The sequence below is a fragment of the Trachurus trachurus genome, assembly GCF_905171665.1.
Source record: "Trachurus trachurus genome assembly, chromosome: 12".
NCBI lineage: Eukaryota > Metazoa > Chordata > Actinopteri > Carangiformes > Carangidae > Trachurus > Trachurus trachurus.
The window spans coordinates 21,541,551-21,829,908 of NC_139908.1; the positions used below are offsets into that span (position 1 = coordinate 21,541,551).

At 42.5% G+C, this 288,358-nt stretch overlaps 8 protein-coding genes and 1 pseudogene across 12 annotated transcripts; 2 read left to right on the top strand and 7 right to left on the bottom strand.

The window, feature by feature from the left end:
- Window positions 1–20,112: 20,112 nt before the first annotated feature.
- Window positions 20,113–131,172, top strand: rxraa (retinoid X receptor, alpha a). Of its 4 annotated transcripts, none has more exons than XM_083984152.1 (11): window positions 20,113–20,669; window positions 48,341–48,454; window positions 83,311–83,549; window positions 100,070–100,220; window positions 103,256–103,435; window positions 110,265–110,449; window positions 119,303–119,432; window positions 120,716–120,848; window positions 122,709–122,800; window positions 125,597–125,702; window positions 126,738–131,172. In XM_083984152.1, exons 1-11 carry the CDS (start codon window positions 20,642–20,644, stop codon window positions 126,883–126,885), a joined length of 1,506 nt encoding a protein of 501 aa, XP_083840278.1. In that variant the 5' UTR covers window positions 20,113–20,641; the 3' UTR covers window positions 126,886–131,172. The 4 variants fall into 4 exon arrangements, with proteins under 4 accessions (XP_083840278.1, XP_083840280.1, XP_083840277.1 ...); XM_083984154.1 differs by having other exon boundaries at window positions 20,115–20,669; window positions 110,280–110,449; XM_083984151.1 differs by having other exon boundaries at window positions 20,117–20,669; window positions 83,311–83,558.
- Window positions 131,173–131,736: 564 nt separating this feature from the next.
- On the bottom strand, window positions 131,737–140,052 carry wdr5 (WD repeat domain 5). The gene is made up of 14 exons (XM_083983338.1): window positions 139,876–140,052; window positions 138,802–138,911; window positions 138,480–138,588; window positions 138,320–138,393; window positions 137,217–137,306; window positions 136,801–136,890; window positions 136,581–136,664; window positions 136,418–136,473; window positions 134,067–134,113; window positions 133,794–133,869; window positions 133,558–133,591; window positions 133,219–133,293; window positions 133,046–133,133; window positions 131,737–132,828 (listed from the first exon to the last, which is right to left on the bottom strand). The coding sequence occupies exons 2-14, from the start codon at window positions 138,877–138,879 to the stop codon at window positions 132,728–132,730; spliced, it is 1,002 nt and encodes a 333-aa protein (XP_083839464.1). The 5' UTR covers window positions 138,880–138,911; window positions 139,876–140,052; the 3' UTR covers window positions 131,737–132,727.
- Window positions 140,053–141,979: 1,927 nt separating this feature from the next.
- LOC310995125 (bile salt-activated lipase-like) lies at window positions 141,980–145,569 on the bottom strand (the record flags this gene model as incomplete). The annotated part of the gene is made up of 11 exons (XM_083984053.1): window positions 141,980–142,172; window positions 142,259–142,468; window positions 142,614–142,817; window positions 142,957–143,140; window positions 143,311–143,425; window positions 143,902–144,009; window positions 144,251–144,381; window positions 144,530–144,727; window positions 144,829–144,948; window positions 145,087–145,234; window positions 145,507–145,569. The coding sequence occupies 11 exons, from the start codon at window positions 145,567–145,569 to the stop codon at window positions 141,980–141,982; spliced, it is 1,674 nt and encodes a 557-aa protein (XP_083840179.1).
- A 2,784-nt stretch (window positions 145,570–148,353) lies between these two features.
- On the bottom strand, window positions 148,354–152,297 carry LOC310994242 (bile salt-activated lipase-like; annotated as a pseudogene). The gene is made up of 11 exons: window positions 152,161–152,297; window positions 151,600–151,747; window positions 151,219–151,338; window positions 150,937–151,134; window positions 150,701–150,831; window positions 150,461–150,568; window positions 150,262–150,376; window positions 149,984–150,170; window positions 149,003–149,206; window positions 148,659–148,868; window positions 148,354–148,537 (listed from the first exon to the last, which is right to left on the bottom strand). The product of its transcript is annotated as a bile salt-activated lipase-like (transcript).
- Window positions 152,298–154,174: 1,877 nt separating this feature from the next.
- On the bottom strand, window positions 154,175–157,746 carry LOC310994241 (bile salt-activated lipase-like; the record flags this gene model as incomplete). The annotated part of the gene is made up of 11 exons (XM_083982850.1): window positions 154,175–154,358; window positions 154,482–154,691; window positions 154,835–155,038; window positions 155,189–155,375; window positions 155,649–155,763; window positions 155,857–155,964; window positions 156,464–156,594; window positions 156,700–156,897; window positions 156,982–157,101; window positions 157,374–157,521; window positions 157,681–157,746. The coding sequence occupies 11 exons, from the start codon at window positions 157,744–157,746 to the stop codon at window positions 154,175–154,177; spliced, it is 1,671 nt and encodes a 556-aa protein (XP_083838976.1).
- Window positions 157,747–161,172: 3,426 nt separating this feature from the next.
- Window positions 161,173–170,212, bottom strand: gtf3c5 (general transcription factor IIIC, polypeptide 5). Its single transcript, XM_083983046.1, has 11 exons — window positions 169,917–170,212; window positions 166,884–167,082; window positions 166,548–166,740; window positions 165,882–166,062; window positions 165,485–165,589; window positions 164,246–164,360; window positions 164,033–164,113; window positions 162,835–162,923; window positions 162,631–162,713; window positions 161,717–161,859; window positions 161,173–161,403 (listed from the first exon to the last, which is right to left on the bottom strand). Exons 1-11 carry the CDS (start codon window positions 170,118–170,120, stop codon window positions 161,219–161,221), a joined length of 1,578 nt encoding a protein of 525 aa, XP_083839172.1. The 5' UTR covers window positions 170,121–170,212; the 3' UTR covers window positions 161,173–161,218.
- A 7,560-nt stretch (window positions 170,213–177,772) lies between these two features.
- Window positions 177,773–180,909, bottom strand: gfi1b (growth factor independent 1B transcription repressor; the record flags this gene model as incomplete). The annotated part of the gene is made up of 7 exons (XM_083983174.1): window positions 180,827–180,909; window positions 180,287–180,387; window positions 179,751–179,927; window positions 179,417–179,646; window positions 179,167–179,304; window positions 178,434–178,599; window positions 177,773–177,951 (listed from the first exon to the last, which is right to left on the bottom strand). The coding sequence occupies exons 2-7, from the start codon at window positions 180,378–180,380 to the stop codon at window positions 177,773–177,775; spliced, it is 984 nt and encodes a 327-aa protein (XP_083839300.1). The 5' UTR covers window positions 180,381–180,387; window positions 180,827–180,909.
- Window positions 180,910–183,631: 2,722 nt separating this feature from the next.
- On the top strand, window positions 183,632–215,504 carry tsc1b (TSC complex subunit 1b). The gene is made up of 22 exons (XM_083983370.1): window positions 183,632–183,877; window positions 191,605–191,820; window positions 192,034–192,137; window positions 193,120–193,272; window positions 194,450–194,594; window positions 194,715–194,869; window positions 195,832–195,905; window positions 196,013–196,191; window positions 196,900–197,018; window positions 200,237–200,402; window positions 200,521–200,645; window positions 201,136–201,229; window positions 202,068–202,175; window positions 202,984–203,626; window positions 205,195–205,238; window positions 207,458–207,624; window positions 208,291–208,473; window positions 208,571–208,681; window positions 210,491–210,613; window positions 211,914–212,101; window positions 212,369–212,542; window positions 213,135–215,504. The coding sequence occupies exons 2-22, from the start codon at window positions 191,712–191,714 to the stop codon at window positions 213,868–213,870; spliced, it is 3,900 nt and encodes a 1,299-aa protein (XP_083839496.1). The 5' UTR covers window positions 183,632–183,877; window positions 191,605–191,711; the 3' UTR covers window positions 213,871–215,504.
- A 45,223-nt stretch (window positions 215,505–260,727) lies between these two features.
- On the bottom strand, window positions 260,728–269,943 carry gtf3c4 (general transcription factor IIIC, polypeptide 4; the record flags this gene model as incomplete). The annotated part of the gene is made up of 5 exons (XM_083984054.1): window positions 260,728–260,888; window positions 262,419–262,507; window positions 263,036–263,166; window positions 265,245–266,966; window positions 269,629–269,943. The coding sequence occupies 5 exons, from the start codon at window positions 269,941–269,943 to the stop codon at window positions 260,824–260,826; spliced, it is 2,322 nt and encodes a 773-aa protein (XP_083840180.1). The 3' UTR covers window positions 260,728–260,823.
- Window positions 269,944–288,358: the final 18,415 nt, after the last annotated feature.

Genomic DNA, 288,358 nt, shown 5'->3' on the forward strand with positions numbered 1-288,358 from the left:
ATTTATATCACCTTGCTGTGGAGTGAGTCTACAGATAACTATTCAACATTTGTGTTGAAATCATTCTAAGGTCATGACGCAGTTGTGTGTAATGGATACCCCCCTGCTTTCTTTTTTTCCCTGCTGTCCTAAAATGACTGCTGAAGATTTGAGATATTTATGTGCCTTGTGCACATAAAATTGAGTGGAGTAGTAACAAGCTCAACAAAAACATAACGGCCCCATCTTCCTGCAAGGGCGCAAACAGTTACCCGCGGAATAGGGTTACATTTTGACAGTTTGGGTGCTTCTATACTAATTTGATTGCTTTATTTTTTTAGACAAATTCATTAGCATCATTTGGCGTGCCAGCTGCGAGTACAGACCGAAGCCTGTCTTCCTCATTTCTGTTACATAAGAACATAAATCTGTAACTGAGCCGTGTTTGCATTTTATTTCACTCCACACCATTTTATAGCTCAAGAACAACTTGATAAAAACTAACAGAGACAGGCTGTGCTAGATGTAACTGAATGAAATCTGAAATCTGTCCCTAAGTCTCTCTTGAACTCTTGCATATATTACAGCATTTCAATAGGGGGAAAAAAAGTTATATATCAAGTTGCTATTAAAGTCTATCGTCCAACTCTCAAATGATTCAGTATTTTTGACGGTTTAGCAGACAGGGATTAATGTCACTCAGTATCCTTTGAAAAATAAAAGTATTTAAACTTCTTATATTGTAATTTAATGAACACATTTCGGAATAAAACTTTTAATTTAATACAACGTCAGACCAAATCTGAGCTTGCTCTGCTCTTAGTAATCTAAAAACATAAAACAAAAGAAGTCCAATTGTGATGACATATTCATTAGTTGTTATGTAAAGGACACCAGGAATAAGAAGCAAAGAAGAATATGAAAGAGAATGACAACACTTTTTTTTTTTCCTTTTGATGAAAAATACAACTTTCTATCTGATTTCATATGCATGCTATCTGGTGAAAAATGAAAGAAAAAAAAGTTGTTGTGGAAAGAAATGACAGAAGCGTGAAGCTCACTCCACACATAGTAAATTTATTTGGTGGAGTTGCTCCACTCTGGACTACTTTGTCCTCTGGCAGTCCTTATTTGCTTTCTATTAAAACTCCTGCATCTCAAGCGTTGAGAACGACCTATCACATTACATAATTCATGCACAGAGCTCGTGAATAATGAATGTTTCTGCCCCAGTTGATGTGATGCCAGAGGTGGAAGAGCAGCGCTCTATGTCCAGCTTTGCATCCCTGCAAACTCAACACTGATGCCACAGGTTGTCTTTTTTTCTATATTTCTTTTTCTTTTTCTGCATGCATGAGTTACACAGCACAAACACACTAAATAATGAGACACCAACACAACAGCCTGCTGTTTTTCATTAATGTCGTGTTGTTTTTCAAAGCTCTGTTTTTCACTCTGAAGACTTTTTTTTTTTTTTTTTTGCTCCGCACTGAGAATTCATGAGGATGAAATTTGCCTCGCAAAAAAAACTGAGTCATCTTTTAATCTGCGCTCGCACCTCCCATCGGACCAACTGTCCACGTTAATGTTTTATCAGGCCTTTTGGGCCCATTCATCACCCTCCTTTGTGCACATGCCAATGAGGCATCAGACCATGGGAACCCGATGTTTTTAAAGAGCCAGCAGCTAGTTGCTGCTGGTGACTGCATGAAACTGAGCTTTATTAATAAACAAAAGCTGACGTGTTTGTGGCCTGAGAACCTACGAGTGATGAGACCCACATTAGAGACTTGTCAAGGCAGGAGTCGGAGAGTCAGAGCCACAGTTGGTGTCATTAGCGGTGAAGCAATGGACCCCAAACCGGCCCGGGGCTGCTCATCAGTACTTGTCACCGCGCCGGCTTCATTAGTCACTGTGCAGATGACAGCGGCTCTTGTAAAGGATATCTCACCCCCTGTGGAGAGCCAAGTGTCTTCGCAAATAGGCTGCTGACCTCCGGAGTGTCTCTGGTCCTGAGAGGGCAGAGTGGGTGAGGGGAGGGGAGGGGAGGGAAGGGGAGAGGAGGGCCCAAGATGAGGACAGGCCAGGAGTTGGGGTGAGGGCGTGCAGACTGCAGGGCAACGCCAGGCCGGGACCTCTCCTTTCTAGAGAATCCTGGGAGCTGACCTGCCCCTGACCCCCCCCATCTGTACGATGAAGTTAGCCGACTGGTGTCTGCTGCACACTGATGAAATGGCAGATTCCCCCAGAAGAGGAGGGGAATAGAAAGAGAGAGAGAGAGAGAGAGAGAAATCTGGGGCCCCTCTGAATGAGAATGGGATACCCAGCAGTGACATGCTAATCCGCTTGGTTGATGATTAGGAGTTGGAGGGAGTGGGGGGGAGTGGAAGGGGGGTGATGGAGAGGTTGGAGAGGCAGAAATGAAATGATGAGAAAGAAAAAAAGACCTTGGCATCTTTTTGATGTCTCTGCCTTTTGATTGTGTGTGTGTGTCTCTCTCTCTGCTGTGCTATGTAAATGACAGCAGCTCCGTCAGAGTGGAGGTATCTGTCCGACATGTGGACATGTGACGGGTGATTATGCTTTGATGTGGAGGCCCTGTCTGCATCTCCGGTGAGACACGAAACACGAAACACAGCCGCTCTTTTGATTTTCATTTAATGCACCTCTTTCTCGCTGATTCTGTATTAGAGACACTTTTGATGATCAGATAGAGTAAACAGCCTTTGAAAAAAGATTTGGTGGCTTCTCAACGGTAAATTATAAAATCCAATACCGGTGCTCATTCATAAGGTGGTCCGTGTTTTTCATACTTTGTGTTTTTGACTTGTATCAGACGCTTTTAATATCCTGGATCCTACCTTGTGTTTAAGCTCTGGTTTCAATAACAGTTCACAGACAGTCATACTAGAAACAGCACAGATCAAAATGTTTTTTTTTCTCAGAGTCCAATATTGAAAACTGTCTCGTAACAAAAGCTGCCTTTTGAATGTTTGGTCAGATTCTGATCAGCGAGGAACATTATTGTCTTTTGAGATGGTTACAGTCAGATTCGACGATACCGACGCTGCTGTGATGTGGTCGAGATACAACAGGAGACGACAGACTGGGCCCTGTCCAATCAGTCGGTCACGATCTGCATAACGTTGCAGAGGTGATGGGGGCAGGAGGAGCTAGAGGCAAACATCTGAACTGTACACAGTCACGGCATCTAAAGGATCTTGGCTAGAAGAGACATTTGCCAACATGGTTACCATAAAAAAAACATGGTGAATCTTATGTGAGGGTTTGGTTAGGTTGATTAACAGAACAGACATTTAAAGGTTGTGGAACGGTCATGATCACGGATAAAACAAACACTGACTATTCAATTGAAGCAGGGAATAAACAAAGTCCCCCTTTGTCCATCCAGTCCTCCTTCCTCCTAATACAGACTTTAACAACACCTGGCTTTTTGCTTAAATAATAAAAAATAATTGATTTTAATGTAATGAATTGACATATGGGGTCATATTCACAAGGCAGACTTGATTTGGATCCAATCATTTTAATTAAATGATGAATAGAAACACAAATACGATCAGGAATCTGTTATTTGTCACCATACAGTATGATGATGTGATGTCATCCAATCAGCTACAACCAATAAAGCCTTTAGGAACAAGTGACTTTTTGCTTTTCCGTCCTCAATCAGGATGGGACTGGTTTCCATGTCACCCACTGAGATGTGGAATACTGTATTGAGAACTGGCCATAGAACTGGATAAAAAAAATAAATGCTAGACATAGATTCAGTTGTGTTTTTTTTTTTTTTTTTTTCCATGATACACTATACGTGATAAATCTATTAACTGTCTCATCGAACACATTTGTTGGATTAAGACCATCGCAGGGAAGATTTAATTGATTAAATGAGCTTGTAATGTGATATATATATACACACCTCTGTGATGGAAAAGATACAAGATCTCTCCTGGTGACATCTGGTCTGCCGGCCTTTTTTGATGCAGTGCTACTTGGCCTTTGAACTCCAGTTATCTATCTATGCTCTGAACTCTCCAATGTAGCTTATGTGTTCCCTGCTGCTTCCAAGTGAGTATGGCCGTCATCAACGTGCAGGTGTTTGCTGTGGCACCGAGGACGGTATTTGATTCCACGACATCAGGCTGGCAGGGCGGTAACTGGGCCGCTAAACCTGTGACGGGGGTGTTGAGGGATGGCTAACGGTTCAACAATCATCACAGGAAGTGGAACCTCTCTGCGTGATGCCTTTTACCACAGCGTATCTTAGCTGGTGGCTGTTGCCTCGCAGCAGGAGGACGGGTTCTCTCCCCTGATTCTCCAGTGTCCTCCCACAGTCTTGCACATTGGGTTAATCGGCAACTCTGAGGTTCCTTTAGGTGTGAATCATAGACTGTAAAAAATATGGACGTAGCATCCGTGACGTCACCCATTGGTTTTGGGGAGTCGTTTTTGTGCCTCAAATATGGCGGCCTGATCAGCGCCATGTTGGATTTACCGGCCGAGAACCCGCCCACTGGCCTCGAAGCAGCTGTCACTCAACGTTTCCGCGCCCTAATTGGCCAGAATTTTAACCTAATAACAGTAAAACGGTAAAGTAAAAGGTAAAAGTAAAAAAAAAAATTCACCCCCCTCAGAGTGTGTGCGGGGGTAGAAATTATCGATTGAGACAAAAAAACGTGATGACACCAGGCTTTTAACATGTTTATTGAGGATGTAAAGTCGGCGATTTTAACATGGGGGTCTATGGAGAATGCTGCTTTCTGACACCAGCCCCCAGAGGAAGCCGAGGGGATTGCAGTTTTTTGAACGCGGAAGTGAGCTTCACTTCTCAGACCGACAACTGCCCCCTTGGTGTGAATGTCAGTTTGTGAGGTTGCATGTCAGGCTGCACTCTGGGTGGTGATTGGTTCTCTGTTGTCATGGTTTCTGTGTCATTCCCTGTGTAGTTCCTGCTTTATTTTGAAGTCCTCTCTTGTCTTCCTGTGATTACCTCATGTGTCGCACCTGTGTTTGATTGCACCACCTGTGTCTCGTTACCTCTGTGTTTTCTCCGTGTCCTCTGTCAGGTCGCCTGCCTGTTGTCCGTGCTCTGTGTTTGTTCCCTGCGTCGTTGCCCTGACTTTCTCCTGTGTGTTCAACAGGCTTTCCGCCCATCTGATCGGCTATATCCGATCGGCCGATATTTTGCATTTTATTCAATTTGTGAGATCGTCGTAATGTCTTAATTTCACCGATCCCATCAATGACCTCATTGTCGTGTTGAAACTTTTTGCAGATGCTCCAGTTGCATAGATAGCAGATGGCTTGTGTTATTTACTCCGAAGAAGTTCCACGGCACTGACATGTTTATTTGCTTGTGATTATGTTGCTAGCCAATGATTCAAGATTTTAAAAAAACTTAATTGTCCGTCACATAGTTACAGGGTTCAAAACATAAACGCCACAAAGACATAAAACACACATTGAAACCAATGAGACGAGTTTGTTTTGCTTTAAAGGGATAGTTCAAGATTTTTGGCAAATTGGCCCATTGCCGTAATCCTTAGCTGTAGGTTTGTTACCTTTAATTGTTGGTGCAAGCTATTTTTAGAACGGCGGAGCAGAGCCGCGAGCTGCTCAGAGCTACACTACGGAGGCTAATAGGATTTCTTCCCTCATCAAACTCATCAAATACACAATCCAGCAACTCCAAAACGCTCTCATGGACAAGTTGTGACCTGCACATTCACCACGCTATGAGATAATAACGGAACTTTCCTTTTTCGAGGTAAATGCAGAAACTGCTTGCCGAAAAACTGCCCCCGACGGGAACACGCAACAGCAGTTTTACATGAATTTACCTCGAAAACAACTTCATCTTGTAACATTCCGTTATTATCTCAGCTCGCGGTACTGCTCCGCCACTTTAAAAACAGCTTGCATTGACAATTTAAGGTAACAAACCTGCAGGGATTATGGCAATGGGCCAATTTCCCAAAATGTTGAACTATCCCTTTAAACAAACAAACAAAGCAAAATAGACACATCTCATTGTTGATACTCAGTAAACAGTGCATACAGTAAATGAACAAGTTATTTAAATAGACATATTCCTCTCTCACATGATCAGATCGTGATTGGTTATCGGTTTATTTAAACTGACTAATCGGTGATCGGCCCCAGTGTTCAAGCTGTAAATAAATACTTTTTGTTCACCCCACCATCCCTGTCTCTGCCTGATATGCATTTGGGTCCAGTTTCCCTCAATCCCGACACCTGTGACCCTGCAAAGATAATTAGTACAACCGATGGATGGATTGATGGATGGATGTCTGATCAAAGATGAACTCTGCTGCTGCTCCAGAATGAACCAGAGAGCTAGATCCTCTCCCTGAGCCGACTATTGATAACCATTTGAGACGGAGAAGAGAGATTCCAGTCCTCAGTTTCCTGAGCACCTGTCTGCTCTTCTTCTGTCACCACAGAACCAGTCAAGCAACCACTCGCCCTGCCCTCAAGCGCTCCCACAAAACCCTCCCTGGAGGGACACCGTCAACGTCGCGTGGAAAAAAAAAATCACTGCACGCACTGCAACCAACATGGACACTTTGTCGCTTCCTGCCGGTTCTGATCCTGATCTCGTTTTGAACCTCGCCCGTGGTTTTTTGTATTTTTTGCCTCGGCATCGCCCCTTTGTAGATTCTCTTTTACTTTCACATCTGCCTCCTGAGTTGTGCCCTTGGGTCTCCTTTTTTTTTAAAGAACCGTGACAGTGTCGGTGTTGTATTTACAGCTTGTTTCCGCCGTTCCCAGGTGGCCCAAAAAATCAAGAAGAAAATCAATGTGAAGAAAACAATGGAGAGCGAGAGCCAGAGTGACACAAAAAATACCACATGTTGACAGCAATCCATTAGAAAGACTCATACATCACTGCAATACAATAGCAGACTTCACCCACTGAAGACTTCCATATGGTGTAATCCACTCTCTCACACACAGCCAGACTCTGCCTGAGAAGTAAAACATGCTTTAATGTATCTGCTCCACCAGGCCGGAGAGAGGAAGGGTGGCCTGGAGAGTCCCCCCGATCGTTTGTACTTTAACTTCAAACCTTCTCTTATTCATGTGCCCCCTTTGTGCTCGCCACAAACGGTGTGCTCAATTGCATTATCATTACAGAGGAAATCACTCATATTAAGCCTCTGCACTGTCATTTGCCCCACAATCTCAGCTGTGCGCTGCCAAGCAAGCGTGGCAGGACATAAGATGCATGTGAAATGAGATTTGCATAAACAGTGTTGCTCTGCCATTTATTTATTTTCTCCCCTCAGCTGAAAAAATAAAATAAAATAAAATAATAGATGCCGGCTGCTCGCTGAGGATGTCCCCGAGGCTGCATCAAACAGGTGCTGTTCTTGGCACTGCATGGGACTTCATTGATGGTATTATTGTAATAACAACATAATGACCTCATCATGCTTTCAGATGTGGGTGCAGAGGGAGGGGAAGTGGGGGCAAAAACCAGGAGGAGCAGGTGGTGGCTCCTTCACAGGTCCTCTCTAGTGTAAATTATTATATTGCTAATGGGCTCATGATATCAGTGCTTCTCTATTAGCAGTGGAAAGGTGGCAAAGACTATATAATAATAATTTCTAATCAAAGGTTGAACCGGCAGAGGAGCAAGTCTCTGCCTCCCAAACCCTGTTTACAAAGAAAACAGTATAGAAGAATTGGTCGGAGACACATTGAGTCACTGCTGGCTTTCATCTTCTGCCGTTGCTGACTTTCTGTTTTACGCTGTTGTTATCTTCTTCATGCTAAAAACCTCAAAATGTGTCTTTTTTTTTCTTTTTTTGAAGTAACAGTGGTGTTGAAATACCCGACAGCCAATAACACACACTTTTTGTCTGTTTTATTCATTCATTCGTTCATTTAATCGCCTGGCATCAGGATTTTAGTCAGCACTAGTAGAAGTAGCAATGTATGTAGGGTTGTTGTTAGTTGTTTGTAGTTTTGTAGTTGAATCATCTTACATTAACCAGTATCAATATACCTCAAGAAAGTGAAGACAAAGCAGAAATATTTTCCTCACTCGGCCAAAAACATGCAAAAAATAATGTATCACAATTCACAAGACCTTGGGATTTTCATATTGCATTAGACTCAAGCTATTCTTTATTGTTATTTTGTCGTATAACAGTCAGTGTTGTTATTACACTATTATTTCACACACCAGAGCAGCAGAACATTAGACTAACTTTACCTGACATTTACGAGCGCTGTGTCGATTGTGTACATACTACGTACAGCCCCGCACTGTCTGACAGTATATACAGGATTTCCCATGTTGATGTAGGCTGCAGATGCATCATCATTTAGCTCGCACAAATAACTTAGACTGCGCCTCCGCCACGGCTTCTTTACATTTAGAATGCGATTGTGTGCTTGCGAATGACAACGTATACAGGAAACACCGCCAACAATGCCTTATTTAGGCTCTTTTGTGAAATGAGACATACAGGTATTTCTGGTCGTTAATGCGGCCTAAATACAGACTCAGCGGTGGGTTGACCTGCCATCGTCTCCGTCTTACTTTACCCCCTCTTATTCTATTCTGAAAAAAAACGCCTCTCAGTTTAAGCACGCTCTGTGTCTCTTTGAGCAGTAGCAGCAGCAGCAAAGTTCAACTCAGCCACAGGTGAACTTTGTCTCGAGTGGAACGCACTTTCAGAAGCTGCCTCGCATTTTCTTAAGTTAAGATGAAGATACAGTTCGAAGCCGGTGATGTGATGTAGGCAAATTATTCAGAATGCCAAGACTCTGTGTCAGGTTATATGTTACTACAACACCTGTTATTACATAGGAGATGTGTTACTAACCTTCGCTTGGGCTTAACCACACACTGTCTCACTCTCTCTCTTAGACACACACATACAACCCCCCTCCACCTGGGTGTAAAATGTCCACGTAATGCACTGCATATTCAATCATGAATAAAAGACGGTTTCATTCACTAATCCAAGCAAATAATTAAAATTGTACATCCTCATCATAAAGTAACAGTAGTCTATCTATTTTAAACACGTGATTAGTGTGCTGGCTTACACACACATACTTCCTCATTGTAAGGGACAGTCCAGACAGCACATATAGTTCCATCAAATTAATTATGCGTCACGTAGGTGTCTCCACCTCCCCACCCCTGTAGGAGACCAGCAGCGAGTCTGAGTCAATTCACTCCCAGTGGGAGAAGCGAACATGATCACAGATGATGTGCGAGTCTTTTGGAGGCCCCACAGTCACCAGAGTAAATATTGGATCCATTTTTCACAAGCTCCTTTCGAAAAGTCTGACATCAAAATGACATTTTATTCAAACCCACAGATCTGGGGGAAATTAACTTTATTTGTGGCCTGTTTCTGTCTCAGCGACAAACTCTCATGTGATCTCACACCGTCTTTCTCTGTTGGTTTTGGTCTGGTTTCACTGCTGCAGAAGGTGCTTTCTTCTGCTTTGCTGCAGAAGTTTTGAAAAGACCTTTATGTGAAACTAAGAATGAAGTGAACTGAAATTAAACTTGTATTTCTTGACTTTATCATTGTGTTTCTTTTGTTACAGTTTTTTTTCAATTGCAAAAGAAGAATTCATCAAAGCTGAAGTCACATTTTCAACTCTTAACACAGTCTGTAACACAAAAGTCCATGTGGAGCAAACTGTGAATCACCTTCCATTGCTTTTACACAAAATGCATTCAGTGACCACAGTCACTAAAATTCATGAACTCTTTTCTTAGTTACTCCACCGTCTACAAAACAAACTTTTGCAGTTTTTTTCCCCAATGCTAACACACTTCTATCAAAACAGTTAAAAATGCAGTCAAAACAGAATGATGGGGGAGAAAAACATTGGCATGTCTGCTGCAGCTACATTGAAATTTATTGAAAATCATAACAAAATATTGATATTATAAAACAAATACGAAAAATATTGAAAATAAAAATGATTTGCAAAATGTGCAAAATATGAAAAATATGAAAACGGCTGAGGGCAGCAGGCAAGTGTGGATTGTCCCTGGTCAGAGAGGAGCAAACATGACAATGTGTGCTGCTGTCTACTCTGCAATAATAGTTTGTCATCATTAGTCTCATTGGTCCGAAGGTCGAGAAATGCAACATTTGTTGTTGTGGGGTTCCACCACCACTCTGCTGCAGCCACTGACTGTATTGCTGATGTTGATGAAAACATGTGACCAGATGTAAAAGACAGGTAGTGAAAATGTTTTTTTTTGTGCATTTACAATACAGTAAAACATATTTTTCATAAGAACTCTAAATCACTATGGACAATTTATGTAACTGAAGCAATACACTGCATTACTGATTAATTCTTGTTCCATTATACAATAATTCAGTGCACTCGATGAAGTGTTAAAATCGTTTTCTATGATAAAATACTGATTTATCTGAAAACCTAAAAGATATAACATATATTTGATGTAATACTCTCGTTGTTGTTAGTATTTTGTAGTTCAGTGAACTCAGAGTGACGTGTTTGCTTCCTGAGTGAGACTTGTTGCCAGTGTTGTGGATAAATGAGCCTATTTTGAGACATGTGTGAAGTGTTTTGTTGGTGAGAAACAGTCTTGGGGGGGTGAGATGAGATGCACGTTGGTAATGCAGACTGGGTGAAAACCTACTGACCAATGCTTGTTAGCAAATGAAATAAACTGTATTATTTAACTGCTTTTGGATGGAAAACAGACTGATGATCATGTGGGCCACTACTGATCAAATATTAAGCAGACAAGAAGTGTCAATCACTAATACAAATGATTGTGTGTAATTACCCACTCCAGGGGACAAAATTGGTCTTTAAAAAAAAAAAAAAAAGCAACAAACTATTAAGCACAGCATTCAAGTCTTTGTTTTGCCACATCAGTGCTCAAAGACTTCCGAGTGTCACAGCTTGATAGGCCATGTACCGTTTTTCAAAAAATGTTACATCAGTGTCCTCAGCTGGAACCCAAAACTAAGAGCCTGACTGACAGCCAGGAGATCAAGCATCTGTGTGTCTTTCTCCATGAATAATGACTGTGTGTGTGTGTGTGTGTGTGTGCATGCATGTGAGTGTGGGTGTGTTTGCGCAGGCTTTTTTGAATGTGCATTCTTCTGTTTGTGCTTGTGTGTCTTATATGTGTGCGTTTAAGTAGGCGGGCGGATGGATAGATAGATAGCTTGTTTGCTTGCGTTGTTTTGTGTGCAAGTGGGTGATAATGAGTGTGTGTTTATGCTCGTTTCAAGTGTGTGTGTGTGTGTGTGTGTGTGTGTCGTCTGGGCTGGAGCAGACTACACATGGCCGAGGCTTCAGCTGAAGGCTCACACAGTCTGCTTGCCACAGTTCAGTGAAGGACCCGCTCTCCGCTGACAGCACACCTCCTCCCCCCTCCAACTCTTTTTCATCTGAAATTTCATAGATGCATTCGGGCAGCTCAATGACAACACGTCTCTATTCCTGCTCTAAAAACCTCCCAGCACCGAGCAAACTTCCTTACTAAGCTGCAAATTGGCATGCTGGGACTATCGCTTCACTCATCTTGAACAAGTCTTTTGTAGTTTGAAAGCCTTTTGAAAAACTTTTTTTTTTTTTCCCTACGTTGTCATTGAGAGGCACTTTTATAAAAACTTAGAGAAAAAAAAGTGTTTGCTTTTGTACTTAGCATATTGTGAGGGAGGGATACTGTAACACCTTGAGATGCTTTCTTTATTTATGTACATAATACATTATTACATAATACATTATTTAAAAAAAACAGTCTACGGTTCTTTACATGCGCTTCTGTTCTATAACTCTGCAATCAATTTCACACCAGGAGGACAAGTTATACATTTTTGTTTCCTTTTCTGTCTTTTTCCCAACTGACAGCCAGAGTCTGTAGCATATACTTTATTAGTTATTTCCTGTGTAGGGAAGGAGCAGCAAATCTGGAAGGTTCCTTGCCTCTGAGGTGTGAAGGAGGCCCTGTTTTTTTCCCTGCAGCAGGGCCTCTTGTCAGGGGAAGGAGGAGGGGAGGCTGCGGGGTGTGTGTGTATGTGTGTACGTGTGTGTGTGTGCGCGCAGGGGGGCTGTGGACAGAGAGGAAGGGGGTTAATCACGTTTGCAACAGGACGGGCTTCCCCTTGAAGTGGGAGACAGTGGTAGGAAGTGTCCAGATTTATGGCGCTTCATAGCCAGCCTTCACCATGGCAGTTGACCAGCAGACAGAAGGGGAGAGTGTGAGAGGAGCTGTAAATCACAGTGAGAGTGTGGCTCAGACACACACACACACACACAAACACACACCCACAGCTCACAGGCAGCTAAAGTGTGAAGGAAGGCTTGCTCTCCAGTCGTCTGCTGACAAGATAGAGCTGTTCCTGCTCCTCTTTCATGAAAAGTTTGGAAATATGTTTCTGCTGTTTTTTTTTCTTGCTTGACCTTTCGGAACTTTTATATTCAAAAGATCCTCACTGTGCTGAGTGAGTTACATGACCCCCAAAGTCCACAAAAACAAAACACACTGAAAAATCCATCACCAACCATCAGAATAATAAAAAAAGGACACACAGTTGTCTAATTTTTAATATTAATTCTAAAAAAAAAAAATGTTTGGGTTTCCAGCAGCATTTGAAGCTGGAGTGGCTCAAAATACACAACCGATTTTTAAGAGGAAATAGAACATTTTGTTTTTGTACCAAGGACGAAGTGGCAACATTTCAGTGGAGTCAGTCTGGTGGCACCAGAAGCTGACCAGGCTGTGCCAACAGGTGCTAAAACTCAAGGTGAGGACTGTGTCTACTGAGAGCATCAATTCGACAAACTTATACGACCTGACAGCAGCAGCTGACACTGATGTTTTGTGGGTTTTAAATTGATTTGTTAAGTATCCAAAACCCTGCATCTTCCAAATGTCTTCATACCAACGTCAAAGAGCCCAGTGTCTTTCTGATGGTACATTAACGTCCATTGACATATGTGCATTTGTCATGAAAATTAATTTGCAACCACATGATGATTTGGATTTTATGGATATTTTTTTGTAAAATAGAGCATAACTGGAGGATTATGGCAGAATATAATCAGAACAGAAGTATTTTCTGTACCTGACATTCAATGCCAGTGTCAGTTTTGACAGAAATGGGCTCAGCCTCAAATGAGAGACTTGCCTTGAACTCAGGAGTGTAAAATCTGCTGCACTCTATGTACGAAGAGTCGTGACCAGAAATAAAACATCATCTCACAAGGTTATAAATAATCTAATCTGTGTGATCTGATCACACCCCGCTGTTGTTTGCCATCTTTTGATATCTTGCTGATTAAGATGAAAACAAACAAAGGTCTAAAACCTGGAAAAGATGAAGATACAGTAAGCGTGCGGTGTCTTAACTGGCAGCGGCAACACGAGCTGGCTGTGATGAGGGGTTAATCCAGACAGATAGCATCACTGTTACTCCTGGCTTCCCCTGGGCTAACGGCGGGCTTCGTGGACTCGCTAATGTCTATACCCTGATATCTCCACAGGCCTGCTTTCAAAGACAGAACAAATGACTTTGATTTCAGCAAAGAAAAATGTGTTATCTCTATCACATCTGCCATGTCTGAGTCACTGAGGTTTATTATTAGCACCACCACTCCTGTGTGTGTGTGTGTGTGTGTGTGTGTGTGTGTGTGTGTGTGTGTGTGTGTGTGTGTGTGTGTGTGTGTGTGTGTGTGTGAGTGGGTGGGTGACTGCCACGCTGTAGGTGAACATTCAAGGAGCCACAGCAGAGGTGTCCTCTTACTTCACTCCACTCTGAAGCTCTTCTCGGTGAAATGACTCTCTTGCCTCTTTTCAAGCACCATTGAGTCTATTTCCTTCGCAGGCGGCCTCAGGATCACTTAACATGAGGCGTGCACGTGCGCGTGTCTTCGCAAAAACACGCGGCGAAGGCGAGAGGGAGGGAAGGGAAGGGAGGGAGGGAGGGAAGGAGAGCGGGAAGTGCCACATCCACGGCCTTCTAACCCGTGCTGGTATCTGCTCATCCAAGCTTAATGGCTTCAGCAGATGTGTGGGGGGGTGGTGGTCTCTCTCTTCTTGTCATATTTTAGACTGCTGTGTGCCCACATGGACTCTGGCCTGGTTAGACCATCCATCCTCGCGGCTGTGAGGCCCCCCCCCCCTTCCCACTCCTTTTCTGAACGCGCGCTGTACCCTGTGTGTACACAAGATCTCTGGCCTCAGCGGGGAATGTTTATCCAGCTGAAGTCCAACAGTGTCGCACTCTCTCCCAGCTGCACTGTGGCGACCGGAGAGGAAGTCACTTAGGACAAATCTATTGACTAATATCAGACATGCAGAGGCTTCTTTGAAGTGAATGTCACTGCAAAATGTGAATCCCAGCTCCAAACCTATGCATTTTATGCTGTTTTTCCCCTAATTACCTCTAATGGTGTGGGTTTTTTTTTTGTTTGTTCTCAGATGAATAACATTTCCAAATCTCTCATTTGCCCCATTAACATTTGCAGATGAAGTGTAAAGCGCAAAAAAATGGTAAAGCAACCACATAAATAGGCACTTTGTCCAGCCAATGGTGTATCCAGCCTCCAAAATATTTCACCCCTATAGGACTGAAATGTTTTGTCGCAGGATGTGCTCCCGATTGCGAGTCTCAATACTGCAGAGCAATGCAGGATTAGGAAGCAGGATCAGCAACAATGCAATGCAAAGTAGCTGAGCTTTGCAAGACAAAACTGCAACCATCCCCAAAAAAAATTGCTTTCTGTGAAATGTAAATTAGTGGCTCAAGTGCATCCAGTCAGGTGACGGTCCACAATTTGAGTTTGGCTGAAATAATACATTTGTAGTATTCTGCACATACAGTAGAGTGTGAATTCTGACTTGGCTGCCAGAACTGACTGGGGACTTGGAGGATGACAGATGTTACATAATGTGAATATGCTATTGAGGGGTGGGAAATGCACTGAAAAATGCAAAATAGAGTTATGCAATGAATTATAACCTATCAGTGTGCACTTATATCACCTGTCCTCTTCAACTCCACACCAAAATGAAAAAAAAAAAAGAAATGTTTGACTACACCTTCAACCCTTTGCACAGCCATAATTCAGCCTCTCAATCTGTCGGCTCCAGCAGCACAGTAGCTTCATCATCAAGCAATAATGCTGGACTCAATCGTAGGTAAGAAGATGATGCTGTGCAGGGACGGTGATTCCTCCCCCCCTAGTGATAAAACCAGCTTCTGCCAAGTGCTGACGAGATTTATCACCGTGTCTGTTTAAACGTAGCCAATTTCACTTTAATATGATATTAAAGAATGATGCATGCCTGAGCTTCAGACGTTCCCGTTGAGGGAGTCTCGTCTGCCGGTGGCGGCGTTCAAAAACCCGGCGTGGTGAGCCAGTGATACAGCTGATGTAATGTTCAATATTGATAACAGCCCTGAGCAGAATGGGCTTGGATCATTTGGGAAAATATTGTGTGATCTTTTTTTTTTTTTTCCAAACTACCATTTCTTGGCCCCGCGCCTGGATTCATGTCATCCATCAGTTCAATTTGATGGGCAGATATCCACAAAGCTCTTATCACCTCCAATGAAATGAACTCTGTCTGTGAAAACAGAGCAGGCAGAGCCGGCGTCGTGCATATGAGGTGAAATTGGTTCTGCGCGCACGTCGTTTCAAACCTGAATTATTTCTGAAATCTATCTTTAATAGTTTTATGCACTTATTTCTACTGTGTGATATGAAATATAATGATAATATGGGGAGAAGTTCTAGAAAGATCTAGTCTAAAACATGGTTCCAGTCCTTGAAGAGACTATATGAGTGTTTTTTTGCTTCATTTAGCTCTCCATTGTTTCCCATTCATTCAGAGCACAAACACCAATTTACAGACTACCTGAATTTAACTTGTAGTTGTGATCATAATAACTATGACGTTTGTATTAGGTTTGTCAAAGTTACACTATTTTTCCAAAGCAAGTCACTACTGACTTGGTCAAATAAATAAAAAAAATATTCCATTTGATTAAAATCTGCTCTTTTTTTATTTTTTTTATTTGGCCAAGAGTTGGTCAATTTGAATATTGTATACAAAGTCAATATGCTGAGATCTTGGAATTCGGCACCCTACGTATGTGCTCAGAGCTTTCCTACATAATAAGCAGGGATTATTCATAATGACATGTCAGGTATGCTCATATTTGGTTTTATCTCCATCGATCTATCTAAGTTGTCACCTCATTCACCACACTATGAGATAATAATGGAACGTTATGAGACATAGTTGTTTTCGAGGCAAATTCATGCAAAACAACTGATGCACATTCCTGTCAGGGGCAATTTTTCAGCAAGCAGTCTCTGCATTTACCTAGAAAACAACTCTGTCTCGTAACGTTCCGCTATTATCTCATAGCGTGGTGAATATGCAGGTCACAACTTGTCCACGACAGTGTTTTTGAGTTTTTGGATTGTGTATTTGATGAGTTTGATGAGGGAAACCAAGAAATCCCATTAGCCTCCACAGCGTAGCTCTGAGCAGCTTGCGGCTCTGCTCTACCGTTTTAAAAATAGCTTGCACCGACAAATAAAGGTAACATATCTACTTCGGCTTTAGGGATTATGGCAATGGGCCAATTTGCCAAAATGTTGAACTATCCCTTTAACCAATTAGACCACAGATCCAAATCTATTGTTGTAGAAATTTTGCTTTGACATTGTTCAGTACAGAAAACAGTCATATATTCTGTCATTGTTTCATTGAAAGGTGGAATTAGTGAGAATAGTGCAAATAAATAATTTACTTTTTGCAGGGACCCCTCAGTGACCTCTGGGGGACCCCACTCTGGAACCCAGTGGTGTAGATAATCAGGCTGGATTGTGAGCTTGTTTTCAAACCACGGTAGACATATACAGTTTGTCAGTGTGCTCCCAGATCTTAGCAGTCAGTTTGTTGTCCAAAATGTCAACATTACTAATGGTAATGATGGTGGAAACCAATGGTTGCAATTAACTGGACCTGTCCAATGATGTATGTTTATAGTGATGGGGATTACACAGCACAAAGACTCAGCTAATTGACCTTCACACAAATCAGTGGCTGCAGAAAGAAAAATATACTAAAGAATCTCAGCTGCGCAGTGCACATTTGAAAGTGATCAACAAAACTAAATCACGTACATGCGATGTGTATTTCACACACCCACTGCTACGGTCTTTCTACATCTGTCTTTACGGTTTCCCTGATTTTTTAAGACAAAATAGCTGCATTTATGACCACACTTGTGCTTCTGTGTGTGCGATGGTCCCTCTTCCTGCCTCTGTGTGCGTCTCCAGCGCTCAGTCTGTCAGCTCTTGTTGATTTCCGCAGGGGAAGTTGCCTCAGTGTTATCCTCAGACAAAGCCCTGACCCCGGGGTTAAGGAATGTGAACTCGGGGCTGTGACGATCAAGACCTTCCCTCAGGGTGGACAATGCTGAACACCTCAGCAAACGCCCTAATGATCTCACATGCTTTTGTGTTCCTTGTAGCGCACCTTTTTCCTCAGCGCTCAATCAACTGATTACATGAAAAGTGGAATCGGGATTGAGAAAGATAAATGTCGGACATATGCTCCTAATAAAGACCAAATCAAATCTGTGTCTGACCATTTATAGCTTCTACTTTTATATGAGGTTGGCTTAATCAGATTTTTAATGGTATTCCTGAACACCAATAAGTGTGCTATGCTACAACAGTTTTGATGATTGATTAATTTATTAAGTTCACTATCAAGCAAAAATATCAAATTTCCACTAGTTCCAGATTGTTAAATTAGCATTTTTTTCTCAGTTCGATCTCTGTAAAATGAACACGTTTTCAGTTTTGGACCATCACTTGGTGCATTTTCCACAATTTTCTGACTATTGCTGAAACAAATAATCGAGAAAAAAAAAATTGCCGTGTATGTTTACCCGTACATTCCTCAGGATTGGAAACCATTGTCAATGCCACTGAAAGAGGCCATAATCACTTTTACGGATGAGCTTGTCGTGAATGGTCAAAGTACAAAGGAGACCAAAAGGCTCTTGTCTCATTTATCACCCACTTTAGGAGAGGCAGAAAGAAGAGGAGGAGGAGGGGGCGCTGTCAAAGCAACCATAGCAGAGCGTATCGTAACAGTGGTGGTCTGTCATCCCCTGAGGCCCAGACACATTGCTTAAAGTGGAGAAAAAAAGACGGCAGAAGAAAGAGAGAGAAGGGGAAAAGAACTGAGCCAAGTGATATCGCAATTAAGAGTGTAGCGTATAGGCTTGAGGCCTCCGCGAGCACAGAGGTGCGAGGCTCTGAGGAGAACCCAAACTGCCTCCAGAGAATTTATATGAATGGAGGTGAAGGGTCAGACTGCTATTAATCATGGCCCATGCAGGCCGAGGATTAAATAGCTCGGCGTCGCGGGGCCGATGAGAGGACCTGGCCTGATCGAGGTGTTTAAAAAAAGGGCCGTGTTGTGTCTGTCTTCGATTACAGAGCCAAGACCTGAGGCACAACTGCTTTCTGAAGAGAGCACAAATAGGATGTCCAGTTCCCTCCCTCCCTGCCTCCCTCGCCCAATGAGCATTTACCCAGCCAATTAAGTCACTTAACATCACGGTGCAAACATGACACGTTTGACTATCAATCATCAGACGCCGTTTGTGATGATTGATAATTGTTTACTCGGAAGATAGATGAAGGAGATTATCGCACAAAAGCAAGTCCTTGTCTTTCCCGGGACTCACATTCTCTCTCTTCAAACATCTGCGCACCCACACACACAGAAAATGCACAAACGTACGCTCTCTCTTCCACACACAGTAACACACCTTGAATCAGTGCCCAGTCAGACTTAACTTTTCCCTTTTTTTGCACAACTGCCTTTGATCTTTGATATGCCATGCATTGCATTAATTATGTATCTCGCCTCAGTACAAACGTGGTGAACACCTTCAGGTGTTTAATGGGAGCAGGCTCATCACAGGGGCCTAGAGGATAACTGCAGGAGGCTTATGTATACACTATAGGCTGCATTTGCTCCTATATGCAGTGCATGCATAAGGGATTTTATATGGGGGGGGTTGGTGGATGTAAAGCCTGCATCTGCAGTGCTCTCCTTCAAAGCAGGGACATTTTCCACTCTCCTGAAATGTGCAGGAGTGGAGCATTTGGGGAGAGAAGATGCACGCACGACGGATGTGGCTTGAATTAGACATAAACAGATATAGCAGCTAGAACAATGGCAGTGAAATCATCTAGATCTAACATATGCAGTGAGAGTTATGCAAATTGAGCGTGGTGCCGCTTGCTGTAAAGCTAGCCTAGGGGGACTTGTGTGAATCTGCCCCAAACTTTTTATGCATCTGCAATAAATTCATAGATTTTTTTTTTTTTTTTTGCCATGTTGGCAGATCACACAATAGATTTCATAAACATTAGCAGATGCAGAGAGGGAGTGTTGAGAAAAATGATGGTGTTGACTTGCGCAATCTTATGATCTGGATTTACTTTTTGTTGTTGTTGTTGCTTTACACAATATAAACACAATGACATTGTTCCGATTGGGTTGTGCTTTCCATAACTTGTATCTGGATTTGTTCAGCTTGTTCCTTTCCTCACAGTGTCAGTAAACACTTTGTAATGAGTGCTGTTTGTCTTGTCTTGATCTAGGTAAATGTTAATGTTCTTCTTGATCCCTCTAAATCTCCAAAAGCTCAGCCCAATTCAGGATTTAGACACAGCAGCAGATTTGATATCAGACATATCAGATAAAATGCTATCAAATCATCACCCTCCTGCAGGGCACATTAGTGTTTATTATATTTTCACTTTTTTTTTTTTTTTTTTTTATAAAATCTTGTAGCAGCTTCTAGAAAGAGATAGGCTAATTGCTTCAGCAGTGAGGAACTGTAGTTGAAACATCTATCTCCTGAGCCAACAGCCCTGGTTCAACAGATGTGACCAGGTTAAAATAACAGGAGATAAGCAGTGAAAAGAATAAGACGTTGCTGCTCAGCTGAAAGGGCTCCACGTGATGTGGAATAACAACCTCTACCTCGAGGAAAACTGCAGACTTTTAATAACTCGGAAGAAATGCGCTGCGTATTTTTTTTTTTTTCTTTCTTCCTTTCTTGTGTGTAAATTCCAAAGTTCACGACGAGGCTCGCGTTTCTGTCTGTGTGGCGTCGCTGCAGCTCGGTCGACGTCGGTGGGAGTACCCCCTGCGCAGGTCCCCTTTGCAGTGCAGATCCAGTAGTTGGAGTTGTTGTACACCGAGCACGAGAGGGAGAGAGATAGAGAGAGGGAGGGAGGGAGAGAGAAAGAGAGAGAGAGGAGTGTGAGCGCAGCAGCTGAGTGAGCAAACAGAGGTAGAAACATTAGGTTATCTTCTGAGACTATCAGACATCGACCTGTCACTTTTACCGCTTCGAGCCGAGTCCCGTCTTCTTGAAGAGGACCACAACAACAGCAGCAGCAGCAGCCGCAGCAGCAGCAGCAGAGCCCGGGTCTGGTCCGGGTCTGGTCCGGTCTGCTCGAGCAGCAGCCGCCTGTGAAAAAACTCCCAAACGCGGTCGTCTCAGCTGGCATGAGCTAACCTACCAGACAAGACATGGAAACCAAACCGTTCCTGTCATTGGGTAAGTTTGTTTGTCTAATGACAAAGCCTCGTTTGTGTTATGAATGTGAAGGATTTGATGGGACTTTCATCGGCAGATTAGTGTGAAACGTCCTCGCGCTGCGTTTTTTTCTCCCTTTTTTTTGTGCCTCCTTTTATCTTTTGACAGCGCGTGGAGCACCAACATGTTACGAGCTGTTGAACTGCAGCGGACGTTGCCTACTTTTATTTACCTTAAAATAAAATAGACTTGTACTTTCTTCTCAAACAACACAACACATACACACACGCACACATGTTACGTTTCCTAATGGTGCTGCTGATGAGCCGATGACATGTCGCTTTGATACGAGGTGACATCTCACTCTGGATAAGCCGCGCGCATTCCTCGCGTGCGCTGCAATTAAATGCAGCCTACTTGTTTTTAACTTTGCACGTGCGCTTTAACCGTCGGCGTTTTTTTTCTTTCGTTTTTTCTTTAGAAATTGAATTAGTTGCACGACGGTGAAGTGTAAACGCAGATGAAGCTTCCACCGCAGCGTTTGCTGTGTGCGTGAACAAGAAGCGCTAAAGAAAATTTTAACTCTTTTGCAACTTTTCTTTAATCCAACGAACTGTTTATTTATTTATTTCGCATTGTAGCATCGCGTCTCGTGCCCATGTTGTGTGTGGTTTCCTCCATTAACCCTTTAGTGAAAGTTAGACGTGCATGTCTCTGTCTCTCTTTCTTTCTCCTTTCTTTCTTTTCTTTCTCTTTATGTTGTTTTTCACGTGGCTTGGTTTAACTTGCGGCTAAATTTGCTTCCGTTGTATGTGTAACTAGTGGTTAAAGAAGTAATAACACAAGAAGAGTGTGATTTGAACTTGTAGCGGTGCTTAACTGAAGTTGTTTGACTCATTAAGGGCAGTTTTAGTTTTTTACCTCTGTGCTCAGTTTAAGACCATGCAAAGTGAACACACCAGTTACAAACAGGTGACACAGGTGGGGATAGTGCAGACTTACACTCTGTCATTGTGAGTTTGACCAGAAGCCTGTTCTGTGTGTGATGGAAATGCTCAGTTTAATCCTGCACACTGGCAACAGGCTGCAGAGGAGACACAGTAACAGCTACTTCTGTTGAGTTGTAGAGGCAGACTGACAACTTTCACATTCATTTTTCATTTTCATTTTTTACAGAAAGTAAGGACTCTCAAGAAAAAAATTGCATTTACACAGCTGTCATGCATTTAACAGGACATGTTTGTATTTCCAGAAAAAGTGAAGTAATTTTGTTGATGTCTAACTGTTTTGAAATCATTAATCTCAGATGGAGTCTTAATTTTTTATTAATGGATGCTTTTAATTTCCACACTGTCGCACGCACAACAACAAGCACACTGGGAATCATTAATGCTGCAGCACTGCCATAAGTTTGTACAAGTAGTGAACAGAGCAGACCCTTGTCCCCTGCAGCAGAGACACAGCACAGAGCTGAAGGCGAAGCCCTGTTATTGTTTCTGCTGCTCTTTCATGACGGCGTCATGTTACACCTCGACACGTATCATCAGCTGCCTGTACGCACCAAGGAGATTCACGGGGACTTCTGAGACGCTGGGCCGCGCTTTCTTCTTCTGTTACAGAACCCCTGCTCACTGACACTGTCGCCACAACGCCCTTTATGTGGCTTCCCAGAAATACGCTAAACCGCCAACACACATACACACACACACACACACACACTGACGGGCTGTTATTACAGGTGCACTGTATTGTGTGTCCAATGCTGAAAGTGAATCAAGTTTCAAGTCTGCCTATAAAACGCAGCACCAGAGTGTAGACAATACAGACACTTGACTATAGCAAATACACACAGCCACATGGAGGCTTATCTGGTTGATGTAAGGCTCGCCACTTAATTGTTTAAGTGAGGAGGAGCCACTTGTCCAGCAGCGCTCGGATCTAATCTTTTCCTCAGAGCCACACCACATGCTGTATCAGCAGCAGGCTTCTCATCGCCTATGGTCCTAATCTGTCAGTCCTTAAATCACCATTTATATTTAAACTTGCTCCATCAAAGGTCCACTTGAGAGCTGATTGTTAATTGGCCACTTCAAGGACGCCGCTATCTGCAGAGTCCTTGAACGTATCGATTAGCCGCTTACTCAATGTAATTATGTGTCGCGCCGCATTAGGAATTCTGACATGCAACTGTTTGAAATGACAGCAAGTACGTTTTTACAATTATAGATTGATTGTTGGCAGTGATGACGACACCCCCCACACCCCCCTTTGGCACCGTATACACCACTCTCCGTATCTGACATTAAGCTATGGAGGCTGGGGAGACGACATTGAGAGGAGAATGTGTCCTTTTGTCAGAGCAGAGGCTGATCATGATGTCAGTGAAACAAACAAGCGCGACTGTGGAAGGAAGGGAAAGTGTTTGAACAATGCTACATTGAAAAAAAAAACCTTTTACCTTCTTACTCCCCCCTTCCCCGTTCATGTGCAGCTATTGATTTTCTGTTTGGTTGATTATTTTGTGGCTGATATGTCAGCACCTTGGTAGTTGAACGTAATGAAGTCTGACCAGCTGGATGTTGCTCATGTCTGCTTCTTATTGAGTTCTTCCTTATCCAGGATCTCAGGATATACGGTGTCATACAGCATGGTGTCCAGATTGGAAAACCCACAGAGACTAATTTAGCCTTTTATAAACAACAGGTACAGGACCACAGTACACAGTGTGAAATGTGCTGCTGTTTTTATTTTTTTTTGCACTGAAGATTTGAGATAATGAAAACAAACATCAGAATAACAACCTAATGAACTGTTACATGTTTAGTTAAAAAAAAGAGGGAAAACAGCAGATTGAGTGTAATCAAGTCTAAAACCATTAGCCCACACTTTAAAACACTGAATAGTGTGTTTATAAAGAGAAATGTAATTTGCTGAGTGTTAGTCTAGCGAAGTTTTAAGTGAAAGTGACTCATGTCTTTATGATTTATGGAGCTCTATAAAACAAAACATCCTCTTTTGATAGATTATAATTAATTTAATACCGTTGAAAAGCGCCCAATTGTTCACTACAAAGGCCTGTTTTACCACCTGCCAAAAAGGTGTGTGTCTGTCTGTGTGCGCGCGTGTGTGTGTGGTTTTTCCTGAATTTGGTGCACCTAAAGTCTTTGGTGCTTTCTGTTTCGGTGAACATCAGGTGCCCCCCACCCCCACCCCCACCCCAACCCCCAACCCCCCACACACAGTCACTCCCAAAATCAATGAAGTTCATGGTCTTTGATGAGAAAGTGACATTCATGGTGAGTGTGTGTGTGTGTGTGTGTGTGTGTGTGTGTGTGTGTGTGTGTGTGTGTGTGTGTGTGTGTGTGTGTGTGTTTGTGAGAGCCTGAGCTCCAGCTACATTCCTTTTCTGGCAGTAACTCAGGAACAAAGGTAATACTGGGAGGGTGCCGAGAGGGGTGTGTATGTGTGTGTGTGTCTGTGTGTGTGTGGTGGGAGTGGGCTTGTGGAATTACACTGCCAAAAGCATTTGGCCAAGTTTGTCTTTTTACGGCCGTCCAGTTTTGTGTTCCTGATGTGATGCTTTTGCTCCCCTTCTGAGAAAAGGGGCTGCAGCTGTCATTTTTATTGGAGGAGTTTTATAGCAAGACTTAATGGCTTAAAGTGACAGCTCTCTCTCCCTCTCCTTTCTCTTTTTTCTTTCTCAATCTCACCCACGAGGCCTTTAACTCAAGCAAATCAAAGAAAATGTGCCTGCCTTCTATGTGCCCACCCTCCACTTTCCCACCCCTCACCCCTGCCAACATCCAAACCAAACTGTGCAAGAGGAAGAAAAAAAAAAAAAAAGGATTTATGTTGCAAGTATGAACACAGCTAGTGTATTTTTTAATTACGGTAAACTGCCATGAAGTATAGGCCAGTGCTTTTTTTTTTTTCCCCTGTGCTGATCAGTATGAAGCATTAATTATACCTCATGACTAAGAAGAAGCCGCATTGGCTTAAGATAAAACGGCACATATTTTAGCCTGTCATGCTCTCCTCTCTGCTCTGCAGCCCACACTTGTTTACGTTCTAAACATAGTACAAATCAGAAATAGTGCTCCGAGGCTTTTCTGACGCACAAATCGTGGAATGACTCAAACGCTCGTTAATTATTTGTGTAAGGAGGTCCTTTGCTCGCAGGAGGTCTTTATTGATAACGGCCACACTGAACTTTGCACCTCAAACCTTGACCTTTGCTCCCCATATGTTCCATCATTTCAGGAATTTGCCTTTGGCATTCAGTCTGTTGTTTAAAGTGTTTTAAAGACAGTAGCTTGTTCTATTTTATTTCTTTGTCTTCCTTTCTCCTCATATTTCTTTCCACTTTTTTTTCTCTCCTATCATTTGTCATGCCAGATTCCACAATCTTTGATTTGTTGCGATTCACCGCAGAGCTGGAACTATAAGGATTAGCCTATAAAGTTGTGAAAAATGACCTTCACAAGTTCCAAAAGTCCAAGGTGACATCTTTACACTGCTTTGTTAAATCCCATCCCATTGTCCAAGACCTCCGAAATAGTCATTTTTACAATGATTGAAGGCAGAGAAAAGCAGTAATTCTTCGTTTCTTTTTACAGAACTGGGAAATGATCTGTGTTTTTCCTGGTAGATGACTTAAATCAACCACACTCTCTCTTTCGAGCAGTAATTTACATTCACAGTTTGGATTCGCTGAAACCTTCGCAGCGAACGCTCGCTGCTCAGTTGTTGGAATCATCTGAGCACCATTAGTTTCAGGGTTTTATTGCAGGTCCTCGGAGTGTCTGAATGGCTTTTCTGCGGGCTGGCAGTATTCAGGGTGCGTACAGCCACTCTTTTGAAGTGGAAACGTAGTCTCTGTGGGGATTTGACCAGATCACACTCATAATTCGCATTGAGAGGAAGGTCAGTTTGCCCTGCTCCAGCCAGAACTCTTTTCTCTCTGTTCTATGCGCATCACACAACCACAGAGAGAAAGAGAGAGAGAGAGAGAGAGGACTGAGAAAGAAACAATATGAGTATATAATAAAAGAAAAATAAGGCTATATCGATGCGCGTGCTGAGAAATTAAAACGCTGCCAAGAAACCAGAAAAAAAGCAATAGCTGACAGCAGCTAATTACCTTCTCCTCTTCTCCGCAATCCTCAAGTTGCCATGTTTTCAATAATAAAAACAACTGTCGACTCCTCTTCTATGATCGCGGTAATGCATGAAAATATCTCGGCTGTTTGGCGGTTATGATGTGTTTTGTAATTAAGTTATGAGCGCATAGGCTTTGATGAGTATTCGCTAGAGAGGGATGACGAATCAAGTGAATCCTAGATACATATTATGCTCCTTGATGTCATTATATTTCCTTATGCCCACTTTTTTTTCCCCCATACCGCTTATAATTGGCCCCAATGAGAAGCACAGATAAAGAAATGTTGATTTATTTGACTTAATCCAGTCATGTAGATTAGAACAATGTGGCAGCAGTGAGTGAGATTTCATCCTCTGCTTCTAGATGATACAGTAGGTCACAGGAGTAAGATTAGACTCCACTGGATCATTGCTTCACATGTAGTGTAATAATATGTATCTGTTACACTGGTTGCGATATCATCAGTGTGTAACATGATCAAAAGCTGGAAGGATGTGTTTGATGTTCCTGCGCTCCTCGGAGAAAGAAAAAGAATTAAGTTATGGACTCCAGCTGAGACGTTGTTTTCATAAAACTGTATATTCAGGTGTACACTGTACCCTCCCTGTCTTTTTTTTTTTTTTTTTTTTTTCTCACACGCTCGTACTCAAAACACCCCGTCCATGTGTATGTACATGTAAACACTGGCCGCTGCAGCAGAAACAGAGGAGGGTAATTAAGACGGCGAGTGAGATGAGGTGTCCCAGTGTGCTCTGGGCTCGCCCCAGCTCCCCAGCCGCCACCACCGCCACCACCACTACCGCCGCCGCTGCCTTTACGTTTGTCTGTCACCCTGCCAGATGCCAAGCGGTGGGGGCGGAGGGCGGGGCTGCCACACACTGCCGGGCATGGGGCCACAGAAATCCCTTTAAAGAAAAAAACAAAACAAAACAAAAAAAACATTCAATTATGTTCTGTGTGTGTACGCACGTGCGTGTGTGGGTGTGTTTGCAAAGGCTGCTGTTTGGGGATAAGCAGGAGAGAGCAAAGGGTGAAGGTTGTGCGGATTTACACCAATAAATACGTATCATGACAGTAGCTCCAGTATATTTTCACACATGAGATTAATTGCTACGTTTTTTTTTTCAAGATTAAATGCCGCAACAGCTTTTCAAAAAATTGAGAGAAAGCAGTTTGAAGGATGAAGATGAAGCCAGATGAAGTAAATCATTGCAAACGTTGAGTCAATCTTCAATGTTTTTGTATTTATAGAGGAAAGACGATTTTAAATACCACATGGTTTTCCAAGTTACACACATGAAATTGGCTACAGATACCCCCCATTTTTCTTCCTCCCAGTCAGGCAGAGGTTTGCCCCGGCATGAAAGCCAGATCTGACCCCAATGAGCCGGCCTCATACCGCCAATTTGAGGACAATCGCAGCTCCAAAATTGAAATTTAGTTATTTCGTCTTCGTCCGCTCTGAACACACAGAAAAGCTTTCATACCTAGAAAATTAATTTATATTGGGAGCAGCCATAATTTAAATTAGACCTAGACAGAATAAGGCACTGTGGCCTATGGGCACAAAACACAAGTAGCTTATAATAGCCAGTGACTCAGTTCTCTATGGTGATGTTTTTACACTTCACACGTTCTCAGGCAGCTTGTGGGTATGACAGTAAAACGAGTTATTTAAGAACGTACCTGTTAGACACAAAACTTCACTTTGCTGTTTCCCCAATGTCAGTCAGAAGTCATTGGCTTTATCATGACTGGTAATGTTTTTTCAGAATTTAGGAGCATTTTCTGAAACATTTGAAATAAGCCTTTTCTTCACTTCTATCCTCATGTCTCGTTAATGCAAAGCAAGGTGTGTATATGTGGAGAGGAGGCTACAATATAGCATCAGCGACATGATTAAGATTAAGATATACTTTATTAGTCCTTGACAGGAAACTTGTGTTGATAAATCACAAACACATACAAATGTCACAGCATCTGTAGCTCCTTTCATTCATTATTTGATAAGTTTCCCTCTTCATTCACTTCCTGCAGTTGTTTACCCCTGCTTAAAAAAAACAAACTACACTGTAGTACATCCTCTATGTATTCTATATGTAGATTATTTGTAAACACTCTTAATTAGGGCTTAATCCTCTATATAAGGTGCAATTGTGTCTTCCTGGTTTGCCATTAGGGCCAATTGAGGCACTAGAAAGATTTGTGAATAGTGCTTCTCAGCTCTGTAGTGTGATACTATAAAGCACACGCCACTGCAAGGAAATGAGTAACATGTCACCTGTGTCAAAGCAAGTGGTTATATAAATAGGTTGTATTGCATCTCAAAGTATCTTGTGTTATCTAGTGTAGCTCAGCTAACTAACCACTATAAATGACCACCATACCTCTTTTTAGCTTCTCATACAGTATCTGCAGAATCTCACTCATGTTGTTGTTTCAAGTTTCCTGTTGACACAAACACGCCTGATTTCTATACTTGTACCAGCCTCCGCTCTGATGTTCAGCTATAAATATCAGTGATGTAATGTGGTTAAAGCAGTTACATGTATTTATCATGCACTGTATGTCACCGTGAGCCGCTGTTATCTGTTATCTGTTGCAAGTTGGGCCCACACTTCTTGGTTGCCTCACGTTGGAGGTTCAGTTTTCCCTTCAGGCCTGGATTAAGGATCGCTGAAGCTCTAGTTCAATCAGGTATCAGCCTGAGTTTTTCCAGATCCTACATGGGCAAGCTCTCAGGACACCCCACATCAGAAAGTTTTCCTCAACTTTCCTGTCCTTCTCTCACACTAAAGAAAAAGGATTCAGGTTCAACTTTGGCAAAAGTGGTCCCTCAAATCAGTTTGTAAGGCTGTGACTGCAATTATGATAAACAGAAGATCCATTACAGGAGGCACCAAACAGCTTGGATTACTGATGAGAAGGAAGAACGCTGGGGGATATTAGCAGACGCAAAAAGGACCGACACAGGTCATCTCGGAATGGAATATGAAGCGTAAATACATATATCCTCAGTGAATTATAACATTCACATTATTTCAACAAATTACCATGTGAGACAGACGAGAGAAAAAAAAAGATCTCATATAAGATAACAGGGTTCCTGTATGGGTTGTTCCTCTGCCTGCAGAAGAGAATAACTGATTAACTGTTTGTTGACGCCTGCAGGTCTAGCATGTTCATACATGCCCAGACTGTGGCCCCTTTGGCCTCAACACACACACACACACACACACACACACACATACACACAGGCACACACCTGTACGCATGTGCACACAACACCGAACAGTAGTCTGGAGGGCTTTGTCACCCACGGTTACACACCTTGCTGTGGCCGTCTGGTTGTAGGAATGTTCTCAATGGCAGGAAGGTGGAAGGGTGTCAAGAAAAGAGGGGGATGGGGCCGTCTGTCTGGAAAAACAACACAGGCAACATGGTCATCTTGATACTGACAGATGAACATGTGCTACCACCATCATCATCATCATCATCTCTCCATCTCTGAAGAGCACAATTTAAATGAAAAGTTTAGCTTCTCCTCGCTTTATTGCCCCTAAAGGGGAATTTAGCTTCGCAGACTGTTTGCTTTGCTGACATCACTCAATAGAGCCATGTAATGCGAAAACAATGACGGCATTTATTATTAGAAATTATGAAACGGCACAAAAATTGCTCTAATTTCAACTCATCTTCTTGACCATGGTGCGATTTCTATTTAAATAAGCACCACTGCTACAGTAAGTCAATGAAAGCAAGAAGAATGGGCGAGTGCAGGAAGCGCATTAAGTGGTGCCTGAGTTGAATGCTCTTTGATACCGGCTATAGAATTTGTTAACCTGCGTGTTAGGCCGAGAAAACTGTTGCTTTGTGCCACCAAGGAAAATGTTCTCAGTGTCATGTAAATGGATTATGTACAGAACCGGGGGCCTTTGTATCACTGCTCCATGACAGTGTGTAATTTCTCCTCGACTCTCTTAACACAATAGATTCAACGCACATGCCGCCTTCCCCCTCTCCCCCCTTTTTTTTCTTTTAATACATAAATCAGTTTGTTTGCAGCTGAGCAGGAGAGGAAAGTTGAGCAACCAGGTTTTTTTTTTACTAGACGGAGAGACGTGCAGGCGCTGGCCACGTCTTTGTCATCAGCGTTCTGCATACCAAAGCGCTGACAGTTGCCTGCACAAACGGCTTTGACAAGTTCAAGTGTCACGTTTAGGATGCTTTCTTCTGTTTCAAGCCCCCAACGAGAAACAGGAGAAGGGCTGCAGATTAAATGGGACAGATCTGAGCCTTGAGTTGTTGGCGGAACAGAACCGTTATTGAGCTGGATAGCACAGCTGCATAGTTTTATGTACTGTATGTATATATGTGTCAGAGAGAGTGTGTGTTTCTTTTGGCAAGAACTATAGGCCCGCAGGTAAAGTTCACCTGTTATTTATTTATATACTTATTGGCTAATCATTTAAATGCCCATAACACTTTGTGAGGCCCAGGTTGCCATCTTTAAATTAGTTGATTTGTGTGACGTTTAATTGATAAGAACATCTGTAAATCCTGATTGATATATGACTTTTAAACAATCAATAGATAATGAAAACTTGATGGGGATCATTGTTATTGATGGATTATTGATTAAATGATAAATAAGCTAAATGTCGCAGCAGGATCAGAATGTGTACATCCGTGGGTATGCGTATGTGTCATTGTGCACAGGTCTGCACACGACTGCCTGTGCGTGCCATGTGCGCTGTTGGGTGATGCTACAACATGTATGATCTGAAGGGGGGGCGGTGTTGGCTGCGAGTCCCCCCCACCACCACACACACACACACCCCCACTCCCCACACTGATTCATGAACTGGTGCCTGTGGAGCAGCGTAGAGCGGAGCAGCTGAGAGTCAGTGTGCTGTCTGGGAGAGGGAAGGTCAGGGGTTGTGGCTGGGTCACACTCTGTGGGAGAGGAGCAGCCTCAGCAGACATGACAGTGTTTGTACGGAGGTGAGGCGAGGGGAGAAGGGACGGAAAGGCGGGGGGAAGCAAAACCGGATTAGTGTGGATTCGGGGAAAAGGAAGTAGGAAGCGTGTTTTTATTTAGGTCTTGTTTCACTTTTCTTTTTTTTCTTTTTTTCCCCCACTGCACCAGCGTGGCTATTGTTAGTAACAGAGTTAATTGTTAATTGATCCAAAGAGCGATAAAACAAGGCACCTAATCTCCCTCTCTCTGACACACACACACTCTCACACACACACACATGTGCAGGAGAGAATGAGAGTGGATGTTTATTACAGGATCCTAGTGGATGCTAAGGTGCCCTGGGGGCTATTAAAGCCCTCACTTAAAAGGCACTATCAGGGAACACTGATGTGGGCTGCTTTAAGGAGGGAGGGGTTGTAGAAAGAGAAAGAGAGGAAAGGGGGAAGAAAGAGAAAAGTCTTTGGAACGGCGAGCAGAAGGAGGGAATAAACAGAGTGAGCACATCTGGATTGCCTCAGCAGAATATTTGTGCAACATCTGGAAAAATTCCCTGGAATTTAAGGGTCCCCTCCTTTCATTTCAGATATTTTTTTCTCCCTCCTTTTTTTTTCTTCTTCTTTCCTTTTCACTTCTTCTTCTCCGTCCTGTTTTTTCCGCATCTTCAAAGTCTCTTACCCCGGTGAGGCAGGCACGTAAATACTTCTGTAGTAATGCACGTCGAGCCCTTGCAGACTTTATAGCGGGGGCCAAATTGGGCCCATGTGACCAACTCCCCTTTGTGCAAAGACCGGCTAATTAAGTGGCACACAAGTGAGAGGGCACCCGCCTGTGGATCCAGACCTGGGCCAGACCTGGGCCAAACACAACCTCTCATAAAAGTAGAAGGAGAAAAAAAAAGCAAAAATAACTCCTCCATTTTTTTTTCTGTTTGTGTTTGTGTTCTGTTTTCACCAGTACTAATGGTGACATTCCTGTACAGCCTGAAAGAGCCACTGTACATCATGATTAAAACACAAACAGGCCGCCTTTGTGTTCTTTCAACAACTAAATGAGATATTTCATGTTTTAGTTTGTTGTTCATTGAAAAGGACATACAAAGAGTGTGAACATGAGGCTGCCTTTGAGGTGTGAAGTCTCAAGAGAGACAAAAATAAAAGCTTCAGCACTGAATCAACAGCTTCAGTCGATTCATTGCACTTGGCTTTGACTGAGCCGCTCTTTGGGCTACGGGGGCCCTTCCAGTACATTAGAGATGCGCGGCCAGGCTTTTGTCCATCTCCTCAGTAAGATCAGTGGAGCGGTTCTCTCTCCTCTCATCATCAGGGTTCTGCAAGCCGGCGTTCATTAGCGATTAACATTCAGACGAGCTCAGAGCGCCTTCTGTCTTCACCTGGGCGAGGCTCCTCGTGGGGCGGCGGGGGCTGACAGGCAGGCAGGCAGGTAGCTTACTCAGAGCGGAGGGGAGAACAGGAGAGCGCAGAGGTACATGCTAATGTGGCGACCGCGCTGATCAAAAGAGGTGCATCACGGTCTCCCCCTTCTGATGGGCTTACTGATGCCGGGCCCCCTGAGAGCTCACAGCGCACACAGGCAGGAGCAGGCCAGTGATCAGAGGAAGGAGGCAAAGGGAGGGAGAGAAAAAAAAGGGAGGATGGGTTGGGAGTGCTTAGAAAGAAAAGGATAGATGACAGTAAAGAAGAAAATATGGAAGATGGAGTGAGAAATCCAAGAAACATGATGCTGTTAGGATTGACCTGATAAGGAAATGTTTAATTAAAATCTATAATCATCAGCTGGAGGGTTCATCTTCTACAGTGATTGTATTGTATCTGTAGCATGTTTGATTCATTATCTGGTTATTATGTCAGTCGTTCCATCGTCTCTTTGAATGATGATGCTGCTGCTGCTGCTGTTTTTTTGTTTTTTTTAACCCACGAGTTGCTCTGCAGTTGTCCTACATCTTTCTGCCTGGCTAAGCGCACATGTTACATGCACTGGCGTGTAACAGATGGTCACTCCTTTCTTCACATTGAAAACAAAAAATCTGTGGAATTTAGTTCAAGTAAATGATAGAGAAGAAAATCCTGCTTTCATATTGAGAGAACATTTGCAGGAGAAAGACTGTTAACCTTGCATTTCTCTCTCCGCTGACATTTGTTACAATGTACTACAGCAGGAAATGGCAGGAAATACATCATGGATGCAATTTAAACTGAATCTGCTTCTTTATACAGTTTCTTTTTTTTTTCCTTGAATCAAATAATTGTAGGAAAATGTTAGAAAACCATAAGAGGGTATACAATATCTTGTTTTGTGAGACCAACCCTCTTAAAAAAATAAAAAAAAACACAGAATAAGTGGTAGATTGTCAGAGAAGATGGAACCAGAAAATATCGATTTTTTTTTTCTTGATAAATGACTCAGTCATGGGATTGATCAATTGTTTCAGCCCTAATAGATCCACAGACTGTACTAACACTGGCACAAGCATACACATGCCAGCTGTTATTGATCTGAGCGTTCTTAGAAAGATGTATCTCACTGGTGGCCTGGCCGTCCTAAAATCACATTATGACAGTGTCACTCTTTAAAATGTGGATGTGACCTCTACGCTGACTTTGGAGGTTATTATGCATGCAGACATCTGGGGCCAGCAGAGTGACCTTGCTCTTCTACTCCGTCCACTTGCCATGTCCCTTGATCCAAATTAACTTTGCTCTTTTGGAAGCTACTTTTTTGAAAGGCTGCACCACGGCTCATCTCTAAGTCGATCTGACGGTCTGCCTCTCTTGGTCAGTAATTGTTATTTGAGATAAGAGTTTTTACCCTGGAAGGCAGATTTAGTATTTTTGGAGCAGCCTTATGCTTCACTGGCTCATCGTATCCCCGAGGCATCTGCAGGTAGACGTGCGGTGATGTCATCGATGACATTTCGGTAGGAGGAGTGCGCTTCCAGCTCTCAAACGGTGCCTCACCTCTCGACCTAGGACCTCACAGACCTATCAAAATAAACCTGATTCTTATTGCCCTTTTTAGTAGATTTTTAGATCCCGTGTTCACGCTCTCGTCTGCACAGTAAAAATTCAAATAAAACTCCAAACAATTTCACATTTTACCCCATGAACTCCTCCAAGTCAAGTGACTGTTTATATTTGAGCTAAGAAAACAGTCATAAATCTTTGAATGTAGAGAGTGTACACAATGAGGTGCTGACTTAAGGAAACATAAGCAGTGCCAAAAAAAACAAACATGTTTACTCATTTTATAGTAGAGATGTGCATTTGAGTTAAAAAAAAAAAGTGAAAGCAAACATATTGTAAAGTCATTACTACTGTATCTTTAATAAATTATCACTTTTTGTACTCAAGAGGAAAAACATCAATCACCTCGACATATCAATATTAATAAATACATGCTGTTTTCATTTCAAAACTGCATCATTGAGCCCTCAGTTCATTCATGTAAGTCCATGCGGTGCTAAAAGGGATATTACTGTCATATCAGGTCACCTCTACATCATTTTCCTTGTTGTACAACTGTAGATGCGATCTTCACTGCAGCAGCTGCTCCGTTCATCTGCACTTGAAAACTCAGTGGTCTGAATGCATTGTGCTGAGGCCCCGTGATCTGAAAGGCCCCCGGGGGTCAAAGTGATTGGAGAGAGGAGCCATGTGTTAGTCTGGGTCGTCAGCAGCATATTACATCACACTGATTGGCACAGAACTGGTGGGGAATCTCCAGTCGGGGGTTCACTCACTGAAATTGGGGGTAGCCATAGCGACAGATTTGAGTTCTCTCTCACCCCCTCTCTCTTTCTCTGTCTCTTCCTCACACACATATGTATGTGTGTGTTTGAGTGTGTGTCCGAGTCTCAGCTGACCACAGATGTGAATGAATGAATGGTATTCTACAGGCTGGACTCCAGGAGATTGACTGAGTTTATGACCAGCTTAGCCTGTTACTCCTCCGCTTGATTGGCAGCTATAGTTTCCTCTTTGGATGGAGCAGGGTGGGTGGTGGTGGTGGTGGTGGGTAGATGGAGAACTCGCGGCATTCTGCATCATGCTTTCCCGTCACGATAAGAACACATCGGTCGCCACTGATCTGATGCATTGTGGGCAGGTTTTTACAACTGAAACTTTCTTCACTGTTGGCTTACAGTCATTTAGGGCTGCCCCCGATCAAAGATTTTCTTGGTCGACCAATAGGTTGTCATTTATGGTGATTAGTTGACTAACAATAATTTTGATTGACCAATGAAATTTTGGTCGGCTAATGACTTTTTGGTCGACCAGTGCTTGGACGACTATTTGGGGGCAGCCTAAAAATATTAACACACATTTTTGACCACTTCTCACCTGTCCAGATTGTATGTTTGACACAAAATTGACACATAAAAAGGGGCATATGCATTTAAATATAGTCTAAGCTTCTGTCCTGGGTGTCACTTATGTCCCAAATTATTATCCTGAGCACTATATTTAAAAGAAAACAAAAAGTATTTGATGTCTTCAAGAATAGATAATGTCATTTTAGTTCTCTCTGAAGGACAAGTGATTGGTATCATTTATTGTTTGTGCGTGGATTTGTTTTCTGAAGACAAGGACATAACATTCTGTTGTCCAAAGTAATAATTGTGAAGGATTGAATCTAATTGAAGGCAGGAAATAATAATATATACTTTATTGTTTAAAATTTGAAATAAGAAAATGTCCATTCCAATTTCCTAAAGCCCAGGGCGACTTCTTCAGTAAACAGTCAAAAACTAAAACATGCTGAGTTTATCATAGAACATAGTCACAGCTGAGGTTGAACCCAGAGGATCTCGACACATTTTCTTAAAAAAATAACTCATTAATCTGATTATCATAATAGTTGCTGATTATTCTCCTGATGAATGATGAATGACTGATCGTTGCAGCATGGAGTCTAATGAAATTCATGGTGGTGAAACACAGTTCATTACATGAAACATTTATTAACTTGTGTTATTTTGTCTTTCGCATCCACTTTACAATATCTTCACACAGAGCTGTCACTTCTGACGTCTTCTTTTTTTGTCACTGTCCTTTGCATTTGTCCAGGATAATTGGACAGGGTATGTTATGGCCATTAGCCTGTCACAATGGAGCTGTCTCATGCTGGAACCATGCTCCCTCCTGTTATGATCATTTCCATGCTATCTCAGGCTCTCGCTTTGTTTCCTGTCTCAGAGGGAACGGCTCGCTCAAGTCTTTAATGCTCTGTTTTTGTGCTCACTGAAAAGCCTCGCTTCCAGCCCCGAATACAGTGTAGAATCACACTCTCTCTGCCAAGCCTCATCCCCCGTGGAAGAGAAATAATTTATAAAATGAAATCTACATTTGTTGTGTAAATGACCACATGCTGTAGGATATTTAATCCTGCCTGCAGTCGATCCCAGTCATGTGACTTGACCTAGTTTTGTCTGCCTCCCTCTCTGCCTGTCTCTCCTCTTTTCCTCTCTTTCTCACTCTCTCTTTCTCCCACACTCCACTCTCCTGGTATCCCTCTATCCCCTCTTCTCATCCATGTTTCTCCCTCTTCTCCCCCCCCCTCCATCCCCTCTCCCTGTTGTTCGCCCCCATGCTGGCTGCTGTCTGTATCTCTGTTCCTTTTCACGACTGATCCAAGCGTTTCTATTTCTCCTCTTGATGTGTTAATATCTCTAAACTGTGTGGCCCATAACTCGGTCCTCCATTACCAACTCAATACAAACTTTATAAACAACAAGGCATCTGTCAGAAGAAGGAAGTGACGCTAACTTGCAAGAGCGGTTGCTGTTGTGACAGTAGAATTATTGGATGTTATTGGAGTCATGAGTCATGTCGTCATCCTTGAAATCCTCAGGATTTTTTTTTACCCACAGTTAGGCAGACTCATGTCCGTTTCAGAAATGTCATTATCATATGAAGGTCAGATTTCACAGTTTATTATGTGTTTCAGAGAGCCGCATTGTGAGGAATCTTGGAAGGATTTTGTCCTTGGGTTTGTTTTCTTGTTGTTCGTGGTGGAACAACACTTTTTTCAGCCTTGTTTCTTGAGATGTGAATCTCACTTTGTCAGAATCAATATCTCAAAACACTGCCATGGAATTACAGTGGAATACTGTTTGTTAATTATTGTACATAAAACATACGTATGATTCATTGCAGTTTGTTTCCCTGTGCGGTTTGTGTTGTGTACTAACTATTAAAGGGGACATATTATGGAAATATCACTTTTTGAAGGCTCTTTATCTTGCCATCCGGCCTCCAAAATGTGAGAATTGACAAAAAAATCTGTAATGTGCAGGCAGCCTAGTTTGAAAATCACGTGGTTATACGAGCTGTTCCCTCAGATGTCTTCCAGTGATGTAACTAGGTTTCAGATTTGCATAATCCCACCCATACCTGGGACCGGTAGAAGGGGTGGGGCAAGCAGTGGTTCATTTGCATTTAAAGGGACAGGCTCTGAAACCAGCCGTTCTGAACAGGACTGTTTTGAGAGTATGAAAAGAGCTGTGATGTTTGGTCCTTGGGGTATTTTGACCAAAGCATGTCACAGATATGTCTTTAAGACACCTGGGAACTATTTTAATTTGTGGAAAGGGGACAGAATATGTCTCCTTTAATGTCCCTCACAGCAGTAAATAGAAAACCACCATGCGTGAGTTTTTCAGCCACTTTGTGTCCCATTTCACTGCGGCATGTCTGACTTGAGTCATTAAATTCATTAAATGGATTTCAGTAATGTTTTGCAAGTCTCACTCTGAAGCTGTGACATCATCTTTCAAAAAGTGCTTTAATCTGAAAAGCTGTCACTTCTTCTGAATGACTTTGACATCATTTTTTTTTTTTTTTTGAAATACATGGTCATATTTTTTGGCAATTTGAAGCAATTTTCTCTACTTCAGTCCGAGGAGAGTTAGAAATCCCGCAGGTTCAATATGTAATCGGTGCACACTTGTGGAGTCAGAGTGACGAGAAAGATCAGAAGAGCCGTGCAAGTTATCTCAGGCTAAATTTTACTTTCTCCATATGAGTATTTGGAGAACACAAAGGGGGTAAGTGTGTAAAATCTATCATTTGTGCTTTGAGAACAGCACAGATGGACGGATAGCTGGAGAAATCAATGCGTACAGCTACCGCAGGTGGACACCCCCTTCAACAGCAGCTGCAGCCCTCTTGTCGCAGCCTCAAGTGGAATGACTTGGTTGCCTCTTGGAATGTGCGGCATGTATCCATTCCTGAAGAGCACAAGAGATCACTCAGGCTTTGGAATAATACTGTAACCCATAACAAGCCTCGGCCTCAGCTGTCTCACTCCTCCAGCCGGCACTGCACACTCTTCATGTCAGTGACTTTACACATTTCGCTTCTGTTATCCACACCGGCTATTTTCTCAGTGGTATAACAAGCTGTTGTCTTTGGGCATATATGAATTCATGTAGTCTGAGTGTTAAAGCGTTCATTGTCAAGGCCTTGTGGAAAAAAAAAGAATGCTTTGTTCTTTGTGTCCTTGTCTTTATTTAGGGTAGTTTCACCGAGAAGCAGCTTCTCTTTTGTAGGAACACCCTGATCACATCATCAGGGTTACACGCTTTTACATCTGCAGGCTGCAGTACAGGCACAGTCTGATCCATTGGAGCAGGTGGGGTTAAGGGGTCTTGCTCTATGGCACCATGGCAGCATTGTCTCTCACTTTACCCCCAGATTGAATCTCACCACTCTGGAGAATCAAATCGGCTGCTTTCCAGTCACAAGCTCGCTCCTTCCAGTAAATTACTGTTAACTATTACAGTAAATGTCTGGACAGCCACCTTATCATCATGGCTACAGAAGTATTCTTCCTCTCTGAATGGTATTTCAAGAGTGAAAAAAAAAAGGTCATGACTAACTCATGAAATTCAATGGAAGTCTATTATTATGAATGCTTTTTGCAGAATTGGCCCATTTAAGAGTAATTTACTGCTTTGCTTTAAAGCCTGAGTAAGGAGTGGACCAGCGCCGTACAGTGTTTCATAATTTTTTTACATAACATGCATAAAGTGCCAAAGAGCAAGTTGAGATACTTAGCCAGAGTTTTGCTTGCTGAGGATTAATTAGGCCTTTGCTTTTCCATAATTACCTCAGATGTTGAGAAAAATCAATGTCATCTTCTAGGTTAATTTTTTTTCAAAACAACTTGTTTGTGGGCAGAGATTTATGTAATAGTCTAACTGGATTAGCTCAGTCCTCACATTATTTGTGTTTTGAACGCTTTGATTCAGGGGGCTCCCATGGGTCCTTGATATCCTTGAAAGTTTGTGAATGTGAGAAGGAAAATTGCCTTTAAAAGTTTTTGGAAAAAAGACAGGCATGGGTCATTGGAAGTGCATAATTTATATATTTTCCCTCTTGCTCAAGCCTACACACTATTTTCTTTAGCTGTGCTGTGTTGGAAAAAGCGAGAGACCACACACTGCCGCTGTAATGGCGCACTCGAGGAGTGCTCTTTTCATTCTTTCTCATTTTAATTGTCACCTGGCTCTGGCCTTGAATTTGATGGTTCACAAGGTGCTATTAGAAACCCTGCTGACCGTTCTGCCTTCAGCATCACACAAAAAGAAATGACTTGCCTCGATCGCCAAGCTTCCTTCGTAAATAGCTTGAAGCCGAGATGCAAGGTCCAAGTGGATTTACTTATTCAAGAGCAGAGCGACTGAAAAACATTTCCCTCTCATGGCAGCAGTCCTAAGCCGTGTCGTTAATATGATATGATATGTTAATACGTGGAGGTTTACTCAGTGAGAGAGACCTGTTGTCTCCACTCATTACTTTGGCCTGAGAAGCCGACCCTGCTCTGTAAGCCCTGTTTTCCTGTGGAAGCCTTTCCCTCTTCAGCCTGGATTGATGACATCCACTGATACTGAATCAGAGGTGTGGACTTTACAACCAACTTGATATATATTTGAAATTCTGGATAGCATTGTTCCATTCTTTTTTTTTTGGAAAACAGGGTGGAAACCATCAACAGGCTGGAATCAGCAACTGGTTTTTAAAATCCCCCGGTCCTCATATTTAATAGCTCCATCTTAAAGAGATATTTTAGCCAAATAGTGCACTTTAATCCCTGTTTTTATAACTGCCCAGCAAACGGTCGGTCTTGTGTAATTCTTATTTTACTGTATTCTGAATTTCTGTGTTTTTTTTTATTGTTGTGCTGCTTTTCAGTGCACACCCAGAGCAGCTGTGGCTCCAGATGTTTTTGTTTCAGGTTTTGAATTGTATACCAATTCATATGTTTCACATAGCATGGACAAACATACAGTTTTCCCATGGCTTTCTTTTGGTTTGGCTGTGTTTCCATTTTTTGAAATGCACGTCATTGCCTTAATTATGTAAAAAAAAACATATTAGAATCACTTTATCCTAACAACAATGTTCATACAGTTAATCGTTTCTAAAAAAAGCTTTGTATCATGCATTTCACATTTATCAGTCACTTCAGTGGAGTCGTGTGAGTCAGACTTCAGGTTTTGCCACAGAGGGGTGCAGAAGGTCTTACACCAGTGGAGGCAGAATGAACACATGCTAATATAAGACTTGACTTTAGCACGCATCAGCCTTGATTAGTGCATCTGGGTCAGAGTTATAGAACATATTGTTTGGAGGAGAAGAACAGGACGTGGGTGGCAGTACAAGTCCTTCCTTCTGTTTTGTCCTTGGGTGTTTGTACCTGTTTACATCCTCAGTATGTCGGATTCAAGATGTACTAGGCCGCGGCGGCGGGAGGAGGTTAATGGGAGACGCAACGCTCCTGTAGAGATCGGAGCGTGGGCGTGTGGAGTCAATTTAGCAGGCTAACAGGAAGCGTGCCTCGGGAGCTTCCACCAGGGCTCGGGCAAGGCAGCGAGTGGGGCACAGGTCGCTGTTACCGTACCGCGCCTCACTTAAAGCCTTGGAACATCTTTACACTAATGTTTTTCTTCTCTCTTTCCAAAAGAATATTCATCTCCATACATTGAAGGCCATGCTTTTTGTCGCTGGAGGTAGCTCTCTTTGATCAGTGCAAAATGTCAGGCTATGAACTAAGGCCATAAATGTATCCAATCAAACATTAATCAAGGCTTAAAATAACAAGTTTTGATGCTAGGTTTGAAGCAAAGCAGACCGAAGCTGAATGCTAAAAAGTATTGGATGAATTTTCCAACCAGTGATTCATTAGAGGAAGTACATAAAACAAAGTTTTATCTCTCCCCCTTTCTGGTGGTGATATTTCACAGCTGAGAAAAGAGCCAGTGTGCACCGTGCCAAGGGCTGTTGGCGTTTGCAGATATTTGGTCATGTGAACTGCTACTGTAAAGATCAGCAGAGGGATAGTAGATTTTTAAATGCTTCCTTGTGTCCGTTCCCGGTTGAAAGGAGCCTCTTTTTTTTTTTTTTTTTACCCTCGCAGCTTTTTCTGAGTCCAATCACACAAATTTGATTAGAGCCGTTTGCCCAAGGAGCTGCTCTGGCTGCCGGGGCTGCAGTGAGGCCCTTGTTCCCCCTATTTGCCCCCGAGAAAGGTTCTGATGTGCACAAGCAGTCTTTGAACCGGCCCTTTCTTTTCCTCCCCTCTAACCTCATTTACCACACTCTTCTAGTCCCGACCCCCCCTCCCCTCCTCCCTCCCTTCCTCCCTGTCTGTCTGTGGCTGCCCACCAATGGCGTGCCTTTGGCTTCATCACGTCACAGCAAGTGAGACAAATGACTGCTATAAATTATTACAAACTGCTGCTTTGGTGTCATCTCAGCTTAACCCCGGCACTGTAGCGTTTTCTACACTCCTGAGAGAATGCAGTGCAGTATACGTCTGTGTGAGAAAGGTGAGCCTGGGAGACTGGGGAAAGAAACGGGAGCCACTGCCAAAAAAACATCCATTCGTCATTCAGCATTAAACACTCAGAATAGTTTTTGTCATAAGTCAGCTCTGCAGCCCGTGTAGATGTGCAGGTGTACTGTGTGTCTGGAGGCACTCAACTTTGGTTTTGGAATATATGTAAGTGTGTGTTGGGTGAAAAATCAAACCGAGAGTAAAAAAAAAAAAAAAAATTCTACACCAACCAATCTCGAGACGTGCAGAGGTGGTGGAGTTGGTTATTCACACCAGAAATTACAACGGAATTGGAAGGAGGCCTGTGTGGGCGGAGCTTTGTCAGCGGCAGAGTTTTGCCACAACCACAACCACACTTTCAGCTAGTTGTCTCCAGACATGTGTTCATTTTTACTAAGTGTCAAAAGTATGTCTGGCTCTGCAAGAGTCGTCACAGCCGTGGTGGTGTCAACAAGGGCAGTGGAGCAGAAGCAGCGCTGATTAAAAACTGCACAGGCAAATTTTTGTATTATCATTTATTATATCTATTTTAACTGAGCCAAAGTTGTGTATCTTCATCCAAAGCTGTAATGTATAGGGACATAATAGTGTTGAGGTAATGATGTGTCAAACAATCTATCAATGCAGTTTTGCCTCTGTTTCCTTTAGATGAAAAATACAAATCGAGTTTTCCTAAACTTCATGTTAAAATGTAACATGCAATTTTGTGAGTGAGAAAGAAATACAGACTCAATCACTTGCTTTTATTATTTTATTTTAATATGTATTTGAATAAAGCTTAAATTAGTTGAATCAAATTGTATGTGTAAGATTGAAAGCTATTGATTAAGTCAAGGATTATTTCATCAATGACTTTAAGAAGTCTGAGCAAAGGGCTTTGATAACAATAGAAGCCTGTGGTTTGCAGGTAGACATGTGCTGCTCAGTAATAATAACCATAGTCCCTAAAAACGTACACTTTTACAAAGGTAATCTTTGTCACGTGTATGTTTTCTGCAGACGCCTTGCAGCTTCAAAAGCCACACCACTACCTTTTTTCATTATTCTTAGACTATGAGAGTGCAGACTCAATTTCAGACAAAGTAGGAAGGCATGTTTCTTTTCTTTTTTTTCGAAACAGTACTTACAGAAAGGTGCTCTTGTTCATTTCAAAAGCGCCTCAGTTTGGGTCTCGCAAAAACACAGTCGCTTAATAAGTCATTCAATAAAACTGTCCAGTTAACTTTTTATTGCCAGCGCAGACCTCAACAGCGGTTGGTTTTGTGACTCAGAATGTGATAAACAAATGCGAGTTGCACATTTTGCAGTCGCTCTTGTTTTTTCTTGAACGGCTCACGGCACCAACGTCCTCGTCGTTTTTTTTTTAAAAGGAAGTTTTGCCGCGAGCGACTTCGTTTGTTGTGGCTGAGCCTGAGAATTATGTCTTCCAGCCAAGGTCTTCATGGGTATCTGTTTCTGCAGATTTTGTCTAACCTTCCATTTAGGACTAAAGGATGCCCCCAGGTGCTTGGTGTTGCACTAATTCATCCAAGGCAGATCAAATTAAAGGTCTGAGGTATCTGCAGCCGCAGTGAAATGTAGGTTAGAATTCAGATTCTCTCTGCGGAAGCTACATGTACCTTGATAACAGGGTCAGGCTAGTGTAATACAGCAATAAAACATCCAACATACAGCAAAGGCGTGTAATTCTATTCAATGTTAAAGCTCTTGCTTTTCTGAGGGGTCACCTAAATGTCCTTAAACTCAACAGACCTACTCTCCTGTGTTCGATTTGGCTCCTCATGGTCCCTCAGGATATCTGTAAGGTGGTCTATACCCCTTGGTGGAATTTCAGCCTGGCGTTTGTGGTCCTGAAACTGCGAGATGGCGTGTAATCAATCCAGATAAGCAGAGAAACACACAGAGTGAGCCAACAAAGGGATTTACACGTGTGTGTGTGTGTGTGTAAAATCTGTCAAAGCTGGTTTTCTAACAAGTGTGTTTGTATGATCAGCATCTAGGTACAGCGTCGCCTCCAGTAGTCTTTATGAGGTTTGCTTTGTTGTTGTGATGATGGATCTGCTCAGGCGTTGCTCTGGCTGAGATAAATAAGAGCTGGGAGGCATGTTGAATTGTGGCCCTTTTTCTCCTTCGAAATGGATATCATCAAATGGGGAGGGAAGACAGTTTGCTGATGGAGCAGATTTGCTCAGGGGCAGGGCTAGATGCTTTCCATACTGATGATCAGGATCAGAGAGGGATGGCAACTCTCAGATGAGGAGCGTTTGATTGTTAGCTGATGGGTCCTGAACCGCACTGAAGGAGAAAGGTAGAGCTGTTTGAACGGAGGCTTCATCAGAGTGGCAGCTGTTGGTGTAATGTGGGGGTGCTGCGAGGGATTAGCTCTCTGTAGAGAGAAGCAGACATCAAGACAATTAAGTGTTGTACTCGATGCCTTTCAAAGACCACGGAACACAAACAAAGCCTGAGTTAAGTTAAGTAATGTTGCTACAGTGCTGATTATAGTTGTAGTTGAATGTTACTTTCAATGTAGAGAAATATCTCAATGATTTTTTCTTTTTTTCCCAATGAATCCATTGTATTATCCAGAAAACATAACAGAATAGAGAGAAATGTGAGTCAAAAGCTCAAGGTTGAGGTCTTTGAATTGCTTGTTTTGTTGGACTGACGGTTCAAACTCCCAATACACTGAGTCTAAGTCATATAAAATGATAAAAGAAAAAACAGTCAGAAGGAATTCTTGATGTATCATCAATAGATCGATTATCATTTCCGGTGGTTAATCTTTGAGCAGATATTCTCCACAGTCTATCTATGTATTTTTATAGTTATTGTATCGCTATTCAGTCATTTCTGAATTCATCGGCCATTCACAGTCAAGTCCTTTGTCCTTACGCAATAGCACAGCGCTGAAGGTGAATGGCATTCACGACGGTAACCGTGGCGATTGATGGCTCCTCTCCTTGTCCGTCCTTCCGTGCACTCTACCAGGACCTTATCCCCATGAGTCCCATGTGGGAAAGGCTTTTTTTTATTGCACCTGGGAGATGCATTAAGGCCCAATGAACTTTGACCTTGGGCTTGATCACCCTGGCAACACGGGACGTGAACAATCGTTACGCTTTAAGAGAGCTCGGCTGCAATTCCTTAAACTCTCATAAATGCTTGAATGTATTTCAAAGACTTTGGTTTGTGGGATCTTGTAAAGTCTGGAAGCGCTTTCACTGATGCATCTGTGATAAATGAGAATTGTCCCTTTAATGAAAAATACTTCAGCCGGGCTCGTACCAGTGAGTTTTGTTATAATGGCAAATTTACACACCTTTGTTTCATTAGAACCTTGTCATTAAGCCTTTCTTTTATTAGCCTTATATCAATAAAAAAAGCCCTTCTTTCATTAGCGGAACATCTCAAAGGCTTGCCTTCATTAGCACAAGGTTGTAAATGCTGGATGCAATTTCATTAGCAGGCTATCTTTAATGAGGAAACCCCCAGCGTGTTTACATTGCTCTGATCCCCCATGATCGGCGGTATAAGGATAATGCTGATTGGCTGTTAGAGGGAGGGAAAGGGGGGGTTTGAGCCCTGCAAGATTGGATCATGGAATTATTAAAGCCAATGAGATCCTCGCAGCTCAGAAGTGAAGACTGAGATCAAACATTTCTGTAATCAAGGTCCTGCCACAGAATACCAGTCAAGACATAATGATGCAGTGTGACAGAGACAATTTAATGGTGAGACATGTACCAACCTCACTACTCATGACAGCACAACCTGAACCTGCACATACACGTCCACGCAACTGCCGCACTTTCATCATTTACTTCAAGGCCCGAAAAGTAAAGCCCTTCACTGAAACTGATTTATGATGCCAACAGGAAAAAGACACGTACTCAAATGCTCCTTTTTTCTAATATTTTTACAGCTGTCAAGAAACAGAATGTCTGATTACATTTTTCTTTTTCTTTTTTTTGAAATGTGACTTCTTGGAAATGGTGCTGGTGTTGTCACAAACTTAGCACAAAAAAATTAATGTTTTATACTTTATAGATGTGTATTTATATTTTGAATAACAAAGGATAAAGTTTCTTTTTCTGAGATGCTGAGGTCGGGTTTGGGTTCAAACTAATTTGTTCCATTTTCTAGCTCTGTCTTCGAGCTTTGGTCAAAATTCCAAGTGTTTGAAGCCAGTACTTTAACATTACTGTGTCTTGTGTGTCTCGTGGGAACATTACCCCAGTGGATGGCTCGCAGGGTTGGGCTTTTTTTGGGGAGGAGCTGCTGTCTGCTCCGTTTACTCTTGATTTTAGAGAAATCAAACTTGACTGGGAGCTCGGGCTCATATGTTAATGTCTTAATGTTGGGTGACATTGTTCAGAGCTCTATACCATGTGTTCCATTATTTGCCCTTTGACCCCTTTGCAGGAATGTGCCGTGTTCGTAGTGGATTGATTCATCTGACAACTATGGGGGGGGGGGGGGGGGGGGGGGAAATGTGGCAGAAAATAGAAGGTGGAAGAACTTTCTTGAAGCAAAATTGAACCAATGAGTATTGGTGTTATTCTGTCTGCACTGAGATACATTTACGAAGGAGAAATAGAATAAAGATGACAGAAGAGGAATGCTGTGGTTCTTCTTTTGCACAGATGATAAAATAAATGTAATGGTTAACAGATTCTGATGTCTTTTTGATGCTGATGTTGTCTCTTGAAATGAAAATTACAAATGTCAAATGACATCAGTAATTTAACAACCTTTCATGTAGACATGAAGGTTAAAGTGTGTGAGTTATTTCCTTAGTTTTGGATGATCTACAGCATCATTTGAAACGTGTGAGCTATTTTAATTACTATTATGCGTCACTTAAACAACTTCGGTTTGTGTGTTTCGGATGAGGACATGTTGACACATATCTCCAGAATTTTGGCAAATCACCCTGAATTGACTTCAATTGATAGATGACACCAAAGCAAAGACGGAAAAAAAAAAAAAAACATATTCACATTAAACATGTTAATCCCCCGAGATTGATGACAAATTTACGGCTTATTCAGAACTTAATCACACACACACAGCCGCAGCGGCTCAAATCCAGTCAGTTTTTAAACTGTCATTATGTAGAATCACCAACATAAATCATCATTGCTTTTTCTATCATTCATGCCCTTCCAGCATGCCTTTGCTCTTAATGACGTCCATAAAACTGCGTGTCGGAGTCTTCGCTGTTGTTTTGAGTTGACATTTTCCAACATTTGATGGCAACAATAGCATCATTCTACTCAGAAACAATGAGATAAAGTATACGAGGAGATGCATGGTTACTTGTAATGAGAGTGTTTCGTGTAATTCATGGCTTGTTCTGCCTTGTCAGTGCTTCATCCTAATCAATGCTTTGAAAAATGCATTCAGCTTGACACCAGCACCACCACCCCCCTCCCTCCCCCCTGCGCATGCACATGGCACACACTCGCACGCCCTCGCAAGGAAAGAAAGTATCAGCATCCTCGACAGCTTATCATGGGGAACTAATTCAGGATCCCTTTTGCCTGTTTTAAATGTCATTCTCTGAGCTCGACGGGAGTGACATGTTTTTCATGGTGGAAATAAAGGCGCTTTATTGAGCTCAGAACATAGGGGGGAGGGTTGGGGAGTGGGGTTGGGGGGGGGGGGGGGGGGGGCTCCTCTGCCTGCTGCTCTTGATATTTGCTGGAAATCTAAAAGGTCCTCATGAGGAATGAATAAAGTTTGGATTTGCGGAGACCTGCCGATGCCAATGAGATCCGCATGAGCCACCCCGGTCGATAAAGACAGGAGCGAATCCTTGGCTGACTCAGAAAATGCACACACACACACACACATTGTTGTACGCGCACAGAAGTTTCCACTTTGGCTGGAGGCGGCGGTGTCAATCATGAAATCAAATGCCACTCAGCCGCTTTAAGTACGGTTAGGATTAGTGGTTTATGAGTTTGGCACATTTACACAATTCAGCTTTAATAAATGGTCTGTTTGATTCCAACTTCCTCTTTTCTTTATTCCCCACAAACTTTAAACATCATGGTGCTGTAATTCATGTCGTAGTTCACAAAATTGCAGCTATTTTTTTTTTTGCCAATTTAGGTTTATTTGTTGCTCTTCTTCTTCACCGGCGGGATGATGTCAGCGGCTGGTGAGCGCCGGTCCGGAGGGGGTACAGCCTCCTCAGTTGCTTCATTGTGTCAGATAATGACTTCCCTATTGAGAATGACCTCTCTGACCCCAGAGGCAGACAGTAAGACGGCCTCGTCCTCGTCCAGCCCCTCAAGGCACTCGTGCTTAATCTGGCATTTTGCACACACAAGAGACGCTAACCTCGCTCCTGCTCCCCGGCCGCTTTTTCTTTTTTTTTCTTTTTTTTCTGTTTGTCCTCCTCCAGGGCCGACCTCACCGGTGTTCTGCAGGTTCTGTAGACACGACCAGTGGGGATGGTGTTGGCCCACCGGTGTGTAGGTTGGTGGAGAGGTCACAGAGCTTTTAAATGTGAGAGGTTGGCTGGGTCTGATGGTGGAATATAAAATGATTTTGAACACCAAATAAAGACTTTGAATCCTGAATGTCTGCGTTTTGGTGTTGACCTCTTTCACATCCTGTTTATTTGATTTCCTCTTTGCATTTTTCGTCTCTTATTTCTCTCTTCGTCTTCTTTCGTTGCAGGGTTCCTGAAGCCCCAGTGCTCGCTGACTCCTCCCATGCAGCGAGGACGCTCGGGCGAAGTATGTTCCTGTTTCAGTGGCGTGTGTCAACTCCATCAGCGTCGCCTATCCACAGGTAAGACTCGCTGCGCCGCGCGCCGAACTGTTGGTCCTTTGGTACTAAGCAGTCGAGGTTGGGCCACTAGTTGCATGTTAGAAACAACATTTTTATTAGAAAAATTAGTCATGAGGAGCCTGTTATTTAGAAAAAAAAAAGTGCGCCCCATGACCTGATGCACCTAATGAGACTCTGCTCATCCAAAATAACATCTCAGCTCATTTAATTTAATCTACTTTCGAGACATCAAAGGCAGATCAAATGATTTGTTTTTCAGTATGTCGTTATATAGTTTTATTGGGTGTAATTGAGATAATGATGATGTCCTTTTTAACCAAATTAATGATATTATCCTGACAGAACTCCCCTTTATGAACATATACAATCGCCTTTTTTAGAGATGCCATGAGTTTATTTGATAATGTATCTGAACTGGTTCTATTATACAGCATAGCTTAAGTAAAGTGTGTGTTGTTGCTGCTGTACAGTGCACACACACCATCGCCTGCAGCCGGAGGTGTGGCTGGGGGGCAGCGCTCTGTCTGGATTTCGTGATTAATGGTGTCTTTGCATGTGGAGCCCCCAGTGATCGACAAGTTAACAGAGGTGCTCTCAGATCAGCCCCCTTCCTCCAAATTCCTCCCCCCCCCCCCCCCCCCCCCACACACACACACACCTCCCACATCCCAACCCCACTGTCTAATGAGAAGGGGACCGACCTGTGCAGAACATGTGGTTAATTCTGACACATTTATCACTCTATCCCCAAGGCTCGCTCCTTCTGCAGTGTCAGAGCCGCGAGCAGCTGAGCGGCCCGTCATGTGAGGAGAGCATGACTTGTACGGCAAGACAAAGTCACATAAACATATAAACAGCTCCGCCGCAGCAGCTGTGTGAGTTTGAAGTTGGGTACTTTTGCTTTTTTTATCCTCGAGTTAAAACTGTTCAGAACAAGGGAGCGGTAAAATTGGACAGGTTTATTTGTCTGACATTTAAATATAGAATATCTATCAAAGTCTCTTTTTTTTCAGCCATTCAATGTAGGACAACATGAGCATTTCCTTATAGAAACTTTGTGCTTCATCTCTTTGTCTTGTTTTAATGTAGCACAGAGTACCAATCATTCAGACTCCTTTCTGGTTTGCTTGATTTAATTCATTTCTATCCTTCTTGAAGAGCTCTTAGCTGCATTAGTGGAATTTTCTCTGTGAAGTGGTTCAGTGGATTTAAAAACGTATAAGTAAATGTTATTAAATGTTCTGTAAAATCAGTCCTAACCATACAACCTGTTTCCTGAACAAGGACAAATGAGGAAAACAACTTCACATTTTATTGTTAAAATAAGACACGAGTGCTTTACAGTAACAAGTACAGTACATACTATTTGATCAAACCACACTGTCTTTTGCTGTGTTTTTAAATCATCCCATTATATCTGACAATGCTACAGTCCATCTTGTCAATATGATTAAACTGATCAGATTTCTATATGCTTTATTATAGTAATAGTTCTGACTTGAAGGACCGTAAACAGTCGTCCTTATTAATTTGAAAGAGACCATTCTTGAAAAAAGGAATGAAAACGTGAATAGATAGTTGTGGCATGTCACATCAGTGTCGTGAACATGGACTGGTGGTTTCGTACTAGGCCATCTTGTAAGAACAAAGTGACATGAAGTTCACAGCAGGACACTGAACCGAAACCAGCAGCAGGGACATAATTCCCATCTGCCTCAGCAGATGTATATTTATCTAACACTTGTTGGGGGAAATAAAGTTTCTCCTTACTGTATTTTTAGGCCTCTTAAAAGCAAATAGAAAATGTAAATCCAAATATCTTCCTCTTTGGAAGATCAAGGACTATTTTTTTTGTCTCAGTGGAGACAAGATGAGAACCCACCACTCTCTCCTGCACAGGCAAATACTTTTTCATGGACAAGTTTGAGCATGATCGCTGAGGTGCACAGTTTTTCCACCAACCTCACCCCCATCTTTGTGTATTTTACACAACTATCTTGATTGATTGCAACATTTTTTTTTTTACTGTTACAGCCTGCAGTAAGGGTGGGCGTGTTTCCTGCACAATTAGGAGCATCTGTATTAAGAGGTATAGTCTTTCTGAAGGAAAAAGAAAGAAAAACAAAGAGGGAAGACAAAGGTTTCCCTTCTTTATGTTGTGGCTATATGAGTCACACTGGGTTATTTTGTCTACCTCAGACTCAGGGGCAAAGCGAGTGGAAAGGAGGAGTGAAAGTGTTGAAAAGTGGGATTTTTTACTATCTTTCCTTGTTGCTTTTTTTCACGACACAGGAGCTGTTAAACAAATTCAGCGGTGCTTCCCGAGCAGCAGAGTGTACTGAAAAGTGAAGCAACTGTTAGCAGCAGAGGGTGGACAGCCTGGAGTCTAAAGTTTATAGACCCTGTAATAATCATGGGTCTAATTATGGAACGTGTTACTATAAATCCACCAGTGTCCCCAGATTGTGTGATTGTCCTCCAATCTCGACGTTCCAGCCGCCCGACTACGGCCACAATGACAAGCTGCTGTGGGAGGCGTGAGGCGTGTAGCGGTGACCAAGCAGGAGGTTTTCTGGGAAAGCTTGTGAGCCTCGCCCGGGGAGCCGTATTCAGCAGCGATCTGCTGAACTCCAGGCTGCACACTGATGTGGCCAGGCTCCGGTTTCAGCGGTTTTACATTGTTTGGGCTTTTCAAAAACAAACTCTTACTGGAAAGGGACCGTGAGAAACGTAGTGTTCGGGACCTTGTTTTTCCGCAGGATTATTTCAAAAAAGCAATCATTTAGTGTTTTTTATTAGAGAAAGGAGTCATGATGGGAAAAACTTCTTTTTTTTCTCTTCTTTTTTTGGAATTGTGGTGTATGAGGTGAGAGAGAGGGAAAGCGTAAAAGAGAGACGGCATTGAAAACAGGGCTTTTTGAAAAGGGCCCTCACAATGCAGGCCTTGTGCTGTGATTTGGTCTGTCCTCACCGAGCTGAGCAGAGGAATGGAAAAGATTATCCGCAGGAATGTCTGGGGTGCCCTCAAACGGAGCGGGCCGCGTGACTGGCCAATGGGAGCGAGGCCTGCAGAGCGGCGGGCTAATTTTTTCCTGATGAACTCAGCCGCCTGCTCCACAATGCAGTCTGATTGCCAGGGCTGAACTCACATATGGTCCGTGTTTGGAGGGTCCAAATGACAGGACCAATTCTGCCTGGAGAGAAAAGGGGGTGGGGGTGTTGGACGTAGATGATTATTACTGCCCCCCCCCATCCTCCCCCCTCCTCTTTTTTATTTCATCAGCTCTGGATGGGGCCTGCCGGAAACACACCGACGCGATTCAACCGTCCCGTCTTCAGCTCTTCTCTACCTGCTGAAGGTTCCCACACTAGGTGTATCATTTGCTTTGGTTTGGTCGCTCTTGTCTTTATTAATGGTCCTTTTGTTTAAATGAGCAGCAATTACGCCGAAAGCCAAGCCACATTAGTGTTTCACGGCAGTCCCACTCCGTTCGAGTGCCTCGGAATTATCTCACTGCCTCACAAATCCTGCCAATTAATTTGGAGCCCGTTTACTATTCAGAGGACTTGGAAAGATGCTCCGTTGCCCCTCCACCTACAACCAGGCCAGAGTAAACTACAGGGAGATGCAAGCGACAGAGTTCCAGCTCTGAGCGAGGAATGCGCGCGTTATGTGCTCATTGTTTTTCTATGTAGTGTTTTTTTGCATCAGCATGGCAGTAAAAAAGCCATGTGGTGGGGCTCTGGAGAGAAGCAGCATGTGTTTGTAGACCTTGTGGTCACACAGCAGGGTCTGAGACTAGAGGAGGGGGCAGCCTAAAGAGAGGTTTTGGTGAGTTAAAGTGGCTCCCGGCTCCTCATATTTCCCATCGCGGGGTCCTGCAGAGGTGAGGAGGGTCACAGAGAGGGAGCTCGTTAGCCCCGGCGTGCTCCATGCTCCCCATGCTCCCTGCGCTCTAATTGGCTGGCCGGAGTCAGCGCTGTCCCTGGCTGCTTCCTGCTAGGTCAGAAACCAGAGGGGCCATTGCATGCCAAGTTGCAGATTATGGGCCTTGGCCCCCATTCATCAGCACACACATGCACACACACACACACATACACCACGCTTTGTTTTTTATACACAAATTCCAACTATCACAACTGGTCTCAAGCAGCAACCAGTTAATATCTGTGTTTTGTTATCCAATGGAAGGTGGTTTATTTAAGACCGGCTTTGAATTTTGAATTTATATTAAACTTATCAGATACTGTGATGTGTCGGCTGTAGTTCCCAAGAACTACTACTGTATGCTTCCTTGTTCCGTTCTTTAAAATGATCCTACAGTTTATCCTCACATTAAGAGGAGATGTTTGTTTAAAATAAAAATGGGACGGGAAGCAGAAACACTCTCATGAAATTATATTACATCGGGAAGATTTTGATCTCAGTTTTGGTCCCATATACACAAACAGCGGAACAGTGATGGTATTAATCCAACTTGATTTATATCTCATCTTATTCTCATAAAATTGTGTGATTGTTGGAAAATTTGACATTCGCTTGGAAGCGACTTGGCTGCACTGCTTTTTATTTTATTTTTTTTTTTTTTACAAAATATCACGTAACACATAACACATCTACTGTCTAATTCTAAATGTTTTTGACTTATTCTCACATAAATTAAACAAATTCATATGAACTTTTGAAATAACATTGTTTTAATTTAATTGCAAGTTAAGGTCAAAATTAACCCTGCATGAATAGATTTATAGTCACTTGTTGGCAGTGCCAAAAGCTCTAAACACACTTAATTGTTGAGTATGAGTTGTGTTTCGGGCTGCATCATGAGCTCTGAATTGTTTTTGTTTTGTTTTTTTGTTTTTATCTCAGTGTCTGAGGGAAACATCTAGCTCTTTAGTTGCTAGTTGATGTTGTGCCTTGTACAGTAGCTACAGTATCTCCAAACGCCGACTGTCTGCTACTGTCTGTTTGGCGCTGGGAAGGTAGTGTGTCATTGGTTTATTTATTTTTCTGAAAACAGCTGCCTGCTGTGGCTGGTCACAAGGTTACCCAGAGTGGAGAGAGTGAACCAAAACAATAATGTCGCAGCCAGTGAGCTGAAAGATGCTAAAATGCAACACAGAGCCACAGAGAACTCCCCAGTCTCTGTGGGTTGGTCAATACAAATAACACCTTATTGATTTTAAAGCGAGGGAATATACATTTATAACTTGATTTGTGGAGTAAAGCCGTCCTATCTCTTTTTGTGTGGCTCTCTGCTGCTAACCACTTTGCACTCTGCCTTTTATCTAAAGGAGACTGAATGAAAACTCATAATGCCAGTCCATCTTGTCTGTCAGCGGGATTCCCCCAAGTGACATGGCCCCTGGTGGCCAGCTGCCACCGCCGCCGCCGCCAGGATGCATCTGCAGAGGTGGAGGTCTGTGTGCTGCACAGAGCCACGGCAGCCGTCCACAGGCGGGTCACTAGAAATCAGAGCTACTAAGCCTTTGATAACTCTCTGAGCCTATAATCTCCCAACAGCACCATCAGAGTGAAATACTATCTCATTGTTACAGCTCAAACCCAGCGGAGAGCGAGGTGAGCAGGCGGCCCAGGACACAGGGGACAAGCAGGAAGTGGTCGTATCCCCACTCCCATGTAGCCATTGTCATCTCCACAGTGTAATTAAGGGCGGTAGAGTCGTGGGCTGAGAGTTGAACTTGAATTTTTAACTAGGATGAAATTCTCAAAGGCTGTCGTAATGAATTTAAATTTGGATCATGGTACCACAAAAGAAACAACATTCAAATTTGAATTATCAGGAGTACAGCATAATTTAATGGCTACATTTTTTTTTTTTTTTTTTACGGAATACAAATTTATCCATTGTTCATTGTCCCTTATAAATAAGAGAGGAAACTTGTATTGGTTCAGAAAACATTTTTATTATCAATGCATTTTCTTTGCAATCTTCAATTATTTTTAGCCGGTAGATAACATATTCTCTTCCAGGCAATTTTACACAGATAAGATAAAATTTCATTCCGCCACAGATTCCAGCTCTCCTCGGAGTTGAACCTGACCCCATGAGTAAGGTTTACACTACAGGCTTTGGATCTGAAAAGAAGAAGAAGAAGAAGAAAAAAAAACAAAAAAGGAGAGGAAACCCTGCATTTTTTATTAACATTAATTAATCATGAATAAGCAAGTTCTCATTCTTCAGGCCCCACACTGCCTAACATAGAACAGTATGTTAATCACGGCGAAGCACGTCGGGTTCCGCTGAAATATATGGGCAAATTAGCGAATGGCATGAATATGAATGAATATGTACATCTCAGCCCAGATATCTCAGAGCTGATTATGCTTCATGCTGCGGCCAGCTGATAGAAACACCAGAATCAGATGCTGCAGTGTCACCTCGGCTCTCCCGGCTGCTCCAGGCCCCCCCTGACCCTGAACACAGAGAGGCTGACTCAACTGTTGAGAGACACTTGCCTCCTCTTACCCGCAGATAAACAAGGAAAGGACCGGGAAGTTAAAGAACTGCATGTGTGCCCCATTTGCAAAAGAACAGTTAGGCTGGATCATGACACACTGGACTCTGCTGGGTAAACAAACATTGGGAAATGTGTTCTTTGTGCGCTGAAAAACACACCGCAGGCAGGGATAGATTATAAAAATACAATGGAGGACAGAAAAAAAAGAACCAAACTGCCATATGTGTTGTGATAGATGAACATGATTAAGAACAAGAGTGCAAATGTGAGAAATGCCATCATGTGAGCTGCCTCTATTTGATTTTCCTCTTTTTTTATTTTTTACGGAGATCAGGGAGCATCCAAAAAGTTTGAACATCTGAACATGGAACATCTGGATCAGCTAACAGCAGCAGGGCCAGATATTTGGACAAGGCCGGACCAAAGGAAGAGGCCAATTTCTGTGATTTATTTATTAAGTCTTATTTTCTCTCGGAACCATGCGTTTCCTGGTTGTTATGCTTTGCTTGCAACAGCCGAAGCTGCTTTGGTAACCATGAAGAACAACAACACAAGAATGCAGGAACATTTTCCTTGGCCTTCGAAACTCCGCAGTGTCACTTTGCAGCTCGAACGTCGGGTCAAGATGATTAATAACGCGGCCTCTCGTCGGTTTCCCGACGCGTTGATCTTTAAACGAGATCTACAGCAAAAGTTTCGTTAGATTTCTACACGTCCGACTCCTGCCTGTGTCGTGTTTGTTCACTGGCCTGTGTGTTAAGTAGGTGACGGGGGAGCTCAGGTGCTTTAAGAATGGATTGGGAGCTTGTTGTAGTCGGGCGGGGATTCTGGCTGTTCCTCCTCTTCTCACGACAGTCAGTTGCCTCCGTCCTCGTCGATGGGAATTTGAAGGGCATCTGCAGCTACAGATCATCACACTCCAGGCGCCCCCCCCCTCCCTTTGCACCCACAGGAGGACAAGCAGGAGAGAGAGAGAGACAGAGTCAGACAAACAGGGATGTTGGGGAAGAGAGAGAGAGAGAGGAAGGGGTGAGAAGTTGGAAGAGAGGGGGGGGGGGGGGGGGTGCTGTCGGTATTTTGATGCTAAAGTGATTCGACACGCTTGGCATTATAGCCAGCCTGGCGATGGGGGGAGTTGGAGTTGGGGGGTGGGGGGGAGGCAGGGAGAGCGAGCCCTTGATCCGAATGTCACCGAAGCCGATCTCATGAAGTGGAAGGTCAGAAACGTAGCACCTGCCGCCCCGGCTCTGGCAGGCTCCGCCCCCTCCCGGCTCCACCGTAAAAGGGCAAACCAGGAACCGAAAGGAGTGGAGTAGAGGGTGGAGGTCAGCGAGGGGGGGGTGGGGGGGGAGAGGCAGGGCAGCAGAGGCCTGACCTCCCAATGTCACATGTCTGTGCTGCACAGCAACAAGCCCACCCGAGTGCACTAATGCAGGCCAGAACATGCTGGGATGTGAGAGGTGGAAGTGGGCGGGGGGAGGAGGGGAGAGGAGGGGGGGGAGCTTTTGCAAGTCCCACGTGCTTTTTCCTTTAGAGAGCCGCTTCTTGAGGTGCATGGAGAAAGAGAGTGTGTGTGTGTTGTGTGTGTGGGGGGGGTGTGGTGGCGTGGGGTGATGGTAATGCAGCAGCTAATGGAAATATCTTGTTGGGACTCGGTGTTGGTCTGAGCTGCTGCCGGCCCCCGCCAGGAGCCCGTGTGGCTGCCGCGGTGACACTAAAGCTTTAGCCCCTGTTTTACCAAACAAATGACAACAACTGAGAAGCAGGTCTCAAAGTCTAAAAGAAGTGCTTGTCCTGGATTGGAGTAAAACAATAATGTTGGTAGTTTAAAGCCAGTTTATTGCATTATATCTAACAGGTATGATAAAATCACACTCACCAGTATCGTATTAAGCAACTGCAGTGAAAGTGCTACAACACCACTTCTCAACGTCTCAAAGCGATTGGCTAAAGTCCTACAAAATCTGATCGTTCAACAAGTGATTGTGGTGAGTGCGGTGTTATGATTACTCATTGAAACGATGCCAAAATCTATGCAAATGGGAGGAATTGTCATTTTAATCCATCAGTGCCGTTGCCCACCCTCCCATGTGCTCTGGGCACACGGGGGTGGGGGGTGGGGGGACACCCCGGGGCGTTGGTGGGGGAACTGTTGCAGAAAGTTGACCTTTAGTGCATGCCCGTGCAGTCGGCTTCAGTCAATGGGTTTTGTGCAATGCAGTACAGCCTGGGTGAAAAAAAAAATGAAAAAAAGAAAAGCGCACCAACCGCCACAGGGGCATCATGTCCACAAGTCCATTACAGTCACTGACATTGAGCTAATTGACTAACGTGGTTGTGCAGCGCATGGTGGCATGACTTTGAAATGAGGATGGGGGGGAAAGAGGGAGAATAATATTCAGAGAGTGGTGGAGATTGCAGAGGAGGGAGAGAGAGAGAGAGGGGCAAAGTTAAAACTCAGCGGCTCAGCATTGACATATCTCTGGTTGTTATTTATCACATGGTTTTTGCCTGTGTGGTTCAGTTAGCCAGACCTTTATGAATCATACTGATAAGATTTCCTGGTTCACAAACTTTTAAGGTGACTAGAAGGGCAGCGCCATGTGGAATCAACTACTGGATACATAACAGTACTGTAGAGGAGTGGAGGAGCAAGAACCCTGAGCTATTTTGAAGACATCACCTTCAGCTCTGCGAAAACCTGCGACAAAAAATATTCTGCTATTTTCCCTGACATTTCATTCTGAATGTGTCATGAGTGTGTGTTATCCTCGCTGACACGCTCACCTGCCTTGCCTTGCCTTGCCTTGCTTCCCCCCCCCTCCCCTAAGGCGGTGGGAGGCTCGTCCAGGAAGGAGTTAATCATTTACGTGACAGTTTTGCACTAAATATTATGAAACCATCAAGCTGTACCCGGAACATTTAGTCCCTATCTGTTAATGCTCGTCAAGGAGAGATCTCCTCTTCCAGGGGAGGAGACGACGGCACCAGGACAAAAGCTCAGCACCGGAAAGAAAAATCTGCCACAGGCCTAATGATACCTTTGCATTTGCTTTTTTTTCCGGAGCAATCTGTGTATAGCGATGTTCAAGTGAGGTGGTTGTGTCTTTGTGCTCAGACATATGTTTGTTTACATATATTTACTGTATTTGCAAGCCTCCGCGCTCTTCATCCCACTGACAGCTGTGCTTTATAGCGTTGTTGCACACTCATGCATGCACACACACAGACACACACACACCAGTCCACCCCTGAAAATTGGTCCCTCTGCTGTGATTCCTTTGCAAGCCCCTCCTATGTAAAGACTTGTATCTGGGTGTGATTTTATAGAACGTTTATGTCAAAGGCAACAACGAGCGGCAGCAGCTGCCTGTAACCCAAGCTGATAATGAGCATGTATTTGTGTTTATTTAACAGCCTCCCTCTGCCATCTGTTCCATGTATTGTGATACACAGTGCCGGGCACGTGTGTTATGAGCCTGTTGATTACACAATAGCCAGGCTAGTTTTGTGGCGGCGGCGTCTCATCCGACACTAGCGATTCCAGCCAGCTCCATTATTCAGACTTTGCTCCGTGTGGCATGGCGCTCCAGACCCAACGAGACAAGCGTACAGACAGTGTCAAGTGTCAAATCCACACGTAGGGACGGAGAGACGTATTTGTTGTTGATGTTCATAGACGCACATCAGCGCAGCACTTACGGAGACATGATTAACGCAGGAGCCGAGGCTCACGTATATGAGAGTGACATCATTATGCCTAACACAACAAGAGATGGCTGTGTTTTTTTTCCCGCCCTCCATCTGTCAACCAAAGGTCACAGGGCTTAAAAGGAGCATTTAGAGCTTATGGAAAAACAAACAAGTCTATTATCACTGACGGCACCTTGGCGTTATGTGATAATTAAGCATTTGTTGATTTTTTTTTTTTTTTAACCTCTCGTTATTTGTCTGCATAGTCATTATTTCTGAACCCATTAAGCATGCAGGAGTGCAACAATTAATGCCCGAGCACGGCAGCACTGCAGGTTACATAATGATCATAACCTGAACAGTATACTGTACTCCCTTCTTTGAGCTGCACGCCACAAACAGCGTTTACAGCTCTTAGTTATATGACTGCCTGGGTTATCATTTAAGATACTGATACTATCTGAAGAAAATAGATGAGCGGTTGACTTTGGCCCCCGCTTTAATGGCTGGGAAAATGTCTGATTGATCTTTCATCTCTCAGACTGTTACCTAATGTGGAGCCGCATCGGGCCGAGTGGTGTTTGTTTTTGTATGTCAGCAGAATCCAAAACAGAGATCTAGATTTTCATAAAACTTTACATAACCTGTGGATATGCACTTCCCTTTTTTTATGATGTGTTCTAAATAAGATATCTTATGTCTCTGGTATCTCTGTAAATGCTCATTTCAATGTTATAAAGCAGCTGCAACAAGATCCGCCGTGGCTTATCTGTTGTTGCCTGTGAAATGAATATTTATCCCTAGGTTGTGAAGAGAAAATGAAAAGTTGTTGTATTGGAAAATGACAATATGGTTGTGTGGGTTTCACACATCCAGCTATTTAATATTGATGAGATAAAAAATAAAATAAAAAAATCTAAATTAAACAGCAGAAGCTGATATATTCTGGCTTTTAGCCTCCTCTCCCCTCCCCTCTTTCTGATTGGATGGGACACTTTCATATTGGTTTTGATTGGCACTGGAGGGAGACTCGGGGCTCATTTAGCATCTAAAGTGACCAGTGGGGGCTCCACAAGAGTGATGGGATCATCCTTAACGGTTCCCATAGCGACTCTAGTGGTGGTTTAAATCCACATTAACGTGACTGGAGCACACTGTTCTGAGGGGTTACGTTAGTATCAACTTGAAATCCAAAATCCCTTTTGGACATTAACCCCTGGTAGATTGATTTACGCTGCTGATTTACAGGGTGATGCCCAAAATGTTTGACAGGTTGACGAGACGGACGCTGGGCCCCAGTGGCCCCCTCCCAGTTTATCATATCATCTCTCCCATGTCAATCAGCCTCTGACATGCTGTTTAGATGACATAAAAACAAATGTACTTCTACCCGGGGATGGGCTGTCCACTCAGTTGAGGTCCCCCAGTCCCCTCAAGAAAGAAAGTCAATTACGTCAAAACAGCATTAGACATTACTCAGAACAATAACATGGCTGTCAGATCTGAAATATACTCCCATCAGTCTCCAGACAGCTGTGACAGACCCGTCAGTAACACACCAGGACAAGCAGAACCACATGACATTGACACGACGGTCCTCAACGCCATCAGTACCGACCCGAGAGCGGGGGCCGCCCGCCGTAAAACATATCGACGGAGCAAGAAATGTACAGATTGTCCAACAGATTTCAGGTCTGGATGACATTAATAACAGCGGGAGAGTGTTCACAGACCGTGCCATATCAAATATTGAAAGATTCCAGGGAAAATTCACATTCGCAAGAGCATGCGGAGAGGCAGAGCAACGTCCAACTTACTGGCAGACCAGGTCGCTGAACAAACAGAGAAAAACCGAGTTCCAACATGAAGCAAAAAGAAGAGCCGTTTTAAGTCGGTACACAAGAATCAGTTTGCGGTGCACCGGGAGAGGGAGGCTTTTCCTTTATTTAGGATCTTTGTCAGAGAATTCTTCAAAGCTGCAATAAATGTGGAGCAGTGGCTTCAGGAGGAAGAAAAGGGTCTACATGAAAGTGACTGTAAACAACATCTATCATATTTTCTCTTCACCAGAGGCATACAACTGACACTAATAAATCCTTCAGGATGTTTTATCTGCTACTTTATACTGCACATCAAACTGCACTTTGCTTCTGAATGATGCAAACAGCTCCCTTCCTTTCAGTTCTGTCAGAGAAGGAGAAACGTGTGGGTGACTTCTGTGGAGTCTCACTGATTAATATGAATGCCAATTTGTTATCCAAAGGCTGTTGTGTGTGTCTTACTAAAAGTGTTTCAGCATTTTATTTTAGGATTTACATGTACCGTAGGTACAGTGGGTGATGTTGAGGATGGCTGGTTTTCAGTCGGACCTGGACCGATCTGCATCACTCACAGATGATGGATAGAGGTTTTGTTATGTAATCCAGAATTAAATCTGTACCTGTGTACAGGATAAGACAGTGCAAGTTTGTAGTTCCTGTGCGTGTTTACTTCCATGTCCTATATTATAGGTCCCTCAGCGCAACAAACCAGGAAGACAAAAGGGCCCTGCCTTCCTGTTTGTGTGCTGCTGGGAAGCTGAAGGGACGCCGCGCTTCAGAAATGAGGGGAAATTATAGAATCACACTCGGTCAGCATGAATTTACAAACCTCCAGTCATATACATGAACAGAAACAAAATCTCCACAAAAATGCTCAAAGACAAGTGTTTTATTGATGTCCTTTCATGGAGCGTTTCATAATGTTTTCATATCTCAGAGTGTCATTTCTATGGAGTGTGCGTAATGTGACAGAGTGTTTGATATTCCTTTTCCCGGTTTCCCTCATTAAGCCGCGAATTGCAGAGCAATTTCTCAATGTAACTAATAAGAGGCCGGACTGCAGCTAATGATGCATCAGAGGCTTTAACCAGACCACTCGCCTCGCTCTCTGTCTCCACTCATATTTCCGTGAAAACGTTGCCTCAGCTGGAAGTACATCTCTGAGATAAAAACGTGAACAAGTGTGTTTCCATCAACCACGCATCTGAATATTCAAGAGGACGTGGCGAGAATATAGCACCCGTCGCTGCCTACCTAACATTTTATTTTTATAATATATCCACTTTTTATAAATAGTTGGATAGAAAGGGATTCGCCTCCCCCATCTTCCCTCTCCCCGTCTTTGTTTTTCATCCCCTTCCTCTCTCTCTCTCTCTCTCTCTTCCTCCTTTTCTCCAATGCGATTAATTCTGAATCATGGTAAAGCAGATTTACTTCTCGGCCAACTAAGTCAATAAATACGCTCGGTGTGATTGATCCTCCAGCCTGTCTTGTTTACACAGTGTATGCTCGCCTGAGCCCAAAAAGGACCGCTGACCTTTCACACGCGGGGCAGCTCACCCTCTTTATCTCGCATCATTGTGCAGCTGACGAGTCAATCGCAGCCGATCATGTGGAGGGGGGGGGGTTCACTGTCGCTAGCAGAGGAAAAACACTCAGTTGTGTGTGTGTGTGTGTGTGTGTGTGTGTGTGTGTATGTGTGTGCGTATGCAACGAGGGAAAAGGGGATGTTTTCCTCCAATGTTCTTGTCCATATAGTTTCATCGCCCCTGAAAGGAGGGGAGGGTTATTTATTGAGGGGGGGACATGTGTGGGAGGGGGAGTCGGCAGTGTGCAGCCACTGTTTCATCCATTAACTGCCTTGGTGATCTTGTGACCCGCTGCTTTCCCCCGGTCAACTCAGTTCAAAGTTTGTGTCTCTTCTCTGAAGCTCGTCTGCACTCCAGCATCAGGGAGTGGAGGTGTCAACTGGCCCTCTGTTGGTGGCAGACTGGACCTGCATCTCCTGGACCGACCCTGCTGCGTGCTGCGTGCAGTGCTGCTTGATGCACAAACACAGCATGCTGATTGTTGCTTTTCTCTGTTTTTGATATAGAGTTCTTCTTAGTGTCGGCTCAAACACTTTATTCTGGTTAAAACAAGAACCTGAAGTCTGTTTGTTATAATTGATAACTGGAAGTGTATCTTTTCTTCAAGTCTGTTTTCACCATTTGAGTGCATCTGAGTACATCTGTAAATGAGTGCTCAGCGTTGCCATGGCAGAGCTGATGGATAAACTGTAGCTGTTGCTAACGTGCTGCTCTCACTATAGAAAATTTGAGCTAATCTCTTTCATCTAAACTGTCCTGTCAAACCTCTGCAGATAAATATGGGAATTATTGATGCCAATGAGAATGATTGATTTGGCTTATTTGTCTGATTCTTTAACCGTTCTCCTCCTGATCCCTGATCAGATCTGAGGATGGAGGGAGAAAAGGCAGAGAAGCTTCTAGTCATCATGAAGTTGTTGCAGCATCTCAGACAGCAGATGTGTTTCTAAAGAGTAAAAATGATGTAAAATTCGCCAGAGTGACTGATTTTATCTTCCTGGAGTAGCTGCTCAAGTAGAGCCTACACTATGGTATGGCTTTCTTAGTCAAAAAGAACTTTGCCTTTGTGCTGTTGATATTACAACATAGGATATTTGTCCTTGATAGTGAATGCCCACCTTTATTGAAATAACATTCTTTACAGCCACAACTGTTGTGATCTAGCTTGTTGAAATGAAGCGTTACTTTGGACAGTGGATTCCTCCACGACTTCCGTCTTGTTGCACATTTCCCTCAGCGTGGATGTGAGTTTGACACTATCAGACAGTACGGACCTGTTTTTTTAATTCTCATCCTTCCATTTGACCCGGTGACCGCTGGCAACACGTTTCATTCACCTGTCACAGCTAATCTTCCCCTTCATCATGCACTTTTTGTACTTGACTTGTTATAACCGGAGAGATGACTTTGAAATCTTGTTCTCTGATTCACTTTCAAGTAGCAGGGGTTGTGAGAGGAGCTGCCCTCCTGTCCATGGACCGTCCATTAGCATACTTGTTTGAGTATTTTTCCTTTTCTACCATCCTCCATCGTCCTCTTCTTTTTTCTTTTTTTTTCCCTCCCAGCACTCTCCCTGAGGTATGAGGGAAATGGAGAGAGGAGAGAAAAAAAGAGAAAGCTGAGATATTCTACTGGGGATTGTGGGAACCCACTGATAAAGGCTCGCATCTTAATCCATCCTAAGGCCTGTCTTACGGTGTACTATGAGCTTTTATGTGATCATTAGGAGTGTGTGCTTGTATGCGCGTCCAAGTGTGTGGATGTGGTGTTGCGTATTTGATATGTTAATGTTTTTTTGTGCAATCACTGATGCAGCAGTTCGGTCCTTTGAATCCTCTTATTTCAAGTCTCTTAGAGATCTTCAAATATCTTCAGTCAGAGCAGAACACACACCTCTCCTCTTTGACAACAAGGCAGCGCCGCTACACAGCCAGCGCATAACAACTTGTTTTATGGCTCATAAGTGTATTAAAAGCACTAATTAATGTGCTGCAGTTTTCCCCCTGTAATGCAATGCACTAGGTATAAGAATCTCTCTCCCTCCATCTCTCTGAGCGTATGCCTTCAGCTCCCTCGCTCCTCCTCGAGTGTTAGTAGAATTTGGCTGATGTGCGCCAGGGGGAGGAGAGGAGGGAGGCGCTCATCTTGTTTCAGTGCTTTATGAGTCTGACGTGTATGTCTGTAATTGCGGTTATGGGTGATTAAACTCCCGATGCCCCTCAGGATCCACAGCCAGCTATCAGTCAGCGTCAGGCCGAGCCACGCGGCGCTGCTTTCATCCCAGGCTCTGTCCCTCCGATGACGCCGCTGCATGTCACTCACTACCATATTCCACAATCACAGTCGATTGCATTAAGAATAGTAACTAAATCGCTATTGATAAATATATTAAATGCATTTTTATGTATCTGAAAAGCAGTGAAACTTGACTACTTCTTGATTATTTTGTTTTATTTTTATTTTAATGTTTATTTAACAGGGACGATGCATACAACATTGCCACAAAAAATGGAAAATACGATGCATACAAGACATCTAGCTTCAGGTAATTTGCAGTCTTTGTCCCTGGTCAGGCTTTAGAATAGGATAAAATATACTGAATACAATAAATGCAATGATACAAATACAGTGGATAATACAGTGAATAGGTAACATGGATAAATAAACACAGCTGCAAATGTCAGATTAAAACACAAGTTAAATTTAGCACTAAGCATTAGTAAAGTGCTGTATTGTGTATTGACAATGACTTGAGAGAAGTTAATGTTCACATTTCTGCTGCTGCTTGAGCCGATGTTTAACTTTAACTTTCATATAACAGATTAACTGTGTTCATCCGAAAAAAATAAGATGCCGCTGTTTTCTCTTGTAAATGTAGTTGGATTCAGACAGAAGTGATTTGAAGTGGCTTTCGGAGCTTGAAATGTTCAACATGATAATTATTAAGTAACGATTTATGAAAAGAACTGATCATTACAATTATATTTCTGTCGGTCGACTAATTGTTTCAGCTCTAGCGCGCTTCAGTACTGTATATATGTTCCAGATACTTGGTTATAGGAGGCAAATGAGAGGCAAATGAAATCAGTCTATTTAAGTCTAAATCTGTATATAATGTGTGGGTGGGTGAAAGTGGGTATTGGAATGAAGAATCAGTTGATCATTTCATGGTATCTATATGTTTATGCATTCATGCCTGTGCGCAATGTGCTTTCATGCATGGTGTCGTATCTCCACGGTGTGTTTGCATGTGTGTTTCGTTTCTATTTATGGCTTAAAAAAAACAAAAACGAAAAAAAAAAACAAGGCCTTGAGGCCCGCTGCTTCCTGGTCTAATTGGCATGTTAATCATGTCTCTGTGGGTGGGATATCAGTGTGTGTGTGTGTGTTTGTGAAAGATTCATGACTTATCTCAAGAGGCACCGCATGACCGCGGGAGTCCTGTCCTCCTCACCGTCCTGTTCTGACACTCCCATGGTGAGAGGACAGAGTTTCGCTCAGCTGAAGAGAGATAGGCAGCCAGGCATCTGAGCCTCAGCCCATCGCACCGAGTCGCGTCCAAATAAAACACTGCAGCATGTGTGTGGTAATGAGGAGCTGTGTCTGTGTATGTGAGTTATCTGTCAGTGGCCTCTCCCATTAGTTTGCTAACTTGGCTGAGCCTCTCTCCTCTGTTGATGTTTGGATGTTTTCTCTTGCCCCCCCCCTCTACTCCCCACACAGTACCCTTGGAGGCAGCAAGGAAAAGAAAAGGAATCCCACACCCTCTTTACCCTAAGGACCGCGGTTAGTCATGGCTGAATGACCTCATAGATGAGGATGCAGGGTCACAAGGGCAGGAAAAATAACTTGTCAAAGCATAGAAAGATGGGAATATCAAGAAAAAAGGGTGAAGATTAGAAGAGAAAGTGTGTGTGGGGGGGGAAATGAGCCTTGATTGAAGAAATACCTCCTGTTGCACCACGTCTGAAGCTCTTGCTTAGACTTGACAGAGGCCGAATGTCTGGGTCAGCCCAGGTCAGCCTCGCTCCGTAGTGTAACGGCAGTGGGAGGCTGAGGCGGATGACAGAAGCTAGGAATTAAATGTGTGACAGCCCACGTGGATGTTCAACAGCAGGAGTACACTGAACTCTTTCACGTCGCCATGCTTCTTTATGCACTCCAAACACAAACTCCTACTAGTTGTTTTTTGTCATCAGCACATAAGGATCCTCACAATGTCATCCGCCTTAAATCATAAACTAATTTCTCAAAGTAAATGTTGATTTTTTGTTGTTGTTTGTTTTCTTTAAACAGGCTGAAATTCTTTCCACTTTAAGATTTTAATTGGTTATTTCGGACTAGATTATAAACCAAAGTGATTCAGAGATATCTCTCCACTCTTGAGCATTATAATTCCAACCAAACACAATAAGATAAAAAAGTGTAACAAAGATTATTGGTCTTTTCAATCCTCTTAATCTACTTCCTCTTTACACTGGCTAAAGCAAAAACAAAAAAAAACTCCCTCTTAATTTGGAGCAGATGCAACTGGAAGCTTCTTCTGAAACCCATTCAGACTTTTTGAATGACACTCATCATCATCCATCTTTTATCCATTATCCAATCAGGACCAAACTTGGATTTAAAAACGCATAAAAAAGGTCAAACTGCTGTATTTTCCCTCGGTTCGATCCCTGAGGGAGACTAACAAAGGAAGTGAGCGCTGCACAAAAGAGGTTCATGCCTTTCTTTCATAATAATTTAAAGATTGCAACCCTATTCTCTTCAAGAGTGATGTATTATTCTCAAGTGCATCATCACATCACTGTCCTTTTAGCCTTGTTCTCAATAGTAATGAGTCTTGACTATTCTTGGTGTTTTTGAAACCTTTTAATCTACGTTCTCTTTTCACTGGGTAGAGCCAAACACACACACACAGAAAAAAAAATCCCCCTTAGGTTGGTGGAAAAACCCGAGCTGAAGCTCCTTTTGAAAGTCTTGCTGGACAGCATGTGTTTGTTGGAAAGCTGCCAGTGAAAATGCGAGAGAGGGGAAGTCAGCAGACTGGCTGTCTTCTGTTCACTGTTGTTCAGATTGACTCTGTCAGGCCGGCCTTTGAGGCCCGTGATCCAGGTGGTCTGTTCTCCGCGGCAACCCCCATCAACTCCCCCCCCAGACCCCCCTGCCCTCCCTCCCCCCAGGCCAACCCCGTGCCCACAAACATGCCTGCCATCAAGCGAGCTTCCTCCCAGAGCGGTGGTGTCTTCCCTCCACCAATGGCAGCGGCTCCGCGGCTATGGGCACATCGGTGCAAGCCAATGAACAACACCTGTTTCTCTCAAGCGTGGCTGTCCATGCCAATCATAACACCCACTTTATTTGGCCTCTGTCGCGAAGCCAACCCCAACACGTAATTCATGGGCATCCAGACCGGGAGAGGCACAAGCAAGAAGAAATATGGATTTTATCGCTGGGGAACGGACCTTCCAGAAAATGACTTTCCCAGCACAAATGTCACAGCAAATGTGCGTTGTGTCATTGCATCATCGGAAAAAAAGTTCCCTGCAGCAAGGCAAAGCATTTGATAGGACTGAGGGATCATTGTTTAGCGGTCAGACTCCGAAAGAATGACTAATTTTGTTGCCTTTTAAAAGTGTGAAAGCTTTGCCTGTGTTTGTATTTACAGCTGAGCGTTGCTGACATGATCAAATACATTCAACTTTTTCATCCATATGAAAAAGTTCAATGAGTTCATGTGAAGAGTTCAATGAGTTCATGTCATGTCTGCTTCCATATGATAGATTAGTTTTGACTAAATGTAGGAGCAATGGTATGCATGCATGATACAGTATGTGTTCTGATGGTGTGTTTGTTTGTGTGATTTCACCATCTGGTAATAAGTATTTACAATTAGAGGCAGGCGATTTGACTTTGATACTTTTGATACTCCGTCTCGTAACGTTCCATTATTATCTCATAGCGTGGTGAATGTGCAGGTCACAACTTGTCCACCAGAGCGCTTTGGAGTTGTTGGATTGTGTATTTGATGAGTTTGATGAGGGAAACCAAGAAATTCCATTAGCCTCCATAGCGTAGCTCTGAGCAGCTCGCGGCTCTGCTCCGCCGTTCTAAAAATAGCTTGCACCGACAATTAAAGGTAACAAATTTACTCTTAAAACTATAGAGATTATGGCAATGGGCCAATTTGCCAAAATGTTGAACTATCCCTTTAAGACGAATCACACAAAAGTTACTATAGATATTTAATTTTAAACCTTCACTGCGAACCAGCCCATTGGAACAGCTTATCTGCTGATTGCAGCCAATGACAGTCTTCCATGTTTTGCTTTGCAGCCTCAACGAGTTTGGTGTGGTGGAATATTTGCCAGTTCTCCATGAGACAGAACAAACTAAAGCCATCGTCATTACCTGCAGTGCTAGCCAAGACTAGGTGGTCAACAACAGTGAACTTTAAAATCAGTTACTCGCACCTTTCTAGCACCTCTTAATCGTGCTTCGCAAACAAATTCACCATATAGAAAAAGTCACTCCATTTCAATATCCAAAGGAAGTGAAAATCACGAGTTGCAGTCAGATGAGCCATAGCTGAGCAGTTCATTTTAAAGTGTATACTGTTGTGGTCTTAAATAAGGAGGTCCCTGTTTATTGTACGACGTGTAACTGAGTAAGGTAAATGTAAGCATGTTATTTAAGGGTAAAGTCAGGCTGTGGGTCAGGTCCACAATTGATTTAAAGGTAATTGGAGGTAAGAGGTTAGGCGTATGGACAAGCTGTTAAGGTTTCATTGAGTTAACTTGTTTTAAAAACTGAAAATGTCTTTCACAAGGGCTTGAGTCCAAATGTTTCTCCAGCCGGAATGTTTTGCATTGGGAATCTGCTGCACACTCCGCTGAAGCAACCATCCTTGTGGGGCTCTTCACAATTACCCAGAGCATACGACGAGAGCGAAGCAGCAGTTAGCGCTGCTGTTGAACTCCCAACACCTGGAGATGGATCGACTCCCCGGTGTTTGTGTTGAGTCTAAACACAAGCTAGTAGCGTTCGTCACGTCCTCGGCAGAACCAATGGGTCTTCGTAATGAAAGAGGAACATAAGAATGGGTGAAAACGCAAGAAGAGTATCGGGAGAGAGTAGGGAGGGCCGCCAAGCTGATGCAGGTATCTGCGCAGAGGAAAGGGAGCTGGCAACTCTCTCGCTAGTGTGTCTTCCCAGGACATGAAAGACTCGCTGCTCCAAACTGGGATTATCCGCCACCTCTGGGGAGTCCCTCTGATGAGCAGTAGGAAAGATGTGGAAAGAAACCGAAAGAAACAGGGACAGAGGAGAGGAACAGGAGGGGGTGGGGGGAAATTAAACGTGAGCGCAAGAAAACCAGAGAGATAAAGACACATACATCCACAGGCTCTCATCCACATAGATACTAGCTCCACTTAAGAGGCTGCTCATACTCATGACACTTCACTTGACTGCTTTTGCAACCCCCCCCCCCCCCCCCCCCCCCCCTCAAAAAAAAAAAAAGAAAAAGCCTCCAACCCCCTAAAGAATGACCCACAGTGGTTATTCACCAGAGAGCCATGCATGTCCTTGTTTGATCTGACACCTTCCTGGAAATCATCTCTGCAGGCTCAGACACTTTAAATCAGTGGTGATGATTCTTCTCTGGCAGCAAAGACTCCTGCAGCAGATGCAGGTAACGAAAATATGCACTGAAAAAAAAAAACTTGTCATTTTTTTTATTTTTTTTAATCCAGTGCGGCTTTCTGGCCTGTTCTGTCTTGTACAGATGTTCACTTCAATTAGATAATTCTTGACAACAAGCTGATGGATGTAATGATGATGATCTGTTGATCATTTAAGATAGAGAGAATAAAATAGAGATTTTATTTTTAAAAAGGTCGGTTGGTTTTATTGTCCTATTGACTGGACAAAACAGGCTTGTTGAATGAGTCTGACTTGTACTGCAGGACTCCATAAAACACCAAAGTGAGGTGGGATGAACTTTCCAGAGTGTTAGTTAGGAGCTCACTGAAACTGTCCATGAAATATACATTTGAGGCCGAGTATTCAGTGGAGTACGGTTACGCTGTTGACTTAAGCTGTTTGAGTTGTCCATGTGACTTATTTTGCTGATAGTGGGCCAAAAGTTAATTGATTTTGTGTGTACTGGACAGACTGTCTGTGTGCAATCTGGCTAGAGGGGTGGTTGTGGGGGGGTTGGAGGGTTGCGGGGCCGGGTGGCCGTTAAGGTCGGATCTCATCAGTCAATGCAGCGATATTTTCATTTTGTTTATTTATCTTGGATACGGCGTCGCTCCACCCCGCAGGATTTTTGTGTTATTTGTTTGCTGCGAGTTGACTCACCGATCCAAAGTACACTCCTCCAGTGACAATCACAAACAGAACACACACACACACACACACTTCAGGACACAGACCCCCCCCACCCCTCTACCCCTCCACCCCTTGTATCGAGGCGCGTGTGTTCCCCCCAGCTCGCGAGGCCTCTTCCTGCAGCACGTACACACATAGTTTCCCATCACTGCCGAAATACCCCCCCCCCCCCCCCCCCTCCCTCCTTATTCCCTCTGACTGGCCCCCACGATCTGCAGCTTTCTCTCACAGACTTTCTCGCGCGTCGTTTTCCTCCTTCTCCTTCTCCTTCTCCCCCCCCCCCCCCCCCCGTTTGAATCTCTCTTATCGGTCTATAAATCTCCCTATCTCTCTTTCTGCATGTTCATCTATCGATCAATCTGTCTCTGCCCATCCTCCTGTTTCCCTTTATCTCAGGCTCGTTCCCAAGAGGGAGAAGGAGAAAGAAGTGGTGGTGGTGGTGGTGGTTTGGGGGAGGGGGGAGGAGGTGCAACTCCAGCTCAAGGCCGGGAGCCAGACCCTATACTCCATTTGGATTTCATTACAAACAGACCAGCACCTCACAGCCTAGAACAAAAGAATAATAATCAGAGAGGGGGGAGAAAAAAATGAAAGACAGAGAGAGAGAGGGGAGGGGGGGGTCTCAAAGGCTTGTAATGTAGTCAATAAATTCCAGCTTCCCACTGAAAAAAGGCGCTGATATTACTTCTGTGACCCAAAATGTGAACCTGCTCCTTTTTTGCCTCATCTGAGTCAAATTGAAAATGATTTGTTATCACATTTAAACATGTCCATCTTTGTGTAAGAGAACAGTTAGCGTTTTTTATGGGCTGCAGTCCTGCATGGGGGAGCTGTATTCACCAACATCTGCCTTGGGCCCAATGCAAGTGTTGTCCAGGATCACACACACACACACACACACACACAGTGTTCGACTTCTGATGTGTTTCAGTGTTTCCTCTGTACAAATGGAAGCTGTCAATCATCCGCCGCCTCGGAGCGAGTCCTCAAGTGGCAAATTCCTCTTCCTGGTGTCGGCAGAGGGAAGGAACAGTTTGTTCTTCCTCCTTAGTAATTGGCATAATTAATCTGGGCAGACTGATGGCTTTATTACTGGTGAGTCAGAACGACGTACTAAGAAAGCGAGAGGACACACCTTGTAGACTCATTTCTTACCCGCTCCTCCCCATGGGTGGCTGTTTTTCCTCCGCTTCATTTACATGTCTATTACCGGCGCTCTCAGCCTGGTCAATATATCCAACAGTGGAGACCATACTGCAAAAAATGTGTCACCTAGCATTAATTTTATGAGATACACGCTGTATTTCCTCACCTATTACAGGCTAGTGGTTGCTGGGTTCAGACAGCTAATTGAAATTTGCAATGCAAGTCCACGTAGGTCGGTAAAAATCTCCATAATTCCGGTCTTATGATAAATTTGACTTATTGCTAGAACTATAGTCTGTTTGGTTTCATAATTTGCCTAAGTTTGAGTAATTGCATGTGGCAGAGAAAGGCTTTGGAAAGACTGACCGGTCTTTGTCTGTGGAACTGTTCTCGTTCACATCTGCAAAAATATCTTATAAGCCACTTAATGCTGACGTTTTCCATTTTGAATGTGTTTTTTTCCCCCTACCTTTCTGCAAAGCATTATTTCGTCCTTTTTCATTTCAGTATATATGTGATATTGACTTGACACTGTAGCACCGGATCAGTAATGCATCACCATGCCCGGTTTCATTTTGTCATAGTTATGAAAACGGATCTGACAAAAAAAACATTAAAGTAATCAAAAGCAGGTATCAGATTCTTTGCAGCTGTTGTTGTTGAAATTATGCTGAATCTCGTGTTTTGCAGTTATTTTATTATCGCAGCGTGTATGTCTGTGTTTGTGTGTGTGTGTGTGTGTACATGTACTGTATATGCTCAGCCATGTGCCTTCAAGTGTGCTTTTGGCAGTGAGTGAGCCAGATAAGGGCCTGTGTTGTGATTTTTATCTCAGGGCGCAACAAAAGAGGAAGCTTGATGAATCATAGCTTCCTGGCTGCCTTTCATTTCCCCAGTTCTTGGATTCACACACCAGTTTCAGACATAACTGCACAGAGGGCCTCGAGAATATAAATATCGTACTTTAAATTTTAATTTCATATTCAAATCTATAATTCAGAAAGCAAACCAACTCATTTACTATAATGGCAGGGGTTACCAAGCCGAAGCTCTCACACGACCATCAGTCTGCAGGCTTCAGAAATCACTCCACCAAAGTCTGTATTTCACCTGGTTGAGGCTATACTCAAAAAAAAAAAAAAAAAAAAAGCTTGTTGTTCTTTAACATCCTGGAGTTTATTACCTTATTGTTCCCCTGCTCCTTGCTAAGCTGTCATGTTACTGAAAAGGTAATGGACCCTCAAACAGAGCCTTGGAGCATCAGTTGCAAATGTAATCTTCCCCTACCGACGGCTCTGCAGGCTGCGCTGGTAATTATCACTCCATGCTATGCCTTTGATCAACTGCTATTGTCAGTCGTTGCTCATGGCATAAGCTCCCAACCAGAGGACAAGTCAGTGTGATGCATTCACCATGCTGGCTATTATTCATCTGTATATTACATCAGCTCTGTAGTATGTTGTTTTGTTTTGTTTTCTTGTATCTTGTGTGTTACTCTGCACTTAATGCCCTCTTGAAAATATCAGATGTGGCAAAATATGTATTTGTTCTTTTGAGTAGAGACGGGTGAAGAGTTGGAGTCCAAATAAACCATAATAGGTGATACCTCTGGTGGAGACCCCCCCTCTCTGCTCTGAGGCCATCTAGGGAACCTCAATCTGATTATGCAATCAAAGAAAGAACCGTCTGTAAAGCACTTCAGCTCTATGAAAACTCATATTTCACCAGATGACACTATGAATGGAGCCAGATATTGGAACTTTATTATCTTCAACTATTTACAACACAGTAATAGTGTTGGTGCTGATACCTAGAACAAAGTTTTGCAGCCACTCCGTATTATGCTTTTTAGTCCTATTCTTTATTCTTCCTGTATTTCTCTTAAGAACATTGAATGACCTCTGTGTATGATATAATAATAGAAATTAATATGTCTGGCCCAAAAATGCAAACCAAAGTAATCCTCTCTCAAGACTTTGTCTCTGTGCCTGCATCTACATACTATTATATGGGCTTAAAATGTGTCTGTAAAAAGTTTCACCTTTTTGTTGGACACCACTATTTTCAAATAGTGCAAAGGGAGCAAAAAAGAGTGTCAGTCAGAACATCAGCAGAAAGTTCTGAACTACTCCCACAATATCGATACGTTCTCTGTATCTATATGTTCAGTATGTTGCACACCAACATAGCTTCTGGCATCTCTCCAAATTCTTTCAGATCAGTCTTGTCAAAGGGGTTAAGCTCAAACATGACAAGTAGTATGTCGGATACTTCACTCTGAAGTACTTCCAGGCTGCTATTACTCTTATAGCAACATGGTTTCAGCCTCGTCTTTGCACAGCTCTGCTCCAAAAAAGCCAGCTGGTGGCCCCGGCTCTGAGCTCCCAGGGAGAGATGGTATATCACCGCTCAGCTAAAGAGAACAATTAGGCCATATCAGCAGATCAGAGTGTTGGCTGTCGGGGCACAGTTAGCAATAGCGCCAGTAATCTGTGGCTTAGCTGGCACCTAGCCACAGCCAGCCGCAGCTCCACGGCCTCTTCAGACACTTAGGAGTCACCGAGGGCACCGGCGTGCCTCAGGAGCCGGCTCTCATCCACGCGCTATCAGGGAAATTATTTGAAATGGGGAAGAAAATAAAGGGAGCATGTACTGTAAGAGACAAAAAAGAGTAAAATGTGGGAGGTGGGAGGGAAAGAATTAAGTCTTTAATGAGGGCAGTTGTTTCAGCAGGCATAAAAAAGGATCGGGTTATATCAACACAGTGTATCAAATGATGGTTGTTAGCGGCCCACCTACTGTGAAATTACGGGTGGCCTGTTTTGGTTCTTTTCTGCCACTAATCGCACATTTAGACCATTTTTTAAGTCGTCAAGTGGGATCATGAGTGCCAACAGATAGGGGCAGAAACAGACAGTAAAAGAGAAGAAGGCACGGATACTTTTGATTAGAGCTGTCACAAAGATCCAGCTACTGTGTCGTTGCAGCTGCTCTCTCTGATCGTATCTTATCATGAAAGGAGTTCCTGTTAAAGCAGACACCCTCATCACTATGTGGCTTTTTGCACCTTCCGTCTCGTTCGCCTCGTTCTGTGTAATGAGAATGTGGGATTACAAGTTATGAGAGTTTGGGGCAAATGACTAAGAACTAGGCTAACCCCATGTTTTTGTCAAGCCTCCCTTGTGCATTTAATAAAGCTGCAATGACCTTTGCATAGTTACATGTTTCAAAGGTTCGTATCAGATGTGGCTGCAGCTGCTCATTTCTTCTTAGATCTGTTCTGCATCACCTCGTAAATTAGCTCTGATCACTCGCAGGGTGACATATTCAAGTTAGGAGCAACCTTATGGTTGTTGTTCATTCTGACAAAATAAGATATAAACCCTTGTGAGGGCACCACCCACTCAAATGTGTCCATTGGGATCGATTGGTAGAAATATGCTGATGGACAGTCACAGTACCTGTGTTTTCAGATGGACAAGTAGCTGACCTCTGAAAAGCTTTAAATGTGCCACACTCAAATATGACAGCAATATGGATATAGTATATGTAAATTAACTGATGTCCTATTTATTTAGTCATTCCTGAGCAGCAGATTTAATTTAAGAATGCAGGGAATGAATTGAATGAATTTTTCACTGGTTGCAGCCTTAAGAAGTCCCATTATCTTGTTTTTCTCTATGTCATTACAAATCAAATTGCTTCAGGTTTTTAGATCGTTGTTATGGAAAGTGGTATAAAAACATCATTCTGTTCATTGCAAAATTGCAAAGATGCTTTTTGTTTAGTTTTCTGACAGTTTAGTGGGAGAACAAGTATAAAAATAACTGTAAATTATCAAAAATGTTTTCATTTCATGAAAAAGCACACTGCTAATGGAACTCTGGTCAGCAGTCATCATGCTGACAGGACAGCACCAACTCCCATCCATCTTAAACACACACACACACACACTCCCACTACCTCTCCCCTATCCACAGAGTAAACACATCAGACAGGAATATGTACTGTTTGGACCTGTTTGTTTTGTGGACGACAGTAGGGACACACTCTCTGATTAATGAGCTCACACACACACACACACACACACACACCCACGTGCCACACTCAAAACATGTTGACTTTAGTACTTAATTTTAATCAGCGATTGAAAGTGCGATGATGACAATAAGCTCATTAATAATCATGGCTTTGTCGAAACACACATAGAGACGCACACAGCTTCAAGGGAGACTGAGTAAAACATCAGCCTGCTGTCGTCATGGTGATATAGACATCAGCGGTAAAAACTCTAAAAATGAAGCTGTTAGACCAACTCCTGTGTTATTTTTGGGGCTCTGGGTTTTTACGCAACCGACTAAATCTCTTGGGTTTTTAGTTGAATCTTTTCCTCAGAACACATCCGGAGAAATGCTAATGACTAGCGTTTCATCCACACTGTGCTGTGGTGCTCTGTGCACTTCAAAAACTGACTCACCTGCCTCTCCTAAAACATCTCGGTGAATAATAATAATGAAAAAAAAAGTCAGCTTTTCGTCTCAAATCAACAGAGAAGAGGGGCAGGACGGGTGGTGCTGGGGAGGAGGAGGAAGAGGAGGAGGAGGAGGAGGCGGTTGCGTTATTGTTGTCAGGCCACAGCCTCATCCAGTTTTTCTCAGCGAGAGGAACCGCAGTTTGCTAATGCGCCGCCGAGTAGGTGCAAGTGACTCATGACTGCTTCAATTACGCCAAAGTCAATCCATGAAATGATCATTTTTTTCCTGGCTCGCTGTCTCACCAATGCCATCATCCCTCCGACGACCCGCTGCCAGCAGGGTGGTATAGAAAAACCCATTGTTTGTGCAAGGATCTGCACGGAGACAGCATGTGTGCTCATGTGTGTGTGTGTTTGTGCTGTAGTGAACAATCCAGCCGAGTCTCAGGAGAGTATGGGATTGGACAGAAGCTATAGCAGTATTAACCTAAAGCTGGCACTGCTGTATGCATCATTATGTGAGCACAAACTACCTAAAGCTTTATGATTTTTTTTTTTTTTTTTTTGCCTTTCAACTGTCACGAGCATCCAGATTTATAGGCAAAACAGCAACTGGACGTAAAGTATGAGATTTAGTGAGATTTATGAGTGTTCCTTCGCTGTTTTTGCTGCATCCCACGCCCTTGTGATCCACTAAATCTCCACTGTGGCACTAGAAGATGAATAATAGAGGAGGAGAGTTAGCCACAGAGTGAAAAACGAGCATCTGTCTGCTTATGCATAGGCACATGCTTCTGAACGCGAATGCCACCCCAGCCAGCGATGATTGTTAAACTTATTGTATTGAGCCCACGGTAACAATGAAGGTGAGGGAGCCCTTAGGAAACTGATGAATGAGCCAACCAGCAGCTGCTGGTAAAGACGGCAGATGAAAAGAATGAGAGAGTTATGGGGTGTTGTGTAGGTTTGTGTTACAGTGGCCGTCTCAGTCCTCAATCTGTCACTTTCACCAGCAGCTCTACAGCTGACAGCGCACCCTCTGCTGTGTTCCTTCAGGATATACTCTCCCCTACTAACAAATAAGATATCAGTGACTCAGTGTCACTATAAAGACCACACATCAGGCTCCTCTTCCTCTCTACCGGGTCCTCAAATGACAAAACAAATTGTCACTTCCTCTCAAAACAACTCCTTTGACTCATTTGACTTTTCCAAAAATGAGTCACATGAGCGTTTCCTGATATCTTACACCTTCCTGTGTAACACAGGTGAAGACTGCACAGTAACTGTAGCTTCTGGCATTTAAGTCAGATACTTTATATGTCCTATGATTCACACAAACCTTCCTCGCAAAGTCTTTGACGCCTCCATCTCAGCGTCAGCCAACACAGGCAGTATGTTTTCGGGGTTTCTGCTTAGGTAACGAGGGTAGCAATTCAGGGGAATTTTCTTCAAATTTCACTTTCAATTGATACAAGGATGAACTGACAAGTTCAAAGGTCAAGGTCAAGATCACTGTGAAACTCTTCAAGGGAAACCCTAATAATTAGGCAACCCTTTATACACTGGTAGGCAGAAGTGAAAAGTCAAGGTCACAATGATGTCGCTTCACCTTAAATAAATGCAGGAAGGATTTGAAGGAATTTCATTACATCTGGCACAATCATTCACTTGGACTTATGGGTAAACTGATTTGAATTTGGAGGATAAAGGTCAGAGCATGTTTGGATGTGACTCACAAATTCCTGTGCTAATTATGAAACAGTTTAGTGAAAACAACTTCACTGTGACACGATAATGTGCTACAAAAACACATCTGGCCATTATTTAATGCTATAACCTAGATAGAGGAGATAGTGACCATATTTCCTGTTAACTGCTGAATGGCAGAGGCACACAACCATGAGGTGGTAATTAGAGTTTTTAGTGGCTTAAAAGTTCCTTCAAGTGGATTATATCCTCTCTTTAAACATGTTAGACTTACCTGTAAATCATATAATACCAAGACCACACCTGCCGCCGATAATTTGTGCTATTTCATCCTTGGCTGCTGAAGGAATGAAGGAAGATGTCGTTTTTTCCAGAGAGGACTGTCATTAATCACAACACGACAGATCAGCCAGTAGAATATCACACAAACATGGGATGTTTCAAGAAACGTCACACAACTGTTTTCCTGTTGTGGTCCGTCTCATCTCATCACCCATTGTTATATCAATCATCCATTTATCAAATTTTACCTCGTTATAATACGCACCATCAGCCAGAACACAAACTGGAATATTTCCTCGATGTGATCACACCCAGCAGCAGAACAAAAGAGGGAAGGAAAAAAAAGAAGGCAAAAGAGCACGGGATGGAAGCGTTGTTTAGAAATCGGAGATGCTTGTGTGCAGCACGGAAGTGATAAGTGCAGAACTCTGTCTACTCCTTCCAGTCAGATAGGCCCTAATTTGCTTATTTGTAGCTGTCAGTTGTGCTTTTCGCTGCCCAGCGATAAAAGCCAATGGACAGGCAGAGGCACTCAGATGCACCTCTCAACTCCTGCAGCCGCCGTCCAAACATTTATGTACATTGGCGTTCCTTTATGTGTATTGGCGTAAAGGAAAACCTGGACAACGGCCACTCACTTGTTGGATGCTCCAGTATTTTTTTTTTATCCCCCGCCCCCTCCTCCCTTACGCTGCCCTTGCTCATCCAATTTGCTCTGTATACACTCTTATCTAATCTAGTAAGCATGTTTATTTTATGCTTTTTGCAGGTAGCCCTAGTACAAACGGTTGCCAGAGCTTGCAATGTTTTCTCAAGGCCGCTCGTAAAACATGTGTCATGTTCCAGTTCAACAGGTTGATATGAAATCAGGTATATGAAGACAGGCAGTGAAACAGAACTCCTCATTGCGCTCTGTTTTCTTTCATTTTCTCAGATTGTCTGTCAGCTTGTCTGTTCCTTTACTTTCTTGTTCTGACTTTCCTTTTTTCTGTTCTTCTCTGTTTCCTCTTTCCTTTCTTCTCCTTGTTTCCTCTCCACTCTCCTTTTTTCTTGCCTCTATTTGTTTTTTCTCATCCTCTCCCTCTTCCCTAATATATCTTTTCATTCCCTGCTTGTTTCTTCTCTCCTCTTCTCCTTCTCTCCTCTCCTCTCCTCTCCTCTCCTCTCCTCTCCTCTCCTCTCCTCTCCTCTCCTCTCCTCTCCTCTCCTCTCCTCTCCTCTCCTCTCCTCTCCGGGGAGGATTAGGACAGAGTCCTTTTCATCCCGCTGTAATCCTACACTGGCAACCCAACTCCAACAAGAATAAACACACACACACACACACACACACTGACATGCAAACACACACACACACATCTCGCTGTGAGATATGTATATGTTCGGGGAGCTTTGCCCAAATAAGACCATTCACGTACGATATGAGCACATGGCTACATCTGGAAAAAGAACATCAGAGAGGATTTTGGAGATTTTTCAGTTAATGTTCTGCTCTGCTTATTCCTCCCTTCCAAAAATAAGGTGCAGGGAGGAGAGACATTAGGAATGAATGGGAGAGAAAGAGACATAAACAGGCCGATCTACCTCCCAGCCTGTCTCTGTCATCTCCCTCGAGGTGGGGCCTTGCTGGGACTCTTGTCAGCTGAGCTCCCCCCTGCTGAGACCTACAATGGCAGATTGGCAGCCCTAATACCACAGCTCGCTTTATCTGCCTGAATTAAAACCCAATTGGAGAAGGGTTATGGGAATTGCTGGCTCAGGGAGAGCTTTTATTTATTTATATTATTTTTTTCAGGAATTATGTGTGTGGGCGCATTTTAGGAAAAAAAGGAAAAAAAACGTAATCAGAGGAATATAAGCTCAAGGGGTATCAGTCGGAGGATTAAACACAGAACTAATGCAGCTAGATGCAGAGCTGTTGTTAGCCCTTTATTAAGGAGGATGTGTGTTTGTTTTTGAAAGGATGGAGGGAGGGGGCATGTGTGTGTGTGTGTGTGTGTGTGTGTGGGTGTGTGTGTGTGTGTGTGTGTGTGTGTGTGTGTGTGTGTGTGTGTGTGTGTGTGTGTGTGTGTGTGTGTGTGTGTGTGTGTGTGCGCTCACAGGAAGTGCTCGTGAGGCAGGCAGGATGTGCAGGAAGTGTTTGGCTTGGCTCAGCTGGCAGCGAGGTTGTTGCTCCGAGGATTGCTGATGCAGGGAGAAGGACGCAATGAATCCCCCCCCATTATTATTATTTTTTAAAATTTTACTTATGCATTCATGATGACACACTACAGAGAACACACTCAACATGCATACGCACAAAAATTACAGTGAAGTCAGCGAGGACAGAGACGGAGCGATCCAGGAAAAAACTGCCGTGAACTGGCCGCCTCGCTCTGGTCCATGGGCTAATTGAGCCGTCCATCAGTTTTATTCCACTGTGCGGAAACAAGAGGAACCTGGTCACTTATGAAACGTGGACAGAGTGTGATGGACAAGCTGCACTCTCTCACTTATTACGTAACGAGTCCGTGTCCCCGCTGCAGAGAGAGCAAAGTTGTAGTGTCAAAATAGGACAGGGTATAAAAGGAGGGTATGTGAGGACAACAGACTAGTGAACCTAAGCTGTCTTATGTCAGCTGCAGAGTGAGAGAGTGTTTTGAATAAATTGTTCCAGCCGGCTGTACGGTATTTTAAATGTCACCGAAAACTGGAGGGGAGAAACAGTTGAGATATAAAATAATAATGTGGGAGTGTCTTTTTACTGCTTGAAAAATGTAATGAGCCCTTTATTCTGCTCTATACACTGTCATTTCATTCAGCATCAGAGTGCTGCAAAGATAGACATAAAACAGTTATGCTGCATTTTCATTGCTGATTCACATGCCAGTTATTGTATTGATTAAACCCAAAGCCAAACAGCATGAAATCAAAATGTGTTCACTTTTTTATATCGCAAGAAAAGCTGTCTCATTATTGTAGACCAGGGGTGTCAAACATATGGCCTGCTGGCCAGAATCGGCCCACCAGAGGGTCCAATGTGGCCCGCGGGATGAATTTGCCAAGTGGGAAAGGCATAATATTGTTGAAAATGCACATATTCTAATTGAGAAATTTCAGGTTGTTCATAAACATTTGTAAACATCTTAAAGGGACAACGAGGAGTTTGTATTTGGTTATAAAAAAAAGTCTCTATTAATGTGGATGAATCTACGTTACCCACACTTGTTAATGGGTCAATTTTTGATAAATATATCATTTTGTCTTTATAGTTATTCTGATATTATTATTTAGTGGTTGGCTCGCCCAGCATTTCCTGGTTTCGGTTTCCCCGACGCTGCCCGGCGGGTCATGGGAATAATGCCGCCGGATCGCTAGTTGGTATCGTTTATGGTCGGAACTATGACGGTATCTGATCGTCTTCGAACCTCCGACTTTAGTTCTTGATTAATGAAAACATTATTGGCAAATGCTTTCGCTTTTGTCCATCTTGCGCCGGTCCAAGAATTTCACCGTGCGCGGAGTGCGCACGGAGGCTCATGGGAAATGTAGTGTGAAAACACTTAGCTTTCCGAAAAACCTCATAGTCCCTTTAATATTGTACTTTTTTTATTGTATTTCTTTGCACTAAAACAAAGAGAAAACTTTTGAGTTCTTATTATTTATAGGTTATAATGCTGTCATTTAACTGGTCCGGCCAACTTGAGATCAAATTGTGCTGTATGTACTGTAGCCCCTGAACTAAAATGAGTTTGACACCCCTGTTGTAGACAGCTTATCAACAATCTGGTCAGTTTGCAACATCTCTTTGGAAGTAAAGTTTGAAACGCAGGTGTGAGGCGAGTGGATCAGTCCTTCCTATGATATACAGATTAGATGGAAGTAGCAGAGGGACAGCGGCAGCAAAGACAGACATGATCATAAATGAAGGCTATGAAAGGGCCGCGTTGAAAGGCGGGACAGGAGCGAGGGAGTTGTTATGAGCGCAGACACAACCCCGGTGCCAGATTCTCAGCGACACACTGCAGTATCCTCCGTCTCCGCTCTCACTCCCGTCCGTCTCATATCCTCTGCGTTGACAGCTGATGGGAAGATGGCCCGCTCATACGAGGTAAAGAGTAGAGAGACTGGGAGTCACAGGGAGAAAGAACGCGAGCGCCTCTACACACGACTTTATCCTTTATCACGTTCTCTGACTTAATTCTCACTTTTTAAAATTTGTCGGCAACTCTCCTAGAAAATTAATTCATAGACAATTAAAATTCAGCAGCAAAAGCGTGACAGTTGCATATTAAACATTAATATTCCTTATGTAATGACCACAGCATCAGTGAACAGTGAGTTTTTACAGTATTGCTCTGTTTAGACTCCTCACAGCTCCTGGTTAAAGTCGAGGGAAAATGTGTGATGTGAGGGTTTTCTTACAGAAATAGTTCAGTGACGTCAGACACAACGTGTTTATTTACATTTACCAAAAAACAGTCTTTTCCTACGATTGACCGAAATGCTTCTGTTGTCTAAACCGCAGCTGAGACTCTGGGAGCGAACCCTGGTCTCTGGTGTGACAGTTGTGCACGTTGTACCCTGCCATCCACCTCAATCCACCTCCAAGCAATTCCGGAGCTCTATTCATTAAAAAAAAAAGTTGCCTCTTTACATAATCCAGCCAGCAATAATGTTTCCTATAGAGCGGATTTGCAGTTTAGCTGTATAGTAACGTCACTTCTAGGAAAGTACAGTTGCTTCCTGGGCCAATAACCCCACTCATCAGCCACATGCATTATAGATATACATCCTGTGCTCGTAGATCCCTTAGGGAAGCACTTGTGAAGAGGTTAACTCTTCAGTTTGAGCGACAGACCCATGAGATAGAAAGCCTCTATTCACTCTTGTGTCTCTTTTTTTTTCCTCGAGCTATCACCAGATTTAATTGTGTCATGTGTTTTTGCTGAAATGTCAATTTTCCTGGACGGAGCTCAGATTCAACAACGGCTTTCACACTTAGCCAGATGTGTTGAAATCTCGGTGCCAACGGATTTGGACGAGAAAAACTGGACGAGTGTGAATTTGTTTTTAAAAATTAAAATGTGCGCGTGAAGAATAATGGTTTCACACATTATTGAAATGAAGTCTTGTGGTGCATGAGGTAGAGACATTTGCTCTGTCATTTTATTGTCATGAGTCATAACAGATACCAGTGACAAAATGTGCCACTCTTTCCTCACTGAGATTATATCCTTTCATTCTAACATCCTTCCCTTTATATTTTTTCTCTCTCTCTCTAAACAGACTCTTCAGGCCAGATGACCTCCTCACCCCTGGGCTCGCCCACATCCCACCGGGGAATGCACCCGTCTCTTCTCAGCCCGACGTCCATGGGGCCCTCTGGCTCCCTTCACTCTCCCATCAGCACGCTCAGTTCACCCATGAATGGCATGGCCTCACCCTTCTCCGTCATCAGCTCACCCATGGGCCCTCACTCCATGAACTCGCCGGGCATGGGCTACGGCCCCAGTGTCAGCCCCCAGGTAAGGCCTGTGACAGATTTCAAAAATATGCGGCCGCCCGCCCGCACACACACATGAACACACATGCATGCACCATTGTATGAAATGACAGCATGTGAAAATATGTATTCAAGGTTATTTGCTCTGTATAGAGCATGACATTGGATTTAATGAGGCAATTGTGAGAAACACACAAAAGTTTGTTTTAGAGATGTTATCACGTGTCATGCATTCACGTGGTAAAGCATCTAGATTACAGTTTTGCACCAGGTGGCAGGAGTTTCTGTGAGCGTGAGCATCAACAATATTTATTTTTCCATTTCTCCTGACATTTGTAGATTATTGATGTCTGATTTGTTTGAATTTAAGCCAGCCAGCCAAAGTCTAACAGGGTCGGGGGCTGCAAAGTAGCTTCAGCTAGACGTCTGTGATGTATTTCTCATGTAACGGTGGGTTAATAGGGCTGAACGATATGCAAAAAAATGAAAATCATATTGCAATTATTTTTGGCAGATATTGCAACTGCAATGAGTCGAAGTTTTAGTTGGGATCGTCATTTTTGCATTTCATTTAAACTGTAAAAAAACAAAAAAAAGTCATGTTTTTGTTGGGTCTTGTACCAAACAAGCATGTCCCCCTCCATCTGGAGAATATGATCTGTTGGCTCAGGCATCTCTACTCTGCAGCACCTCAATGCCTCATCTGTGGTGTGTTGTGACACACTTTAGCTGCACCCAAATATATACAGTCGCAGCTCTGCGATGTTGCATTGCGATATTTTGAGAAGAAGGAATAGTTCGACTTTTTGGGGAAACAACCTAATTTACTGAGAGCTGGATGAGAAGAACAATACTGTTTCTATGTCTGGTCATGAAAAATGAGGCTGTAGCCACAAGATAATTAGCTTAGCTTTGCAAACATACTGTCAGGGGAGAAAAAGCCAGCAAAGAGAAAACTAAAACACCTATCAGTACCTTTAATGCTCATTAATTATGTCTGTTGGTTACTTGATCTTGTTGCAGTCCTGCATGTGCCTGCCTGAGAGTAGCTGTGCACTTCTCTGTTTAAACACTCATTTAAATAACTGACAAATGTAAAAAGCTGCCTGTCACATTCAGAGACATGTTCAGCAGCCTCCACCCTGGTAACAGGAGGTTTTTGTATGATTTACTCTCAACCTAGTAAAAACCCAACCACACAGACTGCTGTGTATCATGTCTCCATGTTCATATGTCTAAGAAGTGCAAATTAGAGTTTCTTACAATTACACACACACACACACATTTTTGCCTTTGCCAGGCCCCAGCACACTGAGGCCCTGCTTTGACCTCATGCCACAGTTAATCAAGGCCTATTCAACTGGGATTCCACAGCACTTCAGCTCTGTCACTCTTTCTTCTATAACTGAGGCATTTTATCCCTCCCTCTCTCTCTTTCTCTCTCTCTCTCCCTCTCCCATCATATCTTGCTTTCTTCTCTGTCCCTTCATTCAACTACTCTCTGTTACTGTCCCATTTCCCTCTTTATTTTCCCTTTTGTTGTTGTTTAATTCCTTGTCTCTTTCACATCGTCTCCATTTCCTCTACCTCTCTCTGTGTTGGTTTTGTTCCATCAATAAGCCTTGGTTTCTTTGGTATTAAATACACACAACACACACACACACATACACTCACACAATTAAGACATCAAAGCCTGCAGTGTCCCAGTTTCCGTCTGGAGCCATATCTAAAATTGAAATTGTTTCCCCCCAAAATGCAGTGGTTGCCCTTTTTTTTGTGTTTGTTAATAATTGTGTTAAAGTACATTGGCAATGTGATGCTATTTGGAATGGGCTCTCCTCACTATTGTTGGGCTTATCAGCGCCTTCTGAACGAAAGTGTCCCACATGTAATGGAGTTAAGAGTGGATTAGGGGCACTTTCAGAAAGCGGCCAGAATCTTTCATTGCTAGAAAGCCCACTTCCCCCTCTCTTTCAGATTCTTCTGCACTTTTTAATTCCCACACTTTTCATCTCCTCTCCACTGTTTCTGTCCCGGAGCGGCACACTTTGTATGCAGGTTGGATGTTTAGGTAACAAACGTTGCAGTTGAATCAACTTAGTCTGTCTTGAATCTGCAGCAGCAGTTTCACTAGTGACCTTGAAACTGTTTGTGTGGATAAATATACTTGTTTTTTGTCCTCGCCGATATCGGCAATTGTAAGAGCTGCACAGTGAGCAGGTACGGCCTGAAGGGCTCCGGAGTACAACTAAATCTGTCATGTACAACTAACTCTCTTTCACTGGTGGCGCTGGCATTCAGCAGCTTAGTCTGATGTTGGTGGTGGATGCCGGTGCAGAAAAACAATTCAGCCTGTGACCATGTACTCCTCCTTTAGCAACATTACAAGTAAGCAGCATTATGATCATTCAGAATAAGGATGAGCATTGATTGCATTAAAACAAAATTGAAATGAACATTTGTTTTATTGATAACATGTAACTCCAAGTCTGCCTATAAAGTAAGCTGGTTAAAACAAGTAGTAAATAGTTAATAGCACACTACATTGTAGTTAAGATCAAGTGTTAATTAATGCATGATCTTCGCACCCAATTGCTCATACACCATGTGTAAATGTTTATATACAGTATATGAAATGAAGTGTTGCCATTTTATTCAAGAAAAAATATCTCTTAAAATGTCAATCTTAAATGACTCAAAGTCAGACACAGAAACAGTGTCCGGCCCTAAATGTGACAGATCATCACGTTTGAGCTTTTAACCATTAACATTTGCGTAACAGAGCCGACTGTTGCTCAGTGAGGGTGGAGAACGGCAGTTTGATGTGAGAGTGGTGTGGCTAAGAGGTTAAAGATGGTGGCAGGGCCCTGTGGTCGTGAGGCGCGGCACTTTTGATGAGACGTGATTTGAGTCAGACGGCGTATGCCACTTGCTCTTAACACTCGGCTGACTTGCTGTTTTCATGAGCAGTTGACTGGAACGAGGTCACAGCTCAGCCGCTTCCCCTACTTAACCGCCCAGAGCCCATTACAAGACCCCCACCTTTGCTAACCCCCCGCACACACACATCTGAACTCACACACACGCTCACTGTAAACTCACATACCCGTGACCACACAGATTTTGCATATAATAAATGGTTTTCTTCCTAATGATCGTGAAATAACACAATAGTTGCTCCTTGTGTTCTCCTCGTTTTTTTATTTCTTCTCTTACTGTTCTCATCGCTAGAACAACTTGTTTACCATTATCAGCAATAATCAGTATCATCATGGAGCTGAAACCATAACTTTTAGAGCTCAACATTATAAAAATCGAGGTGAAAATGTTTTCTCACATGGAAAAAAGACAATAAAAACTGTAATTTCCAATAAAAATGGTTCAAACCAAAAAGAATGGGCCTTTAACATCCTCTACATCAAAGATGCAAATGACAAGTTGATGAAAGCCGGGGACGGGATGAACAAAAGTCCTATTCTTACTGGAATCTTGCGTCCTCTAAAAGCCAAACCACATGTAAAGAGGGAGACGGTCCTTTATCATCAGCCAATTCTTACATCTCCAACAACAGTGCTTCCCCTTCAGTTCAGTCCCAAACATCCAGACACACTGACATACTGTGGCTGTGCTTTTTCTTTTATTCTTTTTTTTTTACCCGCTGGGAAATTTTTGAGTTAGCTGCATCTATTCTGTGCATCCCAGTTATCTCATGTGTATATTGTTGAATAGCAGAAAAGCATCTGCATTGTTCCACGGAGGGACACGCATACACTCTGAGCAAATACATTTTGACAGGAACAATTTACCCATAATGCAAAATGCATACTTTCATTCAGTGGTTTTGCAATTATAAGGCTTGTTGTGTGAGTTATTCGAAGGGAGGAATAGCGAGACATCTCCCCGGGTATCTGATCCGGGGGCGCCGCCAGGCCACAGCTGTGATCAGACCCACCGACGGTCACGTCTGCGGGCTTGAACTCACTGACAATGAAGACCATCCCTCCATCACAGACGCCGCAACTCTTCAAGCAGCTTGAAGAGATTAAACAGAGAGGTTGGAACACATTTTACACTTTGAATGACAATGGCCAAAGTTGTCTGGCTGTTGTTGTTGTTTTTTTTGTCTCGCAGAAAATGGGGATCTTTATCGCCGCGCCACTGCCGATTCCCATTTTCCATTTTGTGGTTCCGTCTGCACCCCTCTGGCTCCCACCGAGAAAAAAAGAAAAACCCTCCCTGAGAATCCTAAACCTACAACAGGCCTCCAGTGTCTCTCGACATGGCTTAAAAATACATATAAAGCTGGAGTGTTTTTGGAGTGAGACTCAGAAGAAACACTAATATGAAAAAGGTGTAAATGTTTTACAAGAAATGGAACACGTTCTTAATTAGTTATAAATGAGCGGCGGTGCTGATGTCATCCGCCGCTTTTGGGTATGTTGTGTTTAGGTTAGGGTCTCTAGGAGACTGAAACACAACACACACACATAGGAGGAACAAATGGAGAAAGAGAGAGAGAGACCTCAGCCCCTTTTCCTGTGTGGGAGTAATAAAGGTCCATTCCGCTGCTCTGGTCTTTGATGGACCTTGCTGTAGTCACTTTGCATGACATCATGGTTGCATGGCTCTAATGGCTGCACAAAGGGGCTGTGTGTAGGGTCCCAGGGGAACAGTTAAGGCTCTCTAACGTCAATCAACCCTCAAATGGATTGGGGGGGAGGAGGGTTTTTTTTTTTGCCAAAGCTGTCTCCAGGTAGCAATTACAAGCAGTTTTAGAGCCCACTTTTTTTCCCCTGCACTGGTCGTTCAGGGAAGTGTAACTAATGTGTAGAATTAATTAAGTTGTGCTTCACTGAAAGTTTAGTACACAGTTCCTTAGTTCTTAGACAACCTCCCTGTTCTCAGAGACAGGCCTTCACCTCATACTCTACTCTGTGGCATCAATACGGTCAAGTTTAGAAAATGTTAGTAAGAAGCTTCCAGTTCACCACGTTGACTTGCTGTTGCTGCTGTTTGCTGTTAACACACATTTCCCTCACATCTGTTTCATATTAAAACTGCTCCTTCAGTGGAGTGGACAAATTCCATTCCTCGGAAGGCTTTTATTTTGAAAATGGCGTCAGAAGTGCTGTTTAGATAAAACAATCACGGCCGCACACTAAATACAGTGCGATTAGCGAATGAGAGAAAGCATTTGTTATATTGATTGAAATAATGATAATTAGAGAAGAATGGAAAGTTTTTTTTCTTTTTTCTTTTTTACTTGGCTTTTATTTTGAGCCATCCTTATTTGTCACACATACCATAATAGTCCTCCAGTGTGTTCTGACTTGTGTGGGGCCACACAGGAGACAAGCCATTTAGGAGGTGGCAGCTATAAGGGATAGAAACGGTAACATTAGGTTAGAGTTTCAGAGATCAGCCTCCTAATGCAGGCCCGAGACGTTGCGGTTTGAATGCCTCAGGGCCACATATTTATTTTAAAGCTTCAAATAATCCCTTTAGGGCTTTAATTGCATCTGGTGGTGTGATCTTACAGCAACACGACACTGTCTGTGGACAGACATCCACACTGTGGCATGTCTGTGAAGTGTAATAACACTTTCTGTGTGACTAATTCTACCTTTTTTCACTGCGCACACACCTGTAAAATTTGTACAGAAAGTCATTATAGACTCGGTTTTCTCTCAACACAGTGAAAGCAAAAACCACCGAAAAAGTATATGCTCTGTAAAGACGGGATGAAGGAGTCAAACAGTGGTCAAACAGCATTTTTGAAGTATCATTGTGGTACCAGAGGGGTTCAGGGTTTACCACATTATTTTTTGTTTAATGTGCAGTGATTGAAAGCTGTCGTGTTAATGCTGAAAGATAAAAAAAGAGGGAGGTCTGTCTCTGTCGGTAGGTGGAAGAAGTTCTCACAGAAAATGCACAAGATGTTCACAACAACAAATAATGATGGGAAGGTTTTTTCTTTTTCCTTTTATCACCGATTCATTTGTGTCATTACTAAACGTTTACAACAAAAGCTGCAGACTAATAACACCAGACTGACCTTTTCCCCATACAAAGGCCATAAAACTTAGCTCCAGATTAGTTTGATCTGTTAAACAGTAGGTGTTCGACAATGGGACCGCATTCTGCCAGATTTGCTGTAAATCAGCCCCTCGCATCTTGTTTGAAAAGCAAATCAATTATCCAGCGGATAACGCCGATGGAAACATTAGCAGCCAGGGAAAATAGCAGTTAACCAGTGGCTGTGTGACATGCTAATACCTAAGTAAAACATTAGCCTGTTTAACACTCAATGACGTGCCAGTGGATTTATCAGTCCATTATCTGCTGGATGGTAGACAATGGAAATACTGAATCACTTGCAGGATGCAATCAATCTGACTACTGCTAAATATCACTGGTGGCTTGACACTGAAATACTATTTGAATTACTGTTGGATTATGTGCTGTTTGATAGAAAAAAAAAGTACCATTTAATTTTCATGTAGCATAACACAGAACACTGGGAAAACCATGATGAATGACTTGCTGATAATGGACATACTAGAGAATTAATCTCTGGATTGGCTCTCTTCTTGACACTGAAAATACTTCTTGATCCATCTGCGAGTGATGTTAAACAATGAACAGTCTTTTCAATGACTTGCTGGAGGACACACCAGTGGACAGTAGAAACACTGGCGGAATACTGACAGTTGATTTAGCGTTGGAAAATGGAAATACTAATCGCTTATTTGACAATGGAAGTGGATGGTCAGTTAATTGCTTGGAAGACTAATGGACAGATGAATCACTTGCCAATTTGTCAGTGAATAACAGAGCCATAGTCCCATATACTGTATGTATACAGGCTTACAACTCAATATTACAGACGCTTCACTGCAGTTGGAACTTTTGGATGTTTTTAAAAAAAAATGTTTTAACATAACCATGCAGACTGTGCTCCGTACACCAAGCAACACAAACTGCAGACAAATTCAGGCAAAGCACATTTAGGAAAACAGGCTTGGGTTGACTTTTAATTTATTTATGCACAACTGACTAGAAAGCTGTCTGAAAACAGTTAATTAATTGTAGGGTGTGCATTATTTAAAATAACCACACAGTTAAAATGTCAAGGCTGTGTAACTGTTATATTATGATAAATATCTATAATTTTGTATCAACCAGCCATTATCACAGCTTTCATAACTTACTGCAGTGGTTTATTGTGAAGTTGGCAAAAGAAGTGGAAACGCATATGTTTCTAGTAAAGTTCTTAATAATGTAACAGTGTATTGTCATATGGTTGTCATATTATGCATGATATCACACTCTGAGTCACAATGATTGTAATGCAGAATATAATGCACTCACCTTAATAAAAGATATCCATGCATATGGTATCAGTGCACAGTGAGTCATGCACCACATGAGTAATTGTACATTTTTCCCTGATAAGGATGGAAACTGGGTGTTCATTCCTTAAAGTGCAGTGGTCAGTGCTGCCTAAATTATAAGGTGCATGAGCCAAATAGTTTGGTGATCATCACACAGTGCCGTGCTGCATGTTGTACATGTTTCTTATGATGATAACCTTATGGGAGAGGTAAGAGGAGATAGATATTGTGCGGTCATGACATTTCATTTCATTTTTGAATGAGGAACAGCCAAATATACAGAGGAGGACATGAACACAACACACCCTTTCACTTTAAAGTGGATCAGGGAAAGTCCCTGATTATGATGTGCATACACGCTACAGTACCATGGTGACTATGTTTTGCCTGAATACAAAAGTCAGTCATACGGATTGAGAGGTCTTTTTCTTGTCAGAACACTGATTTGATAATAGTTGAAATATTGAATTTGCGCTACAATCACTTTATTTGCTATTATAAAATACAGTTTTCCTCTGTTTTCTACCCCACAAATGAGCCACATTGCTTCAAAGGAGATCATACATACATATGTCATATTCATGCTTTCTTGTTCTTGTTGTTGAATCAGGTTTGAAGACCAAACAAGAACATGTTTCCCTGTTTGTTTAAATCAAACTAAAAAAAAAATGCACCATAAAATGTATCATTAGTGTGTGCTCAGAGAAAAAGAAAGTTGTTACAATTCAGCAAGAATTCTTATAGTGAGGGGAAGATTGAAAAAAGGCAGAGAAGTTGGAGAGAGCTGGTGTCAGTGGAGATGTCAGTGCCCACAGCAGCAGCACTGTTTCTTATAAAAACAGTCGGTCTGGCACTCATACACACACAAAACACACATAGACGCGCACACACACAAAGCTAAAAGGGCACAGTTCTACACATGCACCCAGACAAAACAGCAACACATGCTCATGCATTCAGTAATCTAGAAAACACATACATGCAGACACAAACACGCATACAGTACAGTACACAACTGGCACAAACAAAAATTAAAAATACATGTATGCATGCGGTGGACCCACTCCTTTGTGCGCACACGCTCCCACGGATGTCAAAAACACTTACACAAACACGCACACAGACGCTGGCATTCTGAGGTGAGACAACAGCTGAGAGTCACTCGGCGTATCACCACGAGGCTCGCTGCCTTTCATGCCACTGATCGTCGTCTAATATCCGTTTTTTTTTCCCGCTTTAACAAAAGTTTCTGTCAAAACACACACACGAGTGCCAGCAGTGCTTGAGATGATTCATTTTATCTGTTGCGGCGCAGCATGGGGTGAGTGTAGGGAACCCCTGAGCTGTCGAGAATAATGTCTGCCTCTCCTAAATTCTACCCACTGGGAGAGAGCAGAGAGCGCGTTGTGTTGGAGCCGGCTGACGATAATCACAGAGCTGGTTTTCGATTGGGGCATTCTCTGGAAGGATTTATGTGTTGTCACTAAAAGCTTTATTAATGGTCAATAAATAATTGACTGTATTCACTCACAGGTCATTAATAAGCCATTCAAATAAATTAAAATGTTTCGTCGTATTATCTTGATTTAATCCAGAAAGACTCTGGACAAAAGCTGCACAGCATCAACAACAGTTTATTAATGGTCTAATAACATTTACAAGTGTAGGCGCCTTTATAAATAAAACTTGTGTTCTTTTCCACATCAAATAAGTCCTCAAGGCTGCAAAAACACACAACCTGGCAACCCTACAGGGCACACAACATCGTATTATTGATCTGTAAAAAATTGTTGCAAGAGTGGTTAACCATGAATGAAGTCATCAGTGAAGCATGCATTACTGTTCTGCTAATAGAATCATTTAATATTCCTTTTATTTCAAAAAGGTACCAGAGCGTTTGATCTTGGCCTTTTCTTGTTGTTGTAAAAATCATGTTGTGAATTGGATTTAAATGCCCTTTGAAATGCAGATCGGGTGAGGGAATGTGGTTGTCACAATTTCCAGTTCCGAAAACATTTGAAAGTATGTTGAACTTTGCTTTATAATCCCACTGAGATAATTGTACAGTGGGCACCAAAGAAATCTGTATCGCTATGCTTGTTAGACTCTCCTCAATGCATTTCAAACTTGAAATGCTTTGTTGAAATGCTTTGAGGAAAACATATTACATGTTAACCTCTTCTTTTCAATAATCATTAGGGCTGCAGATGAGTTCTTTCAGACAGTAATCTCTTAATCTTACAGAGGTGTGAATTGTCACTCAGCATGTTGTAGTTGTTAGATTTCATCCGTCCATCCTGTTTCCATATCCTGAGTTTAAATTTACAGTTTCGTGACGGACGCGTTGCGGATGACCCCCAAGTTCATCCACAAATAGCTGAGGTGGTGCAGGATGAACTATTTAGTGTATTGTGTTGCGTGCTCACGCCCACGTGTGTGCGTGTGTTGTTGATTTGCGCTTGTTTGTGAACTATGTGTTGAAACAGGTGTCTTTCAAAGTCGTAACAGTGCCGTAATTGATCCCAAAGGGTGCCTTACTGTGAATGTATCCTGAAGGCCACAGAAGAGCAGCGCCATTACACACCCCATATGTGAAACCTGATGCAATCTTTGCTGATACGCGTCCAGATAAGAGACACACTCACACACTCACACACACAGCAGAAGGACGAGGGGAGATTCATTCCTCTCATACTTGGTGTTGTCTGCTGAGATAAGTTTGTGCTTTTAGAAGGAAGTGATTGTCATGAGGTGTCAGAGGTGAAAGGTCACACAGGGTTATCAGTAGGTTACATCATGACCTGATCCCTGTCCTCACCCCTCTGGAGGCAGTTGGTGAGGTGTCGTCTCCTGTCAACAGGAGATTTGTATCCTGCCCCCACACACACACATAAACACACACATACTCCCATTCTCCTACCTCATGTTCTAGCCTTTGGACATCATTTATTTCTTGACTAGGAAACAAGAGCAAACTGAATGGTTCTTTGCAGTTTAGCGACTGATAGACTTTCCTAGACTTCTGATCCACTGTACAGCTCTATTCTTGGCCACGTCGTGCCACTGCCTAGATTTCTGAGGGAACTCTGTGAGGGCGTTTTTTTTTTTTGAAAGAACACTTGTGAAGATAACTTTCTCTGTGTTAAGAAAAGGTGCCCTTGAACTGGAAAAGCAACTGAAGTTCCACACGAGGGTTGTGCATTGAGGAGTGGTGCGCTCGCTGTAGGATTTGATGTCTCCTTTTGAAGTGTCTTTATGAGCAAAGTCTGTGCTCTGACTCTCTGAAATCGAGCTAAGCCCGTCTTAAGCAGAGGCCTCCACTGTCTGCTTTCCTTTTCTCCTCTGTTCACTCGAGGGACGGCTCCTTTCTTTTTATTTCACCACCATGTGTGTTGTCACAGCATACTAATAGTTTACAGGACCTGCTCCACCGCCATGATGCTTCGTTCTATTAAAACGAATTGAAGTTGAGGAAGAATACTACTATGACTTTTTTCATTATACATCTCACTGCTGATTGATTCAGGGATACACTGATCACATTTTTTTTATTGCCAATACTGAGATCGGCTGTAGAGTATTGAACACAGTTTATACATTGTATTACTTTAATTTATTCCAACACCCAATAGACTTTGTGGGTGTAGTACAAAGTAGAGCAGACTGATTTATAATGAAAATGGAACAATTTACAATTGATTAATTGTTAGATTCAAACATTTACTGGTTCCATCTTCTCTAAACAACTTTATTGATTATTTTTTGCTACTCTGTCATAGAATACAGGAACCATGTGGTTTATGGCATTGTGTTGTGTGTTGTGAAATCAAAACCATTTTCATATTCCATATTAATTCGGTAATGTTTTTAAAAGTTCATTATTAATGAGTAGTTTTGATTTGCAAATTTGTATTTTGCAAAAGTAAGCAATAAAGGCTAACATACCTGCTAACTTGTAGCTATATGTCTCACTATATTATTATTAAAACAATTTGTAGTTTACTTTTACTGTGTTTTAACAAAACTGGCAAAAAACATTCAGTGCAGAACATTAAGTGCAGTGTGCATTTCTTCTTCATTTTTTGAGAGTATATCTTTTAACAGTAGCTTCACAATTCATGCATTATGAATACTGCAACCTTCAGTATCTGAGAACCTGTAGATACAAACCACAGCTCTCTGGGATCAACACAGCTTTTTTTTGTGAACTATTAATTCTTCACCTGTACAACATGTTTGAATGTCCCATCGGTGTGCTGAAGCCGGCGGGTAGTACAGGACATATAATCACATATATCAGTTCTGTGCAGAATCTGACACCCACAAGCAGACAGAGACCACCGCTGTACTGGATGTACCAATCGAATGTCCCTCCACAACATGTTACGTAACACCTGCAGCACATGAAGCGCTGTTATTCAGCTGTAGCATTCCAGGCGCTCATGTTGGACATTGTTCTGCAGGGAATCTTATGTCCTACATTTCTAGTCCTTGATGTTAAATATTCCCCTGTTTGTCTCTCTCTCCCTCAGCCTGCAAAAGTTTGAAGGGAACTCTCCTCGTTAAAAAGAAAATAGTCATAGGCGGTGGGTGTGTGAGGACAGGATTGTCGAGGGGTTTCCTGAGACGACATGGCTGTACACACACAGCTGGCGTGCCACTCTATGGCAGGGTCACATGTATGTGTTGTAGGGGAAGGCACATGTGTTCTATTTCCAGAACCAGTCCTGAGCCCCTTTAATCCCCCCGCCTTGCCTCCATCGCCATGGGCAGAAGAGAAAGAAAGGCCCCCCGGTCTGCCCACCCCACTATGGGGGAGCGATGTCTCCGAGATTGAGTTGCAGTTTTACTGAAAATAGATTGTGAGTGGAAGAGTGTTTTCTGTCAGGCAGACAGAGAGTTTGATAAAGACGATCTCAGCTGAGAAGACAGCTGTGTTAGAGCCACGCTGCAGGAGAGGAAGACTAGATTCAGCAGTTTCACTGAGGTAAGACCTCGCGTTGTGTGTGTGTGTGTGTGTGTATGAGCGCGCGTACAAAGATGTGGGTGTGTGCACATGCCGCCAAAGCTGGTTCAACACAAATGATGTAGCTTTGTCGGTCTCTTTGTGTCACTGAGACGCTCAATTAAAAACCATCTTCTTTTCACTAAGAGAGGCTTTTTCAGCACAGAGCCATATTCCACCAACAAAAAGCTGACAATAAATACCCATTTTTGTGTTTCTGTATGTCTATTATTATTATTATTATTATTATTATTATTATTATTATTATTATTATTATTATTATTATTATTATTATTATTATTAATAATAATAATTGAAATAGCATAAGTGATACCTGTTTTATTTCAATAGCACATAGCAGTAGTTAATGTAAACTATGCTGACTTGATATTCTGCAGAAGATTCCCTTCGCCCCCTGTTAATAATGAAATGATATATAAAATTCTACAAGTAAAGCTCTGCTGGATAATAACTAAAGAATAATCTGTGTATTTATTTATATATTTTTGTAAAGCTTAGGCTTTGTGTGCATGTGGCATTCAGTGTGTATTTATATCAATAAGGTGTGAAGAACAGGCCAGAGGTGGGTGTCAGGGTGCCAATTGAACATTTTCATGTAGAGGGGGGGCTTTAACCTTTTCAACCCACAGAAAAGCCACCGCTGCATCCATCATTTACACGCAGGCAAACATTCAAAGCCATAAGCTTTCTTTTTTTTTGAAATTCTAGTCAGGCTCTCGAGTCAAGTTCCCATGACACCACATATGTCATGCTAAATTCAGCAGTAGTGTGTATAAAATGATGCAGTGGACATCTAGAATTTTCTATTTGATGTGATGGTAAAGCGCCTCGGCCTGTAATATTCACTCAGTGTAAGCATGATATATTGTAGCTCCGAGCCAAAATGTGCTGTATATGGTATTGCTGACATTTTTTCTAACTTTGAAGCTATTTAAGAAGAATCAAATATTAGAGTTTTTCCAAAGGTGAAATGAGAAGCCAGGAGCCACAGCAGCCCAGCGAGCAGCAGTAAGACTTTGCGGACACGCTTATGTGTACTCTACTCGGTCCTATGCCTGCGCTTATGGCACCATGTGTCTGTTGTATTTGCAACACAGCAAATTGCAAAATGAAATGGCTCAACATACAGCGTACAAAGTTGTGCAAACAGATTGGAGTTTTGGTTCGACCAGAAACACTTGCGCTGAGAGTTTGTGGTCAGACTGAGGTGTCGAGTTGAAATAGCTCTTTCTGTGGGCAGGAAGCATGTCGTGCCTCGGTCCTTGTGACAGCAAAGCTGAACCAGTCTGCTTGAGAAAGTGCTGTGCTGCAGGCCCAGTAGGTGGTGGTGGAAAGGATTGGTGGGTGGGGGGGGGTTCAGGATTATCCATAATGGATAACAGTTTGTTCAGTACAGTGCCCTCCTCATCACCGCTACTTCAAAGCTTGCTGGTCTGCAGCCGGTTACAGAGACAACCTTCTCCATCAGTGGAGTCTGTGCTCTTCCAGCAGACCACAGTGTAACTAGCCACAACTGACTTGGAGTTGTTTTCGAGGTAAATTCATACAAAACCGCTGATGCGCATTCCCGGCAGGGGCAGTTTATCAACAAGCAGTCTCTGCATTCACCTCCAAAACAACTCTGTCTCGTAAAGTTCCGTTATTATCTCATATCGTGGTGAATGTGCAGGTCGCAACTTGTCCACCAGAGCGTTTTGGAGTTGTTGGATTGTGTATTTGATGAGTTTGATGAGGGAAACCAAGAAATCCCATTAGCCTCCGTAGCGTAGCTCTGAGCAGCTCACGGCTCTGCTCCGCCGTTCTAAAAATAGCTTGCACCGACAATTAAAGGTAACGAACCTACTGCTGCTATGACTATAGGGATTATGGGAAGTGCAGTGCAGGGCAGTGAAGACACCCAGGTACTTGCTGTCCTCTATCATGTTAATGTCCTCTCCCAGGAGACACTGGGGCTGTGTGGCTGTCCTGTGTCCTCCTCCTCCTGAAATCACCATCCCCAAACACTGCAGAGTCATCAGACAACTGCTCCACTAGAAAAGTCAGGGGTGAAGGGGGATGGAGACAGCACATGATTATAATATAACAGATTATTAAATTTACTCTGATATCTCAATGTGGGAGAACCTCTGTTTATTGCGTTTTATTAATACTTTCCTCAAGTGACACGACATTAATCTCATAATAATATGATGCTGTGTATTGACTGTGCAAGTTAAGGAACAGGAGGGCGTGAAAAGAAGAAACGTGTAGTCGAGCACATTTTACTTTCAAAGAAGCCGAGCCGCTGCATTAGCTGCAGGGCAATGAGCTAAACAGCAAGTGTTGTTCAAGAGTCTTAACAGAAGTGGCATACATAGATGAAAGGGACATTTTACTTGAGGATGGTCTAACATAAAATGCTATCAAGGGCTGTTGGGAGCTTTACCCATACAAAGCAGACCATTACTGTTCATATTTAAATATATGTATTCACAGCTCTATGAAAAACTCCTTCATATCTTCGCATATCTCATTTTCTTTTCAAAGGTTTTTTTTTTATGGAACTGATGTGTTACAGAAACTCAGTAAATTGTGGAAAAAAACCATCACAATCCTATGTGTGTTTGTTTGCATAATAAATAACTAATTGTTTCAGCAACACTTTATTATTTGTGTCACGTCTCATTACACCCCAAAAAAAGAGATTTATGTACCAAGTAAGTCATGGGAATTTTTGGTATCATACTCAATTCTGAAAATAATTCATATTTTCAGTCCCAGAATTCCTAAAACACTGCACTAAACACAGAGGTGTTGAAACATGTGTCAGCATCCCTGTTTGGGTTAGAGATCATGTTTGACACAATGAGAGGGCATTGTTTTCAGCACTGTGTACAACTCCATGTTCTTCCACTGTGTAGCTAATGTATTCACTCGCTCAGACTGTCATGTTTGTCTCATCATTATGAGAACAAAATGGTTTTTCCTGTCTTGACCGATCCCTACAGACAGAGACGGGGATTCTCTGCTGGAGAGTAAGCTAAATTTAGAGCCAAAAAGTGTTTTGTGCTGTCAGACGTCTCATACGCGGTAACTTAATGAAAACACGTCTGGCTATATGAGTCTGTGTGGCTGCTCTGCCAACTCTGTCCTGTCTCTCACCGCTCTGCTGTGGGTGTGTTTGTTAGAGATCCACTTGTCTGAATATATTACATTTCTTCATCCTTTTCTTCCCTCGGCGTAATGTCATTTTTTCATTAGCCTAGTCAAGCACAGTTGCACTTTTCCTTTTTTTCCCCCTCACATGGTGCTAATGGGTAGCTAGCATCTGCTCCATCCTGTAAATTTACTGTTTTAGGATAATTTATATCCACCCCCCCCCCCCTAACGTTTATCTCCTCTGGAAACAGCATGTTGCTAGTTAGAATAATTAGTCTCCCCTTGCTCTCCACTTCTATCAAAAGGCAAATGGAGGTCACTTTGAGATGAATCTCATCTTTTTCAGGAAGGGAGGCAGGCGGCAATTGAAGTAAGACTTAAGGCTGCGGTTGCACTGCTGCTAAAACAAATGCTGTCTCTTTATTCCTCTGTACTGTTAAATTTTGCAGTGGAGTTATGCTAGTGCTGAACATTTGGGAGCCAGCGGGGCTTGTTGAGAGCATGAATAAAAGAGTTCCTGGGGTGGAGTGGTGCAGGATCCTGCTGCGCCAGATTTAGATCGGGAACAGAGGGGAACAGGAGGGAGGAGAGAGAGAGGGGGGGAGCAGTGAAAGAGGGCAGAAAGAGCTGCTGCTTGGACCTCAGACCATCTGTACTGAGTGTCACAAGTCATAATATCCTTCTCACTCTCTGAATTTAGCAAATTGTTCAGGACAATCTGTGTGACGTAACTGTACTCAGATTTGATATCCCTGTGTGTATGTGTAACCAAGCCCTCCCCTCCCCTCCCCTCCCCTTTTTTTTTTTTTTTTGCAGACCTGGCCCTTGTTCAATAGTTAATGTCATCAACTAAGCATGCCGCGTCAGCTGAGCTATGTGAGGGGGGTGGGGGGGGGGGTTGTGTTATGGAGGTGTGTTGATTTTTTTCTGGCGGGCTGTTTTGTGACCTGTCGGCATGTGTGTTTGTGTGTGTTGATGTTCCAGTTGAACTCTCCAATGAACTCGGTCAGCAGTACGGAGGACATTAAGCCCCCGCTGGGCCTCAACGGTGTGATGAAGGTGCCAGCCCAGCCCTCAGGCACAGCCCTGTCCATGACAAAACACATCTGCGCCATCTGTGGTGACCGCTCCTCAGGTGAGTGACGGCAGACTGGGATCAACACCCTGTGGAACACAAAACACACACAGTTTTTTCATGCACTGATCAATTTTGAGATGTTGGGCTATTTTTCTTCCTTAACATGTATTCACTCAGAAAAGTCAAAAGAAATTGTAGACAATCCACATTAAGGTGGTTGTTTTACTTCATTTTGTCTCTTTCGTCAGTAGATTTCTCCTAAATTCGCCAAAAGTTAGCATGCTACTGTGACAGTGCTGCTTGTTATCTGACCCATGTCATGTCAGGTATCATCGTAAAGCTCTGTCTCTCCTGAACAATTATGTAGGCTCCAAAAATTGTCATCTCCTCCGTATCCGCAACCAATCGTAAAAGTATGATTTACATGAACAATCTATGGAATTTTACAGTCTTTAAAGGCCGTTTTCTCAAAATGAGTTTTTCCTCATACTCTGCTCACTTCAGCAGCACTTACAGAAACCAAACCTTCCAGTTTTATTCCTGTCTATATTCTGAAGGTTTTTACAGAGGGGATTGTTGATCTATCATTCACAGCCTGATTTATACAACATTTTATTCCTAAAAACATGGCAAAATTGGATTTTTCAGGGCTGGTGACAGTATTTTCTCATTTACAGAGTGATAAAAAGAGATATCCAAAATCCCCTCTGTAAAGACTTCTGACTCTAATATGTCAACAAAATAAAACAAGAATTTTGAAAGGGACTTTATCCATTTTTCAGATTTCGGTTCTGGAAATGTATGCAAATTAGTGCATATTTCATCAGATATTGCCTCATTTACATTTTAACATAAAATTTGACAAAACTTGTAATACAAAAAGTATTTGTCTTAATGTAAGTGATAAACTTGGGAAGTTTCATGGTGATATCTGTTATTTAAAATGTTTACCCTATTCACCGGTAGTGTCTCCCCTTAATGTAAGGTTTATCAACTATATCAACATTAGTAAGAGTTAATTATCATGGTTGAATTGGTTGGAAATTGCAGTTTGAAAATGCACATGAATCAAACTTAAGCCAAGGGAACTTTGTGTATAATTAAGGGAAGAATTGTGGGAGGCCACTGATCTGGGAAGTCGTATAAAAATAATATCTCTGCAGCTGAGATTACACGATACGCCATCACCAAATGGAAAAAAAATAAAATAAGACTACCCAGAGTATTACTAAAACTAGTGTTCTGACCGCACTGGGAAACCTCCAAAGAAGATCCAAAGATGAACTATGCTCGGAGAAAAAGCCCCATGGGCCGCTTTGGCAGAACTACATACTGCAGCGTCTTGCAGTGGGAGATCTTTCCTGGAAGGACAACAGTCGGTGAATTCTTCACAAATCTGGGCTAAATGGCAGCGAGGCCAGAGAGGAGCCACTCCTGACAAAAATGCACGCGAGCACATGCAGCTTAAAAGCGCATGAAATTATGAGGCAATACGGTCTGATGAAACCAAACCTCAATTCAACTTGGACTGAAATAGAGAAGCACTGTGTCTTCAGGGAAACCAGACGCAAACCATCACTCATCGTCTCATAGCGTCCCTCCCTACCATGGAACATGGTGCCACCAGCATCGGCGTGGTGTGGGTGTGTGTGTTTATCCATTTATTTATTTATTTATTTATGTATTTATTTCTGCAGCTGTGTCTCCTCTTAGTAAATAAATACTGGCAGATTTAGAAGAACAAACTGTGGTTACACAACAGCTGATAGCACAAATGCTGCCACATCACATACCGGAGGGCCTTTAGATCAGGAAATAAAGATATATTTAGCAGTGTTGAGTGTTTTGTTGTGTGAATTAAAACACTGACACAGTAAACCTTTTCAAACCTTTTTCCTGCCCAACTGGGCCTTACATGATGTAAAACCAGCAAAAATGCATTAAAAGCAGCAAAACATCCATCCACATAATGTTGTTATTTGAAAGTGGAATAAACCCACTACATTTAATATTACCGTACTCTACTTTTGTGCTGATACTGCTGCTGATGCAGATTTTATGTTGCCAGTTGTCACAGTTTTTCCATCCAAATTGCTGCTTTACCTTCGAAAAAGTTAGAAAAGTTGTTCCCACACTCTCAAGTAGTTTCTCAAGTAGCTGTGACAGAGGTGGCATTATTAGTGTTATACCCTGGACGGTTTATGACCTTTTCGAACACCACATTCTCACCAGAGGGCTCTTCTAATCAGGGGCTATCATTTTGGTCAAGAACAAGCTCAACCACTTTAACCACTAGAACATTTAGCCTATGGCTAACTGTCAGCCCAAAGCTAATGACAAGCATGGTCTTCTTTGCAGTTGCCTATCTTTTTTTTCTCACATAGTTAACAAATAAGCCTGTGTTGAAATGTTTTTATGTGGACAAGCTTGAAAGGTTTTTCTGCCCCAGGAAGAAGCTTAGCTGGATATGTAATTCATTCGACACTTTGAGTGTCATCCTGCGTCATCAGTCCTACATAGACCCATGGGGGAGAAAAAACAATATTTAATAGCAAGTCATGCTTCATTCAACTCAGAGGCTTTATGTATTCAGAGTGCTGAGAAAGACTTGGTTTACTGGAGAATGCAAATGGACTTCATCTGTCATTAATAAAGAGAAGGAGCTGTTAGGAATGGAGGGGAAAGACCACATTATGTGAGAACAGTGCTGTAATGCAAATCCACGAGGCCCTGCAGTTTGCCTTCAGTGTGCCTCTCTTTTCTTCCCCGACCACCTCAGCGTAACCTCAAAATACACACTGCTCATTTTAGGGTCTGTGATCATAACTGTTCTTTAGTTACCTTAGAAGCAGGTGGTTGTCTAGAATCAGTGAAAAGTTTTCTGTCCTCAGGTCTTTCTAGAAAAATAAACCTTGATGTCACCGAGAAGCAGATAAGTTCCACTATCAGACTCTGGTCCTTCCACCAAACCTGATACGCTCATGTGTCAATCAGACAAAAAGTCAAATGTGACTGTTTAATATGAAGTTTATAGTACTTACTGGATGAAGCAACTCTCTCCCCCTCTCTCTCTGTCTCTCTCTCCCCCACAGGTAAACACTATGGGGTATACAGCTGTGAGGGCTGCAAAGGGTTTTTCAAAAGGACTGTGCGCAAAGATCTGACCTACACCTGTCGCGATAACAAGGACTGTGTCATCGACAAACGCCAGAGGAACCGCTGCCAGTACTGCCGCTACCAGAAGTGTTTAGCCATGGGCATGAAGAGAGAAGGTACAGCACATACCGTTGAGGATAAAGTCCAACTTACCCATTTCCTCAAATCTGTACTAATCCACATAGATACATATTAAGACACTAATAGACATGTTTAAAGCTGTCGCACACACCATGAACATTTATTTAAATGTGTTAAGTATATTTCATATATTATATTTCATGAACACATTGAACCTGCATAATAATTGATAATGACCTATTTTTCATAGGGTGTCATATGCCCAGCACAGCCAGTTAAATCACATAATCTCATTCCCTTTTTAGTGCACTTTCTCTGGTATTATACTGACAAGACTGTCCAGGCTGACTTCACTTGGCCGTATACTCCAAACTAATCCAATCTGATTTGGTGTGTGGTTCTCAACCTGCTGTGGATCAGACGCTCTGAGCAGCCGCCAGTATACTCCCTGTTACTATAGGAGCATTCATTTAATGGTGTTAACGTCAGATAGAGGCATGGGAAAAGCTTGTAAGTCAAAGAATTTGGTAATGACAACAAAATATAGTGCTTTCTCTAGCAAACCCACAACTTCATATTGTTTAATTTAAACTACAAAGGTAAGATCGAGTTGCAAAAGAAAGAAATACAGCAGTTTGACTTTTACGGTGGATGTTTGAGTCTCCTTTTACCTGCCTGTGTCAAACCTTGCAGAGGCAGTGGCTGCTGGGATCATGCTGTGCATCGCAGCCATAAGCTGTGCCGTATTAAAAATGTTCTGCTTCGCACTCTACATTTGGGGAAATAATGCATTCAGCTGTTGCAGCCCCAGGAACTCAGCATTACTGGTTGTGGAAACAGAGCAAGGGTTTGTGAGAACAGGCAGTCCTGAGGGAGATCACTGATGTAGACTGGAGTAATAAAAACACAACCACGGAACTGTGTGAAGCTCTGCTCCCCATGCATCCTCTGGATGTCACCATACGTGCTCTTAATAATTAGCATCAACCTCAGAGTTTATGTGGAACAGCCTGCCGAGTCATTGAGCACCAGCTTGTTTTCACAAACACAAGGTTTATGTGCTTAATTTGCACAATACGCAAGGCTCAAAATTTGATCAAAATACTAAAATTGGATAATGGCTTGTAATTGCACGGCACAGTGAAAATGTGCACTGCATTCCTCAAATTACAGACTTCTAATGGAATGCACATACTGCTCCTGTCCTGTTTAGATGGATACAGGGATTTAATCAGCCGTACAGAGAGCCACAGATGGTCCGTGTGGTTGCGGAGGAGAGACTGTTAATCAAACTTTCCCTTTGAAATCATATTTTTAAATGTTTGTGTGTATTTTGTTAAGGAGTTAAATATAACCAGGCTAATATGTGAATGTCTCTTATGGTCTGTATCAGAGCACCTCCTCTACATCACACAGCACAACTGACAAATCACAAGCTGAGTGTTATTTTGTGATGCTGCTTTGGACAGGCTCCTGGCAACAACATTTCATGTTTAATGTCTCCTCCTTAAAGCTTTAAGTCCACATCCAGATGTGGACAGAATGTGTATTCAAGATCCAACAGTCACACTTAAATTATTCCACCCCCAGCATAGATGCAGCCCTGTCCTCTTTTAGTAGAAACTGTAAAATATGAAAAGAAATTAAAGTAACATGTACATGGTTACATTTCACAGTTGGTTACATTTCACAGTTGTCAAACTGAAACTCATCCCAGCAACAACTGCAACTAATTTTAGCTTCTACAGTTGTGACATTTAAGGCTGTGGTTTGTATTCTCAAGAAATACTCATCTCACCTTGTAAGGTACAAAATATTCTTTTCAGTCATTAAGTTAGTCAAAGAAAACAAGTTTGAGCCTGCTGACAGATACTGCCTGGCAGATTAGCTCATATTTCTCAACGGTTTAGTTTCTTCTATCTTATAATTAGTCATCCCAGTGGCAAAATAATTGTTGGATGAGTTATCTTGAAGCGTTTTTTAATCTAGCACTGACTGTTACTGCACAGTTGAATTCACAAGCCTCTCAACACAGAATCTTACCGCTCAGCTGACCACTCTGAATCAGCATCGTCGAGTTGTTTTCTATCACACAAACGATCGCGGAGTAATAACTTTGATGCAAAGAGGTTGTCAAACCAAACACAACAGTTTGAGCCGGTGACTGACTGATGAAGTAGAGACAGTTTAAATCAGCGCCAGATGTTGCAGCGTTATAAGCAGCTTTACCTGTCCATCAGACATGTGCAGTCTGTTTGTCATATTCAAGGTCTTTTTTCCTCTGTTGATCTGGTTTTCAGGCTTATACGCACTCGTGGAAAGTTTTCCATGAACGACCAAGTTTTTTTTCTGATCTGTGATTGGAGCACAGTCGGTGATGGATGTGCTTCAGGATCGGACAGTTTTATTAAAAACCTGAGCAGGTGTAAGTGTAAATCTTAGGCTTTTCTGACATCAGAGGTGCATTGCTCCACTGGATCACTACTAACACTTTCCTGGCTAGTAGGAAATACATAGGAAAAGGGAAAAAATTATGAATAAGACTCTACAGTAGATCTATCTGCATTGAAACGGGGCACACTGCACCATGCATGTAAAGACTGCAGCAGTTTCCTTCATACCTTCCCTTTAATGGGTTGTTTGAATGATTGCATCCTCTTTATATTCCCACAGTCAATGAGGTAGGCTCTTGAGAACCTCCATTGTTGAAAAAGGATGCTGCCGTTTGATGCCACAGTCATTGCTCCCCAGTCTTTGAGAGTGACCCTGGATTGTAAATATTGAGTTGGCAAGTGTGTGATTCATGGCGGGGCTGTGTATTTAAGCACGTCAGAGGAGAGATTACAGAGCAGATACGACCAGAAAGAGTCGAGTTGTGTGAGGGGTAGAGAGAAAAAAAAAACTGTCAGTGAGGTGTGAATTTTAACACTCTATGGGGGTGTTAGGAATATTAGCACTCTCAGCAGTGCCATTAAGCAGTCTTTCGCACATTGAATAAATCAATCACTGCCTCTCAGAATTATGGTCAATGTGGTTACAGAATGTAGATGTACAGAACATAGATCATACACCGCTATGTGCATTACAGCCAGAGAAAACGAAGGTGGTAGCAGGTGTTAGCCAGGTGTGTGTGTGCAGGTGTGTGTGTTGGACGTAGGCCTGAGCGAACAAGAAGAATACATGTCTTTTGGACAAATACATTTCGGTCGCTATTCTATCGGAGGCCAGTTTGTCTTGACCTTTACATGGCCTCCCCTCCCCTCTCTCTTGCTTTTATTTATATCATTGTTGGGCTCTTTACTCCTTTCAAGGATATTATCATTTACTGCCTTTCGCCTCACTCACAGCGCTGCCTAAGCCTCCCCCTGCACCCCGAGGGCTGTGGTTAGAGAACAAGGCAGCAGTAGCCCAAAAGGCTAAGCGAATCCACAGAAAAACAGGATTAAATGAATTTATGCTCTCCCAGTCAGGAGAGGAAAGAAGGAGGAGGAGAGAGAAGGGGGGGGGGGGAATAAAGCTAACATGATTTCAGCCCTCCTCACCTCTCCCTGACTCCAACACAAGTATTCTACCCTTGGGCTGACCTCCACCACCAGACAGCAGTTCCTCTAAAGTGGGGCCCCTTTCCCTCTCCTCGTCTAATAACCCCCCCCACCCCCCCTCCAACAAGACCACGGCCTCTCTGATTCAGGGCTTGGAAAAGAAACCAGAGTAGGGGAAACATGAGGAGACAGATCATTCTGCATACCCAGTATGTGTGATGTGTGTGCGTATGTGTGTGGCTGGGTGGTTCTCCAGGTGCATATGAAAGCTTCCATGCTGACACTGAATTTCCAAAAACCCTTCATCACGCAACACGTCGAGTTGAAAACTTTATATTAATCTACGCGCGGGAAGACAAACTTGCACAAAGCAGTAGTCCTTTTTTTTTTTTTTTTTTGGTGGTGGTGTCTTGAATTATGTAAATTATAGCCTGTTGAAAAAGACAAAACACATACACATGCATCTTTTCCATCCCAACGTGAGGGTGGGTGGGGGTGCGGTTTTTCTCTTCTTGCCTCGGCCACAGTGAGTCTCGATGTCTGCGCAGCACATAAACCATTTCCTGTGTTTCCTCCGCCAAGCCAATCAGGTGACAAAACCAACACAGTTCTGCTTCAATCAGTTTTTATACAAGACACGGAAAAAAATGTACGGGACAAAGTCTTTATTCATTTGCGGTCAGGCTTTTTTACTATGCCTCCACTCTGGCGACAACTGTGGCTGGAGGCACTGTGTTTTCAGGGTTTCTTTTCATCCCATCCATCCCACTCTCGTAAATGAGATATCTCATGCACGCCTTGAGGAAATGTCTTCAAGTGTGGCATAAATATCCACTTGGACTAAAGGGAGGACTGATTAGATTTTAGTGGTGAAATGTGAAAGGTCAAGGTCACTGTGACCTCTTATCCATGCCGTTCTTTTGAAAGCAATGTTTCAGGGAATTTCATTACATCTGACACAAACATACATACAAACTCTAGGATGAGCTGATTGGAATTTGGTGGTTAAAGGTAGAAGGTCACAGTTTTTTGGCTGTAATTCAAGAATATATGCTAATTATGACAAAAAATTGCGCAAATGTCTAAAAACAAAAAGGTCAACTTCACAGTGACATCATAATGTCCTGACCAAAAATACACTACATCATGACAGACATTGATTTAAACTGCAACTTGGCTGGTTGGCAGAGGAACACTACCACGAGGCAGTAATTCTAGTTTAAGCTGTTTGGGTGACCACACGTAATGTAATGAAGGAGTGACAGGCCCATACATTATTTATGCGTCTGTAAATGATTTGTGTATAAAAAGGAGCCGGCTGTTTGTCATTGAACACTACATGAAAAACACATCTCTTTGATAAGGAAGCAGAGAGAAGTCCTTGAACATTTCCACGCTGCTGCGTCGTGCATAATGTAGGTCTAAGGTCCCAAATATATTCCATCTGCATTGTCAAAGCAATTATTGATGATTGAACTCTCTTGGATATGTTTACTGGCATAATACATACAGGGTCATGCACTATTCACTGGCTTACTAAGACACACAGACCGAAGCAGCCACTCGCGCGTGCAGACACTTGATACGTGCATGCAAACACTCGAGCATGCACACACACACACACACATGTGACGTACATGTGTGTGGATACAAACAAGGCCAAGTGGTGTGTTTGTTTCGCTACTGGTGATGTGTACCAGAATTGTTCTCACAAAATCAGCAAGAATTCAAGCGGTAACATATGATTACATTTGTATTGCAGAAGAATAAAACACACCCTGCATGTCAGATCATTTCACGCCATGTTCATCCAGTGTTATTTATTTTTCTTCAGAGTAGAAAACATAATCTGGTGTTGTGGATCTCAGTGCACTTACCATTGTTTGAAATTGTTTCTAGAAAAAAAAAAGTACTGCAAACTGTGAACAAGTGCGCACACACAGCTCTGACGTTTCTATTGTTTCGAGGAAACACTAGGATTATTGTTAAGTCTTCAGTCATTCTGTCGAGGATTTTTTTTTTTAAATATGGAAGTGCGCATGGTTTCATTTAAAGTGGGTTTTGAAGAAGATGAGCGCAGCGCTGACATAAGCTGTCTCTCTATTCAGGGGCCACATCAGGGGTCAAACTGAAATGGTCCACGGTGGATTTTCACCAGCTGTGCCCGTCCTTACAGTTTGTGCCACAGAGCGAAGCTGCTGTTGTCTAGCAACCGTGACAACACAACTTTCTATCACCAAAAAAAAATCCTGTAGTCTGAGCTGAGCTGAGACCAAATACTGTTGGTTGCTTTCATTACCAGTGCACAATGAGTTTTGGGATAGGTTGGTTACCCAGGAGAGGAGGGCTGCAGGTTTTTATTACTAACATGTTAATGAACAGAGCAACATTATTGTAATTGTCACTTACCACTAATCATTTGTTTATTTGTTCCAAGACAGACTTAACATCCATAACCACAATGATTAACTTGCTCAGTAACTGCAGCCACACAGTCTTAACAATCTTAAAGGGACATTGTGTAACTTCTCCTGTTATCTATTCACGAAAATCGATTATTTCATTCAAAAGCATGTTTTTCATTAATCTGTAATCACCCCCATCAACAAACTGAAGTGTTCCGGTAAGCTCTAAATTTGCCGTTCATATCATTCATATCTCCATGGAGCGGGTAAGCTCGGTGCTGGTTGCCATGTGGTGTCTCCATGTTTTTACGTTCAGTGGCAGCGTGACGGTAGGAAACCACGGAAACTCACCGCAGACACTGGAGCTGTCGGCTCAGGTCGAGGTGGCGTCTGTGAAAGGTCACCGCGGTAACGCAGTGAGGAGAAATGGAGCGTTACACTGATGCTGCATTCACCTGCAGTCGGGCAGACGGCCGTCAGTAACAAACCAGATGTCATTTTAGTCACAGAAGTTGAGAGAAAGCCGGTAAAACGTGGTCAGGTCAACAATACGACATCGCCATGACAACATATTGTCACGTGTATTGTTTTGCCTCATGCTGACGGACCACTTGTTTACATAGATGCTTGTTTATGCCGTTACCTGCAGCGGCTGTCGTCCATCTGCCGTCTGCCCAATTTCACGTGAATGCAGCATGAAGAATACGATTGAGTTGCTTGCAATATACAACCTACAACGCTAGATGGGAGTAATTCCTACACAATGTACCTTTAAATCACACACACACGCGCACACACACACACACACACACACACACACACACACACACACACACACACACACACACACACATCTTCTTGAGCACATTAACAGTGTAAAAACTAAACGAAAAAACAGCAGTAGTGACCGGAACCAGTTTTGTTACATGCAGCCGTTCAGGAGGAGCGCCAGCGAGCCAAGGAGAGAAGTGAGAACGAGGTGGAGTCCACCAGCTGCGCCAACGAGGACATGCCCGTGGAGAAGATCCTGGAAGCAGAACAGGCGGTGGAACCCAAAACGGAGACCTACATCGAGACCAACCTTGGTGTGCCATCTAACTCGGTGAGTTGGTGTTTTTATTATGTTCCTTGGCAAACACTTACACACTGTGTCATTCTCCAGACTGTCATGACTTTGTGTAATGTCAATGCCCATTTACACACACGGATACACACAGTGGCTTATCTGTCTAAAATTACTCCGATGAACAGTTTTGTTTTACTTCTGTAGCTCTTTGAGTGTTGTGTCAGACAAACTGCCCACTATTCTCCATTTGAATTTATGTAAGTTGTAAACACCCCAAACAGCATAGGTCACTTCAGAAATTGTTTGGAAATAATTTCACTGCTGTGACTGAGTCAGTATAAAAAGGTCTGTTTAAGTGCAATTCAATTCAATTGTTTATTCAATTTATAAAGCGCATTTTATGCACAAGGCAGACTCAGTGTGCTTCACAACAGGTATCCATAGTTACAGTGAAATGCTGTTGAAAAAAGATCAGTTTTTTTACGTGCAGATGTTCTGTTCATTGTTGTTCCACTCCATGTGAAAATACTCAGTTTTCCCCAGTGGTCGTTTTAGGCCTTACGGTAAAAAACAACACGTTTGAGGTGTCCAGGTAGAGAAAACAACTGGCTCTCTTTCATTATCACCTTTTTATTATGTCAGAGCATCTCATTGTGAATTATTGCCTATATGGTAGTGCGCTTTTTTATGGTGTGCTGCATTTGGAGAACATGACACAAAGTAAAAAAGTAGAAGAAACAGAAAGTTTTGAGTGTAAAATATACACTACTTTCTCTGTTGCTCTCTTTTACCATTTCCCAATAAACGCGGGGATCTGAAATGTGTCACTGGGGTAACAGAGACAGAAACAAGCTTTAAAGGCCCCCTGGCATGAAAAATGTGATTTTGGTTATTTTTTGGTGCTTGGGGAGGTCTTTGGGCCACGTATATACTGCCCCATGCATCAAACTGGTCATAAACGGAGAAACACACACCGCCCATTTGTAGGAACATTCTCTTTAAGACGAGCGGATAGCACTTCCTCCTTTCTGTGATGTCACACCAAGGTTATAATAGTTTTGGATTTTTAATTATAGTTTAGTTTTATTTAGTTTTGACTTCTTTTTTTCTAATTCAGTTAGTTTTAATTAGTTTTTAGAGCGGGTTTGCTAGTTTTAGTTAGTTTTTATTTTTTTCAAAACGCTTAGTTTTAGTTTAGTTTTTATTAGTTTTAGTATTAGTTTTAGTTTTTTCATAATTTGGGTTATTTGTTAGTTGAAGGATTCAAAAAGATCAGAGCAAGTATTGTGTAATAAAACTCAAAAGATACCATTTAACAAATGTGTTCAGTTACTGCAGTTTTTTTTTACATACCAGTACAGTAAAGTAACAATAGGCTTACAGTAGCCTACCTCGCATGTTGTATTGTATTTAACATAAAGTAGCATAAAGTGAACACAGCACACCTGAACCAGGCTCTACAAACACTGCTGCGCATATCATGCTAAGTAGCAATGGGACTCAATAGCTACCGCACAGCTGAAAATATTGTAGTGACCCCACAGTAATGTTCTTGTTATGATGTTTAAATTGTGTGATTTCTGACTCACTGTAAATGTGTATGGTATGGGCCGGGCAGGTTGGATGAGAAGCTGAGGGGCTGGGGTGAGGAAGACAGGTGTGTGTGTGTGTGTGTGTGTGTGTGTGTGTGTGTGTGTGTGTGTGTGTGTGTGTGTGTGTGTGTGTGTGTGTGTGTGTGTGTGTGTGTGTGTGTGTGTCTGTGTGTGTGTCTGTGTGCGTGTAGGTGAGTGAGTGAGGAGGAGCAGAGGAAGAAGTGAGATGATATCTGTCAGATAAGTTTGCGTTATGTTGTTGTAGTTACGTCGGGTCGGACGCTACAATATCAATAACAACGTGTGCTTAACATCGACGTCGGACGTGAAATAGCCGCGGAGCGGAGCCAGTTTCCTTTCGGTGCCGTAAACAAATTGTGCCAGATGCGCCAGAGCGCGCACCTCTGTGCCAGGCTTGTGTGTTTATTCATGAGCGCGAGAGAGATTAACATACACATTCACACAGGCTACACAAACATACGGGCTACACATGATACACATACCCACAGACACACAGCTGAGGGGCCGATGCGCGGCACGGAGAAATGCGCATCTGGCTCAACCTGGTTCAGTGGATGCACCGGAGCAGCCACGGAATCGGCGCCTATGCCTGAATCGATTTCATATCAATCCGAAATTGACAAAGACGAAAACTAAGGGGATTTTATCTATAATTTCAGTACGTTTTAGTTAGTTTTGTAAACACACAATACAGTTTCAGTTAGTTATCGTTTTTTCATTTGATTATAGTTTTTATTTATTTCAGTTAACGAAAATGTTTTTTCAATTCTAGTTTTCGTCATTTCGTTCGTTTTCGTTAACGATTATAACCTTGTGTCACACACAAGGTAACTCCGCTGCGATAAGTTGTTTTTTTTCAATTTCTATGAATGCAGCTTAGGTTTCAGTTACTTGCCTGTGATTGGCCCGACCACATGCCACTCAAAAACAGTGAGCCAATCAGAGGAGAGGTTCTCAGTCTCTCTTCTGATTGGCCAAATGACCTGTGCCTGCTAGAGCTCCAGAAAGAGGCAACAGAAAGGGGCAGTATAAACAATATTAAGCAGATCACAGGTACTCAAAACCAATGATACATCTTGTTAGGGACATCAGCATGTAAATAAACCCAGAGAAAAGTGCACAGCATGGGGCCTTTAATAACTGCAGTGTTGTATTATGCAGGTGATATGAAATAATCTATTGCCTTTTGTGTTAATGACCAATCAAACTCTGACTGCGTCTAAAGCTGTTGCCAGTCGAGCAAACTGAAGAAAAAACTAAACCTTTTCCAGATTTATGGCTCCGAACTCTTCCTGGAGCAGTCCCACTCTCATCCACATTTTATTTTCTTTAGTTCCAGCTGCTCCTACATCGTATGTCATTTTTTCAAAGTAATAGTCCAGAGTTATTGTATTAGTGTTAAACACTAGAATCCAGTCCAGAAAGAAAAAGAAAATAATACTTTAGTCATTTTTAATTTAAAAAATTTTCTTTAAAGAATTTTTATTGTTTCAGTTTCCAGTATAATAAACCGCTGACACCCCGCTGTCTGCTGGTAGAGATGTTAATAAACATCAGATTTGAGAAGAGTTTCTCCCTCCCCTTTGTTTTGGATGGGACTGCTCCTGGTGTAAAGTGCTGGTTTACCTATTCATCTCGCATTGGCTCCCCCTCTGAGCTGTGAGTTTCCTCATCTATCCCCTCAGTGTCATCTGGGCACTGTGGGCTGTCTTTGACACAGAGGAGACTAAGAGTGATGAATAATGCAACAAGCAGACTATTCCTGAAAGCATCCCACAAAGCCTCAGCTTTCTCAGGAATTCTGCTGGAACATGAGAAACAGAGGAGCTCTGCATCAGTCTACCAAAAGGAGGAGGAGGGAAGAGGGAGGAGAGGAGGGGGGGGTGACAGGGTGAGACTGAAGGAGGAGGGGAGAGAGGGAGCAGGAGAGAGAGGACGGGCTTCTTCTGGGATTCGTCTGCTTCAGGGGAGGGAAATGTCCTGTGAAGTAAAGGTAGAAATGTGAAGGCTGTTATGTGAGTAAATGGGAGCTATTTTGGGGGCCAGATGGAAATGTAGGAGATGAGCATTGACATTAGGGAGAGGGAGAAGGGAGTGGGGGATTCGCAGGGGAGCGGCCGGCAGCTCAGACACACTAATGCACTGAGTGTGTTTGGGCTCAGCTCCGGTGGGTCCCTCGATGCCCACTGTCTGCCCCACACCAAGGAGACAAGGTTGTCTGAAGGGCTGTAGACGAGATGAAAACAGCACAGATGTGGAGAATTTTTGTGTCATGTCATGTTATCAACATTGATGCTGAACAAGTTAATTTCAGTAACATTTTTGTTATATTTATTAAGTTTTGAAAATATGAAATATATGGGATTAGATCAGTTTGATTAATACGTTTTGTTAACGATTTTCCAAATTTATTGTGATAAAGTGGAGTATGTAGGATTTTTGTGCACTTCGTTTTTGAAAAAATCTGACTGGAATTGATAAAAAGAAAAAAAAAAAAATTGGTTAAGAGATGTAAGATACCTAAACTGCCCCCCCAAAAGAATTTAAAAACCTGTCTTTTTATTGGCAAACGTGTTACATTTATCCATCGAGTGTGTAACAAGTAAAGGGCTGTGAATACTTTGTGTATTGATGTAAGAATTTATCTCCAGTCATATTTTAATATTGATTTCAGCCATATCAACCCTCTCAGTTGTGTGGTTCACCAACCTCTTGGTAATAACATCATGGTTTTATTTCTCAAGGTTCCACAGCATGTCTTTTTGAGCATTATTCAAGTTATGTGCCTTGCTTTATGCCTGTTTCTGCTGCCAAGACTTTTGCTTTTAAATATTTTAAAGGTCAATTTACCATATTCAGAGCATTTTCCTTTCTTGACGCCTTAAGGTCCATAATCTACAAGTCCACATACTTAAAGTTTTTGTGCCAAGCTTTTAAGATATTCGCTCCTCGGCCGTTGGCTGCCGTCCCAACACAACAGAGCTGAGAGAAATTGGGTTTCAAGTTTTTTAAAGTGAAATCTAGAGTGCTGTTGGTTGCACAAACAAACCACTGTTCATCTTTATTGTGTAGAAGAGATCTCAAGAGGCTCAGGAGGCGCGCAGGTGGTGCGCAGGTAATGTTTCCATCCACTTCAACAAAGAAGGGCTGTTTGGATCTCGGTACTGGTACAAGCACAGTTACTCATGTTAGGAAGTCAGGAAGGGCTGGCCTGGTACTATTGTTGACGCACTTGCTGGTTGGTTACGCCTTCCTGCCGATGTCCATCACTGGCAGCTGGAAAGGGGTGGGCTGTATCATGTGTCATGGGGGCAGTTAGTCTGCCAGCAGCAAACTTAACGTAGGAAGAAGTTCATGAAACACACTGTATCTAAAACCTGGGGAAATAAAGTAAAATTAAGGAAAGATACCAACCAGAGAGTTTGATTGTTGTTGTTTTTTTGTTTTTTGTTTTTTCTAAAACCCCTTGAATATTGAAATTGACTTTGAGTCCAGTATGGTGCCAGATCATGGCATTCAGGCCGTCCTGACCACAAGGACTCCCCGGCTCTCTGAGTCCTCCAACCCCTGCCTCCCCCTCTGCCAGGTCTCCATTGAAAGGCGCTGCCCCGTGCTATAATTAATCACAGGGCCCAGGCCATGAGTGTACACCATGAATAGGCCACCGCCACTGTCTAATGACCGGGGTCTGGCCAAGCTGAATAAAGTGTGTTTATCTCATGGTGACCTAGAACAGGAGTTAAACAAGCGTCAGTAATGTGCCTTCAATCACAGTAGGAGAGGTCTTCTCTTAAGGAGAGAGGGGAGAGGAAAAGATGCTATCACTCACTAATCCTGAGGGGGGTCTGTTGACTTCGACTTTGATTTCTTTCCTGATGTGTTTTTGTGTTATTTCTGGTTTGTTTTCATAATTCTGTTGAACCTAAGACAGGAGACATTGCTGTTATTTAGATGATAATTAGCTGATGATTCATCCCCATGCCGACACACGAGGACAGTTTCTTTTTTTTTTCCAGTCTAAAAAAAGTGGGGCACTTGAGTAATTCATTTTCATGCTGATCGGTATGAGTACCCAATTTTCTCTCTGTTGTCACGCTAGTATGGTCTGGTTCAAGCGGAATAATGAAAAATTGAAAGGCAAATCTTTCGTCTCCCCTCCTCAAGTGATGAAAATTTCATAGGACAGTATGCAAGCCTGGCATTTTCTCTAAGTTGGGATGGTCGACCACGTCAGTGGAGTGTACTACAAATCCTTTGATTCGCTGGGAATGAAGACAGTCAATCAGCTCCAACAGCCTAAAATCGAGCAACTTAAAAATTTCTTCTCTTACTTTTGGTGTCACATGTTTTTTTTTTTTGTTTTTTTTTGTCTCTGCTGTCCAGAGTGATTTTCACAGTAGAATAAGAGGAAGCAGCTCTTTCAGTTGAGGTGTGATATACTGTATTCCCAGGTGGAGATTTGTACTCTCATACATGGGGGTTAATGTTATTCCCCTCACAGGTCACAGTGGGCTGCTCCATTGTGGCTCCATAACATCCTAAATGCTGCTCTGTGACTCACAGTAAGTACAGTAATGCGATGCCCAAGGATTGTTGCAGGGAAGTGTAAGCTCCTCTCCCCTGTCATCTCCACAGACAGAGGCAAAGAAACCAGGTCAGTGTAAACACGGCTAAGATAGTCATACAACATTCATGAGGCTTGTCGTGTTTAACGAGAACCCTGGGACTTGTATTCTTATGAAGAAGGGTGGCTCGACCGTGGCGCACACTGAAGCCCCCTTTTGTTTTTCTTTGTTTTGGCTCAGGCTGCCCTTTGGAATGAATTAGCCGAATCTGTTTATGTGTTTTTTAGAGGAAGCACGGCTCACGAAAAACTGTCGCGCTGAGCTGTGCCGTCCACGTCTCCCACGGAGATCAGATGCTGAAATATTCATAAGTTGCCTGTTTTCTTTCTTCCCCTGAAGAAAAAAAAAGAGACAACTTTCAGTTTTCAAAAAACAGTGTAGTCTTTGTGTCTGGTTTAAGTTTTTTCATATTTCAGCTGCATATCTGTGATACTCGGCAGTCAGCGTGAGGTTCAAACCGCAGGGAGGGAACGTGGAGGAGAGGATGGGATAGTCTCTGGCCTGCCTATTATTAAAGGAGAGTGTGAGTGGAGGGATGTTTTCTCCTTCATCTTGAACTAATCTTCTCTGGAGAGCTGCAGTTGATGTTGGGATCCTCTGAGCTTTTACCATCGATCTGTGGGATTTGGCAAAGGAAGTTGGGGAGAACTTGCTTGAGTTTTTGTCAGAGTGCGAGTTCACACAGGGATACTCGGAATTTAAGGATGTTTACTTGATTTAAAATTATGCACAAGCGCGTGTGCATGGAGTCTTTGTTGACTCACTTACATGTCAGGGGTATGCACTCCTGGGATGATGATAAATTACTCGTTAGAGATTGACAGTATTGTTTTGGATTTCTTTTCTCCCCCCTCTGCCCAGATGGATTTGCATTGTTTTGAGTCAGTCACACAGTGTGTCTGTTGCATTAGTATTTCACCACTCTTCATAAACTCCCTGTGGGTTAAGGAATATTGCCTCCCAATCTGATGAATGAGGACAGTTAAGGACAGGCAGTCCTTGTATTTGAACTAGTTCTGTGATTGCACATATAAATGATCAGTTACATGAGAGCCACTCAGTGCATATATTAAAGCCAGGGTGTTTATATGTATATATTTTTCATGTTTGAGAAATTAGCAATTTCTCTTAGGTGACACCACTGTTGTTAACTATCTCATATTTTGATCCGTAAGACAAATATGCCTGCTTATTAGAGGAGAGTGGACAAAATGTTTTCTTAGAGATTGTTGTTGAGGAATCAAAAACGATCTCAGTGTAGCTTTGCATCTCTCTCTCTCTCTCTCTCTCTCTCTCTCTCTCTCTCTCTCTCTCTCTCTCTCTCTCTCTCTCTGTATTTCTCTCTTCTCTGTGGAGCTCTAGTAACAACAGGTCAGTGAGCCAATCAGAAAAGAGGAGACTCTGAGCCTCTCCTCTGATTGGCTGACTGTTTTCTGAGTGATGAATAAAAGATCAAATAATATGTAATAAAATAATTAAAGCAGATTTGATAGAACAATTGATAAACAGACCTAGTTCTGAGACTATATGGAAATCTCACTTTAAACACAACGGAATGGGAACGTAAAAAGAAGATAAAAAGAAATGCATTAGAAAAGAAAAAGCAGTAAGCAGTTTACAAATGTTCATCTGCTGGTGAAATAGGAAGAGTTCTTAGAAATATGTTTCAGACCATAATGGCCATAATAATAGATATGTCCAAGTCTAAGAGCTGTAAGATCCACACACAGCCTTCCATCCGGCTTTTATGCTCTCCTCTCTCCGAGGCTTAAGTAGGTCTAATGAAGTGGAATCAATAAAAGAGTGTAGCTTTCCTTAATTCACCTGGACCTTTTATATCACTGGGGAACTAGTTAGTGTTCCTATTTTAGGCACTAAATGGACGATGTACTACAACGTGTATTAGCCAGCCTCCTCTACCAAGAAAAGCTTGTTTTTAACATTTAGCAGAAACTAATGGTTTCTTTGACTTTACTGGAAATGTTGACCTTCAATTACGACAATGAATCTTTTGAAAAACACCATAAAATATATGAACTTTTGAGTTTTTAGTAGAAAACTAGTTCAAAACTAGCTAATTAGTTGAGTCTAGTATCTGTAACATGACCTGGAGAATAGCTGCACAGTGATTATTGCAACAATTACCTTGAGTAAATATGAATATTCATTGTACGCAATAATTTCCCAGTTTTACAAAGCCTCGCTTGGTCTGGTAATTGTCCCATTCAAGCTCCTAAGAGCTTGTTCTGTGGTGAAGTGTCAGAGGAGTGTCAAGAGGGGCCTCTTGAGCTCCCCAAGCTGTCCAAAAGGCTGATTTGTGTGTCGGCTAAAAGGTCCCCAAAGAAAGAGTCTGCACAGTGAAAGTTGTTTTTTCACCAGCAGCTCTCTGCAGGTATTTCCTCCCCGAACTGGGACAGAATCACTGTTTGTTTTGTCTTCCCACTTGCTCCTCTTCAGAGGAAATTATTCACAGCGTAGTACTCAGGTTGGCTAAAGTGTGTATGTGTGTGTGTGTGCATGTGTGTGTCAGAGTGTGTTCAGCCCGAAACCTCAGCCAAGAGAAACAGGCTAAAACAAGAATATGACACCTATTCATTTCAACCTCAGGTTCTAAGATCCAGATTTGCGTCTGTTTGTCTGTTTCCCTGCAGCCCAACGACCCAGTGACAAATATCTGTCAGGCGGCTGACAAACAACTCTTCACCCTGGTGGAGTGGGCCAAGAGGATCCCCCACTTCTCTGAGCTGCCGCTGGACGACCAGGTCATCCTTCTAAGAGCAGGTCAGTCACGAAGGGCTTAAACAACATAAAATACTGGTGTACATAAATAGACACTGACACCCAAGACTCTGTCTTAAAAAGACCCCCACTACAAGATATATGAATACAAAGCACCTGGCACCAGGAGTTGACATACAATAATGCACAACTGAACAGGGACTGAAAAGCTAAATGCTAAATAACTTCTATTTTATGCTCAAATGTTACAATCCTGCAAAACATTTATGTGGGAAGAAAATAGAAGCATTTGATAAAGAAAAAAAAACTCCCACAGTATGAGAAAACAGACATGAGTGAATGCTAGCTCTCTGTATCTGGGTAGAAAAATGTAAGTGAAATAGAACTTGAATAGAATAATGTGCTGAATAACTCTGTGGGTCATGTGACTGAAACAAACGTCAGACGCATCAAGGTCAGATGGGCTCATTGTGCGTATCTGCTGTATGTGAAAAAGCAAGTTAACCGCTCAGGATCACAGAAGCAGCAACGTAAAACAGAGAGTGAATCATCTGTCACTTCTGTTATATTCACCAACATCACATGCAGGAAGGTCTTTTGGGTTCTCCCAACACATTGCCCTTGTTGCCTGCCTGTCACTCCTAATTACGCCATTATATTCTAAATCCACCTCCGGGAGAAAAAAAAAAAAAAAAAAAAAAAGCTATTACACACCCATTCCTTACCCTGAAAAAAAAAGAGATCCTCCCATCGTTCCTTATCTTTCGCTCATACACTGATGGAGAGACTTCAGCAAAGCAGAGAGAGACATTATTCTGGAGAGCTCGTCTCTTCTCGGCTCTCAGGTTTTCTATAAATAACCGCTTTAGTTCTGCTGTATCACAGATAAAAGCATCCCAGCTCCTCTCATACCCAACTCAACTCTGGGGAGAAGAGGCAAGTGTTGCCAGGCAGAACAGCTAAAGGAGCCCTGTCACTCAAAAGGCAGCGTCTTGTGTCTTCAGTGCTCTCTGTGTCAAGCCCCTGCTTTGGCACATCAAGGCTGTTGTCTTTATTGTGATGGCAGGCGCAGTTCATCCCTTTTACACGCTTGTCCCTCAGAAAGCATGACTCGAATGTCTTAGTAATAACCTGATGCCTGTGCTTGAGAAAGCTGCACGCTTTTTGCCGCACAGCTTAATTGATTCATTGAAATTCTCCCTTTGTTGTCAGTTTCATTTTGCTTGAATGCTGTGTGAACTTCTGTACAGGGATTTGCTTGGAGTTTTTTTTTTTTTTCTCTCATACTTTTCCTCGATCCCTCTCTCTCTCTATCTCTCCCTCAGGTTGGAATGAGCTCCTCATTGCATCATTTTCGCACCGTTCGATAGCGGTTAAAGACGGAATTCTGTTGGCAACCGGGCTGCATGTACACCGCAACAGCGCTCATAGTGCCGGAGTGGGAGCCATCTTTGACAGGTCATCATTACTATATTTCTTAACATTCCTCCACTGATGTCCTAATGTAAATGCAAAGTTTAGCAGTTAGTGTTTGAGTGAGGTGGACTGTATGTTAGCTGTTAGCTTGTTAGCAATGTATGCATCAATTGCACTCTTGTTAAAGCCATATAACTGCTTGCTTTTTAAAGTATGAATTATTTATTATAAACTTACATAACCCATTGAAAGAGAGTTGTATTTTAGTGTGGTGTAATCTCTCACTGTATTTCATAAGTTTTTTTGATTTAATTAGTTAATAGTTAATTAATATTTTATCAATCAGTAAGAATCAGTTAATAATGACACCTTTTGTTTGACCACATTCATATTTTTTTGTCTCTTTAGGTTTTATTAATGCCTTATTACTGACCTATGAAAATGTTTTAACTACTAATAATACATTAGTTACAACATCAGAAATCCTTTATTAAAAAGTGGTTTAATCTTTCACAGCATATTAAAGTTTCTTTGGCTGAAATGTTACACCTAGTCTGAAAAGTCCCATGCGTGCCTCATGAAAGGCAAAGCAGTGCAGGAACTATTGATTGGCTCCAGTATATTAAATATGTACACCTGTACGCATCAGGGGTCACACAGGAATACTGAACTAAAAAAATATGAAACAAAAAAAAAGCAAACACGGACAAGCCAGTCACAGTGAAGTCAGATGTGTGTGTGTAGGAACCACCCTGGTGACTGCTATTGACGTTCCAGGGCAGCGAGCTGTCTGACACTGAAGTCTGCAGCGTTACACCAGGAGCTGAGCTCAGATACAGAAAGTTATAAAAGATACAACAAGCAAACTGTATATTATTTATTAAATGTTGTTAGTGTTCAGTAATATTTCTCAACTACTCTGAATTAATTAATTCACGTTGGCAACATAAGCTGCAGGTGCTTTCATTAGAGCCACACTAACTGTTGTGTATCTTTGAATATCTTCTCCCATGCCTCTGCTCCTCCAATCAGCAGCTTCTGTTTCTGTGCTGGCTCATCAGCGCTCACAGCCACAGGACATATTCACTCTCTGCATTAACTGTGGCAAGCATTAAGATACAGAGAACTGATAATGTTATTTTATCTACTCCCCTCTCTCTTCACCATACAAATGAAGAGCCTGATTAACTTAAACACTTGAGTCGTCTCCTTTTCTGTTTTTTTTTTTTTTCTTTTTTTCTAGCCCTGTTGTTCCTCCTCAGAGCAAATTGAATTAGAATGAGCTAAGAGCCACAATTGACTTTACTATCCGAGGGCGAGGGGGGGGGGGGGGGGGGGGGTGGAGAAAGAAACGGAGTGTGAGGGAAAATAAAGAGCGCCGGGGAGAGGGTGTGACCGAGTCAAAGAGGGGTGAGGAGTTCGAGCGACTCGGCGCACCGACCCTCCCACCAGTGATGTCACACGCAGACAGTGGGAGTGCGGGTGTTAGATTACAGCTTGTGTTTACTCTGTGGCTTTCCTTTTATGAAAACCATGTACTAAATATAATTACTTTGCAGGGTTGTAAACTTTTCCACTGATCTAACGGTGCCTCTGTGGGCTGAGAGGACGCTTGTGTGTACTATTTGTTTTTAAATAGACGTGAGCTGGATGGTAGTTAAAGCATATTTTTAATGTCCTTGTCTAGATGTGGATAATTTATATGAACTCTGGTGTGTCATTTACAAAAAAACGTACCAGTTCAACTCAAATGGTTTCCTGTAAACTTTTCTTTTCGTAGTCTAGCAGCAGAGAAGGGTTAAACACACTTGTGACTGTATTCTACATCTGATTTTTTAAATCAGGCAAATCTCTAACTCTAACTTTGTGGGTGTTTGTTTTGTGTGTGTCTTCTTTCTGCAGAGTGCTCACAGAGCTGGTGTCTAAAATGAGGGACATGCAGATGGATAAGACAGAACTGGGGTGCCTTCGAGCTATAGTCCTTTTCAATCCAGGTATGTACATTTTGATTTGCTGTGAAAGTGCAAATGAGGTGTTTTGGAAGATGTGTGGGTTTTAGGAGAGCACACACTGTTGAAAACGCTCTTTTTATTCCACTTTGAGCTAAAAGAATCATCTGCTTATCAGAACACAGCACAAGCAGAGCTTTTATTAAAGTTCAAAGATCCCTCTGAGTAGTTATAACAGCATTCAACTGATTTTAATGTTACTCGCGTAAAAGATGACTTATTAAGCCTGAAATGATCCTCAGCACAAACTCTCTGCATATGAAATGGGACTTGAAAATGGGGTTGCTTCCTCATTGACTCACCTTGAATTTATTCTCAGTTTATTCCAGTGGTGACAACTTTTCACAGTTAGTACCAAGACATCCACAGAAACTTCTCAAACTTTACCTGCAGCTTAATCCACTTCCCTACTGCACATTGGTACTTTTTTTTTTTCTTTTTTTCCAAAAACCATATTTTTGCCGAAATGTGGATCTTCAGGTGGAGGTTTATAGCTTCAGAAAGGATGATAGCAGGGCACAGAGGCAGCGTATTCAGCCATATGTTTGGAACAGACTGAGCATATGGATGGAGAAGAGGATTATGCTGCAGTAGAAAAATAAATAAATAAAAACATGTCACCACTGGGATCCTTTGTGCAGCACTGAATCGAAGGTGATGTCAGGAGTGAGGGAACTGCAAATGTTTTACATGAAATTTTCAGCCCTTATAAAGTGTATTGATGCTCAGATTTTAGATGCTGGGTGGAGTATGATTTTAGGTTTTAGTGACGGTGACTCAGCTCGGACTCATTTATGCAACAAGAGACACGGGACCTGGATTTGATGTTGGACTTGAGGATGTTAGAATTGAAACGTGCATATCTATCTATCTATCTATCTATCTATCTATCTATCTATCTATCTATCTATCTATCTATCTATCTATCTATCTATCTATCTATCTATCTATCTATCTATCTATCTATCTATCTATCTATCTATATATCTATCTATCTATCTATATATCTCTCTTTATATATATATGTATATATATATTGTTATAACCTTTATTTATTCTCGAGAGACATTGAGGTTACCCTCACAATTCCATTGAGTTGACAAGCCATAAACATATTGACACTGATTACACAGAACTATATACATTTACTGTAACAAGAAAGGCCAAGACAGTCATCTGAAACAATTACAATTAGAAACACAGTTATCTATGATTACTGTAAAGTCCTAAACTCTGTGAGTGAAGGGAGTGTGTCTAATTTCAGGATGTGTTATAGTGTGTTCCAAGAGCTAGGGGCATCATAACAAAAGGCAGTCACACCAATACATGTACAGACTTGAGGAACTTTGAGTAGCAGCAATTCAGCTGAACAGGTCATGTAAGGGTCATGTGATGGATGGATGGATGGATGGATGGATGTATGGATGTATGGATGGATGGATGGATGGATGGATGGATGGATGGATGGATGGATGGATGGATGGATGGATGGATGGATGGATGGATGGATGGATGGATGGATGGATGGATGGATGGATGGATGGATGGATGGATGGATGGATGGATGGATGGATGGATGGATGGATGGATGGATGGATGGATAGATAGATAGATAGATAGATAGATAGATAGATAGATAGATAGATAGATAGATAGATAGATAGATAGATAGATAGATAGATAGATAGATAGATAGATAGATAGATAGATAGATAGATAGACCTTTATTTATTCAAGGAAGCCAGTCTCTTTTTCAATAGCACCCTGATTACAAGATAGAAAACACCTTTATACTAAGTAATTACATAATAAAATCATAACATTGGCAACACAGCACATGAAATCAGTAAAACAATGTCACACACACCATATAAAGCAGACACGAGGGAAAACAGCACATTAATAATAAATAATCACATGATCAGGGAACACAGGTAGAGTCATTATGAAAGACAATGTCTAAAAGGCTTCTAGACATATTCATTGAGATACGCTGATTCAGTTTTATATAGTGTGTGTGTATACCGTATATATATACACATATGTCATCTTTCCAAAATCTGTCCAAACAATGGCAGCAGACTGTGCAGTGGCATGTGTCACTCCTGCTGTCAGTGTTGCTGCTCTGTATTTAAATCTCCTCTACACGGCACCAAAGTTTACTAAACAGTGTGACCCAGGTTTTTAATGACCCAGTGTGGGAGCCTCCCTCTGTCCCACAGAACCACCGCCGCCCCCGCACACTGATCTTCTGTGCTCCACATTTTGTTCAGGCCGCGTCCAGACCCACTGGCCCCGGTTCACTTCTCAGCTTTATTCCCTGTTAATTAGGGGTCCGCGAGGTCTGGCTGAGAGAGAGAGAGAGAGAGCACACGGCGGGGGCCGAGGAGAAGGGGACGTTGAGGCTAAAAAGGCCCTCAGTCCTCCCTTTTCCCACACTGTGTCATCTGGTCCGGCCATTAACAACAAATGTTCATTCAGTGTTGATCAATTGCGCGGAGCTTTGTTCATCAGAAATGTTAATCAGTGACGTGTTTGTGTTGTTAATCACAGATGAGTCGTCCAGTGAAGCTTATATTAGCGCAGCTTTGAAATCACAGTCCTAATTGGATGAGATGACAGACGTCCACAATGAGGCTGTGAGGTTAAAACTCAACTTGTCAGTTTAGTCTCTTGTGTTCCTTCCTGAACTCCTGCAAGGAGTTGGTTCACTGGTAAAAAAAAAACATGCTCAAATCTCCTTCTTATTCTTGTTTATGTTTTATTTCTGCATCTCCACAGACTCTAAAGGTTTATCCAACCCGGGTGAGGTAGAAGCCCTGAGAGAGAAAGTCTACGCGTCGTTAGAGGCCTACTGCAAACAGAAATACCCCGAGCAGCCTGGCAGGTATGAAGACCAACACAGACATGATGATGCACACATCCCCAACACTCTGCTGCTGATGTAAAAGCGTGTAGTCCTCAGGTAGAGAGAGAGAGAAATGAAAAGAGAGGCAGGGCACACAGCTTTTATTTATCCTGAGTTTCAGTGCACACAAGCCTTTTATGAGAGAGAGATTGCAGCTGCTACATACAGTATCCACACAATCATTCTAATCAATACAGTAGCTTTTAGTTCAGTCCTCTTATCATGTGGCTGAGTGCTTGTGTACATGCAGTGCATTTCTGTAGCTGTGGTGTGGATTCAAATCATTTGAAATTCCACAAAGCTCAGCTGTTTATAAGTAACTCTCTCCTAATACACACTTTCTCTTGCCCAGATGTTGTGGTTTTATCAATTGCACATTGATTTCTTTCCCCCTAACTATTCCTATTTATTTGTTTGTTATGTGTTGTAAATCTCAGAATGAAAATAAGTTCTAAAGCTCTGTCATAAGTGGGATTTTTATTTTTCTCTTCGTGCCCTCAGTATCTTTTTTTTTACTTTTTCCACGAGGCTCGCTTGTATTTAACTTCCAAGTTGGAGTCGTCAAACTCTCCCAAACTGCACAAATTGATCGCTTTAACCTGATGGATGCCAGCCGCTCCCCAGGAGCTGCTCCACTGTGTTTGTGGGCAAAATTTCATTCATAGAAATGAACACAAAGGTTAAAAAAAGATCAGCAAACAAAGCCTGAACAGACTGAAAATCTCAATTAGAAGTCAAATAAATGTTTAAGCCTCTCTTAGCTAACTTTCAGGTAGAGCTTTAGAGTCGGTGTTCATATGAGTGGCTGTTGCACGAGGCCCAGCATGTGACAGCTGCACATCACTCTGATGACACTGGCTGTGTGGTGTTTAGTCATGTAGCCTGCACCCAGACTGTTTGTTGCTTCGGGATCATCTCCTCATCGTCCCCTCTTCCCCGTCAGATGCATCACGCCGATGTTCTGTGTCAGTCCGGTGTTTTAGTTTTTTTTTTTTTGCTCTTGTGTTGTGACAGGTTCGCCAAGCTGTTGCTGCGGTTACCGGCGCTGCGCTCCATCGGCCTCAAGTGTCTGGAGCACTTGTTCTTCTTCAAGCTCATCGGCGACACGCCCATCGACACCTTCCTCATGGAGATGCTAGAGGCTCCGCATCAAATGACATAATAGCATGAGGGGCTGAGCCCTCCACGCCCTCTCCTCCCCCGTCCTCCTCCCTCTCCTCCGACATCTCCCACCATCCATGGATACGGAGCAGGGTCCTTTTTTAAAAAAAAGAAAAAGACAAATCCTGTCTCCAGCAAGGGACAGATCATGTGACAATTTGGACGGAGAACTTCGCCTCCCCTCCTTCCTCCCTCTCTCTCTCTCTCTCTTTCTCTCCCTCTCCCTTTCGATGTGTTTCGACAACAATGAAATCATCATGTCAATGGGTCTGTTTTATACCTTGTAAAAATATATAAATAAGAAATATATATATGAAATTCACACGACATCACGAGTGACAACAGTGGGACTGAAAATGAGGAAGAACGGAGGACGCAAGAAACGTATTTGAGCCATCGTTTTTCATCTCTGCTGTTCCTACACCTTGATGAGCAAACGCAGAGATGATCAGGTTTTAAACACCCAACGATTATGCTTCCAGGTATAATTGAAAAAAAAAAGGTGATGATGTCATACTTGGACACTCAACGTTGTGATCGGGACAATCGTGGACTCGGAGAGCCTGGGGCTGTCTAGACTTGGACCTGAGCCCTCTCCGTCTTTCAGGACTGAACTTACTTTTGGGGAGGGACAGCGGTGGGGGGGAGGGAGGGGATTGGTCTGCTTAAAGGAACTGCCTGACTCGACTGAACACATCAGGTCTTGCACTAGCTGTTTTTTTTGTTTGTTTTTTTAAGTGTGAGCTTTTCTGGACGAGTAGAACTCAGAGGTCGCTCAACAAGACTGGAAGTGTTCACAAACCTCAGGTCTCTGCCCAATTCCAACAAATACAACATGTCTTACTCTATTAGCACTGTGCAGCATCGGGGGAGGACGACTTGTATTAGTCCACTAATCAGCCCTTCAGTTATTGATGGATAAACAGTCGGGAGAGCTCGTTATGTACAATCGACGCTGTTCTTTTCCTGCACGTAAGGGGAAAAAAACACACAAAAAAACGCTGGCTGTTGTTAAATTAGCCTCACACCAGCTTTAGGCTACATGAGCCTCACTGGAGGCGGTGAGAGGCGACCAGCAGCAGCTTGGAACAACTTTTTTATCATCCTATTTTAAACATTTGGCCTTCACCGAAAAGCTTTTTCAAGTGATCACGTCCAACTCAGATGTTCTGGAAACTCTCATCTGTGTGGGGGGGGGGGGGTGGGAGGAGGTGTTGTTGTTCCGTCAGCCCCCTGAGCTCCTTCTCCGTCTCTCGTCCATCCTCCTCACGTCATTTCATGTGAATTTGAGCACACCATTTTACACCTCCACACTCAGAGACGGCCCCCTGCTCCAAGCAGCGGGTCGCAGCTTCTTCTGTTTTTTTTTTTTGGTAAAACACCTCATATATCTACCAGTACAGAAAGTTACAGCCGTAGACAGTATTGATGCTATTTTTCAGTTTTCATTTTAACAACAGTAAATGCACAATTACCTCTGTTTCCATCCCTCAGACCTTCAGTTCTTGACACTCATTTAACCATGATGTGGGAGAAGTGCGTGTTGTTGCAGCAGAGCCATTTTTTATTTTTTTGTTTATTTGTTTGTTACTTGGCACTTAACCTCATGACAGTGGAGTCGGGTTCCTAAACGGAGAGCTGACGCTGATGTGATCGAAACCTCTGAGGTGGAATTTGCCCCCCCAACCCCCAAAACCCCCTGGTGGTCATCCTCCTCAGAGGGAACGCACGCACTCGCTCTCTCTGCACTTCTCTGGACAACCAAGTGTCACTCAAGTTGAAATGTTAAATGTCTCCATGTTATGTATAAATATGCTTTATGCCCATATTCTGCTTTTTTTTCTCCTTTTCTCTAAATGCTGCAGCTGCTGCAAAACTATGCATCGAGTGCATTTCCAAAGATTGTCCACAGAGCGGGTGCACGTTGGTTCGGCTTAGGAAGGTCTGAGTCCTTTTAAAACAAGTGTTTGTGAGGTGTGGGTCCACTGCAATCCTTTCCTGGTGCAGAAATCTTATTGAGGTTACCCCCCCTTCCCCCGTCCCCACATTTCAGATATGACTGGTTTATTTAGCTGTGACACAGAAGACAAACGACCATCAGCCTCAGTTGACAGTGTTTTGTGGTACAGTGGAGCAGCAGGAGGTAAAGACATGCCAGATAATAACAGCAAGATGTGAGATAATGACTTCAACAATTCAACTCAAGGATTTCATTCCTTGATATTCTACATTGGTTAATGGTCTGATTCAGTGTATGGAGTCTTGACAGTGCCACATGAAAAACATTTCTTTTAAATTAAACTTCATGAACATAAAATTAATCAATTCAAATTTTAACTGTGTTATTAGATTTGCAATGAAATTGTGCATCAAAAAACAAAGGAAAAAGCTAAATAAGTTTAAAAAAAAAATAATTGAATTTTAAGAATATAAAATAATATTGATTTTAAGGCAGACTTTTAGAATCTCTGTTCCATGTGCCTAATGTGTTTTTTATCTCTACTTCTTTAGCATTTTCAGTTCCCATCTTTCACTGAAAGCATTTGAATCATCAAGTGGCAGCCATCCTACAGAGCAGTAACAGGAGCTGATACAGAAGAGCTGTCGGTTTCTGATTAATATATATATATATATTTTTTAATCTTCTTTTTTTTGTTTGTTTGTTTTTGTGTCAGTTTGCCAACTTTAATAATTGAACATCATTTCCGCAGAAGAGAAAGGGAAAAGTCTGAAAAAGTATCGAATTGTTCTGTTGTCACTCTCAGGACTCCATAGCAGTTGTGTCTCGGGCCAAAACACTGATGAAGCAGTGACCATATGTCAATTTTTCAGGGTGATTTGGGGGCTGGTCTCACAGACGTGCATCACAGACGGGCCTCCAGTGGGGCGTTAATCCACCTCTGAGAAACTGATCCCCAGACATCCGCTGATCTTTTTCCTTATGAAGAAAAAGCAAAGAGCCGGTTCAGATGCCAGCATTGAAATGTCAGATACTGTATACTTCAAGCAGGAGTACGACCTTTACTTTCAGTCTCAGAGCAGTTTGGATAAGACAGAGAGAGAGAGAGTGTATGTGGGGTATTTGGTGTGAGATTTAAGAGCTGTGAGCTCCCTCTAGTGGAAGAGAAGCAGCACTGCAACATTACTTGAATTTTTTTTTTCTACAAGTATTTAATCAGACAACAAGATGGCACTTTCTCACAGTGTTATTATCATCGATGTTCTTTTGGATCAGACGGAAACCTCGGCGTCTGAAAACAAAAGTAGCAATAACTTCAGTGTGACCTCTGGGCTCATTGTTTTATTGTTACTCTACAGTTTCCACGAGGTGGTCTGTGTTATTACTAACTATCCAGGTGACAGTATTGACTGCCAGCTTGAGCTCAGTTTACAGTATTTATATTCTGGAAAATGATTCTTGTTTGTCTGTTAAAAGAAGAAAAAAGTAAATCAATTGAAGCAAAGAGAAGCTCTGCTCGCTTTCAGCTCAGCACAGCTAACACCAGGCAACGTTTCTTAATCAAAAAAGAGAAGAAAAAAAAAAAGCAGATACTAAGCAATTAAATGTTTCTTGTTTCCAACAGGGTGACCCGAGTTTCAAATGAGAATCCTCCTGTTGTGTTTAGTGTGACGAGGCCTCCTGCTCTCAGTTTACTGTGATTGGTTACTGCAGGTATCTTAAGCCATAAAGTGGATGATGTGGGAGCTCACTCCCCTGCAGGACATGGACAGACAAGGATCTTCTGGGCGAGATAACAGAAACGATCACCCACGCAGAATGATAACCTACATGAATGCTTTATAACATAAAGCTATATTTTGTTAATATGTATATGTGTATATATTTATAAATATATAACAAAAGATCTGTTCCTTGAGTATTTCCGACATTGAAAGAGGGGGACAAGTCTCTCAGACCAAACTGTTCCACACCAGGTGTTCTTCAACTCAGAGTTTTATGGTGTTTTCTTTTTCACAGATATCTTTTTTTTTTGTTTTTGTTTTTCATTTCGACCTCGACTTTGTGAAATGACTCTAGATCAACCAGCAGATTCACAGCACCTCCAAACTCAAACCGAACCAGCTCCTCAGCAGTTCATGGGACCTCAAAAAAAAAAAAAACAAGTGAAAGAGAAAACAAAAAGGTTGAGTCTTTAAACCCTCCAAAATATGTGTTGCTTGGCAATTGTATGTTCAAAAAAATGTAATCAGGAAAAGCTGAGCTTGTGACACAATCACTGCTTTCTTTGTTGCATAGACAGTAAAATGTTCAAGTTTAAAAAAAAAAGAAAGAAAAGGAAAAAAAAAACACTTGGAAAAAGATCTATTTTTGTACAAAGGTAATTTTATCCCTTGCTTATGTGCTTTGTTCTTTGCCTTTTCTTCTGTGGGCTGTTGTATACGTTGTGGAAAAGCTTATTCGACGAGGCAAGAGAACATTTTCAGATTATTAAATGAGAGGAATAGTTGGCTTTGGCACCTTGGTAACTGTGTCGCCTTTACTTCGCCATTTTTCAACCTGTCGCTGCAAGATGGGAATGTCTTCATTATATTTTTGTCTATTTTTAAAAAGGAGGTGGAATTTTTTGTCATCTGTTCTTTGTGGGTTGTTCTCTGATGTTCTTTCATGGACAGAAAAAAAAAGTTATTAAAAAACTTTAAAGTGAAGCTCGACTGACGCTGAGTTGAGTCACTTCCCCAACGACGACGACGACGGCGACAACACGTTTTCACTCACGACTCACAAACATGAAACATACAAAAACTGGTTTTATTAAGTTGCAGGTCATATCTCATCTTATTCCACAAAAATCCAGGTTAACTATAGAGAACAGAGGCTGCTGGCTTCATGTGCAGAACTATGAGCTAATCAGAAAGCAGAGATTATTAAAAAAAAAAAAAAAAAAACACGCACACACACAGACAGCTAAAATAATCACAGTACATGACGGTGTACTATGTACAAATCCTACAACACAAAAGAAACGCATTTGGTCACTGAGGTGAGCTATGAAACGTCAACACCAGTTCAAGGCTCCAACACAAGTGTAGAAAAACTAATATGTAGATATTAGTGATTAAAACTGTCTGTGTTATTATTATATGTGACATCACACTCTTAAGGTGGTTTGGACTTTCCTGTTCTGAACATATATGATGTTATGGCACAGCACTTACTTAAGGTCTGACATTTGATATCAATGAGAGAAAGAATAATAAGTAATCGTGGCACCACTTGAATGAATAAATAACAGACAAAAAAGGGCCTTAGGTTTTTTTTTAATGTTTTTTTTTTACTTAAAGCTCAGTTTTGAAGTAATTTAGACAGAACTACACAGTTACACAGACAACAGATTAGTTTGTTTTTTTTTCCCAAAGAAAGGCCAAATTATCATCAGACGTATATTACAAGGGCGGAGATGAGTGTGTGGGAGCTGGTATGAAGCAATAACATGCAGTGTTAAAAAATACTGAAGCACCAGAGCTGTGTTGTAGATTGGAACAAGTCACCCATTTGCCTTCTGAGACGACAAAATCTGGTACCAGAGGGAGAAAAAAAACATAAAAACTGATGAAATATCTCGGGATGCGGGAGGAACACGTCCGCTGCGGGAAATCGCCTCAGCTGATGTTGTGCGTTCAAGTGTGTGTGTGTGCGTTGTGTGTGTGTGGTTGATGCATCTCATCGTTCGGCTCTCCGTGCTGAATTTCATTACCTAAGAGCCGTCTGCATCCAGCAGGTGCTCTCTGTTAGAAAAAAAGTCCTCTTTTCTTACAACAAAATGTAGAAAAAAAAGAAAAAAGAAAAGAAATATGAATGGGCCCCAAAAGATCCAGAGGGCTTAGCAGTCGCTTTTCCATAGCTTGATGGTTTTGTCATTTTCTAAAGCTGCGGATGCGATGATGTTCTCTGTCGGGTGGCAGGCAGTCGAGATGACGACGTCTGAAAGGAAGCGACCAGAGGGAAAATTGAAACGGAGTTTAGAAATGCAAATCAAAGTTTTAGAAGCACAGAGGAGCCGAGAATTATCATTTATTTACACTCAGTGTGTGTCTCTGCAAAACTCCAGAGTTATCTCCTGAAGAAATGACCCACATGCTTCTGCAGCTTGATGAAATATCAACATTTAGAAGCAAAGTCAGGATTGTGTGTGCTGTACCTGTGTGGCCCTGGAGTTTCTGCACAATCTCCTTGGTCTGCAGGTTCCAGATGTAAACCATGTTGTCCTCCGAGCCCGACACGATCCACTGCAAGAGAGAAGTTCACATCAGTAAATACACACACACACACACAACCTGTCCAGGTGAGCGAGTGGGTCAGAGGAGCTCTTACCTTTCCACCGGTGACAGAGAAATTCGCGAATATGCAGTATTTCTCATTTTTGTGGCCCGTGTACGTTTTCAAGCACTGAGGAGATGAAGAGCAAACAAACAGACATGAAGCATCTCAATCAAAACCTCAAAAGTATTCACATTAGCTGATGAAAATAATCGAAATTATTATTATGAAGTCAAATTAGTGGATATTTGCACATAAATGCATTTATCACCACAGGAAACAATGTATGTCTCAGTTTCAAAATAAAAGACAATACAATAAATATGTATAAAACGTATAAAAAGAGTATTATGTGAAAATATTCCACATGATTTATACATGAACAGTCGTTACCTTTCCTTTGCTGTAGTCCCACAGCTTCAGCGTGCTGCAAAACAAACACACAAACATCACAACAATGTAAAAACAGACATCTTTTATTCATGTTCATCTTATACCTGCTGTCAACATAAAACTGTATTATAGCTCATTATAGTCTCATGCTGCCCTCTGCTGGTGGAAATCAAAGAGAAGAAGCAGACCAACATGATGATTTAATCTGAAAACAGCAGCAGCGACTTCACACTCACTTGTCCAGTGTTGCAGCCAGGATGTACTTCCCATTGGGGGAGAACTTGACAAACGACACAGGAGGGTTGTCATCATCTAAAATAAACACAAGAAAAACGATCGGTTTATAGAAAATAAATTCTTTTTTGCACATTTTACATCAGACGACTGAAGGAAACAAATTGGATTTTCTGTCGTCTGTGTTTTTCAGCGTTTGCTGTAACAGATTCAACAGAACCAGGTCAAGGAGACTGCAGACGACCTAAATGTGCTGCACATACTGATGATCTTACCTATGAGTGTCTTTAAACACTGGCCTGAGGCTGTGTCCCAGATTCGGCTGCGAATGGAGAGAAGAAAAAACAACAACATCATTTCATTAGCAGTTGTTGCCTTCTTTTTTTTTCTTTTTTAAGATCGTGAGGTAACCTGACAAATAAACTCCAATGGTGTGCAGAGCGGTGGACACAGAGCGGATCAGTACCGACAGAATTCATCCATCACATAAATGTTTGAGACCCCCCGTCACAACACTTGACTTTCCATATGGAAGAGTTTCATCCACATTTAGTCGGCTAAATATGTTTTTGCAGTTTTTACATTCTGTCGACGGCCAAGAAGAGAGGATTTAAACAGAAGTGGCAGCAGAAGAAGAAGCCACGAGCAAAAGAAAAGAGAGAAGCAGAGAATTCATTCACGACTTGGAAGAAAGACTCGTCTGATTCCAGCACAATGACGCAGATCTGCTCTGTCTGGACGGTTGCCAGTTCCTGTCAGAGGCAAAACCTACCACTTTTCCTTTTTTTTCTTCTTCTTCTAATATAAGCAGTGATGATAAGAGAACTGTGTGTGATGAGTCACAGCTACAGAGACACAACAGCAGCAGCAGCAGCAGCAGCTTATTAACTGTGTAACAGACTTTGTTATGATGCTCAAAGAGCTGTAATTAGTTTCACAATCTACAAATTGGCCCATTGCCATAATCCCTAGTCATAGCAGTAGGTTCGTTACCTTTAATTGTCAGTGCAAGCTGTTTTTAGAACGGCAGAGCAGAGCCGCGAGCTGCTCAGAGCTACGCTACGGAGGCTAATGGGATTTCCTGGTTTCTCTCATTAAACTCATCAAATACACAATCCAACAACTCCAAAACGCTCTGGTGGACAAGTTGTGACCTGCACATTCACCACGCTATGAGATAATAACGGAACATTGCGAGACAAAGTTCTTTTAGTATTATCTTGTCTTGTTTTTGTCCACGAGAGCGTTTTAGAGTTGTTGGATTGTGTATTTGATGAGTTTGATGAGGGAAACCAAGAAATCCCATGAGCCTCCGCAGCGTAGCTCTGAGCAGCTTGCAGCTCTGCTCCGCCGTTCTAAAAATAGCTTGCACCGACAATTAAGGGTAACAAACCTACTCCTAAAACTATAGGGATTACGGTAACGGCCCAATTTGCCAAAATGTTGAACTATCACTTTAAAACTGAGACTCTTACAAATTAAAATGATTGAGGGTCAAACATCACAAATATTTACCATAAAAACCAGACAACCATTTCCATCCTGTTGGTTTCTATTAGACATCTATTAGACATCTATCATAACAACACATTTGTGCTTCTTCTTGTTACTTCATATCCGTCTGGCTGCTCTCCCCTGATCAATGCCAACTGATAACAGATAACTAACCAATCACAGAAGCCATGCAACAATTAAGTCAGTCCACAATCCTGCATTAACAATGCTGCAGAGCTGCCAACACCGATGAGCGTTTCTGCACCAATCTAACAACACAATGGCATTTTGAATTTCATCTGCAAACTGAACGTATCTCCCTCCTGCAGACACAGAATAGCGCTTCTGTTTGTCACAGAGCTGCAGTGCAACGTGGCTGAGGGTGAATTTACATTTGTAAATGTTTTGCAGGAAATTTGCTATTAAGCTCCATCTTACGTGTTTTTATTAAAGTGGAGAGATTTTAAATCATCCATCCATTAGCTGTACTAGTCAGCAGTACGAGGTCACAGTACGGGGGAGGGGGGACGAGGGCGGGGTACAAGGTGGACAAATCACTACAGACTGACATATAGAGACACATGAGACACTTTACAGAGTTTCCAATTAACCTAATGTGCATGTTTGGACTGTGGGAGGAAGCTGGAGAGCAGAACACAGAACCTTCACACTGAGAGGCAGCGGTGCCAACCACTGCACCAGCCTGCCACCCCGTCAATCAATCAAACTTTATTTGTAGAGCACTTTTCATACAGGAAGCAGCTCAAAGTGCTTTACGTGATAAAAATAATAAACACACCGTACACCCAAAAATGAAAACACTAAGGAAACACTATCTCACATTCAACAATTTGTACTTTGCATTGGGGGGGAAAAAGAGATAAAATAGGTAAATGGTATAAATAATATACTTAGAATGTGACTTTCCTAATTACAAAAACCCAGGAAACGGATCCTGTGAGCACAGCGACACACACCTCCATGCTGAGCTGTGGCCAGTAAGTTTCATGATCCATAAGGTGATTAACTGACTAGGCGCTGATCTGCTAATGAGGACACAATTAGTGTTGCGTCACTAATGAGGCAACAACCACTGGCTGATATAATGCTGTTTAACAAAGTGTGTTCTCACCAGAGGCCGTCGTAGCTACTGGACACGATCAGGGAGCCGTCTCTGTTGAAATGAACCTGCGAGGAGACACACACACACACACATCATCATCATCACTGACATCATGTTGATCCTCAGTCCTGACGACTGAACTCGTGTTTGGAATTTTTAAATAATCACTTACAGCAGAGACGGGATCAGAATGAGCCGGCAATGTTTTCAAACATTTCCCAGTCTTCACGTCCCATATCCTCACACTCTCATCAAACTATGAGCAGGGAAAAAAAGAGAAAAAGAACATTCATCAGAGACATACTTCTAATGCTCCGAGTGAGCGCTTCGGAAAAGGTCTAACATCTGGTTTCCATTTACTGCTTGTTTCATGCCAAAGGCTTCGCACTCACCGATCCTGACACGATAAGATTGGACTGGGGGTTGAAGTTGCAGCAGAAGACGTAGTTGCTGTGACCTTTTAGAGTTTTTAGGCATTTTCCCTGGGTGACAGAAAGAAAAAAGAGTGGAAATGTCACTTTCTGTCTGGCAGCAGAACAGAGTTGAACAGTTTTACCCCCCTTAAACCCGAGCAGAGCCTGTATCAGAGCGTCCTCAGACCAACGCAGTAAAAGTAAACCGCAGCTTCAACGGGGATTAAAAATTGAAACATGGACTGGAACCGCAGATATGGATCCAAACGGAGCCCGTGGATTTCGTGTTGGTGCTTCATGAATGTGTAATGACACAAGAAGCTGCAACAGCGTCTGACCGGTCACACACACTCTCCTGCACGGTTAGTTTGGAAAGACAAGTGAAGCTCTCTCACCGAGCTGACGTCCCAGATCTTCAGGGTTTTGTCGTCTGATGCAGACACCAGGAGGTTGGAGTCAGACGACCAGGCCACATCAGATATGCCCTGGAACAGACAGCAGGGAAGTAAAGTTAATAACTAAATCACTGTTTTCCAACAATCCCAGTTCTAAAAAACCAAAGCAAAACAGCATCAAAACCGCAGCAGTTTATATCCAGAATGGATTTTCTTCCCCTTCTCCTTCGCTCTCTCTAACGTTCTGTAATAGAATTGCTACTATTTTCTATTTATCATTATTTTATCTCATCATATATTTTAAAGTTTATAGCTGTGTATCAGGGTTCCCACTCTTTTCTTGAAATCATTTTCCAGGACTTTTCCAGCTGCTGGTGTCTGACAGACATGTTATGCCATACACCCCCCGTCCCATTTGTGCTTTGGAGAACTGTTTTTGTTTCTTTTTGGACAGTTGTACCCTATTTTGCACATTTAACCAGTTTGTTTCTATATTTATTCTCTTCTCACCCCCAGGAGTCTGATTTAAAGATGTGCAACCTATGGCTCTAGCTTATCTATGAAATAATATCCTACATGCTCAGAAATTATGACAAATTTATCATAGAACAATGCAAAAGCATGTTGTTTTTTGTTTTTAAACCACATTTAAAACAAAACCCTCATGCTCACAGTCCAATACTGGAAACACTCATTAACTCATAGTTACTAGTTTTCTCACAGGGCACTTCTGTGGGAAAAAAATCCTTAGTGGGGTCTGAAAAAGTCAAACAGACAGAGCTCTGGTAGCTGATGATGAAATCATTTTCCAGGACAACTCAAGCTTTTCCAGGACATTTGACTTTTTTTTTGCTAATTTTCCATGTGTTTTCCATGACTGGAAAACTGGTCAACAGTTTTCCAGGTTTTCCAGGACATGTGGAAAACCTGGAAAACTGGTTTTTGTATTTATACTGTTTTCTTACACAATTTTTGAATATAAGTGTAAAGATGCAGCTGTAAAAGGGGAAAAAATGTAAATGAAAGGAAATGTATGTGTCATGTATGTTGCTGTTGAGAAAAAGAAAAACGCAGCAGTAACGGTGAGAATCTGTTCAACTCACCAGTTTGTGTCCAGATATGGTTTTCTCAAACTTGCCGTCATAAGCTCCCCAGATTTTGATGAGTTTATCAGCAGCTGTAAACAAAACAAACATTCGATCACTTTTCCTGCATTTCAGCTTATTGATCGTTCACTAGTGTAAAAGCGTGAAGGGAGCTCACATGAGCTGGCGAGCCACTCTCCGCTGGGGCTGAACTTGACAGAGGAGACGGCCTTCGTGTGGCCCGCTAACGTGAACTTCAGGCTGTAGTTTGGTTTGGCGGGTGCCGACTGCCAATGAAAACACAATGTGACATTTAAAACTCACCGCCCACACTGTGACAAGTGAGCAGACATTTGTGTTTCCGAAATGACATCACAGAAAAATATATTATCAATCCCACGTAAAAAGAAAAATGACAAAGGATCAATCAATCAATCAATCTCCCCCAAAAATAAATAGATGCTGTGGGGAAACACTGAAAACATTGAAGGAATCCAAACCTTGCTCTGACTGGCGGAAGCTGATGATGACACTGGAGGTTTCGTATCAGTCTCTGGTTTCTTATCCTCTGTTGCCATGGTGAAGAAATTAGCATCTATTGTGCAGGATCCTGTAGCCAGAGAAGAAACAGACAGTGAATTACGCCAGGAATTTAATTATTTACAAGTCAGAAAGCGCTGTTACATCCACAGACGACAGAGGACGAGACAGTGAACACAGAGAGAGGCAACATGAAGCTTTTAGGTATAAACTATTTAAAATGTGAAACAGCCTAAATAAAATCTCAGATTTAACCTGTTATGTGAACAGTGTTACACCCCAGTATCACATTCACAACCTGACACCTAACACGACAACACAACAGAGTCTTCTGTCATTATAAAGTGTTGGATGTAAACTGTTTACCCTATGAGATCCATATGTCATAGAGTAAACAGTCTTAATGATAATTAAATGAAAATCATGTGACCCGCTGACAGACATGAGACTGGTTATTGATCTACAGCCATTGGATGTGACACTGTACTGTCAGGACTGATGCACTTTAAATCGCTGGCTTTTACCGTTGTTTATTGGCCTTTAATGGGATATCTCCTTTCGATTTAGCTTCTCTCAGTTAGCTTTAGCAAGCTAATGCTAACTAGCCTCGTTCGTGTCTCAGGAAGTAAACACAAACGTTTTTACACAGTAAACTCGGTCTATTTTACGTTTACCTGTAAACGAGTAAACAATCGTTTGGGTTTAATGTTGTGAAGCTGTAGCGTGATTAAAAAAAAGAATAATAAAAAAAAAATCTAACAAAAGGCTGAACCGGAGCCTGTCGACCCAAACAGAGCCAGCACCGCTGCGGAGATAAGACACCGTGTCTATTAACTTACACTAGGTGGGATTTTACGTCTTGCAGAAAGAAAGAATAAGGCTGTGTTCAACCCACTGCTTTTATACAATGGCTAATTCCAGTGTGATCATCCAGTCTGCCAGAAATCCACTGATGGTGTTGACAAATCGCCAGAGCTGCCACGGAGGGGCCCTCCATTCAAACAATGAGAAATCAGTGTTGAGACGGTACTTACGGGGATTTGAACGCGGCTCCGCGGTCACAATGTTTCTCCACGTAAATACTGGAGAAAGAAACGCGTGTACATGGATTCAGACGATGGTTTAGGAAGCATTAAACAACAGTCTGCTGGCTGCTAGATGTTTGTCTGCGGGAAGGAAGCTGCCTGCGAGCAGACGCGCGGAATGTGGTGTGGTGTTGGTTGGTTTGCGCATGCGCGTTGCGCACAGGAGTAACGGAAACTAATGAGGGACATTTTAAGTGTCAATTTTTTTTTTTTTTTTTTTGTCAACTGAAAATGAGGCCGTTTTAAATGTGGTTTTACAGCAATTGCCTGCTTAAAAACAGTTTATTGATACTTTTCAGTTTGATATTTAACGTGTTGTAACGTGTTGCCACGTTTTCCTACTCCTGTTCCTGTGGAGAGAGGTAGATACTCTGGACAAACACTAGCCTACAAGTCTCAGCCTCAAGCTAAGACATTTATTCTTATGCACAGACAGTATTATGACTGTGTTGGGATGATGAAACCGGGAGACCGTCGGTTACAAGACCTGTTGGTGCTGGAGGGCAAGAAACCTGGAAGACAGAAACATGAGCTGACTCATGTGCTACATCCACCCCCTTGTGGTATTTTATGGGTAATGCTCATAGACTGTAAGAGGTCATGCTGAGAGATAGAGTCCAGCTTATGTTGCTCATGTAGATAAATAAATTGGTTATCATGAATGCTAGAGTTTTTAGATAACCGTAAGGGAAATAGGCCTAAAGAAACACGGGAAATGGTAAACTGACAAAGCGCTGCACTCTCAATGTGATTTGCCACAATAACATCAACTATGGAGAAAATGTCAATGACCTAGAGAGCAAAGTTTAAGCTTTGAGTCTGTAGCTTGTTAATTTAGTTTATTAAAACAGGACAGTGTACATTACCAATAGGCTAGTCAATTGAAAAAAAAACAATGAAAAGACGGTTGTACCAGATTAGCCCTCGGGCTAATTTCCATCTGTAGTCCCGACACTCACAATACAAAACACAATAAAGTACAGATGCCAAAGAATACACAACACAGTGCAGTACAGAAAAGGCCCAAGACATAGAAAGACACAAACACAAAGGCACACACACCTGTTACCCCGTGGGCAACCAGGGGACTACATTGAAAACACCTATCTCCTCATTCTAAAGGTAGGATCACAGAACACCAGCGGGTGGGCCAGCAGTATCGGCGGCGGGGCCGATAAAGCGCATGGAGTTTGCATTAGTTAAAGTGCTGATAAGTTAAAGTGCTGGTTAGTTAAAGTGCTAGTTTTCTAGAATAAAGTGCTGTTTTTCCCATTTAGGAGGCTAGTTAAAGTGCAAGATGCTCGTAGCACCAGGGAGAAAGTCTAGTTAGCTGAAAGTGGTAACTGTTCAGCAAATGTTAGAGCTCTATTTTTTAATGGTCTTTATAGGCCTGTGGACAAATTCATATCTTGACAGCTACGTCTTTATTGCTATGTCATCCTCAAGTCCTGAGATCCAGGGACATCGTTTAGCTCAGTTGGTAGAGCAGACGTCCCATGCAGAGGATATGTCCCTGTATCGAATCTCTATTCAGGTGGCCCTTTGCTGCATGTCATCCCTTCTCTCTCTGCCTCCCTATTTCCTGTCTTTCTTGACTTCACTATCAATTAAAGGCAAAAGCCCCAAAAATATAGGCCTACAATAAAAAAAATCCTGAGATCCACCTACTGCCCTACAAAGGTGTGCAGTAGTGGCCAAGGTGTGCAGTAGAGGCCAAGATGCCAAACTGACAGGTCAGGTTTAAGCATCAAATTATGAATAACTACCAAGTCTATGATTGATTAGATAAAGGTGCCCTGAATTTGGCTTATATGTATTTTGAGGTTTGTCATCCAGACCAATTTTGACTGTTTTATGGCAGATAGGCCTACTGCACTTTTGCCTTTGTTTTGATGCAGATACTGCACTTTGCCTTTGTATGGCAGCACAGGTTTAAAGATGTTGATCAATGTTTTTGCTGTTGACAAAGTCAGGTTGAACCATATAAAAAGCCACGGACATAATTTGCGTTTGTTGTGCACAATCTTTATTTGTTATTTGAACTAAAAATGCATCATTGAGCTTCTGTGGCATGATACGATGGAAGGCTGGGAAGGGTGCTGATCCAAAGGCGAACGAAGCGTGACCTCATTTCCTGACCGGTGGAGTTTTCGTTCATCTTGGCACTGATGTCCAGGAACTGGGGTCCAGCACTTGTAAACTCAGGCCAGACCGTGGGCACCCTCAGGTTTCCTTTGTTGGGGTTCCTGTAAGAAGGAAATAGCCTACTTGTGAAAGTATTCATTTTGTAACTATTAGAATTTGCAATGTTAAACATACAATGTGTTTTTACCCAGTTCTGGCAAAGTTAGTCCAGTATGCAATCATATATCCAGACAGGTCTCTGTGGCTGTCTGCGTAAGCCTTAGGTGTGGTGAAGGGTTTGCCGAACACAAACTGCAGGTCATCCGCGTGGTCAGAGCCCACCCAGTCATGGTAGGGTTTGCCTGGTCCAGCCATTAAACTGGGCTCAGACAGCAGGTAGGAGAAGGTACGGCCAGACCTGTTAAAGCCCAAGTAGGCTATGTCATTAATTCTAATGTACAACTAGAGGTTTAGTTGAGATGTTGAACACATTGCTGCAAAAGCATCCAACAGAAAGGTAAAAGAGCTACCTAGACGATTTTAGATAAGAGAAGCAGCCTCACCCGGCGTTAGCAGCATGCAGGTAAATGGCCTTCTGAATGGGGGCTAGGAAGATGTAATCAGTCCCTATGTCCACAGCCGTCCTCTTTATGTTGTCCTGTGTGGGTTTTGACTCCCAGTTGGATGAATACTCAGCGAAGGCGATCTCCAAACCAGCCTGCCCTTTCTCTTTGATATAAGCAGCGAGAAGTCGCCTCACGTCCTCACTGTAGAATATACGAGGTAGAGATCTCTGTTAGTGAAAGGATTCTTCAGATTTACACATTTCTATGCTTTCGTGGCTTTGGTTTCAATGTTACAGGAGCATTTAAAACAAAATGTCTCCACAGGACAAACAAGTCCTACACAGGAGTTTCTCTATTCTTGTTAAAGGAGGGGATGTCCTGTGAAGTGAAGAGGTGTCCGTCCATGTTATTAACCCCTGCCAGGTAGTCAATGTCAGCAGCATTGTGGAACAAGTTTTCAGGCTTATCAGGGAGGAAGTCTCCATCAACAACAGGTGACAGCAGCAGGTTGTTAACAGCGGGATCTGAGATAGATTGAAACGTGAAAATCAAAATTTTGCTCGTTAAATTGAGGAAAAATGGCACAAAGACGCCTGTAAAATGATCAACCTGTGTAGGCTACACATATCATGTGTTTTCCATCACTTGGCTAGGCCTATTTGTGGTTTGTGATATGATGAGTAATAATGCTCACGATCTGGGGTGCCTTGTTGGATGGGTGGAGAAGCCATGGTGAGAGTCTTAGCATCAGTTGATTTCAAGCAGGCGGCCATCCTGTCATCAGTGGGGCAGCCAACCTTTTCTGCAACCTGAGCACATGGTATGTAATCAATCGATAGTGTATTTTAGAGTAGGCTAGCAAGATTTAGGCTGATGGAATATTTTCCTGACATTCTGGTAATTTTCACCTATTTTCTTCCACCTATTTCAGCCTTTGAACATTCAGTCTCTTCTCCAACCTCCGTGTCCCTGGTGCTTCATCCCTTTAGAGCTACTTATTTTCTCACTTCTTCAGATAAGCAAAGCCGTAATACATCACCATGTAGTTTATAGTAAAATACTGAAATATTAGCACATTTTGCCAAAACCAACAAGACTGTCAAAAACGGATTATTGATTCACTGGCTTTTTTACAGACATTAATAAAGGCCAAGTCCTACTCAATTCATATATCTCAATGGCATGAATAATTTGTCTGTCTTTAAATATATCAACATACATTTTGGTTATTCATAGTTCAAACACTTCATATAAGTTTTGGATGTAAGAATCCATCTCCACCTACCTGCTCTGCAACCTTGCGTGGGTTCCTGCTGAAAGCCCAGGGGCAGAAGGCAACACCACTCTGAGAGATCGCTCTCTTGACCAGCCCTTTGTTGTGGGGAGAGAGGGTCTGTGCAACAGACCAAATATATAGTATTAATATTATTGTTTATTGTTATGTTTATTTGCTCATTTAAATAGTAAAAGTCATATACGAATGCAATTTTTCAGGCCTCACGTTTTCAGGTGTTTGTGGTTATTATTAATGCATTGTTATTTAACTCTAGAGAATACATATTCATTCAGTTAAATTGTAGGTTTTATCCTTTATTAGACCCTGTTATGATGATTTTTTTTCTTAACCTTCTCACCTGGAAGCTAACACTAGCACCACCTGCAGATTCTCCGAAGAGGGTGATGTTTTCAGGATCTCCTCCAAATGAACGAATGTTCCTGTGCACCCAGGCAATGGCGGCGTGCTGGTCCCACAGCCCATAGTTCCCTGTCATGGCGACAAATCAACACAATCAACCACTGCACTGATACCTAAATCTGGATTTAACTACTACTCTTCTTTATTCCAGTGACAAAATATAAAGTTACACCAGGGATTTCTTATGTTTCAGTCAGATCCTATTAATTGTACGTACCAGGTAAGCTAGAGTCCCCTGTGCTGAGGAAGCCCAGTGTTCCCACACGGTATCCCACTGACACCACGATGACACCACCTCTGTCTGCGATTTCCTGACCACTGTACAGGTAGTTGTTTAGAAAATTTGCTCCCATAGATCCACCAACCATGAAGCCCCCTCCATAGAACCAAATCATCACTGGGAGGTCTGATGACACTTTGGGAAAATAACAAGAGACACATTATTTTCATTCTACAAGCAAACCAGTTTTCTTAACCATAAAATCATATCAAATAAAAAAGCATAAAAAAAGGTACCATGCCGGCCATGAGGAACCCAGATGTTGAGGAAAAGGCAGTCTTCACTACCAAAGCTTGAAGTCTGCAGCATGCTGATCTGGAGACACCTACTGGCAAACTGTGTTGCCTTCAGTATGCCTGGGGTGGAAAGAGAACTGATTGTTTCTTCTCAATGTTTCAGTGGTGATTTTTGCAGTGCAAGTGAGACCCTCTGTATACATTATGTGAGACAACATACAGTATATCTGTGTTTGTTGAGACCAGGTTTGAACTCACCATCCCAGCCAGGGTGAGGTTTGGGTTTCTCAAAGGTTCCAGGTCTGGCAGCAAAGGGAATTCCTTTGAAAACCTCCACAGAGCGGAACAGTCCAAGGCGGATATTTCGTCCCTGGACGCTGCCACCTTCTGTTTGCACCACTCCCAGCTGGAGACACAGTCAGAAAACAGAATTCACTTTCAGACATAAATAACCAAAAGAACTATTGCGCAGGGGGGGGACAATCATTATTTTATAATGAATGATTGACTGTGACCTTTCTGTTAACCTATTATTACCACTGATGCATGTACAGAATAGCATTCTGATTAGTTTAGCGGGACATAAAAAGGTCACTGGAATTAAGTAAATAGTTAATCTACACCACATCTTAACTTCTTAATAAAAACATGTTGATAAAAAAAATCTTACAGACTTACAGACGCTGCTGAGGCTGCTCCCAGGGAGAGGAGAACAGCCAACACAACCCTCAGTTTCTCCATGGCTGCCCAGAAAAGAGACTGCAGCTGAGGGCCTTATATACACAAGATCCCCTCTGTGAGAGAATAAAAGGTAAATATAGCTGTTTACGCATGTTATACAACAGTGTCACCCTGTGGGACCATCCGACTGACATCCCAACCTCTGACCTCTGGGAAACAGCATGGTGTAAAGTTAAATGAATTGAGGTACACCATTCCTTGTACCATGTAGTAGGTTTCCCAAAACACACAAAATGATCAGGGAATGACTATTGACTATTGACTATTGACACATTTTGGCAAGGGATTTGTACTTTGGAAAACCCTGTTACTGCAAGTAAAATCCAAACCTCACAAAGACTCAAATACTCTATTCATTGTCAAATCTTAATCACAGATGCCCATGTTTAACGTGGAGTGGACTGTATTTTACTTTTTATTTCCAGTTGCAAGATAAAACATAATTTTGGAGACTACAACATTTCAAGGCCATTCTTCAGCAGAAATAAATGTTTTGGTCTTTGCTCCACTATCTCTCTATTCAACATATGTGTCCCAGAGAATACATTGCAATACAATTAAACTGCAGTAACCTACACATTTTGCAGTAAACCTTAATTATTGGCTGGATTATGCCCTCTATTATAAATTAAAATCTTGATTATGCATGTAGGCTATCAAACACAAGTGTATTGTGGATGCTACCGCTTCGATATCAGGAGTGACAGTATTGCAAATGATTGCACACATGCAAGAGCATTCAGTGTAGATGTGTACATATTGAGGACACATAAACACATGGCCGAGATAGACCACAGCAGTCCTTGTAAAGTTGGTATTGACGCCACATTGTTGTTGACTCACAGAAACAGGTGGAGTAATTCTCAGATTAGCAAATAACACACTGTTTGTGATAAGATAAAACCGCCAAAATAACCTCACCTCACACCGCTGAAATGCTGCTGTTTGCTGAGAAATGTATTTGAGCTTTGATATTTTCCTCATGCCAGAGGTTAATAAAGTTCAAATCCTTTCCAACCCTTCCTGTAACAACAGATCCTTAGAGATACAGGTAGATATATCAAGGTAAATCTGCAGGACAACTAGGGATTAATGTGATTGGATTCAGCACCTTGTCAGTCACTATCAAAATCTGTGAATATATTTTGTCTGATATTAAATGTTATTTTATCCCTCACTCATGTATTATTTTATTTCCCATTGAAGATACACATAATTGCCTATTTTGGATGCATCTTAGATCTAATTAGCAATTATGTAAAAACTGTCCAGCTGTCAAATTCATACAATAAGAACAGGAGTCAACATACAACAGGAACATTTGGGAATCCACCATACTGTAAGAAAAAAGGAGATACACTCTTTGGTTCTATTTTCATGTCCTGCCAAAAAAAAAAGAAAAGAACAAGAACTTTAAAAGCTAAATATGCTTCAGGTATCTCTGTTGGATGTGACTGACACACCCTCTCCTTTTCTAAAGAGGAAATATGAATGAATTGTTGATTAAAGAACAGTGCAGGACAGATATTGAGAGGTTTGGTCCTTGTGACCAAAATGTAGATCTTTCTAATAAATCAATGCGGGTGTGGAGGTTATGCATGGGAATTAACTTTCATCTTTGAAATAGTGGCATACTGAATCTTTTTTTTTTTTAGGAACGATTTAAATCACTCACATTATAGTGACAACCGAAGCATGTGTAGTTTTGTTTTATATATAAATAGCAAAGTAGAAAAAACTACAGAATTACTGGCTGACTCACGTGACTGAAGCTGATGTTGTAAATGTTGTTTCAGAACCATGGACAGCGCTGTTTGTTGTGCCATGCAGCAATGATAGTAAAATCACTTTTCTTTTTTTTTCTTAATTCAACCACTGCAATCCACAGACAGAAGGGAGGTGAAGTATAACACAAGTGTAACAGTTGGCTGCTGAACAGCTCACTTGTTCAAATCAGTGTTAGGTTTGTGCTAAATACAAAGTTTCACTATACAGGATTTTAAAAATTGTTTGATCATGTTACACCTGATTTTTAGCTGAACTAATCCTTAGTTTCTTGTTCTTGATTTGGACAGCACAGGAAAACAGAGTTTGGGATATGATGACGATGACGAATGAGTCAATTTATAAAGCGTGGGCCTACAAGCCTTCTCACTGCAGTCGTTCCTTAATATTCTCAATTGTTTTAACTAATTGTGTTTGTTTAGGAATTAATTAATTAATTAATTAAAAGATAAATAATAACAATATATACTGTAGTTTGCATGCATCTAGTTCTTCTGTGTTCTGACACAAGGAAACAATGTGGAAATGAAAAATATGATTATCTGAACAACACCTTGTCATACCCTAGGTGTCAGCTTAATTGATTAACTAAGCTAACTGTATTTGGCTAATGCAGTTGGACGTACAAGTGTGAAGCCTTAGCAACAAGCTAAAATACATCAATATCATTACTTTTTTTTTCTTACAAATTGATTTAACTTTATTTGGCATGACGTTAAAACAGCACTGTTAAATCAAATTACAGACACATACATAGCAGTAGCATCTGTCATCATTGCTGAGCTAAAATACTGAACCAAACAAAGTAACTCATGTGCCTTTCATGAAAATTGTATTAACATTATTCAGGTATATTGTGAATGTAAAAAGGCACAACACATTATTAAATGGAAAAAAACCTTTTATTTATTTGTATCAAACATTTATTTTCACAGGAAAAAATAATATATAAGATCTGCAGGTCCAGACTGCAGGTGTACACATGATGGCAAAAACTCTTCATTCTGAGTACATTACTGGAAGGTTGGGCAGGGTACTGGTCCAGAAATGCACATAACGCATTCTCATCTTCTGTCTCACATAATCCTTGTTCATCTTATTATGGATCTCCAGGTACTGGTGTCCAGTGCTAGTGAATTTGGGCCAGGTAGCGGGAACTTTCAGTCCTCCTTTGTTGGGATCTCTGTGAACATGAACAAAACATTGAGCAACTGAATTAAGACAGGCCTAATTTTGTAGCCTAGTCTTCAATTCCACTTTATTTAATTTCTGCAATGCTCTGTTTTCTCTATAAATAATTTTACCCTGTTTTGGCAAAGTTGGTCCAGTAGGCGATCATGTATCCAGAGACATCACGGTGACGAGGCCAATATGCCAGTGGTGTGGTGAAAGGCTTTCCGAACACATACTGCAGATCATCAGAGTGATCAGCTCCCATCCAGCTGGGGAAGGGTGTGGTAATGCCGCCCAAACGGTTGGGCTCAGAGAAGAGGTAAGAGTAGGTACGGCCAGTTCTTTGGTGAAACAAGAGAAATGTGGAGATGTGGCAATGTTAAAGACAAAGAGAAAGATAAAAGCCTTGTCTCCTGCTAGTAGTCCCCTTCTAAGACAAGGTGGGGGGGAAAGAACATATGAATTGAAATCTTACGTGGCATTGGCAGCATGAAGGTAGAGAGCAGCCTGTGTTGGAACCAGGAAGATGTAGTCTGTTCCAATCTCCACCACGGTTTTCTTGATGGTCTCCCTGTTGGGATTCGATCCCCAGGTTGAAGTGTATGTGGAGTAGGCGCTCTCCCAACCAGCCTTGCCCTTCTCCTTAGTGTACGCTGCCAGAAGCCTCTTTACATCCACACTGCATTTGGGAAGAGAAGATTTAAAAATGAAGCCTGAAGAAACACCTCTGTGCCATTAAAGATATTTATATCACTACAGTTGTCAGAAAGGTATGCTGCTTGTATCTGTAAAGTTCTCGGACACCTGGATTATAGTTCTCTGAGAAAATGAAAAGTAGTTCAACTGGACTTTTGATTCTTGAAGACATTTCACCTCTCCACCAAGAGGCTTCTTGAGTTCTGACAGTCTAGTGGGGACGCACAGGTATTTAGCGTTGGTGGGGTCTTTAACAAGACCAAAGATACCATAAACAACTATCACATGTATTGTATTTATTGTATTGTTTTTATTCTTTGTGGTGTAGGCTACTGTTGTATTTTATTTATTTAGGGACGACGGATGCAAATTAGCCACCTGGCTATAATCCGGCACATTTACAGCAGTATTAATTTTTAATTATACTAATGTTCATTAATATGCACTGTCCCTACTCAAATAAAAAATGCTATTATTATTATTATTATCCACACTTGCCTCATGTGACTCTAACCAGTGTCATCCACACCTGACCTCAGGTGACCCTAAAAACCCTGGTTAATCAGTGCGACTATATTCACACCAGTGGTATCAATATTAAGGACCACACCAAAGGTAAATACCTGGGTTTCCCCGCTTGTCAGCCAGAACTGAAGAATCCTCTTGAGAGGCAAAACTTTAAGGAATCTACAACCAAGTCCAGTAGACATGAACTCAACTTTCTCAGAGTTACTTGTTTCACATAATGGCTTGAACTCACATAGAGGTGGCCACCAGCTGGGAGTTGATAGAAGGAACATCTACACCAGTGAAGAGGTGTCCATCCATGTCATTGATTCCAGCGATGTAGTCGATCTCAGCAGCGTTGTGGAACAGGTTGTAAGGCTCATCAGGCAGGAAGTCGCCATCAATCACAGGAGACAGGACCAGGTTGGTGACGATGGGCTCTACCAGTGGCAGATATGCAGACACTTTGAGTGACAAGTTTTGATACAACCTCTAAAATGTTAATTACACTATGTGGAGTGCAGCCCTTACGATCAGGTGAGCTGGATAGCTTAAGAGAGCCAGCCAATGTTAGGAGTGCGGGGTCAGTCATCTTCAAACAAAGGGCCATATTTTCATCAGTGGGGCAGTTGACCTTCAGGGCAACCTGGGGGGCGGGGGTTCAAAATGTACTGTTAAAAAACAAAGTTGCACAAAAGAAGTAAAACTTCTTATAGAAGTTAGGATGTACCTCTTCAGTGAACCTGCGGGGGTTCTTGTTGACAGCCCATGGACAAAGAGCGACCCCACTCTGGGATATGGCTCTCTTGAACAGTCCTTTGTTGTGAGGAGTGAGTGTCTGTAGGCAGAGATGTTTTAGTGAGTTCTCATGTCCAAATTGTGCATTTTCTCATCTGTTTCAATGATTCCTTCAACCTTTTAAGGTGTTTCTGCTAAGTGCACACAATAAACTAAATATCCAGCATCGTACCTGGAAGCTCACACTAGCTCCACCTGCGGACTCTCCAAAGATGGTAATGTTGTCAGGATCTCCCCCAAATGAGCGAATGTTCCTGTGCACCCAGGCGATGGCCATGTGCTGGTCCCACAGACCATAATTTCCTGACAAGAAGACAGAATAAGTTACAAAATAGACTATTACAAATATCTCAGGCAACATCTACCAGGCCATCTGTGTCTGTTGTAGAAGAATAAACCTGCATCTACCAGGCAAGCTAGAGTCTCCGGTGCTCAGGAAGCCAAGAGTTCCCACACGATATCCCAGAGTCACCACAATAACGTCTCCTCTGTCTGCAATCTCCTGCCCACTGTACAGATAGTTGTCCAAGAAGTTAACGCCCATGGAGCCTCCGGCCAGGAAGCCTCCTCCATAGATCCACACCATGACTGGCAGATCTGTGGACACTACAGAGAAAGACAGAGAATTAGAGCCAATTGTAGTGTTAATTGACTGTGGATAATACTTTGCAGCCATCTCTCTCTCTTTACCTGAGCGGCCATGAGGAACCCAGACGTTAAGGTAAAGACAGTCTTCACTTCCTCTGGTGTCAGTCATGATAAGGTTCACCTGAAGGCATCTCTTCCTGTACTCAGTGGCCTTCAGGACACCTGATGACAAACACATACAGTAAAAGAGTAGAATAAAAATGTGTATTTGTAATGACATGTTACATCAAACAGTTGAAGCCTTCAGCAGCTAAAACTATTAGAGATACCAAGATACAACATTTGCAATAAAACAATGAACAAAACTCACTGGATATGCAACATTTTTTCATTCAATGAAAATAAAAGAGAAACCATTCCTGTTGCTACCACTTTGTGAACTCTTGAGCAATAAAGCATCAGTATAGTTTTTAGTCTACCCACCGTCCCAGCCAGGGTGACGCTTTGGTTTCTCAAATCTTCCAGGGATGTCAGCAAAGGGAATCCCTTTGAAGACGTCCATGTGACGGCGAAACCCAAGACGAATGTTCTTGCCCTGCACCATCCCTCCTTCAGTGTAAACCACCCCAAGCTACAGGAATTAAACATATACAGAAAAAACATGACGTAGTAGTACAACAAACATTTTGAATTCAAGTCTTTCTTCCAAAATGCAGGACTGCACCCCTTGCATTTGGCATGTTGTATTTAGGTTTGATTCCTCATTTTCCATTTGGGATGTTTCAGGGGGAAAAAAAGACTATGAACGCTATATCACCTTTTACAATTATGTTGGGACAGAGAAACAGACTCTTGTCCCCATATCATAAAGGCATTTATTGCTTAAAGTTACGAATATTTATCGTAATTTCTTAAATAAGAGTTACAGCTACATTTCAGATTGTTTGTGATGCAGATATTATTGCTTTTTTTTTTTTCGACAGAAGACTATAAATGCCCTTTTTTCTGGATACCATAAAGATATATTTTTTGTGTGAAACTTACAGAGGCTGCAGACACTGTCTCCAGGAAAACTGCAACAGCAACCAAAACCCCGAGCTTCTCCATCATGACCGAACAGTGAGTGTCAGTCTGGCTGTTGGCCAGACTTTTATAAAGGGAACCCCTCCCCTAAACAACATCCGACCAGTGTGGACCAGTGGATCTGCTTTTCTCACTGTTGCATAATATTTGCCCACCTTGTCAAAGTATCTCTACAGCTTCTCGATGTAAGGGATGAGGGGGGGGGGGGGGGTCATTGGACATCGATGATTGAAAGGAACTGAGTTCAAAGGGGTTGGTCCACCACACCCATCTTAGAAGCCAGCCTTCATTTTAATCTCAACGACCTGCAAAGTTGTGTGACTGTATCTTACACAGCTGTGACACTATCGTAGTAACAAATTCTGTCAGACATAAACACCTGTCAGAGTACTCAAAACCTCCCCTGTGTAAGTTCCCACTACAGGACATAGTTTACCATGATAACACATATACATATAGAATCATGAGGTAAATTCTATAGCCTACCTGTCTGGAAATTAATAAATTGCATATAATAAGAAAATCTAAAAAGAAAAAAAAAAAAGAAAAAAGTCCAACGTTATTGAACAAGAAAAACACTTTTGTTCAGTCAAAATAAAACATAGACACAAGTAGAAAATAAATGTTCATTCTTCTGTTGGATTTACACAATATACCGGAAGACAGAAGACAGTTCTTAATTTTCTGTGTCCACACAACCTGAACAAACCAATAAATTACAGTTTGCCAATAAAAAAAAGGGCACTAATTGTTTCTAGTTTTTCACAATGGCAAAGAAAGCTGTCAGAGAGCATCAGAAATGTTATTATAAAAAAGTTTGATTTTAAGATGAGACAGGTAGCTAGCTAGTTAGCTAGTCAGCATGCTAACCTCAGTATGTGCAATGCACTACATAGCCTACTTGTCTTTGCTTCAAAACTGATTTATTTTATAATCCGTCAATAATTTTGAAAGTCTTGAACAGTAATAGTGATGAATAGATGGCTACATTCTCACGACTCGCATGATCTGTTTTGTGCCCCAGTGAATGAAGCCCAAAAAAAATCTTTGAAAGAAAAAAGTGAATTCCCATACACACTTAGACCCTGCATCAATTCATCAAAAAGGTCAAGTCATAAGGTCACAAGTAAAAGGTCCTTGTGACTGAAACATTGACATTTTAAGAAATCAATGCAGATGTGAGAAGTATTTAACTTTTAGCAACAACAACAAAATCTGCCTGACAGGCTATGTGACTAAAGGTAACCTTTTAGAACCACAGACGTGCTGATTGTTTTGTACATAACAAGCTGTCTGTAAAAAAAAAAAAGAAGAAGAAGCAATCCCCACACTAACCCCACACAATGCTGCTGCACAGGCCATCAGAAACAGGCACAGAATACATGCAGTACCTAACATAGTAATATTTGGGTTTTAGGATCATTATCTTCATTCATGATAGTCTTATTAGTCTCAATTGTGCTATTTCCAAAAGGTTGGGTAACCCATCTCTAGACTTGGCCCAGTTTACACTAGTCCATTTTATGTTCATAATTGATGCCAGTTCTTTGATAAAATGTTGGTTTTCTAATATGAAAATACATGAAAAGCTCCACTTCACATAAAAGTTTACTTTCACATCACTTCATTTCTAAGCCTTATTTTCTTTTTAATGAGTTGCAATAAGTTTAGCAGAAGGCTATCAGCAGATGGAGTTCAGTTTCACTATGCTGATTTATGACAACGTGGACAGTGGTGGAAAGTATACAGAGGGTGGGAACAGGACAAATGGTGACTAATAAATTAGCTTATTTAGCTAGGCAGCTACAGTATATGCAAATATAATTAGGTAAATTTAAAGAGTCACAATACATCAGTGAGTTCAACCAATTTATATATAATTTTTATTAATCAAAAATGGATTTTTCATGAACTGATTCTTGAGATTTGCAGGGCAGGTCCACACTGCAGGTGTACACATGATGGCAAAAACTCTTCATTCTGAGTACATTACTGGAAGGCCTGGCAGGGTACTGGTCCAGAAATGCACATAACGCATTCTCATCTTCTGTCTCACATAACCCTTGTCCATCTTATTATGGATCTCCAGGAACTGGTGTGAAGTGATAGTGAATTTGGGCCAGGTAGTGGGTACATCCAATCCTCCTTTATTGGGATCTCTGCGAAGCAAAAGAAAAAAGGGCAACTGAATTAAGGCAGGCAAGCAATTTCCTATTTTGGTGTTTGGTTTTGCTTAATTTAATTTCTGCAGAGCTCTATTTCTTGTCTCCAAAGATTTATACCCGGTTTTGGCAAAGTTGGTCCAGTAGGCGATCATGTAGCGAGAGAGATAACGGTGACGAGGCCAATATGCCAGTGGTGTGGTGAAAGGCTTTCCGAACATGTACTGCAGATCATCAGCGTGGTCAGCTCCCATCCAGCTGGGGAAGGGTGTGGTAATGCCGCCCAAACGGTTGGGCTCAGAGAAGAGGTAAGAGTAGGTACGGCCAGTTCTTTGGTGAAACAAGAAAAATGTGGAGATGTGGCAATGTTAAAGACAAAGAGAAAGATAAAAGCCTTGTCTCCTGCTAGTATTCCCCTTCTAAGACAATATAGGGGAAAGAAGAACATATAGCTATATTAATTGAAATCTTACGTGGCGTTGGAAGCATGAAGGTAGAGAGCAGCCTGTGTTGGAACCAGGAAGATGTAGTCTGTTCCAATCTCCACCACGGTTTTCTTGATGGTCTCCCTGTTGGGATTTGATCCCCAGGTTTGGGTGTATGTGGAGTAGGCGCTCTCCCAACCAGCCTTGCCCTTCTCCTTAGTGTACGATGCCAGAAGCCTCTTTATATCCTCACTGCATTTGGGAAGAGAAGGTTCGAAAATTAAGGCTAAAGAAACACCTCTGTGCCATCAAAAATGTTTAGCCTATATCTCTACAGTTGTTGCAAAGGTATCTTACTTTAGTAAGATCTAGTTTCACACTGATCTAATGGCTTGAACTCACATAGAGGTGTCCACCAGCTGGGAGTTGATAGAAGGAATATCTAAACCAGTGAAGATGTGTCCATCCATGTCATTGACTCCAGCGATGTAGTCGATCTCAGCAGCGTTGTGGAACAGGTTGTAAGGCTCATCAGGCAGGAAGTCGCCATCAATCACAGGAGACAGGAGCAGGTTGCTGACGATGGGCTCTAACAGATGCATATACAATCAGACACTTACAGTGACAATAAATGATTTAGTCATTATAAGGTAAATGTTGAATACCCAAAGCAAAAGCAATGAGCTACCTCTTAATTTGTTCCCTACAAATTAAGAGGTAGCTGTACCAGTCAGAAATGTTTGTGAAGGAGCATCTTATACTCCTCAAAAAAGAAAGATGCATTTGCTGTTTTCCGCAGTAGCGTAAAGAGTCCTATTATTAGAAGAGAGAGAGGGAGAAGAGAAGAGAGTGTAGCCCTTACGATCAGGTGAGCTGGACAGCGGAAGAGAGCCGGCCAACGTTAGGAGCGCAGGGTCAGTCATCTTCAAACAAGCCGCCATATTTTGATCAGTGGGGCAGTTGACTTTCAGGGCAACCTGGGGGGGGGGGGGGGGGGGGGTTCAAAATGTACTGTTAAAAAACAAAGTTGCACAAAAGAAGTAAAACTTCTTATAGAAGTTAGGATGTACCTCTTCAGCGAACCTGCGGGGGTTCTTGTTGACAGCCCATGGACAAAGAGCGACCCCACTCTGGGATATGGCTCTCTTGAACAGTCCTTTGTTATGAGGAGTGAGTGTCTGTAGGCAGAAAAACAGATGTTTTAGGAGTTTCTCTTCCTTTAACCTCTCAGGTGTTTCTGCTTCAGTGCACACAATAACCGAATGTGGCAAGGTGAAGAGGGGCGGGGATTGAACCCACACCTCCCGGGTAATAGTCATGCACACTTGCCAGTCACCCAAAGGGACATCCCTTTGGCCAAGTAGCCAGGGCACATGATCAATTGGAGGCATAGTGACAGGACCACCACTGTCACATCTCTCCCCCTATTTTCACAAGCACGTCCTCGTGCTCCGCGCAGGCTGCCACACATTAGGAATCCATGGACCCACCCCTAGAGCTACATGGATCCTGCTGACAACGCCAGAATGTGGCAAGGTGAAGAGGGCCCGTGCAGGGATGTCCTTTTGGGTGACTGGCAAGCGCGCATGACTCTTACCCGGGAGGTGTGGGTTCAATCCCCGCCCGGGCCCTCTTCACCTTGCCACACTAAAAATCCAGAAAAACAAAGCATCTTACCTGGAAGTTCACACTAGCTCCGCCTGCGGACTCTCCAAAGATGGTAATGTTGTCAGGATCTCCCCCAAATGAGCGAATGTTCCTGTGCACCCAGGCGATGGCCATGTGCTGGTCCCACAGACCATAATTTCCTGACAAGAAGACAGAATAAGTTACAAAATAGACTCTTACAAATATCTCAGGCAACATCTACCAGGCCATCTGTGTCTGTTGTAGAAGAATAAACCTGCATCTACCAGGCAAGTTAGAGTCTCCGGTGCTCAGGAAGCCAAGAGTTCCCACACGATATCCCAGAGTCACCACAATAACGTCTCCTCTGTCTGCAATCTCCTGCCCACTGTACAGATAGTTGTCCAAGAAGTTAGCGCCCATGGAGCCTCCGGCCAGGAAGCCTCCTCCATAGATCCACACCATGACTGACAGATCTGTGGACACTACAGAGAAAGACAGAGAATTAGAGCCAATTGCAGTGTTAATTGACTGTGGATGATAGTTTACGGCTGTTTCTCTGTCCTTACCTGAGCGGCCATGAGGAACCCAGACGTTAAGGTAAAGACAGTCTTCACTTCCTCTGGTGTCAGTCATGATAAGGTTCACCTGAAGGCATCTCTTCCTGTACTCAGTGGCCTTCAGGACACCTGATGAGACACAGTGTATGAGCAGCATAAAACTGCATGTTTTCACCTCTAAAGCTTAAACAAGTTGACTAAGACACCATGTTTGCACTAAAAAAATTAAAGAATAAAACATTCTCCTTCAGTGAAATTAGGAGACAAGGTTGAGCAGAATTGGTGTTGTTATTGAATCATATTAGATTGTATTTTGAATTCTTGAACAACAAAGCATCGTTATAGTTGCAGTTATCGGTGAATGTAGTTGGGGATCGACTGATGAAAATCGGTCTACCCACCATCCCAGCCAGGGTGACGCTTTGGTTTCTCAAATCTTCCAGGGATGTCAGCATAGGGAATCCCTTTGAAGATGTCCATGTGATGGCGAAACCCAAGACGAATGTTCTCGCCCTGCACCATCCCTCCTTCGGTGTAAACCACCCCAAGCTACAGGAATTACACAAAGACCATACAGACTTGACATGGTAGTCCACCCAGTATTTTTAAGACTTGTTTTGGTAAAGAAATAAACAAAAAAGCAAATCAACATGTTTTCAACTGAATACTTCAATAAATTTGGAAGTATATTGTTTGTGTGACACTTACAGAGGTAGCAGAGACCGCCTCCAGAAAAGCCGCAATGGCAATTAAAATCGCCAGTTTCCCCATCATGACCAGTGAGAACCAGCTTCAGTGTCAGACACACTTTTATATAGAGGACTCCTCCCCTATTAAACATCATCCGACCAGTGTGCACCAGTGTCTGTGGACCTGCATTCTTTACTCTTAGATAACACACAATATTTAACGATCTTGTCTTCACAGCATTTTCCTCAATACTTGCTGAGGATTACATGGAAAACTTATTCAGACTTGTATTTCTGTAGCATCGCATTAACAAGAGATGGGGAGAAAAGTTCGAAGACTCTCTTTGTTATGGATATTCATCAAACCATGGTGGCAAGGACCACTATATCTTCTGAAGACACAATTGCATAAGTCAATTTGTTTATCTCGAAACGAAGACAACAATTTAAGATAGCTCCATATAAAAACAACAAACTTATCGCCATTACATTTGTCATCTGAAATTTGATCTGTTCGGTCTGTATGAAGCTGTTTTTCTTACAGCTATACCGAAAATGAAGAATGGGTTCCACCACTTTCACGTCAAATGACACTGCCATCATGCAAACTGATTAATGGTGTATAATATTAGCAATAGCAATATAGAAAAGCAGTTACATGGACAGAGATTTCCATTATTGTACCATAGTTTTTGGAGCATTTCTGTATGATAAAAACAGTAAAAAAACAAAAACAACAACACAAAAACAACATGGCTACAAAGCAAATGTTTGTGTGGCATGAGAAGTGATTTCCAAATTTTGCAATTGTGTACCAGGAAGCCAGTGATTGCTGAGTTGACACAGCTGTCCAGCAGGACTCAGAGTCACACTGCTGCAGCCAATTCAAATGGGAATCCATGTTTGATGTCTAACTTTTTCCACTAATGCTGCACCATGGCCTGTAAATGTTTTTATCATATAATTAAGGTAAATTAAAGTGGCCATAACTATCCCTCCAAATTGTTACTTTAGTTTAGACATGGGTATGGGTTTAGACACGGAAATTGTCCGTTCTCCTTCTACTGTAAGGATTTGGCTGAACTGAAGTATGCTTTGGAATACGCCTACAGTAGCACATTTCCATGCTCGCTAGACACCCCTTATGCACGCGCCATCACACACACACACACACACACACACACACACACACACACACACACACACACACACACACACACACACACACACACACACACACACACACACTTAGCTATGTTCTATATTGTGATTTTTGAATTACTTTTGTTTCTTGATTTTATAGTTTTAAGTTTGCTTGTCTTGTTTATTGTTGTGGTCTTATATTCCTTGTTTTTATGAGGTGAGATTTCCTTTATAAACCCCTCTGGGTTTCTTTAATCTCACCTGCACATTTGGTCTGTTGTATTTTAGCTGTTTTGCTTGCTTGTAATATTGTGCAAATCAAAAAAAAAATAGAAAGAAAAAACTACTTTTAAAAATGGATCTGAGAATAAAAAAAGAAAAATTAAATGATAAATATACATTTTTGCATACTGTGCATGCCTATGTTTATGCAATACCAATTAAAATCTGTCACTTTCTCATTCACTCGAACTGGCAAGTGTGTCCAAAGGTGATGTTCTGACCCAGTAGTGTTCAGTAGTTATTACTACATTGTCAAATTAATACTCAGGACTCCCCAACCATCTTCAAGCCAGCCTGTGAAGTGTAACTGTATAGTAAAGTACTACCTTTAAGGTATGGTTCCCACTACAAGGCCATACTTTACCACATACACATTCACTCACATGGTGAAACCAATACCAGCCACTCTGTCATGGCTGGTAATGAACCAATTTTATGTAATCAGAATATTTAAAATGTTGCACGTAAAATTCGTACAAATAAAAACACTTTCTTATAATGAAAAAAAAAAACTACAAACATCAAATAATAAATAGGAATTCAACACCTGTTTGGGCAGCTTTAATGTCGGCCAGACTTTTTTGAAGGTGACTCCTCCCCTAAACAACATCCGACCAGTGTGCACCAGTGTCTGATGGCCTGTTTTTCTTGCTCTTGCACAACACATATTTAACCATCTTGTCACCACAGCGCTCCTCAAAACTTACTGTGGATTATACCAAAAACTAATTCCATCAAAAATCCTCATATTTGATATATTATATCGTATTATTATTATATTAATATAGACCCTTGTAATCTGAAATTTAATCTGTTGGTCTTTTTGTAGCTGTTTTTTCATACAACGATCAAAACCAAGAACGACACCACACCACGTTCACCTCACATGACACTGCTGTTGCAAACTGATAAATGGAGTGAACTTGTGTCAGGACAACTGTTACAGAGGAGAGAGGGTCCCGCGCCTTTATATCAAAAGTTTGAGTAAGAGTAATGTAAGTATCCAACTTTACAGGTGTGCCCACAATTCACTTTTAAATGGGCACACCTGTAAAGTTGTGTGGCCATATCTTACACAGTTGTCACACTATTACAGTGACAAAATCTGTTAAAAACACAAACAGGTGTGTAAACACTGTTCAGAGTACTCAGAACCTCTGCAGCTGTTCCCACTACAGGACATATTACCATGATAACACACACACATAACAAACTTGCAAGGTAAAATCAATACCTGCCACTAACGACTGGTAAATGAACCAATTTTGTATCATCATAATATTTTTTTCCAAATTATTGAACAACAAAATAAACTTTCTTCAGTTTGCCCATGTGACCTAAATCAAACAGTATGACAGTTTCCAGTTCTTTGTTTTTGTTTTTTCACAACAGTGTTACAGTGTTAACATCACTGTTCCAAAGCAATTATTAAAGATCTGGAAATGCCTGTTTCAGCAGCTTGTAATGTTTCAAAGTCATAAAACTGTTCAGAGTCTTCCAGGATGTGGTGCTAAGAGACTCAGTTAGAGAAGTCTTTCAAAGTTGGTGCAGTCGAGCTGGAGCAATCCTGCGTGTTGGTTTTAGTCTGTATTTGCTGCACACCAAAAATAATTAGGGCTTATGGGCAGAGGCTAGGGTGGATGCCACTATTTAAAAAAGGCAAAAGGGGAAGACTAATGCATAAGCCACAGTCTTTGTGGGCTGATGTTTTATGAAGAGGTAACAGAGAACTCTAATGGCAAAGCTATGGTCCAAATGTCTTTGGACTGGGAGGAAGCCAGAGAACCCAGAGAGAACCCCCCCCCCCCTAAATAGGACTATTTAGATCTTTGTAATAGGCTCAGGTTTTTGGAGAGGAGGTTAGACACAAGCAGTTTTAAAATAATCAGGGACAGAGAAATGTTCAACAGCATCATCAGATTCCATCACTCTGAACCAAGTAGATACTGTATATCCATCCAGAACGACTACATCTTGATCAGTGAAACATGAATTCAGACTTCATTATAAGGATGATACAGCTACCACACAAAGCTGTAGAAATACTGCCATTTTTTTATTTACATTTTACAAGTTCACATCACATTTTACAGAAACTGAAACATATTAACAGTCAGGGCAGTCATACTTTGTTACATGTAATCCAGAATTTCTGTCTCCATCTCATTTTCACTTCCCTCAGATGGCAGAAATTCATCGTCATCATCTTCTTCACCATCCTCCTCCTCCTCTTCCTCCTCGTCGTCGTCTCCTTCTGTTATTGAGTATTTTACACTTGTGCGTTTGCGCCGGCTTCTCCTGGGGGCGACTGGCAAAGCTACGGGGGAAAGATAACATCAGATTAGAGACCACTGGGTCTAACAAAGTTAGATAACACCGTTTTTAAAGTGTTTGCACGTTGCAAAGAGTGTTTGACTGTCTAGTGGGTTTTTGATTAACTTTATCCATTTTCCACAGAAGAGAGTCAACACCACTGCCCCACTACTGAGACTGTGCAGTGAGAGGTGGAGCAGCAGGGAGCTTGTTTGTGAAAAGCTGAATAAATTCACCAATCGGTGTGTAATTGAACTGCACTCCCACACACACACACAGTGTCCTCACAGTGACTCATCCATTGTGCTATTCCCTACCTGGTTTCTGTGCTCGGACGATCTTCTTGATCATGGCGGAAATCATGTCCCTCAGCTTGTCAGTGGTGCCCACAACACACCAGCCGTCCCGTTCGTTACAGACCTGCTCGCCAGCGCCGATCTGCTCAACCACCTCTCTGATGCTGGAAACACACCAACAGCTGCATTACACCCAAACACTGGTGGAAAGTACGTCAGAAATGTTGACTCGACTACTGTGCAGTGAAAAGTACTTTACTTGACGTCAGTACTTTCATTTGGTCATACTTACCACAAAAATATTTTACTCTTTAATGCATCATTTTTATCTGATAACTCCAGTTACTGGTTACTTTGCTGATTCAGAAAAAATAACTCAATATTTATCCCTGGGGAAACATTTAGAAGTTACTCAGTGGGATGCCAATTACCGGTAACTAAAATTGAGTCTGACGTTAGCAACTGCAACATCAGAGACTGCTCTACACATTAAGGCATCATACATACAGTGCAGTACATTGTAAAACAACCATTTTTGTTACTATAATCATTTATAATTTGATCACTGATACTTTGTGTTGTGGTGTTAGCTACTGTACTACAACTACAACACAATGTGAATTGTTAAACATGTTGGGCTTGATGTTCCTATACGTTCCTGTCCCTATATAGTGTACTTAATTTCTTTTTTTTCTTTTATTGCTGCATTTAACGTTTGTATTTCTACTAAAGCAAATCACTTTATGACTAGTACTATATAAATAAATAAAAAGTTTATTTTTACTTTACTTGAATCCTAGTGTTCCTTATTATAAATTTAAGGCCTATAAAACCAAAACGAAGACCTGAGACATTAATTTAACTGTATTTAAGATGATTTATAGCGTCTTTTGAAAAGAAAAGAAAAAAATGAGACCCATCACACTGTAACGTACCTGTCCACATGCAAATCACAGAGCTGGTAAAACATCTGTCTGTGAGGAGGCAGCATGCCCTCTGTGAAAATGTAGTTAGACTCCTGTGGAGATGACACAGATTCAGTGTTTCCTTCAGCAGGTATCAACATATCGCTGCTTGAAACCTATTAGTACATTAGGACACACTGTAATAACACCTCACATAATGTGACCTGCACTGACCTTCAGCTGGTATGAAACCACGACAGGATCTCGATTGGAACTGGAACCCTCCTGAGCTGGAAGATCCATCACACTAGCTGGTAGTGGACCTGGAGAAAGAAACAGCAGTTTTTACACCATGTGAAGATTATTGGGGAGTTAGTGCAGTTTGATTTAGTGCTGGACTGAACTTACTGTACTTACTTTCAGTGTGTTTATGTGGCTAAATGAGACCAGATGACGTAAGAAATCAGACAATGCTCTCACAAACCTCAGACAGTTTTTTTTAGTTGTAAGTATATATTTGGCACTTTTTGCCTTTAATTGATACAATAGTTGAGAGAGACAGGAAATGGGAGGCAGAGAGAGGGGGAATGACATGCAGCGAAGGGCCACTAGATTCGATTTCGAACCAGGGCCGGCTGCAGTGAGAACTGTAGCCTCTGCATATGGGGCGCCTGCTCAACCCACTGAGCTAAACGGCGCTGCCTTAGACTGTATTTTAGAAGCAACTCCTACTTCAATGTTCTTCAACTCTTGTCTGTGTGTGTGTGTTGTATGGATACCATCACTATAAGAAGATAGACTGTGGTTAGTGAGAGAGCTGCTGTTCCTATAAATGGTCAAATGAATTTATTTACACTTCCAGATGGAACTGACTAAGTGCTTCAGTCAGATTTTGGGTGACATTATATATACAATACAATACATATTTATTTATACAGCACATTTAAAAATACAACCCAGGTTGTCCAAAGTGCTGTACAATAAACACACAAGCAAACTAGTGGCAATACAACTAGATGGAACAGGTAATGTAGCTACAATAAAAGCATGCAATAAAACAATAGAACAAGAGTGGAGACATATAAAACTAAAATGCCAAGGAAAAGAGATGAGTTTTTAAAAGAGATTTAAAGTGCTCGAGTGTTTGTGCAGTCCTAATATGCAGAGGTAGGCTGTTCCACAATGTCGGGGCCGCGGATATGAAACATGAGAAAACATTGTTATGTGTAATAATGTCTCTTCTCTGTCTGGAGTGTTAGACGTGCGTGGAAGTAAAAAAGCCGATTTGAATGCTGGTTGTCTGTACACATGGAGGACAAAGAGGAAAATCTAAATGTGGAAATCAAACCTCGAATGAATGAATTCAGGAAAAACAATCTGGTTGGCCTGTTGTGGGCCCCCATTTTAAATCCATTAATCTGAGTAAACTCACCTGCTTTGTTGAGTGTGATGGGCAGACTATAGTTAAGGGCGCTCCTCTTGGCTTTCACTGGCAAGTCAGATATTGAGTAACCTAAAAAGAGCAGCCAGCAGTTAATATCAGGCAAAGAGGACTTGGCTTTTGATTAAGACTCATAATAGCAACTAAATGTTCTACAGTATCACCAAATACTAGTGTTACTGCTCGTAGCCCTCAGCCTCTCACCGTGCTTGGTGCTGCAGCGGATCCTGAAGTCCAGCAACTGGTATTTCCTGGACTCTGTGGTGGTTCGGGGGTCGTAGCCCAGCCTCACCCACAGACTCCTCCACGGCCCCGTCACCTACAAAAGTAAGACTGGCATGTAAATCCAATTTAGGAAAATGGGATTTTATTGACACACAGGTGACAGTGGAGACCAGTGAGTGAACCTTTAAAGGGATAGTTAAAAATGTTGGCAAATTTGCCTATTGCTATAATCCCTATAGTCATAGTAGTAGGTTCATTACTTTTAATTATCGTTGCATGTTGTTTTGAGATCTGCAGGGCAGAGACGCAGGCTGCTCAGCCAACACAATGGAGGTCAACGGTATGGTCCCCAGTCCCTCATCAAATACACAATCCAACAACTCCAAAACCACGCACCACGCTATGAAATAATATAATATAAACAATGTAACATTACGGGACGGAGTTGTTGTTGAGGAAAATGCATAGCCAGGAATACATTCCAGACACGGCTGCCAAAAATATTGCCAAAATGTTGAACTATCCCTTTAACATCTACAGTTGTAGATCTGTGAGTGTAATAAAGCAACATCACACATCTGTTCAAGGAGATTTAAACATGTGGAAAAGCTACATTTTAGCTTTCTCCATAAATGAATTATCAAACTAAAAAGAAAACATGCTGTGTAGACTGCAGCTTCAGTTCCACAAACCTTTGTAAACCTTATCTACAGCCTGAGAGCAGCCGCCCGCTCTCAGCAGCGTTACCTGCAGCTGAAGGCGGAGGTGATGACCGATAGTAACCTCTGTCTGCTGTCAGCTGTATGCGGACACGTACATTTTGTTTTTCAGTCATATCATCATTGTAATACTGAACAGCAGTATTGCATATCACTAATTCTTCTTAATACAAATTAAAGAATTACTGGGCTTAATGTGAATGACGCTTAACAACTATGAAGCTTATGCAAAATGTAATTAAACAGTTTCATATTACAGCCTAACACTGATAACATCAATATCAGTTTACATTCTGATAACATCAATACAAAATGAACAGATTTCAGTTTGGACTTTTTGTCCTCACTGAGGCTGCAGATAGTATTTTCATTTAGGTTTCACCGTTTCAAAATACATCTGAATGACATCAGGGAAAATGCAACTGAACATCATTTATTCATTCTGCCCCCAAAATGCAACCTCCTTCTTTACCGGGCACAGTTTGTCTCCTCAGCTCACCATGTAGTAGGCGTAGACGGGCAGCAGCAGTTTGAGTTTATCAGGGTGGATGTTGATGTTGGCCTTGACCGCGTTCCGGGACCAGATGGGCCGTGTCTCAAACATCTAGGCACAAAACGTTTGGTCTTAGATAAGATTAAAGCTTGGAAACGGAAGGAGAGTCGTGCATGTGTAATATTAAGCAACAGTTTCCAGCTTCACAGCCAATGCTATTTCTGTAGTGACAACGAGCTGACTTTGATTGGTTTGTGCTGCACTGATGAACAGAGTGACTGCTGGAAACAGCTTGATGGAAAAATGGCTGGAACAGAAGATTTCCAGTGTCTGAGAGGCGTTCGGATACATGTTCAAAAGTTGTGCAGAGCTGAGTGTGTTGTGTTCCCAGAAGCACACAGACCTGTCTCAGCTGTTCTTCAACCTCTTTGTCGGAATCCTTCTGGCAGAGCCGATCCCAGTTGAGTCTGGCCGCCTCCAAACACGCACTGGGCACAGTGGGATCAGTGAAGGTGACAAAAATGGCGTTGTGGGGCCGACGAGCACGATTCAAACCGATAAAGTTCTTGTTCATGGTCACCTGCCTATAGAGAGGAATGGAGAGGAAACAGAATAAATATATTCCTGACAAGCTGCAACAGCATCACAGAGAAATTAAAAATGGGTAACACTTTACAATAAGGGTCCCTTAATTAACGTTAGTTAGTACATTATTAAGCATTAATATATAAACTAATGTGTTAATTAATGCTGAGTAATGCATACATAATGATATAACTAATTACATTATTCAACTTTTATTATTACTTATTTAACTAACTTTGAGTAGTAAACATTACACATACACAAAGTAATACATAATAATGATTGTTAATATATCTGTAAACAGTTAATTAATGCTTAATAATGTACTAACTAACGTTAATTAAGGGACCCTTATTGTAAAGTGTTACCTAAAAATGCAGTGAATACAGATCTGCTCTCAGTTTTGGCCGAACAAGCCGAAAATCAAAAGACAGTCAACTGGCAAGTCATTAAGTTGATACGGTATATTTGTGCTGTTACTGACTGAGAAACATCAGGCCGGTAGAAATAATCCACAGGACTGTCGAGGCGGGAGAAGATGGCCGGGGGGATGAAGTACGGCATGGGCTGCTCAAAGAACTCCTGACTCTCCACTTTGCGAAGGATGATTTTGTCGTACAAAGACTGGTCCTTCCCTCCTTCAGAATGCACAGCGAGGCACTGGAAGTCAGCCAACCCTGCAGAGGACGAAGATGTAACAAACATCCACCTCATCAGTTTGAGTCATATGTCTCTTTAACACACATTACATCACGGAAATTAATATTCTTTGTTTTGTGAATCAAATATCTTTGTGCATAGCAAGGACTTTTCATCCGACCTTGAAATTTATATGTCGTTCCTATGACTCCGACTATGTCCATGTGGATCTCAACTTTCTTGGGGTCCTTCTTTCGCACCCGTCGTCGCACTCTTAGGAGGATGTTGCTGGACTGGAGGCGGTTGGCACACAGGGAGTGACAGAAGGGGTCCTGGGGTCTGTAACGCAGCTCAAGCCGCCGGTTTGGGTGAGCGAAGGCCTGTGATTTAAACACAGAGACAGAGGCTTAAAATGATGCCAATCATTCAGTCCACAACAGCCAATAAGGTGACTCCAGTCAATTCACCTTATTCAAAATCAAACCAGTGCTAAGACCAGTGCTTAACTGTGTGGTGGAATACAAACCATACAACGTGGGGCTTTTGATGGCTCCTGGAGGTTTGGCTGGACTAAAAGCAAGTCTGAATCTTTTGCTGAGAGCATATGTGATTGGAAACATATACAGTGCCTTGCAAAAGTATTCATACCCCTTGAACTTTTTCCATATTTTGTCACGTTACAACCACAAACTTAAATGTAAAGTGGAAGGAAATGCTACACGGTGATTTTTTTTTTTTTTTACAAAAAAGAAATCTGAAAAGTGTGGCGTGCTATGTATTCAGCCCCACTGAGTCAATTAGTTTGTTGAACCACCTTTCACTGCAGTTACAGCTGCAAGTCTTTTAGAATATATCTCTACCAGCTTTGCTCACAATTTTTGCCCATTCTTCTTTGCAGAATAGCTCCACTTCAGTCAGATTGTATGCAGAGTGTCTGTGAACAGCAGTTTTCAAGTCTTGCCACAGATGATTCTCAGTAGTATTTAGGTCTGGACTTTGACTGGGCCGTTCTAACACATGGATATGCTTTGCTCCGAACCAGTCCATTGTAGCTCTGGCTGTATGTTTAGGGTTAGGCCATTATCCATCCCAGACTCAAGTCCTTTGCAAACAGCTTTTCCTCCAGGATTGCCCTGTATCTAGCTCCATCAACTCTGAGCAGCTTCCCTGTCCCTGCTAAAGAAAAGCCTCCCCACAGCATGATGCTGCCACCACCATGTTTCACGGTGGATGGTGTGTTCAGGTTGATATGCAGTGTCAGGCTTCCGCCACAAATAGTCTTTTGCATGTAAAAGACAAGTTCAATTTTGGTCTTTAATGTGTAAAAAAATGTATCATTTTGCTTCCACTTTACAATTATGCACAACATTGTGTTGGTCTCTCACAAAATGTCCCAATAAAATACATGTGTAGGAATTACCCCCATCTAGCGGTGCGGTTGCATATCGGAATGTATTCTTGATGTTGCATTCACGTGAAATCGGGCAGACGTCAGACAGTCAACAGACACTGCATGTAACAGGATAAACAAGCATCTATGTAAACAAGTGGTCCGCCAGCACGACGCAAAACAATACAGGCATGACAATATGTTGTCATGGTGATTTCGTATTGTTTACCTGACCCACGTTTTACCGTCTTTCTCTCGTCGAGTAAAATGACATCCGGTTGGTTTGCTGATGGCCGTCTGCCTGACTGCAGCTGAATGCAACATCAGTGCCTCCGTCCTTCCTCACACTACGCAGTGGTGACAGTTTTAACCATAGATATAGAAACGTTTATATATCGTTTAAACAGGCGCTACCCGGAAAACTTTCTCGCTCCGGTGAGTTTCTGTGCTTACCTAGGTCACGCTGCCACTGAACTAGTGATGGCAAGGCAAGGCTTTTTTTTTGTATAGCCCGTTTTTACAAACAGTTTGTCTCAAAGGCCTTTACATGGCATCGTAACAACATCCTCTGTCCTTAGACCCTCACATCGACTGAGGAAAAACTCCATAGAAAACCCTTTTAACAGGGAAAAATCGGATCAGCAGTTCTTTTGACTGTACTGAATCACTAGAATCAGTTCATTAAAATGAGTCGTTCAAAAAATGTGTTCACCGAATCACTCAGTGCTTATGGAGCCCTGACAAAGTGCATTATTCTCCAACTTTCTGAACTGATACACAGCCAAACAATCCGTCACTAGGTCATGATTCAGCCCTGAGGTTCACATTCACTCTGTAACACGTTCACTGCACTTATACTCATTAGGGACGGTGCAAAAAAAAGAGGGACGGTGCATTCACAGACCAGTATACAGACATTCGTGGGCGAAGCAGCAAATATTACTACACAGTGAACGCGAGTCCTCTGTGCACAGTACATTCACTTAACATGATGCTACACAGATGTGCTAAGTTTAACAGTACGGTTGAACGTGAATCAAGTCCTCTGAACCTGAATCACGTCTGCAGCAGCAGTTCTCTGGTGCAGGTTCGCGAATCACGAGTGAGTGAGTGAGTAACAGCTTCCCCAGCAGCAGTTCTCTGTGTGTGCAGTAGGTTTGGGAATCGTGAGTGAGTGAATGGGCAGCCTGCCCCCAGTACATGCAGTGAACCATGCACACAGTGAGTGACCTGGAGCCCTCAGCCCCGACTGTCAGTGAACGAATCACTGAACAAACATGCACCGTTCCCTCGCAATGAGAGTCTCCGCCACCAGATTGGCAGGTGATTCAGTGATTCACAGACCACACAGCAGTTCCACTGTCGGCCTGCACGCTCGCTGCTGAGCTCAACTACTGAACTGAGAAAGGAACGAATCAGGTCAGGAAGTGATTCTAGTCAGTACGTTCACTTAAATAATTCGTTCCTTCGAACGAATCACTCGCGAACGACACAACACTACACTGAACGTAAAAAAAAAATGGCGATGCAACATGGCAGCCTCGGTTCGGTGCGTCGTCCAGTAGGTAACGACTTGTAACAACTCGTAAGGTACGAGAAAGCTTTGTATGCGGGTGTGAGATTTGAAAGCCAAATAGTTAGCTACATACTGGGGCTGTAAGCTTGTGGTGGTACCGTGACAACATGTGGAAAGTTCAAGGGAGGCAATGTAAGTTATTATGGAAATAAAAAAATATATACCACCGGAAGAAGTCTAAATGAGACTAAAAGCGATAAAAATAAAAAAATAAAAAGCCGGTCAGGTCCAGCTGTGTGTCTACTTACTTTGGAAACTCCTTGTTCACCCCCGAGAGTCTCCAGCATCTTGGGCAGACTGTTTACCACCGCAGGATACTCCACACACACCAGCCTCTTGCCCTGCACAGGCACGGTGGCCGAGCTGCCGGGCACATGCTCACTGTCGGCCGGGCAGGAAAAAGTCAGTTCTTTCAGAGTAAAATCCAACTTTAACTCCTTTACTGCAGCCATGCTGATTTTTCTTCACGTTATATTTCAGAAAACAACATTTAACACTTAATCACACTCTGCTACTACACTCGTAGTTCGCGGTGAACCCATGATGCAGCGCGAGTCTGTGTCCTGGTGCAAAATATCACCGGGTAGAAACGCTGGTGCACACAGTCGGCAACCAAGGAAACGTCACTTCCGGTCAGAGCCGTGGGGGCAAACAAATCGATTCCCCCATAGACATACGTGTAAAAAACGCTTGTCCGCTGTCATGTCTTAGTTTGAATCACTTGTGCTGACAAAGAGCTATATATTAAAAATCTGTCATCACGATCCGGGTCGATTGTTGTCCGTACATTTTAAAATATTGGGTCTTTCTTCTTTTTACAGTCTATGGTGTATACCAATGGTTCCGAGGGTAGGCTGTTTGGTAAAATGAAAAGAAAAAGAAATCAAATATTTACTATTTTCAATATCAATCAAAGCCTGGACTGAACAATTCACGTTTAACAAATAATAAATCAATCAATCTTCACATCAATCTTCAAAGCGATTAAAGTGATACAGTTAGTAAAATATTTATTTTCCACTGCTATTTCTGTAGGCCTATATCATTTTTAAAATATTACATTTGTTTTTACTGTTTTATATAATGCAAATGACTTTATATTTATAACTTTTCTTTAAAAAAAAAAAAAAAAGTCACAATCAATCAACTCGCTGAACAATATCATCCTAAAATCATAGTTGTTGCTGAACAGTTTATGGCCACATGATGGCGCTGTGTGTCCAGACAAAATGTAGTTGATGAAGGACATTGGCTGTGGGAATAAAATCTTGGTACCATTAAAATTTTATAAAAGTCAGTAACTGAATCTCCCTGAGTAGGCTACAGTTCAAGACTGTATGTGAATCTGTCGATGTGTTGTAATTTTGTACATCAGACAGGGTATACAAAAAGCATCTTTGTGTTGTCAGAAGGAGACACTCCTGTCCACTCCACTGTTTTCAGAAGGACCTTAGCAAAGAGGATTTGCGTGCAGTCCCTCCCAGAAACTGTCAACAGACTGTCATCCCCTCGGAGAAGAAAAAGGACTCTGAAAAAACAGATGTGTCTGTGTGTTTACCAAGTCATTTAAGATGCTGTTATATAGGCAATTACAGCCTTAGTGTCAACACTGTTTGCTTTAATTCTAGTTTGTCTTCTTTTCCCATTCCTTTCAAGTTGTACAAAGCCTTACACTAGATTTGCACAATGTGGGCCTGTGGCTATTTCACTGTTTGAATCGTCTTCATTTGAGATGGGAGTAACCTAATAGGATTTTCTTTTATTGTAGCCTACTATTTTTTTTAGAGCAATCTTGTATTCCAATGAAGTGTTTTTATTTCTCTTGTCAAAGGTGTCGGTGTGAAATTGCAGCTGGATGTGCAAAACGACAGTCTGCAGGAATGGTGCATTCATGTGATATTGTAGAGATTAGAAAAATAACTTCCTGAACTAGAGGTCAGCTGTTGAACAGGATACTGTTTTGTGTCTGACTCTGACCACTGCAACAAATGAATTATAACATGTTGGCTACACAGAATTTCATCCCTGTGTTCGCAGTTCATGGACAGATTTGCAGTCAGTTCAGCAGTTAGTTCAAAGATGAAAAATCAGTGAGTAAAAGAGAAAATCCCAAACTGTATTTCTCAGTGTAACTTTTTTTTTTTAAATGTTGAAATAAAAGCATCTGCCCAGGTCTTTTTTTATGTGGCATTTCCACTTTTGAGTGCTGTTGGACATGTAACTCCATGTGTAAAGAGATTTTCCTTAAGTTCAATATTCACTCCCTTTTAGCTGTTTCATTTGCCCCTGCAGACTCCAGAGGGAAACACCTGTTCTTTCCAATGCCAATTTACTGGCTAAATGTCCATTGTTGCTATTCAAAAGATATATTTTCCTCTCATCATCATTAATTCATAATTTTTTATTCTCAATTAAACTGAATCTCAGTTTGTTTTGTCAGATTTTCCACTCCACATTCTCCAAAATATGTCCACACTAAAAGTATGTTCATGTGTTCTTTTAATACTTCTGTTTAAGGAAAATTAAAATATCAACAGGACACAACTTTATCAATTTGATAAACAGTGACATTCAACCCGTTCAGGTCTATAACAGTGTTTTAAAGCTCAGTGTTTTTGTGGGAGGGAAAGAGGGAGCAGAGGGCACTGACTGACAATCTGTTGTTTGCTGTGGTGAGGTGAAGATTTTGATCATATTTCTCTTTCTCTTCTCTCTTTCTTTGTACTGGGGTGTTGGTAGGCTACACAGAACGTCCGTCCAGCTCTGGGTGCTATCTCGGTCGAGGACCTGTCCGCTCCTCCCTGCCCGTCTGCTGGCCTGTTCCAGCCGTTACAGTGTGGGGAGGCCATGATAAGGTTATCAGACAGCCTCCATCACCCGACTCACGCTGGAAGAGCCTGCTGCCGTCAGATTTCACCCCCCTCCACTCCCACTCACTCTGACTTCTCACTCAGCATATCCCCTCTCTCCTGTCATCCCCCTCCCTCAGCTTCTGTCTCTCACCGCCCTGTGTCAGTTGGAAAGGCTTCCTGTATGGATGGCCATGTTTGGAGGTGTGATGTAGGCATGAGGCCACACCCACAGAGCCGATCCATTTTCTGTAGGCAAAACAAAAGATGATTATCAGGTAATCAGGAACTAATGTCCCTATGCTCCGGTAATTTCTTCAACAAGTTTTGGTGTCAAACTTGCCTACAATTGCCGGTCAGCTCCACACATAAAATGTAATTGATTAAATATGGTAGCTGGACCAGTGCTATCATTTTGCCTTGTGAGCTGCAATGTTTTCTTGTAACCCATAACTTCTGATGTCTTCCAAAGCATGATGTTTCAGCCTCTTTTAGCTGATTTTATTCATGCTAAGTAGGTAATGTGACTAGCACAAAGCAGACTGTGACTTTCACTATTTTTTCAGGTAGCCTATTTCTTTTATAAAACTTTGACCTGATCTATGACAACCAACAGTGTGATGTCAGTCTGGACCGACAGACACCTATCCATGAAGTCATGCCGCTAGCTAGCTAAAATCGCTAAACTAAACTAAACTAAAGGATGTTAATGACTTTTTTTCCTCCATCTTTCTTCATCTCATGAATCCTCTTTTGTATTTTGCCGACCCACTGGAGGAGACTTGAGACCAAGATTGGAAACCACTGCAGTTGAATGTCTGCTAAACATGATGCTGCCTTCAAATCCTGCAGATTTTTTTTTTTTGCTACATGATTCTTTTAAAGATCAGGCTGAGAAACTAGTGTTTAAAAAGAATATTTGAAGCTTATGCTTTTAACTGTAAAAATGAACTACCCTTCATGAGCATAATTCAAATTAGCAAGTTGTTTTTTTCTGTTTCCTGCATTCTTATAATAACGACAAACAGGATCTAACTTGAAGGATATGTTAGGCTACCCACAATCCTTGAAAAAGTAACTTAGAGAAATGTTGATGTAGCCTATTTCTTTCTCTCTCATCCCGCTTCTATGACACTCTGTGGGCGCAGCCCTCTGTAGACGTCATCACTGCACTTATCTGTAGGAGGGCAGGACCACAACACAGTGTTACTGGCAATCAAATAGTATCACACCCCCACATGTGTGACAGCAGCGGATGTGATCATAGAGCAGCATCTTCCTGTGTCCATGTCATATGAGGAAATCTGCTGACAGCTTCTTCTTTTTTTACATCGGGATTATTCTGTCCATTTTAAAAACAAAGTGATGGATCACTGGCATGTCACTCAACGTTAACACTGACTTCACAAAACAACAAGCTTTCTTGTGATAAGATTTGGTGAATCTTTACTTCATTTTATTGTTTTAATAATTCAATGAATTAATTCTGGGTCCCAACACCAAAGTGAAGTTCCTCGCACCATACACTAAAAATATTACTATTTTAAAGTGTGTAATATGCGTATTTCTATTCATATGTATAAAACATCTTGATTGCATCATGATCATTATAGCAATTTGGTAATTCTATTCACCAGCGTATTCTGTGAAAGCCTGTATAGCACAATGTTTGGGTTTATCAGGATGCATCTTTTTTGACCTCTTCCCTCTGCTGCTGTAACATTCAAATATTCTCTCTGGGAATCCGTAAGGTATTATCATAATTATTTTCATCTGGTAACTAAAGTACTACAAGTTACTGGAATTCAAATTCAACAGTCTAAGAAAAAAAACAGATTTTTCTGACATTATGATTAATTCATAATTGCATATTGTTTCCTTTTTTTTTGGGGGGGGGGGGGGGGGGGGGGTATCCAAAGTCATGAGACATGAGGTCCATACAGTGACAGGTATCTCACAACATTAAATGATCACTCAGATTCCTTGTCTTGCAGGGAGAAAGTGTGGATCTCCCACTTTGTCCTCCATGAATGTGTCATCATTGCCTCAGGCATGTTCAGCCATCCATCCATCCCGCAGTGTTTCCACAGCACGGACCAGGGTTCATTTGCATGCATCTCATTTGCAAGACAAATTTTAGCTCTGTGCTTCGTGTCTTTACCCGCTGTCTGAGTCAGCGTGTGAGTGAGTGAGATATACATAGCTGCATTTGGATTGGGTTCTGTTGGTTATGACAACACAGCACTGATGTTTGAGTCTTGATTTTTAAGTTGTTAGTTGATCTTTACAAAACAGAACAGATTTGGTAGATCACTGCAGTTGCTGGCGCTGAGACTGTTTTTGGTGTCAGACTGTGTTGTGACTTACAATACAGGCAGCAACCTGATGTCTGTCATACTAAAATAGCACTAAAGGTATTGTGCAGAGACCCCCAATGGCCCACCTCAGAGTGCATCACCCATCAGGCTAAGAAAGCAGAACCCAAGTTTCAAGTCCAGCCTTTGGCCTTACGCTGCATATTCCTCATTCCTGCACACAGTAATTATAATAGGCACAAATAATAAAATACATTGTGTTATTAAAAGTTGTTTTTGTTACAGTCAATGACTGTTGCTGGTAAAGCCTTGGAGGATCAGAATAATTAGAAAGAAAATCAGGACATTTGCAACTTTGGGGATACCACAGCACATCAGGCAACATACATATGCAAATCAGGGGCTGAGAAACCACATAAACACCTCCACCAGTCTCTGCAGCTGAAAAAGAACAACTGTCGTTTAAAAAAATCAAAATTACTTCACTGCATGGAGATTTTAACACCTGTCACAGGTGAAGGAATTACAGGTGCACACAGGCCTGCACGGTTTCTTTATTTTTTTCCCGTTTTCCCTCAGGCTATAGCTACCCCCACAGCACTGCCCCTCCCCTTTCAGGACCTATGTCCTGTTTGTTTAGTCCCACCCCAGATGATCCTCTGCCTGTCGTTTCTATTGGGTTACCTGTGCAGGATTTTGATTTGCTCTGTTTCCTCACACCAGGATGCGGTAGCAGGCCTAACTGTAGTTCCGTAGGATCACAACAGACCCTGTTGCCCTGGCAATACCAACACATTTTGCATAAAGCTGTCAGATTTGTTTGCGAGACAGTAAGCCCTCACATCTCCTCTCTTTCCTGTTCTACACTGATTTCTACTCCCCCACTCACCCATGAATAAACTTTTGTAGGTCTACTTCACTGACCGTGATCTTGTCATATGAGTATGCTAGGCTAAATCGCCAATGAAGGCTTGTGTATCTTTGGCCGTGCATCATTCAAGCAGAAGCCAACTCAGTGTGCAGTCTAGAGCTTGTAGCCTATTCTTCCTCTGTTGACTAAACTTAAAAGTAGAGTGAAATTGATTAAAAATATTCAATGTAGTCTTCTTCCCTCCAAACAAAACTAGGCCTATAAGCAACTAGCCAAGTCAAACTGATGATCATGTTGATTCATCTTCACCTGCAGAATAAAAATATTTTTGATGCCTACTCCAGTCATAGTTCAGAGTTTGAGACAAATATTACAGTGTATAATGCTCAGTATAGTGAGCCAATAATTTGTTTGCACAGTCTGACTGGAATCACTGAGCATAGCGTAAAATGTCAAATAAGATAAATGTAGCCTACCCACACTACCAAAGAAGTTAGAGGCACCTTCCACGCAGTTTTGAAATTGCACAGCAGTGTTAGCATTAACAGCACTTAACCTAGCAGTCCCGCCAAGACTCCCGCCATTGTTGCATTCACAAGACAAGGGGTAGTAGGCTACATCTTCTGAGAAACACAACTTCATAACTAAAGACTGGACACTACAGTGATTTGGTAAACTAATGCAGTCTGGATGAACCAAGGCTCGCTGCTTTGCATGTTAGCTTAAGGTAGAAAAGAATATGAATAGAAGCAAAGCAAAACAAGAAACAAGCTCCATAGGCTTAGGCCTAATAGACTCTGTGAAAATGTACTCCCAGTCAGGTTCAATTGTGCTGAAAACATGGCTCATTATCATGAATTTCTGGTCTAAATTACCTACTTTTAAGAAACATTTTTACAAACTGCAACTGAGCTTAACTCAGTGTTTGTCAGATTTAAAAGGCAGGGATGATGATCTGATTTGCCTAGAGCAGCTTAATGTCCTAACAGGTTTCGTGTTTGAGGAAGGTGGTGAGTTAAACTAAATCCAACAGACTGACTGGGTGTGGTGACAGTTGACTAAGTAATCAATCCCCTTTTCCACAGCCTTTTATCCCATTAGATTCACCATAAAGGCCAAGCATCAGATCTACTGCATGTAGCCTATGCAAGTGTGTGAACAGAATTCATTTTGGCCTGGCTGACGGTTTGTGTGATTTAGATTTTTCACTGTGATAATAGAGCTGGTATTGCCTCTCCAGCAATACCCAGAAAGCTGCATCACACAGAGAGACATAGCTATCTCATTTGGGCAACGTGGAATTTCCTCCATCCTCTTTCTAGTCGGCTTTCAGGAATGAATAGAGCTCCAGACTTGGATTTGCATGGTGTTCCGGGTGTGTTATTTGAATGCATACTATCTCTGGTCCCGCAAGAGATTTTCACTTGAGGCCACAGTCGTGTATTGTACATCCTGCACCGACAGGACACTGACTCATTAAAACACACTGAAAGACCTGAAAGAGTCCAACAGTGAGAAAAAAGTGTGTTTACAGACAGCGCTCATCCTGTCATCTTAGACAAACACTGTGTGTGTGTTTTACCCTCCAGCTGTGAAGGATCGCATATTTTATTTCACTTTGTGTGTCTTATTAAACAGAACAATCAAAGATTTTCCTTCTCATTACACCCTTTATTTTCAAAGGAAAGCATTTATCAACTCACATACAGAACTGGGCTAATTTACATTGCTTAAGCATATTTTAAATAAACTAGAATACACATCGAACATCTCCCATTCATCCTCGTATAAACACATCTTTTAAAGAATAACACTTACAATCTTACAATATATTAACTGATAATGAAAAACATTTGAATTAATTACTCAATTCCTTTACAGATGACATTTAAGTTAAATCAATTTGATTTCACAGTTTTCTTACTCTTGTAATTTTCTCTGTGAAGACCATTTAAAATATACCAGCTATTTAGGTTATATTAGCGTCAATATATAATTTCAATAGAAATGTATTGTACATGTATACAAACACCTTCAACTGTTCAGTTTAGGGATCTCATGTGGTTGTTTCACTTCATGCCATGCTGGCTCTCGTGGTGCCTGCGGAGATCCACTTTACGTTGGAAGCCCTTGGAGCAAATGTCACATCCAAACGGCTTGAAGCCTGTGTGCTTCCTGCTGTGGGTGATCAGGTTGGAGCTCTGGCTGAATGCCTTACCACACACTTGGCATTTGTGTGGCTTTTCACCTACAGAATAAAAAGAAAAAAAAAACGGTTGGAAATCTACTCAAAGAAATCTTGGCTCATTGTCAATGTATTGTGCAGAGAAGTTGCAATTTAATTTTTGGTGAATACTGGAAAATCAGGTTAATTGTGCCAAATTATTTTACCTTAAAGATAAAAGTTTGCACTAATATGAGTGAGGTAAGAATCGTGCCATTGTTCAGATTTGTCAAACATTTATTGGCAACAAATGTGGACTGCATAAAGTTCCTTTCACAGAGCTCTGCACGAAGCAGGAAAACCAGATATGCAAATCAACGGGACATTTGTTTAAGTTTCTTTTTCTGATTTATCAGCAGTTATATTACTCCTGGAAACAATTCCTGCATGCTGCACTTGGAAAGCAGGTGATTACAGCAAGAGGAGGAATGGACACTTTTATTTTTCTACTACCATCATAAAATAATGGCCACCCACTGTAAAATAATCTCCATGTTGTGACTCACCTGTGTGAATGTACGTGTGCTTCTTCATATCCGACTTCTGGTGGAACCTCTTGCCGCAGTACTGGCAGGGGTAAGGCCTGGTGTCTGAGTGGATGAGCAGGTGTGTGGACAGGGTGGAGGAGCGCTTGAATGTTTTCCCACACATCTTGCACTCGAAACTTTTTTCCTGATCAACAACAAAAAGTGCAAAAAAAAAACTTGTCAGGCCAGAGAAGGATGTCAGAAACAGCAGCCGATGAAATAATCTCACTACAAGGTCCATTTACTGTAGTAGTTCTGGTGCTTTCAATAATAAAACATGATCTTCATCAGCAGATGGACTTTGCCCAGTTTTCAGGGGATCGCAAATGTTACAGTTGGTTTAAGCTTTCACTCCAACACAGGTGAGCGGTCTTTAAAAGTGGTTGGAAACATGACTGAAAAACTTAAATTCCTTGACAACTGGGCAAAATGTAGGTGGAGGAAGATCATGTGACATGAATGAGAGCCTCAGAAGAGCCACCAAATAGACCTTGTGGTGAAAACTGCAGTGTCATTCAAGATAGGAACAGTCATTATTGTTTTCATTTATTTATTACTGTATGCTGAAATCATATAATCTTTGAATTAACTTAATTTCAATTGAAAATGTATTACTCTCTCTCTCCTCAAGTGTCAGAGCTTCACAGAAGATTCAAGATTTGAACATCTTCAAAATGAAGTGGCTTATGGTGGTTTAGAGTGGCTTATATACCTGAGAGTGAACATTCATGTGCTGCTCCAGGCTGACTGCATGACCGAAGGTTTTTCTGCAGATGTTGCAGCCGAACGGTCTCGTCCCACTGTGCGACCTCCTGACATGAACCTCCAGCCCATGGGGTGTTGAGAAGACCTGAAACAGTAAGTCCATCAATAAACCCTGCTGACCAAGTCAAATCACTGTTATTTCCAGAATGTCAGACTGTATATGCAGGTGTGAGGCCGACATGGGGAGCATAGGCTACCTTGTCACAGGTGATGCAGTGGTAGGTGTCAGACGTGGGTGAGTAGTGCGTGCTGCAGTCCAGAGGTTGCTGAGGCTGTGGGCTGCGGCTGATGTGGGAGCCGTACAGAGAGCTGGCATGCTGCAGCACCGTGGGGCTGAAACTCATCTGACGGAGCTCGTAGGAGGAGGGCACCGGTTCCCAGGCATATGTCGGCTTGTAGTAAGGAGGAAATTCTGCCATTTGAGGCTCTGAGGGAGCACAAATGAGAAAACAGAACAAACTTGTGTTACTTTTCTGAGTGAAAGTTGAGCAGAAGAAGTTGAGAGATGCAGGGAGAGTACAAGCGGCTCACCAGTCAGGTAGTATGGCTGCGTGGGAGCTGCAGGGGGTCTGGCTGGCTCAGGATGAACAGGTATAGGACACGCAAGCTCTACCTCCTTTTCACATGAACTACGATCTGTATCTGGAAACTGCTTCACTGACTGCGGCCTGTCTGAAGGGTCTGGGCTTGGAACTGCTGGTGGGACTTCTGCAAATCCACAACAACAAATAGAAATGTGATTGATTGTGTTATTAGACAGCAAGTAAATATCCTAATAAAAAACAAAACCTGTAGTTCCTCTATATGAGGACATTTTGTGTTAATACTTTCTGTCGATTTTCAGTGTTAAATTGAGGTATTTGTCAATTAATGGCACATGCATGATTAACATATCATTTTTTGAAAATTTGCCTAAAAACTGACGTTTATGCAAATGTGTCAAACACTGCAAGCTGCTTTAAAATGGTTATAGAAGGAAATAAAAAAATAAACAGCTATAGTGTCGTTGATCTAAAGGTTGTATCTGTCATATATTTCATAAAATGTCGTTTTTTTCCTAGTCTTACCTGTACATATCGGGGCCTTTGGCTCGTCTTCATATGATCGGTGAACATTGTAAGACACACACCTCTTGTTTTTCACTAGAAATGACCGGGGCATGTTGATCCTACACCAGACAGACAATGTTAGATTTAGTCTTACAGGTTATTTGCACATGTAAATAGCCTAACAGTTCAAATAAATGTTATTATACGGTAGGTCAAATTTGGTCAAACTGTCACTTTCCAACATTTAAAAATATTCCGAGAAAACCTTCATCACCAAATAGGCTACATCCTTTCCGTTTGAAATGACAGGCGCGTTACCAAAGTCTATAATAATATCCATATGGTAAACTATAAGCAGACTCATTAGCAGAGCTGAAATATTGTTTGTTCGTCTTTCTTCTTTAAAATAGAAGACAAAAATGTAATAAATTAACACATTTTGGACATTTACTAACTTATATTATCCTGTTATTCTCGGGAAAAAAAGTTATAAAAGTTGGTCAAAGTTTCACCCTCATCTTAGTTGACGCTTTAATTTCCAAGACGGAGGCAACTCACCGTTAACAGAGCAGCTTCCTGTCGAAATTAAAGGTGTCGCAAGCCTGATTAAAAAAAATAAAAAGCTAAAAGTTAAAGGCCCAGTAGTACTCTCCTTCTTCTTTTGGATGCGAACTGTCTCCGCGGAGGAAAATGCGTCGTTAAATCCAGGTCAGGAAAGCAAAGCAGTGTAAAACCATCACACTTGTTGCTGTCTCTTTTCTCCCCTCCCTGATTTTCAATCAGATAACTTCGCAGGGGAATCTGAGTGTGGTTGCAACCAATGAAAAGGCCAACCTGCACATGGAAATTTGCCTAGAAAAACACTAGGGCCTGTGCTGCCCTTACAACAGTTAGCCTGAACAGCAAGCTCTCCCAGGACATGTGATGGAGTTGAAGGCCGTCATGTTTTAAGTTATATGTTAATGTCTTCAACTAAGGACGATTTATTTGCATCCTGTTCATTTGCATTGCAGGCAATTAATTAAAAAACAAACATGTTTATATAAATGTTAATTACAACTTTAAAAAAGCAAAAACAAGTCATAATTTAAACTTTAAATAAAGAAAAAAAAAGAAAGAAAATAAAATCCAACCCACCTACCAATGTTTGATTTACAGGATTTAATACCTCAAGTAATGTGTGTATAACTTGTGTGCACGATTTGGTCATAAGTTCATATGTGACTGTAGCACCTCCAAAGATACACATGCCAAACCAGTCTGGGAATCACATAACACTGTTGACTGCTGCCTGTGTTTATAAAAGCATTATCAATATAGTCGTGACAGATTTCTTTGGAGATCTGGGGATGGACTGGTGACACACACGCATGCAGGCGATACCAAGGAGCAGGGTTGACAGTGTAGGACACAAAGGGACTGGCAAATATTGTAGGTTAAATATATATAGGCTACAGCATTAATACTTATGTTAACCTGAGGAGACTTGTAAAAAACAACAACAAAAAAAACAACAACATCAAGTGGAGGAGCCGATAAACCCTGTGAAAGGTGACTGACTGAGAAGTTGATTTACACGAGGGAAGAAGTACAAGCACGCCATCTAGTGGCCGCTTGAATAGGTTTTACTGTAAGTATTTAAATCTTTACCTATTGCACACTTAAGATTGAATTATTAGGATATAATCATCCTAATATGTTTGAATTTATTATTAAAAATAAATAAATAATGTACATTTTTTGATAATAAATTCTGGCATCAGATTGGAGCATGGAGAAAAAGACATTCAGTGTGTTAACTTGAGTTGGTTTGAGTGGATTAGTCATTTATGGGAGAGCAGAAACATCTTTTTGTGCTGTTTCAATCAGAATAAAATCGTATTAAGATGAAAATGAACAATCATGTAAATGAGCTTTATCATCAGCAGACATAGAAAATATAGAAAAACTGAATCCTTTTGGGATCAATAGAAGTCTCACTGACTATTTCTACACAGTAAACAACATTAAATAAGCCCCTTGTACATATTTTATGGAATGAAAATCATTCAGGATAATATGTTTGAGCATATAGCGTACATATCAGAATTTCAAAACTGATGGTTTTGTAACACATATTTGCAGGTGTCGGCGTGAAGATGTCTACTTGTTGCTTTTACTGCCCATAGGTGGAGAATAACTCTGGTGCAGGACTAACTGACTGTGGACATAACACACAGACACAGATACATATTGTCTGAATGAAGGGCTGGTTAAAGTGGTGAGGGTCCCAATAACAGTAGGCCCTCCTTCTCGCTGTATGGCTAAATAAGATTCAACAGCTGCAACTTATTCAGAATACTTCTGCAAGGGTTTTTGAGAAAACACATATAGTTTTATATGTTAATATTATTATATTAGTCAAATATGATCTCAGCTCTTTGCACTGGCCTCATGTCAGTTACAGAGGTGGATTCAAAGTTTTACTTTTTGTCCATTTGTCACAAAACAATCTGTGCCCTGAATATATTTCAGACATGTTCAAGTGGGTCTCTAAGATATGCAGCAGCACTCCGCAGGTCAGTTGGTGGTGCCTGGAGTTAACTAAACTGGGTGAAATGGTGTTCAGCCATGATGCTGCACACAGCAGCATTTTGTGATCTGCCCAAACCATAGCTGGCTTAAAATCTTAAAACTGCTCTATGTTTCTGTCTTCATTTGAACATTTAATGTTTCACATTAGTGAGATGCTATAATTTGTGCCTCATTCTGTTTTCTTATCATGCTTCATAATATGTCCATGCTTCTTTTATTTATTTTAGGATTCTTCTTGTAGGCTATTCCCCAAAATGACCTCTGTGCTAGCTATATAAATAAAATCCCCCTCCCTTGCCTTTCTTAATAGATGCTAAACTGGACATGACATTTTAAATCTTATCTACTGAATACAACTACAGGTGCCTGAAACTCTCCTGTCATAATTTGAACAAACATGACCTTTATTGAGTAGAAGTTATTAAAATAAGTGAAACATATAGGCTAAATGACTAGGTAGCCTATAGCCTACTACTTGTAGCTATATCATAAAAGCCTTGTATTGACTTGACCCCCCCCCCCTGTGATAGGCCTATTTAACCTAGCATCCCTACTTTTGGCCTAACCACACTGTTTTTTTTTGTTGCTACTTTTAACAACAACATTTTTTTTTTTTTTTTGCAAATATGAGCTTCCTCACACACTCCTCAACTACCTGGTGAAAAAACATCTATCTAATTTGCGCGTGCGCTCTTCACATGTGGGTCACGCGAAACCGCATTACACACACTTCATCCTTCCACCAATGAGCAGACTGGGAAAACAACCTTTAGCTTTGCAGTAGAGCCAATAGAGCGGATGGTCTCGCTGGGGCACAGATGGAAGTTGTATCTCTGGGTTACTGAATGTAATTTATCCAACTTATTTTAGATGTTTCGGTGGTAAATTGACGGCATAAGTTGCGCTTGCAACTCACGGGGCGCTAACTTGTGGGATTAGTTTGCATGCAGCCCGACAGCGGAGGCTGACTGCGGTGGGATGGGCTGTGAGGTGTTCAAGATGGCGGCGCCCTGTGGAGTGCAGCTACTCTAACAGGTAAACAGGTCCGATTATTTACATCTAATGTGTTTTTCTTACAGCGAATCTCAACGCACGGGACTTATTTTATCACAGGCGGGCTGTACGGCTTCCTTCCCCGCCGTCTGAACGCGGCTGACAGACAAGATGAATCCCCGACCGAGTGTGGGTCGCTGCTCCCAGCTAACGTTAGCTCTCGGCGGTGGGACTGACTTGTTTTCCGAAAGACCCGGTGATTGATTTAGTGGATGTTGATGCTTAAAACTAAACATCGTGAATTTATCTGTGTTTTCCGGTGCGTTTTGAGGCGGTGTCGGGCTTGGCAGAGAATGGCTGCTTATGTATTTTTACAAGGGGATAAAGTAAACCCAACCCTGCCCATTGTTCTCTGCGAGTTGTTTACGACAGGCAGCAGCAGCAGCAGCAGCAGCAGCCAGTGGTCAGTCCCCACACAGCAGCAGCAGCTCTGCCGCTCACCAGCCTCGCTCCTCAGCCTGCCCGGGGCTCTGTGCACCGCTGTCGGTGTACACCCCGCTACAACACAGTGCCTTTAAGGCCTATGTGAGTTTAATTTGCTTTTTTGATGTCTCATTATGCATCTCAGCATTGATGGTGATGCAGCTCTCTGCATCATGCTCCCTCGGCTCTATCTTTTAGCTGTATCAAACTTGAATTCAGCCTGACAGTTCATCTCCTGTTATCACGTCGATCATTAATATCCTGCTCTTAGCATGTGTTTTACCCAGACATCACCTCCCAGGCCCTGCTTGCCATCATGCAGAGCAAATGGGTCATTGGTTAAACAGACTGACCTCCTCGACCCCTCTGTCACATTGCACTGTCCTCGCTGTGCCTGGGCCTGGGTCTGTCTACACAGGACCTAATCTAAAAAAAAATCAAAATGCAAACTTTATGGCAACAGGGCTGCAGTCAGGATTAGGGAAACCAAAAAGTGAAGCTATTAAAGTCATGTGATTTATTTTCAATGGCCATGTTACTCTGGAGGGGGGGTTGGATCTGTAAAGCCCCACCTGCTTGGTAGGGCTTTGTACCATTTAAAACTTTTCATACAAATGCCAGCATAACAGCTGATTTTTGGCACCATTATGAACAATAATACTTCATCATCAATGCTGTAGTTTTTCTAAAGCAACCCTATTTCCCATGACTAAATACAAGAAACTGTGCAGCCTCTAATGTCTAATCAAAAACAGTCATACAGGAATTTGGCAAAATAAAACGTAGTCTAAAATAAGATGGCTGTCTCCTGATCTAAATTAAGGGGCCTGAGGTTGTAACACAGCTCAAGCTGCCTGTCAGTGCGTGAAGGACTCTGGGATATCCTGGGAGTGTAGGCTGGTTTCAGATGCAGTAATGCGGTTTACCACGGTCTCCCAAAAAACTCAGATGTTATGGACTCAAATTTAATTCAATAATATTTTCAGATGTTCCACAAATAAGCCCGGTTTGTGTTTGTGAACCAACCTTTGCAATCCTCTAAAAAACAGGCCTGTGTGAATAACACGACATGAACACATGATATCAGTGCAGTGGTGATGTTGCACTCTGTGAACATCTGCGTCAAAGCACAATCTGAGCGGACCGTGACGGTGTAAACACAAACCAGAGTCCAATCGGAGAGCGGGAGGTCGTGTTCCAGTCATGTCCACGCAACATCCTGAAAAATACCCGACATCATGGGCTCGTTTGTGGTGCATGAGGGTTTATATGATGAGCAGAAAATGAAGGTTTGATTATCAGGACCTGCAGTGGGGATGAAGGTAACACCACCTGCTCTCTGATTGGACCATTTTTCAGATTCAGGTGTAAATTCTTCATGCTTGTAACTTCAGTGTCGTACATGATACTGAGTATTCCACTTATCTGCACAGATGTTAACAAGAGCACTTCTAAGTGTTGAGTTTTTATCCACACAGTCTCTCTTTTCTTCTAACAGATCTTTTCCACACATGTGCAGACTTGAAGTTCTCACTCTGATTTATTTTACGTCCACAATTTTACGTCCACAAATTTGGAACTATTTGTCAACATCACTTTACAAGCTTAAAATCTAGTTGACCTTAATTTGAGCCCATAAAATGTCCTCTTCACGCTGCTTGTCTTGTGTTTTTTGGCACTGAGGGATTTTAAATGGTATTCACTTGGCTGTCTTTGAATAGTTTATTTTTCTCGTGTTTGTGGGAAATTGTCTTGTGATTATGAAACATGATCCACAATTTAGTTGTATTTTTATTCAATTACTAAATTTCTTGAACAGCGAAACTGCCAACCAAACAATCAAACTTCAAGTCTGACCTCAGAGCCTAATGAGATAAACAACCACATGAGGGTTTAAATGATAGCTATTTAGATAAATATCAGAGACCTGTTTACTGTAACTCTTGTGCCTAGCCTGGCCTTACACTATAGGTTCTCATTAAAATTGGTTTGAAATAGAAATCTGCTTCTATCATCATAGTCATGTATATTCAATTAATTGATCTGAGAATAATTGTAAACTCAGTTTAAAAAATTGACCATTGTCTCAGAATTTGATTGTATAAATTGCATATTAGCAGGCGTGCATAACATTCACCTCTTATCATATTGACTTGTAAGTTTCTGTGCCTTTTTATAAAGCAAAGTGCAAGTGCACAGTCACTGGTCCCAGCCTCTCAAATTTGACACTTGGCTGCTTTTCTTTGTCTTGATGCCTCCATGCTGGAGACAGCGGTGGCCGGAGGTTATTGTCTGTCCATCCAATTCTGGTGAATGCACCATCTCAGCACCGCCGCCCTTGAGGGAATTCCTTGAAATTTGCCACCAATGTTCACATGAACCGAAGGATGAACTGATTAGATTTTGTTGGTCAGAGGTCAAAGGTCAATTTTGTTTTTGGTATTATTGGGTTGAAATGTCTCTGACAAACTTGGACATGAACTGCAGCTTGACTGGTTGCTTGAGGCGTATACCGTTTTAGCATGTCATTGTAAGCTTTAAAGCTGCAACAAGTTATTTATAGGTGGTCGACAGAAAATGCATCAGCCACCAGTGTGATTATCCATTTGTCATTTTAGTTATTTTTTTGAGAAAAACAGAAGTGAGAAAGTGACATGATGAAACAACCTAGAACTAGAAATTGTGACAGTGTCACTGTTTTGGATGTTTTAGTCTAAAAGGTGAATTTATTATCAAGAAAATATTAACTATCAAAAATATATAACCAGCAGTTAAATTGGTACCAAAGGTAATTTCAGTATCACTTTGATATATTTGCTGTTTTGACTGTTTTTTGAACAGAAAGGAGAAATTTGAGGATGTGAGCTGTGAACATTTTTTGAATATTAGTAATCTTTTTTGACTCTTTATAAACCACACAATTAGCCTAGTTTTTTTAATGAAGAAAATAATTAGTAGTGAGTACTCAATAATGAAAATGATGTTGGTTGTTGCCCTAAGTGCTGCTGAGGTTGGTAGAGTCCACAATATTTATATTTTCTTTAAGTCCTGAAACAAGCTTCTCTCTGCTAACTGAGCAGGGCAGTTTGGTTGATGGTAATAATTGTTTGTCTCTGTGTTTGTTTTTTAAACGAAAAACTGCTTTAAAGTATTGACTCGGGAGAAAAGGAGCCTGTTGGTAGCAGCTCGCACATAGCCAAATGTTATTTCCAGCATGTACATGGAAGCGCTTGGGCTGCATAAAGCTCCTTTGTGTCCTCCTGACCGGAGTGTTTTCGCAAGCTGCCTGAGAATCACACTCGGTGTGGCTCATGTTTGTGCCACTGACCTGTCCCAGCGCGAAGATGAGGGTGGAAAAACAGTCCACACCCCCCGACTCCCTGAAAACCCCATGACCGGCCGGCTAATTGATAACAAGGGGACAATCGCGCCGTGACTTCGTCTGTGAATCAACATACAGGAACTTATTCAAGCTTTTTATTGCCTTGTTTTGATTCGCTGTGAACAGGGGGAGAGGCACTGCCGCCACCTTCCCCCCCCTACAGCGTCTTAATCTGACATAAGATTTCATGAGAGGAAATGAGATAAATTGCGCTGCATATCGTCTCGTCTCACTTTCTAAACAAGCTCCACGTTATCTTGGTTTTTCATAGCATGTGACTCTGTGTTGAAAGACCCGTTATCCTGCGCTAATGAAACAGTTTATACTCTTTAAGCTGGTAAAATACACAACCAATTTCAACCATATTAGGATTCTAATCAGTTGAGTTGAGTGCGCGGCCTAAAGTGTCGAAGGGAGATCTGAGAGACTGATGAGATCTCTGGTGCTGATTCATAACTCCTGTTAGGGAATAAGCTGCCGGGTGCACCGGTGCAGACACCCTGATGATAATGACCTGCCTATCAGGATTATTTATGCCTGTTTTTCAGATGGAGATTTGCACAGCTCTCCTTTACTTTAATGACTGACTCAGCGTCTTGTCTAAATGCACCACAGACATCGCTGATAGGCCTGTAACCTGAAAGTGTAAACACATAGGGTGAGTTTGTGTTTTTAAAGCGAAGTTCCGGCTGTGGTGTAATAGCTGTTAAATATACCTCATGAGTTCAAGTCTTCGTTCAAGGCAGCAGTGGTTAAACAGGGAGGATTGACATGAGTTGGCTTTAGCGGGGTCAGATAAGGTGCAGGTCATGTATTGGGATCCGTCACACAGTCTTAATTACATCTCTGAGGTTTTTCCGCCTTATTTGTTTGATTAATCCATCCCCAGTCTGTTCTCTGGACTTGCCTTGGTTTGTGCTTCACTGTGGTAGTTCAGGTCTGTTGTTTTGTACAGCTTTGTATGACTCAGTTGTAATTCTCTCAGCTCATGTAAACTGAACACTAAGATCGGTGTAGAAGATTGGTGATGAAATTAGTGTTTCTGTAGAGCTCAGGTTACAGTAGTGAGAAAAGTGACAGGGCTGACTGTGTAGTTTGGTGTTGTCACACTGCCAGGGCTTAACAGGACACCTGAATAAAATGAGACTTTGTTAGTATCACCACTAACAATAGTGAGGATTTTCTATTTAAATATCAATAGTAACTAATGCAAGAATTTAACATTGTTAGATTTTTATAATTTTTATATCTGCAATAAATATTAGCACTTTACCATAAAAATGGTAATTTAAATAATTCTCTGGAAAATATACAGTCGTAATACCTTAAATAAAGTACTTTTAAATGCTATTTTAATACTATGCAGAATTAAAAATGTGTTTACTATGAACATGACTATTAACACTAAGATTATCTTATAAAATTGCTAAGGCTAGCATGCTAGCAAAAAGTTTTTCACCTACATGTTGATGCTGAAAAATAAAGCTGGTGAGACTGAACCAGGGGTCTCATTTATAAAACTGTGCAGGATTCTTACTAAAAGTGTACGTACGCCCAAAAGCCAAAGTTTGCGTGTGCCAAAAAATATTATAAAACCCTGCGTACGCACACTTGTAAGAAAACTCGCCATTATAAATTACAGAGTGCCTACAAGTGTGCGCAGCTGAATCGGCTTCACGTCCTGCCCTGTATGCGCCCTTTTTTTCAACCATAGATGCAATCAATGCAAACCACCACATGAATGCAGTCTGCATGTCAATGAGCCTGACGTGCTGTTGTTCTGTCGTTGTTGTAAATTGGCTGCAGGTGTGAAAGTGGCGTAACAAGAAAACAGAATGTAACGACTTAATTGACTCTCGATTATGTTCACAGTAAGTATCATAGGAAAACATCTAGTTATTTACACCATGTTAGGACTGGATACCTTATTCCATGCAGCCGTGTTGTCCTGTCCTCCCCCTGCGCTCCGGGAGTGGACAATATGACGGAGAGACGGTGGTGATTAAATACAGAGAAGGAATTCTGATTTTGAATTTTCAGATTCTAAGAGGATGTTTCCGAAACAATTACTCAGTCCAATGCAAAAATAACACTGTTGAGTTAAATCATTCTGATCTAACGCATGATACGGGTTGAAATTAAATGTGTGACGGGCGATAATAAAAACATAATCGGACTTCAGTTCACCACCACACCGTCTTTGTCGCCAATTCCCCTTTTCCTCCAAATTATGCGTACATATGGGTCAGTCTTTTATAAATCACAACCTTTGCATGGAAAGTGCCGTACTCCACTTTCCGTTTTGTGCGTACGCCACGTTTATAAAATGAGGCCCAAGAGCAGTAAAGTTTAGGGCCGTAAAACCAAAGCATTGTTTTAAAAGACAATAAAATGCACCTGTAGTGCTGAGGGGAACTTTCTGTGGCCTCACCACTACAAACACTTCATTTTCATACGCCGCTAAACGGTAAGATAAATCAACCAATTAGGGCAGCTTCTGTTGCGAAAATGTTGGTATAATCTAATTTAGATACGTCTGTTGAATTGGCAAACAAGTGAAGACAGCTCACATTTGTTCGCTATCTTTGCACCTTGTGCCGGTTAATGCCATTTTAGCCAACGAACACCTTGCAATCATCGTTTTCGGTGGTACATGTAGATTAAAACAAACATTCTGTTATCAGTCCGTGGACGTTGCAGTACAACCGTAGAAGTCCAGGGTTGAGTCCTTTTGCATAACGGTGCCTCAGTGGTGGTAATGTGGTCGGGGGAAATTGCTGTGCTTTCACTTTGCTCAGTCCACTACTTTATCCTGTCACAGCCCGGACGAACCATGACCTCACAAAGATGTAACCTTGTCAGTTCATGAAAACAGCCTTAGGTCTTTTAAGGGTTCCTCACCAGGATGTCACACCATCAATGTCTCTTTAAATTAATGGCTTACGTGACACAAAAAATGTATGAATAGTGAAAACCAGCAATGGAACTGCAGTACTATTGAATTGGATTAAAATAATAATGTAACATTACTAGACAGAGTTGTTTTCGAGGCAAATGCATAACCGGAACTACATTCCAGACACGGCTGCTGGGCGGAGTGATTTCAAAAGCGCAAGTAGTTCCAAGTATTTGCTTCATGTGTCGTAATGTTACATACACATATATACATGATTATTTCATAGCGTGGTGAATGTGCAGGTCACAACTTCTCCACAAGAGTGTTTTGGAGTTTTTGGATTGTGTGTTTGATGAGTTTTGAGGGATAGGGGTCAATGTACTGTTCACCTCCATTGTGTTTGCTGAGCAGCTCACGTCTCTGCCCCGTCGATCCCAAAACAACAGGCACCGACAAAAATATAGGTAACGAACATACTGCTGTAACTATAGGGATTATGGCAATGGGAACATTTGCCAAAAGTTGAACTGTCCCTTTAATACACAGAAATCAGTAACAATCCTTTTTATGTGCATTGTGACCATAAATCGCAGCAACAGTGTTGATAATATTCACAGTTGTCTCTGTGATGGCCTGATAGGAGCTGAAATGGGATTTCTCTGAGGATGATGTCTAAAACCCATGATGTCATCCAAAATGTGGTTCATTCTATTCCTGAGGGACCTTATTCTTAATGTCTGAGAAAATAAGATCAAGTCCAGTGTTTTCCAGTTTTATTTTTGCTTTTCCACTAGCACTCGAGTGCGACATCCGACATGAGAATCAAACCCGCTAATTTTAAAAACACACCGGCAACAGCGACCACTGATCTGTACCGAGACTGTTGCTATTCTGCAGCACAAGCCATGTGCTCCAGTGCAGAGTTGGTACTGTCACGTGATCATTAATCCTCGATCTCCTCCAAATAATTCCCATAACTGTTTGTGATTTGGTCTGGATGTGATGCAGAGGTGCCTGGAGACTGTATTGGAGGGTGGCCCCCAGGAGTCCTCCAGGCAGGCAGGGACGGACACCGTGAGAGAGACGCTACCTCCACCTCCAGCACTGCCGCCACCATGGCCAGGGAGCAGCCCAACGTGGGGGACCTCCTCCCACTCCTGGAGACCTCCGACCTCCACCAGCTAGAAGAGATCAGAGGCCTTATCAACGAGCAGCTCAGCACTGGTACGGCCGCTTTAACATCACATTTATGTATCTGTGCTCAGCTGCACGGTGACCTCTTTGTAATCAGTTCAATTTGCCTTGGCCAGGACGGTAAGATCAGACCGGAACGATTTTAAGTGTCCCTGTTCTGGTTCTTCTGACTCTGAGTATGTCTGCCTCTCTTTCTTCACAAAAGAAAACCAACTTGTTTTATTTTTCCTTTCTTCCTCAAAGAGCGAGGGTCCATGCTGCTGAACGGGCTGGTGGACTACTTCTTGGAAACAAATTCTGCCCAGGCCATGCATATCCTCTCCTCAGTCAGAGAGCCACATGACAAGGTGAGAAACAGAGGGAATTGAGTCACTGTGATCAGGATATAGTATCTGCTCAAGATACTGAAGAAATGTATCTCCATTTACATCCAATCCAGAGTTCAAGGTGATGACGTCGATAAGAAAATCCCCCATACATTAAAAAAAAAAACTAAACATTTTATTTATTGACCATATTCACATTTTAGGAACAGACTGAAAAGGGCAAAAACAAAAAACAAAACAAATCACAGAACAAATAAGAAGTCAAGGAGGGTGTGTAAGCCCAGGCAAGTTTGTCTAATACCATTCACAATACATACAGTCAATTATTAATAGTCTATCTCATTGGCTAAATCAGCAGGACATTTTTTCCACCGTTTTTTCAACAAAATCTCTGTTTCTTTACTATTAAACACATTGTAAATATCATAATTTGAATTTTGAGAAGTTTTAGGAAAAACATTAGTGAAAAGAAATCACTGTTGATGTTATAATGGCGACTCTATTGTCTGCAATTAGTCTCCAATTACATGCTATAATGTGTCAAAATACAGTGATTTTTAAGCTGGAACCAGTAATAAAACAGTCATTCATTGTGTCGGTGGTCATGCCCTCAGCTGTTAGAAATGTCATCAGACTCTACCATGTTGTTGTTGCACTTTTTGTGTGTTTTCACACGTTGCCACAGTAACCCAATAGATGTGGATTTGTTGGCTTTGAGGTTGTCATAATTATTTCCACAGTCTTATTTGCATGTAATTGAAAGGTCCATACCACCCTGTTGCTTTGACTTACATTGAACAGGCTGTAATAGAAATACAGCGGTGGTCTTTTGTAACTTCCGATGTTCTGCACATTTTATAATCTGAATGTATTTAAACAGATGTGTAAAAAAACATGTTTCTTGTATGTTTTTAATTAAAAACAACAAGGCCAGCAGCTTACATGAAAGATAACCAGGCTTAACACAACGCTAACCCTGCTGTACGTCCTCCCCCACTCGCAGCACCTTCTGGACAAGATGAACGAGTGTATGACCAAACAGGCCTGCCGACTGCCCACCCTCACCCTGCTCGGCCATGTAATCCGCAAGCAGCCGTCCTGGATCCACAAGATTGCTCGATACCCTCTGCTGCTCTCGCTGCTGAAATGCCTAAAGGTAACGGCCCAGTTATGAGTCAGTGAACAAAGAGCCCCCCTTGTCAAGGCACTGAGAGGTATGTGGATGGATGAGGATTAGATGTTTCTCATCCATCTGCTCTTTAGATCTCATGCGATAATAAGTCACCGGCATGTGTTTTCATCATGTTCGCAAGGCGGCGCTTAGCAGATACTAATTAGTGGCAAATTGTTTGGCTTTCAAGCCTTTTTAGAAAACTATACAGATGTGGCTTTTACAGAGCGGGTTTTTAATACTGGTGGGCACTGAAAGGTTGTTGTCAGACTACAGAACAGTGAGTTCCTCACAGGTTTGATGCAGCATGTTATTGATTAGCTCTGTCACTCAGTGCCTCCCAGAGCAACACTGCTTGTTTGTCTTCTCAAACTGAACAGAAGTGCGGTTTGTGAAGTTTGTTGATTAACCCTTGATTAGATTAGGTTTTAAACATGCTGGCAGCCAAGCCCCTGATGGCAATGTTTGTCGGTCCACTGCCTTTTGTGCACGCTGAATTATTTTGACCAGTACTGGATTAATTGCTATGAAATGCAGCACATACATTTATGTCTCACTCAGTTGAACTGTGTGAATGTTGTTCCCACAATGCATTCATGTTGCCCATGATATTAAAGGGATAGTTTGGCCCATTGCCATAATCGCTATAGTTTTAGGAGTAGGTTTGTTACCTTTAATTGTCGGTGCAAGCTGTTTTTGGAACGGCGGAGCAGAGCCGCGAGCTGCTCAGAGCTACGGAGGCTCATGGGATTTCTTGGTTTCCCTCATCAAACTCATCAAATACACAATCCAACAACTCCAAAACGCTCTCGTGGACAAGTTGTGACCTCCACAAGAGCGTTTTGAAGTTGTTGGATTGTGTATTTGATGAAGGAAACCAAGAAATCCCATTAGCCTCTGTAGCGTAGCTCTGACAATTAAAGGTAACGAACCTACTGCTATGACTATAGGGATTATGGCAATGGGCCAATTTGCCAAAATGTTGAACTATCCCTTTAAATGCTGGTTAACAGGGAAGAGCACCTAAGCAACAGCTGTTTAGGCGCAATTTTTCTTTTCACTATGATACATAAACAATATTCACGGAATTAAGGGATTTAATTCCAACCTTTAAATGTCAAATAGCATTGTTGTTGAGTCTAATATTGTAATTTCCTGGCAGACGGATACAGACGTAGTGGTGCTGATAACTGGAGTGCTTGTCCTGATCACTCTGCTACCCATGATCCCTCAAGCTGGGAAACAACACCTGTGGGAATATTTTGACATCTTCGGCCGCCTGGCATCCTGGAACCTAAAGAACCCCGGTAGGAATCTGTTGTCGTGTCTCAAAAAACACAATCATTGTGACGTGTATGTATTTAATTATTGAATATAGAGTGAATTTAGAGCAGAATCTCACTCGCTTTTTTACCCCACACATTCAGGTCACGTTTTGGAAGTGTATCTAATCCACCTGCACGCCAGTGTCTATTCACTCTTCCACCGCCTCTACGGCATGTACCCATGCAACTTTGTGTCCTACCTACGATCCCACTACAGCATGAAGGAGAACATGGAAACATTTGAGGAGGTAGTGAAGGTGAGGATCAGTGGTGACCAGCTGAAATACATATTGCAGTTTATTTCAAGGGAATTGTATGATAAACTGTAAAAACAAATGTTCGCTAGAACATTGTTTTTCTTTTATGGCTACACCAGAGAGCTACGGTTCAGTTGATGGATTAGGTGGAAAATTTGATTTGGTACACTACTTCATTCACATCAGTTAAAAAAACAGGTTGTTGAAAATGAATCAAAAGAAAATACAAAAGCTCTGAAAATAACATCTGCATTTAGAGTGGTAAATCTTGTCATCTGTAAAAGGCCCTGTCTGTCAGCTAACAGGGAGGCTAGTTAGCTACAGTGCTAAAAAGATAAGAGATTGCCAGTATACCATCTTATATAAGTTAATTATATGAAGTAACCCTATTAAGGTAATTAGCTTTTATCTGAGTGTTTTTTCAGTATATTTTTAGGCTACTTTATTAGGTTTTCATGTCACCTTAAGGGACTTTGTCTTTTTGATAAATCGAGCAGCTGTGTCGGGAATGTAGTTCTGGTTACGTATTTATACCTCAAAAACAACTGTCTCTTGTCTCGTAACGTTCCATTAATATTTCATAGCGTGGTGAATGTGCAGGTCCCAACTTGTCCATGAGAGCGTTTTGGAGATGTTGGATTGTGTATTTGATGAGTTTGATGAGGGAAAGCCCGGGCAGAGCTCACGTCTGCCCTGCGGATTTCAAAACAGCTTGCACCGACAACTAAAGATTATGGCAATAGGAATTTGCCAAAATGTTGAAATATCCCTTTAAGTTGGAAAATTATTCAATTCCATTCCTTCATATCAGTTGAGGAGGTTCCTGGTGGGGAGGCTTTTTCATTTGAGTTTGAGATTAGGTTTAGCAGCAGTGTGGATATTTCTATGTTGCGCTGATCTTCAGTAACGTTTGTCAGATCGTATGATCCTAACATAAACTCTGTGTCCATTCTCCCGTCCAGCCGATGCTTGAACACGTTCGTATACACCCTGAACTGGTGACAGGAACAAAAGACCATGAACTTGATCCCACAAGGCAAGTAGCAAACTCATTTTCTCCAACAAGAAAGCAATTTGAATGTTTAATCTTCTCCCCAAGGTCTGCTGCATCACTGTGACTAATGCTGCCGTCATCTGCCGTAGGTGGAAAAAATATGAAATCCATGATATCGTCATCGAATGTGCCAAAGTGTCTCTAGACCCCAAGGAGGCCTCCTGTGAGGAGGGCTACGCCACCATGCCTGAGAACTTCTACCCCCAAGTCCACATGCGACCACAAGACTGCACTTCCAGCCCCTACACAGACCTCCACAGCAGCTACGGTCAGAAAACACCTCACACATATGAAACCTGAAGGAGCTGGAACAGCACTGCATTTTTAAGGATGATAATACTGAAAACTGAAAACTGAATAATAACATTTAACTATTTTTATAGTCAACATTGTTGATCATGGCGTCTCTTCATGGCCAACACATACACTGAGGGAGTGAGCTGTTTATATTTTTATCAGTCAGTTCTTTCCTCAACATGGTCAGCAAGCTACAGCAGGAAACAGACTGTGATCACGTGTGTTATTTTACAACAGGAAGTTACAGTTTTATCATCATGTTTAATCATGAGAAACTGTTTGTGTTTCTGACAATTTACATTGATGGACAAATTATATGAAAATTCACTATTGCCATTCATATTTTTTATTCAAACTCTGTGGCAAAGTTGACATGTTTTAATGGTCTCATCATGTAATTATCTTAAATGTGTTTGAAAAATCTTCCTGCATCATCTAATCTCCACTATTTACCTTAAAAAAATCATACTTATTGTTTAAGAATATCTTTTGACCATTTTGTTTTTACAACAGCAATGATACTGTTAAAAGATAATTCATCTTCTCATGTCAAACGTTGTGTCTTCCGACAGCGGTTTTAAAGGACAAACACTGAGCAGTTGTGTCCAAAATAGCAGAGAAAGAGCAAAGGTTACGTCCATTTGAGAATTGATCAGACTGTTTATCTTCTTGACAACAGGAAGCTCCTCTTCGACCCCATTCTCAACTCCACGGCAGCCGCTACCCCCGCCTCTGTCCTTGCCCCCCTTCTCAGGGACACAGTCCTCCTACCGCAGCCCACAGACCACCAGACGCCAGGTAAGATCATCCATAATCTGGTCAAACACTTTCAGAATCCCGGTTGAATGCACAGGACTGGTAAGTAACTTATGATCAGAGGATGAAACCAGAACACCGTGTTGATAAGCTGGTTGCTGATGGCTGTTGTGGATTTTCCCCTCTCTAGATGGAATCAGGACAATTTGATTCTTCAAATAACAGAGAGTACAAAATCTCCTCTGACATGTTCGTTTGACCCTCTCACTCCTCACTTTTTCCGAACAGATGCAAGTCACACAGCATTCTCTGATCTGGTCTTATTCCAAAATATTGCTGAGTCACAGTTAGTGTTCCCTGTAGTGTTTTTTTTTCCACTTGTGGGCGGAAGTGTATGCGAAGCAAGCAAACAAACAAAGCGCTGCACCCACAGTCTTTTTAAGAGCCCCTGCCTCTTCAGAAAGACACTGGTGTCGTCACTACAAGCACCTTTTTTCAGGCAACCAATCGGAGCGTGGGCGTGATTCATCATCCTGGTAACCAAGAAAACGGAGGAGAAGCCTCCTCTGGCGTCGTCAGTCCATCCCAGAGCTGGAGCGCTGATGGTGAAGAAACCTCAAACAAATAAGTAATGGAGTTTCTATTAAACAGCAGTGGTGGTGATACACTACTAGTCAAAGGTTTGGACACACCTTCTCATTCAGTGTTTTATTTCTTTATTTTAATTTAACTTTTACTAGGTGTTAAACAAAGAAGAGTATGTTTTGTATATCGGATTTTTCAAAGTAGCCACCTTTTGCTTTGATTGGAGCTTTTTGCACACTTTTGATTCTATCACCAGCTTCATGAGATCGTCACCGGAAACGGTTTTCCAACAGCCTTTAAGGAGTTCCCAGAGGTGCTGAGCATTTGTTGGCTTTTTTTTTTTGCCTTCACTCTGCGGTCCAACTCGTCCCAAGCCATCTCAATTGGGTTTAGGTCAGGTGACAGATAAGACTTTTGTTTTTGATTAACACTTTTGGGTTTATTATACTGTATAATTCCATATGCGTTCCGATAGTTTTGATGTCATTAGTATGAATCTACAATGTAGATAGAATCAGGGCCGTTGCATAGGGGAGAAAGGTGATGGTAATTCTAGGGACCCAGCGCCCAGTAGGGCCCACAAAAAAACCCCAGTAGTCTAATCTTACTATGACTGAATTATTCTGCATATGACCTTGACTAGTACTGATAGTAATGCTGCATTAGCATCAAAACAAAGTAAATAAAACATGATAATAATTCCTAGCAACGGCCCTGTAGATGGTAATAAAAATAAAGAAAGACCATTGAATGAGAAAGTGTGTCCAAACTTTTGACTGGTACTGTATTGTCAACATATTGGTAACCATAACCCATAGAAACAAACCACGTGAAGTGCTCACTACCGTCCCTGCCAACGCTTTTCTGCCAGAGGAGTCGACAACACAGAGGATTCTCTGACTGGTCTAATTCCTAACTAATATTACATTACAGCGCTAACTTCGGAAAATACCATATTATCGGAGCCGTCCAGTACAGCAGTGCAATAGTTTGCCGTTTATTATTCCTAGCCAACCTTTAAAAGATGTCGACTCTCTCTCCGGCTCGACTCTGCGCCCACTTGTGAATCAATGAACCGTTTCTGTGGAACTAAGTGATATTCTCTATCAATTACAAAGCAGACCAAACGTCACAGTTTCCCTCAACAACAGTCATGTTGACGCTGCACAAAGCCCTCAATTAGAGCAGCCGCTGCCCGCCTCGCTCTGTGGGACACGGAGAGAAAGTGACAGTCAGTCTTTGAGTCATCAGCGTCAGCAGGCAGGCAGTCTGGTCAAGCTTCAGGAACCACGACGCATGCCCCCCGTCCTCACCCTGCCACCTCTCTGTAGCCTCTCCCGAGGGCCGGTTGCCTGGGAGATGCCATCTCTCTCTCTCTTTCTATTATTGGACCAGCCACACGAGGGGAGGGGTCTGGGTGTTTTTCTGCCCCCTGGGGTCTGTCTGAGGATTTGTGTCTGTGACCCAGACAGACGGGAAATCTGGAAAAAAAAAACATGGGAGCAGCACCATTTGAAACACAGTTTGAGTTGTTGACTTGCTTCTTGCACCGTAAAGACAAAAACAACTCATTCAGCTATTTTTCTGGCTCAGCAGTCGGAGAAGGAGACATGTTTGATCGTTTTAGCTGCCAACATGTTCATGTTCACTGACATCAAAACGCTGAACCTCCACCTGCTCCACTTTGGTTAGTCACAATTCGCAAACAAATAACTCAATTCAACAATGTCAAAAGGGGGAAAATGTGATCTTAAATCTGGATCTGTGGTTGAACGGTGAGCTCCTGGTAATCTCCAGTAGGAGCGAGTCCAACCCAACTCCTATATATGTGTTTTCAGCAGAAATGGTCTTTGTCCATCATTAAACAATGGAATCCTTTTAAAGGGATAGTTCAACATTTTGGCAAATTGGCCCATTGCCATAATCCCTATAGTTTTAGGAGTAGGCTCGTTACCTTTAATTGTTGGTGCAAGCTATTTTTAGAACGGCGGAGCAGAGCCGCGAGCTGCTCAGAGCTACGCTACGGAGGCTCATGGGATTTCTTGGTTTCCCTCATCAAACTCATCAATACACAATCCAACAACTCCAAAACGCTCTGGTGGACAGAGAGATAATAACGGAACGTGACGAGACAGAGTTGTTTTCGAAGTAAATTCATACAAAACCGCTGATGCGTGTTCCTGTGGGGGGGCAGTTTTTTCGGCAAGCAGTCTCTGCATTTTATTCGAAAACAACTGCGTAGACTATGGTGATTATGGGCCAAAATGTTGAACTAACCCTTTAACTACACCTGGGCCTGCATATAGTGGATTAAAATAATAAGACTTATTAAACAGAAATGTTTTAAAATAGGCAGAAATTACAAAAAATACTTCCAGCTTTTAAAAATATATCAGTGAAGTTTTTGGAGGATTCACTTTTCAAGGACACGTGAACACTGATTAAATGTGTTTCCCAGGTTGAGATTGATGACCATGTGCCCCCATACAGACTCGTACAGAACAGCAAAATTACAGTCAAGCAGACAAGTAGTTTAGTGTTGCATAATTACTAGAAACAGTGGAAAACTAACTATCCCAAGTGTCATACTGTTCCTCGAAGGGGAAATCTATCAGACTTGAAGATTTGTGTCAGATCTGTGATAGTTTGTGCTGTTTTGGTCTTTTTCTTTGCAGAACTCCACCTGTGAACACAACTCTTCCTGCGGTGGGAAGGACCCTCTGTGGAGCCCCTCCTCGTTGTGTGGCATGGCCACGCCCCCTTCCTCCAGGGGCATGTCGCCCAACTTAGAGCTCTCCCACAGTGCCTCACACCTTCCCAGCCGCTTCCACTGCACATCAGGTACGGCTTACATCATCGGAAAATATGTAACCGGGGCATCGGTGTGCTGTGGTGTTTATTTAAGCTGTACCTTAGTGACACCCTGGAATTTCTTTTGCTGTTGATTTGATCTGAGCAGGAGGGAAAGGAACGCCTGCCTCCAGCACTCCAGCCACCTCCTCCCCTCCTCCCACCCTATCAGATGACTTCCCTATAATCTCCTTACCAGCTAACACAGTCCAGTCCAGTCCACCACCAAGGAAGGTATACACTTTGTAGATTTTATTTTTGTATTATACTGAACTCCACAAACAGACTTTTTGAAATAGTTTTACAGAACTGCAAAAGATCAGTTCATTATTTATCACCATTGTGTATTTTTTCTCAAACCTCACAAAAGCCTCATTGGATCCTGTTGCTCGTATGTTTCTTAATCAGGAACAATCAAACAAACATGAAGGCAAAGTATCTAGTTTGAGTCATCTTGAAAACTCATTTTCTTAACAGTAGGAGGCAAATTGATTTTCCAAATGCTGTCTTTCATTTTTTTTCCTCAGTAGTAAATGAATAGCAGAAAAGAGACACTCATGTTACTGATTCTCAGCAGTCAGACTTTCTTTTTTGGGTTACTCATTATGAACAAAAATCTAAACCTCAGACAGTCATCAAATGATCCTTAAGTTGTGTTTTGGTGGTTTTGCACAAAGAAACCGACTCTTATCCATAATTCAAAATTAACTATGTGACTTTTCAGGATCGTCGACAAGGAGAGAGCAGTAAACCTTCTTTGGTGAGACAGGAGCCAGTGAAAGACACGGAGAAGAGTGGGGAAGTAACAACAAACCGAGGTTAGTCAAGATGAGGCACATTACTGCTGTTTATCAGATTAAATGTGACAGGTGAACATTGCATCTATAAGAGCTAATTGATGAATGAATCAATGAATTTTCACAAGTTTCACAATTCATACTGGTCAAATCATCTTCAAAGACCTGCTAACATGCTAACGTGGGTCAAATGGCTCGTGTCAAATAGAGATGAGTATTTATTATATTACCTCCAGCTGACACAAGACCTGTTAATGTATAGCTGTTGGCCTTTTTCCTGTAGTGACATAGCTCAGAGCGCACGGCGAATACAAGACCTGTCACCTGTCCAGCACTGTGCTGTCAAACCAGTCACATTACCGCTGCATCGCACTTGGGGATGAAAGAGTGAGCTGCAGCACCGGAATAAAGTTTCAAAAACACCCAATCACTGATCAAAGCGTCTCAGGCGGGTGCTCCGACACAGAGCGCCTCCCACAACGGGTCCTTGCAGCTGTGCGTGTCACCTCAGACAAACACGGCTGGTGTAATAGGAGTCAATTCTGCTCAGATGCACTCATTTTCACGTAAAAAGGGCAGGAGACACGTTGACACAAAGAAGATCTGGGTGCCTACCAACCTGGATAAGACTGAGTATAATTTGGATTTGGCCTGACAGATGTCAGGCTGGAAGACCTGTCTTTGATGATCCTTGATTCATCATGTGGGATCACCGTCCTAATCCTAATGAGGTGCAAATCACCTCCTCAAAAATATCCACAAACAGAGGTGCATTTGTCGTTTTAATGTTTATGCCTTTTTTTGAAGACGGCTTGTTGGCGTCACCCTGACACCTGTGATCTTTACATTCCCCCATCAGATGCAGGAGCTGCTGAGAATGTGTCCATGACTTTGACAGAGCTGTCGGTGTACATGAAGAAACAGGAGCTGGAGCTTCAGTTGAGAACAGAGAAAGAGAAGGAGGAGGGTGAGTATCGACTTCAGTGTATTCCATAGAAACGGATACAGTCACTCTGTTGATGTCCTTTTTTTAAAAATAAAAAAAAAATAAAATGAAAAAACAAACACTAATACCAAATTGGCCAAACAAGCTTTTTTTTCCTTAAAATTTATATTCAAAGAACAAAATCTTACAATCCAAAGACAACTCAAATATTAGTATTGTGAAACTTGAGTGACTTTGTATAAAAATGTCCTTGTGTGATCCCTTTAAATCAAATCACACCTCACTGGTATTTATTAAACACATTAAATAGCGATAGACAGAAAAATATCATACTTTATGAACAACACATGCAAATTTCAGTCAGTACAGAGTTTGTTTTGGCTGAACCAAAAACGGTTTTGTATTGGAAACTGATTCTCCTGTTAACTTAAATGAGCCTGAGCTCTTGGACTCGACTAAATGCTCGGGATGCTCACACATCCCTGCTCCTATCCCTGTGTATTTAACTAGCTTCACACAGGTGTTGGTTTAAATCCCACTTGAGCCACTACCGGCACTAAAACTAAATACACCCAACAGTGCTGTGAAACCACTTTGGAGAAAAGCATCTGCCAAATGGCATAAGCTCTGTTGCTAAAGCTACCTGCTTGTAGTTAAAAATTTTCTGTTCTCTGGAGGGGAAAAAAAAAACAGAAGCCTTAAACCTCACTTATTCTGTCTGTCGGTTGGCTCCCGTTGCGAGGAGCAGACATTGACATTCAGAACACACCGGTGTGTACACCCAGGTTCAGCTCCATCACCATCCTCAATGTGTTGTTTTCTGCTGCAGCTGCCATCACAGAGGAGCTGCTCAAGATCACAGAAGACACGCAGGAGCTGCCGAGCCTGCGGGGCTTCGACTCCCCGTTCTATCACACCACCGAGACCCTGACCGGCTGTCAGACGCAAGACAAGACCCTCTCCAACGCCCAGCCCGGCCCCGTCCGGGACACCCACCACGTGGTGTCGACGCCGGACAAGGCGGAGAACACGGCGAGCACCAGCGGGGTGGGCAGCGAAAGAGGAGCGGGAGGAGCGGGAGGGGACAGCAGGGGTTCGGCCCTCGGCCTGGAGCAGCCCTGGTCCTTCCAGTCCGGTTTCACTCCCATCGACCACCACCTGCACCGCAGCCCCTCGGCCCCGGACGACGACGTGGGGAAGCTGGGGATGTTCTTCCCCAGCCCGTGCAGCAAGACCCCGGCCCCGGTGCCCTACGAGTCGTTCTTCGACCTGGCCCTGCCCCGGGCCGCCTCGCTCTTCGTGGGGCAGAAGACGTCGGAGGCGGTGCACAAGGCGGCGATGGAGAGGCTGCTGCAGCGAGAGGAGGGCCTGGAGGACGGGGAGGAGGAAGGGGTCGTGTCGGCTTCACCACTGGAGGTGCTGGATCGCCTTGTTCAGCAGGGGAGCGACACCCACGATAAAGTTCTCAAGAGGTGAGAGGGCCGGATGCCGATTTAGCTCCACACCGCATAGGTTTGTTTTTCTAGCTTTTACTGGCACCTCGACTAAGGAGGAGCCTGTTTTTCACCATCTGCTGTAAATGTCTCTTTATCAAACCAGCAATCCTGCATTAGGAATTTAAATGGCTAGAATGTAGTAATTACATAATGATGATAATGATAATAATGATAAATTAATGAACACTTTAAAAATCATAAAAAGAAAAGAACACACTAAATAAAACTCTAAAACAGCAACAGCAATTATTTGTATGTTTGACAGGTTGTATAAGCTCTCCAAAAACACCTGTTTAGAAATCAACACAGCAGCCACCACAGACTTATTTTCTCTCCAGTTCTCTGAGTGTGTTGTCGGTGTGAAGCTGGTGTTGATCACACAAGAAACTTAGGAGTGTTTTGATGTGCTGTTTCACTCTGCACAGTCTGCTTGGATTGTTTCCAGTCTGTTACTGTGGCCCAAAGGAAACACCCAGTTGAGAACAAGTATGACATTGTTCAGGAGCTGCCACCCCCTCCTTTCCACACACACAGGCAAACAGACACAGGGAGCTGGTCTTTTAAGCCAATAATACAACAGCAGAGACAGTGTCAGCAAAGTTAACAGTGCTGGGCCCAGAACAGTCTGGCCTCGCTCGCTTCACTCGCTCATCACTCCCACATTTCGTCAGAGCCAGGACAATATCCCATAAGCTTTACATTCTTTTTTTTTAAATATATATTTACCATTATTTAAAAAAAAAAAAAAAAGGTTCTACATTTTGGCTTTTATGTGGATTAAACAGGCTTAAGATGGTAGATGGATTTTGTTTTTGTTGCATAGCCAGGCTAGCTGCTTCCACCTGCTGCCGGTCTAAATGCAAAGTGTTTGCCAGCAGTGGATTGATATTTAATATTTATATGAAGTGGTATTTAATTCTTGAGCTTACGTGAACAAAAAACAACAACAAATGACCACATTTCCTAAAACGTCAAACCTGAAATCATCTCAGCTAGATTTAAAGCCATGTCAGATTTTGGAAAATTGAATTTGCCAGTCATGTAGACCAAAGAGCCATGCCCTATGTATTTTAATGAAATAGATGATCATTTTTTAATTCTTTTAGGCCTTTGGTGTTTCCAAAAGTGCTACATCTTTATATTTTGTAGATGGTTATCTTGATTATTATGTTTATTTATTTATTTATTTAGTTAGTTTATTTAACAATGACAATGCTGCTCAGTACATATATTATGCCAGATTTAGCTATAAGCTAATATAGTTTATAGCTAAATATAGTTATATAGCTATAATTTTCATCTTTTATGTTATAAACTCATGTTTTAAACACAGGGGATGTGTCACAGTAGTAGCATGTATGTCGGTCTGTCCTTTTAGCCAGGTTGTGTTTTTCAGTGTAACTTAACAACTGTGCTGTCCATGACAAACCTCTGTGATTGTGGTGTGTAGTTCTGATTTTTACAGCCGAGAAATCACATAAGAACAGTTTAATATCCCAGAGAGCTGCTTCTCACAAACAGCTTTTCATTCTCTCCCTTTCCAGATTACCTTTGCCAAGTAAGTCAGCTGACTGGACGCACTTTGGAGGTAAAGCACTCACCACAACACTGCTGCGCACTGATAAAAGGAGCCATTATAAAGACTGCAGACGGAGCATTATTTAGGCATGACTAGTGATTCATCACGAGCTCTTGAGACATGAACAGCATGTTTAAATGTTACCAAGGCGGACAGGGATTTATCAAAACTCTCAAAGTTCCCACAGTCACGCAGAACATGATCAACTCAGAAATTCAGAAGTTGGCTGTTTAGAGGTTTCTTCTCCCTTTTTTTTTTATTCACCTCTCCGTATGCACCCAGTCACCCAGAGCAGGAATCTGATTTTCTCCGGCTGCAGTTCCCAACAAAATAGAAACACTGTGACTTTGTTAAAAGTCTTTGCCAACTCGTAATTACAACTCTGGAATTTAATCATCCACCCCCGTATTATCGATAGCATGTACAACAAAACTCCTGTCACCGCTTACGGACGACTGACTGATCAAATTCTCCAGAGAGAAATTTCTCCCAAATCTTCTCTCTCGGTGTAACACAGCTTCGCTTGTTCACATTTCAAAGGGAAGAGTCAGAGTTAGGGTGGACAGTGAAATGTTTTCTGTTTTTCATCTCTTGTTAAGCTGCGCTGCTTTTTCACATTTTAAACATCTGTAGAGTGTGAGTCACCGGGTCCTTTAAGCAGCTTCAAAGACTTAAGAGTTTGTATTTGTTACGACCACAACACTTCTATTCAAATCAAAGATGTAATAAAATCTTGTCAAGTGGTTCTGGATCAATCATTTCCATCTTTAAGTGTCATCAGGATATTAAGTAGCGCAGCTGTGTAGCCGCCAAGAGGCCGTAACCAGGATAAATCAAAAACAGACATGGGAGCTGAAACTGTGATCCTGCACAGTGCCGGTCACTTCATCTGAATTCAACATTTTACGTGGCTGTGCATCATTTCAAGCTTTCAGTACTAATACTATCACAGTTCCTTGGTTTCACTATTGATACCAAACCATCCTGTTTTGACAACTGGGACTTGCTCAGAGCTCATGCAACCACATGGTATGCACCCTAACCATTCGGCTCATGGCCGAGTGTCTGTCAACAAAGCTGTATTATTGCAGACCCTGATTGATGTAGAAATTTGATATTTTTTTCTTTTTTACTTATTTAAAAGACACTTGAAGATGGTTTTGAAAAGTTGTAGGAAGTTTATTTTCTCTTTGCATTGTTTCTAATTTAGTAGACATATCTTTCATCATCTAGTAGACATAAATTCATATTAATACCTGAACTCTGTCAGTGTTTCAGGCTCAGCAAAATCAGATCTTATACTTGTGGTTTTACCTTAATTTGTCCCAGCTCTATTTATTCTCTTTTTACACCTCATTTTGTAAGACCACCAGTGTTTCCCCATAAGTTATCACCATGATAATAGCGTTTCCTCAGTTCAGTTCAGTTCAGTCCCTGCTTTTAAATATACCATGTTTACTTTCATGTTGTATGTGGGTGGTATAGTTTTTATTACTGAAAGCACTTTGTGTTGGATTTTAATGGGATAGTTCAACATTTTGGCAAATTCGCCTTAATTATCGGTGCATGTTGTTTTGAGATCCGTGGGGCAGAGATGCAAGCTGCTCGGTGAACGGTACATTGTCCCCTGTCCCTCATCAAACTCATCAAATACACAATCCAACAAGTCCAAAACGCTCTCGTGGACAAGTTTTGACCTGCACATTCACCACACTATGAAATAATAATGTAACATTACTAGACGGAGTTGTTTTTGAGGCAAATGCGTAGCCGGAACTACATTCCAGACACGGCTGCTTCAAAAGCACATGTAGTTCCGAGTATTTGCTTCGTGTGTCGTAACGTACAAACTTATACGTTATTGTTTCATAGCGTGGTGAATGTGCAGGTCACAACTTCTCCACGAGAGAGTTTTGGAGTTGTTGGATTGTGTATTTGATGAGTTTGATGAGGGAAACCAAGAAGCCTCCGTAGCGTAGCTCTGAGCAGCTCACGGCTCTGCTCTGCCGTTCTAAAAATAGCTTGTACCGACAATTGAAGGTAAAGAACCTACCCCTATGACTATAGGGATTATGGCGAATTCGCCAAAATGTTGAACTGTATTAAAAGCGCTGTTCTGGTTTTCCACACTAGAAATGAATTAGTCTGTTTTTTATAATGGCGCGCCGTGCATGTGTGTGAGGTGTGTGACGGTGTTAATTACATGATTATTATCCCGGCCTCCCCAGGCTCGGCTCCGCTGGACGAGCTTCACACGCTGCGCAGCCAGCTGCTCCTGCTGCACAACCAGCTGCTGTACGAGCGCTACAAGAGGGAGCAGCACGCCGTCCGCAACCGACGCCTCCTCCGACGCATCATCAACGCCACCGCGCTGGAGGAGCAGAACAACGCCATGGCGAGTTTGCATGAGCTCATTATCACAGATTAGCCCCTTTTTAAGCACCTTTTGATTTTAAAACGGACAAAAGAGGCATCATAGGTTCTTAGTATTGAGAGGCAGCACCGCAGAACAATCAGAATGACAGTCATGTAACCAGAGACATGTTTTTTTTCTCTCTTCATATCTCGAACAACACTGAGAGGAGAAAACACGTCTAAATCCTTCAGAGATTTCCAATGATCACTGAAATGTTTCCAGCGTTTCATAACTCAAGCTGTCAAATCTGTCGGGTTTTCTTCCCTATAGCACGTAACACTGAAAATGTAACTGCAGATGTTTTGTTTGCGGCTGACGGCAACTCAGGCAGACCGTGTTTTCAACAAGTGATGGTTGCAAAGGAGCCATGAAGGCTGTTTTGTCTCCAAGAATGAAACACAAACAAGGCTGAGGAACACTGGTACATTCATGCAGCAATCAGCTGAAAATATTCTGCAAACATTTCAGAAATGTTGAGCACTGATTGAGTTTTGGGGAAAGAAATGTGCCTCTGTGTGTGTCCATACATGATCTCAGAAAAAAAAGAGGCACAAACTAAGTACCTTAGAACATAGAGACATTAAGAAGCTCCTGTACACTTTGTACTGAACTTTTGCATGTGTGTGTGTGTGTGTGTGTTTCCAGAAGGACCAGCTGAACCTGCAGAGTGTGGACATCTTATCTCTGAGGGAGAGTCTGCAGGTGGAGCAGCAGCGGTACCGGCAGCTGTGGGATGACCGGGAGACAGTGGTGACCAGGCTGCACAGTCAGATCAGACAGCTGCAGCAGGGCAGAGACGACTACTACACCAAGAACCAGGAGCTCCAGGTGCACACACGCACTCAGTCAAACACACACACACTGAATAGTGTAAGATACATTTATTTAATCTGAATCCGTTGTGTGTGTGTGTGTGTGTGTCCAGAGTAAATTACAGGAGTGTCAGAAAAAGATGGATGAACTAGAGGCGGAGCTTCAGAGGTCCAACAACAAGGTCTGCCACACTGGTCACCTCCTCAACCAGATGACCATCAAGGTAAAGAAGGAGCTTTCAGAATATAACTGAAAATATCCTGTCAGACTTCATTAGACTGAACAGCTGGCTTCATCTGTTTAGATTTAGTTTAGGACAAAGGTGAAGTCAGTTATGTCTCTACAGCACCTTTCAGGAAAAAAGGCAATTCAAAGTGCTTCATATAAATTGAAAAAAAAAAAGCATTGGGCCAATCACACACAAAAAAACCTTTGAAAGGAAGTAAATATTTTAAAAGAAATGGATAAAGGAAAAGGCAGAGGTGTCTTTTGTCTCTCTAAATATTCATGAATTCGATATGTGTCATAATTAATTTCAGAATTTGTCTTATTGTGAACTCCCATTGAATTCCTGTTTTCTCACTCGCTGTTTTGCCAGATGTTCATGTTTCAAATGAGAATATAGGGAGGAAGAGCTGCTCTGATAATTATTTACATCTTATTTTATCATTTATTTTGCATCAAACTGTGAAGGGATTTTCTTTCCCCCGGAACTTGACACAATAATTAAGATTTAAAATGTTATATCTGTGTGTGTGTGTGTTTTTTTTTTTTTTAAAGAGAGGAACAAGACATTTGGGATCCATTTCAGATACGAGGCCAACATGAAAAATTTGCACGTTCACACAGTAGGGTGCCTGTCTGGAAGGGGCTCCGTGTACACGGTTATTTAAAAAAAAAAAATACTATTGCCTGTTGGAAATATCTATTTTGACCTGATATTCTCAGTTCTTCTTCTCACTGGTGTATTCATCGTTGTGAACTCACACTGCACTGATAGTAGCAGTAGTTTTTATAAATGTCTATAAATTAAAGAAAATCAGATTGTAAACAAAATGTTGATGCAGCTTTAGCAGACTATCAGCGTATCAAGTCTCTTGACTGAGCTGAATTGGATTGATGGTGTATCTGCCCTGGACAGTAACACCTCACCTGAGATTTCCTGTCTGCTGCCAAAAAGACGGCTGTCGTCTACACTTCTGTGTTTCATTGTCTTAGTGACGTGTTCAGCTCCTTATCTGGAATCTGAAACCTCCTAACAAACCGTTGCTCTATCGCTGTGTTTCCGTATCATTAGGATAGTTTGGGCTCGGCTCTTCTGGCTCATCCGGTGTGAAATTTCAAATCTAAAATTTTAAGACATTCTTGTCTCTAAATATCTAAAATGTGCAGGACGGCGAGCAGACGGGTTGGGTTTTCGTTGGGTCAGACGTGGGGGTATTTTCAACGGCACATGCCCCCGTCCTCGTCCTGTCACCTCTCTGCAGACCAGGGCTCGGTTGCCTTGGAGATGTTGTCGCTCCCTCTCTATTTCTGGGTCAGCGACGTGGGGGTTCTGGGTGTTTTTCTGCCCCGTGGGGTTTGTCTGAGGTCTGTCTCCCTCCTCTGACCCAGACTGAAGTGAAATCCAGACAAACAAGGAGCTCTTGATTCAGGAAAAGGGCATTTCAAATCAGACAGCATCCGCACGGTCGACTGAAGGTCCTCATTCACCAAAGCCAAACAAGATTAAATGCATTTTATGGCTGAATTCTATATGACGTCAAGTCAGGGAATATTTGTAAAGTGTAATATTTTTTTTATAGATTTGACTACAAAGTACAAACTAGAATTAGTTTGGACAAAATTCACATCTTAGAATAATAATAAATACACTGAACTCTTTTCTAGCAACTTGTTGAATCTTTAATTGTTTCAGTGAGAGTTTTTATGCGTTTTCACTTTCTTCCCAAATATGCTAAGACAGGTTTTGTTTGTAGTGTGATTGGTGTTTTGTCCTCCATCCTCATTGTTTGTCTCGTGTGTCCTTCAGCTCAGCAACAGTGAGAGCACCCAGCAGCAGATGAGCTTCCTGAACAAGCAGCTGCTGCTCCTCGGGGAGGCGCATAAGCTGTCCATGCAGGAGTTGCACCACACAGGCACCGATAATACAAAGGTACAGTGGAACGAAGTGTGTGTGTGTGTGTGTGTATGTGTGTGAGACAGATGCTGAGAGCTGCAGAGACGCCGTACCGAGGTGAAAAAGGGACACTAATTGGGTTTGTTTGATGTCAAATCAAAACGGTCCCACTAAAGTGTTTTCTTAAGCTTCACTGTAACATCAGCTCTGGTCGATGGGGTTGTGACGGAAAGCTAGCTTTAAGCTGCAGTATGAGGATGCACTTACATGGAATTAGATGTTATTGAAAGAAAATCATCCTCTGAAAGGGATAGTTCAACATTTTGGCAAATTGGCCCATTGCCATAATCCCTTTAGTTTTAGGAGTAGGTTCGTTACCTTTTAATTGTTGGTGCAAGCTATTTTTGGAACGGCGGAGCAGAGCCGCAAGCTTCTCAAAGCTACGCTACGGAGGCTAATGGGATTTCTTGGTTTCCCTAATCAAACTCATCAAATACACAATCCAACAACTCCACAAAACGCTCTGATGGACAAGTTGTGCCGTTCTAAAAACAGCTTGCACTGTCAATTAAAGGTAACAAACCTACTCCTAAAACTATAGGGATTATGACAATGGGCCAATTTGCCAAAATGTTGAACTATCCCTTTAAGTCCCCCAGAGTTGAATAATCTAATATCAGTTATCAGTATCATATCTGTACTGTAATGTTTATATCATGATGAATGACACACAAACGTAGCAGATGTTTTTTATGCCTCTGGGCCGACAACAGCTGTGACTCGAGGCGTTGTGTTTCCCCACTCTCGTGAACATAATATTTAATTTCTTCAGTTTTGGCACAAACACTCGCTTGGACTCGAGCATGAAGAGATTAGATTTTGGTGGTCGGTGTTCAAAGGCCGTGGTCACTGCGACACTAAATGAAACACCTTTAGGCCTTTTATTGTCCCAATTTGTCATAAAATAACAAGGGAACAGGCGTGACCTGCTTAAGAAAGATAAATTACTCTTGAGCTTCTGAACACGGAGGGACTGTGTAAAAATGGCTGCAACGCCTAAATGATGAATGAGATGGTTTTTGTTAAACCTCTTCAATTAAAACAGAAGATCCTACATTTCAGTCACATTTCAACAACAGGACAAGATGAAATTTGAGTCACAAATACTTGTGAACACACTTGTGCACTGTTCCCAAAGGAAAAATATACATGCAGGCTTCAACACCAACTGCCTTGTTTGTACAGTTGGTTAATAAACAGCCATGTTTTAAATAATTATCATTATTTGTGTCTTTAACTTTTCTTGTTCCATCCTGCTCTTTGACCTCTCACGCAGGAGGCTCAGATGCTGCGGATGTCTTATGGGAAAGAGGTGGAGGTGCTGAGGCAGAGTCTGCTAGCTCAGGGTCAGAAACTGGAGGCAGGGCAGCAGAGAGTCTCTGAGCTGGAGACGCAGCTCTCCAAGAAGGAACACCTCATCGCTGAGCAGAAGAAGTTCCTGGAGGATGTAAAATGTCAAGCAAAGTGAGTGCCGTGCCATCACATATCAAACACTTTGATGTCTGTTGTACACAGAGTTTGTTTTGCATCACAGTAAGATTGTAACCACTGTAAATACGCAGGACATGAATGAACTGTCTAGGTAGATCAAACATTTCATAACTGTGTCTATTTTTTTGATGCAAGCTGGTACAAATATCCTGTGAAGCCGGTCACCCGATTCCGTGCTAATCCGTCACTCAGCCGTGCCTTCTCTTGTTTTCTCCGTCCCCTCTTTGTCTTTGTGTTCAGGGCAGAGATGCAGGCCTCAGACAGCAGGTATCAGGCTCAGAGGAGAATCACTCAGCTGCTGCAGACCGAACTCCTGCAGCTCTACAGCAGAGTGGAGATGGAGACTCCAGCCAGCACCGCCGCCAGCTCACCACCAGGGGGCAGAGCTGACACACACACTCCTGCTGACTCCAGGTCAGGCTCACAGCACACCCAGTTAAAGTGTTAACTCTTGTCTGTTTTGCATTTTGTATCACATGTAATCAACTGATGACTATAAAGTTCCAGCTAGGTCGATTTTCTTGTTAGGAGTCCAGTAATTGTATTTCTAGTAATTGTATTATCAGTATTTACATTATAATATAATAGTGATGCTAGTGTGGTGGCTCTAGGGGCAGGGGTGTCAAACTCATTTTAGTTCAGGGGCCACATACAGCGCAAGTTGTATGTTATTTGCTATGAACTACAATTTACAGCCAAGAATAATGACATTCCCATCGGCCTCAACTCTCCTGTGTCTTTAATCTAGGAGCTAATGCTAGCATGGTAACCCTAAACTACAATGGTGAACAAAGTTTGCATAGGACATTTGCATTTAGTTAATAAGTAGCGTTGTTTAAAGTTGTTTTACACGGTTATATTTGTTTACATTAATGATTATCCTGGGTGCACATTTAGTGATGCATCTTGCCACATTATCTATCTTTGATACGACCACTGGAGCATGTCATTAAAATGATTTGATATGATTACCGTTGTTTACATGTGAACGATTTGATCCCCACAGTGTCATGGTGCCAGATGGACCAAGTAAAACTCACACCAACGAGGAGGCGGCCAGTAGACCACCGCGCGACTCCCCTCGGGGCAACGGCAGCACTTTATCGCCAGGGCAACCAAAGGCGAGCAACTCTTCCAAGTCGACGGCCAACTCCATCAACGGCAGCCAGGACCTGGCCCCGCCTCTGCTGGTGGAGCCCTCCCTGTCCTGTCCCCACATCAACCCGCTCGCACCCCTGCCCCCCGCCGACGCGCCGCTCACCGTGGGCTCCTACCCCAGCGCCAAGAGCTTCCTGGGCATGAGGGCGCGCGAGCTGTTCCGCAACAAGAGCGAGAGCCAGTGCGACGAGGAGCAACCACCACCGCCGCGCCTTTCCGGGCTCGCCCATGGCCTGAAGACTGAGCTGTGCGTGGAGCCGCCCTGCCCACCTTATATCGCTCCCGTCAGCCCTTCACCCTCTCCCATTCCAACTCCAACCCCTGCCCTTGCCCCTGCCCCCGCCCCAGCTCCAGCTCCAGCTCCAACCCCAGTCCCTGCTCCTGCTCCTGCACCAGCCCCAGCCCCTGCCACTCCTCTCACTGTGCCCACCAAGGAGCCCAAGCAGCGGGCCTCGAGCCAGGAAAGCCCCCGCAGGAAGGCAGGAGCGGGGCCAGGTGGACGGGGTCCGGCAGGGTCAGGTCGCCCCCGGCAGCAGCATCTAACGATCATGGACTATAATGAAACACATCACGAGCACAGTTAGAGACACAGGACTGAGCTGGGCCAGAGGGACTGAAGTATAATGATGGAGAAAAGCTACAAATCAGCAAAAGAGTAACATGTCAGCAACTCATTGGAAATTCAGTGTTATTTGTTCCATTCCTCAGAGTGGACAACAGGATTTTCCCTTTTCTTTCTTTATTTCTTTCTTTTTTTTTTCCTTTTTATTATTATTTATTTCACTGATTCATTCCACAAACAGAACCTGTTTGTTTTTTGTTTTGTTTGTTTTGTTTTTTGGATCATCCCCAGACCTCATGGTGAACAGTCACTGTAACAATATTTGCTACTGCAGAAATGGCGCCTTTGGTTCACAAAAGTTCACAACAAGGCCTGTGGGTCATCCCGAGCGATAGGGACATTGTTTTGGAAAGACAAGTTGCTGTTCAAAATTTCATGTCATTGTTAAAAAAGCTGTGAGGACCGCAAATAAAGATACGTTCACCTCTATTATAGTTTGGCAGAGGCAGAAACCGCTCGAGGCAGAATCTCCAAAATTGGGCAAATAAAACCTAAATCACCTGCTGTGGTCGATGCCACGTGGCTCAAGTGAACGGAGCCTTTAAAAATTTAAAAGACACCATCTCAAGTAAAATCAGACACGAAACACCAGGAGAGTAGGAGATATTACATGAATCTTGGTCATCTGTTAGGCGTGCTCTAGAACTGAATTTTTTTTTTGGGGGGGGGGGTTCATGTTGAGCAAGTGTTACATCAGAGCGATGGAAGCGATCAGTACGTAGAGATGTTTAGGTTGTTCCGGGGGAAACCTTTGGATCGTGACCTTGTTGTTGTTGCTGGACTGATTTGGAGGAGTTTACATTTCCATACAAAACTCCCTCGAGTTTTTGTCCATAATGTCAAAGGATGAATGTGTTTTGGTTGTGCGAGTGTGCGAGAACGTAGGTTATGGAGTCATGTTGATTCTCATATATTTCAGTAAAGATGCTACGAGGGAAATGTATGGAATTTAAGAACTGATCAAATTTTATGCATTTTTATGAATTCCACATTTCTGTTGTACCTGTACTTTTTACTTCAGCCATTAAGCGTGCTCACAAGCACATGAGCTAAATTCGAAACAGACCTGGCAAATGACACAAGCCCAAGCTGCAAAGATCAACATTTCTTTGTTGAAGACTACCCAGCTGGCCATTTTTGGAAGTGCCATGAAAAACATTTTTGGTTTCCCTGAGTTCAAATATCTAAACAGAAGTGTGGTAACTCAGACTGTGTTCAGCTGTTACATATGATCTGGAAAATCTAACATGTCCAATAGGTTTTCCTCCCTGGAGGTCTGATAAATGCGGAGTATCCTCCTTTCTTCTTAAGCATTAGAAGTAAACTGCTTTTGAAAGTCATTTAAATCCTGTTGTCCACCGGGAACTCCTGCTGTCATTTCCTTCTGCCTCGCTATCTAAAGCATGTTCAACAATCCACTTTAAATGCCAACCGTAGTAACTACAGCAAACCAAGACAGAAGGTACAATCAGCACAAACTGACGAAACCAGGACTCTGACCGGAGCTGGAGAATCTGGGACAAAATGGCAAAAAAGGAAGTTCTTAAAGCAGTGGCTTGTGTTTAACTGTGAACAATAAAGATCGTCTTCAATGTTTTGCACTACAATTCTTGAGTTTTGCTCTTTATTTTTGCCGTTGAATCTAAACGACCCAATATGGTTTATGCCGCTGAGGAAATCAGCATCAAGATATTTTCTCATTAAGATAATTTTGTTTAGTTTGTTTTGGGGATTTAACATTTTCAGACATTTGTCCATTCTCCCTTCAGCGCTGTGATCTAACTCCCTCCTGGATACGTCACATATGAGCCCTAAAGCCAAAACAATAATTGAGATAAGACTTGTTTGATGGAAAATTAATCTGTTTTTTTGTTTTGTTTTCTGATGATTTGTCTTTTTGGAGCAAGACATTCACATTCATTTGCTACTTTATCTTGTATTATTGTTAGCCAATATCTATGGGATTTATAGTTCAGGTTGGTCTAATTTTTCTGATGAGGCAACATGACACATTAAGCAACTAATCAGCCGAGCAATTAGTTGTGCAAGTTTTCTTCATCTGAGTTCTGTAGGGTCCTACTACAAAGACTACACGGTAGTAAGAAAATTATAAAAGCAACCAAAATACATTTTAAGTATTGACGAGAAAACGAATGAGGCAGTAGATGTAGACAATGGGTGTGTTGTCTGTCCACTTGTTTACACCTTATTTATTTCTAAATTAAATAATTTAAGTTGAGGCTTTATTTGATTTTTTATCAAATATTTTTATTAGAATAATTGATTTTGTCTTTCCCCCCTGTTTTTATTAGATGAACTTACAAGATATAATTCACATCTGGTTATACAAACAAGGTCAGAAATATATAGGCCTAGCTAACTTGTGCATTTAGTTTTGTGTGCAACATTTATCAAGATAACTCTTCTGCCAGGAAACGTTTAGCTTAGCGTCGTTTAGAGCTAGGAAGGTTGTATACCTTCCTGGGGTCTCGCGCTGACTGCGTCATTCAGGTTTGGGGCGTCTCGTCTGTTTCACTGTGGCCCGTTTTACTTTGAGCTAAAACCAGATTAGCTGACTGTCTTCTGGCTCCTTTTTTAACCAAGGCTGTGGGTAAAAGTGAATACCGGTAAGCGTTTCCCAAATTCTCAAACTATTCTCACACAGGTGAGTCTAGTATCGAACATGTTTAGCTTAACTAATTATAGCAATTATGCTAGTCTAGTGTGAACTTACCTGCTAACTGCTAAACTAACTGCTAAAATGTCAAATGTTGTCTCCAAGTTGTATGTTGGGTTTGAAATGTTTTCTTTTACAAATTATTATATTATATAATTTATATTTGATGATGATGATAATGATGAATTTATAATAGGCTTATTTTATATATATCTTTGTCTGTCACTTCTAGAATAAACCATCACTTCTACTGGGTCTGAAAGGCAGGTCAGTACATTTTTGTGAGTACATTTTTGCGGATACACTAAAGTTGTCCCTGTTTCCATGTTGTTTATGTTTACCTTGCTGTTTGTGTCGCCATATTTCCACCAGAGGACACTGTTGCTCCAGAAACAGCAGCCTCTGCAGCCATGTTGGGATCAACAGGTAAGGCAGCCTTGTAAATGTGGTGCTGCACAGTTGATGATTGAAGATGATTCAGATGCTTAGGCTGTTATCAGTGCTGTTAAGGTCAATATATGACAGCAGACATATATATTGATCATATTGATTAGCATTTCCGTTTAGGGATTTTTCCTTCCTCAGCCTGCTTATTTTTCTTTTTTGATTTACTTGATTTTACTGTGCAGGGACATCTATCTACAGTATGTAGCCTATCTATAAATCTACATTATGAAAAAGTCATATGGAAAGTCTAAATCTAGAAATGTTTTACTGAAAAAACTGTTCCTCCTGATTTGTATGGCCGAATTTGTCTTTTTACCTCATTAATTGATTTAAATTCTATATGTATTTAATTAAAATACACTTATGGAAATTGGGGGGAAAAAAGGCTCAGAATTTGAAACTTCACATCCTTTCAAACAGCACTTTGTGATTTTTATGAATGAATTCAATTGCATGTTCATGCTTGTTGTTTTGTGCATGTGCAACTGTGTGTGTTTTATCATCTCCCAATTCCCTGGACCTCACTGCTAACTCTCATCCCGCTTCCGAGACTGAATCATTTTTTGTGAGCATAACCGACCAAGTATGATTAGTTTATCAAACGTGTGCATATGTATTTCAAGAAAAAAAAAAAAGACAGCAAAAAAAAGAAAAAGTGGTATGATTAATTTACCAGCATTCCGCAGGGTCAAGGAAATTGATGCAGGATAATTGGGCACATAGGGAATCCTTGGCAATTTGTGATTTCAGACTCTACTTGAGAAATTAGATGTCAGTGCAAATGTGAAATTGCTCCTCAATGTTCTCAAAGATTCCATGAAAGTTTAAATATAAATCTTAAGTATTTCCAGCAAAGGGATTCTTTCCTTTTTTTGTGCCAACTTGAAGCCCTGTGAAAATGATCTGAATGAAGCGAAAGTGTATGAGGGGGGAAAGACACATCCGAGCTTGTGTAAAGTTCGGGGCTGCACTCTGAGGAGGATGTCGGGGCTCTTGCTCTTGGTAAAATCCTCATGCAAGAATTCATTCGATTCCTTTTGACAGGAAGTAAAGTTTGAATTCATCTGAAGACGTGTAATTATAATATTCAAGATATGTACACCTATAATGCAAAATATAACTCAGATGGTGCCGTATAGCCTACTTTTTTTCTTCTCGGGTTGTCAGTGTAGAAGTTAGGAGGTACAAACATACGACACATGTGTGCATATCAATGAGACTAAATTACATATGAGTGAATAATTGATATGAGAGAGAGCATATAATATTTGTCAGGTTCGGGAGGTCACTGATTGATAAAGTTGGTGTGCGTGTTTTAGTTTGAAAGAAGTTTGACAGTTTTATTTTGAAAAGCACCCAGCAACCATATTCTGATGAGCTGCCTTTTTTTGTTTTTTAATTTAATTCAACAATTCATCAATTAGCCTACATTTCATCAATTTAGCTTCGAGCACAAGGATTACTGAAAATTAATAAATGATCATCATCATTCCAGAGTCTGATCAAAACTTGCTGGAAATTTTCTATTCATGCAAGATCAAGATAAACTGATCGCTTAAAATTCTTGCTCCAAAATCCTACTTATATTTAAATGTTAGTGTTTATTCCTTATGGACACAGTGCAAAAGAAAATGCTAAACAAGAATATTTTTGGTAAGCATACTACATACTGACACTCTGGAAAACGGCTTCATTTGTCCTCATTAAAAGCTTAAAAGTCCATGAATAAATAATCATTAAAGAGGATACTTTTTTCCCTGCTTTTTTTTTCTTTTTCTTTTTCTTTTTTTTTTTTTTTTTTTATCTTTGGCCTTATGCAAAATAAACTCACTGACTAAATAAATATGCTCCATAAAGGCTGTTTAGAAACGTGCCCTCCCCCCTCTGCTTCCACATTTAGATGGCTGACATGCACCTAAAGATCAGATCCTACATTGGCTGTTGGTTTTGGAGGGAAAGATTGGACCTCCGAGAGTCAACTTAAAGCAATTAAGTGAGGATGATGAGTCTTTCTCTCTCTGTGCTGCTTGAATCACTAAGCAAGGCAGAATCAAAACTTAAAGGCAAGAAGAAAAGATGAGCGTGCACAGACCGGTCCCAGCGGTTTAATTATTTTAATTATCTCTCCTCTTTCAGCTTTCCTAAAAAAGAGGCCATTAAAGGATGCCCGTTTGGGTTAATCTGATTAAAAAAACAAGATGGAGGGAGAGATGAAAGCCTGCAGATGTCAGTGCTAATCAGGGGAGTTAAAACTGCTATTTGTGAACTGGGACGGTTGTTAAAGTGGGTAGAAAGTGCGTGCAGTGTGAGTGTTTTTTTTTTTTTTAAATACGTTTTTCCTCACTTCAAAACACCTCCTTTCCGCAGCCTCTGTTGATAAACTCCTCAAACTAACACCATGTTTGATTCTCTGCCGCGCTGTGTAACTGTGCTGGCAGCAGGTCAGGCAAACACAGCACGACTGCAGAGAAATAGTGAATAGTTTAAGTTCGGTCCCAAGCGATACGGTTTCGTTTTTTCGTAAAGGAAGATGCCATCTGAGGAAGTGATGAAAGCAGCATTAGCAATTAGCAGCGCAAGAGTGGATCTTAGATTTAGCAGAAAGTCGGCCAATAAGGCACGTGATTATCAATTTGAAGATGGTCATCGTCTGCTTCTGAGCAAGTTGCCAGCAATGGAGTCTTCATGTTGTTATGAATTCAGGTGAGGAGTGTCTGTCTGTTGCCACTGCAGATTAACCTTTTAGATTTTTTTAGATAGATTTCTTGATTCTCATAGAGCAACATATTTTTTGTTGTTGTTTCAGGATGAGCGAAGGTAGAGGGGAAGAAGAGAGTAACTACAGTCGAAGGCCAGTCATTCACAATGCCCTTTTAATTCTACGCTCTGTCAGTTTCCACACTGGGAAGTAAACAGACATTTCTGTTATGCGTTCTTGAGTGTGCAGCCTGGCTCCAAGATACAGACAGTCATTTCTGGAAGCGGCTTGAATTAGGTTGCTTTCCAATGGAAGTGTTTAAATATTCTCCCTGCACTGCCGGAGTTTTTCAGTTGTTCCAAGAAAATCTAAATTTTTTACAGAAAATGTTAAAAAAAAAAGTATTTCTCTCTGACTCGATAAGCTGGAGATGATGATTTTTGCAGTGTAATGATTTAATACGCATAAGAAGCTATATGAATCAACTCAGCAGCAGGCCAAATGCAACACTGTCAGGTTTCATAATGCAGGGAGTTGTTCAAGTTCCTCTGACTGCAGAGCTTGACATTTGTTCAGGCAAGAATGAGCACAAACCCAGCGCAGGTGTTGAGCCACAGCGAGGCGAGAGAGGAGGAGGAAAGGAGGGAGGAAAAAAAAAAACAAAGATCTACTTTCAAACTAAATCAAGCAGAAGGAATGTCCTGAGTGTGTACAGAGATGGACGGGAGCCCATGCAATATTAAAGTGCCATGTCTGGCAATGCCAACCGTGCCACTCCTCTCCGCGGCTCCCGCCCTCCTGGCTTCCCGGCCATCGGCTCTTCCCTCAAGGTGACACTTCAAAGCGGGCACGCAGACGTGGCAGGCTTGGCTGTCGGCATGAAGCCAGCCCCCCCCCCACCACCCCAACCCCACCCCACCCCCTTCTTCCTCCTCTTTCTCTCCCGCCCACCACCCATTCTACCCCACTACCCACACCACCACCACCACCACCTCAAAGACACAGCTCCTACCCCTGCTGGGCCAGGTCAGCGCCAAGATCCACACCGCTTGCCGCCTCGGGAGCCGCTGTCAAAAAACTCTTCCCCACAAGCTTAATTAATAACGGGCCATTCCTAATGCAAACCCTCTGAATCTGCAGCCTGTTTCCCTCCGATCCTATTGGTGAGTTCTGAGGCCTCGACAGAAGGCAGACAAGGAGAGGAGGGCTGGTTGGGGATGCATCCAAATCATTTGAATTTCGATGATTAGGATTCACATGCATTATTCTCCGCGCTTTATAACCTATTTTCTGTGTTGTACAGTGTGCCTGCCTGCCTGCCTGCTTGTCTGTCTGGGTGTTTTTTTTTTAAAGATGTCTCTCTTCTGCAGATGATTGGAGACACTCGAACCAAAGAATATAGGGCTGCTCTCCTCAGCCTGTCTGACAGGTGGGGTAGGAAAAACATAAATGTGCACACATACACGCACCCAGTCTGCATCAGCTGGGTCCAGGGTCTGTAATCACCTCTCAAACCTGGAGGGAGAATTTTACCAAGCACACCGTGATCGATATTTGCCGATCCGTCTGCCTGTATCAACCTCAAATAAAAGCAGGAGAGCAGGAGACAAGGCAGCACAGGCAGGTCGTGAGGAGGTCTGCTGCGCCCCCGTTAGATGTCTGTGAAAGCGCTCATCAGTGTGTAGAACCGGCCTCATCCCGGCACGCCGGGTCACCGCTGCCTCACCCTGAGCAGCGCACGGCTGATTGTCTCACAGTCGGGGCGAGCAGGGTTGTTGTTTTCTGAGGTGAGAGGACGGATCTTTTCCAGCAAGCTGGGCTTCGGTTTTTTTAATAGGGCCCCAGCTCCAGCACCTCGCAGGCCTGCACAGGCCGACACGCTGATGATGAGGAGGGAAACTCGTCCAAACTCACTCCTCCTCCCCCATGCCAGTCTCGAGCTCATGTTGTTACTGTATTTTTATTCACCGCATGTGCTCCTTCGCCTCGTCCGTTGCATTCTTGATGGGATGAGCGGGAGGGGGAAAAGTGCAGGCTAAACAACCCTATGTGCCTCGAGAAGCCGTGGTTAAATGGTACACGGCTTGGAAACATAAGGTCTGAAAGTACGAGCTCAGCCACGAGAGCATTGTGGCATTTAGGGCAAGGAGCCGGTTACGTTAGCCGACACACTGATATAATTAGGTCGTCATAAATAAGAGAGGCAACAGGGAGCGAGGGCGTGTCTCAACAGTGGCCATTAGAGAAACCACATACATTGCATTTTAAGAAAAAAAAAGTCACTTGTCTACCTGGAAATGCATGCGCTTCTTCTTTTTCCTGCCTGATCTCATGCACATTTACTCAGTGTCCTACTTGCAGAGTCCTTATGAATATTGTTCTAAACCCCAGAAGCCCTGGCCCTTTAAGTGAGCTAACCGGGGTGGTTGTAGGCTCAAACCAACCTTAATTAGTACACTTACTGCACAGCGAGGGCAGGTACGAAGGCGAGCCTCTGCACTGCAGTTTCCCTCAGATTAAGCCTCTTTTAGATGAGGCTGTAACCTCCCACAATGACGCGGTAATTAACTTCATTAGCTTTCGATTCTCTTTTAGTTTTGGCAAAGTGGGTGAGGCTTAGTTTTGGCCTCCATTGAGATAATAGTTACAGAAATCAGCTAATCTCGTCTGTCTGTGTTTTATCTCCACCAATGTTGCTGTATTTCACGCGTGGTACCTGCTGTTCATCTTGGCGACATGCATGTGCATGAGCGGGTTGTAATGAGTCAGGCGTCGGGTTTTAATAAGCAGAGCTTTACCCACAGATCCTTCTGTGATTTGCATCCATGTCCGACACGAGGCGTAAAGCGGGGTGATTGATTCATGGCTTGTCCCATATTGGAGCGAGAGAGAGAGAGGGAGGAGAGAGAGATAGAGGAGGGCCGTAGATTTATTATCAAGCTCAGCGACAAAGAGAGGAAGAGAGTGTGCATATGTTAATCCACTGGCTGAACGATGATCAAAGACTGGAACAAGCTGAGCCCTGCTGATCGCCTCGGGGCAAACGATGCTCTCCAAGCAGCTGGGAAAGTGTGCAGACGAGGAGTAAACAGATAGTTAGAAAAATCAATAGCCGAGGTTCAGGCCGCAGCATGGTGTGAAGGTCAAAGGAGGCTTGTGTCCGTGGCGCGTAGAGGGAAGTCTGGAAACCAGGGGCGCTTTTAGGCCAATTTAAGAGAAGTGATGTGTTTACAGCTGAGTTGTGTCCAGACATGAAGGAAGTTCAAGCTGAGGTTATGGCTGCTCTGGTCAGTTCGGTTTTATATATATATATATATATATATATATATATATATATATATATATATATATATATATATATATACACACACACACATATATATTGAAAAAATGCCATGAAAAACATACGTTTCTGGTTCAAACTCAGACATCTAAGGACTCGATTCATGGGCAGTGGCTTGGTTGTATGTTCGGAGGCGGACTTCGCATCAGCTCATTTGGGTTTCAAAGGAAGAAGGATTTTCTTTTTAGTGTCAAAACACCTTGCGTGGTCACCGTTTGTTGGTTACCTGTTATTTCACCCTCTTCTTTACACTGACCCAGAGTATTCCCACGAGGCCTGCGTTCGGGTAACCGTGCTTCCTGGGTGCTATGGGAATATGTGCCATCCCCGTGATCCCGTCCTCAGAGCTCATCTTTAGTTTGAATTTTAATATTTCCATCTTCAAAAAAATAATAATCTGACTCTCCTGCATGTCATCATGTAGATAATGTACATAGGCACGCACACTCTCTTTCATCACAACTGCAGTATCTGTCAGGAAATAAAAAAAATATTTGTCATTGCTGTGTTAATTCTGAATACTTTGTTTGTCTATAGCTGAATAATTAAGATGACTTAGCTTTTTACCCCCAAGCTTTAGCATCTATTGACTTCCTCCACTTCTGAAGCGGATTGTTTTTGTGATTAGTCACTTTGTTTAATCTGGTAATGATGGCATCCCCTCAGGCTAAATGCCTGATTCGTGCTTACCAGTTTATTTATTCATTTGTACTTTTGACGTGTTAATCTGCATAAACGGCGAAGAGCTCCACCAGGGCCCCCGTACGTCTCTGCACCTGTCAATTACAACAAATCTGAAACACCAGGAAGCAGCCGCCCTGGTCTCTGCACCTTGATCAGGGTAGAAGTCTGCCTGTCAATCAGCCCTGATCTGTCCTGTCAGGAAGGTACTGATATTCATGCCTTCATCTTTGCCTCACTTCGGCAGCATTAATTGAGCAGAACTGCAGCTAATTAAGAGTGATAAGAGGAAGTGGAGTTCTGCACAAAAAAGACAGTAGAGACACACGCAGCCCTTCAGGCAGTGAAGTTAATTTGTTTGGCTTGTGATACGTCATCATGTATGTGTGTGGTTAAAAGATTTGTTCTATTGTCCTAACCTGCTAATCTTGCCTCTGAGCTACTTATTGTTTAACCCTTTGTTGGTGTCCTGAACTCCTGGGGAGAAACCACTGATTTACAGAGGCTCAGTTTGTGGCATAGGCATAGAAGATTGGGGATACATGGAGCATCCGGTTACAAGGTTGCAGAATCCTGTTATTGTCCACTGTCTAATCCTGTCTGATTGTGGAGCTGCGATGAAATATACATGGTTAAAGATAAAAGAATAAATTGTGCAAACCTCAGAGTAATTCACACTCATGACCTCTGACATATGCCCATTATTTGGGTCAAATTGTGCAGGATTGCTAGGAGTGTGCCACATAAATTATGCTCCATCTATGCAGTTCGTTAACAAGAAAAAGACTGCACCTAAATTAATTTTGGAATAAACGTCTTTTGGGGCTCGTAAAGTAAAATTATTGACCAAATATGAAGCTGCTATGTTTTAAACTGGATGGGATTTTGTGGGTTGTTCATTGATCACAGGGCTGGTGATTCATTCCTTCCTGTCCACATGTGATGTTCTGGACCTTGTGGAAATTGAGCAGGAGCCTGGAGGAAGGTCTTTCTTTTACATGTCATGCGTCAGCCCTGTTAAGTAGTTTTCGAGATACTAACAAATAAGCTGACATACAGGGCCAAAAACACAGCCTCCATTGTTTTTGCTACTGATCACATCCAGTCCGTTTGCTGCACATGAACCTGACATTCACAAGTTTTGACCCAGAAACTGTTGGACTGGCTAAACCAAGCTGCCAGGAGACTTGACAACAGACCAGCCGTCCAAAGGAACCGGCTGACCTCTCCTGCTGCAGCCTGGCCATTAGCAAATCCTCCACTATGTTGTTGGACAGTTGGAGACCTATAATTTACTGCAGCACAGCTCGGTTAGCCCTACAGCAGGCCTCTGGTTATCTCATGCAAATGTTCCCAAATGAAACGAATGGGAAATATCAACAAGCTCTGAGTAATTGCAGCTGATAAAAAATGCATGGGGGTTGTGGTGCCGGACTCGCTTCCCGCAGACGCAGGGAAGTTATCTTTCATTACCCAGACTGTGATAAAGTGCACCAACTTCGCCATCAAGCTAAAGCAATGCATTCAGCTCTGGCTAATAAAGGCTGCTGCCTACCACGCACTTGCTTGTGAAATCCATTTGCAGCAGTTTGTTCCAGAGGAGAAATGGTTGCTGGCTGCAACGATTAATTTTCTCTCTCTGCTGCTTTGACGCCTGTCTCTGTAGTTAAAAATCCCTGCACATGAAGTCTAGATGTTTTATTCATCGTAAAACTTAATTTATATACAGGTATGGATGTAAACTATGTGAAGATTTCACACTAACAACCCCCGCAGTTCACTTAAAGACTAGAGTCTGGTGCACTTGTTCATCGGTGTCCTGGGGATTACAATATCAGTTAGTTTTCAACAGCAGCTCCTCTTTATGTGTTAATGGCTGTGCCCTAATTCAAGACCTCAGTCCTTCAGTCTGTCACCTGAGTGTCACGCGTGAGGCCAAGCTCTGATTCAATCTGCCATGCAAAACAGCTGTTTGGCTCCAAGAAATCTGAATAATAAAGAGGATGACACGACGGCTGTTGCTGTGAGCACAGCAGGGGATCCAAACTCCACAAACCAAAAACATGAGACTAGATTATGAGGAATGGGTAAGGATGATTTCATGGCCAAGGCGAGCTGGGTTTTTTTTTTTCTCAGCTACTGGAAAACGTCTGTGGAGATTTGAAAAATATTCCAAAAGAAAAAGAGCAGATGTTGGTGCTTCGAATTTAAAACTCTAGGAAAGGTCATCTGAAAGAGCATGCCGGTGTTTAGCCTATTTGCTACTTTGCAAAAGCTTAACTCAGATTGTATTCAAAAGTATGTTTTAGAGAATTTAAAATATACTAATAATCTCAATATTTTTTACAAACTCATAAAAAGTTATTAGTCCCAGTCTGTTTAAAATGCTTACAATGTATAGCCTACATAATCCAAATCTTATGAATACTGCTGCCTCTTTGTGTCATCTTCTCTCACCTGTTCAGGTTTTAAATTTTCAAAATAAAATTAAAATTCAAGATTCAGTTCAAAATTCAAGTCTGTATGCTGACGCCTTGTGCTGGCAGTGTGGCTTGTAATGTCAGTCCACCTGTCAGTTTGTTGAGACTGAGAAGTTATGTGATGGATTGCCATGTCATTATGACAGCCTCAAGATCCATTGCAATATAGCATTCGTGATAACTTGATTTTCACCGTAGCGAGCCAAAATTTGTCCAAACATTCTCATCGGCCTCCCTGAACCCATGTTAAGTGTTGGTTTGTTGTTGGTGAACATTATACCTGCTGCACATGGGCATTACTAGCTGTTAACTCTTAGTCAATTTGAGTTAATTAAGTCTAAATTGTGAATGATAGGTTTCTGTGTGTCAGCATGAGCCAATAGGAAAATAAGGACTTTCCTCCGGGACGAAAACTTTCAGAAATTAAATAAATCTGATACCTTCCAGTATGTTGAAAATCGTTTTTGGTAAAAACGTTTGCGTTTGTTGGGCAGCTTTGTAAAGTATAAGCGATTTATCGTAAATGCTGAAGCATGCAAAAATATATTATAAGTTATTAATATTCATTCACCTTTTCAAAATGCTGTCAGAATAGGATCCCTTTTTGATGACAGATAACATTTCTGTGAACTTTGAGATCTGCCTGTAGCCCATGCAGATGAAAGGATCATCAGCAATCCAGGAAAAAAAAAAAAAAAAAAACTTCACTTCTCAACTAGGGTTAATGCTTGTGGCAGTGCACTGACGTCAACAGCTGTTCTCAAACAAGCCCTTTGATGACTCATTGACAGCGGAGGCTCCCGATTGCCACTTTCACTAACTGGGGAAATGTCAGCGTCTGCATTCGACGGAGGCTGATCACAGTCCCTCTACAGATCCCGCCTGCCAGAACAAGGCAGTGATGAAATAGCTCTGGTGTTAATGGATGTGAGAGCAATCTTGACCCTCTCCAAAGAGCAGGCTCTCTGTCTCCATTAAAAAGGGGCCTTTGCTTTGGTCTGGATCAGAGCCTTAGCGCTCTCGGTGCCATGGGGAGTCGCCAGACAAAGGTAATTGTACGCCTCCTCTGCCCCTCCACCTCCACGTCAGGACTCGGGGGAGTGCCTGTGGAGGACACGTATTTTGAAATGGAGAGAAAACACACACAGACAAGTAATGATTAGGTTATTAGCACTGAGATGACTAATTACCTAATTGTACTGTCAAAAGGGGGAGCAGGAGGGGAGCCAGTCTGCAAGGTGAGGAGAGGAAGAGGACCAGAGGTGGAGTGCTTGGAGAAACTCTCCACTCTCCTCCCTCCCTAGGCCGGGCTGCAGGGGTGGCTCCCTCGCTACATCTCTTTCCCCACGGCGTCCCCCCCCATACGCCTGCTGTTTGGGTCCCAGTGACATCTGCTCGTAGCACGACGTGTCCTCCCTCCCCCCCTCAGAGGCCGGAGTCCCCCCCCCCCCCCCCCCATACACACACACACCCCCGCATGCCTCCCCGTGCAGATGTTGCACTCTCTGGGTCCTGCCTGCGTGGAGAGCGTCAAGCCTGTTTGATGTGTGATGAAACGGAATCGAGCGAGCCACTCGGGGGCTCGGGGAGCAAAGGGGGTAGAGGGGGTGAGGAAGGGTACCAGCGAAAGATGGGAGTGGGGGGGGCAGGTGGGGAAGAGTACAGGGAGGAAGGGATGTTGGGATAAGTCTCATTACAATATCAATCAGAGGCTGGGCACAGAGCACAGGGTTGGGATGTCCCTGCACCGGAGGTCAGAAACCTCAGGAGGAGGATGATGGGAAGTAGGAGAGGGTAGGAAACGAGGAGGAGAGGAGAGGAATTCATTCAAGAAAAGAAGGATAGATGAAGAGACAAGGTGAGAGGAGAAGAAAGGAGATGAAATGAAAAGGGGAATGGATGGTAAAGTAGGGATAGAGGCCTCAATGAGCTAAAAGAGGAGATGAGAACACAGAATGAGCAGATGAGAAAGAGGCAATGAGAGGTGATAAAACAGAGACAAAATGAGATCAGAATAAAATGAAATGAGGAAAGAGGAAATTTAAGGGAATGCATAAGAGCGTAAACAAGGAGGAAGAACACAAAGTAGGAGACAAAATGAGACAAAGGAAAAAATTAGATGAACAAATAAAAAAATAGATATCTAGATAAGAGAAATTGTGATTAGAGGAAGGAAATGAGAAGAAACAGGGATGCAGGAGATAAAAGTAGATGGGATGAGAAAAATGAGAGTAGAATAAGCAGAAGTAGTGGAAAGAAGGCAAAAGAAGAGAGGAGGAAAGTAAATCAAAGACGAAACTGGAGGAAAGAAGAGCATATGAGAGGATAGGAAGCAGGAGATAAAAGAATTGGAAACAAAAGAGGATGTAAGGATGAAAGGAGACAGTGAAGGGAGAGGAAACCAGAGAGGAAAAGAAAGAAAAAAAGAAGGGGAGAGGAAAAAACTGCATGAACAAAAAAGTAAATGAGCAGGGAATAGAGTGAATAAAAAAGTGAAACAAAAGAGGAATAGAGAAAAGTGTATGCAAGGAAAGAGGGTGCAAGGAAAGGAGTCCAGAGCTGAAGAAATGAGACTGCAGGAGAGGAACGAGCAAACAAGAGGGAGAAGATATACAGTAAGTAGATGAGAGGAGAGGAAGCACTAGGAAAGGAAATTAGATGAAAAGAGACGCAACAAAAGGAGGAAAGGAAAATGAATCAGAGGAATCATGATAAGAGGAGAGGAAGCCAGAGTATAGGAGCTGGTCGCAGCTCTCTCTCATGTCTCCTTTCTCTCTTTCTTCCTCCGACATGGGTTCCTTCCCTCGACTCTTTGCTCTGCGTTCCTCTATATTCCCTCATTTACTCCTGCATCTCTCCGCCTAATCTCGCTCCCTGTGCAGTATGTTAATTATTGTTGTGAAAGAACAGGAAAGTTAATGATGACGAGGAGGAGGAGGATGATGATGATGATGATGATGATGATGATGATGCGATTATGATTACCACTTAGTGCGGGCAGTGCCGTGCCACGGAGAGAAAAAGTTTAAGAGGAGGAAGTGGGTGAAGAAGCACTAACAGGGGATCAGGTGAAGCGATGGATAGGTTAGCAGTTAAAGATCAAAGTGAAAAACAAAGGCGGATTTCAAACGGGCCCAGAGAGCTTGGCAACAGACCCGCGGCTCCTCTGATAATACTTAGATCTATAAATGTTTCTTTTTTTTATTTATTTATTTTCTTATTTATTTTTAAAATTATTCATCGCCATAATAATTTGGGCCTAACAAGCACTTGAGGGAGACGGCTTCCTTTTGCATCTCTCTCTCCCCCATTTCTTTAGTTCCCCGCTCTGTGGTGCTGGGAGCTCGGGGATTTGGGGGCACTATTAGAGAGAATTTCTTTTATTTGCTGCTAATGAATGATATGCATGATACTATTTTCTTTTTTCTTGTGTACTTTGTGGGGGTAACTGCGAGGATTGGGGCAGGAGCTGGAGAATTGGACTCTTTTTCAAGGCTTTGTTCATTTAACCCTCTTCTCGCCTTCCGAGCGAGTGCATGAGGTTGTTATCGTCACTTTGCCAGATTTCCAATGCAAATATGCTATCATACTTCACTTGACACCAGTGATATGGCATAGTTTGACTTTGTTTTGCTATTTTCAGTCACACTGTATGTTTATGAAATATGGGTTAACTGTAAACATCTCTGCCACCGAGAGAAATAACTGCACATTTATTGTTCTTGATTCTCAAAATGATTCCTGTTTTTTCTCTCTCTCCATATACCCACATGGTGCATCCTAATGCTCAGCTGACACAATGATTTTATTACTTGTTTATGTTGAGTTTACACACACACTGCACTGTCAAAACATACACCTTTTTAATGTCACATTGTATAGATAAATCAATTGATAATCACAACATGGATTGTAAAATTAATCTGACACAGGTCAAGTGCAGCAGAACAGTCTCTTATGAGAAATGTCACAACTGTCGACACACTTGGAAAAAACACATCAATACGATGTTTGATTGCCCGAATGCATCTACATTTCTGGAATTACGTGGCCCATAAGTTGTCTTGATAACGACACAGTAACTTTTTTTCAAAGCGTGATCGCCATTGGTGGACTGTTTCACTAGCCCTGTACCATGTTTCAACCCGCACAGTGAGCTAAAGTTAGCATGAATAAATCTATCATCAGCGTTGGGCAGTTGTTGACGTGTTGTCAAACCTGCATGGATTGAGGGGAATATATACTTTGCCGCGAGAGTGAAAGAGTGAGAGCTGCAGCATCCGTAACGAAGTTTGAGGAAAGACTGAAAGAAGAGAGTATGGATACAACAAAGGCTTGTAGCTAACTCACAGTGACTTCTTCAACCTCTCATGGTGAATGCTATGACTCACTATCACATCACTTCCTACATGGTGGGAAAGAGATTGCTTGTTAGCATGCTAATCTGCAACACAATATAGAGAAAATTGTTATTTCCTCACATTTTATTGATAATCTTAGTTTTTAAAAAATGTTTTAAACTAAAATATTTTTTTTTACAATACCCCGTTTTCAAGGCAAATTAGGACATATCAATATTCTCAGGCAACACAAAAGCTTAAATCCCTTTTTGTTTCATGCAAAAAAATGACAGTTTTAGAAGCCAATAACTAACATATTACTTGTTAAAGCTGATGTTTTTGCAGTATATTCTCCTGATGCCGCAGTGAATAAAGTATTTATTCTGCTGTTTGTGCAAAGATGTCGATATTCGCAGGAGAAACACTGACCTTCACCTCTCTATGCAGAAAACGCAAATACCTTTTAAAGTCTCATCTCAGTAGACTTTTGGAACAACTACACACAAACACACACACATGCATGCATAGACAAAAAGAGGAACATAAACTACTTTGCCTGCAGTGATTTTGCCTGCAATACAATATTTCAAATGTTAAAGCAGCAGCACACATCCATGTGCTCTGTGCCAGTGTAAACATGGCCTGATAATGACCTCCCTCCTGACTGAAGAGAGCTGCTCCTCCTCGACTGTCCCTCCTCTCCTCTCTTCTCCTCTTCCTCTTTGGTGTGATGTGCGCGTCGACCCGGGCCCCCCACCCCACCCCCCCGAAAACTTTGAAGTTGCCTCTCTGCCACCTTCTGCCTAAATCGGCAGCTTCTGATGGGAGTTGATGGAGGCTCTATTGTCTCCCTTTGGAGCACGCTGCAGGAGAGGTTGTGTGATGAATGTTTGAGCAGCGGTGATAAAGCTGCACTTTTCCCATGCTGAGAGTCATGCCAGAGGCTTCACACGCCTCGCCGGTCAGGAGGGGAGAGTCCAGGCCGGGCTGCCCTGATCTTTACTTCCTACAGTGAGCTGTATGGATGGGGCTTCAGGGAGTTCTGGGGTTAAAGGTTGCCTATATAAGCACAGAGCACAAGTCCATAACACACCTGAGAAAAAAGATTCATGTGTAGATGCTCAAATTCAACACCGACTCCTGTCTTTTAAACCCTTTTTGACACATTCACCGCAAACAAACTTTGTACTAATATGTGCGGACGCCGAGGGTTGGTGTTAATGTTTAATTCAAGCCTGTAAATGACCATTAATTAATAAACCTTATACTTCAGTCTCCTCCATGTTGCATGAGCAAATGTTTAACTTTTAATCTGGCAGCAGAGATGTCGACACATGCTCCAGTCTGAATTAAAAAGCACCACAGATTGACTCAATTAGAGCGATGCTGTGAAATATATCACTCAGATGCAACTTGGCAATGTTAAATCCCCCATCTTTGTTTGTTTCTGCACAGCTTGTTGCTCCCCAAACCCCAAACATCTGTGCAGAGGGAGGGGATTTGGGGGGTGGGGGGTTTGCGAGGGGTTGATGGCAGGCCACATGGGGAAGGCCTCCTCTCCCTCAGTCTGTCAGCCCACCTGACTGCTGTTGTGGCAGGCCTGCCCAAGGCAAGACCACAGGCTAGGGCCTCTTGTGGGCCTCCAGCAGGGCTCGTCAGCCTCCCTGAGCCCATTAGAGCACCCCTCCTTCCACCTCCGCCTGGGTAGCCCCCACCCAGCCCTGCAGCCCTCTGCCCCAAGATGCCATCGCTCTCCGTCCTGCTCTGCTCCGCACTGAAATAACTCTATTGTTTTCCACTGTTTGCCATGTTGGGTCTGTAATAGTAGCAGTTTGGGGGCATGTCGTTTTTTTTTTTTTTTTCTGCCTTTGCTTGCCTTGTCCTCAGGCTGCAAAGTTTCAAATCAGGCTATTGGGAGACTATGGCTGGGTGGTGTGTGAGGGTATTTTTAGGGAACAAATCCCAGAAAGGCCTTTTTTTTTTTTTTTTTTACACTTACTGCACTAATGTGGTGTGACTGTTAAAGCTTCCACTTGTGTCCACAGATTGTCTGAATGGTCCAGCAAGGGCGATTATTCAAGCACTTAACCTGGATTCACTTCATCGTATAGCAAAGACAATAGACAGGCGTATTTGTGTTGTATATTTCTCTCTTTGGTTCTTACATTTCTGATTTAATGAGATTGTCTCGAGAGCAGCTGAGATTCTCAGAGGCAAGGTTGGGGATGGGGGGGTGTTATCAGATATTCTGGATATCCTGTGATTCTCTGTCTATTTGAGTCTTTTTGATCTAAATGAAACTACAGGGTGCAGAACAGATCCTGCATGTGAATCAGACCCGGCGACTTTGCATATGAGCCGCTGAAATACCAGGAGAGCAAATTCATGTTCAACCCCAGTTGTGGATGCAATTTGTGAACGTGAGCTTCTGAAGTGTGCTGTAATGGTTCAATTTATAATTAATCATATCTGATTTGCCAGATTGCCATAAACTTGGGGAATAAAAATTTGGGAGTGTTGGGGTTTCTTACTTTTTTAAGCATTAAGTATTTATGATCCTTGATGGATATATAAACTGTGGTAAATCCATTGCCTTGAATATTGATTATTTCTAATTAAAAATGCAGTTTGATAAGAAGGTTAGCAGCTTTCTCTGGTCAGCCCTCCCCCCCATTTTACAACTATCATATGATTTTTTTAAATTCCTGACCTCCTTGTGGTGTTTCCCTGTTTGCAGTTCAGTATGCCAATTAGCTGTAGAGCTCTTTAACGAGCAAGTCATTAGTTCTAATTAGGATGTGGTTAACTGCGATGCATTAAAAGGCGAAACCCATCTTGTTGAAGGATGGCGGTGTCGCCGCTAAGCACGACTGGAAACAGCTGTCGACTTTCCTGAGAGGGTCACGCTATAAACAAATACTCCCCTGAGCACAGGGAGAAGATGGGACACCTACTCTGAGAAAACGGCGGGCATGCAAAATTAAGACAAGGAGGTGTTTGAACGTGTGGTTGGGAAAGAAAATGGTAGGCTATTGTCTGCCTCTATCTCATATTTCTTGGGTGTATCTCAAAATGTTGCAGACCCACAAAAGGCTTTAAAAAGTATTTCGCTCTCCTATGTACAGAAAGTATGAAGACAAAATATAATGCTGCCCAGATTATATTTTTATTAAAATATAAGACAAGCTTTGTCCCTATTGTCACAAAATGTTTGCTCACAAATTCTGCTTATGGCAACTATATACTTTTAGTGTTAAAGTAAATAGAATTAGTTGATTAAGGTTAGGAGAAGAAAAAGTCAAATATTTGTTATCTCACTTTGCACAAGAAAAAGCGTCAGTGTATTTACTTTTAGCTCAGACAATGGTCAGTCACTCTGAGAACAACCTATCAGTCAGATTAATAATAAGATTGAAAAAAAAGTCTATTACATGGGAGCTAACTGCCCAATGCCGTTATTCCCAAGCCACAACCTTTTTGCAGCCTAAAGTTAACACTTTTATGGGACCACCATTCAACCCATGCACCTCCAAATGATTTCTGTTTGATACAATAACATGGCAGTTGTGTTTCTTCATTAAAGTTGCTATTTGTGATTTTTTGGTATCACTACATAGCAATATTAGCATTGCAGCATTTTGATCTTATCATAAAATTTAAACTTTCGGAAAGCAAAGTGTTTTCACACTACATTTCCCATGAGCCTCCGTGTGCACGGTGAAATTCTTGGACTGGCGCAAGACAGACGAAAGTGAAAGCATTTGTCAAGAATGTTTTCATTAATCAAGAACAGAAGTCGGAGGTTCGAAGACGATCAGATACCGTCGTAGTTCCGACCATAAACGATGCCAACTAGTGATCCGGTGGCGTTATTCCCATGACCTGTCAGGTAGCGTCCGGGAAACCGAAACTATCAAATGCTGGGCGAGCCGACCACTAAATAATAATATCAAAATAACTATAAAGACAAAACAATATATTTATTGTAGATTCATCCACATTAATATGAGACTCTTTTATAACCAAAAGCAAACTCCTCAGGGTCTCTTTATTTTCTTCACTCACCAAGAGCGAAGCAGCAGAAAGCATCTTTTGTTTTGCATCCATTTTTATCACACCTTGGCTAACCAGCTGGCCAAGACCCAGTCAAATCTGACAAAGTAGTGCTCCCCAGAGATGTATTGGAAACTCTTTGATTGGAAACACAAGGGTGGCTGAAGCGCCACCACACACAGGTAACCACATTCAGCAACAGAGAAAACTTGCCTACAAAAACTTTGATTTCAAGATTTCTAGAAAACCTTGTTGAATCCCAATAGGTTTCCTACATAAATCATAAATTATACATTGTTATTGTTGCTTCCAAAACAACTCATATTAACGATTCATGCGAGTGTAGTTCAAAGTCAGAGTTTTTGAACTTTAAAAGTAAGGTCGTCGTCATTACAATAGATAAACTGCCATCTACAGTTGTAGCTAGAGGTTATCTCTAACCTGCTACGAAAACTATTTTTGAGCTAGCTTGATGAGAAAGTGTGAACCAAAAGCTACTGATCATCCCATACAAGGCTCTAGCAGATGACAGTGACAGATTTACAAATATATAATACAAAAAAAAACAACTTTTTTAAGACCCATAGTCTAATTTTAAAAGTCATACAGCTTAATTCGGCCTCTCTGGATTTGAATCCCAACAGCTGCACTAAAGATTCATGCTCTTAACCAGGGATACCTCTAAGCCTTTGTTTACTGATATTCAAAAACGGTATTTTTTTCAAAATGTACTGGTTAAGTCTTAAAAACAGTTAACAACAGTTTGCAGATCTAGATCAATGACCTCAACAGTTGAGGACTTTCTGTGAAGACCATTGAAGAACAATCCACTGGAGACAATATTGTCCTTTTCAACACCAGAACAGATTTAACTGTTGAACAAAACAAAACAAAATAACTATTTTTGGTCATATTAATCTCTTCGACACATTTCCCAAAGTCTTTACGGTGAAGATGTTTGGTGCATATGGAGGACCTGAATCTCATTACCTGAAGTCAGAATAGTTGGCAGACAGCTGTTTTTGCTAATGTGTGCACAGGGACGAGGGAGGAGGAGGTAGATGGCAGGGCTGCGGGGTAAGGCAGAGGATGTGCAGGTGCAACGTGGAACGAAACACGGGGAGGAAAGATAAAGAGGAAGAAGGAAAATCATTGAGCGAGACTCGTAATGTGGGAGTCGGGGGCTCGGCATAAATCGTTGTAGATTACCGAGCCTGTGGAGATCTTTCGACTTGTGTTCCTCCTCTCCCTGCCTTCTGTTTGACATGAGAGTGAATGAGGTAATCCACGGTGCTCTGGGGTACACAGGCTCTGCTCCCATCTGGGCTTTGAACCTTTTGCTCACCTCTCTGGTGTGTCGTGGTACAGTCGAGCATGTCAGACAAAGAAATTAAAGATGGCAGTTTACAGGGAAACACTCGGCTCTTTTGGTAACACGGCTCCCAAGAAAAACCTGACAAATTGATTTAAAAGGATGAAATACGTTCCCCATCCCACAAACGTTTTCCCCCTCACCTTTTAAAACATATTTACCTCCCTGTCTGTTCCCTTTCTGTCACTTTGGGAACGAGCGCAGGCTTTTGTGCACGTATGTGTCTGTTTGCGTGTTTGCATTTATGTACTCATTCATTTTTCATGCATGTAATCTCACTTCTTCGCAGCTATTTCTATCAGTCAGTTTTTCTTGTTTGCATGTGAGATTATTGAGCGCATACAACGTGTGTGTGTATGTGTTTTGAAACCGCTCTGCTTGCAAGTGTGTGTTCAAACACAGGACTGTGACTGTTCCTTTGTTGCTCACAGCTGTCCCACATTAGGGATCAGCCACTATTCCCCAGGCAGTAAAGGGTTTTCACAGGCCTTGCTAATTGGCTGTAATCTCCTTTTTAAACTTGAAAGCCAGCAAGCCTCCAGCCTCGCAGTTTACAAGCAATTAATGCAAGGAACACCAATATCGCTGGTCACAACTGGTGTATATCTGCTCCCTCTTCCTTGCCGTTCCCTCTTATCTGATCTCACGCCCATCTCGGGGGCGGATTGACTGCTCCTGCGTCGCGGGCCCCGGTGTAAACAGCTACTCAGTAGTGGGGCCTTCTGGGGAAGAGGCGCGGCGGGGGGATTTGGTGTGGATCTTGAAGTGTCCGTGGGGATGATGGCGGGGTTTGGGGATCGGTATGGGGTTTCCTTCTTAGGCGCTGATGAAATAATAATGCACAGAGTTGGCGAGGCTGAAATTTGCACATGAAAATACTCTCCCTTCGCGCTCCTTGCGTCTAATGTGCCGCCGATGACAATCCCTGCCTCTCACAGTTTATATGCAAATGAGTTCTCTCAGCTTTTTTTCTTCCCTCCTCAGAGAGTCGCCCAGCCCGAGCTAGAGAGAGCGAGATAGACAGAAAGATATAAAGTGAAAGAGACAGAGTGGGGCTTTTTTGTTGTGTTTTGTTTGTGTTTGTCTTGTTTATTTTTAAAAGGATTTTTAAAAGATGATAATATATTTTAATTTTTCCCTTTGTTTTTTTCCTGAAAGGCAATATGCAGATTCTCAGAAGAGTTTGAAATGGCAGACTTTTCTTTTGTGTTTAATTGGAACATAATGCCGGTAGTCTAAATAAAGTGTTTGTGTGAAGTAAGAAATGGTTGTATAATGACTAATTTTGGGGGATTTTTTTCTCTCCTTCCAACAAACAAGACTCATCTTCCCCTCAGGAGTCTCCTCCACCCCTGCCTGTCTCCTTTTTCTCTTTTGATATAAATGCGGTTTTCTCTCCATGACCTCTGCTCTGCCTGGTTCCCTCTCTCTTTTTTTTTTGTCCACAGGCCTCAGCCTCCTGCTCAGTTTGCAGTAGATTTGCCAGGTAGTAGCATCACATTAGCAGATGCTCTAAGCGGCTACTTATCAATGATAATGAACGGAAACAGACCACAATAACCACCAGTCCATGCTCTGTCTGGTCAAAAAAAATGAAATAAAAATACAACCATGTGGTTTGAAAACAGAAAGTGGAACATAATAATTTGTCAGTCAATCAAGATCTCATTATCCACTTTTATTTTCAGTTAAAAAATATGTATTTATATATATGTTGAAGAAATCAGGCTTTAAATGACAAGTTGACCAAACCTAATGAATAACTATTTAGCAGGGAGTTATAATTATTAACTAAAGCATGATTCAGCAATGACCAATTTTCCATTTCACAGTGTTGTAGGACAGATTTGCCCAAAACGTCACCCTCTCTGCAGTCAGACTTCAGTACGTTCAATTGCCTACTTGTTATGATGTCTGGGGCCGGGGGCGGCACAGGAGTACAGGGGGGGGGGGGGGGTTGGAGAGGGGCTTCATGTCAGCCTTCTCTCCTCAGTCACGGCCAGTTAGTTAAAGCAAATGCAGGCGGGCCCTGGAGAGAGCGCCGAGCGGCGGAGAGTGCCAATCACAGCCGAGCCCTGGGCATTCCTCGCTACAGCTCGCCTTGAGCAACTTTTTATTAATTTAATAAACATCCCACAGAGACGGTGCAACGTGGACTTACGTTCCCTCACAGACGATGGCGTTGCTCGGGCCTAATGAGAAGTGCTACTCACACACATACACACGCACACATACAGTACGTGAAAAGTGCAAACACTAGTCTGTCTAAAACACACACAAGCCTGCAGCCCACGGGCTCGATTGCTCAGTAAATATGAGTCAAAAAAGAAAAGATTTTCTCACTTACCTATTGTGGTCTGTAGCCATGACGATACTGTACAGCCAAGGTCTGGTTTTATTCGCCTAAGGTTTTTTTCTACACCGACACAACGGAAGTGAATGGGATTTCATCAGTGCGTGTTTGGTGAGCGCACGCAAAATATGTGATCTACTAAGAGTAACCTGCTAAATGACAAAATGCACAAACTGCAGTATTTAAATGAGTGTTTTGCGCGTGGTAATCGTTTCCGCCATGGAGAGTGTGGACAGAGCTGGATGGCCGCAAAGGCAGAATGAAGATTTGATCCGATGGATTAATATAGAGGGGCAAATAAACATATTGTTGAGCTGCAGGAGAAGAAGCATGGAAGTTTATCTATGAGAAAGTAATTGTGTTTGGTAAAACAAGAAGAGAACAGATGAAGTGAGGAGAAGATGAGGAGAACTAAATTAAATTTGGTTACACCTGCTTTTCGAACGTGCTAAATAAAGACACAAAAACTGTCACCGCAATCTGTTTCAGGTTTGGTAAATCACGTTGCGTGCGCTAAATAAATATATTTGCATCTACTCCTCCCAATATTTTGCGCATACTGGCAGAAACGCCCATATTTGCATATTCATTAAGGCAAACACACTAAATTGATTGCACGTGCAATTTTGCCGTTCGAGAGACGCAATCCTCAGTGCGCCCGGTTAGTAGATCAGCTTCAGCACGTGTTTGCGCGTGAAATCAAGTTTGCACATGCAAACCTTTAGTAGATCCGGCCCTGAGAGTAGCCTACTGAAGATTTGTGAACAGCCTTTGGACTATCAGCATAACAACACTGTCAATAGATTGTCAAAAGATGTAACAAGGACTATTTGAAAGTAGTTCTAAGATATATGGTATGTAAAGCGTCTCAATACCACTTCTCAGGACGTGATTGTTCACACCCAGTTATCAGAAACAGTACCAACATTACATAGCCCTGGCTCTTCTCTTTACAGGTTATATACAGTACTACTGCTTTGGATAGAACAGCGATAAAAGAGCATAGAGAAATTCCAGTTGCCATTCAAGTTGCCTTGAATCCAACGGATGAAATAACATTCACTTCCACTGAATCTGGGCTGAAATCTGAAGTCGGATGACTCAAAACTGACAAACCAGACACACGTGCGTTAAAATCTACCACAAGAGGTGAGTGAGAAAACATAATTGTATTTGTGATTTTGCCGAATTGACCCTTTAGCTACATCTTTGAAATAAAGTTTGTCTCTTCGGCACCCCTCACCGCTACCTCCGACTGGAGTTCATTATGATTCTGCGGACAGCTCGGTGATGCGCCGGGGGTGCGACTGAGAGCACAAAACATTATGAAAATAATAATGATTTCACTTTCACACTTGTTTCTTCCTGCCCCGGCTGCTTATGGCGGGCGTCGGTGTCGATGGGAGTCATTAGAAGGGTCGAGCTCTCCTCTCGGCTGATGAGGAGCGCGGCTGCAGCAGGAGGGACCAGGGGATCAGGAGGAGGACAGACTCCGGCATGCTAACAACCACACAACCATCATCATCATCACCACCATCGCCATGCGTATACCTGGCTGCTCCGGGGAGACGCTGCCTCCTGTCAAACAGCAGAAGGACCCCGGTCCCCTCCACCCCACCCCACCCCACCCCCCCGCAGCGCCAAGTCGTGCGTGTTTGTGTGTAAATATATGGGACTCGGTGTGTATGTGTGCACATGTGTATGGAAGTGTGTGTGCAGGTGCATCCTGCCGTCTCCATACAGTAATTCCCTCCCGGTCTCGGCTCACTCTTCGGCTTTGACTGTTCACTCCTCTTTCTCTTCCTTCACCTCACCCCTCTGTCCCCCTCCTCCTCCATTTCTCACTGTATCACTCCATATATTCATGAATTTCCTGTTTATCATGAAAACTTATGCATGAAAATAGAGGGTGGGAAGGAGGAAAAAAAACAAAAACAACAACAAAAAAACCAAACAGGGTGAATGTTGATGGGGGTTTTGTCTCGTCTGGGTGCAGCGCTGCACAGGCAGCCCAGTCCTCGGGGGACACATGCAAGAAGACCCTGATTCCATCTCCCTTTTCTTTTCTTTCTCTCTTTCTATCCCTCCATCCACCCACCTACTGCCTTCCCTCTCTCTTTCCTAACACCCCATCGCTTTAGCCCCCCCCCCACCCCACCTACCCACTGCCTTTCTCTTCTCTTTTCCGTCTCCCCTTCACAGTGTCAAAGCCAGTTACAGGCAGAGGAGCTCTCCCCCTTAAATAATTCACAAGTTGATTAATAGACTCACAAGGGTATAATTAGGCAGGGGAGAGACAGTGGCTAGTGTAACCAGTACAGTGCTTAGGGGAATTAGAGAGCGGGGTTATTGAGGAAATGGAGAGTACCACTAAAAAAAAAGAAAAAAGAAAGAAATAAAATGAAAAAAAAAAAACTGGCGGCTGCAGTGGTGGACTTGAGGAAGGGATGAAGAGGTGGGGGAAGGATGGGGAAGAGGGAAGGGGTGTGTGGGGGGGGGGCACCTTTTCTGAGGCTGTGTGTTGGATATGAGGCAGCCTCTCCAGGAGCATGGAGCCCAAGGTTTGTTTGATGTGGAAATTGGACAGTTTGAATCCGTCTCCTTTAATTTTTCACAACTTACAGGGCCCCCCTGGGTGTCTCACATTCCTCTTATAGGATATAAATTAGTTTTTTTTGTGTGTGTGTCCTCTCACTCCCTCAGTTTTTAAACCCCTTTTTCTCCTTTTCTTTAACACATTACCCAGGTACCCTTGTTAGATATATATTTTTTTTTACCCAGCGCCTTCTTCCTTTTCCTCGGCGAATGGAGTTGTAGTTTCACCCCCGATGTTTGTCAAACAGTCAGTCATCAGCATAAAACTTCACTTATGTTGCCTCTAAGGCATCTTTTGTATTCTGAAAGGGATGTGCTTTCTGCTGCCAGACTGGGCTTCAAAACAAACAAACAGAACAATGGAACAACAGATCTCTCTTCACAGTTCAGACAACATATTTCTGTTGTGGTGATCTCTGTCTGCCTCACTTTTGCTGTTAAAATAAAATGAAAAGAACCAACGGAAATACACCCAGACAGGTACAACACTCTGTCTCTCCAGCTTGGATTTTTTTTTTTTTTTTCCTTTTTCCCGGGAACTTCTCTGTGAGTTAAAGCAGTCATATTGGGTACATACTCCTGTGTCTTTGGTTTATTCCTCTGTATTTATTACACTTTCGATAGCTCAGATTGCGTCCCGCCATCCTGTGTTTTTGGGGTTTTTTTTGTACTCGGGATTCACCAATATCTAAACAGACTGATGTGTCCATCCTGGCTGCGCGGGGCTGGCTGTGATGTGTGGCGTGTCTTCCTGCATGTCGACGTGTCAACTTTAATTCAAACTCCTGTGTTCGCCTCTCATCTGTCTGCTCCAGATGTTGCACTGGGTGTCAAAGTGGATCTCTGCTCTCACAAAAAAAGGTGGAAAGCAACACATTTTTCTGTTTGTAGAAACTGATAGATACACTTTGAAATTCAATTCAGGCATGCAGCAGGAGATGAGCCCAATTCAAGTGAGTGTGAGCCTTGATGCCACCCCTGATTTCATCTCTTGCTTGTTATCTCGCACTGAATCATCTGACGTGACTGCAAGGAGGGGGAAAAAAGAAGAAGCTGTGCTTATTGGTTAATTCACTAGTTTGCCTGACTGTATTTGACAATTGTGCATTAATTATCCTTTCTGTAGCATGTAATTGGCCTTTCTTTGTTGTCCCCAGCAGACGACTAATGACTTCTTGATATTTTTCTTGGCTGTGCAGATACCCTGCCACCAGGAGGCGCTGAAAAGAGCAGGACCTCTGTGTGTTGATTTATTTATCTATGTCTGGATTAAAGCCTGTATACCTGATAAAGGGGATGTCAGAAGAGCTTTGACAGCCACAGAGGCGGCAGAGTGTGTGCGATTTGGTCGCTGCGCCGGCAGAAACAAGGAGTGTCGATGGCATCTTTGAAGTCTTGACAGACGAGAGCCTCTGAACATCCCCTTAATCTTGCCTTCCCCTCAGAAAGGCGTGCGAGCAGGCAGGTTCTGAGCGTGCTCGGATCCCTGTTTGCCTTATTCTCTTAATGACACAAACCATTCAGCGACCACGCATGATAGCATTTCATCTAGCATAATGTGTGGTGGCTGCTTACTTCAAACGCTCCAGTGCCTCTCTCTGCGTTAAGCTGGATGGAGGCGGCAAGAGCCGGGACATGAACACACAAGGCTTTTCCTATTGGCTTGATGGGATGCCTGTGTGTAGTGTATGCTGTTTGATTGTGCTGATTGTTTTCGTGAGCCCACCTAAAGCAAATACAAAGAATCTGCCTTGTATGATTGTCTAGAAATCAGATCAGTGAGAGCGAGAGTTATGTCTCACACCTGAACGCTCCGTGTGCCTCGACTGATTCGCGGCGCTTACAATGACCCTTGAACCTTGAACTGTTCCCATTACTGTTTCTTCACACAGCACATACAGTATGATATGGTTTTCTCAAATAAAGACAAGTCGCTACAAAGACGATGTCAGGGAAGAGCAGAAATATGCAGTGAAGGGGTGGATTATGTTACTCTGCACTCCATCAGGAGCGGATTTCCTATCAGCGCTGATTTGATGTTTTTCCATCAATTTCCATCTTCCTCGCAATCACATCCAGGACAATGACAAAGCAGCAATGCGAGTGGAGTGGAATATGGGGGCGGCCATCGTGGAGGACCGGAGCTGCTGGGCATAAGAGGGCGCTGGGGTTAATTACTCCATTACTGGGTGGCTCAGCCAGGAGCTGTTTAAACAGGCCCCAGTCAGCAGGGGATTAGGCCTCATTACTCCAGCTAAAGTTACGCCCACGACCCTTCCCCACTGCCTCTTACTGCGGGTTTGTCAGGCATCCTAGCGAATATTCATATGGAAGGAGGCGGGGGGGATGCGGTAAGGAAAAAGAGATTAAGACTAAGCAAAGGGGGAAGAACAGGTGAGGGGAAGAGAGCAAACCGGCGAGTATGATGGGGCTTAACTCCACTAGATCGCTTGCATCATCACCTGAGCTCAGCCAGGGCTACAATTATCCCCCAAAATGCCAGAGCGTAGAAAGATTAGCATCTGAGGCTCAGGTTACCCCTCCCTCCCACCGAACCGAACCCCTGGCCATCCTCAGCCACCGCCTCTCCACCGTCCTCCTCGTCCAGGTGTCTGATGGCACTTGGTGATAATGACGGTGCTCTCGTTTGCAGGAAGGACGGGCTGCTTGAAATTAGGTCAATGTTTCGTGCTCCATGAGCGGCACACGAAGGGTCAGTTTACCAGGTCTATAGGGCATGAAATACTTTGGTTTACAGTGACAGTCATATCACTCAGTGATGAAGGCTGTCTTTATGAAATGGAGAAGGTGGCATTACAGTTTGGATTCTGCATGGATAAAGTCTGTTTACATAAAAGAAAAAACTAGAAAGTGGCTTAAAATTGTTTTGAATTTAATCAGCCATTTAAAACTAGTTTGCAATGGAAATGTTTAAATTTAAACACAACTTCATTTTTATAACAGAAAGAGACCGTGGTGGTGAATATGGAACACCTTATTTGTTATTTTTCACCCATTCTTCTCTCCACTTTCTGTTATTTGTAGATTTTCCTAGGTTTGCTTATCACCAGCAGCCTTCATTTATTTAAACTACAGGGTATCCTCCAGTCTTTTATAGTGGAAGCGGTCCACTTTATGAGAAATTAAAACTATAAGCATACAGCAGTGTTAATTTAGCAGCTGTGTCAGGATGGGCTTAGCCACTTAATGCTAATGTCAGCATGCTACACAATATTAATGCTAACACCCTATGTTAGAGTAATGTTCACCAGGTTTTAGTTTCACCTGTCAGCATGCTAACATGTATTAAATCACTCGAAACCACTGATTTTCCCCACGTGGGGTCACCTGGAATTCAAATGGGGTCACCTGAAATGTCTAGTAATGGATTTTTAAAAAAATACTGATAAAAATATTTTTTTATTATTCTTCTTTTTAAAATTATGATTACACTTAAACAACTGTAATTCAAGTTCAGATAAAATGCAGCATATAAAAATATCTGAGCTGGCACATCTTGATTGACGGCCGCGATCACGTGATCGCAGTGTCGCCAGAAATTTGTGATGTCAAACTGGGGTCACAAGCCAAAAAAGGTTGGGAACCACTGCTCTAAACACAGCGTACAAATATGGCTAATGTCATTAGTTTTGCAGGTATTTGGTCATACACTCAAGAGGATCATCTATATTTGAGGACAATCATCCACTAAAAGCCCAAAGTGTACACAATACGGTAGCCTACAACAGATATAGTTATATAGATAAATAATGTATTGATACCTACGGTAATTACTTTAATTAAATAAAATGTAAAAAATATTTTTGGTTGTTGCACAATTAGTAAGAAGATGACACATGTAACGTCCAATAAAATCATATTGTTTTGCCCATTTTTATACACACCAAACCAGAATATAACATATAAAGTTACTAATAAACATTTTTTTAACCTGATAAAAATTGGAAATAGACAAATATTATTTTTCCTTCTTTTCTTTTTTTTAATATAAAAAGCCTACCTTCCTCACTGGTAGATTAAATATTCTGTATGATTGTTAGAGTGGACCATGGTTTGATTGCATATTAGGCTGAGCTGAATATTCATTTTATCGTGAAACTGGATAAGTGTCCACTTGTGTTTTCACTCACCATGATGCTCCTAACCTGTATTTTCCAATTGATATCTATAAGCCTGGGAGGATAAAGAATTTGAGGATTTCAACAAAGTTGCCAATGGATCAAAATGGCAAAAAAAAGTGGATGTCTTCCAATTAGAAGAGTCAACTGTGTACTGGGAGAACTAATCCAAGGGCTTTTCAAAACAGATTTGTGAGAGCTTGAGTTGTGGCTTGCTGAACTGCACACTCAAAGTTTTGTGTCAGTGCCTCTTTGTCTTTAGTCCAATCACCTGAAACCATGAAAAAACCCCTACAGACATACACTTTTGTATCACACATTCACACCGTGGCCACGCAAATCTCTCCGGAGGGGCTGCCAAACGCAGTCGATAAAAAATCCTATTTCATATGAGCCAAAATGCTTTCTTGATTTATGGGATATGTTCGCTCGCCAAACTATGTGATTTAAGTTCAAATCCAGAACAGAGCTTCTATTATATAATTGAGGACAAAAAAATCAATGGAAGCAGCTGGATGTGGCCGTGGCAGGCGAGTTTCACATCCATATTGAGAGTGTACCCTCTTCGATCGGTGTCTGGGCCTGGCTCAGCTTCACTAGCCTAATCACACTCGGAGCAGGTCGATTGGAGGACTTAGCCAGTGGCGCTCTCTGATGGCATATGTTAACCTGATTCCCCCTCTTGCTTGCTGTTTAAAAAGCTAGCTGCACCTGAGATCCTTGGCCATTCAGAGCTCAACAAACCAGGGATTATTTTAAACATAGCCTGAGGTGAGAGCGAGATTCTCCGCTCCGGTAACCAGGGTGAGCTGGAGGTGGTCGGCTGAGGACAAGAGGGGCAAACAGGATATTTATCCTATTGATTTTCTAAAGTTGAAACAAGAAGATTTAGGGGAGCTTGACTCTTAAAATTCCCAAGGAGCCGCTCACCGCTCAGCCGCATGGCCATGAACACACACACACACTCACACACATACACAGAAAGCATCTTGCTAGTGAGCGGTGTGAGTAAGGTTTAGGGGCCTTGAGCTGCAAAGCTGTGCTGTGCTGTGGAATGATGTGCCCCAATGTGTGTCAGAGGAATCATTATAACCAGTGCTAGTGCTGAAGCCCGCCCATGGTGTATGTGTATGTGTGTGTGTGTGTCATGTAGCAAAGTGGAGGTGTGAGCAGACAACAGATGGGAAGGGCCTCAGTTTTGCAGAGATGTGGCTTTGTCTCTCCTGCTGAAGGGAGAAAAAACTGAAAATCATCAACAAACGCACCGTGAAGGAAAATGTGTGGGCATGTGACTCAGCACACAGAAAGTCTCCGGGGAGTTTACAAATTCAGGTGGCAGATTCACAGTGCAGGGGACATGAAACTTTTGCCTGTTGCTATATTCAGACTGTCACGTTTAGTCCTAAGTTTTACTTTGGAATAATGATCTGACTAAAGATTGTTTTCAGTGTTACTCGGTTTGTGTAAAAGTGTTGTGAGAAAGTTCACTTCATCTTTAAAGGGTCCTTTTCTTCTGTCACATGGTTGTGAAGTGCAGGGAGTTATTTTGAGGGTCCAAGCATCCGGGAGTTGAAGTTCTGTTAGACTTCTACTTAAGTTTGGTGACTGACAGATGAAACACCTCAAAGGCTTGGACAGAGAAGGAGCTCTTCTTGTTGAATTGTCACAGGGAAACAGAGCACAACTATAGAAGGGATCTAGTTTCATTATTTCTTTCATATAAATTTAATTTAAATCACCATGTCTTCCACCTAGTAGATGGTTGGTGGTTTGATTCCCAACTCCTTCAGGTCATGTGTCGAAGTGACCTTAGGTAAAGCACTGAAGCCCACGTTACTTTTGATGGCAGTTCCAATCTGACTTTTTCTACATTTTGCTATTTTGCTACATAGCTAACTTTTCAGGGCCGGCCCTAGAATTTTGGTGGCCCTATACAAGATTTTTATTTTGGCCCCCAAAACACTCAACAACTGAATAAACAGACACACACAGACATGTCTATATGTTGAATGAATTGAATTGAACCCCGGTGGTTACCTTTGTGGTCATGTGCCCTGCCCCCCTCCCCCTAAATAACCACATATACCCCTTTCCCACTGGCCAAAAAACCCGTTTAAACCCGCTAACAATCGGCTTTTGGTGGCAGTGGGAAAGGCGCAACGACTCGGCAAGCGACGCAGGTTAAAATCACCTTTAATCGGCTCGGCTCTGCTCGGCTTGCAGTGGGAACGCCAGACCCGCGTCAACCCGCTAATTTACGTGATGACACTGAACGTTACGTGACGCTACGTCATCGCGCCGGTCGCGTCTCATATCACGTACCAAAACAAAGCTCTGCTCCGCTCTGCTCTCATCCGAGACTGGGATCAAAAGATCAGAGAACACTGACCAAAAACGATAGAAAAAAAAGAAAAGAAAAGAAGCGACAGCCTGTTTAACTGACGTGTTGTGCCGCGGACGTCCGTCATCCGGCCGCAGCAGACTCTCTGTCCTCCGCGGTCCTGGTGCTCCAGGTCAGCCAGCCAGAGAGTCTGCCTCGGCGGGCGGACACTCCGCGGCGGGCGGCTGTGGCATGACTGTGTGTGTCTCTTGCACCGCGGATGAGAGCGGGGCGGCTGGTTTATGCTCTGTCTGATCCCTCAGCGGGGGGTCAGACTCGGCTCATTTTGGTCAATGGGAAAGGGGCCAAATGCCAATTGTTAGCGGGTCGACCCGCGTTTAAAAAACCCGCGTCGACCCGCTAATTTTAGTGGGAAAACGGCTATAGAGTGTTTATGCCAGCAGCTAGCCCTGATTTGCATCAATGTCTGTTGACTCACCAGTTTCAGTATCAAACTGAATTTTCCTTCATTTTTGTCTCCTGTAGTGAGGAGCAGCCTTAACCAGTCCTAATTCTCGACTCTTAACTCTCTATCACATCTCATCTTCAACTAAAGCTTGCCTGGCTAGCCACAGCACATTTGAAAAGGAGATCCCAGTACAGTAAACCATTAGCGTATTACTGTGGCTAGCTTGGCCATGATAGTAACAAACAAGGCTGAGGCCTCTTCAACACCAGATAAGATCCAATATAAATTGAAGGAAAATTACACCAACAAATGTATACTCAACTCTTCTGTTCACCTTGTTGATACCAGTGGTGGGGATAACATGAATCAAAATTTTAGTGGTAAATCACAGTGTTTTCATTTCCACCAACATATTTCTGTCCCGTCAAAGTTTACCAGCTCCTTGTACTGCAATAGATTCAGTTTAGTATAGATTTCTCCTCATCACATCACCAACCTCTCCATAACCAGGACCCCTGCTGCTTCACTGACCTTCACCAAGGTCACTCTGTTCTGCCAACACCAGCCTCCTGTCTCCCCCCTCCAGGACCAACACTGCACCGCTGCCTCCCCCTCCTCACCCCTTTAAAATGGCCATCCTCTCAGTATTTGCCAAAACTGCTCAAAACAAATTGTAACTTAGACAAGGTAAAAATGCCTTTTAACCACATTTAACCCAGGTTCGAGTTTTTTTAGCCCAGACCTGAACTTGAGTCTGACTAACACCTGAGACTTGACCTGACTTGACTGCCATGTGTCTTGACTAACTTGAGATTTAAGACTTGAAACCAAAAACATTCAAGGCAGGATTTCTCCTGGTTAAATCCTGGTTCAATAAAAGATAACTAGCTCAGAAACAGGCAGCTCTCACCTCTTTTTCCTGAGGTGTGATGTTTAGCCTGTGAACATAGGGCTTATGGGAAATGTGTTAAAGGCTGTTGAAAAAAGGTTTTGTTCCAAAGCTCAGTTTTTTGTTATTTACATTATTACAAATGTCAGTGGGAGTTTGAAAAAGGTTTTTCTCACTGTTGTAACAGATCCAAGAAGTCTTGACTTCATGAAACAAATACTTTTGTCTTGAGACTTGACTTGGACCCACAATCAGGCCGGTCTAAATATCATTTGGCCTGCAAATCTCCTGAACCTTGTTTAATGGGCTGAATGTCAGGGTACTTTTGTGTCAAGTAGTCGTAAAAAAAAATCTCACTTGAAAGAAATTGGTTTTCCTCCTTGCCAAAATATAAACACTCATCCATTTCAGCATAAATGCATCACTTGATGATAATTACAGTCCATCAGACGGGTCGCGGGCCTGCAGTCTTGGCTGCAGTCGTCTGTCTGTGCTCTCCAGCTGCTCCTGTTGGACCTCCCGGGTCAATCTGCAGCCACCAGTCGTCGCCCGGCGGTCACGACTCGTGACTCCTCAGTCATGCTCGCAGATGATTGCTGATCTCATAGGTGGGGAGGAGGTGCCACGGTAATTGTTCTTTGGAGTGCCCCAATTATGCCATTAACAGCCCCTCAGTGATGAGGCTAATGGCGAGAGACCTCGTTTGCATAGCATTATCTTAATTGAGCCCGAGGCCTGGCATGAAAACAAGCCCGAGATTATGTTACTGATGGATGGTGGCGATGGTCCGGTGGCAACCATTTACCCGACAGCTATATTAATTAACAGCTATCCAGTTACATGGGCTTTAACAGGAATGAATAAGTTAACATGGTGCCTGTGACGGCGGTGGTGACAGGGCTCCTGTGCTTATGTGCGGGCTTCTAATGGTGGAGACACGCTAATATGGGATGTGCGTGTGTGTGTGCGTGCGTGTGTGTGTGTTTGGAGAGGGATGCTAAAGAAGGCCTGGCATCGGATCTTATTACCCATTTCCTAAAGGAGGAAACCGAGCCAGCGTTAGTACCAGCCTTTAAATAAATCACCACACAAAGCCTGTACTAATACTTTTAATCGTGAATTAATTACACAGTCATTGCAGTGAGAAGACCCATAAATGTTCCAATATGTTCGGGCATCAAATCTTTATCGCTCAATATTTCTGGGAACATTACAAGTCCAGAATATGTTGCGGTGTGTAACGTGAAGCAGGGACTTATTGTGAATCGCCCTCAGACCAGAACCAAGGCTCACACATGCAGAGTGTCTCCGCACCAGGATGGAGTTTTAAATGAAGCGGGCCGGCCAGGTAGCTCTTTTGTTATGTAAAGATCTGCCATGTGATCCGGCAGGATAAAAGAGGAGAGAAAAAGAAACCGTTCAGATAAGCTTCTCCTCATCAGATAATTAAGGATGCCTTTGCTCCAGTTTCCCCTTCTTAGCATAAGTGTCTGATCAACTTTCAAAAAGCTCATCAGTCAGAGTTGCTCCTTGGAGCTCCACTGCAGGGGTTTAAGCAGGTTCCTCCAGGAGCTGCCTGCCCAGGACCAGCTCTGCACCAGGGGGGTCTTGGCCTACGGCTCGCCCCGGAGGGCCCAAATAAATTTGCAGAAAATCAAATATTCCTCTAGATATGTCCAGCAGTGAACGGCCAGCACCAGAAAAGATAATAGGTATTGTTTTTTATGTCTTAAAAAAAAAGAATCATATTCGAGGCCTAGTGTTTTGTGTGCAACTTTTTGTGTGGCTGCAACTAATGAAAATTTCCACCATTGACTTTCTCTATTGATTATTTTTCATTGAATTATTTAGTCGGCAAAATGTAAGAAAATAATGGCAAATGCCTAGTGCAAAGTGAGATTTTTTAGCTTTTTGTCTGAAATCTGACACTTATTTGACATTAATTGTTTATCATGTGCAAAGCCAGAAAATAGTGTGATAGCCCGCTGTGACGCTCTCAGATCGTTCACAAAACAAAGACGTAGAATTTACAATGAGAGAAAAAAAGCAACCGGAAAAGTGATCTTGAGAAACAGTTTTAGCCACACACTGACTGATCAGTTAATCAGCTTATGTGAGAGGCAGGCGAGTGCTAGAAGCACTCCAGATAAAGGAGTTAAACTGATAAATCTTGATTAATAAGGAGTCGGCTAATTGATTCATTCAGCAACCTTTTTTTTTTACTAAGTCTGTAGCCAGTTTTCCAGCTGCTGGTGTGCATCTGGATTGCATGGGATGGGGTTTTTTTTTGTTCCATGTTGTCTCCTTGGATGTCACTACTTTGCCACGCTGCAGTGCAAATGAGCCATGCAAATGAGCAAACAGAATTATGAAATCATTTCTTAACGAGGAGGTCAGTGAGCCGTGCGTGGCTACAGGCTACAATAAGCGAAATTAATTAGTGTTTATGCTGCCATCTAATTGCAGCCTCTCGATGAACGGCTCTTTCCTTCCTCTTAACGTTTTTCCCACCCCAACGCCCCCTTTGCTCCTTGTCAAAACTCTTCCTCCACCTGTCACAGTGTCTGAGTTTTGTGCACGGCTGCCCCCCCCCTTCCAAACCCCAACCCCTCCGTCCTCCTCCCTTCCTCTCTCTCCTCTCCGTCGCCCCCCCCCTCCCCTCCCTGCCTCCCCTGCTGCCAGTTTTTAACTACACTCCACTCTGGCCTCTGCTCTACTTGTTACAGCCCCAACACGAGTGCAAACAATCAAAGTCTTTGGGAACGCTAAAATATGCATGGCTATCCGTGACAGACAGATAAAGCAGGGCAATTAGCCACGTAATCCTAGAGCATCGTACGGAATAGTCCGCCTCAGCTGTCCTCCCTCCCCTCCTTCCCTTTACTCTCTTGGTCTCCATTAGTTAAATGTACTCTGTGTGTCGGCTCCCCATCAAATCAAGTAACACTTCCCCTAATTGGCTTATAAATAATACAGCAGGGCCTACATTATAATTTCATCAGTGGTAAACATTGCGGGGGCAGTTGGTAAAGAACCTATCCCTCATTAATTTCTTAATTTGGGTAGATGGAACGAAGGGGAAGTGAGGGAATGAAAGGTGGAGAAAGAGGGAGAGATGTGGAGATCGGATGAACAGAGGGACTCGCATCATCTCAGGCAAAGAGAAAGAGAGAGGAAGAGATAGAGGGAGGGGAAAAATAAGAGAAAAAAAAACAAGGGGAAGAAGATGCTACTGCTGCTTCTTTTGTTAAGAGATGTCAGACATTCAATCCAGGGGTTTTGTCAGTACTCCTGTGCAATAGGTGATGAGGGCCCCACTGCCCCTATTTTACACACAAATACACACAAGTAAACACACACACACAGACACTCGCTCCCCCCAGTCTCACTCGTTGTTCTTTTTTTATACCGACTTAATGAATATTTCATTACAAGCAACATAAATATTCATTCTAATGGTTTTGCACATAGTTATTACCGGTATTTCCTTTACAAAAAAGAAAAAAAAAAGAAAAACACAAAAAAAAACAAAAATACCCATTAGAAATTCTGCATAACCAGGCCCTGAAATAATTTCTCCCACTCCCATGCACACACTCTGAGGACTGCACAAGATTATCTAGATCAACTGCTCCGACAGCTTCTCAACAAAAAGTCACTAAAACTCAAATCTTCCCCCGAACCTTGTCTTTGCTCTGTGTCGGCTTTAAGGTGTAATTATTTGCATGTGCAAGAACACATTTGTCTGTGGGCATGGCATGAAGTTCATTTCTAATTTCAGTCATCAGCTGCAATCACAAGACGAAGCGGAGAAATTCGCGCGCAGATTCCCCGGGTGATGAAATCCTTTTTGTAAAAGGCAATAGGTCTGTAACCAGCCTTCCTCCCCTTGGCAGATAAGTGTCACCCCAACCTGCTATTATATTGCATAATGCACTTTTAAAGGAATTTTACATGGCCTGTGATAGACTATGAAATATGAGGTGTGAGAATCTGACACCCTCTGATCTGTGAAAGACAGATATTAAAGCAAACTCTCAAATAAGCCCTCCCCACCACCCTCCCTCTCTTTCTGCCGAAATCTGGAATATAAAAGGCGCCGAGAGCCCTTCAGCCTTCAAAAGGGAAGTTAAGCGCTCCAAATTCTTGGTTAGATTTTGAAAATGGAGCCACCTGAAGGCAATCTTGTCTCCGCTGGAGCCCCAACTCGTCACCGTTACAGAGAGCTGTCACTTCACGGCGCCGGCGCTGATGGAGACAGACACCCGTCATCTGCCGTATTTACGAACACACGCTCCATGATGGCTTGCAGGCCCCCGACGAGCGCTGTGTTTCACTTAAGATCTGCTGAAAGTGGCTCAGGTATAGGAGCCACCGGTGCTTTTTTGTTCCCTTATCCCTGTCATCTGGAAGGGAAGAAGAAACAGTCATTCAATCCTGAAGCGACAAAGATGTAACTGCCCATCAATCACACTCAAACACATCAGGCAGAGCTCATTAAACAGAAAAAGCAGCAATAAGTCAAGATTTACAGTTTTACACAAGTAAAAGTTAAAGCAAAATGAATCAAAAGCACCTGTCACAACATCCCCAACATTGAAGATCAGTTTTTAATAGTGTAATATATATACTCTGGTGATAAAAATAAATGTACTCACAGTAGACGATCAAGTCTCACAGTTATGTCAGCTCTATCCTGATCATCATTGGTTGAGTATGTCTACCACTTAAAACCAACTCATATCATGATTTATTTATTTCAAGGTTAAAAATTCATTTAGTGGTTAAATTATCCATTAAGTGACGAGTAAAAAAAAGTGTCAAACTTAGAATGAAGCTGTAAAAGCAAACAGAAGTTAGTGCAGCAGAAACATGTCGACTCTGCTGTCCAGTCCCAATCATCTCATGACCCCTTATGGTTTGTCTCACGGCCCCTTGGAGGGACCTCGACCCCCATGTTGGGCACAACTGATGGAAACAAGTGGTTCATGCCAGAGTTGTAAAGATGAGACGTAGTGTGGGTGATTACTTTACTACATTAATGAGCTATAAATAAAAAAAGGTCAGCACGGGGGTCAGATCTCAGCAGTGTTGATTCCTCTCTGATCAGTGTTTCTGAGCTCAGACAGATTTTTCAGCTGTTTGACAGATTTCATTTCTGCGGTGAAGATGTGATGAGCTTGTTCTCACTCATCCTGAATGTATTTTCTCTGCGTCAGCACCAGCCCTCATATACTGCAGGTCAATCTGGGCTGAAGTAGCACCTAACGACTGAAAGTTACACTGATATTTGATTAAATATATATCTGATGATGTCAACAGTCATTTTCAAACTCAATTTAGGCCACAGTATCGTTCCCTTTCCCTTTTAGCATGGAAAAACTTTCCAACATCTCACCCCTGCACCACAGACTATTTATTGGGAACCCCCTGCATTAAATAGTCATGGTTAAAGTTCATGTTTAAAAAAAAAATGGGACTGAGTGAGTGTGATGTCATTAGATTTGACTGACAAGTGACTTAGGGGGGAAAAAATCACAAATCTTTAAACCAACTAGTAACTACAAGTGACAATAAATCAATTAAATGTGAAGTTGGTTAACACAACATAAATCATCAATAATGGCATCCGTTGTTGACACAGGTAATTAGTCACCTGTCAAATATGATCCAGCTCTGGCTTCCTAATGACAGGAGCTGCTGCTCTTCTTTTGGACTGAGGATCCATGACAGGCATCTCTCTCCATTTTACAATTCCCTAACATTTTTAAACAAAACTATTGAAAAAGAAAAGATTTAAAAAATAAAATAAAATAAAAAACTCAAGGCCATTAATGAGTAGAAATAAACAGCTGCTGTCCTGGTAAAAAGTCCTGTCCTAAGTCAACTGGAGGCAGAGGAGTGTCTGAACATGTAAATACTAAATCATGTCCTCAGTCACTTCCAGGTCTGAAAGTGAGGCCGTTGTGGTAAATGTCAGAAAAGGTTAAACCAGCCGTACACACAATGCAGCTCCGCCACTTAATTACATGAGAACAAGAGGAGACAGGGAGCATGTTGAGAATGAGCTTAATTAATGTAGCAGTAAAAAGTGGCCCTCCCTCTCCATGTCCATTCTGCTGCTCAGTATTAGTTCCACTCCAGTGCTCTCAAAGCCACGAACAAATAGTGACTCTAATGATGGACATACAACCCCCCTACCCCTCCCTTCACTCCCCCACCCTCCCACCCTTCCTCTACCCGCCCCTGCACAGCCCCCTCAGCTGGTCTCGGGTCACTGCCCTCCCTCAGCTCTCTCTCCCCAGGGGGAGGCAGAGCGGAGGAGTCAACCAGTTAGACAACCATGTTCACCCCATCAGTTCAGAGAGAGTGGAAGACAACCTCGCATACTGACTTCATTAGCACTGACAAGTTTGGGGTGGGGGGGAGCGGGGGCGGGTGGGTGGAGGGGGAAGGGGAAGGGGAGGGGGGGTGTGGGTGTTCAGATTAGAAGACTTTAGAAACAGAGGAGAGAAGCCTCTCGGGGCCGCGGAGAGAGTCGGCAGCTGTGATATATTTCTGGGCCCAAACTTTACAAACTGCCATGTTTATTTCAGAGCCGAACATCTATATGCGTCCTGTCTGGCTGCTACGCAAATCAGAAGGAGCCGCAGGATTTATGAGGTCATTGTTAAGTCAGGGCTACTCATTCTGCTACATGTTAATTTACTCATAAAGCAATTTTCAATAAATAAATAGTTTTGAGGCCCATCCGTTGATCTAAGAACACCTACTGTTCTATATATAACTACAAGTTCAAACACGCGTGTGAAAATAAAGTTCACTGTTAACCATCATTACCATACACAAACAAACAAGTGATTTATTTGTTTTTCTGTAAAAGTTTTCTTAATCCCGGGTTGCCCTGGTAACCAACCACAGTGTCCCGGTTGAGGGAACCCATGTTGAATAAATACCTTAAAATAGGGCGTAATAATTGACACTGAACACCATGGTTTTTTTTTCTTTTTGAATATTCTTTAAATTCCTTTATTTCAACAATATTATATGAAGAAATTCAAATTCAACATACTGAATATGCAAGAATAACAGGATACAGTGTTAAGTTAAAAATGTAAATCTCCATTTCTGTCACTGTTATAATATTATAATGTCGTAAATGCATTAATTTATTTTCAATTTATTACAGTTTTTAATTGAATTGATTTTGGAATCTGTTAAATGGATAAACTAACCAAACCAGAATACCTGTGTGAAGAGTTCCAGTTGCTCACAAGTAAAGACATGTAGACAGCTGCTGTGATGCAGACAACATGGCAGCTCTGACTGCTGGTGCACATCATCATCACCATCATCATCATCATCACCGTCACCTGCTCCTGAGAAAGAATCAACAGGAGACTCATAAAAGCCCCCGGTTTGGAAAAACAATGTTTGTTTTTTTTGAGGTGATGCTGAGGCGGCGAAGCAGCTGCCACGTTTTACAGCGTAAATGAGAAGATCCTGAAGCAACAAAATGAATCGATACTCTTGAGAGAATACAATGGGACACATCATGTTCAAAATCCAGTCTAAACAAAACAAAAGGAATATCACATGAAATTAAGGTGTGAAAAGGTGCCATGAATGTTTTATGCCATCCAGCCACTGACATAAAGGATATAAATATTGTATGCAAAGAGAAAAATCCCCCGTTTGAAGTCTTGAGAGCAAAGACAGTGGGAGAGAGAGAGGGAGGGGAAGCAGGTAATTACTAGTGGAGATGCTCTTTGACGGATTATTATATTAAAGCAGGAGGAGGATCAACCAAACACAGCTAACCTCTGTAACAGAGCAGAGGCCTGTACTGCGAAGGAGGCTCAACATACCTAGGCTTTGTGCTCAAGATGCAGCTCAACAAACCCTCAAGTCCGCAATCAGAGCTAAACGGTACTGTGACGGTGGTTATCAACTTAATTAGTCAAGTCCGGTTCTCAGCTTTGTGCTCTGCGCGCGTTCACATAAAAGGGGGCGTTTGACGTCATATTATTCTACTTCCGCACGAAATGGATCCACAACGGGCTGATTTCAGCCAAGACAAGTGCAATTGTTTTAATGGAGATGAGCGATATAAAAAAAAGCACGATCACAGCCTGAAGCAACAGTGTTGCTGCAAATATGACGAGAGGAGGCTGCTTTTAATTTTTCTGACAGCTCTTGCGCTACTTTTAAATATGAAGCTTTATCCATTTAAACTAGAGCAACATCAACTGTCATTTTAAATTGTATTTTATATTGTTATATATTTCACTGATCGCAATTATAACGCGAGTGTGTGTTTTATTGGAAGCGCGGCTGGATAGGTTAGGCTACAGTGAGGTTTTTTTTAGGTGCTGCACTACAAGCAAATCTCATAAACAAAGACCTTTTTAAATGTGAAAACAGCGGAGACTTATTCAAGATTTGCGTTTGGGCAACACTGAAATATAACAGGCGACACATCGGAATTAATTTATTCACGGCCACATTAAGTGAAATTATTAACTTTACCGATTATCCATCTGATTATCTGTCCTGCTGCGAGCGAACAACTTCTATCAGTGGTGACTGACTGTATATAAAAGTAAAATATAGGCTATAGTCTAATATATAATGAGCTCCTGACGCTCAGCTCAACGGGTGAGGAGGCGGAGACTCAGCGGAGACGCTCAGAGAAAGTAAACAGCAGCGATCAGCTGATCTCTCCCTCCGTACAAACGCTCCGTTCTGATCCAGCTCCACTGGACTTTCAAAGTAAAGGTGCCGCCAGCTGTAAATGAGTTAAAATAGTGAAACAGCGGCGCTTTTATAGCCGGTTTTATGATTAAACTCGGAACATAACCTGGTCGGGACCAGGTTATGAGCTAAGCATAAGTTACCATGGTGATCTAGCCTCGTTAAAAGACAGCCACCGTCGCAGTACAGGAGAGGCTGGCTTTACACTCAACATACCTCGATAACCCACTAAACTGGCTTCGCAGTACAGGCCTCTGGTCTCCACCTATCAGTGACAGGAACATTACAACCTGAGGAGCCACTTCCACTTGACAAACATACACACCCTGCACCAAATCCCCAGGCTGCGAAAAAAAAAAGAAAAACACACACACACACACACACACATAAAAAAGTCAGGGGGAACCTGGCAGCCATGACGGCACCAAACGCTGCAAACCCACCACAGCCAGGGCAGAGGAAGAGCTCATTAACTTCTCAGTTAACTCGCACAGTCTAAACTCTGTAATTAAGCTTAAGCAGTTTTAATGAAGCACTGAACTCAGCAACTTTCACAGAAGGCAAGGTTGGTTTAGAGTTGAGCTGTTTTTGGCTCGACCAGGAGGATTCGTGTTTTCCTTTGAACTTAGATTCCTTTGTATGAAAATCTTTGATTTATCATCTTCACACAACTTCTGTTTGTCTGTGACCTGACTGCTAATTTTGTCTCCTCATCAAATAACAATGGAAACTGTTGCCACCTATTTGGTTTGGGTTTACTTCAATTTAGGGAAAGAAGGTGGAGGTTGAATTAATTTAAAAAAGGTTATAATTAGGTGTCTGAGTTAAGGTGGTTCAGGTGGAGATCACACACACACACACACACACACACGCGCATTCTGAAATCAACATTTTAAAATTAGACTGTGAATCCGGGAATCAATAATATATAAAGCAAAAAAATCCCAAAGGCTACCACAAGGAGAGTGCAAGGAGAACAATGTTTCTGTAATTTGGCGAAAAAAAGGAAGAAAAAAGTTACTCAAGGTCCACTTACTTACAAAACTGAGTGACTTTCTTCCTGCTGAGGAAGACCGTGAGATGTGATATAGAAAAGAAAAGAAAAAGTCAAACCTATCTGATTCTTGATTTTTGTTTTTACTCATTAAACTATTTTTTTCCCATGATCAAGAATGGAAACCCATTTGATGTTATATTGTAATCAAAAAGACAAATGAGCAAAATCAACACAGTGCGTCCACATAGTCTGTAATATTGTTTGTATAGAGCCAACTTCTCATAGGCACAAAAGTCAACACTCTTTAAAGGAGCATTTTATCATCATCCCTCTGTATTAATACATTGTTGTTCAGATCACACTAGTATTAATATGCAGAACAGCTGAGTCATTTTCAAGTGTCTTTGAGTCCTCCAGCCAAACACACACAAATCCCACTGGTGTGTGTGTAAACAAGCGGTACAGAGGTTAGGCTACAACACTAACCCTTTAAAACACACAGTTGCATGCTTCAGGGAATAAATGCCGATGTACATGACTGGAGACATGGGTCTAAACGTAGTGTAGATGGTTGTGTGGTGAATATTAGTGGCTTCACACTGTCTGTGTTTCATGGACTTGTATAATGTGGACACCTGCTACTGCAGAGATGAACAAGATCCAGAGGAGTAAAGCAAAGAGATGGGAGTTCTCCTGTTGAAAGTGAGTGTGTAACTTGTATTTTAACTCATGCTCCTCTTCATTTAAAACCACACTTTCCCCCCCAAAGCTAATTACCAGAGCGTTTCAGAACTCTCTTGCAGCCACGGCCGTGATAATGTGATAAATGATTCACTTTCTAGAAAAAATTGGGAGACACCACTTCTTCCCCAACTTGAGTCTGGAGCCGGTAAATGCCACCACAGAGCGGAGAAATGTAGGGGTTTTAGAAAAATAAAATAAAAAAGGTCCCCTTTCATGAGATCCTGAGGGTTTTGGAGCGGAGCTGCCTCCTCTCTCCTCGCCCCAGGGCAGGCTATCATCTCCAGTGACACCACAGGAAGGGCAGACCCAACCCCACCCCACCCCACCCCACCCCACCTCTGCCGGCCCTGGGATGTAAGGGGATGAGAGAGGTAGGGGGAGTGAACAGAGGAGGGTCTGCTGCCTGCCCGGCCTCTCTCAGGTCCAGCTTCCTCTTTGATCAGCGGCCGCCGACCTCCATGTCTCCAAAAACAAGGAGCCGAGGGCCGAGGGGAGGGACGGAGGACACGCCGCTGAGCCTGTATCCCCTCCCAGTCCCTGCAGTCCTTGTTCCCTGCAAATATGAAAAAAGGGTTAATTGTATTTAACAATATACTCTCTAACCCCCCCTCCCTTCCCTCCACTCCCACTCCCACTCCCAAATCACCACCACCCTCCCCTGCTTGATTAGAATTAGAATCACATCTGGCGCCATGTTCTGTCCCTCATTACTGCTGAATCTCATTACAAGCGGCTCCCGTGGGAGGGAGCGCGCCGGGTTTTTAAGCACACTTTTCGCTTTCTTCCTGCCTCTTGCTCATCTCATCTGCCTCGCCGCTCTTTCTCTTCTGCGTTTACATTAGCGGAAGTCCTCATCTGAGAGAATGACTGAACACCACCACCACCCTCCTCCTCCTCCTCCCCCCACAGCTTGGAAATTGTTTTACAGTGCCAATTAAAGTAGGTATGTAAGTTTTTTTTTTCCAGAGTATGTATTATTCAGAGTGTATTATTTGTTGCACTCAAAAAAGAAGAAAAAACTCACTAAAATAGGACTAGCAGAGTAAGTTCCACTTACTTGCAATAAAAACTACACCAAAGGTTTGAAAATATAGTCAACAGAAGGAAAATGAGGGAGCTTATTTATGGTGCCCTGAAGTCCTACTGAATAATAAAAACCTCCACATATAACCACATTTTAAACTTTGTTTCTTTGCACCCTTGTGCAAACACTGTGCCTGACTGGGAATTAATTTTAGAGGGAGGGAAAATAGAGAAATCTGTAAAGTTTGACTCCAAACTGTTTTACCTCAGTAAAATATTTATTTAAAACTGCGGCAGGGGGGGAAACAGTTTCTCTACGCACTTTGTAGGCTGCACTCGTGAGGAAATAAGAGCCTGAACGTACAATCAAAGCCTTTTATTTGCACTTTTAAGATACCAAAATAAAGTAATAAAAAGGTGAACAAAATACATGAAATAAAAAATCCTAGCAGTGATGTCTGACAGAAGATTGGACCCTGCGCCAGAGGAAGCAGCTCTGAAGGTCGCAGGGAAGCCCTGAGGTTCCTCCCATCGTTCAGCTCTAGATCATGGGCGAGTCGCAGAGCGTGCACGGAGCCTGAAGGATCTTCTTTATCCACTCTGGGTCTGTGGGCAGAGGAAACAAGCTGGGTTTGTAGATGAGGTTTCACAACACAGAATCATCAAGATGCAATGATGTTTGAGTTGAGAATTTGTTGGTGTAATGTTTGGATTAGTGCCCAAGGAACATTTTCCATTAACACAACACGGCACCAGTCTGGACTGGACATCAATTTATGAAAAAATGATTTTCACCAAAACCAGTGGTTCTTTCAGAAATCATATAGGCTAGCATTTAGTATCTCATCACACCACCTTAAAATATTTATAATATGTTACTTGCAACAGGATGTATCTGAAATTCCACCGAGTCCTGCTCTGATATAATAATGCATTAATTATGTGTTAATGACAGATGTGCTGCTGAGCAGATATAATGGAAAATTAGTAAAATCCTGTATTTGTTACGATGAAATTACATTTTATAACATATACATTATACAAGTTTTAATTAGATCTACAAGATCAGATAATCACACTGATAATCTGATACAGAGTAAAGCAGGACAACAACATGACAGAACATCAAGTTTTATTTTTAAAACAATCCCACTATAAAATAACCTGTTGTAGAAATAAGGAGTGGAGGAAACAGATCAACAGCAGTGCCACTCGCTCTGGTGCCAGTGAAGTTAGGGAAAAAAAACTGGTTTAGAGAGCGTCACTAGTTCGACCTCCTCTGCTACTGTCCAGTGTGACTGAGTGTTTGGCTGACAGCCTGTCGCCAGGCAGCACAGACAGAGCTGGACTCGTGCTTTTTTATGCCTCTGACGGTGGAAAGCATCAGATTTGGAAAAAAAAAATCCTGATTTGGGTATAGCAGCACATTAATCTTGTTACTGTGGGTCACTTGGACGGAGTTATTTAGGATAGGAGGACACACTGATCTCTCCTGTCATCCCATAGCGTTGCTGTCACACCTACACCTCCCCTGTGTGAAGCCTTAGTCACACACGTGTACAGAACATAGAGAAATATAAATAAAATACATAGAGAGGTGGTTTTCCCTCCTCCCCTTCTCTGATCGACCAGGTTTCATGTTTGCATGGCATTTGATTTACTCACCTGATTTTTTGGCATCTGCTCCTTTAAATCAAAATGTCTCTGTCTTTCTCAACATTCAAGACATTTTATAGGGACTTGAACGTGTAAAATTAAAACTAAGAATATGAAAAAAACATAGAAATGTGAAACAAAGTGGCACAAAGTTCACCGACTCCTGCAGAGTTCATATTTTCCAGGCTAGGATGAGAAACACACAGCTCTTGTGTTTCAAGGCAGGAAAGTGAGATGAGACTCATCTCTGCTTTCTAATAAACACTTTTATAAAAGAAAAAAAAAAGACTCTCGTTCCAATAATCATTCATGTTTTTCAGAATTACATTTTCAACCGACTCCAGATTCGAAAATGTCAAGCGATGATCTGAGCGGCGGAGTGGGATGAAGGCTTGACGTTGAAGGTGACAGGGGGAGACGGGCTGATCGAGAGTTGCGGCTGTGAAATGGAGGTGGAGGGAGATGGAAAGTGGCGCTTACCCTCAGGCTTTGGCAGTCTGGCTATGCTATCCAGCAGGAGGCAACGTCTGAACGTCAGTGTCTGGCAGGCCTGGTATGACAACACACACCTGGAGGAAACCAGGAGAGAAAAGGCATTAGAGAGCTGGGGCTGGCAGGGACAGAGACATGTACACAGACACACAGACACACACATGCACACACACACACGTCGGAAGTGGAGCAGAAACAGCTCTGAGGTACAACTGACGGGCACAGATTTCTCCCTCTCGGTGCCCACCACCAGAGGCACCGCGTCCTCGCTGGCGAGAGAGAGAGGGAGAGAGCGAGCGGGAGAGATGTTTGACAGACGATATTTATGAGACGACGAGAGTGGCGCGTGGGTAAATATCAAGAGGTGGGAGGCTTGATTACTGCTCTGTGAAGATAAATAAACCGTCAAAAGAAGCTCGTTTGGCATTAAGATTCAATTCATGTCCCGACTTCACGTCAACTGTGGCGTCTGAACCGGCCGAGCGCCTGCGCATCCTGCCGGGCCGAAGCTGAGAAGATTTAGAGATTTAGAAGATTTCAAACTTGAAAAAGAAAGAAAGAAGAAAGAAAGAAAGGAAGAAAGAAAGAAGAACAGTCAGTGTTACCTGAGCCACATGTGACCGTTGGAGCAGGTGGCTTGTTTGTGGTCGTTGAAGGGCAGCACGGCCTGACACAGGCTGCAGCGCTCCGAGAAGGTCTGCTTGTTCAGCTTGTTCTTGATGTGGCCGATCAGCACCTGAGCAGGAAGATAAACGCACAAACACACACAGACACACACACACACACACACAGAGGGTGTAAGTGAAGGCAAATCCACTGACACATTTTCCTCCAGCTGAAAAATCAGTGCTAATCTCATGAATCTTTGTGTCGAGCTGATATAAAACATTAATATCAGACGTGTACTGGCTGTAGCTCAACTGACTGTATCTTCACCTGATGACACACACACACACACACACACACACACTGATGAGCCAAAACATGACCACTCACTCAGTGCATCTATAGTTATAGCTCCACTAGGAGATTTAATTGGACGACTGTCCTCGTCCCAGTACACGAGCACAAGAAGGAATCGATTTATTGACCGAGGACAGGTGGTGATATGGAGCCTTCCAGTTTGTCAGTATCGCACCTTTTTGACCCGTTACATCACAGACCAAACAATCAACAGTTAGCTTGAGCAGTGAAGGCAAGGTTGGTTTAGAGTTGAGCTGTTTTTGGCTCAACCAGGAGGATTTGTGTTATCCTTTGAACTTAGATTTCTTTTGTATGAAAATCTTTGATTTATCATCTTCACACAACTTCTGTTTGTCTGTGACCTGACTGCACCCTCCTCCTCCTCCTCCCACAGTTTGGAAATTGTTTTACAGTGCCAATTAAAGTGGGTAGCTTGAGCAGTGAAAACAGGGACAGCTTTACACCTCTGTACATTTCATACATGAGTTCCTCATTTTTTTGTAACTGCCATCCTCTTCTGTTGCGTACATTGTTCAACTTTCAAGTGAAACTGTGCCAAATTCTATTTATTACAATTTCAGTCAGACTAATGTGTTTATATGCATTTTAAAAGTATTTTTTTGTCGAACTAACACAATGTCATGTAAGAAATACAGACCGCTGAGCCGTGCCAGGTTGAATTCATTCAAACGTAGAAGTGAAATCCTCTCTACCCACTCACAGTGGGCTGTGGGGGGACAAACTGAACTGAAGGAAGGTGATGCAACAAGTCTGATCTGTGGCAGTTTCACACTGCAACTTCCAAGATCTGCTGCAACCGTTCATGGCTGGTGTTAACGTGTCTTGGTCAAGCCCACCTCAGGCCCAAATTACTGGTGTAAATGTACTCTGAGACTGAGACCCAGTCTGTATTGTTTTGATTTATTCCTCTTTTAATGTTTTGGCAGGTCTTAGCATTTGAAAGCAGATATCATGTATGTTTATTTATATAGAGTGATGTGCAAAAGTATTTGCCCCCTTCCTGTTTTCTTACTTTTTTGCATATTTGTGATGCTTAAATGTTTATATCATCAAACTCATTTTAATATTAGACAAAGATAAGGTATATATAAAATGCAGTTTTAAATGATGATTTATTTTATTAAGGGAAAAAAGCTATCCAAACCTACCTGGCCCTTGTTAAATCATGAACTAACTCTGAATATTTTGGAAAGCTTAGTCAATTTCACTATCCACAACCAGGCCTGACCTGTTGAATTGAGAAATCTCTTCAATAGAGCCTGTTTGAGTGAAATGAAGTAGGCTGAGAGATCTCAAAATGCATCATGCCGTGATCTCAAGAAATTCAAGAAACAGATGAAAAAAAAAGGAATTGCCATCTATTAGTCTGGAAAGTGTTACAAAACCATTTCGAAAGTTTAGGGACTTCAAACCACAGTGCGTATATTTGTAAGTATACAAATATGCAAAAAAGTAAGAAATCAGGAAGGGGGCGTGTACTTTTACACAGCACTGTACACATGAGGTGTGTAGATTTGGTGCCACAAAACACAAACCACAGCAAATCAAAATAGTGTGTTTGGTCATAATAGTGCAATATTCTTGATAGAAAACCTAAAATGGCAATGATGTAATGATTTGTTTTATTACTTTTGAATTAAGCTTTTCATTTTTAAGATAATCTATGAACACTTTCTTTTTTAAAGTCACTTTTAAAACCATTTTTCTTGTCTGATGTTGTGTGGACTGTACAGCTGTGATATGCTACTCAATGGCATGAAGTGAAAACAGAAACCTGAGCAGGATGTTGGTGTCAGAAGCTGAGGTGACTAACTAGCAGGTGAGTTTTACCTCTGAGGCTCTGTCGTTGGTGTCTTTGGCGAGGAACTCCACCAGGCCGCAGGTGGGTATGCTGGTGTTCTGAGCCACCCAGGTGTTGAGGTACACCACCCCCAGCACCTTCTTCATGTTTTCTCTCATCAGGTGCGTCTCTACGGCGTTGATCCACACCTGCACCTCCGCCCTCTGCTCCGCCTGATTCTCCTGTTTCGCTCCGCCGGCCTCTCCGTCCTCTTGCGCCGCGTCCTCCTCCCTGTCCCCGTCCTCCTCGTCCCGCAGGAACACCTTGCTCTCCTCGTGCGTGGGTTTGAAGCGATTGCTCGGGGGAGGGGACTGCAGCGACTGGTAAAGCACCCGCACCAGGAAGAGCTTGAAACGCCACAAATAGGGCAAGTCTACTTCCTGGATCTTTTGATCGAGCTCTTCCTGCAGCGAAGCGGGGATGCTCTTGTTTTTCAAAATCTCCCACCTCACGATATCCAGCAGGTCGGCCAGTTTGTACAAGTTCTGCGTGGGAGACTTGAGCAGCAGCGCCGCCGCCATCTCCGGCGTTTTCAGGGTCACGAATTGAACCTGGTGGGTCAAGGTAACGGGATGGTAATTGTCCACGGGGCCTTGCGTGCTCACGATCGCAATATACGCTCCGTTCCGGCTAACGGCGATCCCCTGTATCCGCCTCCCCGTTAGGTTTTCGGGCTGCAGTATGACCTCTTGTTTGAAAATCAAAGTGTTCTCGGTAAACGTTGGCGTCAGCTTTTTTATCCAGCCATCCATGGAACACGTGTACACCGCGACAGGGTGGTGACTGACCGCCAGAGAGCCCACGGGCAGCGAGTGAAGCCCCGCCACGTGAGAGTTGTGCACGTTCAGTCCGGCGGGCGAAATCATGAGCAAGCACCAAAAGACGTAGCAGCCGCGGGAGGCCACGATGAGGCTGCAGCTGGATTTGTGGATGGGGTGGATCATCGGGACGCACTTGATGTTCTCCACGGCGATCTCGTCGCACTCCTTCCAGAGGATGACGGGGTGTCGGAGGGTGAAGTAGCCCTTCACCCCCGACAGGCTGACCGGCATGATCTTGACGGGTCCCACCTCGCTGCCGATGATCAGGCCGCTCATCCTGCGATCTCCGTTTTCGTACTCCCACCACGCCAGGTTGCTGGGTCTGGACACGCCCGATTCGATGATGTCGTAGAACGCGACGTCCTTGCCGTCCACAAACGGCAGCATTAACTTCCAGAGAACGAGGTCGCCGCTTTCCATCAAGACGGCCAGGAGGACCATCTCCATGTCTTTGCAAGTATTGTCCGGCTGAACCTGTTTGATGGTGTAAACGCTGGACCACTCCATCCTCAGTGGCGTCTGCATGCGGTACCGCCGCTGCAGCTCGTCGAAGTCCAGCAGGTCGGCCTCCGGAGGCTTGTTGTCTTTTTTGGCGTAGCCTCGCTGCTTTAGCCGCTCGCTGTACTTTTTGGTGAGATCGACCAGCATGCTCCACTCGAGGCGCTTGTGGCTGTTGTGAATGGTCAGTCTGTGGTCAAGTGTCAGGCAGGCCAGCAAACAACGTCCATGAGAGTCACAACCTAAAGGAGACCAACTGGCGTACTTTATCCCTTTTTGGACTCCTATCGACGGGTTGATCACCGAGTCGGCCTGGAACACTTGCCTGACAGTGGGGTCTGGGTGTGTGGTGAACTTCTCCATCATTTGGCGTTCTTCTGCAGTTGATCCCACCTTAAGGGTTACAACAACAACAAAAAACAAAACAACAACAAATGAGCAAAGTTTGCATTTCAGCATTAATCCAACATTACATGTGGTGCAATATTTAAAGCTGGACTGTTGAGGTTTGTTGAAAGATGGTGCCGACAGATTCTTTGAAACACAAATAAATCATCTTCAAAACACGATGATCTACTCTTTTTCACATCAAGGACCCTTAAAGGGAGAACGAGGAGTTTTGGAAAGCGAAGTGTTTTCACACTACATTTCCCATGAGCTTCCACACGCATGGTGAAATTCTTGGACGGGCGAAAGCGAAAACATTTGCCAAAAAAGTTTTCATTCATCAAGAATGAGATTTGGAGGTTCGAAGACGATCAGATACCGTCGTAGTTCCAACCATAAACGGCGATTCAGCAGCGTTATTCCCATGACCCGCCGGGCAGCGTCCGCGAAACCGAAAGTATGAAATGCTGGGCGAGTCGACCACTAATAGTAATAACAAAATAAGAAAGACTTAACAATATATTTATCAAAAATGGACCCTTTAACAAGTGTGGGTAACGTAGATTAATCCACATTAATATGAGACTCTTTTATAACCAAATACAAACTCCTCATTGTCCCTTTAACTGACAAATTAGAGCTTCAGAAAGTGTTTGAAACCCATAAACAAACTCTTCATTCATGTTTTGTTGTGATTATTTCGGCTGGAATCACAGTGAAAATAAATTAGCTAGCTGAACCCCCCCAAGATCCCACTCAAGGACCCAGAGCTCCTTGATTCTACTCTGAACACCGTTATTTTGAATCACAAGACACTGATTTTTTTTTTTTACTGCAATGGATATGATATGAACAGTCCAACAGCTGTTCAGATTTTAGCAGCATCTCTACACCAGTAAGAATCAGGTTTGCGTTACAGAGTGAAAGCATTAGTTCCAGTACTTGACTATAGACTGCGATAAGCACCTTAAGATAATATAGGTCAGTGGATAACGAGCAGGAAGAAAGTGCATCATGGCCAAACAAGCTGGATCAACTAAAAACCTGACATAGCAGTTACTCAGTGTGAAGTAACGTACTTGTGCCAACGGCTGTGAATGCTCCTGCTCCCTGGTCGCTAACCTTCCTATTTACAAGCTGTTGAGCATATCTATGAACGACAGCAGAAAACCAACTTTACCCTTCTGTCACTGTGTCGAGTGGATTATTACATTCAGCTCCGTCCAAAATTTTATCTGCCAAGTGGATTTTTGGAGAGGAGAGGAACCTATAAACAATCATGTTTACACTCTTGAGCAGCTGCGCAGAGACATATTTACCAGAGCAAAACAGTTTTCCAGTTTCTCTTTGCGTCAACATTTGTATTCCATCACTTTAATTATCTTTCTTTCGGTTTGGTAAATAATGAAAATACAGAGAGGACCACCACTGCCAACCTAATGGCACACTGGTGAGTACTAGCTTGGCTGGGCTTCTGAGGCGTGTTTACAGGAGCTGTTTGACGAGTACACAGATAGTTACTTGTTACAACACACTCACAGATGTCATTTGGTAATCACCTGTGTAATCATGAGACACATTTGTGTTACTTATTGACAATTCTATTAACTCCTACTTGTAGTACATTCAAGGATGACTTTACTTAATGTGTGACGAGTCAGAATGTGGGACAGTATTGATTGATGAAGGATCAACACAGTTTTAAAGTTTTTTTTAGATTTTGTTACAAGATGTTGTTCTATTTTATAAGATGAGATAAGATAAGATTGTCCTTCATTTGTCCCACAATGGGGAAATGTACAATAGCCTATATATAGGCCTATGTAGCTATATTATTTATAATATACGTAAAAAAAAATTCATAGACATGCTTGTTGTATCCAAGGACAGACATTTTCCTCGTTACAACAAATACTAAAATGGCTACTATAAACCAATGCATGTTCATGTTCTTATAGGCTAGTTCAGTTGTAGTTCAATGAAAACACTATTGTTGTTGTTGCTGCCTCAAAAAAACAAAGCTCAAACAGCCTGCATATCTATGAGACAGCAATGATTTCTGTCAGTTATTCTGAATCGATGTAACACATTCGTTACATTATGCTGAATAGATTTGTGAAGTTGTCCCTTGTGAGGGAGAAACTTGTGGGGCGGTTATTTTCAGTGGAGGGTCAGATTGGAGCCACAGACTGCTGTTTGTCTAACACTGATATAAGGTGCAAGGAAAACACTTCATTTCAGTCCATTGTCCCTCTCTGGCTAAAATAATGTCAATTTTTTTTTTACTTAATGTATCTAGCCTACAAAAGACAAAACAGCCTTTAGCCAAGTCAATTTTTTTTATAGGCTATCTACATTTCATATTTTCATAGTGAGTTGAGACGAGATGCATTTAATCTAAAAGAAGGGGTGAGTTAGAAATGTGTTAGGTTTCATCCAATATTTTGACCATCTTTCCATAATGGTCACAGTCAGACATGAGTTTAGTGTTTTAACTGGAAACTGAACGTGTCACAGCACCACAGAGAGGACGACTCGACAGTTCACCACACGACCTGTCTGTGTTTACTAACTTTACATTGTTTTTTACAGACTGATGCACGCGCTCTGCTAACGGTCACGTCGCCATCTGCTCCGCACGGCGAGGAGAGGACGTGTTGGTATTTACCCGCATTTTGTGGCCCTCGGTGGGGACAGGGATGGAGGTCCTGTGCAGAGTCAGGTCCTGTTTGTTGCTGTGGACGTCGCACACCAGCTCCATCAGCGCTAGGGAGCTGGTGGTGCACACGGCCAGGCGGTGGTCCTGCGACCAGGTGAGGGGCTGCAGCCCCGTCACCGGCGACATGAGAGTCACGACCGGGTCCCGCTTCACCGGCGCTGCCTCCGAGCCCGGGAGTAGACCGTCCCCCTCCTCCGGCTCCGTCTTGACAACAACATCACCGAGCAGTGCACTCGCCGCTTCTGGCAGACTGATGGCTGCCATGTTTTCTGTGCGGAGGAAGTGACGTCAGCGAAGGCGGGAGGAGAGGAAGGAGGGACTTCCTCCGCGGAGTTAAATAGTGCGCTGTTGTCAACAACGTTGTAAATTACATCTGTCAAGGCAGTTTGTCGTTTATGTATTTATATACAAGTGAAAATAACACATTTAAGATATCTCCCTGGAGTCAATAAATTATCTATTTTTAGACTATAGTTCTTGGCTGACATCTGATATTGACATGAAAATAATAAATTTTGTCTCAATTAGGTAGCTGTAAAAATCCCAAACCGGCTTGTCTAGTAAGATTGTCCTCTATCTACTTCCAGTCTATGATGAAATCCATTAAATCTCTGTAAACAATGAAAATAAAATTATAGGCTATTTTAGTTCATCACTGTTGTAGCCTACAAAAAAATCTGACTGCACTGGACACATTTGAGTGTAAACAGGACTGGCTGAGTTATTTATTAAACTCTCCTTGGTTCAGTTTTATCTGTGTAAATATCTCCAAAGAATCAGTCTTCATTTTTTTTGCATTTATGTGATGGTCTCTGTGTAAACCTACAGGAAAGAGCATTTAGTTTGCCCCCTCAGCACAGAACTTGCTCCAGAGCAAGATGAAACTGTCTGATCTCAATTTGAGGCCTTTAGTTCTTTTTTAAATGACTGACAATGTGAGACCATTTAGTGCCTGAGTTTTTAAATTGTTAATTGTTTCCACGGTGTCTGTCTGCAGTAACCTAATCCTGTCGTTTGTGAGTTTAACTTTCTGTTTGTCACTTGTTCTTAATGTGGTATTTTTTGGTGGTGTTTAAGGTTGTCTGTGTCTTGAGTGGCCCACACAGAGCCCTGAACTCAGAGGGACATCTCTGGAGAGACCTGAAAATGGCCATTAACTAATGTCCCCATCCAACCTGACAGAGCCTGAGAGCATCCGCACAAAAGAATGGCAGAAAATCCCTAAATCCAGGTGTGCAAAGCTTTTCATGTCATTCCCAAGAAGACTGGAGGCTGTAATCACTGCCAAAGGTGCTTCAGCTCTGCAGGGAGTAAAGGTGTTCTGTCAATGTGATATTCTGTTTTCACTTTGTCATTATTGGGCATTAGGTGTGGATTGATGTGGTAAAATTGAATGTTAACAACCTAAGCATCAGATTGCAACATAAAATGAAACGGGTGATAGGGTGTCTGAAGACTTAGTGCACTGTTGTATTGTTATGTAAAGATGACAGAGGTGCATGAGGTCATTCTTCACTTCACTTTTAATATCTATCTTTTTGCCATTACCCTGACAGACTGTCAGTTTGCATCTGAATTCATCAGAATCAATAACCTTACTCGGACCTTTCATTAATGAGTGTTGTACTTACCCAAACAATCTGCATATTAACAATTTGTGTATTATTCATTTTGTTCATGGCGTGTTCTTTGTCTCACATTCATATCACATTTTTGTGAATTACATAGTGAAAAATACAGTAAAGGCTATAATGTATTTCCATTATGCAATGACAATAAATCTTTAAAAATGAATTTAATTAGTTCAGCATTAATTTTTTCACATGTAATGAAAAAATAATCTTAACAATATTAAAAAAAAAACAGTAACAGTCTCATTAAAACATTATGTTTGATTTTTCAAATTTCAAATTAAACTAACGTTTTCTTTGTTTTATGTAGCATAATGGTTGTGCTTTGACAAACACATAATGTCTCAGAACAAAACAGCACATTCAGCCGTGGCCAATGTGTCAGGATGTGCACATCCGTGTTTTAATTAGATTAGATTAGATTAAACTTTAATGATGTCCATGGGGAAATTTTGTAATCTGTGTGACACGTTCATTCAAAGAGGGTAGATCTATGTTGAAGCGGCACTGGCATTCAACAATGACACGTTCACCACTCTGAGAGAAAATAAAGAATGAGTGCAGTCCCTGACAGCCACGACATCAGTCATTTCATCTGTCCACATGCGGTCACTTGTCACCAAGAAAGATCATTAATTGTCATATTTCATTGTTAATTAATTAAGAAAAATATGAAAACTGTCCCATCTGCAGTTGATGGCGTCGATATATATCACAATGCTTTATGCGATGAGTCACCAGATGCTCCTGGACCGGTCAAAGGTCAAACTGCTGCAGTCGGATGCAGAGGCAGAGAGGCCCAGGCAGAGTGATTTGTTACAACCCTCACATGAAAGCTCCTCTCACAGTAGCTGCCTGACTCTCAGCAAGATGACAGCGGGATTTCAACAGGCAGAGTTATTTGTCACAAAACAAATTGTTACAAATCTGTGAGACAAATATAGAATAGCGCGCCCACCATGTTTTAATCTCTCATTTTTCTGTCTTTTGTTTCGATAATCGAAATGAATAAATGAACGGGGACCATGGTATGTTTCATTCTTAATGAAGCGTGTAGTGAATGAATATTTCACACACCTGCTGTGTGTCTTTGGTGGGTTTTGACTGGGGACCCAATCCCAGCCTGGGATGTATGAATGTTGGATTAAACATTCATCAAATGCTGTCACAAAAACTTTATCCTCTCCTGTCAACCACATAAAGATGGAAGCAAACCACCATGCAGGCCAAAGAAGCCCCAGCCATGATTTGAACCTGAGCCTTTGGTTTGCTCATTGTGTGGTAGTGGAATTATTTAGGCTGCACCAGAGTCATGTCTGAAGGTACATAGGTTATGTAGTGTGGGTTTATGGATATGGATGGGGTCAGCACAGGTCAATCCCCTGCATCTCTAATATCCACCTGCTGTCTTGTTATTGCCTGCAGGTTCCTCCTCAGCCTTTCAGCCCCTCAGTAGACCACATCCTCTGCTGTTTGCTCACTCCCAGTGTCAGTGGAGCTGCTTACATGTATCTTGCGAGGAAGCCCGCAGGGACGTTTTGATGCATGGTTCATCATACATGTTTTAATCATTCAGTCTCTCAGACACCTCCCAGGAGGGGGCTGCTGCAGCACATTACCGAGTACACACAATTAGTGATATAATCATGATGATGATAATGAAATGTATTTAGAGCATATCAGCGTGGTTCATTCTGTTCGGGGAGACATTAGCAGGACTGCAGCCCCAGAAAAGCCTCGGTGCTCGGGCTCCTGGCGCTCTCCCTCTGGAGACCGGCAGAGCCCGGCAGGTTGCCACGTCAGAGATTAGCAGTCATAGCAGTCGACTTGGCGCTCATTCTGCGCTGTCAACTGCGAAAGCCTCACCTGACAGGTGTTGCTCTCAATCAGTGCTCTTCTGCCCCCCCATGCTGTCCTTGGGGCGGAGAGGGATGAGGAAGCCTTCCTCCCCCTACTCCCTGACAGCCTCTATAACAGGCTATTCCGTGAGATGCGTTGGGATTCGTGCAACGGCAGAGCAACAACAAATCCACCTCTCAATGACAAACTATTGATATTACATCAGTGACATGAGTAGAAAACACAGTGCTGGGCTTTTATTTAGCTCCCCTCAGGGATGTTCAGTCACCTGTTAAAGGTCAAGGTGATAAGATGTCAGGATCAGAGGGAGCTCTTCAGTGCACAAATAACCGCACATGCTGTGAGCTGTTTCAACAGACTGTAGGGCAGAGGGAAGCCAGACATCACTGACCAAAAATGACAATAGAAGGACAAGGTTGTCTTTGTTTCGGATCAAACTTGATTTAGGTTTCAGGAAATGTTCTGTTTACTAAATCGGTGATTGTTGCATTTACAAAAAATATTTATAGCCTATTTTAAACATCCAACTGACCACAGAACCTAATGGCTATCTCCCATATCAACATCAGTTGTTTCAGACCAGGAGGAGAAAGTAATGTGAAAACCTATAGTAGGCCTAGCCTATAATGGATGTGGACAGTGTGATATGTGATAACCACTTTCCCATTAATGGAGTAGGCCTAGTAGTCGCAGGCTTTCAGACTCAGTTTTATATCATGGTTTTCACATTGTAAACATGTTGAATTTTAATCCAACGTGTGAAAAACACTTGACTGTTACAGGTGCTTTAATTTAGAACTACTTTCTATCGAAAAGACAGCAGTCTGCTGCTCTGTGGATAATGAAGATTAATGGCAGTTGTTGTTTCTGGAAAGAGACACTGCTGCTGAATTAATCAAATGTTTTGTTTTTTGGCACTGTGAGCACCACAAACAATTTTAAATCCCCCTCCCCCATTTGTACTGAGGTGGAGAGACAGAAATCACAGAATCAGATAACTCATATGCAGCCTTAGTGGTGATTTGGTCGCCTAATAGTAGGCTGGGCCCTATTTGTTTTGCCACACAACAGTTACAGCTGACTGTGATTAGCTGCTGCGTAGGTCCCGCGCACGCGACTATTTAACGTGTCGAAGCCCCGCCCACTGTTTCCGGCAAGGTGCTCACCTGTAACGGCTTGATGCTGCAGCTGTGTTTTATGTAGCTTTTTGTTAACAAAACAAAACAGTGGTAAAGGGCCATTTGAAGCGACAAGATGGACTTTATTGTTTTGTATGGGGAACTTGCCCATAAAAGACGATTTATCAACAGCTGTTTCCAGCAGGCCTCACCTGAACCAGGTAAGCAGCTAGCTTAAATGCTACTTGTGATGTGTGTGTGTTTGCAACTAAATTTGAGTAGGCTAATCATAGGGTAGAACGGGGTAAGTTGCCCCCCTTAAGAACAATGTCCATTTTCTCTGAAAATATAAATAATTTGTCAACATAATATAAGGGCCTACACAAGAAGTAGGCCTATGCTCAGATTCGAGCTTAGCACTAGCAATATAGTGTAACAGTCATTCGGATAGTAAACCAGCTGCTGCATTTTTATTAGAAATGCTTGCAGCACCACTTTACAGGATTCAGATGATGGGTAGCTGTCAGGGTCATTTTTGTATGGTTTCTTACCAGGCACATTGTGACAGGAAATGAAATGGCAGACAACTTGCAAAGAGACCTACAAAAAATGACAATATCAAACTAAATGTTAGTATTAGGAAGTAAGTCAAAAACATAATTAAGTACAAACTCGAGGAAAGATGGCAAAAGCAGTGGGGGAAAGTGAGGTGGTATTACAGTATCCAGAGGAAAGTAGGGGAAATGAGGTGTGCAGGAAGGGACAGGAGGGAGGAGACAGTGGTCACACGACTCAGGTTTGGGCATACAGGGTTGAATAGCAAGTTACACAAAATAGGGAAACACAACACAGGTGGCTGTAACTGTTGTGGTGATGAAGAAACAGTGCAACATGTCCTAGTTCACTGTAGGAAATATGAAATACAAAGGAGGCAAATGATACAGGATCTCAGTAGGCAAAAAATATGGTTTAATGCATGGATGTATTATTATCTTCTTATTATAGATCCATGGTTTAATGTAGTTGATATGTTGCGAAGTGATTAGGGAAATGAGGGCATTCAAATTATATTGAAATTGAGAGTGACTAGTTGTTTGCTCGAATATAATATTTCTTTACCTTTTATTTTTGGATTTATACTGTAGTTGTATACACTCCTAACTGTCAGTGGCGATTGAATGCACTGAAATGCTGTTTACCAACCGCCATAAAGAGGAAGAAGTGTGTGGAGAGGGTGCAAACTCACTCAATTAGAAATCAGCTTCGGTCGTGTTGGTATTTTTGCTGGTTGCTAATTTCTGGTTTTATAGGTCCTTTTCACAGCTTACATTTCGACCTGTCAGTCACATGTGTAATTAATCATGTTGCTGGCGACAGGGTCCTGGTGCTGTTCTAGCTCTGCATAGTCACATTGTCATGGCTTACTGGCACACTTACACTATGTATAACAGAGCCATTTGTGGTATAATTAGTAGCAGCTGTGCTAATGAAATGCCAAGAAAAGGAGCTATTATAATGCCGTAAACCTGTTGTGTTATTGATATTAATTATGAATTGTCTTCTGATAGCAGCTGAGCTTTCATTGTTGTTGACATGGCAGTTTGAGTGTTACAGTGTTAGTAAGATTAATTATCTGTAACATTGACTTGAGTGGGAAACACTATGTCCACTGTCTGCTCCAGAGTATGTCGGGCAGATTGCTAGGTTTGGATTTATCCATCTAACTTAACTGCAGTTTATTCTGTGCAATCTGTGGAGGTGCCATGTTGGAAAAAGTCCACATAATTGGTGTCGAAACCAATTTTGGACAATATAAGACAATATTGTAGTCACTGTCTCCAAACACTGCTGCAAACACTTGCTGCTTCTTTTGTTGATGCTGCTCACATACCATTTCTTCAAGCTTTATACCAGCATACAACAGTGGACTGTAAGTCTTGTCTTTTTTTATCAGACACCACTAAGGAAACTGTAGCTTATTAGGTTAGTGTATCTTGGCAATCACTACCTTATCATTGCATACATTCCCAATAGAGGGTTGTTACTTTTTTTTGTCAACAAACCTCCACTATTGTAGGTGCTTGCAATGTTCTCACCCTGCACTATGACCATTAGCCTGGTTTTCTGTTTCACCATTGTGTATCCCTGAGAGTTTTTGGCTTAGAATAAGCTGCAACTGTGTGCTTTTTCACATTCCTCATAAGAAATGATCTAATGGAGAATAATGATTCTGGCCAAACAGTACATCACCTGTGATCATTTTACATAATAATGTATGTCCTCAGGACTCTAATGTATAAGAAGTAACTTTCCAGAACTGCTGAATCAAGGGACTATTTGTTTAGTTAACAAAATTCTGCCACTCAGCTAGAAGATATGTTTACCTGAGGCCAGGCCCTAAACTGTAGGGTTATTAAGGGAAACATGGAAACTGATTGGGTGGAACTCGGGAGGAAAACCAGCCTTTCTATTTATTCTCAGCGATAATGGCTGAATTATTCATCTTGTGTGATGATTAATTAAAAAAGGCCCCAGGTCCTGTGGCAGGTACAGGCTGCCGAGGCACACACTGACATTCCCATGTGATGTGCCGAATGTGTCTGCCTCCGCCTGCCCTTCTCCAGCTTTTCTTTGCACGTCTTTGGGGAAAGTGCTCTCACACACGTTACATGCCTGTGCACCCAACACTTTAACCTAATTCACAAATACATGAGGTGAATCACCAGGTTCTGGTAATCATCTGAAAGCTGACAGGGGTTCAGGTCACATTTTGCAATAGTTTACATTGCTCACTTTACCCTCCTTGGGAACTTTAATTGAGAGTGTGTAAGAGTGTAAAATATACATGTTGCAATTTTGTAGATTGACTTACTGAAAGGATAAGGTAGGCTAATAGTTTGTATATTGGATCCTACAGAAGACTCATTATGATTTTTAACTCATTAAAATATTTTGCTTGATCACGCCTTTGTCTGAAAATCAAGAAGAACATCGCAATAATTGTAACATTAATTCTAAGTAGCCTATCTGACAAACATCAATCAGCACAAGTCTTCAGATGTATATGTTTGGTTGGAGTTGGAGATATTGAGCAGTTTTCCTCCCCCAGTCTTGACACTCTAGAAAGTTTTTGCAAATCTGACTTCAAAAGAGCCTTCACAATGAATGAAATGCTTGTGTGGAATAGTGGACTCAGTGAAGTATTAAGTCTGGGACACAAAATGACCACACAGAAAACGTGTGTGCATGTGGATTTCATAGAGCTGCAGCTTGCAGTTTCATCCTATGTCTATATTTGTATCAATTTGGTGGATAAACCCTGTAGTAAACATCACAAAACTGCCACTGATCTGGACTTTTTAGCATGGCATCTGAGCATCTACATGATTCGTTTCAAATAATGGCAATATTTTATTTCATTGTGAACTGGAAAAGCATCAGTAGTATTAAAATACTGTGTTGTCTGAGGGCTAAAAAGGAAACACAAGGATATTCTCAGACAGCAGAATATCACGACTGGAGTAAGCCGTTAGAGGTTGAGCCACGTAGCAGGAACTTCTCATGTTTGCTCCAGCATACACTTTTCTGTGTGCAAATGCAAAATAAAGGTGTTTGACAACAGCTGTTAAAAGCTGATAGCTGATAGTGTCTGTGTGATGGCTCTATAGTAGCTAACACACTCCAGTTTGGAAGATGCATTGTGGCTCACTGTAACCAGTGGCTGGTCGCTGCCAGACTCAGGTAGGCAGCGGCTGTTGCATCCTCTGACCTAGTGTGGGCAGCTGGCAGTGGGCAGGACATGCCCTGTGGCAGTGCCAGAGGAAGGCCAGGAGGGCTGGGGTCCGGGCCTGCTTTCGCCTCTGCTCGGTCCCCGCTAATGGAATGGGGCTGGGCCGCCCATATGGCACTTGTGTGAAGAACTGGGAGCTCTGAAGGTTGGCATGTGGAGTCACCAGGCAGTCTCCCGTTAGATATTAAACAGGACAGGGCCAGACCTACATGATCACCCCACCACCACCACCAAGCGTTATGGATGTGCTCGCTGATGGGGATGGAGACACACCTGTACCACAGGCTTCCATTTGCCCTTAAAGGACAATACTGCATTTTTCAATAACTGCAAATTGGCACCTATTTACTATGTGGCCTTTTCTGTGGTATTTTGAAAAGACCAAAACAGTGACACAGTGGAAGTCAGCATTGTTATAGCATAATGTGGAGTATGTTCATTTCTTTGCACTGCAGGACTCGTACCATGCTACGAGTCCTGCAGTGCTGCGAGTATTTTTGCTTTCTTTATTCTTTGACTTTTTTTACTCAGCACCTGCCCTTTCTAGGTGTGATGTGCGTGTCCCCAAATGTTTTTTCTGTATGTTCACTTCTTTCCAGTAGTTCTTTCAATAGAGTTGTTGATACCAGCATATATTCTCAATAGCAGGTCTGCTACACATTCAGAGGAATAAATTCTTTGCTCAAATGAGGACAATGATCTCAATGATTATTTAAAAAGTCATTATTTATCTAGAACTTCATTTTGTGACAGCCTATCAATATTATTCATACGCCTTGTGTGATTTGCAGCAGTTACTCTAAGAAGGCCTCACTTTTGTCTCTGTGGAGCTGGTCGACAGAAACAGTTCAGGTTAGTTAGCCAGCAACTTGGAGAACGTCCTCTACTTGGAGGTCAAGGAAAAACTGGTTTGCCAGGATGAACGCGGTGTTAGCTCCATGTAAAGGAGCTGGCCAGATAGGCTGTGTGTAGGCAATAAGGTGGACAGGGGGAGAGCAGCGTAGCCCACCAGCCCTCTCTGGCACCAGCCCGACCTGGCTCCTCTTTGAGCTGCGTGGGACCAGGCGAAAGAGAGCCACATGGGATGGGAGGAGAGGGGGGAAAAGTGAGTTGGAGCGGTCCGCAGTGTTAACAAATGTGTTCACATCCTGTATGTACTGAGATAATGCTTACCCTCTCGAATAACTCCGTGCTCCTTGCTGACTGTACCACACAGGCTGATGCAAACAGAACTAAAATTACCACTTCAGGGTGACACTGGCAATTTGTACAGCAGACCTAAAAAGGGAGAAATAGCGAGGGTAATTACAGTCAGCGGAAAAATACAGTTTGACGTTGCCCTGCCCTGGTTTTCCTGCTAATACTCCATTAAAAGTAAGGCCAGACTTTTAAAACAGGTCACTCTTGCTAACCCTCCCTCCCATCTTCATTTCTTGCACCTCTCCCTCTCTCCTCCTCCTCCTTCTCCTTCCACCAACCACCTCTCTGGATCTGGAACAAAAGCCACCTCCGCTGCTGCCACCTCCCCTCCCCATCTCCTGCTTTTCCATTTTATTGGTGACAGCTGCCGCGAAACAAACTCGCGGAGCGAGAGAAATGATGTGTCAGTGGAAGGTCCTTTAGCCCGCGCTGCTAATCTGTCACACGCCGTTTGTTGTTTACTGTTTCCTCCTGCTTGCCGACTGGCCGGCAGCGTGCGCCTCGCAGTAATGGCGACAGATGCTGACCCGCAGAAGTGTGAATCTTGCCGATTTCTCCCTGCTGTCAACCTGTAAATTACAGCTATCGGGAGTAATTAGACCCGATAAAACCCTTCCAAGCCTCACCCCCCTTGACACACACACACACACACACACACACACACACACACACACACACACACACACACACACACACACACACACACACACACACACACACAAACATACACACACACAGCTTTGGCCTGTCAGTGACCTGAGACTGCAGACCCTAGGCTGTTGTGTTAAAGCTATTGTTTTAATTGTGTGTCACTGTCTTTCCAGTGTTTGCATTTAAAATTAAATTAGTGGCATAGACTTTTTCATAGTGACCATATAATTTAGAGCACTCCTCTCTCGTTTAATAAGGATTTTGTCTCTTTGGAGTCAAAGTCTGACATCTTCCCCCAAAACACACTTCATGACTTTGAGGACTCTAAGATCGATGCTGGCAGCAGCTCTGAAGTTGCAGAGGTGAGTCAGTCCACAGTGAACTACCTTGGATGAATCTGCAGACATGGCCAGTCGTCCTCTACTTATCCTCGCTAAGGTCTTACAGGGTCGACGGGGTCCTGGGCACAACCAAAGAAGTCAGCGTTGGGGCCACCTCTTCTTGCCCTGGCATCCGTGTTCGGCCTGCAACCACCACGGCGGCCACCACTGCCAAGCATGCTCTTAAAAGCAAGGCCCGTGCCCCTTTAAGTAACTTGCACGATACCAAAGGTCACACAGCCGGGTCTTGTCATCCTCTCCCCTACTCTCTGCCCTCCCTCCTCCACCTCCTTCTCCAGCCCTCGGTGCCCACTTCCTGACCATCGGAGCCAATCACTTTCCACCCCTCACCTCCTCCGCCGCCAATGCCGAGCGGCAATCTGTCACCCGGGCACTGGGAGATGCCACCCTGCCGGCCGCCTTCCGTACACTGCGGTAATGGCTTCTGGCAGCCCTAGAAAGATAAGTAACCGGCAAAAAGGCAGGAGAGAGGGATGAAGAGGGAGGGAGGGGCCGGGGGCCAGAGAGGAGAGGACCCTCTCTCACATCCAAGCTGCCCCCATCTCGCCACTGCTCGACCCTCCTCTCCCCCTTTCGCCTCACCCCGCTTTGGCCTGGTCGCTTTGCACGATACTTCAGTGAATAAATGAGTCGTTTTAATCCGACTGACAAGCTGGCATTGCCCAGCCCTGCCCTCCATCTGTACTGGCGGCCAGCGCAGCAGCAGGCCCCAGGCAGCCCGATGTGCCAATCCAACACACAGCTTATCCTGGCTGTAGCTTCAGGGACAGAAGGGTTAGAGCTCTATGCGGCTGCTACCCTCTCCACCAAAAGAGCTATTTATATAAGAAAGGGATTAGCCGGTGGAGGCTTTGATGAACTGGAAAAAAATTATGAATTTGCTCCCATCTTGCTCTCGCGCTCGTTTGAAGTCCTTGCCTTTTTAAATTGGAACTGCAGTTTGTTTTGAGCTTCTGAATGCGATAAAATGATCGAGTGCTGGTGCTGCACTTTATTTTACCCTTGACTCAAAGTTTCAGTTTTTTTTTGTGGGCAGCAATGAGCTTACAGTCATGAGATGATTTAGTCCTTTCACAGTCGCACTTAAGTGTTCGCTCGGTGACGTTCGCTCGCCGACAAGCGTAAAACCGAAACTAGCCTCGTTTTCGTTTGTTCCCACCACTGAGGGGTTAATTTTGCTCTGTCATCCCTGGCACAGCGAGAGCCCAAGTGCACTATCACTCACACCGTCCACTGTCCCGACTGGAAAAACCCAAAGGGAGAGAAAAAACTTGGCCGCAGGAGGTGCTAAACCCTCTGCTCCATTTCCTCTCTCCACAAGCTCCTCTCCACTCCCTCACTTGGCCATGTGTCACCTCCAAGTCGATTGGGAAGGGACCTGGTAACATTTGAGTGCCCAATTAAGCGCAGGGGCTCAGTCCGGCCCCCCCTCTGGGTTCCGTTCAGGCCCGTCACCGATGAGCAGGCTGCCATCTTCCCTGTGAACCACACATACTCGCTCACATATATGCACACTCCTCCCCTCTCATTCTTTTTCATGCTTACTTCCCCCGTCTGTTCTGCCTCTCTCTCTTTTTTTCACACAAACACACTCTCCTCCCTGGTTAAAGATCCCCCACAGATCTGATTGCAGCTTATCTTTGGAACAGGAGGTTATGACTGTTTGATCCATGGCTGCTGAACCCGTTGCCAGTTATACACCGGGGCCTGGATGCTGCTTATTAACGGGAGGGGTCCTCCCACTGCGGCGCAGAGGATCTGAGGGCCCGGTGTTTTGCTGCTTTTGGTGGAAGATTAAGCACTGTTTTCTTAAATTAGCCTGGAAAACATGAAGCATAAACATAAAAGGAAATATTCTTTATCCACAAGGTCAACTAGGCGCTCATTATCACCCAGATTGAATAATTACTGAACTTAAGAAGTGCAGAAAAAATAAAACAACAACTCAGAGTTAGCACAGTCAGGCCTTTTGAAGTGTAAAAGGACTGCTTATTCCCTTAACTGGAGTGAAAGAGCATTGCTGGATAATTTAGGTTACAGGCTCGGCAGTGACAGCTGGGCAGCATTGAAAGCCAACCAAATCGACATAAATCACAGAGTTTTTTTTTTCAATAAGTAGGCTAATATCTCAGAATGGTGTTTAATGTTTTATTCAGCACCGAGGCAGGGACAGTGTAAAGGGACGGCAAGTGTTTTTGAATGCAGATGGCAAGTGGAGGGCTGGGCAGGATTTGGCATCTCCCCGCGGTTGTCTCCGAGCACACCAGCCCTGTTAAAGGAGCGCAGGAACGGTCCTCGACCCTCTCGAGCCCTCTCCATATTAAACAAGTGCTTTGTAAGTGTACCGTCATTACTATTCATCACAAATAAATACTTAAGCACTGAGAGCTTAGCACCCCGCTGCTTTACAGTTATCCATTATTTCTGTCACCTGGTTGTCCTTTTTCTGTCTCCTCCTCCTCTCTGCCTCACTTTCCCTTTTGTGACTGAATGTTGCGGTGCCCTTCAACTCAGTAGTGTGCTGGGAGGGAGCTGGTGGCTAGGGCCCATGTGCCAAGCCTCCCTGCTTCGTGTCCCATATTCCCTGCCCTCACCTGAGGCCTTGCCCCAACCGGAGAGCAGGGCCAGAGGCTGTATTGTGCTTCATGTGCTTCCCAAGATGATGCCCTTCTACTGTTTTCAACACTTTTTCACCTCCACGGTCATTTTTTTTTCTTTCTTCTTTTTTTTTTCTCCCAAAAAACATAACAAACACACCCACACAAACACCCCTGAAGTTCAAACACGCACCAAGTCCACTCCTGCTGCAGACATGGGGGCAAAAGTCCACCGCACCCCGTCCTCTACGGCGGGTTTTTTGGAAGGTGATACAATCCTTTTTCCTCTGCCACGGTGCTTAGCGGGGCTGGCTGGCTCCGGTGCAACGCGGCGTGCGCTGGCGTGGACTGAGCCTGGGCCAGTGTGCCTCAGAAGCTGATGAATTGCAGGCGAGATGCGGGGCGGCAGCCGGCGAGGAGCTCCGGCGAGCGGCCGTCACACACTATCACCGTCTGCCCGTGTGATGGGGGAAATCGGAGAGACAGCGCTGACAACTTAATTTAACACCAGATCTGGAGGAAGCCAGAGTGCCACTGCGCTCTGGATAATTGATAACTCTGCCACCCCGCCATACCTCGCCTCACCTCGCGCCCACCACACCTCAGCTCATCATCAGCCCAAATCAGTGGTGGACACATTACTGTACAGATTCTAAAGCTTGTCGGGTTGTTTTGCACCATAGAAAAGCGCTTTCTATCCAGAGGCTGAGGTGTGAAAAGTATACGGACCTCAGTTCTCAACAGTGTGCCGAGAGTCTGACTTTGATGCTTTTACAGTTGAATAGGGAGATGTTCAAATCTTTACAGTGCTTTGAAGGATATAAATATAAACCCTATAAACCCCTTTATTTATTTTTCCAAACAACACAGTGACAGTAGCAGCAATAGAGGACTGTCCTGCATGAAATACAGGCTGAGATGAGCAAAATAATGATGTTAAATTGGAAAAGGCTGATGAAAGAATACGTAATCAAGACTAACAAAAAGCAATGATGCTTAATACGGAGTCCCAGCATCCAGGCTTTTGGGCTTTATGCTGCGTTCTTCCTTTTGAATTACAGCGATGCCTGTTAGATAGGACACACTGTCTCTTCATCGTCCTGACTTCCGAGTGACTATGATGCTGAAATAACTCCTTGGGCTGTGGTGCGGCGCTGCAGGGGGGATTACACTGCCTGGATCTCCTTCACAGGCTGTTGGAGGCTGCCGAGCAGGAGCCCGGTTGACTGGTAATGCCTATTAATTACTAATACAAACTGCTAATTAGCAGACCAAACACTGGCATCTGTACAGTTTGTTTTCCCTGCAGCGATGATATTGAGTTCTAACACAAAGAGGCAATAAACCTGAGCTGCCTGATGCACGTCAGAATCAAAGGGGACTTGCTGCTAAGCATACTTAATGCCAGGATCATGTACTAGAGAGGTCAAATAAAGGGCCAAACTAAATTTCATAAAGATCAGATGGTGCACGGCCTGCTGTAAGATTAGCACACGACAGAAGTACTTTAACTTAAAGACTGCTGGTGTACGACTCTGAGGCGGCTCCAGAGATGCTTCTATATTCCCGTTTTGGGAGACTTAAGATTTGTCCCTCACTGAATTTCAGAGGGAAATACTGTAGCTTTTATTCCACATCATTTAACTGACGGCTGCAGTTAGGCAGAGTCTAGCTCATAAAATGATTGTCAGGGAATAAACCTGTATCCCCTAAATGTTAACTCAAAAGCAGATTTGTCATAGTTGGATCATCTTACCATTGTTAAAATCCAGTACTTTTTTGTGACAGTGCTTTGGTTCAGCTACAGTGACTTGGTTCAGTTCATATGGCTGGGTGATGACTGTCTGATTGAGATGTTCATAGCTTTGCATATTAATAGCTTCACATTGCTGCCTGTTGTGCAGCACTAACGTCTTTTAATGTCTAACCAGAGTTGTAATCCTGCTCACCTATTGTTTGAGAGTGTGTCAGCGCTCCTGATTTAAGACATTTTGTCAGATGAAGTTCTTGCGCTCAGGTAATATTTAATATTTGATAACCTGGCTTCTATAAAGTTTCACACTTGGTTGATTTTTTTTTTTTCTAAAACTGGAAACTCAATGAGAAAACGTTGATATCATATTGAAAATAGAAGTAAAAGATATATAACAATGCACAGCCCTAGCATTGTGGTATGCAGATATCACCATGGGGTGTGTTGCTAAATGATCACACTTGCACATTCGGCAACTTTTGAGCACCAACCCCCCCAGTACAGGCCCCACCCAGCTCCTGTGAGCCAAGACAAGATGCCACCCCACCCCGCCACCCCGCGTTCCTCACACACAAAAAATAAATGAGTAATCGGCCACAAAGTGTCAGCCAGCCTTAATCCCCTTTTAATTTCCTTGTGGGGCCTGCGCCAGGGCTCTGGCTGCAGCACGGAGGTGGCCGCCGATGGCAGGATGGCCGCAGTGACAGGCAGGCACGCAGCACAGGCCTGGGGGTCTTTACTGGGATCCAGGCAAAGAAAATACAATAACCACACACTGCCACCACTGTTTGCCTTACACTTGAGAAGGATTTAGGTTTCCCCAGCACTCTGTCACAAGTATGTGTGCACACACGTGCCCACACACACACAATAGTCATGCCACCAGATTGTACTATGGACATATGCATGTTCTTTTTTTCTCTGCTCACCTCATGGGGGGGGTGCACTGCACACACACACAAACACACACCTACATGCATACATTAAGCATGTGCTGGAGCACTCAAGCACACCCCTGGTAATTCTCCTCTAGATGAGGCTATTTATATCTTAATTTATACAGGTTGGTCTCGGCATAGGGGTCGTCGCCACACAGCTGCCCAATCCCTGGCAATCCCACAATGCCAAGAGTATTATCTCCTTTTGAACAGCAATTTATTTTCTTCCCTCCTCAGTGTTATTCAAAAGTAAAGGTCCTTTCATTAAAATGTATGCTTTCTGAACACATCCACACCGGAAAAGGGCAGCCGGGCGAACGGCATTCGCTCCCTGTTCACGTAATGAAAGGCGTAGAGGAGGAAACGAGGTGCCGACTGAGGAGACGGCGCACGTCTTTGTAACACATTTGCCCAAGAGGTGGGTTCAGTGGAACAAAATGGAGAGGGTTAACGTTATTCTGGCAGATGAAGGAATTTTTCATGACATTTACACACAGCAGGGATTTTCTCCCTGGAAGCACCCTCATAACACTTGACTACACAGCATATGAGCAGTGGCATATGTATTAAGTGTACAAAATATTAAAAGTGCCTCTTTGTTCCATGGATTCACACACTTGGTTGAAGTTGCACGCACTTTTAATGACGTGGTCGGCTAAATTTGGACCAGTCGCAGTAAAGAGAGGCGAAAAAGCAGTTAACAAAGGGATGGAGCCACCACGCTGATCAGTTTTGGATTGCTCATTAGCGTGCATTCAAAGAGTAATTAAAAACAGTGCTGGTATGCTTGTGTCCACTAGAGAGCAGTCACAAGCATGGTGCGTGTCACCAAATGTGACCAAATAGGCCCAGTTGTTAATCTGAGGAATCAAATGGCTGACATGTCTGTATCCAATTCTTCTAACTGTCAAATTCAGAAATTGGTGTCAAACATCCTGTAGCCTATTGGTTGGATTTGAACAGATAGTGAAAGAAAACTTGTCCAGTTTTGTTTACATGAAACAAATGGAACAGATCGTTGATGAATCCATTAGTACTTGCTGCTTCTTCTGGTTGACTGTGTTGGTAGTCTAACACGTCTTTGGTTTTGGCCGGCAAATATTAAGATGTCACCTTGGGTTTAGGAAATCTGGCTCCAGCCTCTGAAACGTGACGGTTTACTGCTTCTCTGTCGTAGCGGCTTGGATATCTCTGAGTTCTGGACTTGAAATTGGATAAAAAAGAAGAAAAAAAGATTTAAAGACGTCACGTTGGGCTTTGGGAACATGTGATGGGCCTTTTTTTCTTTTACTGTTTTCTGATGTTTTATAGATTAAATGATTATTCGACAGATCAATCCATGATGAAAATAATCGTTAGCTGCGGCGCTATATATGTGAAACTTTCTCCTCTTTCCATCTCTTAAATTTATATTAAAGCATCTGCTATGTTGTTTGATTATAAATAAAGCTCTTTAAGTGGAAAAAGAGAATATTCAGAGTGACTCCACTGTCTGTCTATAAGGGTTTTTCTAATTGCTAATTCTCACGGCAAAGGTCTTTATGGCAACATAAGGGGTTAGCCTAGATTTTCAGTCCAGTCTCATTTAAGGCTAATTCCTGTGTGGGTCTGGGTGTTTGATCCCATTGCCCATCTGAAGTAATTAAAGGGTTATTAGTAAACAGATATTCACGCTCGCTCACTCTTGCCAACTGTTTCATGCCATCTGCTGCCGGCGCACGTGCTTTGACATTGGAAATATGCTGCTGAACTGACACGAGTGTTTCAACGCATAGGGAATGAACCAAGCTTTCATCAAGTCTAAACACAGTCAAACAGTGTCATCTTTTGTGTGTGTGCGAGTGAGTGTGTGTGTGTGTGTCGGAGGATAAAATAGAAGAAGAGCAGGAAATTATAAGCCCTGCTTGTGCTATTTTAAACCCGCTTGTTAATTTCAATCCCTTTTAACTGGCTCTACTTTTGATAGCAGCCAACCACTATTCTTATATTTCGTCTCCACTGCAGCTCTCTCTCTCTCTCTCTCTTTCCCTCTCTCTCCCTCTCCCTCCCTCTCTCTCTCTCTCTGCTCTGGCTCCAGCTCTGTCCTCCTGTCTGTTTTTATCCTTTTTTTATTTTCAGTAATATAGAAGGGATTAACCCTGCTGGCCCCTGGGTGGTTACTGTTTCATTTTATTCTTATTAAAATCTTAAGAACCTGCTTTATTATTCCTGTTTGATACTACCTCAATAATCCTCTGCCTGCCTGCCTGTGTGTGTGAGTGTGTGTGCGTCTGTTTGTGTGAGTGGGTGTGTGTGGCATGCAGCCACAGACCAGTAGGTGAGCTGTGTGATGGATTTGGTCTGTGATGGTTCGGGCTGGCAGGAAGACCAAGACGCATTACACAAATTTTAATCATGCGTGTGCAACATATAGATGCACAAACACACTACTCTGCTGGGTCTAGATCCAGGACTTTATGTTGTTGCACATTTAAGACTTTAATATATTGAGAAAAGCATCATAAAATAACACGTTGTACATTTCAACTCATCGTCTCATGTGTTTTTCTGTAATATGTTCTGACAGACGTACTTTTTTTCCCCCCCGTCCGTGTTGAGATGGCTATTACCGCTGATGGGTCTCTAGTGTTTGCTGTGATCTTTCTCACCGCGAGCTTCATTGATTTTGTGAAACCTCTGATAAATCTCAGACAGGAACTAGACAGGAGTGTTGTCACAGCAAAGCTTCCCTGGATCACGC

Coding starts and splice junctions, on each gene's coding strand:
- gtf3c5 (XM_083983046.1), bottom strand. CDS start 170,120: ATGGCTGCAGTAAAGGAGTTAAAGTTGGATTTTACTCTGAAAGAACTG. Junction 164,114..164,245: donor CCGCTGCAGCACCAAGCACG/GTGAGAGGCTGA, acceptor TGCTCTTTTTAG/GTTACTCAATATCTGACTTG. Junction 161,404..161,716: donor CGTCCGAGCACAGAAACCAG/GTAGGGAATAGC, acceptor TTTCCCCCGTAG/CTTTGCCAGTCGCCCCCAGG.
- tsc1b (XM_083983370.1), top strand. CDS start 191,712: ATGGCCAGGGAGCAGCCCAACGTGGGGGACCTCCTCCCACTCCTGGAG. Junction 201,230..202,067: donor GGAAGTAACAACAAACCGAG/GTTAGTCAAGAT, acceptor TTCCCCCATCAG/ATGCAGGAGCTGCTGAGAAT. Junction 205,239..207,457: donor TGACTGGACGCACTTTGGAG/GTAAAGCACTCA, acceptor CGGCCTCCCCAG/GCTCGGCTCCGCTGGACGAG.
- wdr5 (XM_083983338.1), bottom strand. CDS start 138,879: ATGGCAACAGAGGATAAGAAACCAGAGACTGATACGAAACCTCCAGTG. Junction 136,474..136,580: donor ATTCTGATCCCGTCTCTGCT/GTAAGTGATTAT, acceptor GTCTCCTCGCAG/GTTCATTTCAACAGAGACGG. Junction 133,294..133,557: donor GGGACTACAGCAAAGGAAAG/GTAACGACTGTT, acceptor TCATCTCCTCAG/TGCTTGAAAACGTACACGGG.
- rxraa (XM_083984151.1), top strand. CDS start 20,642: ATGGAAACCAAACCGTTCCTGTCATTGG. Junction 120,849..122,708: donor GTGGGAGCCATCTTTGACAG/GTCATCATTACT, acceptor TTCTTTCTGCAG/AGTGCTCACAGAGCTGGTGT. Junction 125,703..126,737: donor TACCCCGAGCAGCCTGGCAG/GTATGAAGACCA, acceptor GTGTTGTGACAG/GTTCGCCAAGCTGTTGCTGC.